This window comes from Girardinichthys multiradiatus, chromosome 10, assembly GCF_021462225.1.
Source record: "Girardinichthys multiradiatus isolate DD_20200921_A chromosome 10, DD_fGirMul_XY1, whole genome shotgun sequence".
In the NCBI taxonomy this organism is placed as follows: domain Eukaryota; kingdom Metazoa; phylum Chordata; class Actinopteri; order Cyprinodontiformes; family Goodeidae; genus Girardinichthys; species Girardinichthys multiradiatus.
Window position 1 is genome coordinate 8,313,793 of NC_061803.1, and position 237,923 is coordinate 8,551,715.

Below are 237,923 nucleotides of genomic sequence, written 5' to 3' on the forward strand. Positions count from 1 at the left end.
GAATCTCAGAAAATACTAAATATAAATATTTAAATGTTAAAAAGATTTTTGATCAATGCCACTTAAAACATTACAATAAAGTCTCATTGGAGCAAAGGAAAAATAAATTAGTGTTGGCTTAAAAGTTGTTGCTGCTTTGTTGAACAGAGGGTTGAAAAATCTAATGACGTTAACTGTTAACTGCTACTTAAATGTATTAGAGGTATTGGGTAACATTTTTTAAAAACCTAATATGTCTAAAGGCAGAACTAAAGTTCTGAATAGTGCTGCGATCACTTCTCCTCGCTGCTTTCCTGCATCTCCCTTTCCTTTCATCTGCCTCCAGTTTGCAAAAATGGACTCCTTGTAATTTCCCACACCTTCAAACTCAGCATCAGGAGACTCGGAGGACAAGAGTCCATTTTCTTCCGGTCCACAAAAATCCTTAGCAAGATAACACAAAGCCCATTTTTAATTGATGACTGAAGCATTCATTAACATTAAAGAGTTTTGGATACTTTTTTGTTCTAATAAACCAACATTTTTATAGGATTGTTATTTTTTTTTTTTGGTTTTTTTTGTCAATCTCACCTCATCATTCATCTCCAAGTACTTTCCTACAAGTGTCAACATCTGTTTTTGAGCGACGCTCTGGTCGTAGTACCTGAGGGCCTCCTGTAAAACGGAGATCACATTTACAAGAGAAGTGATGACAATAACAGAGGGGACAATATGCTTTATCGGCATTAATTTGAACTCATTGCTGTCACAATAGCTAGCTTTACAAAACATTTTCTGTAAGTGGTGTATTCCAGAGTAAATTTGTTAAGAATGGAGTCACAAGCATATTTTAATATATCTTCAGTATACAGTAATGCACAGGAGGAGAAGCTAGGACTGCTTCACTCTGAGCTGAATATCTTCTGTGTTTTGTTGTATTTTCTGATCAGTTCCTAAATCTCTTGTTGGGTCTCTTCAGATGGTTCCTCTTACTGTGTTAGGTGTTGGGACTGAAGACCCCACTGTGGACTGTAGGCCTTATAATACAGCAGGTTGTGCTTCATTACTGGGTCTTGTGGCTGGAACAGGAAGTAGCTGTACGCACAGGGCACGGCTCTGCGCCCGTCGTTCACTAGCCGGAGAATTACACAGAAAGGTCACAGCTACAGAACAAGAATTTAAGGTAACGGAAAGCTTGACTGGTGCTGAACTTACACTTGTAATAAGCATACTGGAGGTAGTGGTAAATAAGTGGGCACAAAATTCTCCACATTAGGTTTTCCTCACACTGTATCTTGCACTTCAACGTGTCGATGTAGACTTCTGTGGGGGAAAATACAGATAGAGCCGATGTTTTCCTCATATGAGCTTCAACTTATCGTTGGAAAGCCTAAACAAGACCTACTGTATGAACTGATCTTACATTTTAGATTCCACCTTGTAACAGTAAAATTACTGACTTTGCATCTGATAGCAACACAGATGGTTTTGGAGCAATTCAAAGACAAATGATTCTGAAAGCACTGAGTCTCTCACAATTTGCCTGTTTAACACCTCTGCAGTTTGCAGTTACATGTAGTACACTACACATTTGTCACGGTACACCTTTCTGGTATTTTATTCATAGTGTATTTTAGCAGATGGGCAGTGGTCCGAAAATGGAACCTTGTGGGGCACCTATTTTACAGTTTTGAATGGTTGATCTTTTACTGTCAATTTCAACAAATTGTTCTCAATTTTTTTAAATTATTTTTTAAATAAAACAAAATGCAGATGCAAAAACCCTTTGTTTTAAATAAAACAAATTTTTTATGAATAAAACAAATTGAGAATTTTGACTTTTATGGAGAAAAACCTCATGATTTACAGTTTCTAAAGCCTTTGTCTTGGCTTTATCCGTTGTGATATACTTAAATTCTACATACTTACCTGCTAATAGAGCGTAGAAGTCCCTGTCTGAGGAGAAATGACCGATCCCTTCACATTCTGCCTGACAAAGGTCGTACTCCTGCAGGTAGAGCCTCAAGGCTTCCTCCAGGTGTTCGATGCTGCTGTTGTAGTTGCCCGAGTTGAACAGTTTCACACCGCTAACAAACGAGGGCTGAAAAGGAACACACCAAGTCAGTGGTGTGTTGAAAGAATGTGGGTTACGTTGCAATAAGCCACAATATTGAGCAGATTACCCCAGCAAAGAGGGCATAAGGGTCACATGTGTTTTGGTACATATATGACAAGTTCTTACTCTAGACTAAGCAAAAAATTTATTATCTAGGTAAAAATGATCTGAAGTTTGTCTTGCACAGATGGCATGTTAATACATTTCTTGGTGTTGAGTTACATTTTTATTTTCTCCAAACATCACATTGCATAATTTCACCAAATATTTGCTGTTCTTTACATCGAAGAGAAGAAACTCAGTCGGACTGATCCCACCTCATAAAAATGTTCTTCGTGATCAACGAGGAAGCCGTTGAGGTCGTACTCGCTCTTGTACTCCTCCATCAGTCGGAGCATCTCCTGGTCCTCAGGGTTTCTCTGGAGGAAGGTGTGGGCACACGTGACAGCCCTCTGCAGGTCGTTCAGCTGGACACAGATATTAGCTCTGCTGATCAGATTAGTGACAGAGTCTTTGGTGTCTTCTGTTGGATCAGCTAAACTGAATGTTCAGTACAGGAGCAAAAGTGAATTGGACACTTAATTTGCTTCCCTGGCTGTCCAACAATCTAAAGCATTAACAGCAAAAAAAAAAAAAAAAGTAAAAAGGTGGGAAAAGAGAGAAAAACATTTTAAAAATAACAGCCAGCTGGACCTTGAAAGTAGATGTGACTGTCCTTTAGGACTTTAACAGGAGACATGAATGATCCAGAACAGCTAATAGACCTGACTGCTTCACTAGATTTTCCAACAGCATTTCTGAAGAAACCTCTTATACTCTGATGTACCCCAGGCATCCATTTAGGACTTTAACACTTCTTACTTGTTCATTTCTTACTTACATTTCAGTTTTATCTTTTTAAGTTCAACTGAAAGCCAGACTGCAAAATAGCTCAGAGGATAATCCTAGTGTGTAAAAAAGCAAATGCAATATTCAGTTACGCTTCCACTTGGTCATAATACTACAGCTGTTGATGGATTGTTTTATTCTTGGTAGTCATTCATAGGCTATATTACATAAAATGCATCAACCCCTTTTAGTTTTTAGCTGTAGCAGCCAGCTGTGCTGCAGTGCTCACACCAGTCTATACATAAGCAGGAACAAGTGAAGATTTAGTTTTTGTATGAAAGGTTCCCTCGGTCGCTCGCTCACTTTTTTTGCACTGCAGTCTGTTTTGTAATTTACAACACACTTTGCCTTGGGACATGTCTAGACAAATGTATAAAATCATTTTTCAGTACTCCTACGTTGTTCTGTCTCACCTTTGAGTGAGCAAAATGCAGATATCTGTATGGAAATCTTCTGCTGAACTCGTCCAGGGTCTCCCTGCTGGGGAGCGGCAGCTGCAGCACTGGGAAATGCGCTCTACATTTCTTCCGACAGGACGCCGTCCTCATGACCCGCCAGTAGTCTCTTAGATCTGAGGATGCTGCAGTGAAAAGCGGCTCCTCGTGACTGCTGCTGTTACAGTGGATTACACAGTACCTCACACTTTCCCTGAGAAGTCGGTGCAAACGCAAACTTTGCTCCAAGTACTGGATGGATTCAGTCCAGTTTCCTGTTGCATAGCTTTCCATCGCCAGTCCGTAGGCTGAGGTGAGGGGAAGGAGCTCTTCTTTGGGAAAACTCCTAAAACTGTAGCTTTCATATTGTACAGATGTCCTAACAGCGAAGTTCACACAGAAGAATATTAATAATAATAAATGCAAGCCTCCTTTTGCGCTCAGTCCAACCATGATAAGAAGACATTCCTTTGTATCCCTCATCTCTTCTTCTGCTTTTCCAGTATTTGTGTGGTGGTCTGCTGAAGTGCTTAGGGTTATGTGGGAATTTTGGGATTGGGTCTTTGAAGCTTTAGTCTCAGGTTTCTCAGCGCCGGCCAACAGCTGTCACTAAAACACAGAGAACTTACTCACTAGTCCACAGCCAGGTTTATTTTTGTTCTGATTTCCCTTTGATTGGAGCGCCTGGAAAAGAACAGCTTCTCTCTCCTTATTGTTGAGGATGATGATGAGCTTGATTGTTTGTGTCTCATCCATGCAAACTGGTTTTCTCTTCCTGAACCATAAAGTAAGTGGCTATTTTTGACATGGGAGATGTGGTTCTCTCCCCAGGGTGCCTACTTCTATGGGGTAGCAGAGGTGCTACCTCATTTGTTTGTTTGCACGTCTAGTAACTAGAAAATTGTCCCCATATGTTCTGCACAGTGTAAGCACTGTAAAAAAAAAAAAAATTGGCTGTTCACAGAATAGTTGGAGTTGAAAATGTAGTTTGGCTTTAAACTAATTTAACTTTTTCAAAGAATTTCAAGGAATTTTTATATTGTATTCAGTTCGAAATATAAAATATCTAGACTGGTCAAAGATGGACTATATAATTCTGTACTGAACAAATATTCCTTAAAACACAGATAAAAATGTTAGGAAACTTTTTATAAAATATTTGGGGAAATGACAAAAATATCTATTTTGTTGCTATTTTTGGGTTTTGGACAACCTCAGATCGAGGCAAGTGGCAACATTGCAACATAAAGACTGGTCAAATCATTGCCACAGAAATATTTTAAAGTGTCAGAATGTAATAAATAAACTTATATCAATAAAATGAAAATAGAATTTGAAATAGAATCATTTGTATCCATGACCGGTAGGTTGCTAAATGCATAATTAATTGTTAAATTCAATAATTAAACTGTTATTTTCAATGTCTTCTCCAGGTATTGGAGAGTTTTTTGAATTCCTATACTTATTGATGAATTATTTTAGTGTTCCTGTGATGAACTACTGCTGCACGGTGGTATAGACGTTAGCAAGGAGGTCCTGTGTTTGAATAATGACGAGGCCTTTCTGCATGGAGTATGCATGGGTATCTCCAGGTCCCTCCACCCACGCTGCCAAAACATGCATGTTGGGTTAACTGACTTCTCTAAATCACCCTTAGAGGTGAGTTTGTGTGTGAATGGTGGCCTGTGAACGCTGGAGGAGGGCATCAGACCACGCACTCTCTCTTCAGCGATGCTGACAAAGATTTAACAGGTATAGCCAATAGGATAAGGGATGGATGTGCTGAATAACATCTGACTGGTTAGGACACAGTATCCTGAGTATAGTAGAGTAAGCCCCACTGGATAGACTTGGATAGGCACAAGTTCCACACATGTGGCCATTAAATAACTAATTATTGAAATAAGTATATATGCCTTTTATAAATAATACATTTATTATCTCTTTATAAAATTATCAGTGTTTTCTTACAATTTAAAGTAATTACAAGCACACTTAATCATTTATCTAGTTAACTGTGGCCACGTTGAGCCTCTATACAACCAAGTCCTTCTAGTTTTCCTCAAAGCTAAAAAATTTGTTAAAAACTCCTCTTGTCACTTACATGAATCCAATAGTATGAATGGGAGGGGGGCTCACCCAAGGCCGCATTCATGCACGAACCGCCGCTGCACAGAGGCCATTCCTTTAAGAAACAACCAATACATGGACTCCATTAGGCCTAGTTAAAACCTTCCACACATTTGCAGCGTCAGTTAAAATCGTGACTGTTTTGTTGGTCAGAACCGGTTCCGAGAGGCGGATCTGTGTTGGTGTGCGGCTGTATGCAGCGGTGCTGCAGAGACAGCGGCTTTGATTTCAAAATAAAATCAATAAGCGTCTGCCTTTAGTAGCCATCAGATGAGCTTTAAGAGCTCTGACCGACTTTATTCTGAAAACATCCAAATTCATTAAACGTAGAAAAACCCGACAAGTTACAAGGAAAGAAGTTTAGAATCAATAGTTTTTTTTTTATATATAAAATTTGTTGTTTTTTTTAGCAACATAAAACGGGATATAACGGGTTTGGTTGGATTTATTGTGGCTGTGTGGGAAGCGCTATTTATTTCTTATTGTGGAAATTTGGACAGAAGTGCTTCCCACTCCGTCTAACATTCCTCCCACTCTGGTAAAAAAAGAAAAAGCCTTTGCGACCTGGAGATTGTCCACGTTTACAGCCCCGCTCCACATCCGCAGCCCTCTGTGTGGAAAAACGCGCTCCCCACCCGCAGGCCTCCAGATTACCGCTTAATCTCCGCTTTTCTGCTGCTTTTACACAACTTTTAAATTATTTGAACCTTTGCGTAAGAATGCTTTTCCTTTGCGTTGCCTTCTGTTTTCTCGCTGCGTGGTTTTCCGTGGACTGTAATCCCAGTCCTGTGCTGGGAGATGTAGTCGTGGACAGATATGACATTCCTAAAGACTGCGCAAGGGAGGCAAAAACTGGAGATTATGTTCGCTACCATTACAACGCCACATTTATCGACGGGAAGACGCTGGATTCGAGGTGAGTTTGTCGGATTTATCTGTAATGCTGAAATCATGAAGTTTGCTGCTTTCAAAGATGATCATAAAGTTGCAGAGGAAAACTGGCTGTGACTTCCAGAGGAGTGAAAATGCAGGTTCAAACAAGCCTGCAGTCTTCACTAACATGCATGTCCCACAGATACAAACATCCTCCTAAAGTTCACCCACTTCTGACATTTTCTTTTTCTCCTTCAACCTCTTGGTGGGTTTTTATTTCTCTCCCCTGCAGCTATGAGAAAGGAGCAGCCAAAGTCGGCCTGATCGGAGAGGGTCGGCTCATCGCTGGCGTTGATAAAGGCCTGCAGGGGATGTGTGTGAATGAGCGCAGGAAAATTACCATCCCACCACACCTGGCTTATGGGAGCAACGGGGCAGGTAGATGTTTTTGGAGTCGTCTTGATTGTTGTTGGAACATTAGCGCACAGTAGCGCATAACTGAAGTGGAAGGAAAATAAGACACGGTTTACAAAATCTTTTACAAACAGAAATCTGAAAAGTCCTTTGTAGAAACCCTCTTGCTGCAGTTGCAGCTTCCACCCCTTTGGGGGTGCTGTGGGTGGGGGCCTTGTCTTTACCAGCTTTCCCCATTCCTTGTAGAACAGCTCAAGCTCAATTAGATTGCACAGCAGGAGTCTGTGGACATATTTTAAATCTTGCCACAGATTCCCAGCTGGATTTAGGTCTGGACTTTGACTAGGCCATGGATATGTTTTGATCACAAACCATTCCATTGTAGGTCTGGCACTACATTTAGGGTCCTGCTGGAACTGGAACATGAACTTCCACCTCAGTCAAATCTTCTGCAGTCTCCAACAGGCTTTCTTCCTGGATTACCCCGTGTTTAGCTCCATCCATCAACTCTGACCAACTTTGCTTTGTAAAGTTGGTCTACAGCATGATGCTGCCACCTCCATATTTCACAGATAATTGGGGTGTGTTCAATGTCATGTGCAGTGCTAGTGCAAATGGGACTTCCTATGGCTTTTTTTTTTTTTTCAACAAAGCCTTTTTTCTGGCCACCCTTTCATAAAGTCCGGGGCCCGTATTCACAAAGTCCTGTCAGAGAGCTTCTAACTGAGCCTAACAATTTCTGGCAAAGAGTCCTAGCTTAAGAGTGATTCAGTTCGCTGCTGAGAGCTAGGAATGATAAATTCCTATCTTAATGAGGAGGTGTGGTTGACCCCATTGTTAGATGTGACGCTATCTTCTAAGAGCTGTGATTGGTTGTTAAGATAAAACAAAGTGCTTCTAGTAATCGGTGGAGAGAAATTAACCGATGCTAGAATTTAGGATTCTGAAATGTGTAAATCATGAAGATAAAACTTAGCAAAATTAGATTGTCACACAGCATCAAAATGTTTTAACGTAGCTTATTTACATGCTCATCATTGTTTTGATTTGTTTATTATTATTATTACATTTACTCGCCATGCTGGTCATTTTCATACTGCATCTATTGCATATTAATATTCACCATTTTACTGTGATCTCCGTCTTTGTATAATGAGGTTTAGTTTGGTAAAATGACCAAAACAAAATGGAGAAAAAAGGTGGAAAAAAACGAACTGAACAGAGGAGCAGAGCCTGCTGGTGGAGGAGAAGAGAGGTAGATCTGGTCCTGGGATCACGGTTTGAGCAGGTGTTCCCGAGCAGATCAATGTGTCATTATCTCTGCTTTCAGCAGCAGCCTGGAAAATGAGCAGCTCTGGTACCTGCTGCAATCAGAAGCTAGAGAGGAGATAGCAGCACACCAGAGAACTTCTCCAGACAGGGATCGTTGTCGAAGACCATTTAGGCTACTGACGTCATAATGTACAACACAGCAAATACTTATTCACCTCATTTACATCTTCCGTTTGTGTATATAGTGCTTAGATTTTTGTGCTGCATCTTGTCTAGAGGTTGTATTTATGGATAGATATATTTTTGAGCTTTTCCAATTTTTGCCAAATGTTTATTTTTGAAAGCATTTTACAGTCTTTAAATAAATTCTGTACTATACAGTTTGTAATTTTGTTCACTTTTTATTCCTGATTGTTTCTATTATTTATTTACCCTTCCTAATATTAACTTACTAGAGTTGCACCTTTAATCTGTCCTGCTGCTGAAACTATTTAATTTCACCTTTGGGGGATGATAAACTCATCTATATGTTAATTGTACGATTGTTATAGAAGTTTATGTGCTCATTTACTCCACTATTAAGGGGTTGTATCCCTGCGCGGTCGACCCTAAGAGGCCTAAGATGCCTCATGAATCACTTTTATCTTACCGAGAGAAAACTCTAAGAAAAATTGTAGAATTTGAGAAATTCTGATTTTTCTTACAATAACGTCACTAGGAGCTACTTTTAGTCTGAGGATTCTTTGTGAATACGGCCCCAGATTTGTTGAGTGAATGACTAATGGTTGTCCTGGTAACAGATTCTCACCTGAGCTGTGGATCTCTACAGCTCCTCCAGAGCTACCATGGGCCTTCTGGTGGCCTCTGATTAATGCTCTTTGCCTGGCTTGTGCCATAGTTCATTTGATGGATTGAACAGTGCTCTGTGTGGTATTTAAATGTTAAGGACACACGTTGGGCACTTTTTTTTACAACTGATTTTACTTAAGGGTATCAGAGTAAGCGTTTGCACCAGACATTTAAGATAATTACGGTAGTTCAAGTTTTTGTTCCATGACTGGGTGTCAATATGCAGATGCAAAAACCCTATTGTTAGTACTGATTATAGGTAACATTTTATTGTACAAAAAGGGTGAATCTAAAGTTGCTGCCTTAGTAAACTGTAATGATCATTAGTCAAACTGTTACTACTCTGTAATTTTAGAAAACCTAAAAGAACATTTAAGAGTTTTTTATTTAAAAACACTTTGCTCAGCGATCTGTTTAAACTTTTGTGTTTCCAGGGGATGTGGTTCCTCCAGATGCCGCGCTGGTGTTCAACATCCACCTCCTGGATCTGTGGAACAAGGCCGACCTGGTAGTCACCAAAACGATCAGTACTCCCAAAGACTGCAAACGCTCCGTGATGCGCACAGACTTCGTGCGTTACCACTTCAACGGCACCCTGCTTGATGGAACCTCCTTTGACTCCAGGTGAGTTCTGGATGTCTGTTGTTTAATGGAGATGTTTCCTGAGTACTCTGATAAACTAGTGGAAGTTAAACTGGAATTGGCATCCTCTTATACAGGTCCTTCTCAAAATATTAGCATATTGTGATAAAGTTCATTATTTTCCATAATGTAATGATGACAATTTAACATTCATATATTTTAGATTCATTGCACACTAACTGAAATATTTCAGGTCTTTTATTGTCTTAATACGGATGATTTTGGCATACAGCTCATGAAAACCCAAAATTCCTATCTCACAAAATTAGCATATCATTAAAAGGGTCTCTAAACGAGCTATGAACCTAATCATCTGAATCAATGAGTTAACTCTAAACACCTGCAAAAGATTCCTGAGGCCTTTAAAACTCCCAGCCTGGTTCATCACTCAAAACCCCAATCATGGGTAAGACTGCCGACCTGACTGCTGTCCAGAAGGCCACTATTGACACCCTCAAGCAAGAGGGTAAGACACAGAAAGACATTTCTGAACAAATAGGCTGTTCCCAGAGTGCTGTATCAAGGCACCTCAGTGGGAAGTCTGTGAGAAGGAAAAAGTGTGGCAGAAAACGCTGCACAACGAGAAGAGGTGACCGGACCCTGAGGAAGATTGTGGAGAAGGGCCGATTCCAGACCTTGGGGGACCTGCGGAAGCAGTGGACTGAGTCTGGAGTAGAAACATCCAGAGCCACCGTGCACAGGCGTGTGCAGGAAATGGGCTACAGGTGCTGCATTCCCCAGGTCAAGCTACAGAAGCGCCTGACCTGGGCTACAGAGAAGCAGCACTGGACTGTTGCTCAGTGGTCCAAAGTACTTTTGTCGGATGAAAGCAAATTCTGCAGGTCATTCGGAAATCAAGGTGCCAGAGTCTGGAGGAAGACTGGGGAGAAGGAAATGCCAAAATGCCAGAAGTCCAGTGTCAAGTACCCACAGTCAGTGATGGTCTGGGGTGCCGTGTCAGCTGCTGGTGTTGGTCCACTGTGTTTTATCAAGGGCAGGGTCAATGCAGCTAGCTATCAGGAGATTTTGGAGCACTCAATGCTTCCATCTGCTGAAAAGCTTTATGGAGATGAAGATTTAATTTTTCAGCACGACCTGGCACCAGCTCACAGTGCCAAAACCACTGGTAAATGGTTTACTGACCATGGTATCACTGTGCTCAATTGGCCTGCCAACTCTCCTGACCTGAACCCCATAGAGAATCTGTGGGATATTGTGAAGAGAACGTTGAGAGACTCAAGACCCAACACTCTGGATGAGCTAAAGGCCGCTATCGAAGCATCCTGGGCCTCCATAAGACCTCAGCAGTGCCACAGGCTGATTGCCTCCATGCCACGCCGCATTGAAGCAGTCATTTCTGCAAAAGGATTCCTGACCAAGTATTGAGTGCATAACTGTACATGATTATTTGAAGGTTGACGGTTTTTGTATTAAAAACACTTTTCTTTTATTGGTCGGATGAAATATGCTAATTTTGTGAGATAGGAATTTTGGGTTTTCATGAGCTGTATGCCAAAATCATCTGTATTAAGACAATAAAAGACCTGAAATATTTCAGTTAGTGTGCAATGAATCTAAAATATATGAATGTTAAATTTTCATCATGACATTATGAAAAATAATGAACTTTATCACAATATGCTAATATTTTGAGAAGGACCAGTAGACTAAGCCAAAATGACAACCTCTTTGTGTCTGTACTGTGTCAAGTTATGTGTCTGACTTTGCACTTGTGTGAGCCCTGCGCAGCTACAACAGGAAGCAGACGTACAACTCGTTGGTAGGCGAGGGCTGGTTGGTCAAGGGCATGGATGAAGGCCTGCTGGGCATGTGTGTGGGAGAGATCAGACACATTGTTATTCCACCATTCAAAGCTTACGGACCAAAGGGATCAGGTAAGACAGCACGACAGGCGAATAGAAACTATGGCCATAAATACCTGGAGGAAAAGCTTCTCAGCAGGAAAAATAAAGTCCATCTTTATACTGTCTACTGTCTTTAATCTTCTGTCATACATTTATGGTTTTACATTTGAGTATTTAATTTTTGGACAACTTGATTTTTACACATCTAAGTTAACTTTCGTTTTGGTTGACATTCATGCGTTTTGTCAATCTCTTAATGTGGGACGAGTGGTAAACTTGTAGGACTCTTATACAATGCGCTGCAAATGTATTCATATCGCCTAAAACCTTTCACATTTCTTTCACACTCTTTACAATAATAAACCTTAAGGGATTTCACTGGGATGTAATGTGATGGACCATCATAAAGTAGTGCACAAATCTGAAGTGGAAGGGAAAAGGTTGCATGGTTTCTAAGTTTGCTTTTGCACATATAAATCCTGAAAGGTGTGGCCTGCCTGTGTATTCAGCCTTCCCGAGTCAATACTTTATAGAACCAGCTCAGTCAGACTGGATGGAGAGCTTCTGTGAACATCTATCTGAAGTCTTCTGCAGGTTCCAACAGGTTTTCTCCAGAAGGAGATGAAATAAATCTTGATTCATCTGCACATCTCTAAAAAACTTAATACATTCAAGTTTTTCATTATTAAATATTTTACTGAAGTATTTTTAAGGCTTTCTCCAATGACCTAAAGGTCGTGTAGATTATCTGCATTTATGTTTCCATATCCCTTTTTTCCAAACTCATCCTAGTTTTAGGCTGAAAAACAAGGTGTGATTATACTGTATGATGAACTTTATCACTTCATTAAATATAAAACAGAAAAGACAACGGACCCTACTGCTGCTAAAATAATGTGAGGTTTTCAGGCCACAAACCAATACATTTTGTAGCAAAAGATTCTTACGCATTTATTTATAGAAATTACACACATTTCCAGGCCCAAATTCCTCGATTTCTTTCAGCTGCTTTTATAGAAGTCTTGACATTTTGGTAAAATCTCTTACCTTTGAAATTTCATGAATGGTGTTCGGGGCTTATTATCTGGAGTTTCCAGAAATATTAAAAAACACGATGTTTAAATTGGCTTCTGATTTTCAGCATGTGGTTCACTTCACTCTTCACTTCTGGACCAATTAAGATCTGCACAAATCTAAAATGTTGCTTTTTTTTTTTTACAAGCATGCGTTCAGCCGGTCAAAAATCAAAATACATATAGGGAAAATGTAAACGTTATGGTGTGCTGCGGCAATTTAAAGGAAATTATATAAATTAATGTGAAAACAATTGTATGTAACAGTAGATATGCCAGGTTTTTAAAAAAAGTGGAAGAATGAAAAAATTAAAAATTTCTCCATATATTTTTTTCCATTCTTAAAGTGTAAAATAATGTACATTAAACTGGATAAATGTGCTTGTTTCTTTACACAATAAAAAGGGACGACTAACTTTTTTCAGACGCCATGCATAATGTGCTGATGAAATAAAGGTTTTCCCACCAAAATCAGCTCTTTTTTTTTGTTGCATTTTTTAGTTCTTATGTCGTAGCACCAGTATAGGTCATGTCTTGTATTACACACTATCTGTGTGAACCAATTAAAATATGAAATCCTCCATGTTCTGTGTGACAGGCACAATGGTTCCCCCTCAGGCGACGCTTGTGTTTGACATCCTGTTGGAGGACATTCATAACCCAAAGGATAACATCACCGTCGAGTCCCAGGAGGTTCCCGAGCCCTGCGCTCGCAGGTCTGTGGCGGGGGACTACATTCGGTACCACTACAACGGAACCTTCCTGAATGGGGTGACCTTTGATACCAGGTGAGCCCGTATCTGAGTCTGGATTATGTTTTGCTGGAGTTGTGCGCTCTTAAATTGAAATTTGCGTACACACTTTCCTTTGTTTTACCACAGCTACCAGAGAAACAGCACGTACAACACCTACATTGGGATGGGCTATGTGATCCCAGGTATGGACCAGGCCTTGCTGGGAGTCTGCCAAGGGGAAAGGAGGAGGGTCATCATTCCTCCACACCTTGCCTATGGAGAACAAGGAGCTGGTGAGTTACTGCAGTGTTTCCCGCAGCATGAAGAAAGTCTCTTCGACGTAAATCCAACATGTATAAAAAAATCAAAATATGTCTGGAGAAAAATATCTGTCTTTTAGCTGTATTCTGGGCCAAAAAGACATTGTGATTAAACATAGCTGTTGTACTGATTTAAAAACTGATTTGAACTTGTACTCCATGAAGCCTTTCCATTGGGATGAAATCATTTCTTGGTGGTGTGTTCAGGTGACGTGATCCCCCCATCAGCTGTTCTGGTCTTTGACATCCATGTCATCGACTTCCACAACCCCAGTGACAAAGTGGAGATCGAGATAATCTACAAACCTGAGGTGTGCAACGACACCACGGCTATGAACGACCTCGTCCGCTACCATTACAACTGCACCCTGATGGATGGGACTCTGCTTTTTTCCTCGTGAGTTTCTGCCTGTTTTTCACCCTTCGTTTTTAACTGGTTAAGAGTCGTTTTAATTTTGACAACCACTCCTCCTTATAGACACGACTATGAGAACATGCAGGATGCAGTTCTGGGCCAGGACAAGGTGATCGATGGGCTGGATGAGGGCTTGAGGGGCATGTGTGTAGGAGAGAAGAGGAGGATTACAGTACCGCCTCACCTCGGACATGGAGAGAAAGGAGGTGAGATCTCTGCTGTAGAACAAGGAGAAGTCATCTTAGGTTAAACCCTGACAGGTAGACCTGGACAGGTGACAGGAATCTCTTGATTTTCACCTCAACAGTGACTGACCAACCAGGAGATAAAATACCATTATTGATGATTAACATTTGTTTGCCCTATTAATCTGTGGGACTTTAATGACCAAGCAGCACATAAGTATGAAGTGAGACTAAAATTCTGCATAGTTTTTCAAACTCCCTTTTGGGATATTGTTTTATGACCTTACCCTACTTTAATTTTCTGCCCAACCTGTTTGCTATGTCCCTTAGTTTCCATGAGGTATTTAAGGTGAGATTAATTTACACACACCTGGACTCTATTATTCAACATTTGGAGTAAACTGAGCAGTGCAACAGATTTTTCTTTGCGAAAAGGTTTTTTTTAGGGCTGAAACAATCAGATTAACTGTGATTAATCAATTATTGACATACACACCAACTAATTTAATTGAATAAGTGTTAACTGGAGTATAGACACTAAAAAATAGTCAAGAGATTAGCAAAATAAGTGTTAGTTGCAGCCCTAAAGTTTTAAAACACTGTAACCTTACACCTTACCATTATGTACTACTTTGTGCTGGTCTATTGCATACTATCCTGATAAAACACAGATGTTTGTGGTTGTAATGAGACAAAATGTGGAAAAAATTCAATGTATGTGAATAATTTTGCAATGCATTGTATTTCTCAGTCAATAAACCTCTTAGAGATCAGAATAGGCCAAAATTAAATCTGCAAGCCAGAATTACTGCATATATTTTATAGGCATCTTTAGGTTAGATTAAAGATGGAAAAAGACACATGGATCATCCTTTCCTAAAGGAAATGTCCCACATAGAAAACTACTGTATGTACAGTAGAGTACTTCACCCAACTCCTACAAGCTAAAGTTGGTCTTCTGTTGTCTGTCAGCTGCTGGTGTACCAAGCAGTGCTGTGCTGGTCTTCAACATCGAACTGGTGAGCTTTGAGAGGGGCGTCCCACCTGGTTACCTGTTTGTGTGGCTCGAGGACACTCCTGCAGATCTGTTTGAAGCCATGGATATGAACAAGAATGGAGAGGTGCCAATGGAAGAGGTATGTTTTCTACAAGTGCTCTCTGGGATAAAATTGCAACAGTGATGCAAGAAAATGTCATAATTCATTCACCTGGATGCATTTGTAGTTAACTTTAGGATATTTAGTTTTGCTCTGAGGGAACATTTTGCTATTTTTGGTGCACAAAATAACTAACTGTAGAACGGCCTGATGCAGTACAAGTTTCTTTGTCTCCACCTGGTGGTGATATTAGGAACAACACTGTTGGTACTGCACAACCTTTCTTCACTTGTGCAAAAAGGCTGAATGTACGGTAATGGAAATTTAGACATTCATGATTTAACCAATATGCCCTGTATATGTCTGCTAAGTGGTGCTTTTCCTGATAACCTTTTCATCATTTTGTTTCTTGGACCTTTTAGTTTGGGGAGTTTATCAAGCTGCAGGTTTCAGAAGGAAAAGGCCGGATAAAGCCTGGAATGACCATGGAGGAGATTGTCGCTGACATGTTCCAGAACCAGGACCGCAACAAAGATGGCGTGATCACACCCAATGAGCTCAAACTAAAGGTTGACGAGGACAAGGAACGGGAGCAGGCGAGGCATGAAGAGTTGTGAGGAAGGAAAAAAATGCTTTGGCTTCCTCTCAGGGATAAACCTACAAAACAAAAACAAGCCACAGCTCTTTCGCAGCGTCACAGTTTATTACTTACAGTATTTAAGAAGACAATAGTGCAGCACAATCTATTGTGGAGGATTTTTTTTTGTTAGGTTTCTAAAAACAGAGCAAGCACCTTTTTGTCCCTGAATGTTGTAATAAAATTTGGTAAAAAATGTCTTTTTAGAAGTTTGACAAACATTCTCTCAAACATCCACCAGAAATGCAACCGCACAGCATCATGCTGCCACCACTGTGTCTTATCAGAATCAGAAAAGCTTTATTGCCAAGTACGTTTTTGGACATACAAGGAATTTGTTTGTGCTGCTGGTAGCACCTGTTATCTTTTAGAGTCAAAGAAGCTTAAACTACTTCATAAAATCAATCTTAAAAAATGATGGCAATGCAAACCAAAATACTGCATTCTAGTTTTGTTGCAGCAACTGTGGAACAATGCTCAAGAATTATCCCTTGTGCTTAAAAGGAACCTGTCTTAAAATGCCATTTTACTGTGGCCGAGGTAATTGTTTACATTTAAGCTTGTCTCTGTAAGTACAGCTTCACAAAGAGCTTAACACTGATTGCAACATTGCTACATCCTTTGAATATAGCAAAAATATATACAGTCAGAATGTTAAGACCTGAACATCAAGTAATTGCAGTTACCAAGAACATGAAAATATGCTACTAGGTTCAAGGTTTGACACAGATTCACAACATAACATCCTGGCTCCAACTAAAGGATAAGACATTTTGATGTATGTGTGTGTATATATATATATATATATATATATATATATATATATATAAATAAATGGCTGGTAGTCTAGAAGAAGTATCTTTGTACCTTTTGAAACCCGAGTTTTGATTGAGGACAAGTGGAAGCCAAAATAAATAAAAATAGTGTGAGATTCGTGTGCTCACTCTTGAGGTGTGATTTGAGGTTAAAATGTGAGATCATTCTGCATGCAACAAGGTCAATGCATCATTTCTTCCTCTGCACCTTACTTGCCATCTCTGGCGAGACGATATGTCTCAGGATCGCATTTGGAATGTCCATCGTCTCGTCTTTTAAAAGCACGATGTCAAACGAGTTAATGTACGACTCTTTTCTTTCTTCCACCTGACAAGAAGCAAACACATGAGTAACACCCTACCTTCTAAACTGTAGCGACAGATGTAATAAAAACCAGTGTCTACAAATGTTACCTGGTCATTGAGGAAGCCGACAGTCAGGATGTTCTGAGCCTCGGATACGCCGTCAGCCATGTTCAGGTCTCCCAGAGAGTCTCCCAGCAGTAGCACGTTGGGTCGACCATGCAGCTCTCTGAGGGCAGTAGCGTGGGACAGAGCCCCGTCCCTTTTGTTGTACGAGTGGATCAGCTGGCCTTTGAAGGCTTGCAGGACCCCCTTTTTAATCAGAAAACTGAGTTAGTGTAAACTCTAGATTTAAATAAATATATGGCAAGAAATAAACTATTTCCTGGACATGGTGGACATTTAGAAAACTTTCACATGGGCCAACAAAATGGGAGAAAATATCCTAAACAGAAAAAAAGTGAATGGGCAAACAGGCTCAGAATAATCAAGTACTATGAGCAAAAAACAAGATTTAAAAAGAAAGCATCCCCTTAAATCACACGGTGTGGGTGTGGTTAAACTTACAGTGTGGTCAAAGTCCATGTAGTTGGAGATGATGTGGAGGTTTGGATGGAAGACATCGTTCTGTCGGATCACCTCCTCCAGGACATCGGCGACTCCGGCAGAGAAGATCAACAGAGGCACCCGGTGCTCAGCGAGGCAGTCGAAAAACACTCTGTAGCCTTCCCTGGAGACACGAACACCATTTGAAAGTTCCCATTTCTTTAATTCATGCATGAGAGGAGAGGTTCATCTGATAACCTTTTGTGAAGTTGTACAAAATGGTAAATAGCTATTTATAAAACTAAATCCCACTAATGCTGACCTACTGTTTATTTTACAAATATTTAAGCAGAAAATTTGATTTCACACCACGGTTTTTAACTATAGTGTTCGAGCATTATTATATTAACTAAAACCTATGACACTGATTAGGTGTGAGCCGGTTATTGGCAACTTATGCCAAGACTTTCAGACCTCCTACTTTCTGTCGTCCTGTTTCTACAGATTAAACTCTTTAGTAGATGCCAGAGAAACTTTCAGAGTGATACAAATTTACTCCAGCTGAATGGCGAACAGAGTAGCACAGCAATCCCCCTCTCCCACCTGTTGCTTCAGACTTCAACTGCCTGAAAAAAGTCTCCAACACTTTCCTTCCACTTACAAGAAAAACTATTTCAGCTGTCTCCAAATAAAACACGGAAAGTAATAATGTGGAAACTAAAAGAACGCCACCCATCCCTCCCACTAAGATCAACGCTGTTTTAATATAGTTGTCAATGCACTTTAAACTACTAAGTTTAGCACAAAACTCAACTAGCAATAAATAATGTAACAGTGCATTGTCAAATAAATGGTATACTAATTTAGCAGAATTAAGATTGTTGCTTTTCCTGTTTTAGACAAAGAAAATTAGATCCTGCTGTAGATGTAACTTGGTATTTGTACAATATTGATGCCAAAATATTAAACTTTAAGGCTGGATGTAGTTGAATCAAAAAGTGACACTATTACAACCTCATATATCAGCAATGTGAAAAGTGTTCTACTTGTTTGAGCAACTAATATTTGGAAAAATGTTCATCTGAAAAATAACAAAAAAAAGAATAACTCTGGATCAAAAATGATTTTCCATAGTCTGTTTTAATTTCACCACCTAAATACTGTTCAGAAAATTAGTTTTTCCCCTCCAATACATTTCAAAACGGCATAGAAACTATGGATTTATCTGGGATTACAACAGTTTTTTTTTTTCTTCTGAGGATGCAGAAGTGAGAAGTAACTCTGAGCTGAGTACCTGAGCATGGCACTGGATTCCCTGACAACTTGGGCCAGCATGTCTTTTCTAATCCTCTGCTGAATCAGCAGCTCATGGACTTCTGTCCACCTGAAGAACAGAAGGAAAAGTTTAAGCATCCTTATCTGGAGGTCCACTTTGTTTATCATAAAACATTTACCTTCAATGTGTCAGATACATGGACAAAAATATAATTTTAACTTTGTTTTTTTCTTTTTGAACATCTTTTAAACATATGAAAATAATGTTATTTTCTAATGTAGCTATTTAAATTAGCTTTCAGTATATTCAAGTACAGGTCCTTCTCAAAATATTAGCATATTGTGATAAAGTTCATTATTTTCCATAATGTCATGATGAAAATTTAACATTCATATATTTTAGATTCATTGCACACTAACTGAAATATTTCAGGTCTTTTATTGTCTTAATACGGATGATTTTGGCATACAGCTCATGAAAACCCAAAATTCCTATCTCACAAAATTAGCATATCATTAAAAGGGTCTCTAAATGAGCTATGAACCTAATCATCTGAATCAACGAGTTAACTCTAAACACCTGCAAAAGATTCCTGAGGCCTTTAAAACTCCCAGCCTGGTTTATCACTCAAAACCCCAATCATGGGTAAGACTGCCGACCTGACTGCTGTCCAGAAGGCCACTATTGACACCCTCAAGCAAGAGGGTAAGACACAGAAAGAAATTTCTGAACGAATAGGCTGTTCCCAGAGTGCTGTATCAAGGCACCTCAGTGGGAAGTCTGTGGGAAGGAAAAAGTGTGGCAGAAAACGCTGCACAACGAGAAGAGGTGACCGGACCCTGAGGAAGATTGTGGAGAAGGGCCGATTCCAGACCTTGGGGGACCTGCGGAAGCAGTGGACTGAGTCTGGAGTAGAAACATCCAGAGCCACCGTGCACAGGCGTGTGCAGGAAATGGGCTACAGGTGCCACATTCCCCAGGTCAAGCTACTTTTGAACCAGAAACAGCGGCAGAAGCGCCTGACCTGGGCTACAGAGAAGCAGCACTGGACTGTTGCTCAGTGGTCCAAAGTACTTTTTTCGGATGAAAGCAAATTCTGCATGTCATTCGGAAATCAAGGTGCCAGAGTCTGGAGGAAGACTGGGGAGAAGGAAATGCCAAAATGCCAGAAGTCCAGTGTCAAGTACCCACAGTCAGTGATGGTCTGGGATGCCGTGTCAGCTGCTGGTGTTGGTCCACTGTGTTTTATCAAGGGCAGGGTCAATGCAGCTAGCTATCAGGAGATTTTGGAGCACTTCATGCTTCCATCTGCTGAAAAGCATTTTTCAGCACGACCTGGCACCTGCTCACAGTGCCAAAACCACTGGTAAATGGTTTACTGACCATGGTATCACTGTGCTCAATTGGCCTGCCAACTCTCCTGACCTGAACCCCATAGAGAATCTGTGGGATATTGTGAAGAGAACGTTGAGAGACTCAAGACCCAACACTCTGGATGAGCTAAAGGCCGCTATCGAAGCATCCTGGGCCTCCATAAGACCTCAGCAGTGCCACAGGCTGATAGCCTCCATGCCACGCCGCATTGAAGCAGTCATTTCTGCCAAAGGATTCCCGACCAAGTATTGAGTGCATAACTGTACATGATTATTTGAAGGTTGACGTTTTTTGTATTAAAAACACTTTTCTTTTATTGGTCGGATGAAATATGCTAATTTTGTGAGATAGGAATTTTGGGTTTTCATGAGCTGTATGCCAAAATCATCCGTATTAAGACAATAAAAGACCTGAAATATTTCAATTAGTGTGCAATGAATCTAAAATATATGAATGTTAAATTTTCATCATGACATTATGAAAAATAATTAACTTTATCACAATATGCTAATATTTTGAGAAGGACCTGTATATCTCAATAAATCAGAATATCATTGAAAAGTTCATTTATTTCAGTAATCCACTACAAATCTTTAATCTCATATACATTCATTACACACAGAATGAAATATGGGCCTACTGAAAAGGTATAATCATGTACTGTACAGTATATGTGCTCTGTCCTTGGTATGAGCTGCATTTGCATGAAATACTACACCAATACACCATTGCATAGAGTTAATCAGCCATTGGCTCTGATGAGGTGTTCAGAAAGCCCAGGTTGCATTAAAAGCAGCTTTGAGTCTGTCTGCAGTGGTCTGGTCTTGAGTAAGATCTCTCATCTTCATTAAAGCAGGTATTGATACTTTTGGGAGTGTGGACTAGTGCCAAGTCCTACTGGAAAATAAAATCAGCATCTCCATAAAGCTCGTTGGCATATGGAAGCATGAAGAGCTCTAAAATGTCCTGGTAGAACGGCTGCGCTGACGCTTGATAAAACACAGCGGACCAACACCAGCAAATGACATTGCTTCTCTAATCATGACTGCTTGTGGAAAATTCACACTGGACCTGTCACACTCCCCCTCCCGACTCACAAAACTTGATTTCCAAATGAAATGTAGTTTCATCTGAAAAGAGGACTCTGTACCACTGAGCAGCAGTCTAGTCAATCATCTCCTTAGCCCAGGTAAGAGATACCTGATGTCATATTTCTGTGTGGGGTGGCTCTTGAACCTTTAACTCCAGCCACAGTCAAAAATAGGTAATTCTCCCACACACTTTTTCCTTCCACTCAACTTTCAATCGGTAAACGTAGTTACAGCACTCTTTATCAATGACCTTGTATGGCTTACCCTTCTTGTAGAGGGTGTCAATGACTGCCTGTTGGACAACCTTCCAAGCCAGCAGCCTTTCCACCGAGTAGACCATAACAAGGCCATAAAATAAGATTGTTGCATCAAAAATCCACTTTTCTCTAAGGTTGTATTCTAATTTTCTGAGACGCATAATTTTGGATTTTCATGAACTGTTAGCCATAATTATCAAAGTTAACAGAAATAAATACTAAAAATATATCACACTGTGCATAATAACACAATGCAAAATACACTTTTTACTTTCTGAATAGAGTTGCTGGTATAAAAATTTTTTTTTAATGATATTTTAATTTATTGAGATGTATCTGTATTCAGCATGTTCTGACTGGATACATAGAAAGCACCGTTCAGGCTAAAACATTTTAGTGGAACAGTCTTTCTTACCACGTCACCATATAAGGCAGCTTCTCCTCAGGGCTGAGGCTTGGATCAATTTCTATGGGATAATATGTGTTCAACAACTCCTTCATCTGCAACAATACAAAAAAACAAACATTACCTTTAATACTATTAACGTACCACCTGCTACATTGGCTTTTATTGTAAAATTTTAAATGATCAAAATCAGAATTAGCTTTTGTGCACAAAAACCTAGAATTGGACTTTGCCTCCACTTTGCTCTCAATGTACAGGCACTTAAATATAAATATCTAAAATTAGTAAGAAATAAGTATATATGCAGCACTGTTACAACCAATATTGATAATATTCATATTGTTTGGTCAATTATCATGAGAATGACATTTATGCATGTAAATATGTGAATTATGCATTGGAATCATCTTCGCATTTTGCAACTTTAGTAAAATTACCTTTTTTGTGGAGTCTTCATTTATCAGCAACCTGTTATTAAGGATATCTACAAAACAGCAAGGAAATGATTAGAATGTGGTGGCATGACTTATTGGTATTAAAAGAAAAATAAGCAAGACTTTAGCTTTAACACATCTTTACAAACTAACCAGACTTCAAGGTTTTGCCTTCTCTAACCTGTCATACTATGGCATTAAAAGGGAGATCATCCCTGTTCTTACTGTGGGTGGTGGGCAATCTCTTCCCTTTGTGAGAAAATCTGGTGAGTGTCATGTCAAAGTCTGAGATAACCTGTAAAAGCAAATATAATAGTAGCACACAGCAAACATCCAAATGTAAGATGCCTCAATTATAAAACCAAAACAAAGACCTTGTTGGACCACTTGTTTGCTGAATATTGGACCATTTGCACGTTGTTGGACGTGACTATGCCTTTCCAACGTCATCGGCCATTTTGTACCGCAGGATAGTCTGTCCTACAAAATCCAGCGGCCCCTGCGGCTGATAAGACAGCCCTGAGGCCACCGTAAACTATATAACAGAGGATGAGACGACCCACCATTTGCCTTCAGCTGGACACCGTGACACGGTTACCAACATCTGAAGCATCACCTGGAGAAGAGTCAAGAGTGGATTTCATTTATTCTCTCTCGTTGGCCAACGAAGAATTCAAAACTGAGGTTTCTGGAATAAGAAGGCCAGAAATTTCACTTTGCCGATCGAAGACGTGAGTTTAACACGCAACTAAAAAAACACGAAGTTTCAAGGAGACGAATCGCCACCTTGTTTTGTCCTAGTCGACTGTGATGGTCAGATCATATTTTCCCTTTCGCCAAGGAGGCCAGAGGACAAAGATTGACCGCTTTTCTTGAAGTTAACTGTGGACGCACATTAACTTCCAACTTCCACCCCATTCTCTCTCAACCCCGCTCAGAAGGAAGACAGCGACAAGTAAAACCCATCCTTTATTTTTGTTTCTTTCTTAGAAAGTCTGGGCAGGGTACAGGAGGTATTAGTGCGATGAGATTCGCTATTTAATCTAATGTGTTCTGAATTATATGTGCCTGTCTTGTTCCGGTACCAAAGAAAAATCACCCATTAGTCCTCAATGACTATAGACCTGTTGCCCTGACATCTCACATCATGAAGGTCCTAGAGAGACTCCTGTTGGCCCACCTGAGTAAGCAAACAGTAAACCATCAGGACCCCCTTCAGTTTGCTTATCGCTGTGGAGTTGGAGTTGAAGATGCCATCATACACCTGCTTCAACAAACCCACTGTCATCTGGACAAAGCCAGTAGCACTGTGAGGATCATGTTCTTTGATTTCTCCAGTGCATTTAATACAATCCAACCTGATTTGCTTTGTCAGAAACTCCAGAAGACTCAGGTGGAGGCCTCAACAATCTCCTGGATCAAAGACTACCTGACAAACAGACCACAGTTTGTGAGACTGAAGGGTTGTGAGTCTAACCAGGTAGTCAGCAGCACAGGAGCACCACAGGGGACGGTACTCTCACCATTCCTTTTCATTCTGTACACCTCAGACTTCCAGTACAAGACAGACTCCTGTCATCTGCAGAAATACTCGGATGATTCTGCAGTCGTGGGGTGGATCAGAGATGGACAAGAAGCTGAGTACAGGAAGGTGGTGGACCGCTTTGTGGCATGGTGTGGAAACAATCATCTCATTTTGAACATGACTAAAACAAAGGAGATGATTCTAGATTTTAAGAGAAACAGGAATAAGTCAAAAACTATTTCTATCATGGGAGAAGAAGTGGAGGTGGTGCAGGAGTATAAATACCTCGGTGTTCACCTGGACAACAGACTAGAGTGGAGATGCAACTGTGAAGCCATCTACAAGAAGGGACAGAGCAGACTGTACTTCTTGAGGAAGCTTAGGTCATTTGGTGTTTGCAGCAAGATGCTGCATATCTTCTATAAGTCTGTTGTGGAGAGTGTGATCTCTTCTACCATCATCTGCTGGGGAAGCAGCATCAGAGCCAGGGACTTAAAAAAGCTCAACAAGCTGATGAAGAAGGCTGGCTCTGTTCTGGGGACTCCTCTGGAACCTCTGGAGATCATTGTGGAAAGACAGATTCTTCATAAAATGAAGAACATTATGGAGAACCCTGAGCATCCTCTTCATGAGACTGTCCTACAACAACAGAGTGTCTTCAGTCAGAGGCTTCTTCAGATCTGCTGTAAGACGGAGCGCTACAGGAGATCCTTCCTGCCCACAGCCATCAGCATCTACAACGGCTCTTTGAGAAAACCTTCATAATATGAGCTATAACAACATTTAATTTCCCTTTGGGATTAATAAAGTATTTTTGAATTGAATGTACCCTTTTTATTGAAACTTTGATGTGCCGTGTTGGATGCCTGGAAGCCGCTGCGCTACCCAGCTTTGTGTGTGTTTTGCGGGGTTGTTGAACACCTGAGAGCAAGCGCAGGTGCGCTGTGAGACTGGACTGTTATAATAACCTCATGGTGAAATTCACCATTTTCTTTGTCTTCAACCTTACTGCTTACTAGCTTGCCGCCAAACGTTTTATGACTCTTTGTGTGCTCACATCGCCCAGCGTCGGGGGAGGTTTTATGACTGAGTATAACTGAGTTACAGTTTGAGCTGCGCCCCAACCTCCACTCACCACCACATCCCTTTGTCATATTATCATTTTTGCCATAACTGCTGTTTTGCTTTATTTTGTTTAGTTAGATATTTTACCCCTTTTGTGTAGAACTTTGCATGTTTGAGTAGGTGAAGATTATTAAATCGGAAGAACGGATTGTATCAGGGCTGTGATTTAATAAATGTTCACATAGATGAACCGAAGGCGTTTTTTGTGTTTATTTTGTGCAAGAGTGATTCGTCAGTCAAGATAAGGTTAAAAGTTCCACACGTTTCGGTAGAAACGGTCGATTAAACAGTGACATCTCTGGTAATAGTTATTAATTATTACTGAGTATTTAATGGTTGTAATTATCAAAGGCGTTGAGCCACAATTACAACACCAGAAGACACCTCTGGTCTCGATTCATAAATGAGCATTTTGGTTAAGAAATTAATTTTGTCAAATTATGATTTTTAATTATAATTATTGATAAAGATTAATTAATCAATAATCATAATTCCAACAACCTAAAGGTAGAATTTGCTATGTGCATTTCTGTGTTTTCCTGTAAAGGTTTGCAACTTTTCAAAGAGAAGTACCGGTATTTAAATAGAGATTGAGATTAGGTTCTCTGAGGATAAGTACTAAACGGAAACTATTAAATGTCCTTGCAGTTAGCGAGTGTCACCTGCAGGCTGTCTGGTCCTGCTTTCTGCATGGAGTAAATGGTGTCCTCCACTCTGCTGCGCTCTCTCATCATCACAGAGCCCTTGGTCAGCTCTGTGATCTGAAAAGAAAACAACTGTCTTACAATAAATGTTGGCACCTTTCTTTTTCAATGGAAATTCAGCTTGTTTCCAAGCACTCTTAACTGAATAAAATTCCTCACCTCGGTTTTAGTCAGCTGGTGCCAGATTGCCAAGACGGTCCGCACTGGTGTGTAGATCCAGGGAATATGATATATCTGCATGAAAATGAGAGGAAGTGGTTACGCACACACCAACAGATGAAGGTGCAGAGGATGAACATTGCCAATGTTTTGATGTAATTTGGATTTCTGTCAGGTCAAATATTTTCTGAATGTTCGTTCATTATTTCAGACTCGTAACCTATAATTTTCCTAAATCAAAAGAAGTAGTTGGGTGCTCTTTATTTGCTGTAACATTGTTGACAGTTGGTTAATTGCTAATATTTATAATAAGTATGTATGTGTAAATACAGATTAACTTGATACATAATAGGCTTATGCTTTGATTCCATTAATAACCCGTGGGGTATTTTCTCATGATCGTTAACTGACATGTTCATTATCTTTGATTTGGTAATAAACTGTAACTCAGGGTCTTTCTAAATGTATAACAAGAATCATTTAATAGGAAGGACAATAGTTCACTTCGGATTAATTGATGAAAACATGAGACTGATTGATTAATGATACAATGGTATAATTTAGCATAGCACCATAATTTATGTCACTACAGCTCTTCACTACAATTCCACCAGCACAATAAATGTGCCACCAGGGGAGCTAAGACCCTGGATAAAGCCTACTCTAACATCAAGCATGGATACAGGGCCACCCAGCTGCCCCACTTGGGCTCCTCTGATCACATGTCGCTGCTTCTTGATTCCAGCATACAAATCAGTGAAGAAGTGAGCACCCACTACAACACAGACAGCGAAAACCTGGCCTGACGGTGCCACTCAGCAGCTGCAGGACTGTTTTGCAAGCACAAAAGGGGACATTTTCTGACACCAGGACCTGTAGGCGTTCACCTCAGCAGTGCTCGGCTACATCCAGCACTGTGTTTACACCGTCACAGTGGACAGGCACATTCGGGTGTTTCCCAACCAGAAGCCCTGGATGAACAAGGAGGTCAAGGAAGTGCTGAGGGAGAGAAACGCATTCAGGTCCAGGGACAGGGACTTGTACAGCTGTACTCGAGCTGCTCTGAAGAGGGGAGTCAGAGAGGCTAAGGCAAACTACAAGCAGAGGATTGAGGAGGATTTCAACAGCAACAACAGTCAGCATGTGTGGCAAGGAGTCCAGCACATCACCAACAACTTCAGATCCAGCAACACCACTGCAGTCTCCAGGATGCCTCACTGGCAGACCACTTCTTTGCCCTTTTCGTGGCTGACGTCTGTCATCCCTCCTCAGCCAGACCTTCACTGTGCAGGCACAGGAAATGAGTGAGGGTGAGAGTAGGATCCCACCTGTCCTAAGGGCAGTGAACCCCCGGAAAGCTGCTGGACCTGATGGTGTGACAGGAAGGGTGCTTAGGGACTGCGGAGACCAGCTAGCTGGGGTTTTCACCAGCATCTTTAACCAGTCTCTCACCCAGTGCTCCATCCCACTCCGCCTAAAGTCCTCCATCATCCCTCTGCCAAAAAAATAACATTAGCAGTCTCAGGGACTACCGGCCAGTGGCCAAACCCCCATCATTATGAAGCGTTTCGAGAAACTGATTCGGAGTCACATCACTTCATGCCTGCCACCTACACTTGACCCCCACCAGTGTGACTAAAGAGCCAACCGGTCTACAGAGGATGCCATCGCCACGGCTCACCACACCATGCTGACAAACATGGAACAGCAAGAGAGCTATGCGAGGCTGCTCTTCTTGGACTTGGACAGCTCGGCTTTCAATACTATCATCCCGAGAAGATTGGTGAGCAAGCTGGGGGATCTGGGTCTTTCCCACATCATCTGCGGACAGACCGCTCCCAGAGGGTGAGGGTAGGATCCCACCTGTCCTCAGCACTGAGCACCAGCACCGGCTCTCCACAGGGCTGTGTGCAAACACCATCATAAAGTTCATGGAAGATACCACAGTGGTAGGAATCGTCACCAGAGATGATTACAGAATAGAAATGGAGTGACTGTATTGAACACCTCGAAGTCAAGGGAACTGATTGTTGACTTTAGGAGGTGTAAACCGGACATTCAGCCCATCACTTTAAACGGGGTGCAGATGGTGCCAGACTTCAGGTTCCTGGGGACTTACAGGTCCTTCTCAAAATATTAGCATATTGTGATGAAGTTAATTATTTTCCATAATGTCATGATGAAAATTTAACATTCATATATTTTAGATTCATTGCACACTAACTGAAATATTTCAGGTCTTTTATTGTCTTAATACGGATGATTTTGGCATACAGATCATGAAAACCCAAAATTCCTATCTCACAAAATTAGCATATCATTAAAAGGGTCTCTAAACGAGCTATGAACCTAATCATCTGAATCAACGAGTTAACTCTAAACACCTGCAAAAGATTCCTGAGGCCTTTAAAACTCCCAGCCTGGTTCATCACTCAAAACCCCAATCATGGGTAAGACTGCCGACCTGACTGCTGTCCAGAAGGCCACTATTGACACCCTCAAGCAAGAGGGTAAGACACAGAAAGACATTTCTGAACGAATAGGCTGTTCCCAGAGTGCTGTATCAAGGCACCTCAATGGGAAGTCTGTGGGAAGGAAAAAGTGTGGCAGAAAACGCTGCACAACGAGAAGAGGTGACCGGACCCTGAGAAAGATTGTGGAGAAGGGCTGATTCCAGACCTTGGGGGACCTGCGAAAGCAGTGGACTGAGTCTGGAGTAGAAACATCCAGAGCCACCGTGCACAGGCGTGTGCAGGAAATGGGCTACAGGTGCCGCATTCCCCAGGTCAAGCCACTTTTGAACCAGAAACAGCGGCAGAAGCGCCTGACCTGGGCTACAGAGAAACAGCACTGGACTGTTGCTCAGTGGTCCAAAGTACTTTTTTCGGATGAAAGCAAATTCTGCATGTCATTCGGAAATCAAGGTGCCAGAGTCTGGAGGAAGACTGGGGAGAAGGAAATGCCAGAAGTCCAGTGTCAAGTACCCACAGTCAGTGATGGTCTGGGGTGCCGTGTCAGCTGCTGGTGTTGGTCCACTGTGTTTTATCAAGGGCAGGGTCAATGCAGCTAGCTATCAGGAGATTTTGGAGCACTTCATGCTTCCATCTGCTGAAAAGCTTTATGGAGATGAAGATTTCATTTTTCAGCACGACCTGGCACCTGCTCACAGTGCCAAAACCACTGGTAAATGGTTTACTGACCATGGTATCACTGTGCTCAATTGGCCTGCCAACTCTCCTGACCTGAACCCCATAGAGAATCTGTGGGATATTGTGAAGAGAACGTTGAGAGACTCAAGACCCAACACTCTGGATGAACTAAAGGCCGCTATCGAAGCATCCTGGGCCTCCATAAGACCTCAGCAGTGCCACAGGCTGATTGCCTCCATGCCACGCTGCATTGAAGCAGTCATTTCTGCAAAAGGATTCCCGACCAAGTATTGAGTGCATAACTGTACATGATTATTTGAAGGTTGACGTTTTTTGTATTAAAAACACTTTTCTTTTATTGGTCGGATGAAATATGCTAATTTTGTGAGATAGGAATTTTGGGTTTTCATGAGCTGTATGCCAAAATCATCCGTATTAAGACAATAAAAGACCTGAAATATTTCAGTTAGTGTGCAATGAATCTAAAATATATGAATGTTAAATTTTCATCATTACATTATGGAAAATAATTAACTTTATCACAATATGCTAATATTTTGAGAAGGACCTGTACATCAGTGAAGACCTGACCTGGACTGGAACTCCACCTCAATCTTGAAGAAGGCTCAGCAGAAAGTCTTTCTTCCTGAGGATTCTCAGAAAAAAACAACCTGAGGACTGAGCTCTTGATGACCTGCTTGGTGAAGTCGATGTTGAGCTACGGCATTTCCCTGTGGTTCTCCAGCTGCACTGCGACACAGAGGAAGCAGCTCCAGAGGGTGATTGGGTGCCCTCTTCCATCTCTGGACGGGATCTACAATACCCGCTGCCTCCGGAGAGCCCACAGCATCATCAGGCACCTTTTTTTTCTCCTTACACTATCTTCAAGAGCTGCTATTTTTAAGTTTTGTTGTGCTTTTTTGTGGAATGACAAAGGGATTCTGATACAGACATGAAGCAATGTTTAGAGGCAGAGAGCACAAGAAATGATAGTATAGTACAACCCACCCATATTTTTAGCCTCAATTCTTAACCTAAGAGAGGCTTTAAATATTTTAACCAAACCTCACTAACGGTGAGGTTAATTCTATAATTACATTTTCTTTAGAAAGATTTTATTTTTGTCAGGATAAATGTTTTAAAATCCTTACTTTCTGGTATGCATATGCACATTAAGGTCTTCCATATTTTTTTATGTTATGACCCATCTCACGACATTTCAGTTATTTAAAGCTTTAAAGGAATCTGGTCTACATTTGATCAGCTCTATTTCTGAATCACAAATAATTATAGTGGTCAGATGTGGACTTCTTAAAGACTCTTTACCAACACAGGTTCTGATTTATGATCAACTAAGAAGAATAACCCTGTGCAATTGAGTCCAGACAACAACTTTAGTGCAACACATTTTTGTTGCAGTTTAGCTATTTAAGCTAGTGGTGTCCAATGTCAGTTCTCAAGATTGGCTCACCTACATGTTTCAGATGTTTCCCTGATTCAAAACACCTGAACACTTTGCCCATTTGAACCACCTGTGCTGTAGCAGAGATACACTGAAAACATGCAGGACGCCAGTCCTTGAGGACTGGAGTTCACCATCCCTGATTAAGAAGTAAAAACATAATTCAAATAGTGACAAACAGTAAAAAGGCATTGTATAATATTGTTAAAAATTCATAATATAAATTATAGCAACAAAAAAATCCAGAAAACATTCCTTGATATCAAAGTACATTCAACATAAACATCTCTTAACACATAAAGAAATTGTTATGTTTTTTTTCCTTTCTTGTGATTTTTCAATTTCATTTTCATAATGTTAGTAATTTATTGTATATATATATATATATATATATGTATATGTATATGTATATACATACAGGGGTTGGACAATGAAACTGAAACACCTGGTTTTAGACCACAATAATTTATTAGTATGGTGTAGGGCCTCCTTTTGCAGCCAATATAGCGTCAATTCGTCTTGAGAATGACATATACAAGTCCTGCACAGTGGTCAGAGGGATTTTAAGCCATTCTTCTTACAGGATAGTGGCCAGGTCACTACGTGATACTGGTGGAGGAAAACGTTTCCTGACTCGCTCCTCCAAAACAAGATCTGGTGACTGTGCAGGCCATGGGAGATGTTCAACTTCACTTTCATGTTCATCAAACCAATCTTTCACCAGTCCTTCCACTAGTCCTTGGCAGTGACGCGTCCATCTAGCACAAGTATTGGGCCAAGGGAATGCCATGATATGGCAGCCCAAACCATCACTGATCCACCCCCATGCTTCACTCTGGACATGCAACAGTCTGGGTGGTACGCTTCTTTGGGGCTTCTCCACACCGTAACTCTCCCGGATGTGGGGAAAACAGTAAAGGTGGACTCATCAGAGAACAATACATGTTTCACATTGTCCACAGCCCAAGATTTGCGCTCCTTGCCCCATTAAAACCGACGTTTGGCATTGGCATGAGTGACCAAAGGTTTGGCTATAGTAGCCCGGCCGTGTATATTGACCCTGTGGAGCTCCCGACGGACAGTTCTGGTGGAAACAGGAGAGTTGAGGTGCACATTTAATTCTGCCGTGATTTGGGCAGCCGTGGTTTTATGTTTTTTGGATACAATCCAGGTTAGCACCAGAACATCCCTTTCAGACAGCTTCCTCTTGCATCCACAGTTAATCCTGTTGGATGTGGTTCGTCCTTCTTGGTGGTATGCTGACATTACCCTGGATACCGTGGCTCTTGATACATCACAAAGACTTGCTGTCTTGGTCACAGATGCGCCAGCAAGACGTGCACCAACAATTTGTCCTCTTTTGAACTCTGGTATGTCAACAATAATGTTGTGTGCATTTCAATATTTTGAGCAAAACTGTGCTCTTACCCTGCTAATTGAACCTTCACACTCTGCTCTTACTGGTGCAATGTGCAATCAATGAAGACTGGCTACCAGGCTGGTCCAATTTAGCCATGAAACCTCCCACACTAAAATGACAGGTGTTTCAGTTTCATTGTCCAACCCCTGTTATATAGTTAGAATAAAATGAATACAATTGTGCCAATAGTTATAATCTTATATTTTATTTATATATTTGTGATGTTTCATATATTATTATTAGTATTACTATAAAATAGCATCATTCTTCACTTTTTTCCGTTTACATTACACTTAGTACAACAATCATTTAGTTTGCGAACTTTAAATCTCAAAACGTCAATGAAAAATTTCTATGACGAACATAAATCTAAAGTAGAAATCAGCACTTTATATGTTTTTGTAATCACCGTCGCAATTACAAACGACCTCCAAGTAAAAAAACAATAATAATAATGATCTAGTGCCCTAATGGTCAATTGTTTTTGATTAAGAGCTTATCTATTGTGTTACAGATTCCATAAAAAAGCGAAATGGCCCTTTACTCAATTTCCGTATCAGATGCTAATTTCGCCGTTGTGCTCTACTCGAAATTCAAAACAAAAAAATACAAATTGAAAAATATGAACGAGTTAAAATTTAGCCGCCCATTACTGTTATATTTTTTCCACCTTTGGTTAAAAATACACATCTTTACATGACCTATAACATTAGTTACTGATAAATTGCTAACGTCCCCAGCGGGGAAACTCGTATAGTCTTTGCTAATAGCAATAAATTAATTTATTTTATTTGTAGTAAAAGTAGACAGAACTACCAGTTCTGCCTGCCACTGCCACAAATTGAGCTCGGCCCTGCTGCAATTCAATCAATTTCTCGGCACTTTTGCAATGTAATGCAATGCAGACGTGCACAGCGCCCCCTACCGAACAAGATGGGTAGCTCGGTCAGCAAGGAGCTGAGGAAGAGCAGCTGCTGACGTCACTCTCCTGCGCCCGCAGCTCGGAATGCTTTTTCGTTTTCGAGTTCTGGGCAGTACTTTGCGGGCAGACCACGAAAACGAAAAAGCAATGTCTTCTTAGTTTTCTTTTTGATTATGGCATAAAATGTGCAGTCGTGAAGAAGAAAATGCAAATGCAAATAGGATGATTGATTACTAATTTTATGTATGGGTCAAATAATGCAGCCACATTCTTAAAATGAAAAAGCATTTCTGGAAATGCTTTTTCATTTTCAAATTTTACATTTCAAATTGAATTTTGGTATCTATTTGCTGGGGTACATTTTGAAAAATAAATCTCAAATGTCTTTTTCTTTTTCATTTTAATTAAGTGAAAGAATGAGCAGTCTTGAAGAAGAAAATTAAAATGCAAATAGGATTATTGATTACTAATTTAATTTATGAGTCAAACAATGCAGCCACATTCTTAAAATGAAAAAGCATTTCTGAAAATGCTTTTTCATTTGAAATATGGTAACGATTTGCTTCCATACTGTTTAGCTAATATATCTACTTCTTCATTTCCCTCTATTCCTACATGAGCAGGAATCCAGACCAAATGGAACAAAACATTTCTTATTATATAGCTGAACTAATAAATTATATATACCTAATAATAAATCTAATCTACAAGATTTGCCAGATTTTATACTTAATAATGCAGCTTGACTATCTGATGCAATTATATATTTACTTTCTTCCCTAATATTATCACGCAACCATTCTAAAGCTTACATAATGGCAGATAATTCAACTGTAAAAACTGCTAGATGATCTGTTGTTCTCCTTTTAATCATAACTTTATGCTGTGGGATATTTGGATCTTTAGATCCATCTGTATATATAATTATAGTATCTTTAAATCTTTCAAAATAATTATTCACTATAACCCATTCTGGAGTCTTTCCCTTTTTTAAGTAATTCCCCCAATTTCAGATCAACTTCTGGTGTGATAAATAACCATGGTGGAATTGGTGACTGTGGAACCGTAAAACTATACTGGAACTGAGTCAATCCAAAATGATGAGCTTTTATGTCCCCAATCCATCCAAAGCTTTTACAATCAGATTTATGATGTTCCCAACAGTCCTGCAGCACAGCCTTAGTTGGATGATGAGGCTGACCGTTACTTACCATCTTCGAAGGGAAAGGTGACGTGTCAGCCGCGTGCTAACTCCTCTTCCAAATAACCGTTAACCGTTTCAACATGGCGTTTAGTACAAACGTTGAACTTAAAATTAAAAACAAAGATTTGTTTAAGTCTTCTTTTGTTCTTCGATTACATCCCTGTGTGTTACATCAGCAAATGTCCCCTCTTCACCACAATGCATGGTTCCGATGGGACCGTTTCCTGTCAGTGGTAGATCATCTCTGAAGAAACAAAAATCAATTGATTTAAATCTGTCTACTTAGCTATCATGTTTTTGCAACCGTAGCAGCATTTCTGCAGGAAACATTGTTTGGACTAGAAAATCAGGCCATAAGATTTTAGAGTAACTTTGCACCAAAAATCACTGAAGGAAAATAATGAAATCTGGCCATTTCAGTTTTTCCTGGACCTCTTCTCAAACCGATGTAATGCGTTTTGCTAAAATCCATGCTGTGTTCTTTTTAACAGTTCTCAAGCTTTGCTGCAGGAGCACAAAATACAAGTAAACACATTTTAGGGAGCAATTTAAATAAAACATCCAAAAAAGGTGGAGAAACCTATATATAAAGTTTGGATTGCATTTCAGGTGCATCACAGTAAACTGGAACAACCATTCCAATAAAGATCATTTGTTAAATTAAATTGTGTTTAAAAAACAACAACCTCTAAGCAGGTATTAAACATATTTTCCTTAAGCCCATATTTAATTAGCTTTTCAACTATATTCAAATTTATGGTGATGCACCTGTATGAAAATAATTCCTAAAACCAAATGAAATAGCTTTTACTGTCAAAGGCTTTGTAAAACTCAAAACAGCATAAAAGTAGTAAATAGTTAAAATCTTTCATATCAGACTGTTCTTCATCTATTATTTGACTCAAGCCAGCCATGCTTAGGTCTTCTAGCAAAAGTGAGAGCAAATAACTTAGCATCATTGTTGAGTAAACTAATCGATCACCAATTTTAAAATCTGTAATTTATCCTTGTTAGGTTTGGGAATTAATGTGATCTACCTGTTTTAAGATGAGAGAAGGTAGTTCACCTTTTTCAATGGCAAGAAAGGAGACAGTTCCTGGGGGCTTTTTTCTCTTTACGATATTTTTCTGTTTGCAAATTTTGTTCTATCTCATAAAATTAGATTTAGTAATAATTGAATCAGTTTTTTAATATACAAAATAAACAAATTACAATGTTTGACTTATTTTTTAGTGTAGATATCCTTTGTGAAATTTTTGACAAATTTAAGAATATGACACAGAAAATAATTTCAACTTTTATTTAGTTTTTACTTCCTCCAAAGCACACTTATCACATAAAACAAAACAAAAAAAGCTAATACAGTGCTCAGAATTCATAAATTGACTCGATTCATCAGACAGCATCCTGACACAAAAACACCAGAAAGAACAGCTTCATCTTCCAAGAATATATATTTTTTGGTTTCATAGTAATATTTAATTTTCACACAACAGTTTTTGTTGCAGTGAAACTATTTAAAGACTTAAAAATAATTCATAAACAGGCACTGAAATAGCAAGGTGCATTTTATAATCTGTTAAAATAATTAAAGAGACATCCACTAAGTAATCCCTGGTTTCAAATCAGCAATGAGATATCTCAACCAAGTAAAAAAAAAAAGTATATAGAATAAAAACACTTAAATTGCAGTTAAAATGAATTTCATTACAGTAAAAAAAGTTGATGCCAAAATTTTTTTATTATACCTGTAATAAACTTGTTTGAACATATTTTTTATTTGATATATATTTTACTATATTTGTATGATCTAACATATTTTTAGTCATAGTAGTATTATAGGCATTACAATATGGCATCTTTAATTACTACCCTTTCCAAAAAAATAAAAGCAGCCTTCCTGCACGTTTCTGAACTTTAAATCTAAATGCTAGGCCTAAAAGAATAAAAGTGGGAATTTTCCCAAGTTTGTCCAAACTAAATGTTCCTAAAAGTTAATATTTAACAAGATTTTTAAACATCCCAGCACCAGCAGTTACATTAATAGGCAGTGTTACAGTAAGGAACAAAATAACAGAGTAAGCCATAGTTCATTGTTTGATCATTAAATCCAAATGGATATTTGTTTTGCTTTAAATCTTGAGTCTGTGACTTTCCTTAATTTCTAAGCTAGCTCGAGGTATACCTTTCACGTCTATTATTATAAAAAAGGAAGATATTATTAGGATAAGAAGACTTTATTTGCAGATAAAGTGCTAATCTTTAATCCTACTTTAGCATTCAATCTGAGAGTGCATCTGTCTCCGCATGGTGAGTGTGCGTCGGTGGAGCTGCTGTATCTGCTGCATGTGGTCTCGTTGGCGAGCCAAGTTTTGCGGCATGGGATAGCACTGGTTGCCATGAAGGTATCTGTATGGGATGCGTACGTGGCACGCTGCTGCTCTGCAGCGTGGCTGGGGTAGGGGCGGCAGCAGCGTCCAGCGCTTCTTCTTGGCGCAGTAGCGGTATGCCTCCTTGCGGTACTGCTTGTCCAAGTTGCTGCTGTTCCTCCACCCCCCAATAATGAAGACATCGCCGCCCAGGAAGCAGATGGCAGCTCCTTCCATGCCGAGAACCTCTGAGGGAAGGCTGTCGAGGATGTCCTCCGGGATGTTTCTGCTTACTGTCTGCTGAGCAGCCTCAAATGTAACCTTGTAGCTTTTAGGGCAGCAGGAAGCGGTGTGGTAGAAGGTTGTGGACGAGACGGCCATTTGAAAGATACAGTAGTTATCAATCAGAGGTAAAGAGTGCACTTCCCTCCACCTGTGACTCTCTGTATCATAACACATCGTCACGGTGCGCAGTCCATCATCATGGTCTATGTCTTCAGGGGTCCTGGCCATCACATACACATAGCGATCTTCTACGCTCACTGTTTTTACATCTCGCAGGATCTTTGGCGCTGGCTCAAGGCTGATCCACTCATCCTGCTCCGGTTTATAGATGGTGACATCCTTAAAACCCGGACTGAAGTTACCGTGACCCCCGATGCCGTACAGCACATCCCTGATGCATGTGAGACCGAAGGAGTGCTTTCGCGTCGTTAGGCTGCCAACATCCTCCCAACTGTTGAGGTTTGTGTTGTAGCGCTCCACCATCTTTGCAAAGCCAGGTTCCATGGAGCCCGCCACATAAACGTGATCCTCGGTAACTGAGATGGCATGGCCGTCGAGGTGGTTGTGTATGTGCGGCAGATTGACCCAACGATCCTCTGCGACAAAGTAGCCAACGCACTCGCTGAGATATTCTCCACTCTCTGATACACCACCTACCACCATGATCACATCCATGTTCTGACCAAGACGTGGATGGATGGCTGCCATGTAAGGGGTACACGGATCTACGTCAGCCAACTTAAGGCTCTCAGAGCAAACAGCGTGAAACTCCAGAGCATTCACCACCAGCTGCTGACACTCTGCGCTGTTCACCACTAAGGGCTCCTTTCTAACCACACGCGTCAAGTCGGTGGCAGCAATCTGCGGAAGCCTTACAAGCTTAAACAGCTCTTCAAAATATCTCCGCCGTTCCTCCAAGTTTTGGTGGACCCATTTCACGATCGCTTTAAACAACTCCTGCTCTGAGTCCACTGTGATTTCAGAGTCCAACAGCCAGTCTCGCACCAGATGAAACGGTAGTGTGTAGAACTCCTCGTTGTAAATAACTCTGTGGAAGTTTCTTCTGATCGTCTCGGCAGCATCCAGAGCAAGCTGGTTCAGACTGTACATGTGCGCCAGGCTGTGCACAGCTACGCAGTTGGAAAGATTTAACTTCTTCGCTAAGAACTCTGCACAGAAGCTTTTCAGCTGACACAACAAGAACCTGAGGGAAGGAGAAGTCAACATTTTAACTATTTCAGTGCATAACATTTTAGTACTGATTTCAATATAAAACTAATCAGTTAGTGGTAAAGGTCTTAACAAGGATGTTTTAACCTATGATTAAATGACTGTATTATTAATAAAATACTAAATGAGGTACTGACATATCTTCTGCCAATTATTAGAATAAATTCGGCCTAGACGTTATAGGGAAAATATCTCATTAAAATATCATTGTGATTAACTCACAAGTTCTTTACTCTGCACTATCTTGATCATCACCAGGTTGTCCTCATCACTCTTTGTGAACTTTAGCACTCTAGTCACTCAAATCTATATTAAGTGTGGGATCAAGGGTGGTGAAAGTCCATCCAACTGGCCAAATACACAAATATTTCACTTGAACTACACAGAGAAATCAGTGGGTTTAGTGGGTGAGTGAATATTTCTGGTATTATACAATGCATAGTGCTTAAACCATACAGCCTCAAAATAATGCAAGCCATTCTTTAAAATTGCAATATTGCAAACATTGATAAACCTTACGTAGGACTGAGAATGAAAGTTACCCCTTCAGCCAGGGACATAGCTTTTAATCAACACGGCCATTTGGTTACATTTCACTCAGTTTTTGTTCTTGAGTTTAAACAATGTATTAAAAATAAAATGTTTCTGATTGGCTGCATAACATGAGACCGCACCTTTCTAAAATTCCATTTCTGATTGACTGATAAGTCCTTGTGATGTCTCCTCTCCAGCAAGCAGCCAGTTCTGACAGAACTAACTCAGACCCGGATATGACAAGAATAACAACCACAAAAAGCTTGCTGTAACTGGTCAGAACCAAGACTGGTCACTCTGTGATAAATGTTTTTTGGTTGCATCTGCCTGGTGTGTTCCTTAATATTCATGATGCTATTTGTTCGCAAACCTATGAGATCATAACAGAATAGCTGTATTTAATCTAGGATTGAATAAAACACATCTAGAACCAGTATATTAGATAACTGGGGTTTAGGGGTATCAGAGTAAAGGGGCTTAACAGGTAAGCACACTGCACTTTACTGTTTTTTATTTTTAAACATTTTTTAAACCGTGAATGATTTCCTTCAGCTTCACAATCGTGTGCTGCTTTGTTTTGGTCTAAACACTTAAACAGTATATTATAATCAACAATTACCTGTCAGCGAGTTCCAGCACATCATGCACATTTGCACTGGTCACCCTGACCTCTGCTGTGTACATGAAGTGTATGACAGCCTCCACGGTCTCTGGGTCGGGCCCCGCCGCAGAACTCCACTCCCTCAGCTCGACTCTCCCGGTTTGAGACTCTGAAAACTGTCCGCCCAGCAGCAGCTCGAAGTACTGCGAGGCGGCGGACAGGACCGTGCGGTGTGCAGGTAAGGTTAGGAGCCTCTCCCCGCCGGACGCGTCCCTGGAGCTGAAGACCAGGGTCAGGTCGCAGAACATCCCCGCCTTCCTCTGCTCGTTCTGCCGCCGGGAGAGCTCCGAGCAGTAGGACGAGCAGGTGAACTCCTCGGCCTCCCCAGGTTCACCATCACCTGCTGTCAGAGGCGCTGCCTGCACGGAGCCGGGGCTGCTACCGCAGCTGCTTTCGGGGCTCTGGCGGCCACTCTCCTCTGCCGCTGCTGCCATCCCGACGCAAAACCTCAAAGAAAGATTAAAACTCTTCGCTATCTTCGGTAGGAAATCATAGGTGTGCATAAAACAGGTCAGCAAGCATCCAGTGACTGTCATACATGCGCGGGGTTAAATCAGAGGCTTGATTGGGAAAAACAACCCTCACTTCCGTCTTCAACACAATATTCCAAAAACAGGATTTAGTTGACCAGAAAGCCGGCGAAAGCCACGCGGATTCAAGCTGAAACCTTTGCACACAAAAGAGACCCACGTACCTTCCGTAAATACAATAAAATGCAATTCCCTGAAGTTATTAGACGTTTTAACACGCCCCAATTTCAGCGAAGTTTACCTTTCTGGATATACAGGTTTGGCGCATGCGTGTTGCTGCTGCGATCTAACAATAGAAGTGGACTTTTAGTATTTTTAAATGACATAGCGGGTGTTGTTCTTCAATTCAATTCAAAAATACATCAAGAATCCCAAAGGGAAATAAAATAATGATGTTCCTCATATTATGCAGGTTTATTCAAAAAGCCGTTGTAGATTCTGCACAGTAATTTGAAAATACACTGAAGTCGACATCACCTTTAGTGTATTTTTAAATGACAGAGTGCAGAGGAACAACACCAACTCTGTTTATCATGATCACGATTATAGTGGTGCTGTCAAAACGGAATGAAAATCTACACACATAGTAGTCATGGAAAGGCACAAACAATGGATCTGGTTGCATTTCGTACCAAATATTTAAAGGAGACCTTGTGTTAAGTAAAATAAAACATTTTATGTTGCAAAGTCAAAATGTATATCATTAGAAGTGTGTGTGATCGACCAATACAAAGTAGTAAATAATTGTGAATTGGAAGAAAAAATATACCATTATACACAACTTTTTAGAATTAAAATCTGAAAAGTGTGGCATGCATTTGCCTTTAGCCTACCTTTTCAATACTTTGTAGAATCATCTGTCGCTGCTATTACAGTCTTTTAAGGTATTTCTTAACCAGAGACTGTAACATTCACTCATTCTTTTTCGCAACATAGCTAGAGCTTATATCAGATGAAGAGCATCTGTGAAATTTTGTTTTCAAGCCACAAATTCTTAGACTTGGGACTGGGTCATTCTAACACCTGAGCAGGTTTGAGACATTATAGCTCTGGCTTTGTGTTTAGGGTTGTCCCACTGGATGGTGAACCTCCACCCCAGTCTCAATTCTTTTGCACCCTTTAACCCAACTCAGCTTTTAACTTCTTCATAACTTCATCCCTGACCTGGATGATGTGTTCCTCGGTCTTCAAGATGTTGTTGGTTCATTAAATGTTCTCTAAAAAAAAAAAAAAAACTCAGAGACCTCCACAAACTGCTGCATTTACACTGATTAAATTACACGCGGATGGACTCCACCTCCTAATCAGGTGACTACTGAAGCTGTAGGGGTATTAAAAGAAGCTGAATACAAATAAAAATCCTATAAAAATACATTGAGGTTTGTGGTTGTAATGTGACAAACTGTGGAAAATGTTTATGAACTGTAAATACTTTACAGTGTACATTTGAAGAAATTACAAATAACTATTTAACATAAATGCCAGATTGAAAAAGGAAACTATTCTCTCATTTAACAAAATATTATCCTATCCCAGTTGCATAGCTACTTTTAACATAATAAATGCAGGACAAACAAGATGCAGGGCAAAGAGGCTGGAATGAGTCTTCTATAAAGGGTGGCTGGGCTCAGGCCTTAGAAGAAAGTTGAGCGAGTATCTGGGAGGGTGGTCACCTGATCAGGAGGTTTTCCTGTCACATCCCACTGAGACAAGCATTTGGGTGCTGACCCAGAACAGTGTGGAGGGATAATATTTCACTTTTTGTCTGGGAATGCCTCAGGAAACCCCCAGAATGAGAAGGTTTTGGGATCCCAGAGGGGAAACTCTGACCCAATCTTGGGAGGAAATCAGAAGAAACAAAATTGATGGCAAAAAGCCATCTTTTGGAATCACTTGAGGAAAATGCATCTGTCCATCAGAAGTTTATTTTATTCATTAATGGTTCAAAACCAAAAGGAAAGGGATTGTTTTAAAAACCCATTTCTTTAATGTAGACCCTACACCTTCTTCTGAAGCGGTCAGCATAGAGAATCTATTCTGAATTAGCCTCAACTACAAACATAATTTTATTTGAAGCAAAAAACAAAACAGATTTACACATCAAATCACAGAGAAATCAAACAATTCATCAGATAAGAATTTAAAATAATTTATTATTGTACCACTAGGTGTCAGCATATTACAAAAACAAAGCACTTTTCACAGTTTAATATAATAAGCAAAATAAAGACCGAACACAGCGGGGGCCACAGGTAACCGTTACAGAACAGACTTCTATTATGTAGGATAACTTCCACAAGTAAGGCAAACTGCTGTCATAGTCCCTCGGCTAACTGGTTCCCCCAGGACTCAAGGGGCTCGATCATGAATAACTCTGTTACAAAACGGCAAGATGTAGAGTCATTCGGGAATTTAAGACAAAGTAATTCAGAACTGCAACAAGTAAAACCACCTAATTCACATTAACTGAGGACATTCAACCATTCATGGAGAAATCGGGCTGTAAACGTGGTTGTTCCAGGAATAGCAAAGCTGACACCAACTCCTTAGTTGTTTATTTTTCCCTTAATTTATAATCAAGTTAAACGTTTATGACAGATGGTACACCGTTTCAACAAAAACATTTAACCATAATTACCTTTGGTTTGGATACTGGTGACAAATCTGGAGAGGATAAACATTTTTATTTCTAACTAAGGTATGGTGCTCAATAAGGCCAAAAAGCTCAATTCAGCACAAAAAAAGACTGACGCAGACAAACTAATTACAGTGAAAGATGGTTAATGTCTAAATTTGTTAAATATCTCATCAAAAACTAAATCTAAAAATATCCTTCACCCTTTTCCTTTTCAAAACGTAAAATTAAAATGTCTACCCAGATCCCTCAATTGGTAGAAGATCCCCCAGCAGCAGCTGTCGTTACCGGACCCTACTGTCATGTTAACCGAGACGATGCTTCCGAACTGGCACCACCATAAGTGAGTGCCATGATGAGATGTTTACATAGACATGTGCTCAGGGAGCACGTAGGAGATGTCATCCCAAGGGTGGCGGTAGAGACCCTGCTTCAGCCTCTTCTGATCCAGGTAATGCCCTAATGAAGCAAAACATGGTTAAAAAGTCTTGTTTTTATACTTAAGATGGTTTAAATCTAGGCAGCATTTGAATGGGACTCACCAATAAAGCCCATACTACGGCCAAGAACAAAGATCCCATTGAGTGCGCCGATTTCCACAAACTCATCCGCTTCATCCCTGGAACCAGTTTAACATTCAGGTGAGAAACAACAGAGAACTACGAAAACATCTGAATTTTCCACAAAGCATGTGTGAATGCAAAAAAAAAGAAAAAACCGACAAACATCCGCACATTTGATCCATAAATGTGTGCGGATCATTTTAAACCTTTTGCTACATGTTCATGCAGAACTAAAAGGTAAATAAGTTACATAGTTGGTCGATACTTCAATTTACAATGAAAATGTGTGCCGTGTAAAAAGTAGCCAATACTTGGTGCTCCTTGTGTTTACTGGTTCAAGCACGATTGTCTGCTCTTACCGTGTGAAGCCTCCACACGTTCTAAGCAGGTCCACAAAGGAAACGCCAATAAAACCATCTACGTTGAGGATTAAGTTAGGTTTCTAAAAGACAAAAGACACACATAAAAATGTTGATTTTGTGAATGAGATTAAATTAATATTGTTATTTATTTATCAGACTTTTTAATGTTTTCAATAGAGTTAAAGCTATAAATGACCAAAAGTGTACTGGTTTGTACTATAAGATAAATTTAGTCTAATCATTTTAACAATGATAAATATTAATGATAAACTAACCTTTCTGATAATGGAAAAAGGTTTGTTTAGAGTGTCATATTTGTGTTTGTAAGGCGAAAAATGATATTTTTAGTTACCATTACCATCACAATAAACTCCAGAAAACATCCCGGTGAAATCAGTAAGTCTGCCAACTCATGTCTTTTTGAAGCCATTTGTGATTTTTAGACACGTTTGATAACTACTCAACTGTCCACTCGTTGCTCCTTTATGGGTTTTAGAAACGTGCATAGAACCCGATGCCATTATGGTGAACAAAATGTCATGTAAAAATAAGCCTTTCATCAACAATAAGCCACAAAAAGTATTTTATGTATCAAAAGTTGGATTGTACTATCGAATTTTAAGTTTAGTATAATGAATAAAAACAAGCAAAAAGCTTGTTGGATAGAATTTCTATAGATTTATTATGAGTCAAACTTATGAGTCTGTGCTGAATTGGGTATATTGTGTCTTTTAACGCCTTTTTTCCTTTTCTGTAGCAGGTTGGCAAATAAACAAATCCGAGCACAACAAACGTCTGTGAATCCTATTGAGGATAAACATTTATACATAGTTTGCTTCGGTCTTGCCGCGTTACCTTGGAAGTAGTGATCTTCTCCACTTCTAGTGCGTAGTCTAGCAGCTGGGTCGACGGAAAGTGTTCCTTAACAAAGTCCTTCAGTATCTGCACTCGCATATCTGGATTGTTGATCTAAAAACAAAACGAGCTGCATTCAATCTTGTGTCTTGTTTGAAACAGTCACCGAGAATGGTCTCTTTACTGTAAATAGTCATAATTATGAGTCCACAGAAACACAGCATTGTTAAAAAGAAAAACTGCTTACCGATTTGACCCTGTGCCCAATGCCCATGATCAGCTTGCCATCCTTCTTCATCTTGTTGACAAACTCCATGGGCAGCATGCCGCTGTCGAACGCCTTGCTGAACTGCTTTGCTGCAGCATCCAGAGCGCCTCCAAAGCGGTCCCCCTGGACCATAAAATAAATCTTGTTTTAGCAGAAAAATAGGCCAGTTTTCGTTTCAGAAATTATGCTCTTGCAAGCAAAAAACAGAAATAGACTGTGTAATTGATAAACAAAAGGTTTTTAGTAAAATACTGTATAAGCAATGTTTTTGACACACATTTTGAGTTACATTTCTTTCAGTCATCTTCATAGATGACAGTGTCAGTTTTAGACTGTTTGTGTGTGAGTAGTACTGACGATGGTGAGCAGGCCAGACGTGAGGCTCGAGATGAGGTCTTTGCCAGCACGAGCACAGACGATTGTGTTGTGAGCACCGGAAACAGCAGGTCCATGATCAGCAGTCACCATCAGGCACATCTCGATGAACTGACAGGCGTAGCGCGGCAGCCTGAACAGAAAAGCAGCAGAGCTGTTTCAACAAAAAAAAAGCTCCAATTCATTTTTAATGTTCAACTTTTTATACTTCTCAGAATCAAATTAGTTCTTAGTCTGTTTTTCACCCAGTTCTAGAGGTTTAAAGAAAAAAAAAAAACAACAACTAAAAACAGACTGGTAGGTGGGTGGGAAAACATGGTTAAAATCAAAGTGAGTAAGCAGGAGGGGCAAACTTGGCTATAATCCAAGTGAACGTGCAGGGCAAACATGGTCAAAGATGTATAGGCGGAGCAAATCATGTAACCCCGGGTAAATGGGCAAGGCACACCCTGCAAATTGCTGAGTGGGTGGGGCAAGAGCTGGGAAACACCCATGAGTGAGCGGTGCAAAACTGTAGAAAACTAAATGCGTAGGCAAGCCAAACTAGAAACACTACATAAACTGTTTATTTAAAATCAATATTCAGACAATCAGCAGAGGATAAAGTCTAGAACATTTTTCCATGTTAAAATATTCTTTTTCCATTGTTATACAGTCTAAAAGAGCACTTTTAGACTGTATAACAATGGAAACTAGGGATCAAAGGCCTATACTTTTCCAGACAGTAGGAACTGTAGCAAACTTCTTTCCTTTCCTTCACAAAAACGTTTACATCATACCAACCTGCGCTGGAACCAGAGCAAGCCCAGCACTCCTCCCAGGCCCATCTCCTCTTTAAAGACCTCAGTGATTGCCATGCCGGCGTAGATGAGCTCCTGGCCTCGCTCATCACAAATGCTCGTCATGAAGGATGCTGGTTTCCGGATCAGGCCTAACTCCTGGAAAAGGTTCAGAGAATGAAAGAAGCGCATTAGCCTAACCTAACATTTTGTATTGGTAAGCCACCATTAACAAATATTCTGTTACAACTGGGTCTTAGGGGTGTAATGATAAATCCAATATAAAAAATAATCAATATAAACTTTGTAATTTTGGAGGAGGTCATAAATCCAAAAATGCATTGAAAAATACTTCTTTTTTTGTTTTCACAAAGAGAATAAATGTTTCATGAAGCTCAGTCTGTGTTTCGGACAATTATCCAGGTCAAGTATTGTGTTTCTTACCCGAGCCCAGGAATAATCCATGGGTACAGTTGGAGGAGGAACTTCCTGCGCAGGAACGATTGTGCCATCGGCCACCAGTCTGTCATAAACAGTCCTGTTCCGTTGCATAAAGTTAGTTCAAGGTAAAAAAAAACCCCAAAACAATTCACTGTAAAAATGTGACCTTTGATTAGATTCCTACTTGATAACATCCCCCAGCTCATCAAAGCTCTTTGGTACATAAGCTCCAGCCTCCCTCAGAGCCTGGTTCTTGGCCACTGCTGTCTCTGAGGCCTGGTTGGCACAAGCTCCTGCATGGCCAAACTGAACCTGTAGGTGGCAGTATTACATGGTTACCTTAAGGAACCCAGCAGAGAACTCCAAAGCCTATTCCTTTTTTAATAAAGTTAAAACTAACCTCTGAAGCAAACATGGTGGCACATGTTCCAATACACCAGCACACAACGGGTTTAGTGATCCTGCCCTCTTTGATGCCCTGGCAGATTTTGTACTCATCTGTGCCTCCAATCTGTGTCAAAGAACAAATATGAAAATGATAGGCCGCCGCAAATAATCTAATAGGAGGCATTCCTAGAGTGACGCTCACCTCTCCCAGCACTACTATCATCTTAATCCCTGGAGTGTCCTCATAGCGTAGGACATGGTCCATGAAAGTAGTACCTGGATATCTAGCAAGAGGTGCACGCACACAATCAACTAAAAGTTTAGTTCTACATCAGGTTTCAACAGGATTGTTACTCTTAAACAAATATTTTATAAGAAGGTGCTTTTACCTGTCTCCTCCGATGGCTACACCTTCATAAACACCATCTGTGGTGCGCGAGATGATGTTGTTCAGTTCGTTGGACATGCCTCCAGAGCGTGACACATACGCCACGCTCCCAGGACGGTACAGTTTGGACGCCAGGATGTTGTCTAGCATGCCGCCAGTGTTGCCGATCTTAAAACAACCTGGCTTGATCCCACCAACCTGGGAGACAAGTTCAATGGAGATTTGCAATGTAACACAGCACCTCCATCAGGGTTTCTGCAGGTTTCAGTAGGTTAGATTTAGGGAGACCTTTTAAAGACAATTTTGATTTAAATTTGAGAATTAATTTAAAAAAAAACTCAATAACTTAATTTTTAAGTTAAATATAGCTGTTTTTACCCATATTGCTGTTTTGTTAGCTTTGGCAAGTGAGTCGATTAATTTGCACTTAACTCCTATACAATAAGTTTTAAAATGAGAAATGGCAAGAAACAGTTGTTACTGCACTATAAACCTTATCGTTTCCTAAGTTCTCATCCAGACCAGAAACACAGAGCAAATGATTGGTGGCAAAGCATTTCTAATAATAAAAAATATATATATCCAATTGAATGAAGCAAAAGAAGAGGAAAGGACAAACAAATTTAAGATCTGTGATGAAAAATCAGGTAATATTTAACGATATTTAAGGCCTAAAACTTTTTAGACAGTTTTAGACCCTGGAGAAACCGTGCTGTTTAGAGTTTGCTATCTAACAGGTTTGTTTGTTGTTTCGAAGCTCCATACCGTAGCAGGACCAATGATAGTGACGCCTTTCTCATCGGCAATCTTTATCAACTTTCTGGTCTGAGCCTCTGGGATGCCCTCAGCTATGATGGCGATGGTGTGAACCTGAAAACATCAGACAAACGTTAGATTGATGCAGATTAATCTGAATGTTAGGTTACTTGCAGCTCCTCACGGTACCTGTGGGTACTGCATGGCCTCCAGTGTGCTGTCGTAAGCTGAACGCAGCGAAGCGAAGCTGATCATGACGTCTACCTCGGGGTGCTTCTTCATGGCGTCAGCCATGTTCTTGTAGACAGGCAGTAGGATCTCTTTGTGGCCCCAATAGAACTTCTGCTTGTGATCTCCACTAAGAAATACAAAAACAGAAACAAGAAGGAAGTTTCTACTTCATGAAACTTGTGAAGGTAACTTAGTCAACTCAAAAAACGTGCTATGTTAGGGAGGTACAGCTTACAGATTTACTCTCAACTACTGAGGTGGAGTTTGTAGATCTATGATTTCTAATCATTTCTAAATGAAATCTAATGCAGAAAAAAATGCAATCATCCCAAAGTTTGAATATTTTTACTTATGTTTTGTAATGTAACTGCTGTGATTCAGTTTGAGCCAGCTTCCTTTTATTGTAGATTTTTTACAAAAACATTTGTATTTGTATTTTATGTATATTATTTGCAAAAAAGAGCTGGTTTCCTTTAAAATACTTGATTTTTAAAACACAGCTAGTTTTAATGTTATAATTACATAAAGGTACTTTCATTTATTTTATTTAGCATTTTATTTATTTAAAAACAGCTAGTTTCCTTTATTTTGCCCATTTAAATAAAAGGCTAGATTCCTTTTTGATTTGTTATATTGTTTTTTTTGTTCATTAACAGCCAGTTTTCCCTTGTTTTGCTTGATTTACGAGAATTGTTTTTATTTTGAATGTTATTTTGATAAAATAAAAAAATAAAAAACAGTCCAGTTACCTGGACTTTGTTAATTGTATAAAAAAAAAAAAAAAAAAAAAAGACATTCACCAGATCACCAGCCAACCTGACCAAGATATAATTCACTCAATTGAATTATAAATGTGAGTATGGTGGGAAACCTACGTGAAAGGGTACACAATGGCAGCCACGGATGGTTGGTCTCGGGAGCACACATAGTCAAAATCCAGCATGCCCTGCACAGCACGTGTCTGCATGCCCCAGACAATGGCCTTGGTGTGTTTACTGAACAGCGTGGTTGCTTTGGCTGGTAGTAAAAAAAAAAAAAAAAAAAAGATTAAATTCAAAACCGGTATTTTAAAGATTGAAAAGCAGGTATAAAAAGATGGGAGTCAAGGTAAGTTAGGAAAACTGTAGCAATGGGAATTTCAACAAGCAGAACACGAAGGGAACTCGGTCTGAGGACAAACATGGAGGAGGAAATCACAAACCACTGCAAACCATTTCAAAAAGCCTTTTAACACACAAAGCCTGCTTAAAGGGAGTCTGATGAGACATTTTATTTTCCTCGTTAGCCGATGAATCCTCAATCATTTAATATGAAACAAATAAACTAAGAGTCAAGTTCACATATATTCACACTCTTAAGGAGATTAATTTAATACCTCACAATCAGAAATAAGCAGGAAGGTTTACAAATTACATTTCAGTCACTGTTAGATTAAAAATAAGTTAAATCCACCCTCTTTGTAATTCTTTTCTGCAGGACATTAGTTAAGCTGCTTTACCTCCGTTTATTCACTCAGCAACTTACCGCCCTTGGAGGGCTGAAGCTGAGTTGGCATGGAAACCAGACGATTGTCAGAGCTTACATTTCATTTGTTCTGACACAATCCGTTTCAGCCCCTCTCAAACAGACATCATTACTGTCTTAGAGCAGCTTGAGCAAATTATAACATTTATGATGGCCGATTTTATATAACATGGTTATACAGAGGAGCATTATGATGAACATCTCAACTTGGTCGTTTTGTTGAGTGACTGCGATGAGGTTTTCCCTTTTAAAAAGTGCAAATACAACACCATTTAGTGCCAACTATTAAATTAGTGCATTCATTAAAAAGGTTTAAAAAGACTCAACCATACAGCCATGCTAAACACACAGCAGACAAAACCTTGGAAATGATCCATTACCTAAACTTTATGGAGGTGCAGCAGAAACATTTCTAAAACATATCTGAGATATTCCTTTTGAAAATCTTCAGGTCATTCTAGTCTATCATAACCTTGCTAATTAATACACACATGAAAAGAATGACTCTATACATATGGTTCCAGTCAGTTAAGTCATAAATGGTGAGCTTTTAATTATACATCTGAACAGTTCTTCAATTCTACAATTCTCATAAAAACAAACTTCACCTATTAAAAGAAAAACTAGAAACAGTTTGAATTTGGTGCTTTGTAGAAAATGTAGTCTAATTTAGTTCATTAAGTCTCTATAAGGTCGTTTTTTTGGCATCATTCTCCTGCTTTAACAAGCAATTTGTCCAAGTATCAACAGTCAAGTTATTTATTTGATGACATGTTTAAAAATTTGAGGGTAGTCCTCATTAATTATTCCATCCCAGCTGTGGAATTCACTGGTACCACAGCATGATGCTGCCACTGCCAGCATACTTGACCGCTGGTACAGCTTCACCTCGACTCTTCCTCCTTTGTGAACAAATATCTGAACCTTTGTCTCTTCAGGCCATAAAATCTTACCAGCTGCATATTTTGGTCAAGCCAGAATGGTAAACGGACTGAATTTAAGGAGTGCTTTTCCAGTTATATTGACTAGGAGCACGGGTTTTATTCTTGGTGGGCACCATGTTAATGTTAAAGCGGCCTCACAGTGACACGGATGTTACATCATCTTCCAGGTCATCGCAGACTTGGATCTTGGTGGTTCCCAAACATCCAAACCAGTTAGGTTTGTTCTGATGGGGATATTTGGGTCAGATGGCTCCAACTTGTATTGGGTTAGGGAAAACCCACAACCAATTCAAACTTAAACACCTAGTTCTTGTTTTGTTTTTCTAAATAGGTGGAGGCAGTTTCATATACATGTTAAAAGGTTTTAAATGAGTATAATAATGTTCATGATTAGTGCAAATAAACGCTAATCTATTTACTTTCTGTACATTACATCCTAAGGAGTTCGTATAAAGATAAGATTGCCGACAACTTTTTCATAAGGCCTGACTGACAGGGGATGAAGTTGGCCTTAAAGAAAGAACAAACCGCGTACTGTACTAGTTTAATTTTGCCAGCTATGGCGGCTTATGGTTTCTTTTACAGGTTCTAAAATGCTGCCTTAAAAAAGATTAAAAACTCACCAATTAAATGTTATTCTGTATTGAATTTAGCTCCAGAGTTTTACAAGGTCAGTTTAAGGATAAACAGAAAGAGAGGGGACAAATGAAGGTTAACAAAGGGGTGGAGGGGCTGGAGGACCCGTCTCTCACATCCATCCATACCTCCACTGCAGCCTGAAGAAGTTTGAGCTTCTGTGACACCACAGGAACAGAAATTATGACACAATGACAAGAAGGAAAGAAAAACAAAAGAATGAGTCTGACTTTACTGCATCCTCACTTCACTCATCAAAACTCCTAAAATGCAGTGGAAACTGTGTGTCATGTCTGCAAATACACCCTAAAAAGCACAGCAGAGGAAAGAGCGTGCAAAGCTCAGCTGCTACAGGCCATGCCTCATTGTGCTGCTGTAAAGAGCAACATCTAAAAGGTTCAGTTAAGTCACAATAAACAAACTAGATCTTTTAGCCAGCATCGAATCTTGGACTAAAACAGCTAAAGAAGAAACATTTTTCTATTTCATATTATAGCAAAAGTTTATTTTAAGAATAAAATTATGTTATTAGGATATGTAAATGTGAAGCCTAAAAAGGCAGCTGATCGCAGTGAGAGCATGGCACACCTCTCGCTTACCTTTCCAACTGCCTGTGACCATATTCCTCAGAGGCCACAGTAAAGAATGAAGAGACTCTTAGAAAAACAAGCATGAAAGAATGTAAATGAGGACAGTTTGAGCAACCAAAATCAAGAAGAAAGAAGGTGAAATAGAAAAAAAACCAAAAAGGTGTAAAGATGTAATTTGCAGGGATAAAGAAGCCATGGTAAAGGAAATGAAAAAAGCAAAAATGCAAGACAAATTATAGATAACCAACTAGAAGTGATTCATATGTGGGACTGTTTTGGCAATAATTACCTGGTGGAAGACCTGCTTTTGACTTTTTGGGTGGGGTGACGTCATTTGAAGTTTTGGGTTCCGAGAACGAAGCGGTTCTTGATGTAGCTGGAGTCTGGCAGACAACAGTGAGAAATTAAAAGCTTTTACTGTAACCAGAACCAACCAATAAAAGAAGCACTAGAGGAGATCCCGAAGAAAATTGGAGCAAAGCACACTCCATCATTTTAATCCCATATAAAAGATACAGGATAACTTAGCAACAAACTAAACTACAAAGCTTTGCACAATAAGCAAATAAAGATTTACTGTGCAAAGCTCTCATGAGTGGTGTAAAAGTATATTATAGAAAAGAAAGATCACGTAAGTCTCTTCTTGTTTGAACAAAGTAAAGCTGCACAAACTGGTTTCAAGGATAAAACTTGTCATAGATTAAACCTGCAGAACTGGATTGAGAAAATCCTGCATATACCTGAATTAAACACTATCAAATGCACTTTTGATGGCAGCCATTTTCTTCAACTCTTAAAAACAATTAACTGGTAAAGGACATTTCCAGGTAAAGGTATTTAAATATCACAAGGCAGGGCTTATAAACGATCATGCAGCTCCCAAGTACCAGACCGGGATCCAGGTCAAGCCATTTGACTCATGTCCTAAAAGTTATTGGACTACTTTAAAAAAATTAACTGCCATTTTTGTGTGAACTGGTAGCAGATCTCTAACACTTTACAGTGAAAGTGAGACTGTGTTGGCTGCTGCAGTTTTATGCTCAAACAGTTTCATGAAGTAGTGAATACAGACTGTCAACATCTGCTGATTCCTAATCTTAAATGACTTGGATCAGAATCAAGATTGGGAAGTCAATACTCCAACTTTAAAGACAATAACTGACCATCTTTAACCAATCTGCACGAGGAAGAAATGGAAATTAGGATGAATATACCATTGCACTGTTGCTGGCATTGAGGAGAAAGTTGGCAGTGTGGGCAGCAACTGGAGGTATATTGGGGATTGGCCGCTGGCCCAGAGCCATGCCGACAATGGCCGTCATGTGGGTCTCGGTTCCAAACACATAAATCGGAATACCTGTGGTCTTCCCTACAGAAAACAAACATTATGTTCGCAGATCATAGATTAGATAAAACTCACAAAATACAATCAATTAACAGATGAATGCTCAAAGCTAATTTTCACTAACAAAAAATGTGATATATTTATCCATAAAGAATTTCACTCACCTACTTCCCCCATCACTCTTAGCCCTTCCTGATAGTTGGGTCCGCCACGGCGCACAAATATGGAGACCTCATGCTCCTTTAGAGGACCTTGGTAATCTTTAATGGCCCTGACGATGCCCTGAGGGTAGAAACAGGCAGCTCAGTGTGGAAAGCACTAACTTGTAAGAGGCTCTGAAACGTTTATTTTATTTTTCCACACTACTCCCTCAAACTTCAACATATTTTATTAAGATTTTACGTGATGAACCAACAAAAAGTAACACATTAGTGTGAAGTGGAGACATTTCTTCAGTTCTTTTTAAAAAGACAAAGACTGCTTTGGATACCGGGATCCAAATGAACAACGTATTCCTTCTAAGTTTAACTGATACATCTCATACAGTTGGCTTGTTTCACCTTGAATGTGGCCGCTACGTTGGTGAAGTTTGCAATGCTTCCTCCAATTATCAGCACTTTTCCTGTAGGGAAAAGAAACAGGTTTCTTGGTGTAATCTGGCACCTCAAATACATTGTGTATGTTGGCCATATGACACATTTCAGGTAAACAGTCACACTGTTGGATTCCACTCTAAGGAATACCTAGTTTATCCTAAAAAGGGTGATTTCCCTACAGCTGTTTAACTCCAGCCCTCGTCTTTGACCTTCCTTGGAAGACGAGCTGGGAGAGTTTTTCTGTCCTTACCTTGAGGATGTTTCTCACGAGTCATTAGAGACAGGATGGTTTTTGCATAGTCGTAGGTCTGCTGTTCACTCGGTGCACCAGAGTACTCGCCATAGTTGGCCAGCTCATCCACACCACCCAAGTCACAGATTGTGTCACTGAAATACAGAAGAGTTTTTTTGTGTAACCGAGTCTTGATTAAAGTGGACCTTTTCAGTTACTGGTCAACAGGGAAAAAACTTGTCATACAAGCCTGGGGTGCTTTAAATTTTAAATATTTAGATGTGAAGTGCTTGTACCAAAGGATGGTTAAAGTATTTCTACCAGAAAAAGCTTACAAAGTATCTAAATTCACTGAGCTACCTGTAGACCACTGAGGCACCTCCTCCAGCCACCATGGTCCAAATCCTGCCTTGTGGGTTCAGCAGGGTCAGCTTCAGACTAGCACCACTCTTTGCATCCAGATCTGCGATGTAGGCTTCCTAAAATTACAAAGAAATCACATATCCAGAGGTAACGAAGCAGATATTTACTGATATCAATGCCATTTAAATCTTAAGTTAGTGTCTGTAAATTAAATCAACTTACTGCTCACTAAACCTGTGTCAAATAAATACTGGCACAAGTCAATAATGGTTAACGAACAATGAAAGTAAAGCAAAGACATGAACTTGAGGAGATAAAAAGATCTAAATAAAACAACAACAAAAAAACAGTATAGTTCCTCAGATCTCACCTCTGGGTATGCTTCTCTGCCAAATGGTGGAGGAAACTCCACATCACCCCACTTGGACTTGCAAATAAAATCTGCTGTAGCGTCAATCTTGGCTGCCATGTCGAGGACATACACTCCATTTTTTGTAAGGACTGGTAGGGAAGTGAAAGTACATTTGTTTTAGATTTATATGAGTTCTTCTAATTATGAATTGTCACTGATAAATTAGATGAACTTATTAGATAATAATCAGAGGGGTCCATGTTTTACCCAGGGGGTTGATCTCAAGGTAGGTGAAGTAGAGGTCCTCATACAAGTTGAAGAGCCCCACAATAAAATTTGCCAGGACTCTTTAAGAAAAAAACAAAAACCACAATCAGTTAAAAATCAAGAGAAATATATAAGAATGGAAGGTTTTGGTAGCAAGTTAAACCTTATGAGAACATATAATCCTTCCGTTAACCATACACTGCTTCCTTTGTTTTTAAAGAGATAAGGATGCTTTCAAGATGCTGGGTAGTTGAATTTGGGAACTTTGAAGGTGAAACCTTACAGGACAGAAGAGCTCCACTGAAGGCTTGGACTCTGTGTTTACAGGACATCAAGGTTATCTTGACATTTAGGGATACCTTTTTATCAATTTTCTTTCCCTCTGCAAGGATATTCACACAGCACCTCTTTTAAAGTGTTTCAAAAGCAAAAGATAACAAGGAAGGAAACAAGACAAAAAGGAAGGAAATGGGTAAAGTGTCAAATTTATGTTCAGCTGTGAACAGTAGCAAAATAGTAATCCAACTGTGTTCCCTATTGTAGATCATTCTGCACTGCTCCAAAAAACACAAACGTCTGCATTGCTGGCATTCCATATTAACTGCAAACAGACATTGATTCAGGGGCATGTAATACAAATCCATGTCCATACCCTTTCTTGTCATCAGGAACGTGTGTGAGGAGCTGCTTTTTGACTTGGGCATCACTCAGTTTGTCATCCACGGCTACGGTCAGCCTCTGGGCCTTGGTGTCCACGTCACCGACCTCCACTCCACCTTCGTGGTGAAAGAGTACTTGGTCGCCCTCACGTGTGGCGTAGATGCACACATAAAACTCTTCTTCCTGAACGAGTTAAACACGTGAACAAACAAACATGTCAGACTCTGTTTGGACAGGATGTGATAGGAGTACGTCAAGGTGAACATGGTCTGTAGCAGATTAAACTGTCAGTTTGTTCAGTTGAGAAAATCTGAAATGAAATAATTACCCTGATCTATAAACTAAGTTCATGCAACATTCATTGTACTGCTGAGTGCTTGTGTAGGTAAGTTAGTTTTTGGAGTGTGTCTTCTTAAATTAATACAACTCAGCATTTAGAGTAACCAGCATGTATTACCTGTGTGTGTGGAACAAATGGCTCAATGAGGAAGTTCCTCAACACGCCTTTTGCCCTTCCCACCTATTAAAAGACAAAAAATATTCAACTTAGTTCACCCTAGTTAAACAGAAAGCCAATTGAACATGAGGAAGTAGCCTACAATACTTGACAAGCTGCCAGGTATTTGTAGATGAAATGAGACTCTGACATTAACTCAGGGTTCAGTGACAGCCAGTTTAGCATGACTACATTTCCTGCGAACTAGAATAGAACACCTTCTGACCGAGCAGGTCTAAACATACGCCCACTGCCTCTGGGTACTAGTTTGGGTTGCAGGTCATCATATGTAACAAACTCAGGCGCTAATGGAGCTCTCTTCATACACTGCTATCAAAGACAGAGAGATAGAGATGGAGAGATAGAATCTTAAGCGTTAAGGGTCTACATTCTCTAGAGAATACCAACAGAGACTGTTGTTAACAGTTACTGATGGCACCATGTTTATCGCTAATACAACATACTAAAGACAGCCAAAATTTTGAACCCTGATCATTTTGTCCGTTTAAAAAAAAAAAAATTATAGTAAAACACAGTTTAAATTCTCACTCACACACATTGTGTGACATCACCTCTGTTCCCAATACGACTGCTCATTGAAGGAGGGTTAAAAAACTACTTTGAATGCTGTTAATTATGGTCCCTAAATATAAATAGAAATCAGCTAAAAATCAGTGTCGCCAATTTATTTATGTGTAGCTTATTCGATCCATTAATCCTCATGATACATTTCCTGCATCTGAAATTATTGCCATAACGAGATAAAAATTAAGTTAGTCAACATCTATAAAAAGCAGATAAGAGTACAGTTGACTCACTGTGGTTTCTTTCATAAGTTGACCTTTAAGCCATTCTTTGACTCCCTGGAGGTCCAGGTCGATGCCCACCAGCCCCAGCTTCCCACGCCGTTTAATCAGCTGATCCGGCTTCACCACCAGCCTCTGCAGGAGAAACAGAAAACATCAAAGAAGAGGTACAAAGTCCCTCGACTTGTATAAACACTTGTGGACCAACATAAAATGAAAGCAACTCAACTATCCACCTGTATTAGACAAACAGAATCAAAGGTGTTTATACAAGAACTGACTTAATGTCCTGCTAATTAGGGACACGAGATTCAGGGAGCCTTGCAACTTCACTACTGGCGTAGAAACAAAACTACAACATGACGAGTACAGGGCTGTTGGAATCGTGACAAGCAGACTTACTTCAGTCAACAGCCATGGGTGGTCCTGTGTGAGACGGTCCCAATCAGTCTCTGGGGTTATATTAGCATAGCGGAAACGGTTCTGCACAGCAGCTGAGGAGCAGATGTACTTGTACAAGAACTCCTTCCCGGTCTGCTCTGATATGGCTTTCGCAGACATTGTATCGCTGGATAGAACAGGTTCTGTGGAAGAAGGAAAGAGAAAAAGATTATTAGGTTAGGTCTCTGCAACATTAAGATATTTTTTTAATTGCAAAAAGCAGCAACAAGATTTATCTGCTTGATCCAATACTGATAAGCCAGTTTCAAAATGAAAACTTTATATAAATGAAAATAGGGGACATGCACTGGCATTAAAAGAGCTGTTGCCTAATGTGAACCATAACAATAAACATGCACAAAGAAGATACAGTTTCTTCTTAAAGCATTTCAAATTTCACCACCATCATTGCAACCCTGTAGTGCAGATGCTGATTTCTTTGCAAACAATATTGTGAAATGCAACAAAGTCGAAGAAAGCAAAGTGTTTTCAGATAATAGGGAATAAATTAAAAAAAAGGCCCTTCAAATGCACTGTTGAGCTAAATTGCTGCAGTTGCAAAAACATTAAGGAATCCAGTTACAAAACTAAACATGGATGAGTTATCTCACACTCGAAAGGAATGCTTCAATAACACTTCACGACCTTACATTTTCATTGGATTATTCTAATGCTTGTCTTGTGATAGAAGAAGAACAAAATGTTTTATTTTGTTGGATCGTTCGAATTGCTGACCTAAAAGTAACAAAACTAATCCTTTGCTAGAAACCCTACTGTTTTAAAAAGACACCTAAGGGTCAAGTTACACTCGTTTTGTTTTTGGTAACACATGTGAGGTGAATAATCCCACATGAAAGGTTGACTCTTTCCCTTTTTGCTTTATGGAAACTAATTAATGGCCTGTAAGAGATTCTACCTAGATGATAACCTTGAGTAAAAATGCCACAGTTTCATGATACACAAAAATAGATAACATTTTCAAGCTTATTTTATAATTAAAAACAGAAAACCCATTCTTATTCCCAATCTTCAAAATTACTGTAACAAATGGATTACAGTAATAATGTCATATGTACCTCAGATTTATTTAAGCTAAAATATATATTAAAGCACGTGCTGAATTTAATAGCAGTTTTAACAAGCTGATTTTAGCTTGTTAAGTGGTCTGGTTATGTGCTCTGAGTGACAACCTTCATTCATTTCATTTACAGACATGTCGCTTGTGGCTTTCCAGCTGTAATTTTAAAGTAACAGGACTGATATGTGGCACTTTTTTTTTTCACGCTTGGAAATACAACCAAACAGTTGAAGTTGTCTTTTTTTTTTTGTAAGCAAAGTGTAGTAGTTTTCATTGAGCTAGCTGACCAGCGATGCACAGCAACATGTGGGGAAGGGGCCATGCAGCATTACTAAGGCATATTCTCTGAAATCTAAATAAAAAGACTTTAAACTGCGTGACTGAGGCCAACATTATTTCAAAACCTATGTTTAGCTTGATAATAGTAACATACTCTAATGGAAACATATTTATTAAATATATTTGAATGACTATTAAGGCCATCATATATTTTAAAAGAAGTTATGTGGAGTAAATAAGAGTGAGCAAGCTGGAAGTATGTACACAATACTCATACAAGAGCTAAAATGATTGGCAGAACTGATTTCAAAAAACGCACGTTTTAAAAATAATCTTTTCTTGTAAAATTCAATCCACACATTTTTACCCAGTTTTGACAATCGGGCCAGTTCGAAGATACAGTCAGATTTTAACCAACCAAGTTTTATTCCCTGTAAAGATGGTGATAACGCTTAAAGTGGACCAGTTTGTCTCTCGAGTTTAGACCAATGAAAAGTGTCTCAAACACAAAAAGTTAAAAAAGGTCAACAGGCAATTAACAGCCTATGTACAACATACTTGTGATAATCTCCTCTTCTAACAGACCATTACATATTCTTGTTCAGATGTCTTACATCACTAGGGTGAAGGGTTGTAGCTTGTGCCCCTTGTTCTACTCCACTTTTTCCTTCCACTCAACTTTTTACAGAACTCTGAAAACTTCTTAAACAGTGACCACTTGTACTATAACCTCCATGTCCTTCCCTATGATTGTGTAGGCCATAACATACTATTTCTTTATTTACTGTAAAAGAAATGTGATTTCAGGACTCCAAAAACAGCCTACCAGCACAAGGTTGCTCAGTTATTTAGTTATTCTGTCCTTATTTGTGTTTAGGGGTGTGAAATTGAGGTAGATAGGAATGAAACAGTGACATGTGGGTATGAAATAGAAGTACAAATGATAAATTCTTGAAATATCTCACGCTTTGTGAAATTAATCGATATAAGGAGTTGAATTACTGAAATATTATCAACTATATTCTAAATCACTGAAATGCACCTGCAACCTTACACCAACAACCCAAAGGAGAAGATAAAACGAAAACATTTGGCTCTGATTTTCTTGCCATTCCAGTTTTAACAGTATCCAGACTTACCGGTTTGCTCAACTACACACAGACAGTGATACAAATTGTTCTTGACCCTGTTTTCAAGTTTATCACTCTAATTTAATGACAGAACATTATTTGGTGAATGGCAGGGCACAATTTAAAGTAGCTCAAATTAATCTAGCACACACCAGGGAGTTTTTATTACTTGAATATACTCAGCTTCTGTGTCACTGATAACATTTTATGGTGACTTTATTTCAGCTTCTTAGAATGGTTTTCTGCCCCTGTTGAATCACTTTAACGCCAATAAATGGTTTTGAAGTCTTTGATCATCACACTGTCAAACCTTCAGAGACAAATGAGGTTTTCAACGCTAACATAATCCTCATGTCCAATCTATTGTCTGAAGCTACTAAACTGTGAAATTTCAGCCACTGTACATCCTCACATGCAGGAAGGACCAGAAGAGAGGGGGACCCTGCCTTAAACATAGCTGTTGCTGGATGAACTCATGGATGCTTCAGTGCTTCTTCTCCAGCTGCGCGACGCATAGTGAAGGCTTATGAATGGAGCTCCTGTGTAGACCACCACACCCACTCCACTGACTCAATAAGCAGCCAGACAAGCTCAGCGATCACTTTAGCCGTTTTTTTTTTTTTTTACTTTGAGTACACAGTAAACCAAGATGGCAAACATTGTGTCAGCTAAAACAAAGCCAAGAAAGAGAACTGCTTGCTTTTGTTACAACTGTGAGCAAATTACTTTATACCTTTAAACCTCAACATGTTAACAAAACACTAAAGAATATGGCTACGAATTGTATCTGTGGTAATGTCAGTGAGTGCAATTCTGTCTTTCAAACTTCTCAGCATCCTGATTTATACAACCCCCAGTGCTGACAGGCTAGCTAGCATAAACTACTAAAATAAAATAAAAAGATGGCGTTCGCGAAGTAACTTGAGCAACAACAATTACCTTGTAAGTGAACGTTACACCTCCCTGAAGTGATGAATTCGAGTCGAACCCACGAATAACGCAGCTTTTCCTGTCAGTTCGCCTTTTACCTGAGCCAGTTTCTGCTAGCAGCCCCGACCACCTCACTTTCCTCTAGTCGCACCATAATCTGCCCACCGATTACACGTCCCTGCCCGCGTCTGATTGGCTCAAAGATGGTCACGTGGTGACGTGAGTTCCACCCACACCCTCATTAATTGCAAACATTAACTTCGAATTTTAAAATGAACATTGATGGGTCAAAAAATACAACATCCAAAAAAATGGGTGACCTACTTTTTATGGCACCTGTGTTTTATTTATAGTCACTTCGGTCAACATGCTGTGACCAAATCGATTCAAACCCCTTGTGTTTGGAAAAGGTTGTAATTCCACCGCTTCAATATAATTTGGTGATAAAACAAAACAAAAAAACAGAAAACCCCCCAGAAAGTTTCAGTTTTAAACAGCGGTTTTGTGAATAAAAAAAAAAAAAAAGATATTCAGTTTCCAAAGTAAAATTCTGAAAATCTAGATATACTGTATATATACAACATATTTGTATATATATTTTGTATAAATACAGTATGTGTATATTATATATACTATATGTATATATTCTGCATATATACAGTATGCATATATATATAGTTTGTCTAGGATTATTTTTTATTTTATTTACACTGGCATATCTTTTTCCATAGATAGTTTTATTTTCATATATCACATTTTGCCTCTCTCTCTGCAATGTTTTGTTTCTTAATAATAGTAACAATAATAATTTTACATTGAAGTTCTTCAAACCCCTCCTTGAACCACCACCTTAACGTGGTGGAGGGGTTTGAGTGCTCAAATGATCCTAGAGGCTATGTTGTCTGGGGCCTAAATGCCCCTGGTAGGGTCTCCCATGGCAAACAGGCTCTAGGTGATGGGTCAGACAAAGAGTGGTTCAAGAATCCCTCATGAAGAACAAAATATCGAGGCACATGACGTTGCCCGGTACGGCGGAGCCGGGGTCCCACCCTGGAGCCAGGCCTGGGGTCGGAACTCGTCGGAGAGCGCCTGGTGGCCGGGTTGCTCCTCGCGGGACCCGGTCGGGCCAAGCCTGAACGAGAGACGCGAGGCCATCCCCCAGTGGGCCCACCACCTGCAGGGGGAACCATGAGGGACCGGTGCAAAGAGGATTGGGTGGCGGACGAAGGTGGAGACCTCAGCGGCCCAATCCCCGGATGCTTAGGCTGGCTCTAGGGATGTGGAATGTCACCTCGCTGGGGGGGAAGGAGCCTGAGCTTGTGCGGGAGGTCGAGAGATATCGACTAGAAATAGTCGGGCTCGCCTCCACGCACAGCGTGGGCTCTGGAACCCATCTCCTTGAGAGGGGTTGGACTCTGTTCTACTCTGGAGTGGCCCACGGGGAGAGGCGGCGGGCTGGGGTGGGTTTGCTTGTTGCCCCCCAGCTCAGCCGTCTCGTGTTGGGGTTTACCCCAGTGGATGAGAGGGTCGTATCCCTGCGCCTTCGGGTTGGGGAGAGGTCTCTGACTATCATTTCAGCCTACGGGCCGAGTGGCAGTGCAGAGTACCCGGCCTTCTTGGCGTCCCTGTCGGGGGTGCTGGATAGTGCCCCTCCCGGTGACTCCATTATTCTGCTGGGGGACTTCAACGCCCACGTGGGGAACGACAGTGACACCTGGAGAGGCGTGATCAGGAGGAATGGCCTCCCCGATCTGAATCCGAGTGGTGTTTTGTTATTGGACTTCTGTGCTAGTCACGGATTGTCCATAACGAACACCATGTTCAAACATAAGGGTGTCCATCAGTGGACTTGGCACCAGGACACCCTAGGCAGGAGGTCGATGATCGACTTTGTTGTCGTATCCGCCCTGAGTACCTCAAGTCTCTGGATGTTGTAGGGCTGTCATGGTTGACACGTCTCTTCAACATTGCGTGGCGGTCGGGGACAGTGCCTCTGGACTGGCAGACTGGGGTGGTGGTCCCCCTTCATAAGAAGAGAGACCGGAGGGTGTGTTCCAACTACAGGGGGATCACACTCCTCAGCCTCCCTGGTAAGGCCTACACCAGGGTATTGGAGAGGAGAGTCCGACCGATAGTTGAACCTCGGCTTCAGGAGGAGCAGTGTGGTTTTCGTCCCGGCCGTGGAACACTGGACCAGCTCTATACCCTCTACAGGGTGCTCGAGGGTTCATGGGAGTTTGCCCAACCGGTTCACATGGGTTTTGTGGACCTGGAGAAGGCATTCGACTGTGTCCCTCGTGATGCCCTGTGGGGGGTGCTTCAGGAGTATGGAATCGGGGGCCCTTTACTAGGGGCCATCCGGTCCCTGTACGAGCGGAGCAGGAGTTTGGTCCGCATTGCCGGCACTAAGTCGGACCTGTTCCCGGTGCATGTTGGACTCCGGCAGGGCTGCCCTTTGTCACCGGTCCTGTTCATAACTTTTATGGACAGGATTTCTAGACGCAGCCAAGGGCCGGAGGGGGTCGGGTTTGGGGACCAGTGGATTTCGTCTCTTCTTTTTGCAGATGCCGTGGTCCTGCTGGCCCCCTCTAGCCAAGACCTACAGCATGCGCTGTGGCGGTTCGCAGCCAAGTGTGAAGCGGCTGGGATGAGGATCAGCTCCTCCAAGTCCGAGGCCATGGTACTCGACCGGAAAAGGGTGGCTTGTCCTCTTCAGGTTGGAGGGGAGTTCTTGCCTCAAGTGGAGGAGTTTAAGTATCTCGGGGTCTTGTTCACGAGTGAGGGAAGAATGGAGCGGGAGATCAACAGACGGATCGGTGCGGCTGCCACAGTAATGGGGGCGCTGTGCCGGTCCGTTGTGGTGAAGAGAGCTGAGCCGAAAAGTAAAGCTCTCAATTTACTGGTCGGTCTACGTTCCTACCCTCACCTATGGCCATGAACTTTGGGTCATGACCGAAAGAACGAGATCCCGGATACAAGCGGCTGAAATGAGCTTCCTCCGTAGGGTGGCCGGGCACTCCCTTAGAGATAGGGTGAGGAGCTCGGCCATCCGGGAGGAGCTCGGAGTAGAGCCGCTGCTCCTCCACATCGAGAGGAGCCAGTTGAAGTGGCTCGGGCATCTATATCGGATGCCTCCTGGACGCCTTCCTCGGGAGGTGTTCCAGGCACGTCCCACCGGGAGGAGGCCCAGGGGACGGCCCAGGACACGCTGGAGGGACTATGTCTCTCGGCTGGCCTGGGAACGCCTTGGGCTCCCCCTGGAGGAACTGGAGGAGGTGTCTGGAGAGAGGGACGTCTGGGCATCTCTGCTGAGTCTGCTGCCCCCGCGACCTGGTCCCGGATAAGCGGAAGACGGCGCTTTTTGCCTCTCTCTCTGCAATGTTTTGTTTCTTAATAATAGTAACAATAATAATTTTACATTGAAGTTCTTCAAATATGAATCCTCTGGTTAGGTTAGGAAAACAGACACTAAGGCATGCTTTTTTTTTTTTGAAACGTGAATGCCTTAATACTTAGTCCTATGACAAACTCATGTATTTTCAATGGTCAGTGAAATATTAGTTCAGTTTTTCCGGCTTATTTGTGGCAACAAAATTAAAAGCTATTATGGTATTTTGAACTTTACTATATTTTAAACGGAGATAGTATTTGAACACAAGTGTATATTCTTGTTTCTTAAATCTGCAAAAACACAACTGTTAAACCATCAATACCAGAGAAATTGAAGGAAAACGTCCAGTTACAGTAAAAGACAAGCCTTTATTTCAAAATTTAAAAGAAAACAAAAATTTTTACCAAATGAAACAGAGACTAATGGCAAATAGACTTAAACCTACCGTTAACACCTGTCCAAACAGGTGGAACAAGTTGGGGAACGGCTGCACTGAACAAACGTGCAAAAGACAAGTTCACAGCAAGGAAATTACATCACAGCTGAGCATTGTGACTGATGGCATGAAACCAAACTTTTAGTCTGTCATTTTTAACAGGATGAAGACATGAAAATTTTTTCTTTTTTTTTCCACAGACACTAAAACATGCTCTACTTGGGTGATTTCAAACAGTGTTTGTTTTGTTGTAGGTTTAGGTCTGTGACCTTTAACTAATCCTGATAAGGCACCACTTAAATTTAACTGGGACAGAAGGACTGATGGGTGGATGGTAAGGGTGGTTTGCTGAGAATGAAAAAGGAGGAACATTTATTTTGGCTTGCCTCAAAAAGAAAATAAATTGCAATGTCAGAGTGACAAAGACTGAAATCACTTAAAGGTTCGCTTCTTAAAAACAAAGAAAAAAGAAGGAAGACGAGGTCCTCAGGCCTTTTGCTGCATTCAGGTAAAGATATACAGTACAATAAATATAAACAGACTGAGGGAAGAATGGAGAAAAAGAAAACATGGGAACACATACCGAATTACATTCTCAGTCAAATATACGATGCAATATGAAAAAAAAAAAAAAAAATGAAAAGGAAAAAGGTTTTGGCAAAAAAGCCATTTAAAAACCCAGGAACAGTGTTGGCTTCCAGATGACTTCTCTAGGAGAGATGCTCCAACGACAGCATGTCCTTGGAAAAACTTAAACATGTACACTTGTAGTATTTTTTTAAAACTAATCCAACATCCCACACTCATCCCTGACCAGCTTTACAAAGCCTGAGTCAGTTTTAAAATCTCAATCACGTGTAATACAAGGAAACTGCGACATGCTAACATCAACTATTACAAAAGTGAAGTGCTTTTGTTGTTAATTCATAACCAAAACCTATGAATTATTCTTTCCAGCGTTTGTCAGCATCAGCGCAGGGAGTGATTTGAGAATTGGGTGCAATAATATTATTTTAAAAAAAACACTAATTATAAGATCAGTGGGCAGATACTTCAACACACTCAGGAGTATGAGTATCACAAGGTGACTGGGTCCACGTTTATCTACACTGCAGAGATGGATTTCTCTCCACTCGCACTTCTTCACATTAACCAAACTGGAAAAAGAAATTTCCTGGTCCTGAGTCTGTGAAAAAGAGGAAAGATTATTTGTAAAGAGGCAGTAAATATTCTTATCTGTTTTAAGTTTGTCCAAATCTGATAAAAAATAAAAACATACCGGGGCTGGAATCGAAATTGAATCCTCCACCGTGGCCACCAAAGAAAGCCCTGAAGATGTTGTTTGCATCAAAATCTAGAAGAAGGAACACAAATAACAGGATGAATTGGTGTTGATTCTCTAACTGAACAAGATGAGAAAGATACAACGTTGTCAAAACATATCTGACATATTTCGACAGTGGAACCTCAGTCTTTGTCAGACTCTGATGAAGACTGAGGTTCCGCCATTGAAACATGTCAGGTATGTTAGCCTCTATTTAATTTCCACTCCATCCCTCTCCACAGATCATCTTCAATTGGCATAACTCACACCCCCCTTGACTGGTTTCATTCTTACCTTTCTGGCTGCTCTCAACTCATTCAACTTAAGTTCTTTAGCTCCCATCCATCCCCTGTCACAACTGGTATGCCCCAGGGCTTTGTCCTGGGACCTCTACTTTTTATTATTTACCTTCTTCCTCTCTGCAATATCTTCCGAAGATTAAAAATTGAACACGTTTTCACTGTTATGGGGATGACACCCAGCTCTATCTTTCTTGTTAAGACAAATTCCACACTCCCACCCTCTTTCCTAAACCTCCTGCTTATCTAAAATAAAACATTGGTTCACCTCTAACTTCCTTAAACTGAACAGTCACAACTGAGATCCTGATTGTAGGAACCAAATCTCTATTATCCAAACAATACTTAGTCTTTCTTTGTTTTAACTCTAAACTAGAAAACCCATCTGTTCAGGGGTGCTTACTCTGACTGCCTTTTCTTTAAAACTTTTATTGTTGTCTTTATCCTGTTTTGGAGTAGTTTTGCTGCTTGATTTGTATAGTGTCCTTAACTTTTATTTAAAAGGAACTTTTAAATAAAATTTTATGTTATTTTCTCTCGTCAAGAATGTTATCACACACTTTTCACATGTATCAACAAAAAAGGCCCTTAACTGCCTTTAGCTTGTCCAAAGCTCTGCTGCAAGATGATTCACTGGAACAAACTTAGGAGCTCATGTTCCCCTTTTTTGAATGTCTTTGCACTGATTATCAGTTCATTTTAGAAATCCCGACTGTCAGGGCCCTATGTGGTCAAGCTCCCTATATTATTACTGAAATGGTAAAGCCACATAATCCAATTTGAGCCCTCAGGTCCCCTGTTGCACCTCGACCTCCTTTGTTTTCACCTTGTCTTCAGAGTGAAGACATGAATTGTTAAAACAGCAGCTGAAGACACTGTTCTTTAAACATGTCTTTCTTTATGAATTTTTTTAAATATTGTATTTGTTTTGAACTATTTGTGTCTTTTTATTTGCTCATTGTCTTTTATGTTTTATTTTAATCATGTTTATACTCTATTTGTGAATTTTATCTGTGAAAGGTGCTATATAAATAAACTTTACTTGCTCACTATTTATCCATACTTGATTTTCAGTTGTACTACTTATCCAGATTTGAAAAATGATGAAAGCAAACTCCATATGTTTCAAACAGCGTTGGATCTCTAAAATAGTGTTTGGCTTTTTGTGACAGCAAGCCGTTTTGAAATATCTGCCTCAAACCAAATGGTGCCATAATCTGATGGGCTTCTAGACTTCATATCAATCCTGACAACATTTAACAAAAATATAAAACCTTGTGTAAAAACCATTCACCTCCTCCATCAAAGCTGCCGTCATCCTCCAGGTCATGCCCATTATCATAGCGCATTTTCTTCTTCGGATCAGACAGGACGGTAAACGCCTCCCCTACTTCCTTGAACTTCTTCTCCTCCTCTTTCTGCACCTCTGGAGTTGCTGCGCTGTGGCGGTCTGCAAGATAATAAATATACACTGCTCAAAAAAATAAAGGGAACATTCAAATAACACATCCTAGATCTGAATGAATGAAATATTCTCATTGAATACTTTGTTCTGTACAAAGTTGAATGTGTTGACAATAAAATTACACAAAAATTAATGGAAATCAACTTTATTAACCAATGGAGTCCTGGATTTGGAGTCACACACAAAATTAAAGTGGAAAAACACACTACAGGCTGATCCAACTTTGATGTAATGTCCTTAAAACAAGTCAAAATGAGGCTCAGTATTGTGTGTGGCCTCCACCTGCCTGTATGACCTCCCTACAACGCCTGGGCATGCTCCTGATGAGATGGCGGATGGTCTCCTGAAGGATCTTCTCCCAGACCTGGACTAAAGCATCCACCAACTCCTGGACAGTCTGTAGTGCAACGTCACGTTGGTGGATGGAGCGAGACATGATGTCCCCGATGTGCTCAATCGGATTCAGGTCTGGGGAACGAGCGGGCCAGTCCATAGCTTCAATGTCTTCATCTTGTAGGACCTGCAGACACACTCCAGCCACATGAGGTCTAGCATTGTCCTGCATTAGGAGGAACCCAGGGCCAACCGCACCAGCATATGGTCTCACAAGGGGTCTGAGGATCTCATCTTGGTACCTAATGGCAGTCAGGCTACCTCTGGTGAGCACATGGAGGGCCATGCAGCCCTTCAAAGAAATGTCACCCCACACCATTACTGACCCACTGCCAAACCGGTCATGCTGAAGGATGTTGCAGGCAGCAGATCGCTCTCCACGGTGTCTCCAGACTCTGTCACGTCTGTCACATGTGCTCAGTGTGAACCTGCTTTCATCTGTGAAGAGCACAGGGCTCCAGTGGTGAATTTGCCATGGTGTTCTCTGGCAAATGTCAAGCATCCTGCACAGTGTTGGGCTGTGAGCACAACCCCCATTTGTGGACGTTGGGCCCTCATACCATCCTCATGGAGTCAGTTTCTAACCGTTTGTGCAGACACATGCACATTTGTGGCCTGCTGGAGGTCCTTTTGCAGGCAGTGCTCCTCCTGTTGATGTGCCATCCTGGATGAGCTGCACTACCTGAGCCACCTGTGTGGGTTGTAGAGTCCGTCTCATGCTACCACGAGTGTGAAAGCACCACCAACATTCAAAAGTGACCAAAACATCAGCCAGAAAGCATAGGTACTGAGAAGAGGTCTGTGGTCCCCACCTGCAGAACCACTCCTTTATTGAGTGTGTCTTGCTAATTGCCAAAGATTTCCCCCTGTTGTCTATTTCATTTGCACAACAGCAGTGAAATTAATTGTCAATCAGTGTTGCTTCCTAAGTGGACAGTTTGATTTCACAGAAGTTTGATTTACTTGGAGTTATATTGTGTTGTTTAAGTGTTCCCTTTATTTTTTGGAGCAGTGTATTTACCTAGAAATTAATCCATATCTGTAATAGTCTGTCTTCAAAGAGTATTCATTCCTAGGTGACTTTTTGATAGGCCAACGCAAATTAGTGCATGACTGATATGAAAGGAAAATTATGCATGGGTAAACGTTCTTTCCACTGTAACAATTTGAAAAAAGCAGCATGCATTTGCATTTAGCCAATTTTACCAGGATACTTTGAAATAAAAATCCAGTGACGCCAACTGCCTTCAGAAGTCATCTGATTGATAAACAGACTCCACCTATGTGTAATTTAATCTCTGGATAAATCCTGGGGTCTGTTAGATAACATTAGTGAACAAGCAGCATCATGAAGATCAAGGGAACAGGAAGACAGACAAGGCAGAAAATTATGGAGACTTTTAAAGCAGGGTTAAGTTATATAACAGCATCCCAAACTTTGAACATCTACCAAGTTATGGCCATCTACCTAAAGGCCAATACATACTCTGCAGGAACAGAGAAACTGGTTCTCTCTACCAGAGTTGCAAGAATGACATTACATCATTCTGTTCTAGTTTTTGATACAAATTCTGGGTGAACATTTTTTTTTGTGTGGTGTCGGAGAAATATTCCAGACTCTAGCATTGCTCTGCCAGGCTGTCTGACCATACGAGCAGACAGAGATTTAAAGAGGAGCAGCAAATGCAAACGAGGTGGATTAGCAGTGTGGCTAATGGCTTACGTTCCACTATACGCTGTTGCCGACAGTGCATGTGATGTCATCAACTTAGGTGTTGCTAAGCTACAGACACAACACACCAATGCATTTGTGGCGATAACCGAAGGATTTTACCCATGCTTCACACTCTGCCACACTTCGTTGAACTAAATGAACTTAACACATTCTTCAATAGGTTCAGTTCAGAAACAATCTCAGCATCCTTCTCTCCTGCTCACAGCCAATCAGACATCCCACGCTGCTTTGACCCACACCTTTCCTGTCACACCTCAAATGTTTTATACTACACAACATGGATCCTCCTGCTTCTACATGTTTTCCTTCAACCACATTAGAAGATGCTGATGCTCCATTTGCCTCCACCTTCCACCTATGTGTCTCAAGAAGTCAGGTGAAGAGGCAACTGGAACTGGAATGAGGCTGTAGGTCCAGATCGAGTCAGCCCTAGAATCCTGAAGGCCTTTGCAGAGCAGCTCTGTGGGATTTTGCAGCACCTCTTCAACCACAGCCTGGTCTAAAAGAAGGTTCCAGTGTTGTTGAAGACCTCCTGTCTTGTTCCGGTACCAAACAAAACTCACCCATCAGTCCTCAATGACTATAGACCTTTTGCCCTGACATCCCACATCACAAAGGCCCTAGAGACACTCCTGTTGGCCCATCTGAGTAAGCAAACTTTGTTTGCTTACTCAGATGGGCCAACAGGTCATACACCTGTTTCAACAAACCCACTGTCATCTGGACAAAGCCAGCAGCACTGTGAATTCAAACTGATTTGCTTTATCAGAAACTCCAGAAGATTCAGGTGGAGACCTCAACAATCTTCCGGATCAAAGATTACTTGACAAACAGACTACAGTTTGTGAGACTGAAGGGCTGTTTGTCAAATCAGATAGTCAGGAGCACCACAGGGGACTGTACTCTCACCATTCCTTTTCACTTTGTACACCTTAGACTTCCAGCACAAGACAGACTCCTGTCATGTGCAGAAATACTCGGATGATTCTGCAGTCGTGGGGTGGATCAGAGATGGACAAGAAGCTGAGTACAGGAAGGTGGTGGACCGCTTTGTGGCATGGTGTGGAAACAATCATCTCATTTTGAATGTTAATAAAACAAAGGAGATGATTGAAGAATTTAAGAGAAACAGGAATAAGTCAAAAACTATTCCCATTATGGAAGAAGAAGTGGAGGTGGTGGAGTATAAATACCACGTTGTTCACCCGGACAACAGACTGGAGTGGTGATGCAACTGTAAAACTGTCTACAAGAAGGGACAGAGCAGACTGTATTTTTTTAAGCTTAGGTCCTTCAGTGTTTGCATCAAGATGTTGCATATCTTCTCCAAGTCTGTTGTGGAGAGTGTGATCTCTTCCACAATGATCTGATAGGGTAGCAGCATCAGAGCTAGGGGCTAAAAAAAGCTCAACAAGCTGATCTAGAAGGCTGGCTCTGTTCTGGAGTCTCCTCTGGAGATCGTTGTGCAAAGAAGGACTCTTCATAAAATGAAGAACATAATGGAGAACCCGGAGCATCCTCTTCATCAGACTGTCGTACAATAACAGTCAGAGGCTTCTTCAGATCTGCTGCAAGACAGACTGCCACAGGAGATCCTTCCTGCCCACAGCCATCAGCATCTACAACAGATCTTTGAAGAAACCTGCATAATATCAGCTACAACATTTAATTTCCCTTTGGGATTAATAAAGTAGTTTTGAATTGAATGTAACTGAGAGAACTCCAAAGACTTCCTAGGAGGTCAGTCAGTCAGTCATTTTCTACCGCTTATTCCATAGTGGGTCGCAGGGGAGCTGGTGCCTATCTCCAGCAGTCTATGGGCGAGAGGCAGGGTACACCCTGGACAGGTCGCCAGTCCATCACAGGGCAACATACATACAACCATGCACACACTCATTCATACACCTAAGGGAAATTTAGAGTTACCAATTAACCTAACAGGCATGTCTTTGGACTGTGGGAGGAAGCCGGAGTACCCGGTGAGAACCCACGCATGCACGGGGAGAACATGCAAACTCCATGCAGAAAGACCCCAGGCCAGGAATCAAACCTAGGACCTTCTTGCTGCAAGGCAACAGTGCTACCAACTGCGCCACCGTGCAGCCCTTCCTAGGAGGTCTCCATTTGAACTCTTACAAAGTATGTTCTTGGCCTGTAAAGAAGGGATGCAAGATTGCTGAGTTGTTAAAAGAAAGCCAAAAAAGTCCTATTTAAATTTTGCAAACAATCAAGAGGACAGTAAACATGTGAAAGAAGATGCACTGGTGAGATCTGACCAAGATTGATTGTTTTGGCCTTCATGCAAAGCACTGTGTGAAGCAGAACACCAACACTGCATTTCATAGAGGTAAACATGATGTAGGGCAGCACCATGCTGTGGCGACAGTTTTGTTTCCCACCAGGGACAGGAAGGCTGGTCAGGTCTGTTAGAGGACGCACAAGTCTTGTGAGTGGGGCAGTGAATCCTCTTCCAGCAGGACACCCCCCTAATTACACCGGGTGAGCTACATGGTGTTGGCTTGGACCAAAGCATATTAATATGTTTGAACAGTCTTATAAAAAGTCCAGATCTAAACTAAACTAATAGAGGATCTGTAGCAAGACTTATAAAGTGGTGTTCAGAGACACTCTCCATTCAATCTGACTGAGCTTTAGCTACCTTTCAAAGAATGGGCAGATATTTCAGTCTATGGATGTGCGAAGCTGGTGGAGACAAACACCAAATGACTTGCAGCTGTAATTGTGGAGAAATGTGCCTCTACAATCTATTGAATCAGGTGGATTAATGTAATGCAAACTCCAGATTTTCTTGTAAAAAACTTAAAACCATGCAATATTTTTCTAGAGTTATGAGTACTTTGCCAAGCACTATAAACTGGTAATTGGTGTGCAACAGGAGCCAGAGAGATACCCGGGTGGTGCATGAGGGCCCGCTTGCGGTACGCCTTTTTTATCTCGTCCTCTGTGGCGTTCTTGCCGACTCCCAGCACCTTGTAGTAATCTTTCCTTTTGCTCTTCTTCAGCTCCATCTGTGCCGTCTTCAGCAGATGTTTGTGATCTGAAAGTGCAGCAGGAAAGTGTGTAAACCAGCAAGTCATTTATCGCAGCTACCTGGGAGACAACCAATGCAGCAGCATACCTGAGGTTTTTTCAGTCTGGTAAACTTTTTCATAGTCCCGTACAGCCTCTTCGTACTGCTCTGTGTCCATGTAGCTACAAGTGTCACAGAATGAGTGGAAAAACTGCACTATGCTAAACAACAGAACACAAAGTGGGACAAATCGACTTGAAAAGGCTGCATGACATACCACTGAGCTCTTCTTAAGTAGGCCTTGATGTACGTGTCATCTAGCTTGATTGCACTGGTACAGTCTTCAATGGCTTGGTTTAGTTTTTTCAGCTGTTGGTAGGTTAATCGGTTAGTGAGCTGACCAGAAGCATAAAGCTAATATTAATACTTCTAGATATTTCTTAACGCCTCCTGCACAGCCGTTCAGTTTTACAGCCAGTGGAATAATAAACTGTGTTTTGCTAAGCCAACTTGTTGCCATGTACCTTTGCTCCTGCAGTGGCTCTGTTGCAGTAGAGTTTAGCGTTGGTCTTGATGTTGTTGGGGTCTATCGCCAGCGCTTCGGTATACAGCAGGTAGGCAGCTTCGTAGTTGCAGTTCTTAAATGCCTGATTGCCCTCCTCTTTCTTGGCTTTTAGAGCTTTGGCATTCTGATAAAAAAAAACAAAAAAAAAACACTCATGTCTCTCTTTATGAAGATCAGAGTTCCCGCTCATTCTTCAGGACTCTTTCAGACTTATATCAGCAGAGTTCTCAGGACACTTGACCCATTTCTATAGTATAAACACAACAGTTCAGTATGAACACACTGTAGGTATTTCTAAATAGGTCAAACCTTAAATGCAAAGCTATATAAAACCATAAATTGGACAGATAAATGGCTAGATACCTGGAAGGACAAAGAAAGATGGATAGATGGACAGATAGATGGGTAAACAAATCAACAGACGGATGTTAGAGAAAAAGGTCTGAATGGACAAAGAAATTGACAGAAGTGTGGGTGGACAGGTTGATGGACGAAGAAATGGAGAGACCCACCGGTCAACAAACAAACAGATGGACTTTTAGACAAAAGGGTTTGGGGTAAACGGACAAGCAGATGGACTGATAGATGGTTAGACAAACAAATGAATGGATGACAGGCAGAGAGAGGGATAAATACAACATTTAGACAATGGAACAGAGAACAAAGTCTGGAAAAACGAATATTTTACCACAGAGAAAATACAATTTTCTTTCTTCAAGCTTATCCAGAGAAGCAAAACACTTTAACCAAATTAAAATACGTTTTCAGTGCGAGTAGGAACCATGAGAGTTAGATTGAAACCAGGTAAAAGTAAAAGATACACTAAATTTATTTTAATATGACAGGAGTCATACTTCAAGTGTATAAAGCTGCACTGTTGTGCGAAAACCAACATTTTATGAAATTGGTTTTAATTTTTGCTCCAATCCTAAATAACTACCTTTAACTCAAACATTTCAAATAGATCTTTAAACTCTTTTGGAAAGAAACCTGTATCTTAACCAGAAATCAACCCAATTCAAGTTTAAACTAAATGTTTACTAATCTACAGTATGCGAACTAAATCTGGAGCAGCCTTAGAGCTACAGCACAGGAAAATACAGCACAGTACAATAAAGTATCACATGAAAGTTATAAAAACAGACAAAGGGAATAGGTTACCCTGCAGGCTAGTCGGGCCTTTTCATGATCTGGTGCCATTCGCAGAGCCTGGACGAAGAACTGTACTGCTTTATCAATGCAGTCCTCATAATACAGGCACAAGCCCCGGACATACAACGCATCTGCATTGGTCGAGTCCATCCTCAGAATGTCACTAAAGAAGAAAGATATTTAAACATCCAGCTTAAAAGACACTGGAAATCAAGCTCCTTTCTTCTACAGAAAAAAAACATTGAATCTACTTTTAATCATTCATTAAACAACAGAAGAACTAAAAAAGGGCATGGCAGTGACCGAGTAATTACACAGTTTATGCCCCTTTTCCACTGGATCGATTTGGCCCTACTTGACTCTGCTCGGCTTGCTTTGCAAGCATTTCCATTAATGTTTTTTCCGTACCAGTACCTACTTTTTTGGTCCCTGCTCCTGAGCAGGTGCGACCAGGGCTGAGTAGGGACTACATGAGACGTGAACAGACTGCTGTTCACTGATTGGCTGTGGGAGGAGGAGAAGTGAGAAGGTTTTCGCTGAGGTAGTGCAGAGCATAGTTAATAAAACTCAAGAGTGATTTCAATAATTTTAAGGACCACAATGGCTGGAGCAGGTCATACTGAAATATACATTTACTATTTACAAATCATAAGCCATGCCTGAAGGCGGAAAGAAAAGAAAAAGGACACATCAGCTTTCTGAATCACATGCAGGTGGGGTGCTTTCTTTATTAACAATAAAATCAACTGTTCAGATGCACAAATATTTTCTCCAAAACACACAAAGCAATACCACTATGAAACAGCGTGTTTGGTTTGGAAATTTATTGAGGGTCCTTAAGAGAACCAGCGTCTGCAGGAGAAGGGAGCAGGCAGAAAGTAGCTGCCCATGATCGGTCTGCCTACATCGGATCAAACGGGAGGATGAGCCTGCAGAATCTGGAGTATGAAAACGCGATATCCAACCGAAAACTAACTTCACTGCGGTCAGGAGTCGGCGGTTTTGCACTTTAAAGTCCTTGTCCTTATTGACATGACTGAGACAAAAACCTCCTCATAAAGCCCAAAATTGTAAAGTCTTTAGCTACATTTTGAGGCTTCACCAGTCCAGACATTACTCCTCACCACTTCTCCTGACGCACCCTCTATCACATCAGAACCGCTGAGCCTGGCTGGGCTGTGGTCCAGATTACTATCCCAATGGATCATTTTATACATAAAAACATATATAAGACAACCTTGCATATACAATAATACAAAAGTTATTAGTATTTAGTTCATTCATTTTTTTATTTTCTATTTATTTTTGATCATTTCACCGAGATTACTTTAATAGCAGCACAGCACACTACACTGACGGCTGGAGGTGGGGCATTAGTGATTTTGTATAAAAAGGTAAGCAGATCTCACCTTGCCACAGACTGAGCCTCAGGATAGCGTCCGAGCAGAGCAAGGCACTCTGCCTTGTTGATTTTAAAGCGGTGGCAGACAGGGGCCAAAGCTAAGGCTCGATCCATGCAGTACACCACCTGGATCAGGAGAACATGGAAACATGAGCCTTACTGCACTAATCACACATGAGGAATAATTACAGCGGGGTGGCGTTCAGAAAAGTCAGTCACCTTTCTGAAATCCCGTTTTTCAAAGCTAAAATCAGCCATTTTCTCATATTCCAGCAGTAAAGCTGCATTCTTCTTCTAAAACAAAAGAGAATAATTACGTTCATTTTCAAAATAAAAGCAGAGGATTCTCTTAAACTAAACATAAAATCAATCTATTCAAGTCAAAAAAATACTTCACTTCAATTAAATAGTTGTAAATCTGTGTTCAACTCGCAGATCAATTTAATGCTTTTTTTAAAATGTAAGGTTTTAATAAAGCTTCCACCTCCTGTTTGGCCTCTCTGATGTTTGGATCCAACTCCAGAACCTTCTGAAAGCAGCGGCTGGCGGCCATGGCGTTTCCCAGAGACATGTGACACTTGCCCTCGCGCAGATGCCCCTGTGTTGAAAACGGAGCACAGCTTAGAATATAACCGTGTAGAACATTTCTGCTAATTACAAATATACACAGTAGACAACAACGGAGATATTCCGTCTCTGTTGCCAACTTTGTTAGCTAATAAAAACGAGACAGAAATGTGTGAGGAAGATAAAATCCAATCAGGTTTTTAAGCTGTGGAAAGGTGGAACAAGTTGGGAAATTAGCCAATGAGACTTAGTTCTCTTCAGGAGTAGGAAATAAATTACCTGAAATGTTCAGCTGTAACATGGTACTTGTGAGAGAAGTGTTAACATTTCCTAAATCCACTTAGTGTCAAAGGAGAACAGGACTCAAGGTAATGTTACATATACACGGATCTAAATCTGATTATTTTAATTTTTGAAATGATAAAAAGGCCAACTTGAAGTTTCAGTTTGTTCCTCTATAGGCACTGTTTTGACAAATAACAAAAAACAAGGGATTTCTAATAAACTCTCTTCAAATAACATCTAACCTGTGTCTGAGTGCAGGAAAAAACAACAACCTCCAATTCATTCTGAGTAAAAATTTAACTTGGGTCTAAAGAAATTATTTTCTTTAAAAGATACAGGTCCTTCTCAAAAAATTAGCATATTGTGATAAAGTTCATTATTTTCTATAATGTAATGATGAAAATTTAATATTCATATATTTTAGATTCATTGCACACTAACTGAAATATTTCAGGTCTTTTATTGTCTTAATACGGATGATTTTGGCATACAGCTCATGAAAACCCAAAATTCCTATCTCACAAAATTAGCATATTTCATCCGACCAATAAAAGAAAAGTGTTTTTAATACAAAAAACGTCAACCTTCAAATAATCATGTACAGTTATGCACTCAATACTTGGTCGGGAATCCTTTTGCAGAAATGACTGCTTCAATGCGGCGTGGCATGGAGGCAATCAGCCTGTGACACTGCTGAGGTCTTATGGAGGCCCAGGATGCTTCGATAGCGGCCTTTAGCTCATCCAGAGTGTTGGGTCTTGAGTCTCTCAACGTTCTCTTCACAATATCCCACAGATTCTCTATGGGGTTCAGGTCAGGAGAGTTGGCAGGCCAATTGAGCACAGTGATACCATGGTCAGTAAACCATTTACCAGTGGTTTTGGCACTGTGAGCAGGTGCCAGGTGGTGCCGAAAAATGAAATCTTCATCTCCATAAAGCTTTTCAGCAGATGGAAGCATGAAGTGCTCCAAAATCTCCTGATAGCTAGCTGCATTGACCGTGCCCTTGATAAAACACAGTGGACCAACACCAGCAGCTGACACGGCACCCCAGACCATCACTGACTGTGGGTACTTGACACTGGACTTCTGGCATTTTGGCATTTCCTTCTCCCCAGTCTTCCTCCAGACTCTGGCACATTGATTTCCGAATGACATGCAGAATTTGCTTTCATCCGAAAAAAGTACTTTGGACCACTGAGCAACAGTCCAGTGCTGCTTCTCTGTAGCCCAGGTCTGGGGAATGCGGCACCTATAGCCCATTTCCTGCACACGCCTGTGCACGGTGGCTCTGGATGTTTCTACTCCAGACTCAGTCCACTGCTTCTGCAGGTCCCCCAAGGTCTGGAATCGGCCCTTCTCCACAATCTTCCTCAGGGTCCGGTCACCTCTTCTCGTTGTGCAGCGTTTTCTGCCACACTTTTTCCTTCCCACAGACTTCCCACTGAGGTGCCTTGATACAGCACTCTGGGAACAGTCTATTCATTCAGAAATTTCTTTCTGTGTCTTACCCTCTTGCTTGAGGGTGTCAATAGTGGCCTTCTGGACAGCAGTCAGGTCGGTAGTCTTACCCATGATTGGGGTTTTGAGTGATGAACCAGGCTGGGAGTTTTAAAGGCCTCAGGAATCTTTTGCAGGTGTTTAGAGTTAACTCGTTGATTCAGATGATTAGGTTCATAGCTCGTTTAGAGACCCTTTTAATGATATGCTAATTTTGTGAGATAGGAATTTTGGGTTTTCATGAGCTGTATGCCAAAATCATCTGTATTAAGACAATAAAAGACCTGAAATATTTCAGTTAGTGTGCAATGAATCTAAAATATATGAATGTTAAATTTTCATCATGACATTATGGAAAATAATGAACTTTATCACAATATGCTAATTTTTTGAGAAGGACCTGTACAAGAACAACCAAAAAGGAATCCCTCTAGAAATTCATATTTCAGTGAACTATATTATAATAAAGTTAGCTGAATAAACGTAGAACAATTTAGTCAACTAAAATTAGACATGAATAAAAATTAATAAAGTTTAACTAAAACTAAACTTAGCAGTTAGAATTTTACAACAACTGACCTTCATGAAACCATCATCCAGACGCACGGCCTGCTGGGAGTCTTCGAGGGCTTCTCGAAAGCGACTGAGCATCATGAGGGTGGCCGCCCTGTTGCCATAGTAACTGGCATTTCTGGGACATGCATCTATGGGTTTTAAAGTAAAAGAAAAAGAGAAAAAATAAGATTAAAGCTACATTTACAAACAAAATCGGACCTGGTTTTTACTATCAAACTGAAAATTTGCAAAGAAAAGGTGTGACAAAAACAGATTAATTATTTCTCAGCAGAAGAGCATGAGGAGAGCATAGGGTTGCTTGAATAAAAATAATAGTGATTCCAGCAATTAGCTCCAATCTCACCGATGGCCTTGGTGTAATAGTTGAACGCTTCAGAGTAATCTTTCTTGCTGTAGTATGCATTCCCTTGCTCTTTGAAGCCTTCAGCCTCACTAGAGAGAAAACAAACATAATTCAAAGTCAAACAAGAAGGAATATGTAAAGTAGATACAAACAGATCAATCAAAACTACTCTGCAATAAAGCAGAATGAAAAGGGAGCAGGTAACCTTGGTACAAAAAAAAAAATGAGACTGTAGACCACAAACAGAGATTATTTTAAAACTAGTACAGGAGGATATTTGGATTTATCCTACAGATGTGGCAGAGTTTGAGTATTTTAAAATATTCTGCTTTGCTGCTTTATTCCTGAAACTGGGACATCGGGGGAGAGGAGAGTACACACAGTCCAGGACTAAACATAGCTATGAAACTCAACTAGTGCTGTCCTAGTAGCAAAACCAGAACCAGGTGTTGGAATGAAAATCAAACAGGAATCTGCAGCTGCCCTCTTGCATTAAGTGGCATAATTTGCCTCACTTTTAGTCACAATTTACCCCAGTAGCAATAAGTGAATGATAAGAGCTAAACCATTGAAGCAATATCCCCACCTGACTGTAATGTGGCATGGTCTGATCAGAATTAGGGTTGATAGTACCTGATAGCACATTTTAAGGACATGGGAGTGGCAACTATCTAAGTGAAAGGCAACAATCTGATTTTCATAAAAGCTGCTTATCTTTGTATTGTAAAAGCTTCTTGGAGAGCTTTACTATGAAATAGGTCGTCGTCCACCATTAAGCTCTAACAGCTTACATGCTCTCTGCCATGAGTGGGCAGTAAAACTGTTGCTGGAAAAGTAGCATAGATGCAGAAAAAGTTGTTAGGCTTACTCTAGAGATGCACCACTCTGATCCAGAATCTGAATAAAATTGCTTAATGTATCTTTAATATTTATTTATCCACAACCAGTCAAAGGTTTGGACACACCTTCTCATTCAATGGTTGTCCATAATTTTTATTACCAGCTCTGGGAATTCCTTCAAGACTTGTGGAAAACCATTTCAGGCGACTACCTCAGGAAGCTCTTCAAGAGAATGCCAAGTGCAAAGCAGTATTTAAAGCAAAAAGGGTGATATTTTGAAGAATCAAAAATATAAAAGATGTTCTGAATTATGTCACAATTTTTTGTTTGATACATAATTCTATATAGTTTTGATGGCTTCACTATGCAATAAAGATAAGGAAACATCACTAAATGACAAAGGTGTCATTAAACCTTTTTACTGACAAACAAATAGTCTCCTATAAATTATTGCTTTATTATTATTATTATGTTTTTATTATACATTATTTTGCCATACGACAACGATTTAGGGGCGTTCTTATTGTAGCAACTGTTCAGCAGTTTCGGTATTTGTGTTTCCGAATATGGCTTTATCATTAATGGTTGCCAGGCATGATGAGATAAAATTTGACACTGAAGCAGAAATTACTTTCTGCTAATCTATAGTTTATACAACGTAGGTGCTAAATTTGCCCACGTGTTGTTTTCCTATAAGCCATTCTAGAAAAATAACCGTGGATCATTTTGTATTGTCTTCAACATGCTTAACTACAGGGGTTGGACAATGAAACTGAAACACCTGGTTTTAGACCACAATAATTTATTAATATGGTGTAGGGCCTCCTTTTGCGGCCAATACAGCATCAATTCATCTTGAGAATGACATATACAAGTCCTGCGCAGTGGTCAGAGGGATTTTAAGCCATTCTTCTTGCAGGATAGTGGCCAGGTCACTACGTGATACTGGTGGAGGAAAACATTTCCTGACTCGCTCCTCCAAAACACCCCAAAGTGGCTCAATAATATTTAGATCTGGTGACTGTGCAGGCCATGGGAGATGTTCAACTTCACTTTCATGTTCATCAAACCAATCTTTCACCAGTCTTGCTGTGTGTATTGGTGCATTGTCATCCTGATACACGGCACCGCCTTCAGGATACAATGTTTGAACCATTGGATGCACATGGTCCTCAAGAATGGTTCGGTAGTCCTTGGCAGTGACGTGCCCATCTAGCACAAGTATTGGGCCAAGAGAATGCCATGATATGGCAGCCCAAACCATCACTGATCCACCCCCATGCTTCACTCTGGGCATGCAACAGTCTGGGTGGTACGCTTCTTTGGGGCTTCTCCACACCGTAACTCTCCTGGATGTGGGGAAAACAGTAAAGGTGGAGTCATCAGAGAACAATACATGTTTCACATTGTCCACAGCCCAAGATTTGCTCTCCTTGCACCATTGAAACCGACGTTTGGCATTGGCATGAGTGACCAAAGGTTTGGCTATAGCAGCCCGGCCGTGTATATTGACCCTGTGGAGCTCCCGACGGACAGTTCTGGTGGAAACAGGAGAGTTGAGGTGCACATTTAATTCTGCCGTGATTTGGGCAGCTGTGGTTTTATGTTTTTTTGGATACAATCCGAGTTAGCACCCGAACATCCCTTTCAGACAGCTTCCTCTTGTGTCCACAGTTAATCCTGTTGGATGTGGTTCGTCCTTCTTGGTGGTATGCTGACATTACCCTGGATACCGTGGCTCTTGATACATCACAAAGACTTGCTGTCTTGGTCACAGATGTGCCAGCAAGACGTGCACCAACAATTTGTCCTCTTTTGAACTCTGGTATGTCACCCATAATGTTGTGTGCATTTCAATATTCTGAGCAAAACTGTGCTCTTACCCTGCTAATTGAACCTTCACACTCTGCTCTTACTGGTGCAATGTGCAATCAATGAAGACTGGCTACCAGGCTGGTCCAATTTAGCCATGAAACCTCCCACACTAAAATGACAGGTGTTTCAGTTTCATTGTCCAACCCCTGTAGATCAGTTAGTTTAGTAGAATGACAGCTTCCATGGATATTAATTTTGCTCAAGTGATAAAATGTCATCACAGCTGATGCACCAGTTATGGTCTAGAACTACAAATGACAGCTGAACCCCAATGTCCACTTGTTTTTCCTGTTTACGTAGGAGCTAGTCCAAACACTAAGCCAAGGTTAGCAGCTACAGGAAGTAAAAAAAAAAGTAGCAGTGTAAAACTCCTATGAGTCAATGCTTTTAAAGCTGTCAGACTGTTTATGATTCATATAAAAATTCTGTCACGTGGCAGAAGAATATAACAGTTCCAATTGTTTTAGGGAATTTAACAAAATAAAGTCAGAAAAAAGCTAAAGCAGTACCTTACTAATGAGTGGGAAGTATTTCTGATCAAATTTAGTGTATGATATGTGGGTAGAAAATCTGCTTACAGATGTCTTTTAGATGCCGTTTCCCAGCATTTCAGTTTTAAATGGACCAAAAACCCTGATATTTTTTCCTCATAATGTTAAGTTAGTTTAGAACAAGATTTCTTATCAGTTAAATAGACATTTATTGTGTTCATGTGATAATGTCCGTCACAGCTGCCACATCAGTTATTGTCCAGAAACAGAAATGGTACAATGGAAAGTAAATGTCCATTTTTTTTCCGCTTGTTGTACAAACTGATGTTAGGACTGCAGCAAAACTAGCTGCTACAAGACGTTAGAAAATTAGTCGTTTAAATCTCCAATGGACATTGCTTCAAAGGTGGTGAGGATGTTTGATTCATCTTATTTTTAATACAAGCCATCACAGTTATCACGTCAGTTATTGTCTTTAAATGCAGTTAAAACTTAGTGTCCTAAACTGACAATGACGATAACAGCTTGTTTGTGTTTGTGTTTATGTTTTTAATTAGATCAGATCTGACTTTTTCTGAATAACTTCTTCTTGAAGTATTGCCTGCATAAATCAACGTTGTCAAATCAAACATCCAATCACTGTAGCAAAGAATATGGGGTCGTTTCCAAACAGTGAGTGAAACTGTAATGTTCTTATGAAGAAGCTTCATGTGAAGAAAATAGTCACAAGAAATAAGACAGGTAACAAAGACACAAGCAGTGTTATGTGATTTCTCAAAAGAACACTTCATTGTCGTTCGGAGTCCCCTATTAGGTAGGAATATACATAAATAAATAAGTCTTTAAGTCGTTTTCACAGATATTTGTTACAGCTCTGACTTCGATAAAACATGCTACATTTCCCAACAGTCGTTATCGAGACATTTTGGACAAAAACAAAACACTAAAGCCGTTTGTCCACCCAATAAGAATATCACAGTGTGGAATCTTACTGGGTGGACAAAGGGATTTAACAAGAAATGAAACATTTTCTAACATTTCTGTGGCTAACCATGTGCTAAACCGGGTCAGCACCGAGAAGTCTAAAGGACTAGCGGTCATGTCAACTAATTCCATCGCTTCAATTAAAATATGAAATTGGTCCTACAATGCTTTAAAGCAAAGCTATCAAACTGAAGCTTAAGCTTAATAATAATAATAAAAAAAAAGACCATTAGCCTGTTCGCTGTAAGCTAGCGCGGATAGCTCACGTCGACAGAGACCGCAATGATGTTATTGAGCTTTCTATCATTATCAGGACAGCTTACGCCAGTTATCCATCCTTTATACTCTAAACACGACGAAAGACGACTAAAAACACACATTTACCGTTCCAGATCATCCTGCGAGCGGATCATGGGCTCTGTTTCTACCGGCATATCGATATCAACAGCTGCCATCTTTTCTGGAACATGCGAAGCAAGAGCGCTGCACCGAGTTGACGTCACATCCGCTTTTGCTTTTCTTTATGGGTCATTGAAAGTAGGTCAGTGGTCCAGACTTATGTAAACTGGCCATTGTAGGTTGTATGGCCAGATGTTAATAAATGTAATTTAAACGCAAACCATTTTTCCTCTTTCGGTAAAGTAATAACTGCAAACAGCAATTATATAGGAGAATTTGGCCTCTGTTCCTTCTTTTGAAGCATCTATTACTGTTTTACTTTATTGTTTTAAATAAAATATATACTTACAATTTGAAATTGTAATATTAACAGACATTTTTAAATGACAGCTCCCACCATGATTATGGGTACCCCAGCTGGTGCTTATACTTTGTACAACTTCCATTTTGCAACAGCACAGCCCGTAGTTTTCTCCTACAGGTCCTTCTCAAAATATTAGCATATTGTGATAAAGTTAATTATTTTCCATAATTTCATGATGAAAATTTAACATTCATATATTTTAGATTCATTGCACACTAACTGAAATATTTCAGGTCTTTTATTGTCTTAATACGGATGATTTTGGCATACAGCTCATGAAAACCAAAAATTCCTATCTCACAAAATTAGCATATCATTAAAAGGGTCTTTAAACGAGCTATGAACCTAATCATCTGAATAAACGAGTTAACTCTAAACACCTGCAAAAGATTCCTGAGGCCTTTAAAACTCCCAGCCTGGTTCATCACTCAAAACCCCAATCATGGGGTAAGACTGCCGACCTGACTGCTGTCCAGAAGGCCACTATTGACACCCTCAAGCAAGAGGGTAAGACACAGAAAGACATTTCTGAATGAATAGGCTGTTCCCAGAGTGCTGTATCAAGGCACCTCAGTGGGAAGTCTGTGGGAAGGAAAAGGTGTGGCAGAAAACGCTGCACAACGAGAAGAGGTGACCGGACCCTGAGGAAGATTGTGGAGAAGGGCCGATTCCAGACCTTGGGGGACCTGCGGAAGCAGTGGACTGAGTCTGGAGTAGAAACATCCAGAGCCACCGTGCACAGGCGTGTGCAGGAAATGGGCTACAGGTGCCGCATTCCCCAGGTCAAGCCACTTTTGAACCAGAAACAGCGGCAGAAGCGCCTGACCTGGGCTACAGAGAAGCAGCACTGGACTGTTGATCAGTGGTCCAAAGTACTTTTTTCGGATGAAAGCAAATTCTGCATGTCATTCGGAAATCATGGTGCCAGAGTCTGGAGGAAGACTGGGGAGAAGGAAATGCCAAAATGCCAGAAGTCCAGTGTCAAGTACCCACAGTCAGTGATGGTCTGGTTGCCGTGTCAGCTGCTGGTGTTGGTCCACTGTGTTTTATCAAGGGCAGGGTCAATGCAGCTAGCTATCAGGAGATTTTGGAGCACTTCATGCTTCCATCTGCTGAAAAGCTTATGGAGATGAAGATTTCATTTTTCAGTACGACCTGGCACCTGCTCACAGTGCCAAAACCACTGGTAAATGGTTTACTGACCATGGTATCACTGTGCTCAATTGGCCTGCCAACTCTCCTGACCTGAACCCCATAGAGAATCTGTGGGATATTGTGAAGAGAACGTTGAGAGACTCAAGACCCAACACTCTGGATGAGCTAAAGGCCGCTATCGAAGCATCCTGGGCCTCCATAAGACCTCAGCAGTGTCACAGGCTGATTGCCTCCATGCCACGCCGCATTGAAGCAGTCATTTCTGCCAAAGGATTCCCGACCAAGTATTGAGTGCATAACTGTACATGATTATTTGAAGGTTGACGTTGTTTGTATTAAAAACACTTTTATTTTATTGGTCGGATGAAATATGCTAATTTTGTGAGATAGGAATTTTGAGTTTTCATGAGCTGTATGCCAAAATCATCCGTATTAAGACAATAAAATACCTGAAATATTTCAGTTAGTGTGCAATGAATCTAAAATATATGAATGTTAAATTTTCATCATGACATTATGGAAAATAATGAACTTTATCACAATATGCTAATATTTTGAGAAGGACCTGTATATCCTTTCAAATAGGAAGCCATGATCAGCATGGCTCCTCTTCACTTCTCACTAAGGACTTTAAGCAGGTCATTAGTGACCCTAAATAAAGCTGTTTCAGTACTGTGAGCAGTATGGAAACTGAATTTAATTTGATTGATATTATCTGGATCTAATATCTAAGATGAATGATGGTGGAAAAGAGTACTTTGGAGTTACCAGACTGAGATTATAGATGAGTAAAATAGAGAATCTTTGAGGGACCTTGCATACATTTTGTGGAGCTCCTGATAAGCTAGGATCCGTTATCATGCTACCCATGTGGTGGAAATATGAACTTGAGTTCTCATCTATTTTTGTTTGTCACAATGCTAATAATTTTAAACCATTAATTGTTTTGTCAATATAGGCCAGTTTAGCCGAGTAGTTCTCTGTGTTTTGTAAAAGTCACACCCCAGGGAATCAGGAAGTCAATGATTACTGACTAAAAGGTCATTGATACTCTGGTAAATCTAAAAAAAAGGCAAAGCAGAATTAATAAATGCTTAAGCTACATTCATTTTAATGGACTTGTTAGGGGTGCAAATACTTATAATTGAGACAAATGCCATTGAGACAAATTGATTTAGAAATTGAACACACACAGTTGTTAGTTCTGATAAGAAATAATTTTAGTTTTATAAGCATCAAGTCATCTTAAAGCATTGTGGTTAACATGGATACTTACATTTTAGTTTATTGCACCAGTTCAGATTAAGACAAGATTTTTTTTATTTTCTTTTACAGGTCTACTATTATGAAAACTATATTATTGCAATACAGTTCAATGAAGCATGAAAGAGAAAATAATGCAGGAAACGATGATTTTGACCCTGTTTGGTTGTCTTGTATCGCACCTTCAAATAAACACCACAAGATGGCAATGTTGAGACAATGTAAAGTGATTTTAAAGTGACCTTCCCATCAGTGCTGGTTATATAGTCTATTATCTGAGAACAGAACTGATATTGAGCATCACATAGGCTGGCTGCTTGATACTTTAATGGTGGTAATTAGTTATTTTAGTGTGTTTTTTGGCATGTATATAAGGGAAGCTCTGTATCCTGGATCATACAATTGTATTTCTTTAGCTCCACACTATAAAATTCATACAAAAAAGTTTTCTTAAAGAAATCTGTCATAATGATGAGATGTAAAATGATACTAATTATGTGCTGAGAATCTTTGTCCTTATAATAATACATGAACTCAGTAAAAAAATATAAAGAAACAGTTAATGAGATAAAATAAAACAGATGTGTCCATATGACGGAACAAGCACAACTGTGTTAAAAAACAAGACATATTTATAAGTTAATATGGAATACATTATTAAATTTTTTTTTAATCACATAAGGATTTACATTATTGCAATAAAGAAACAGTTACACTTCTTGTTAATCTCAGCAGGTGACATAAAAAGAATATTGCTTAGTGAGTCATGTGGTAGATTTATATCTACAATAAAAGAGGATTGTTTTTTTTTTCCCATTAAACACAACAGAAGTAACTCTTTTAGACAAGGACCATTTAGATGTCTCTGAACAGCACATACAGAATCTATTCATTCATATTGCACAAACAGCATCAAGCTGTTACAATATCCTATCTCACACTACATTTCACACTTTAAATCCACCTGTTTAACGTGTTATAAACAGCATTGAGATGTTTTTCTCAAAGGATACTGAATACTAAATGATGTGTTCTTGTTTTTCCCATTTGTAGGGCGGCAAAGTGAAATCGCCCTCTGTATGTTGCTCATGAATGTATGCAACATTTTTCCAAATGATTATAATTTGGCCCATAAAGACATATTATGGAGTATTCATTACACTCTTATACTTGTTCTGATTTTACATCTCTAAGTAAAATATCCTACTTCTTACTTATTGTGCTTTTAAAAAATGCTGTAAACAAGGTAACCTAAAGTGTAAACTTTAATGGTTATATAAACTATATATAACTATAACTTTATTTCAAACCATCTCACATTACACATTAGATGTTCTGTATTTCCATTCGGCAGATGCTCATTCATTCACGTAAGCATGGTGGTTGATTGTCGCTTTTTTCACACAAAGATCAACAGACATCGATACAAACAGGCTGAAAAAGACACTTTGAATCTAAAATAAATCACAAGAAAACTAATTTACAATAAATTATGGAGAAAAAAGATGCAATTTTGGGAAGATACAAAATTTATATCAGTGCAAAACTGCAGATTTCGGTTGACAATTTTATATGTTTAGGTTACTTATATTCTCAACATGTTTCATAGGATAATAATATAACATGGATATGATAAGTTTTCATTCCCTTATGAAAACTAAAGCTGACATTTTTTGTCCAGAGTACAATTAGAAAGCTTTTAAATGAAAGCATGTCTTCAAGCATTTAAATTCCTTAATGTCTTAGTTTATTGTTGTCAGTAATGAAACTCAATGATGTACATCATTATGGCTTGCAGACAGGTCCAGACCCAGGGGAACATGCACTCAACTGTTTGCTGGCAGGAAACAGCTGACAGCTGATCCTTCCTCTTTAAAGCTGACAAACTGCTCAGCCAGCTCTGAAACCGCCATCAATTGGGCATCACGCGGCTGCCTTTGTGACTGCAGTGTTTCTATGTTACTCAAACAGAACTGTGCTGTCCACAGCGGGCCAAGATAATCCTTTCCACAAGTCCAGTTTTGGCAAAGTTGTCAACGCCTCTCTAAGTCCCAACTGCTTGTGCTAATTTCTAATAAGGAGAGAAGATTATAGGAGCATGTGTGGCCCTTAGAGGTCCTGGAGCAGGCCTGAAGAGTGTGGGGTTTATGATGTGACCTGGGATAATGGCTGTAGGACCTGGAGACAGTCGTAGTGCCAGGGGCCCGGACGTCATGCTGCACAGTGCAGCTGGATTAAGAGGACCAGTCAGAAGCCCAGCTGGCAGGGCTTTGGACAGGTGTTTGTGCAGGGCCAGTTTAGTCTGAAAGTAAAAAGAAGGGAAATAATGACTCTAAGCTAGAATGAGTGCACAGCCAAGATAGAACCTAATATATGCTAGGATCTAATTAGATCAGGAACAGAAATTTTACACATGGAAGCAGCAGAGAACAGTATCAGTTTCCACAACTGGAGATGCTAAAAGAATTTATAGCTCAGCACCGTTGAACAAAAATTAAAAACAAACACCTTTAACTGAACCTTCACTTGCCCATGACTACCTACAAGGTAGCAGTGTTAGCACTGTAGCACAGCTTGCTACAACATGAAGTTCAAAAAGTATCGATTTAAATCTCCAATAGCCATGGTTTCAAAAGCTGTGGAATTATTTATATGAATATTTATTACATTTTGCCATGCAGCAGCAGTTTATAGTATCATTGTTGTTGAGGACGTTGCTGTGATTCATATGCTGCTAGTTTTCACAAGATGGCAAATGTTAAAGCCACATTAAGGTGAAATTGAAATACAGTTACAGAAACACATGTTCTGCTGGTATTTACACAAGTTGGCATAACATTATGACTGATACCACTTTTGTTGCTAAAACAGTCCTGAGCTATAGAAGCATGGACTCTGCTAGACAAAGTTTTTTATTAGTCTATTTATAATTAAATGTGACGATGCATCAAGTCAGTCGATCATGTAAATGTTCCAGGTTTAGCCATGGAGGCTAATTTTCATCTGGGGTCCCTGGCAGGTTGATGGTATACAAACCTTTGCTGCACATGCCCCTGTGGCCAGTTCACCAGTGTTCCTTGCTTAGACAACCTTTGACAGATAATTACCACTGCAGACTAGGAATGGGCAATTATCGTACTGTTTATGGTTATCGTTAAATTCTTATTATTGACATAGGAATTTTATTGTAACAATAAACACTACTTGGTGAAGTTTGCAAACTACAAAACTAACAGTATTGCTGGGACTGACACAAAAAATTCTATATTTTTAATAAATATGAATAAATACATATATTTTGTTTTATCTGGCACTTAATGTAACCAGAGCTCTGAAGTAGCCTACTCAATAAATGGTAAGTTGTAAGAGTATTTGTGTTTGTGGGGCTTTGATTGCAGTAAAGTCCAAGCCGAAAAGAATATTGCTAAAAAAGACCAATGGGTTTTAAGTACTTTAAGTACTATTGCATTTACCACAAAACGTTGTGCTACACTTTTAAGTCCATATCCCCCATCCGTACTGCAGACCGGGATGACTTGACAAGTGCTGCAGTTTTGGAAGTGCCAAGGTGTGTACGTGCGTGTGCTTGTGTGTGAGCAAGACTCTCACCGCTAAAACAGCATTGGGGTGGAGTTTATTATAGGGGGTGAACTTGGCCTTGACAGGCTTTCCAGCCAAACGCTCTTTGTGTCTCCTGCTATTTATGTGCTGAAAAAGAAAAGACAAGACACATAAAGCAACCAGTTATTTTGTACTTGGTAACAAATACCAAGTGCAAAATAAAAGTATGACACTCTATCCTTCTTTTAGGTTTTATATAGTTGTAAATTCTTCATGTACTTGTAACCTTTTCCAAATAAACTAAAAAATGAATCCATATACCTGCTTTAGCTGTGTCTCTGAGTTAACAGACAGTTGGCACAGTTCACAGTGAAATGCCTTATTGGTTACCCCAACAACCGTTCTGTTTTTGCTCCCCATCCGCCGTTTAATTCGACCTTTTGGTTTGGAAGTTGATGCCACCTTGACCCTGTGATGCGACTGGCTGTTGTTCTGACCATCAAGCATCTGTTTGTGCTTAGACCCTGATTCAACCAATCAAAGGAGAGGGTAAAATGTGAGTTTAGTAAAGCAATGCAGATTTAGATGGTTGAAGCAGTCAACATGCTACAAACTAAAGCAGTAAAAGTGAGAGTGAATACCACTACAGTGAGACTCTAGCTGAGAGCTGGAGTTGACCGTCACTTTGCACGTTGGACAGTGAAGATGCTTTTTGTTGTTTTTGGCCTCTTTAACCTCTTTAACCTTTGTGGCATCCTCCTCTTCTCCTGATGTGGAGCTTCCCTGAGGATCAGAGTCTGAGGCTGAACCAATGGCTGGGCTGCTCCTACCTGCATGCGGGCCGTCTGAAGGCAGATCAGAAAGCTGGGAGCCATCGGACACTTGAAGGGTCTGGTGAGCAGAGGGGGGTGAGGAGGAGTCTGTGCATGAGGGCATGGAGGATGGAGTGGTTGTTTGAAAGTTCCCCTGGCTGTTTTCAGGATGCTGCTGTTCAGGTTGGGATGAGGCGTTTGGGTCTGTGGACAGATGGGTGAATGAAAGCTTTTTACTTCCAGCCATTGGTTGTTTTATCCACACATCTACTACATGTCTGCAGAAGCTGAGAACGCCCATATGCGCAATTTTGCTAAAATCACTAGCTGACTTTTGTGTTAAGATAACGAGCAAGCTTTATTTCATTATCTTGATAAAGAAAGAATCTTTTTCAGATAAACATCATTGTTTTCTCAAGAGGACAAGTTGATTATGGTGTGAAAACATTCAAGGTACTGGTTTTCCATATGGTTTAATAAATTACTGTAACTCAAATTAGGTGCCACCTTAATAATCCACACTTCTGATAAAGAAATACCGCTTTTCATTTTAGTGGCACTTTCAAAAGAATTGTAGTCATCATGAAAAACATTTCTAGATTGAAATAACCCAAATACTGTTTACAAAATGCAACTGCTAAAATTAGACATTAACATAAATACTAAGGATGTCCAAATACGATTCCTAGTGATGATTTGAAGTTCTGTAAATGATGGTGGTGGAGTCCCTGTCTCAAATCCTGATACCTGTTTTTGGTCTAATGCGGTTATGTCAACCACACCCCCAGCCAACCATGTCACTGCAGTCTGTATGGCCAGTTCCTAAAGATAACTATTTTTGTGTGCATGGCTTTAAAAATTATGTAACAGGTCCTATTTTCTTCTAATGAAAATGCTTCTTCCCTCTTTACAATGAAACTGAAACTGAAAGAGTGATTGTATTGGCTGCTGCAGCTGTCTTTGTCAGGGGACCTGCTCTGCCCACGCTCAGATAGCCAGAGAGAGCTGGAAGAGCTGTGCGGAAAGCAGCCGAAAGATTAGCAATCAAACTTTATGGTGGTCAAAGCAAAGTGCAGGCAGTTAACTGGAATCAGAGTCATATGAAAAGAGAGAGCTTTCATGCTAGTGATAGCCTACCACTTTCACTAACTGCTCTGCATGAAAACATCATTATTAGGAGCAAGGGTTGAGTTTATTAAAGATAACAGCTGTATGTGTCAAATCAGTCATATCATAAATATTTAATTAAGCTATATGCGTTCTAGATTATGGTTTACCAGACTAATGTTAGCTTTCTAAATCAATTTACTTGTGTTGGAGCAGTGACAAAATATCTGTCACTGTCAGGAAAATACAGGCATACATGTTCACATAAACAGGGTTTTATAAAAGGAACCTGCAGTAAGTCCTGTGATGGCATTTTAGGTTTCTTGGGGACTTCTTTTAGCATCTTCTGGTTTGCTTTTAGGATGAACTTGGGAATTTCGGCTGTTTTTTCGAATGTCTTTCACTTGTAGACCACTTTCTGTACGTTGGAACTGATTTCAAATACTTTGATAACTCTTTGAATCCCTTAGCAGACTTAGGAGCTGCTGCAAACCTGTCTGTGAACAGCTCTGTCAATCTTACCATGGTGTTCACTCTCACCTCAACAGTCAGGAGCACCAAAATAAACATCTAACGTTTAAAATGAGCAAACCTCCTTCAAAATGCTGAATAACAATGTTCTCACTTGATGTATTAGGGCTGTGTGTGATTTTAATCTTTTTACATCAGAATCAATTTAGAGGTATCCTAATCTAATTTCCTCACCAGAAACTGCATTTTATTAAAAATACATAACTATTAAAGAAAACAATTAAAATGTTTTCTTTAGTTTGTGTTGTAGATAATATTACTTGAATTTCTCAGTACTGTTAAAACAGATATGAAGTACCCCTTTGTCCACATATGCAAGACTGTTGTAGGGTGTCCTAATGTCAAGACATTGAAGTAGCTTTTTTAACCTAGCTAACCCTGTGTTAGAGCAGCAAACTCTGGTTCGAGTCCATCTTGGGGTATCCCTAATAAGGATAGACACGGTTATCGCTACAAAACAAGCTTTTTTATATGATCTAATGAGATGAATTATTTTTTATCCTTAGAAAAGGTCTCAAATCAACTCAACTTTATTTCTATTATACTTTAAAATAAGACTTGTCTGTTTTGGTTACTTCTTTGTTTATGACATCGACTTGTTATTTAAACCCAAGATTTTAAGATGTTTGACGTTTGTACTTTGTGGTAAATATGCGTATTTGATTTTTACAAATGAATATGTTAAGTTGTTCATATATTCAGGTTCAGGCCTTTACAATGCTTAATATAAAACATAAAGAAATTCTGCAGAACCCAGGATAAACATAACATGATATCCTGGTGTTCTCCGCTAACTTTATTCTTTATTTCATTCTTTTCATAGAAATGTTTGATTGTGTCTTATTAGCTATCATCTCTTAAATTTTCCCATCTTGCCATCTTTTTCGTGCCATCTTAATCACTCTTCTTTTGTCACTGTGCCTCTGTGTCATTTGTTGGCTCTCTCCGCAGAGGCACCATCCGTCACCATCAATCAACAACCATGGCAACCACTGAGTGTAACAAGCTTATTATTATGTGCTTCGAGGGAAATTGATAGGTGCAGCAAAGAAAATGGGAGAGAGAGGATCAATAATGGAAAAGCAAAAGCAGACATAGGGAATAGAGAGAAAGATGGTGATATTTTGTTATCAGGTAGAATAAGAGGCTGAGTGACTGATGGCTGAAAGGAGCAAAATAGTAAATTGCAAAGTCATTACTGGAAAGGCAGCTCAGTGTAGCAATAAGAATATGATAAGGATCCAGGAAACAGATCAGAAAACAGAAATTCATGTGAATTTTGTATTTTATATTTCAATGAAAACAATACAATTACCAGGATAAAGATAAGTTAACACATTTTTTAAATAATCTGTTTAAAACCATATTTTTAAAGTAGACATTCAACGTATTTCACAACGTTAAACCTCATTTCCTCCTCATAACATTGATTAAAATACATAAATTATTATTATTTTTTATTTATTTCAACTTTAGTTATTGGGAAAGCCCCTTTTAAATGTAAAATCTCACTTATAAGTATGTTCTTGACAAGACAGCAGCAGCTCACTGAAATGCTACCCATTATTAAACATCAGAGGTCACTACACTATAAACAAAACTAAAACAAGTCCAGTGACATGTTCCTCATAATCAGATAATTCACCATTCAAAACAGCTGCATTCAGATGTTTGACTATTTATCATTTGTTTAAACTCACTCAATGAAACGATTTCCTTGATAGGAAGAGATTTTGTCAGCAAATATGGTAAGCTCCTGTTTTTTTTAAAATAATGTTGGATGTTTGATATGAAGAAAGAGAGACACGAATAGAAACCAGTCACATTTAACATCAAATAACATCATCTACATGTTTTTTATTTCATGTATTATCATCTACACTGATAATACATTTCTGCAATAAAAATGTTCTTCATATTGTTGATACTGGCTGCTGGTTACTAACAAACCTTACTCATTATTACCATTTTACCTAAAAATGTAAAATGCCTTTAAAAATTCCTCCATTCTTCCATTTATATTGTCTCACACTGAAAGGTTTTAGGAAAAGCACAACCCTAAATTTGAGTACATTTATTCACCAGAGAAAACAATATACAGGTCCTTCTCAAAATATTAGCATATTGTGATAAAGTTCATTATTTTCCATAATGTCATGATGAAAATTTAACATTCATATATTTTAGATTCATTGCACACTAACTGAAATATTTCAGGTCTTTTATTGTCTTAATACGGATGATTTTGGCATACAGCTCATGAAAACCCAAAATTCCTATCTCACAAAATTAGCATATCATTAAAAGGGTCTCTAAACGAGCTATGAACCTAATCATCTGAATCAACGAGTTAACTCTAAACACCTGCAAAAGATTCCTGAGGTCTTTAAAACTCCCATCCTGGTTCATCACTCAAAACCCCAATCATGGGTAAGACTGCCGACCTGACTGCTGTCCAGAAGGCCACTATTGACACCCTCAAGCAAGAGGGTAAGACACAGAAAGAAATTTCTGAACGAATAGGCTGTTCCCAGAGTGCTGTATCAAGGCACCTCAGTGGGAAGTCTGTGGGAAGGAAAAAGTGTGGCAGAAAACGCTGCACAACGAGAAGAGGTGACCGGACCCTGAGGAAGATTGTGGAGAAGGGCCGATTCCAGACCTTGGGGGACCTGCGGAAGCAGTGGACTGAGTCTGGAGTAGAAACATCCAGAGCCACCGTGCACAGGCGTGTGCAGGAAATGGGCTACAGGTGCCGCATTCCCCAGGTCAAGCCACTTTTGAACCAGAAACAGCGGCAGAAGCGCCTGACCTGGGCTACAGAGAAGCAGCACTGGACTGTTGCTCAGTGGTCCAAAGTACTTTTTTCGGATGAAAGCAAATTCTGCATGTCATTCAGAAATCAAGGTGCCAGAGTCTGGAGGAAGACTGGGGAGAAGGAAATGCCAAAATGCCAGAAGTCCAGTGTCAAGTACCCACAGTCAGTGATGGTCTGGTTGCCGTGTCAGCTGCTGGTGTTGGTCCACTGTGTTTTATCAAGGGCAGGGTCAATGCAGCTAGCTATCAGGAGATTTTGGAGCACTTCATGCTTCCATCTGCTGAAAAGCTTTATGGAGATGAAGATTTCATTTTTCAGCACGACCTGGCACCTGCTCACAGTGCCAAAACCACTGGTAAATGGTTTACTGACCATGGTATCACTGTGCTCAATTGGCCTGCCAACTCTCCTGACCTGAACCCCATAGAGAATCTGTGGGATATTGTGAAGAGAACGTTGAGAGACTCAAGACCCAACACTCTGGATGAGCTAAAGGCCGCTATCGAAGCATCCTGGGCCTCCATAAGACCTCAGCAGTGCCACAGGCTGATTGCCTCCATGCCACGCCGCATTGAAGCAGTCATTTCTGCCAAAGGATTCCCGACCAAGTATTGAGTGCATAACTGTACATGATTATTTGAAGGTTGACGTTTTTTGTATTAAAAACACTTTTCTTTTATTGGTCGGATGAAATATGCTAATTTTGTGAGATAGGAATTTTGGGTTTTCATGAGCTGTATGCCAAAATCATCCGTATTAAGACAATAAAAGACCTGAAATATTTCAGTTAGTGTTCAATGAATCTAAAATATATGAATGTTAAATTTTCATCATGACATTATGAAAAATAATGAACTTTATCACAATATGCTAATATTTTGAGAAGGACCTGTATTAAGAAAAAAGAGTTTTATATTAACTGGAGTTATGTCCAATTATGCCCGCATACACACATTTGCACACTCATTACCTAAACTTAACAACGCTCTAAAGACAGTAGAGATGGTTGTGGACTTCAGGCAGAACCCAGTCCCACCTGCCCCCATCACCCTCTGTGACTCCACAATTGACACTGTGGAATCTTTCCGCTTCCTGGGAACCATCATCTCCCAGGATCTCAAGTGGGAGCCAAACATCAGCTCCTTCATCAAGAAAGCCCAGCAGAGGATGTTCTTCCTGCGACAGCTGAAGAAATTCAACCTGCCAAAGACTATGATGGTGCACTTCTACACAGCCATCATTGAGTCCATCCTCACCTCCTCCATCACCATCTGGTACGCCGCTGCTACAGCCAAGGATAAGGGCAGGCTGCAGCGTGTCATTCGGTCTGCTGAGAAGGTGATTGGCTGCAGTCTACTGTCGCTCCAGGAACTGTACACCTCCAGGACCCTGAAGCGGGCAGGGAAGATTCTGGCTGATCCCTCCCACCCTGGTCACAGACTCTTTGAAACTCTCCCCTCTGGCAGGAGGCTGCAGTCCATCCGGACCAAAACCTCACGCCACAAGAACAGTTTTTTCCCATCTGCCACCAGCCTGGTTAACAAAGCCCGGAAACCACCCTGACACTCTCCCATTACCCCCCCCCCCCCCCCCCCCCCCCCCTTTTTTTTTGCTGACAGGACACCTGTAACCTGTAACTCTATGCGTTACATTAACGCTCAGCTTGGACTCCTGCTTTACTTGCACTGCCATACTTGCACAATGATCATCTGCACTGTTGTATTGCTCTTGCATCTTATACTGCTCTATATTTACTCTCACTCACTCAAAACTGTGCACATATATTTATATTATATTGTAGATATGTTTATACTGTTTAAGTTGAGTACTGTATTGCACCGACTACGCCAAAACAAATTCCTTGTATGTCCAAAAACGTACTTGGCAATAAAGCTTTTCTGATTCTGATTCTGATTATGTTTTATGTGTGCTTTATTCAAATGAATAATCTCTCAACCTAATTTAGAATCTTTGTGACAGCAAAAACACATTTTGTATTGTTGTAAATAAATTCAGGCAGTAATGGGTTACAGGATGCATTTTTATAGATTTTCTATGTGAAATTTCACTAAAGCAACAAACGGTGAATTTAATTTGAGGCTTTTCACACATCTTTGCCAGGGGCGCTGATAAATATGCCTCACACTGAATGTCAGCATTTTATGATGGTAACAGTGACCTAAAGTTTGTGATTTCTGCTGAGGAAGTGATGGTTTACAACCACAGTCACAATCAAAGAGTGCAACACATCATCCCTCCTAAGATTGCATCTCTTCTTAACACCTCTTGTTCTGCAGAATGTCTTCGCTTGATGGCTGTAATTATCGATCTGACAGAACCAGAGATAGCTGGACAGGTAATGGCTTGTAATTAAGTAGTTGAGTGGCAGCTTCCAAAGCCTTAGTGCTCATTCTCTTCAATTACAACTAATTACCCAGAGGGTGGTGAAGTGGGATGCTTTTTAAAATAAATATATTAAACCTGTACCTGTTTTGTCTTTCAGCTGAGCATCGACTGGCACCGTTTCCCCCTCCATCATCCCGGTCTCTGGGTCTTTGTCTTTTCCTGCAGAGGTCTGACCGTGTCTGTTCTTCTGCCGATTCTTCTGGGTCTCGATGGCTTTTAGCTTGCGAGCATGCTTGTGACCTTTGTAGTGGGCCTCTGCCTGGGTCTAGCCATCACACAAACACCCCCGCCCCCACACAGACAACCGTGAACAATGCAGAACAAGCAAAGAGGGCTTAGTCATTGCACAATATATTCACAGGGAAGTATAGTAGAGAAAATACGTAAGTTTGCCTATTACCTTATTTTAGTTGTGGAGCAATTATGCATTTGAAATCAAACCACCCGTTTGAAAATAATCAGTCATGTTGCACAGATGAACATCAACAACTCGTGATGCCCCCTAAGCATATCTGCTCATCTTTCCTCAGATTTGTACTGACAGAAAGTGGCCTTTCTGTTTTGCTGTGACATAACATGACCTTAAAGTTCAGCAGAATTGTTTTGGCAGATTTTGGATCCTAAAAATGGCTATAGGTTTGGTTGTTTTTAGGTGCTTTTCCTTTGCAGGAACCTTTTTCGGCCTGGTAGGGAGCCAGATCTTTTTAGATTGACTATGAATTATCTTATGTTATTAAGGTTTTGCAGTAGGACTGTGCTAATATTTCCAAGTTGGTGAATACTCCCAGTAAGTTGTTTGAATACTCCCAGTATTACCTTAGTCATCTCACAGTATAAACGCCTCTAAAATGTATATTTTATATTAAAATTAAAAATACCCGGTATTTCTGTTTGCAAACATTTCAAACCCCGCCACACATCACAGTATTTTACAGTACACCAGTAAAATTAGCTAACCTGATAAATAAATAAAGTACTGACTACAGCTTCCAACACTTGTGGAGACTCAGAGAGTAATCCACTCGGCTAAGTTATGTTTTTAGGGATTTAAACAGGTAATGCTACAAGATTTTATAGCATTTAAGTTCCAACATGCAAATCAAAACATTCACTACTCTTGTAAAATTAATCAAATTTATGTTTGAACAGGCTGCAGCCAACTGGAGCTCTCCTCTACTTTCTGCTTGTTGGTAAAATTAACTTAATCTCTTACAGCTGCCGTTTCCCAAAAGATTTGGATTGACTCTATATAAGTGGTAAAGTTAATCGCTGGGACAAAATAATACGTTTTCTTGCTGAAAAGTAGAGCTTTTATTTTTGCCACTGGAAATCCTTTCCTCTCCCCTGCACGAACGCACGAACGCAACATTGTTTATATTTATCCTGTGTTCTTGGTATACTTTTCCACAAAGTTAGGAGGAACAGTACTTATCTTTAAAACATAACCAATATGAAACAATCTGAGATTTATGCAGCATTGGTCTAATTTCCCTGTTTTTTAGTGCATTATGGACTCGGCCGCTGTTGTATGGAAAGATCTGTATCCCCAGATAGCAGTATGACACCTGCTCGTGTGATTATTACAAGGTGTAGTATTTGCATTATCTAATCTGTGTAATGTTTGCCTATTTTAGCAGTGCAATGTTGGTTTAGAGATTTATTAAACTCTTGTTAAACTTTTAATATATTTAATGTAGTTATTTTTACTTTACTGAATAATTAAGACTACAGCTACAGCTCAATTACCCTTGATGATATTGGCCTTTCCAATGAATTCATGAGTATAACAATCATTATTCTTTAGGAACAAACTGTCTTGAAACACTGTTGCCTTTCTTAAGATGAAAGACCCAACCGCAAGCCCTCTATATACAAAAAGTCAGAGTGAGCAAACATTAAGTATCTGCTTTCATGCAGTGCTTTAACATAATTTGGCTGAGCTCAAATGATCCAAAAAGGTTTCCAGGTACACCGTGCAGCCTCCTAGTGTACATTTAAAATTCAGAGTGTGCAGAGGTGATTCAATCATGACCGTGTGCATGGAGCGGATGAACAGCTGTCTTCCCATTATCACTTTTCATGAAACTTGGATGGCTGCACAAGCGTAAAGGGTACCATCGAGGGTCAAAGTGTGATGTCGGGGATTCGGGGCAGAGCAAAGGGTATGTGAGCCCTTTGGCAATGATGAATGTCAGTGCACTCTAAACATTCAGTGGGATTTTTGTTGTGAATCAGAAAGATGGCATTCCATGTTCCCATCTGCATACTACCATGTTATCTGGCATGCCAGTGTAATAGGAACACACGGAAAGTGTATCGCCAAACTAGAAAACAAGGATGCTTTGTTAGAGACATCTTAAGGAAACTGGGCTTAAGTTCATTTGAATTCAGAGCTTTATTGTATAACAGATACTGAAACGTGTCAAAAAATAACAAACAACTTCCAGTGTGTATCCTTTGGATCTTTTAAGGTTTTTGATTCTGAACAGTAGCATCAAAAAGCCTTTTAAGAAGACAGTTCTGCGACATGGCTGGGTTAAGCTGCCCGGAGTTAACCACCACAGCCGGTCACATCCTGCAACCATTTGTCCCAGCATAAAATAAGTCTACACACCGAAGCAGTGAGTGACTGCATAAGCATTGCTTGCTCTGACCTCACAGTTCTGTGACTGCCTCCCTTGGTGGCTCAGAGCTATAACACCAGGTCCTCGCATAGGCCACACCTATGAAAAGACGGCATCTCAGGTCCAGCTCGAAAGTGTCTTGTGAAAAGAGCTGAAGGAACCTTCTTTGCATCTGTTCCATTTTTTAAAAACAATGGAGCGGCAGGGTGTGGTGAGATTTTTACAGACATCATTGTTTGAGTAGAACACATGTTAATGCCAGGAGTGTCAACAATTACAAAAGAGACCAACAATTTAAAACATAATTTTTGGAAAAAAAATATTATGTGATGTATAATGTAAAACTACGTAATGATGGTCATTTTTGCCAATTCTAGTTTCATCAAACCACAGGCCATGTATCCAGAATTTAAGGCTTTTGTCCCTAAACACATTTGAAAACGACAATCTGACTTTTTTATGTTTCAATGGAGGAATGGCTTCTTCCTCTCTGAGTGACCTTTTATGCCATGTCAGTACATATCTGGGACACACAATTGGCTGCTTCCTCAACAGCATTCCCATGGTGTTTATACTTTTGTATAATACTTTGAACAGATGGTACATGGCACCTTCAGACATGTGGAAATGATACCCAGGAATGAACCAGACTTGTGGAGGTTCACAATTCTCTTCCTTCCTAGTTGTTGTTGCCTAACAGTCAACAGTGCTTCACAAACTCATCTCGCATTTATTTACTGAAGTTATGCCTCAGATCAGCAAAAAAGTAAAAATGAAACCTAACTACCAAATATGACATTTTTGATACACATATTTCTGAGACCCTTGCCTATTTGACAAAGTTTGTATGTTCTTTAAAACCCTGCTGTATTGAATCCTGAACATGTCATGTCACCTGAAGGATGATTTATGTACTACAAGTGTTAAATGACAAGATTTCATGGAGCACAGAGTATTTTTTAAATGATTACAGCAAGTAAAACGTGAAAAAGACTTATTGATAGGCTGATAGTACCTATAAAAGACGGATTATTTTGAAAAGTCTGCAATAAGAGCAAAGGAGAAGGCTCTGAGAAAATAAATAAAGATCTTTTAGCCACTAATTTTAACAAATTTACAGCACTGTGACTAAGGAATTCAACTTTGTTGAAAAACAAAATGTCTCCAGGTTCCTTTTGAAAAGCGAAGATATATTTTGTTCCATCTTGAAGCTTTTAACTCACAGTTGAGTTGAAGCGCAGGTGACAGATGTTACATGAAATGATGGGCTTCTTCTTAGGCTGAGACATGCCGAAGGTGTGGTTGATCACAGCTTTCTGCACTGGGTCCATCTACAAGAAGAGATACACAAATAAAACCTGCCAGTGCTGCTTTACATGGACATAATAACACAATTAGATGAAAACAGTAATATGTTTGACTTAAAAAAAACATGGCTTTCTATTACTAAAAAAGGCTGACTACATGTTTCAAAGAGTTGATAATGCCATGAGTCCTAACAAGGATAACAGGACCTTTTCAAAAAAATACAATCCCACAGCATCACAGACCTCCGCCACACTTAGTAGCTACATGTTATTGTCAATGGCCCTATTTTGGACTCCACAGTTTACATGAGGAGTCCCCAATCACCAGGCCTTTGACTGGTGCCAGGCTTTGAAATAATCATTAAATATGTACAGTAATTTCAGTGGTATTGCTGACTGTATCAGTGGTTTTATGGTAAACTGTTTCATTAGTGTTTGTATGGTTAATACCCCCTCTCCCACTCCTATAATACATTCTGCCTGCCAACCCCCAAACTTTCACCTCCCTTACCGGCCTGGTCTATCTGTTAGGTGGCGAGATAATCTTGGGTCCTTCTCCAGCCTTGTTTGTGCCAGTTCCAGGTGTGTTAAACCATCAATTGAATTATTGCTAATTTAAGCAATAAGCTAGGGTATACAAAGTTATTTTCTGTCACATTTATCTTAGTTGAATGGCTTTTTCTCTAGTCTTTCCCTTTTTGAACACCGGAGAGAGAAATTGGCCTCTGTGTTACGCAATATTGACATCTTTCTTTCTTTCTTTCTTTCGTTGCGTCTTTGCGGGCCAATTTGGGGATTTTGCCATGCACCACAACGCGTAAGATTTTACCCAAAATTGTCCGCCGCGTGAAATTCTTGTTCCTTAATGTCGTCGTCAGTTGGCGTTGCCAAACCTCTTGGCCACGCCCCCAAACGTGAGAGAGGCCGAACCGTAAGTCGTAGAGATCTGAAATTTGGCACACTGCTAGAGCTCCTCAAATCAAGAAAAAAAGTCTTTAGGGGGTATGTCCTAAAACGCACAGGAAGTCGGCCATTTTGGGTCAAAGGCCAATTTTTGCCCGTTTTTCACTTTACTCACCTCGAACTTTAACGAACTCCTCCTAGGGATTTTGAGCTATCGGCTTCATATTTGGTCAATATGCAGTTAAGGCACGAGGGATTAAAAGTTATCAAAATCTTGAGTTTTCGGCCATGTTTAGGGGGCGTGGCTGGGAAACGAAAATGACGTTCGCACCCAAAGTGAAAAAAATACAATAACTTTCCCAAAAAAATGTCAAATCACACCAACGTTTGCATGAAGGAGGACCTTCTGGTTCCCGACAATCCAATGGGGTCATATGCTGACATCATCAAAGCCACGGCCCGTGAGAACAGGAGGTCACTTTTTTTACTGGGAAAGATCGCTATCTGGCTGTCTACACTAAATCAACTTGAAACTGTGTCAGGTGACTGATAACTAGTGGGTCTAACTTCGTTTGAAGCACAGTGACTTTTCATAAAAGGGCGTGGCCGTGGTGGCGCGGCGAAGTTGGACGTCACGCCATGGCCATACGTTTGGCTCTAATTTCCACATAGATCATCTGATCTGCACCAAATTCAATGTGATTGATCCTAGTCCAGTCCCCAACAGAAGTCTGATGACATATTTGGTGGGCGTGGCCTAATTTGTCCACAGCCTCCCCTAGAAAAGTTTAAAAAATCAGCCCCAAGCCATGCTTTGACCGAGGAATCTGAAATATGGTACACATATGTAACTTGTCAGGACCTACAAAAAAGTCTCTTGGAGCATTGGTCCAAACCCGACAGGAAGTCGGCTATCTTGGATTGAAGTTGCCATTTTGACCCCAAATTTGCCCTTTCTAGCCCGCATATCTGAGCAAACTCCTCCTACAGCATTTGACTTAGAGACTTAAAAATCACTCAGTATACTCTTAAGTTAATGGGGATCAAAAGTTATCAAAAGCTTTTTGATACATGAAACCGTGTGGGCGTCGCCACGCCTCAAAATATGACTTCTCGCCAGACCAGAACTCTGCATGACTGAAGATCATTTGACATGTTGCTCACAGTCCCCCTTAGTGGCGACATTTGGAATTGAACAGCGGCCAAATTGGTGGCGCGCAGGCGGTGAAGCCAGGCTCCCGCGGTTGCTGCACAGGCCGAGTTGCGCTGATGTGCGAGGGCCTTCAATGCTGCTTGCAGCTTTAATTTACATTTTTCTCTGTCAGATTATGTTTCTGCAAAAAGCGATTACTTTATTTTAAAACTTTTTACATATCTATCAGGGGTGCCAGCAACTGTGGAGGTGGCCTAACAAAGCTAATGCAAATATTACTTAGAAACACAAAACAAGCAACCAACTATGAAGCTTTCATCTAAAGTATAATATAATTTTGTTCTTTCTGACATGTTGTCCTTTTCTTCAATAAGTCAAGTGGTACAATGAAGCTCCCTTTCCCTTTGTTCCTCATCTAGTCAAGTCAAGTCAAGTTTATTTATATAGTGCTTTTCAGCAACAAGGCACTTAAAGCGCTGTACATGAGGAAAAACATTACAATGATACAGAAAATCAAACAGAAAAACAAATCAAATGACACTTATAATCCTTGGGAGTTTACTGGTAAGAGCTGGTTCTAATCCAATCTTTCTAACAGAGGTAATTAGCTCATTAAGTCGTCTGTGGTAAGGAATTCATCCGGTGCTAAAAGAAAAATGATAATATTAACCCTTGAGGTCGCTGGTATGAGGCAGTTGTGGTTCCATCATTCAAATAAGCTGGGTCACTGGTATAAAAAAGTTTTAGTCCAAAGCTTTTAAATACTAATAATATTTGGCTTTTGCTGGTAATCCTTCTGAGAAATCTGAAAATCTATGAAAAGTAATGAAATCACACATTTAGGTAGATGAGAAAAGAGACCACTTTAGGTAAGAAGAGGGAAAAAAATCTCTGTCAAATAAAGGGGAAAAATAGAAATTTCACTTACGGATTTTTTGACATCTTCAGCAAGCCACGGTTTAAAATTGTTTTTGCAAAACAAAGAAAAAATGCTGTCAAGATAGATGAGAAATGTGCATTCAGCAATCCTGTTCATATTTTTGTAAGACTAATTTCCAGAATTTTTCTTCTTTAATCCTTGAATCAGTATTGAAATTATGTTGCACTGTTTGTGACTTATTCAAAGGCATCTCCAGAAACGATGACACATTTGGTTTTAACATTTTTCGGTACTAATCTGACCTTTATGTAAAGAATACATTCAACCTAAGCATGCATGTCCTGTTTTAAAACCACAATCCTGAGTTTGCCCTTTTTAAATTCACTGTTGGGATCAAATCTTTCTTCATTTTTTAAATCCGTCCAGTGTAGCTGTGCCATTCAAACCATATTTTTAGCTTTAGCTGTCACACAGCAGTATTTTCTCATCCTCCCACATGCTTGATACTTTTAACAAGACATCCTCAGCTTTTTAAGTGAATCTGAATGCAGACTCAGACTGAAATTCTACAAATTATTTTTTTAACATAACAAACATGGTTCAGGGGATGTTAAGAGACTTTTTACATTATGTAAACATATTATTTAAAAACTGGTATATAGTCATCTAAAATTACACAAAAATACATTTTAACAGCTAAGTAAACAGTACATTAAACTCTTGCTAAGGCTACTCTGCTATGGAATGGTGGGAAATATTTTCATATACAGTAGCTAGGGCTACACAATATATTGCTTTTATATTGTCAACCCAGTATGAGTGTGTGGATTAAGAATATTAAGACAGATAGACTTGACTGTTGGGATGCAATTAATTTTTAGATATCTTTTCATAAGTGTTATTGGGTTTCAGTTTGTTATTATTCTGCAGGACATGCCTAGAGCTGACATACAGTAGACATAATGAAGCTAATATAATTATATTTACTACTAATAATGCAACAGTGTGACATTCTAATGGTGTTTAGCCCAAACAGTAATGGCTGTTTTTATCAACCTGTCACTAAATTACTCTAAATCCCCTTCAACAAATCACTTTTTCTGTGAACACATAAAGAACCAAAAAAAAAGATGCACTCCTTTATGAAAATAAAACTTGTTTCGCAATATAGTTTTGCCCAGTCTAAATCTATGATTTTATATATGCTTCAACATAAGATTTATTCACTGACTGGCGGTGGAAATCAAATAGACAAAATGTTCACCTCAAACACGAGATGAACATTTTGTGTCTGCGAGGTGCAGTTTGCTCCCTGAAATATTTTATTTATTCCCTTTAAAGCACAATTAGCAACAACTTTCTCTTGCCCAGTTCCATAATAGATTGTCCAGGAAAACAACACAAAAATATGGGTCAACATTTTTATACCAGTAATTGGAAAAATGCCAAAATTAAGATTTATGTGTTCAGAAAGCAAAATGCTTTACAGTGCCTTGCAAAAGTATTCACACCTTTTTTTTTTTTTTTTCAAATTTTGTCACATGACAACCACAATTTCATTGTGCGTAATTCAGATTTTATGTGATACAACACAAAGTAGAGCCTAATTGTGGTCATTTATTGACAAATTATTCAGCCCCATTTACTCCACTACTCTTTATATGAAATCCAGCGCAACCAACTGCCTCCAGAAGTCCATCCATCCATTTATTTTCTATAGCCGCTTCTTCCATATTGGGTCGCAGGGGAGCTGGTGCCTATCTCCAGCGGTTTATGGGCACCCTGGACACGGCGTAGTCCATCACAGGGCAACACAGAGACACACAGGACATACAACCATTCACACCTAAGGGCAATTTAGAGAGACCAATTAACCTAAAAGTCATGATTTTTTGGACTGTGGGAGGAAGCCGGAGGACCTGGAGAGAGCCCATGCATGCACAGGGAGAACATGCCAACATCATGCAGAAAGACCCTGGGCCAGGAGTTGAACCCATGACCTTCTTGCTGCAAGGCAACAGTACTACCAACCGTGCCACCGTGCATTCCACCTCCAGAACTCTTAATAAAAATAGTGCACTTGTCTGTCACTAAATCTCTGTATATATTCCGATGTGTTGTGAAGACCTCTGAAGTTTGTTAGAGAACAATAAACCAAGGAATACAGCAGACAGGTCAGGGGAAAAGTTTTGGAGATGTTTAAAGCAGGGTTAGGTTTTAAATCAATATCCCAAGCTTTGAACATCTCGCAGAGCTCTAGTCAATCCATTATCTGAAAATGAAAGCAGTATAGCACAATTCCAAAGCTACCTAGAAATAACCACCTAAAATGACCGGCCAGGCAAGGAGAACGCTAATCAGAAAAGCAGCTGAGAGGCTCATGTTAACTCTGAAGGATCCATAGATCAGGTTGGAGCATCTGTTAGGACAACAATAGGACAACAATTACTCATGCACTCCATAAATGTGTCCTTTATGGAAAAGTGGCCATAAGAAGCCCATTGTTGAAAGCAAGCCATAAGAAGGTCAATTAAAGGTTTGCCACAAGGCATGTAAGGGACACTGCAAATCTGCCACTAGACCAATTAGATCAAACGTTTTGGTCTACATAAAATGTTTTAGATGTGGAAGAAATCGAATGTGATGGCGGCATGATTTTAAAATTCAAGAATCCCAGTTGCAAAAGCTTTAACATTGCCTAAATGCTGGATTATATTTCCCCATAGATTATTAACCTCCATCACACTGTTACTTTCTATAAACTATGTAAGTACTAGTTTACAAAACAGGAACATTTTCAAAATAGATCAGTCTTTTTACTTTCTTACGACTCCACATTTCAGGACTCAATATGAAGCATCATTTATAAATACTCAACTGTATTAGTATTTAACCAATGATTTGAACATTGTGTATTGTGTGCAAGTTTGGGACATGGTATCTTACACTGTTGAAGTTGGGGAAGAGGCTGAGGGGAGAGGAGCCGTTGACCCTGAGTGGCAGGAAGTGTTCCAGATGGGCATGGGTCTGTGGCTGAAGGGGTCGACCCCGGAGGGGCAGGGAACCGAGAAGTGGGTGGACCTGGTTCTGGGACAGCGTACCTTAAAGCAGAGAGACACATTGTGGACTTTCATATTTTGGTCCACCACAAAAGCTCTACATGTACATTCAATGGAACACGCTGTGATAAATCCCCTTTTTAGCAGTCATATGAGAACAAGACACCAGGAGTGGATGATTCACTCAGTAAAGCCTTAACGACTTCAGTAATAGCAGGGATAAATTAGAGGCTTTGTGTGGCCTTTCCCTGCTTCACAAGTCCATTGTTTATCTTGAGAAATGTCTCTGGCCTTTAAGCTGCAACCCCAGTGTCTGTAATTGTGTGTTTCAGTCCCTGATTCTGGAACAGGATGAGAAAAGAGTCCAGAGATTTTAAAATTTTCGGTTATTTTCAACCATCCTTAATTTCTTAATCCTTAATTTCTTAATATTTTGCTGCCACAGAGTCAGGCGAATAAATATTTAGAACTGGCCATTTTGAACTGGTCTTGATATGTACACCAACACTGAAGAAACATTATCTAAGTGTGAGTCATAAACCACAAACATGTAGATAAATATTTTAACAATTTTAACAATACTGAAAGATTCAAGAATACAAACAATGAAAACTGAAAAGAAACCTTTTACAGTTTTCTGTAAAATGTAATAAAATGCAGTTTCTAATGAGGAACAAATTAGAAGACATCTACATTCAACCAGATGCACATATTTACAAGACAGATACTCAGCATTTTGAAGGACTGCCCTCTTTAAACCTCAGACATTTAGGTTGGTGAGCTCCTGACAGTTGAAGGGAGAGCGAACACCATGATGATAGAAAAGTACACCTTTTACCCATAAATCAACCATATCTGACAGGGAAGGCAGATATTTACAATTAGTTGGAGAATTCGACTCTGTTCCTATAACTCTGGTTAATATATATGGCCCCAACATAGACTCTCCACTATTTTACAAACATGTTTGAGCCCAAATACCTGACATTTCGCAGACTAATCTAATCATTGGAGGGGACCTGAATCTTGTTTTAGATCCATACTTAGACCGCTCGTCAACACGTAGAGCACCGGCCTCTAATGCTAGTATTTTCCTAAAGGAATACCTAAATAATTCGAATTTGTTCGATAGCTGGAGGATTTTTAATCCACAGGGGTGAGCCTATTCATTTCACTCAAATGTTCATAATGTATACACATGAATTATTTAATGATGGATGCAAAGTTAGTACCCTATACTAGTGAAGTAAAATATCACAATATAGCAATTTCAGACCATGCCCCCCTTTCTCTAGATTTACATTTAGATAATTTGAACCAAACTGAAAGAACTGGACCCACAACTGTTGAAGACATCAGAATTCTGTAAGTTTATTAGAGAGCAGATTACTTTTTTCTTTGAAATGAATGACCTTCCCGGAACGTCTCCTTCAATACTGTGGGAAACTATGAAAGCCTATTTAAGGGGAGGCATTATATATTTTTGAGCAACAAGGATGAAAAGGAATCGTACAGAGTTGATGGATTTAGAGCAACACAATAGACGTCTGGACAGGGGTAACGCTACACACCCCTCTACAGAAACTCAAAAAGAAATCTCTCACTGAGGTACAAATATAATCAATTATTGTCAGATCACATCACTAGAGCTTTTATTTTTACTCGACAGAAATATTTTGAGTTTGGGGAAAAACCTAATAAATTATTGGCTAGACAATTAAGGAAAATGGAAAGTGACCATACAATTAACAAAATTAAATCAGAAAATGGGGAAATTTTAACCTCACACAATGACATTAATCATAGATTTAAACAGTTTTATGAATCATTGTACTCCTCCAAGGCGGTAAAAGATGATTTAATCATAGAGAAGTTCTTAGATAGTTGTAATCTCCAAACTTTAACTCAGGAAGACAGGAGCTCTCTTAATGCAAATCTCTCATGCTTAGATATTCAGGTTGCCATTAAATCACTAAAAAGTGGGAAAACGGCTGGTCCTGATGGATATCCTGGGGAATTTTATAAAGAATTTAGTGACCTTTTATTGTTAATAGATAAATTAATTCATCCTAATCAGACCGGTTTTATGCCAAACAGACACTCTTTCTTTAATTTGCAACGTCTTTATAATGTGATCTACTCTCAGAGGGGGGAAACTTCTGATTTGGCTGTCCTTTCCCTCGTGGCGGGAAAGGCCTTTGACCAAATAGAATGGCCCTACCTTTTTGGAACCCTGAGAAGATATGATCTTGGTGAACACTTTGAAAAATGGTTAAAAATCCTTTATCATAAACCTTGTGCTAGAATTGTCACTAATAAGATACTATCTCCTCCATTTATTACATAGGGGCACCAGACATTGTTGCTTGCTGTCACCCTTACTTTTTGCCTTAGCTCTAGAACCCCTTGCACAATCAATTCGTGCCAACCCCCTTATACAGGGATACATTATAAAGGGACTGTAAATAAAATGTCCTTATATGCAGATGATATTCTATTGTTTATAACCAACCTTCAGTGTACCATACCAACGCTCATAGATACAATCTCTCAGTTTGGTAGGTTTTCGGGTTATAGGATCAACTGGTTTAAAAGTGTACTGATGCCTATTAAGCTCAAGGACTCTTCGATCTTGGAAAGTATGCCATTTAAAATTGCTAATAATAAGTTCACCTACCTTGGAATAGAGATTACTAAGAATTTTAATTCACTTTATGAAGCTAATTCCAACCCCCTTGTGGTGAAGCTGCAAAATAACATTCAGTTTTGGAGATCTCTCCCCATTTCCCTGGTGGGAAGAATCAATGCAATAAAAATGTCTTTCCTCCCTCAGATCCTTTATCTGTTTCAAAATATTCCGATCTTTTTAACCAAGAAATGTTTTAAGAAACTTGATTCTATAATCGTTCCATTTCTATGGGACTATATAACGCACCGAATTAGCAAAGCTCACCTTGGCAAGGCAAAATTGGAGGGCGGATTGGCCCTCCCAAATTTTTCATTTTACTATTATTCTTGTGTGCTTCGCATTATTACAATTTGGCTAAATCGTAATTTTACACAATCCGAGTGGATCACAATGGAAAAGAAGACTGCAGCCCTCATGAAATTGGTGCTTTTATTTTGTCACCAACAAGTATAGATACCTTGGCATACAACAATAACCGCAACATCCACAGTACTCTACGTATTTGGAATTTGGTATTGAATCTATATCTACCTTGTTACCAATAGCAAAGAATCCCTCATTTATCCCTTCCACTTTAGATTCAGGTTATATACAATGGAAAGATTTAGGCATCAGGACTATTGGCGACCTGTTGGTGGGTGGTAATTTTGCCTCTTTCTCTCAACTTCAAGCCAGATTTGGTCTCCATAAACACAATAATTTTAGATACCTACAGGTCAGGGCATATGTCAAAAAATACATGCGCACTTTAGAGAATATAATACCTAATGAATTTGACGAACTCTTTAAGCTGGGTGGCGGGGCAGGACATCTAATCTCCCAGATTTATAATGTGTTATTATCCAGATCCTTGCCGTCCATGCAGGGCCTTAGAACAGGCTGGGAGCAGGATTTGGGAACGGAGATAAGTGACGAACTCTGGAAGGCTGCGCTAGAGAATATTCACAAGTGTGTCTCCCTATCTGAATTCAGAGAGGGAGACACACACTTACACTGGTACCTGGAAACGTCTGTGTGTTGTCTCACTGGGGGTGCGCCACATTACATTTTATACCCCACGCTGCTATGCAGTACACATACACAATCATTCTGTCTGTGGATGTCTCCCCAGCAACAGTATCAAAGAAACAGAGATACATTTCATCATTTAATTAAAGAATTGTTTCCCACATGTCTTCAGGAATCTTCAGGGAGAGGAGTACCATGCCTCCCTAATACACTGCCAGCTTCTCACGATACAGACAGAAAACACCTGCAAGCTTTAACCTTGAATAATAAACACTCATTGTGTGACCACATTAGAAGCTACTGTTTAAGGATTTTTCTAACTCTCAAAAGCATAACTAAAAACTCCTAATAATAATCAATCCATAAGCAACAAATCCCAAATATATCTTAGCTTTAGCTACTAATGATAAGGCATTTATATTTCCACACAACCCCTTTGGCAATATATTGATAAAGCTATTTTAAGAGAATTTGATTTGATTCTCGATGTGATAAGATGTAAGTCCTAAGAAAGGGGAGGTGGGTGGGTTTTGAGAATGTTCCTGTTTGTTTTGTTTTTGTATTGTCTTTATGTTTTATGTCCACATCAAAAAGAGGACAAATTTGTAGTGAGGATGTCTCAATTTACATGTCTGATTCCTCAATAAAATTGTTGACAACAGAACACCATGATAATATAGAAAGAGCTGTCTGAGGCCTTCAGAGAGAAGATTATTGCAGCTTATGCATCTGGAAAAGGATTTAAAGAGGTCTCATCAATTAGAATTTGAAATGAGCTATTCCACTGTCCATAAAAAAGTCTACAAGTGTGGGACATTAAAAAAAACAAAAACAAAAAAAACTGCTAGCATGCTCAGGTCTGGCGGTTGAATTAAGATCACCTGGAGAGCAGACCTAAAACCTAAAATGTCATCACAGGACCTATAGCAGGTTTCTGTGATTGTTGAAGATGTCTTTGTCATTGGGTGCCTTTGCAACCAGAAGGAAGCTGCAGAAGTTCAAATTTCATGTGACTTTTCAAGAAGAAAACCATTGCTCTCTAAGAAAAACATGAAAGCCAGACTGACATTTGCCAGTGAGGACATAGACAAAGTCCAGCACTTTTCTTAAGACATATGACTGTAAAATATAATTATTTTTGGCATAGATCAATAAAGAATTCCAGTAAGTGTACCTCATACTAACTCTCACATCAAGATTTGGGGATCCCTTGCTGCAGCAGGACCAGGCAAGCTCACCGTCATAGGATCCACCACGTGTATAAGAGGGTGTTTAAGAGAAATGTGAGATCATCTGTGACAAAATAATTAAAGCTGAAGCAGAACTGGACCCTGCAACATGACAGTGGCTCGAAACATACCAGCACATCCACCAAGGTCTAGTTAAGAACTAAGAAAAGAAAAGTGATGGGCTGGGTCAAAGTTCAGATCTTGATTTAATTGAGATGCTGTGATGTGACTTGAAACAGGCTGTTCATGCAATAAATGCCTCAAAAATGCCTCTTAAAGCTGAAAGTGAGGAGTGGGACAAACTTTTCTCAGACCGATGTCTGATGCTGGTAGATGGCTAGAAGAAGGTCTCACTGGCTATTTCAGCCAAAAGGGGGGTTAGGGTGTCCTAAGTTTTTCCTCCTGAGCTGTCAAACCAGGCTTCAAGTAAAGCAAGCTTAACTTATGTTATAGGTGTTTAAGTAACTTTCTTTTCCAGACACAAAAGATTAGACATCAATATGTGAACATTTGTTGGTAAAAAACCTAAAAATTTTTAATGGGGTGTCCTAATTTTTTACATGCATTGGTAATAATATTTTATTCTAAGAAAGTAACAAGGAGATCTCGTGATAATTAAACCCCACAATATTTTACATCAATGTGATGTCATCATGAAGCTGTCTCCGTGTAATTTGTCTGGTTAAGCAAGTTATTCTGATTCACACCCTGGGCAGGCCGTATCACGAAGGACTGTCTGGACGGCAATAATTGTTGGCCAATGCTGTATATTCCAAGTATTATTAACTTGCATTTTCCATGCTAATGTAATATTTAGCCAATGGGACACTGTCTCACAGCAGCAGGTACTCACACTGAACAGAAATGACATTCTCCTATGACACATGACACTATGACTGATTGCTGGTCTTCATAAGCCCACCTCCATCTCCTGGTGAAAGAGGTTCTTTCTTCTGGCCTGGCTCAGAGTTGGTGTAGTGATAACACAATGTACTGGTGCTAAGCAAGCAGTAGCATCAGTTTAGAACTGGAACTGATTTTGTGTAAAAAAAAACCTGAGACACAAACTGTTAGAGGTTCCAAAGCATTTTCATGTTGCCCAGACTTAAATCTAATTGAGATATTACTTGGATGTTCATGGATGCTCTCCATCTAGTCTGACTGAGCTTGAGCTAATTTGCAAGGAACATTACACAAGAATGTTGCTTTGTTGATGTGCAAAACGAGTGGAGACATATAGTACAGACCAAAACTTTGGAAACACCTTCTCATTCAAAGAGTTGTCTTTATTTTCATGACTATGGATATTGTAGCTTCACACTGAATGCATCAAAACTATGAGTTAACACATGTGGAATTATATACTGAACAAAAAAGTGTGAAACAACTGAAAATATGTCTTATATTCTAGGTTCTTCAAAGTAGCCACCTTTTGCTTTGATTACTGCTCCACACACTCTTGGCATTCTGTTAATGAGCTTCAAGAGGTAGTCATCTGAAATGGTTTTCACTTCACAGGTGTGCCCTGTCAGGTTTAATAAGTGGGATTTCAAGCCTTATAAATGGGGTTGGGACCATCAGTTGTGTTGTGCAGGAGGTGGATACAGTACACAGCTGATAGTCCTACTGAATAGACTGTTAGAATTTGTATTATGGCAAGAAAAAAGCAGCTAAGTAAAGAAAAACGAGTGGCCATCATTACTTTAAGAAATAAAGGTCAGTCAATCCGAACAATTGGGAAAACTTTGAAAGTGTCCCCAAGTGCAGTTGCATAAACCATCAAGCGCTACAAAGAAACTGGCTCACATGAGGACCGCCCCAGGAAAGGAAGACCAAGAGTCACCTCTGCTGCGGACGATAAGTTCATCTGAGTCACCAGCCTCAGAAATCGCAGGTTAACAGCAGCTCAGATTAGAGAACAGGTCAATGCCACACAGAGTTCTAGCAGCAGACACATCTCTAGAACAACTGTTAAGAGGAGACTGTGTGAATCAGGCCTTCATGGTAAAATAGCTGCTATGCTAGGAAACCACTGCTGAGGACAGGCAACAAGCAGAAGAGACTTGTTTGGGCTAAAGAACACAAGGAATGGACATTAGACCAGTGGAAATCTGTGCTTTGGTCTGATGAGTCCAAGTTTGAGATCTTTGGTTCCAACCACCGTGTCTTTGTGCGGCGCAGAAGAGGTGAACGGATGGACTCGACATGCCTGGTTCCCACCGTGAAGCATGGAGGAGGAGGTGTGATGGTGTGGGGGTGCTTTGCTGGTGACACTGTTGGGGATTTATTCAAAATTGAAGGCATACTGAACCAGCATGGCTACCACAGCATCTTGCAGCGGCATGCTATTCCATCCGGTTTGCGTTTAGTTAGACCATCATTTATTTTTCAACAGGACAATGACCCCAAACACACCTCCAGGCTGTGTAAGGGCTATTTGACCAAGAAGGAGAGTGATGGGGTGCTGCGCCAGATGACCTGGCCTCCACAGTCACCGGACCTGAACCCAATCGAGATGGTTTGGGTTGAGCTGGACCCGCACAGTGAAGGCAAAAGGGCCAACAAATGCTAAACATCTCTGGGAACTCATCCAAGACTGTTGGAAAACCATTTCAGGTGACTACCTCTTGAAGCTCATCTACAGAATGCCAAGAGTGTGCGGAGCAGTAATCAAAGCAAGAGGTGGCTACTTTGAAGAACCTAGAATATAAGACGTATTTTCAGTTGTTTCACACTTTTTTGTTCAGTATATAATTCCACATGTGTTAATTCATAGTTTTGATGCCTTCAGTGTGAAGCTACAATATTCATAGTCATGAAAATAAAGAAAACTCTTTGAATGAGAAGGTGTGTCCAAACTTTTGGTCTGTACTGTATCTAAAAGACTTGCAGCTGTAATTGCACTGAAATGTTGTTCTATAAAGAATTAATTCAGGGGGCTGAATATAAATGCAAGCCACATGTTTCAGGCTTTTAGTTGTCAAAAAAATAAAAAAATTCCTTTCAGTTAAAAATTAAGCACTACTTTGTGTTGGTCTTTCCTATAATATCTTAATAAAATAAAAAAATGCCTAATGTAAAAAAGTTAAAAGGATATAAACATTTTTGCACTTTTGTTCTCTACTTGATTCTGGAAACCTCAAGACATTTTGCTTTACATTTTATCTATTTAGACAAATCTTGCAGTAAGTTCATCTGTGCATTATGCCTCAAAATGTCTTTCCACGTGACCTCTCATCTCATCAAACTTAACTCTTGTTGACCTGCACGCTTTCAGACTGCTCATGCTTTAAAAGAGCACTGTGGCTCCGACCTTTGCTTAGACCCAAAGGAACAAGACCCAAAGGAACAATAGCGTACTCACATCAAAATGCACAGTATCATACATAAGTATATTTCCAGATTTTTACACAGCCTGCCTGTTGGATTTCTGGAAGCAGTTATGTTAAAAGTCATGTCCAAATAAAAAAGGAGAGATAAAAGTGGGTTGAAAACCTGACTGAATCAATTTCATGCTAAATAAAGAAAGAAAAATCACTGTGGAGATGAGAGTGATGTAATTTATCAACCAGAAAAGTAAGTAAAAACAAATGAATATTATTTTTGCTATCTGTTTGAAAGAGACCTAATGTTTGCGGTTAGGCAGGATAGTTGAGAAGTTTGGCTTTAGCAGGATGGAAAATGTCAGGATGTGGGTTGATGAGACAGATGAAAGGATATCTGAATGGTAGCAGGTGAATCGTGCCAAGGAAAATGAAAAAGAAACTGACTGATGAAGCTGGATAGCATACCAGACAACAATCAGAGGATAAGGAGAGAATTATGTATGTAAGAATAACAAAATCAATCTCATTTTTGTGTGACATCTAGGGTTTATTTCAAGAATTATGACTGAAATCAAATGTTGCTCGTAATATAAATAATAAACTAAAAGAAAACTGTGAAATTACTTGAACTTCACAAAACCAGAGTCAATTTTGGTTCAAATAGCTCAAAAGTTAAGAAACAGAAGGGCATTTTTTTCCACTTCTCTGATTTTTTTCTGTGCTTCATTTCAGAGTTTATAATTTGTGTGAGACAGGTTGCAAGGTCAGTCACTATCAGCATGTCTTTACTATTTGGACTAAAATATCCAAAAAGCAGAAAGACAGAGGAGATGAAAAGAAAACAAAGAAATCTATCTTCTTAGTGTCAAAGATGATAAAACAAATAATCAGTATGACTGAGGCAATATGTATTTCAGCAGTAAGAAAAGAAAGGGTTAGAGAAGGTTCAGGGATGTTGAGCTGTTCCTGCAGATGCTCTGCTGTTTGATGAAGGTAATAGCTACAGCAAAATGCCCCAGTGAGAGGAGCCCCTAGGGCAGACCCAAACTCGTTAGAGAAACTATATATTCCTTCAAACCTGGGGATGCCTTAGGGTCTCCAAGAATGAGCTTGAGACTGTCACTGAGACGAGTAGCTAGCTGGAAATATATTATGTGTTTGCACAGATGCCAATATATGTTTGATCTATAGAACATCATCACACAAAATGTGCTATGTTACTTTAAAGGAGTGAAAATAGAAATGTCTTTTTTATGTTTCTCTGCTGCAAAACATCGCAAAATAGGAAAGCTACTTTGCTGTTAGATGTTTGAGAAAATTATTTCCAGCTTGATACAAATATTCAAAAGGTTCAAGAATTTTTGCAAACAATTTGCAAACTCAGAAGGATACCTCATATGATCAAAATCTGATGCAAGTAAAATACTTTATTAAGTTGCAAGTGACAGGCAAAAGCCAATGAGTTACCCTGGATGGACCAAATTCTTGGTCTGATACAGTCTTTTGTCATCTGCAAAATATCTCCATCCAGCAGTTTGTTTAACACTTTTTCTATCATAATTCAAAGATGTATAATTTCTAGTCTGGCAAACCAAAGCACTCCCCATTACTTGCATCTCAAATGTGACAAGTCTGTACTTTCAAGCACAATAGGCTCCTCTACAGCAGTTCACAGAAAGTCAAACTCAGTTAATTTTACTTAGCTTATTTTTATTATTGTGGCACTGTTGCCTTGCAGCAAGAAGGTCCTGGGTTCGACTCCCGGCCAGGGGTCTTTTTGCATGGAGTTTGCATGTTCTACCCGTGCATCCGTGGGTTCTCACCGGGCACTCCGGCTTCCTCCCACAGTCCAAAAACATGACTGTTAGGTTCATTGATCTCTCTAAATTGCCCTTAGGTGTGAATGAGTGTGTGCATGGTTGTTTGTCCTGTATGTCTCTGTGTTGCCCTGCGATGGATTGGCGACCTGTCCAGGGCGTACCCTGACTCTCGCCCATAGACTGCTGGAGATAGGCACCAGCTCCCCTGTGACCCACTATGGAATAAGTGGCATAGAAGATGAATGAATGAATAAATAAATGTTTCTGAGGCACACATTTCTAATACAGTGTTGTTATTTAGTGCTTCAACTATTCATTTGTGAAATTATTGGGAACTTCTATTAATAAACGCTTCATTAATCACTGTGTAAGTCTTGATATTTGCCACTGTATATTGTTTCAACTAACTGATCGAAGTTAATAAGCTTCTAAGACTGTGATTTTTGTGATTCAGTAAATTTAGGGATTTACTGATTCAGTAAATCCCTAAATAAAAGGTTTACCATTCAGTTTTTTATGGATAATGCTCCCATCATTTTTCCATGATTTACAGATTTGTGTTGAAATATTCCAAATATTTAGAGGATAAAGTGCTTTATCTAAATGCAGTAAATTTATCTCGAGATCTAAATTATGTCTTAAACTAGATTTACAAGTCTGTAACTTGACTGAGAAATTTGACTGTTTTCTTCTCTCTTGCTGTTATAAATCTAAAGTCCACATTTGTAAATGAGCCTTTTTCTGCTTGGTAATCTTTACTTACATTTTTTCTCTTAGCAGGAAAGCTGAGAGTGTAGGTCACAGCAGCCAGTCTCCCAGAACTGAGAAAAAATAAAGGATTGTGAGCAGCAGATATTACAGAATTTTGAGGGGGGAAAAAAATAAATTTTTAATTTCTATTATTTCCAAGGTTAGAGTCTGTGTGACTCAACAGCTCAATATTCATAAATAGGGGGAAAACGGCAAATTTTAATGGTTTGTAGAAGAAAATCTTAGATAAGAGGCTTTCACTGCAGAGGAATCATCAGAGGAAAGGCTCCTTTCATGCTTTTTATGGTACACGCATATCCTGGGATTATTTGTGTGCCAGGCTCTGCTTTCACTCTAAACCAACATGGCGGCATGGGACAAGTTCTTATTTCTGACAACGAACATCTCCTGATGAGCCTCAGCTGTGTGCTTTCAGTGCTCAGTGACATTGACAGCTTCATAAGTGGTTACGTTTGCAAAATGCAACACGTTTACAGTCTCAACATTTCTAGAGTTTTAAGTATTAACTCTGAACTTGTTTGACCAATAGGCAAGTCTTTCTATCCACAAATAGTTAAAACAAGACAAAGCTAAAACTGGCTGCTGATTTTTGGACTGTGGAATATTAGGGCCACTGCTTTTGTGGCACCTGGACTAACTTAGACCAGCTCTCTTTCTTGAATGTGCCAAATCAGGAATGTAGCATCCTAGACTTTGGCACCTCCATTTTGTCTGTAAAAATTCCAAATACCTAACAGTTTTAGTTCTTTGTTTGGCATTTTAGACCCTGTTTAACGGTTTACCATTCCAGGTAAAATATAATTTAAATTTGTGTAGAGACCCGAGCCAAAGTGCTAATGGGTAAAATGTTAAAATCAACATGCGCCGAAGCAGATCAAACATAAAGCATGTCAGTTTAATACACATCAATGCAAAGCCACTGCATTTATAAGCATTAGTTGACATTTAATCCTTTAGAAAATAGAAAGTTTCAAGTGATTTCAAGTGAACTTTTCGGTTTATGAACTCTGTACAAACTGGGATGAAAGTTTAAAAATTACACTTTATGCTTAATGATTGCCCAGCAATCTTGGGCTGAAAGTTTGATGCTCTATTTATAGTTTACAGTGCAGACAAGTGACCAAATGTTATTTGCTGAATAACTTAGAAGAAAGGGCTAACGCTGCTGCTACGTCAGCTACTTCAAGCATTCTGCATGCTGAGCTGATTGAATCTTGATCAATGCCGACAGTGCCTGGATTTTGTATGAGTATTAGTTGTACCAGACATTTGTAGCAGTATATATAGATATAGGTATATAAGCCTTTAGCTTTGAATACGGCACACATTCACTGTGGCATTGTTTCGATAAGCTTCTGCAATGTCACAAGATTCATTTCCACCCAGTGTTGCATTAATTTTTCACCAAGATCTTGCATTGATGATGGTAGAGTCTGACCGCTGCGCAAAGCCTTCTCCACCACATCCCAAAGATTCTCATGGGATTAAGGTCTGGACTCTGTGGTGGCCAATCCATGTGTGAGAATGATGTCTCATGCTCTATGAACCACTCTTTCACAATTCGAGCCCAATGAATCCTGGCATTGTCATCTTGGAATATGCCCGTGCCATCAGGGAAGAAAAAACCCATCGATGGAATAACCTGGTCATTCAGTATATCCAGGTAGTCAGCTGACCTCATTCTTTGAAGACATACTGTTGCTGAACCCAGACCTGACCACCTGCAGCAACCCCAGATCATAGCACTGCCCCCACAGGCTGGTACAGTAGGCACTAGACATGATGGGGGCATCACTTCACTCGCCTCTCTTCTTACCCTGATGCACCCATCACTCTGGAACAGGGTAAATCTGGACTCATCAGACCATATGACCTTCTTCTATTGCTCCAGAGTCCAATCTTTATGCTCCCTAGCAAATTGAAGCCCTTTTTTCCAGTTAGCCTCACTGATTAGTGGTTTTTTAAGGCTACACAGCTGTTCAGCCTGATTCCTTGAGTTGCCTTCGCATTGTGCGTGTGGAAATACTCTTACTTTCACTATTAAACATAGCGCGGAGTTCTACTATTCTACTGTTTTTTTTCGATTTGATTTCACCAAATGTTTAAGTGATTACCGTTCACGATCATTCAGGTTTTATTTTCCAGCCACATTTCTTCCTCGAAGACGATGGGTCCCCACTATCTTTCCAGTTTTTAATAATGCGTTGGACAGTTCTTAACCCAATTTTTGTAGTTTCTTCAATCTCCTTAGATGTTTTCTCTGCTTGATGCCTGCCAATGATTTGACCCTTCTGAAACAGACGGGCATCTTTTCCACGACCACGGGATGTGTCTTTTTATATGGTAGTTTGAGAAATGAGAAGCAACTCATTGCACCAGTTGGGGTTAAATAACTTGTTGCCAGCTGAAACATAATCACCCAGGCAGTCATTATCCAATGGGAGGCTCCTAACTATTTGCTTAGTTAAATCCAGGTAAATATCTATCCATATATACATACATACATGACTTTTTTTTTGATGAACTACTGGAAGGGCATTTGTTATTTTCCTACATTCCCCTCACCATGACACATTTCAGTTTTAAGCGCATAATCAGGGTCAGAGTTTGAATGTTAAATAAAATACACGCTTAGAGATGCAAAAATGCCATACTTCATGTTCAAAAACTTTAAAAACAAAAACTTTGAATCATGTGAGACGTATGCACATGTGCAACACGTTGCTATGTCATAATCTCTAACTATGGGTTGTTATTACAAAGACTGTTGGACATGTGGATACTCAAAAAAGTCACCCACATCCCCTTTTCCTTGTTATTTTTAAATCCAGCTTCTTCATTGATGTTCATTGTTTTATTGGGAAGAATGGAGCGGGAGATCGACAGACGGATCGGTGCGGCTGCTGCAGTAATGGGGGCGCTGTGCCGGTCCGTTGTGGTGCAGAGAGAGCTGAGCCGAAAAGCGAAGCTCTCGATTTACCGGTCGGTCTACGTTCCTACCCTCAACTATGGCCATGAACTTTGGGTCATGACCGAAAGAACAAGATCCCGGATACAAGCGGCTGAAATGAGCTTCCTCCGTAGGGTGCCCGGGCACTCCCTTAGAGATAGGGCGAGGAGCTCGGCCATCCGGGAGGGGCTCGGAGTAGAGCCGCTGCTCCTCCACATCGAGAGGAGCCAGTTGAGGTGGCTCGGGCATCTATATCGGATGCCTCCTGGACGCCGTCCTCGGGAGGTGTTCCAGGCACGTTCCACTGGAAGGAGGCCCAGGGGACGACCCAGGACACGCTGGAGGGACTATGTCTCTTGGCTGGCCTGGGAACGCCTTGGGTTCCACCCGGAGGAGCTTGAGGAGGTGTCTGGGGAGAGGTACATCTGGGCGTCTCTGCTGCCCGCGACCCGGTCCCGGATAAGTGGAAGACAATGAGTATGAGTACTTTATAAGTAGAAGATTTTGGCAACAAAAAATCAAATCCCCCATTTAGTCATGTTTACAACATAACATAGTGAAGTTATTATTCACCGCAACACAAAAACAGTGATACCTCGACTCAATACATTTCTAACTAACTATAATCTTTATTTCTGCAGAACAGAATAAAATTCTGATCCAAAGGGAGGATTAAACTCTAAGGATTGAGGGGCTTAAAAGCAAAAAGGTGTCTCCTCTCTTAACAGCGGTTTGCTGTTAAGCCTGCAAAACACATTGTCAAATCATAAAAACTGAATGGCACGTTTTCCACTCTATAATAGCACAGCTTTTCTGAGCCATAAAACACAAGTGCTTGGTGCACTGCGCTTTTGCAGTAATGATGATGCCATTCATTGCTTACACAACAGGCATAGCGCTAGGCATTTATGATGAGCTCTGGTGGATGAATTAGCATCCATTAAAGCTGCTATTGACAGCTCTGCTCCACTGGAAAAAAGATGAGGAGTGAAGGTCTAATTTCCATCATGGCTTGAAATGCTGCCCCCGCCGTGCTCTGTGTGGTCTTTAAATAAATCATCTTTATTGTGACAAAGTACATTTAGGCCTCAACTGGCAGCCAACAGGCAAAATCTCTTGCTGGCTGTCAGTGTCTATTTAAACGCATACAGCTGCAGCTGGCAGAACTGGCAGCTTTGGGAGAGTTTCTACCTGCAGGGCAGCAACCGGCCCTGATCATGGCTCCCTGTCGTAATCTGTCCTATTTTCATCTGAAACACTGTGGGCCTATTTTCACCACAGTGTCTAAAAACCTTTAATACATTTGTTCAAGGTGAAATCCAGGACTTGTGTTTGCTGGTCAAAGACAAGTCACAGGACACTGCGGACGATATAAGCTCTAACTGTGTATGTCTATGCAGAAGATTTGGCAGAAAGAATGTAGAGGAAAATCACAATTTGTAACAGCATTTTAAAAGCCCTGTTAGGAAATCTGCATGCATTAATGATAAACATCTCTGTACAAAATGTATTCTGGGGCACTGCTAGGTGCATCAAAATTGTTGGTTTTAGTGTGATCTAAAGAAACACCTCACTATTTTTTTATAAGAGGAGTTTATGAAAAAACAAAGTAAAGAAAAAAACTTTGAAGTAAAGAGTTTGCAGATTCATCCAAAACCAATATGTGGTTGGTAAAAATATAGTTAAATGTGCACTTTATTACAGACTACCAAAGGCACGTTGTATGCAGTATTTTCAAGTAAATTAAAACAAAAAGCCCTTCCAATATGGAAAAGTGGAGATAATGATCTGTTCTTGAATTATAGAAAAATCTCCAAGATTGAAAAAAGTTCATTTTAGCAATGGCTCCATAATTTTATAGAAAACTGCCGTTTATTGACTGACTGTCCAAATGGGTTTATAACAAACCACCTTAATAGGAGTAATGCAATTAATTTACTTTGAAAAGCTTTTGATGTCACCATTGATTGCTGTTGAAAAAGCTCATGTTATATGCTATCATGTGGATAATGCATTATTGGACATAAAGTTACCTCAATAATAGATATTTTTTGTACAGATAAAAAAAGTTTAATCTTATTCACTAAAGGTGTACAACAAGGTTCTGTGCTGGGTCCTAATTTCTTCATATCATACATAAATGACATGTAACTTAGCAAAGACTTTCAAACTTTACTCTGTTTGCTGATGACAATGTTATATTCCTGTATCCCTAAAAATCTGGAATAGGTTCTGAGAACATTGAAAGTGGAACTTATGGCATGAAATAAATCTATAGTAAAAAATATTTCATAATAAGCAAGTAAAACAAAGGTTTACCTAATGATAAATCACAATGCAAGGTCAAATGAAACAACAGTTTTAGAAATGAAAACAGACTCCAACAGTCTAAGGAGAGACACCCAATCTTCCCTCTCCCCAGACACCTCCTCCAGCTCCTCTAGGGGAAGCCTGAGGCATTCCCAGGCCAGCTGAGAGACACAGACAATCCAGCGTGTCCTGGCCTGTCCCGTGGGTCTCCTCCAGGTCAGACGTAACTGGAGCGAGGTGCTCCAGGTACGTCTGACCTGGAGGCGAGGGAGGCGTCCAAGGGGAAACCGAAACTGATGCCTGAGCCCCCTCATCTGACTCCTCTTGATGTGGAGGAGCAGCGGCTCTACTCCGAGCACCTCTAGGATGGCTATAGAAAAAAGCTATCCAAACCAACCTGGCCCTATGTGACAAAAATATTTCCCATTAAACCTAATATGCTGTGCCACCATTGGTGCCATTAAGTTTTCAGTCATTTACATCACTGTGGAGGAACTTTGGCCTAATCCTCTTTGCAGAATAGTTTTACTGCAGTCACATTACAGGGTTTTCAATTTGATTTGATGCCGCATCATCTCAATTGGATTTAAGTCCAAACTTTGACTACGCCACTCCTGACTGTCAATACAATGTATGGTTCTGTAGCTGTTAGTTACAAAAAAATGTAATGAGTCCTTTCAAAAGGTTTCAACTTTGTCCCGTCATTCCACGTAATGTTTCCCAAATGTCTTGGAGATCACTAAGATGATTTTTGGAAAATGTGAGACAACATTTGAGTTCTTTTTAGTCAGCAGTTGTTTTTGCCTTGTAACTCTCCCATGGATGCCATTACTGATTTTTCATTAAATGCTGTTTGGGGTTCTGTTGTGACCCCTTGGATGAGCTCTTTTTTTTATTTTACTAGTCCAGACTGTTTTCTGCATTTTCTGATAACAGCTATCAGTGCTGGAGTCCCAAAGCCCTTAGAAATGGCAACCGTTTCCAGATTGATAGATGTCAAGGACTTTTGTTTATCATCTGTTCATGAGATAATAAAACTTACTTCACGTTGGTAGGCAGTGCCATCTTTATTCTACAGGACTGGTGGTGATCTGATCTGGATGTGGCATTGAAACACCTAAGAAAATGTGGTTCATTACAGTTAATTTTATGATTTAAAAAGGAGGGGCAATACTTTTTTCACATAGGGCCAAGTTGGTTTGCATAGATTTTTTTCCCTGTAATAAATTAAATCAATATTCAAAAACAGATTTTTGTATCTTTGTCTGATAGTTTCAGAAACATAAGTATGACAACTGCAGCAACTCATTCCCTGTATATTTACATTCTGTATTTGACACATGATTCATGTGTGCCACATACTTGCCCGGTCTTGTATCTTTGCTTAGTTTCTGTTTTCTCTAGGTCATGTTGAAGCATTCTACGCCAAATTAATGTCTGTTAAATCCTGCATTTGCATCCAGTGCTGACTGCTCAAACAGATATAGCCATTTTTGCTGTGCCTCCATTAGCGACCCTCTGCACTTTACATATTAAACGTGCTGTATCAAACACACTGAAAATACGCTGCCACCATCTGTTCAAACTCTGATAAGAGTCCAATCAGAACCACTGAATGGCAGTAGGCAAATGTGTAGCAGATACTTATTGGTATTTAAAGTCTGTGCTGAGTGTTATCCGCCTCATGAACTTAGTAATTAGCAGCTTTTCTGACCCGATGCTCCTCTCAGAACTGCAGTAAATATGGCTGTCAGACTGATGGAGCCTGAAAGACTGTGGCAGCTTCACATATGAGGTGAGCACGCTTTATCTTTAAAGATTTGTTGAGGCTGTGGTAAACAGATTATGCAAATTTGTCAATATGTGTAATTTTTACATCCTTAAACAATTTAACAAACCAGCAGAAGTTTGTGTAATTTGGATTTTATCAAAAATTATCTAATTCATTCATTATTAATCACAGTAAATGTCTTAAGGTGATGGAGTCTTCCAAATGTTAGATAAGGATAAAAGTACATAAACTAATCACGTCTAGCAAAAAAACCAAAAACAAAACTAATCATACATGCCCACTATTAAAGTCAATTAATAAGTAGCCAAGCTAATATTAGAAATAATTTTAAATGCTGCAAGGAGAGTTACATTTAAACAAATATGTGTGTTCACTCTGCTATTTGGTAATAGTAAGGATGCAGATATATTTTTTGATTTTAAGGGGCTTGTAGTTTCAGTATCTTTGTTCAGTTCACATTGTTCAATTCATCTTAAAAAGATGTTAACCATTTGTAATAATCTGTATTATTTGGCGTATTCATCATGCATACAGATGTGTGACAGGGTCTTTCTCACAGTTACAATGTAACTTTTAAGAAAACAAAAATGTAAAAAGATACTCGCACGTATTATTTTTCAATGCAGCACTGATTGAACAACACTTTTGGAATATATTGGAAGACTCCATAGTATCATGGGTGCAGCAGCATCATATAGCCTCTTTTTCTCCATATCTGTTAGGTCTGTCCATTAAAACTCACCTTATGGGTGCATTCAGTGGTGATTTTTGAAATGGACCATATGAGCAGCTGCCCAGAGCAGCATTGGCAAGGTAAGTGCACCAGCATCAGACAAAATACATAACTTATCTGACAGTTGTACCTTGAACAAGTTTTGTATTGGTTTTATGCAGAGAATAGGGTGTGCCCGCTGTTTGGATGCAAGACCACTGTTGAATGCACTACCAACATTTTAATAAAGAGCACTTGGACTTGTTCAAATCTTACATGTTAAATTTCTGGAAAATGTCGTTGCCTCTGGTAGAAGCTTGTTTTAGAGGTTTATTTTATTATTTGTACTGATGAAATGTTCCTCCATGCGATAACTAGTGTTTTCTTTGTGGCAAAAGGCAGACATGCTGCATACAAGTTAGATGTTTCTAATGTAGTGGTAGATCAAGAGAATGTGTCTTAATCTGTAGGGTAGTGAAAGCTACCTATACTATGCTTTCTCCACCTTGTATTAAAAAACAGCCAACATTGTGTTTTCACATATATATACAGGGGTTGGACAATGAAACTGAAATACCTGGTTTTAGACCACAATAATTTATTAGTATGATGTAGGGCCTCCTTTTGTGGCCAATACAGCATCAATTCGTCTTGGGAATGGCATATACAAGTCCTGCACAGTGGTCAGAGGGATTTTAAGCCATTCTTCTTGCAGGATAGTGGCCAGGTCACTACGTGAAACTGGTGGAGGAAAACGTTTCCTGACTCGCTCTTCCAAAACACCCCAAAGTGGCTCAATAATATTTAGATCTGGTGACTGTGCAGGCCATGGGAGATGTTCAACTTCACTTTCATGTTCATCAAACCAATCTTTCACCAGTCTTGCTGTGTGTATTGGTGCATTGTCATCCTGATACACGGCACCGCCTTCAGGATACAATGTTTGAACCATTGGATGCACATGGTCCTCAAGAATGGTTCGGTAGTCTTCGGCAGTGACGCGCCCATCTAGTACAAGTATTGGGCCAAGGGAATGTCATGATATGGCAGCCCAAACCATCACTGATCCAACCCCATGCTTCACTCTGGGCATGCAACAGTCTGGGTGGTACGCTTCTTTGGGTCTTCTCCACACCGTAACTCTCCCGGATGTGGGGAAAACGGTAAAGGTGGACTCATCAGAGAACAATACATGTTTCACATTGTCCACAGCCCAAGATTTGCGCTCCTTGCACCATTGAAACCGACGTTTGACATTGGCATGAGTGACCAAAGGTTTGGCTATAGCAGCCCGGCCGTGTATATTGACCCTGTGGAGCTCCCGACGAACAGTTCTGGTGGAAACAGGAGAGTTGAGGTGCACATTTAATTCTGCCGTGATTTGGGCAGCCGTGGTTTTATGTTTTTTGAATACAATCCGGGATAGCACCCGAACATCCCTTTCAGACAGCTTCCTCTTGCATCCACAGTTAATCCTGTTGGATGTGGTTCGTCCTTCTTGGTGGTATGCTGACATTACCCTGGATACCGTGATTCTTGATACATCACAAAGACTTGCTGTCTTGGTCACAGATGCGCCAGCAATACGTGCACCAACAATTTGTCCTCTTTTGAACTCTGGTATGTCACCCATAATGTTGTGTGCATTTCAATATTTTGAGCAAAACTCTGCTCTTACTGGTGCAATGTGCAATCAATGAAGACTGGCTACCAGGCTGGTCCAATTTAACCATGAAACCTCCCACATTCCACTGCAACAGACCTGGAGGCAAAGTGACAAAACTGGAAACCTTAAAATACTTGGACCTCACTCAAAGAAGCTCAGGCCAGAAATTGTTCAAATACATTTAAATGTAAATACAGTATGGAAACAACTGTTGTTCTTGTCATAACAGATTATATTGCAGATCACAGTATTTATGGGGAGTTTAATTATTGAATGCTACAGAGGTGAGTAAATGAACAGATGAGGAACAGATGTGGGAGAGTAGGAAACTAAGGCACTGAGAGAAAGTGCTGAGTAAACAGGGTACAGAAAATAAACAGAAACCACAAAAATAACCAGTAATGCAAACATAGAAAAATCTGCAAAAAAAACAAACAAAATATCTAAGCCAGGTCCGACAGGTCATGAGAAGAGATCCTGTTAGTTTAACGTCTGCCCCAGTGTCAGGTATCCTGCCAGCATTGCCCTTTAATTAGCTTCATCCATCTTCCCATCAACTTTCACAAGCTCCCCTACTCAATGTCTTGGTGGGTTTGTGTCATCCTCTTTATATTTCTGGATTATAGATTTGGATATTATTTGACAATCCAACCCTGCTGTAAAGCTGTCTGCCAACTTCCTTGACCTTCATTGTAATGTTTGGTAACTAATATTTCCTAACTAAAGTCTGAAGCCTTCCCAGAGCAACTGGATTTATAGTGAGATTAACTTAGACATTTAATAAATAGAATCCAAATGTTTGTAAGAGTAGTTGGTTGTACTCAATTTTGAAGTTAACATTAGATTTTTTCAGATGTATTTGTAAAACATTTTGAAAACTGTCTATTCTTCAACTTTACAACTATGCACTGCTAAGTGTTGTATAAAATCTTTAAAAAAATACATTTAATTTTGTGGTTGAAACCTGATGAGCATAAGTTGAAGGGGCATGAATGCAAGCAACTTTATACCGTGCTATATGTACGCAATAGGAATTTTCTATTGTAATAATGTTTTTAAAACACGTTAAACTAGAATTTCACTTGGATTAAAGCTTGTGACATAAATTGTTGTAAAAACATCCACTTACTAAAATGCTCTCAGTGAGTCAGCATACTGCTGTGGCACAAATAATAATAATAAAATGGTCTCACTGATGTGAATTAACAAGTCAGTACAGTAGACTAATCAGACCACTGAAACAATCCTCACCAGCAGTACAGCTATTAAAACTATACTGTTGAGCTCACATCACCCTTCGATCAGAATAATGGGTCATTAACGCTGCTGGATAATGAAGCAGTGAGATTAATCATGATGCCAACCTCCTGCTCAAACGTAGAGACGATTCCATCAAATCACACTGACATATGGTCTCACGGTGTCCTTAAATGTTTTCACACAAACACAACTAATGTATGAAAAATAATTGATTGATTGGGCTTCATTTGGACCTCATTATTGATTCAGGGAAATCATCAAACTGTGCAAAGGTTAGTTACCTTCACAGAAAACAGACAGCCTTCTGTTTTCTATTTTTATAACAAGTTTTAGAAATAGTTCTACAGGTCTTTTATATTTTATTTTTCTTTAGACTTGTGCTACTTTTTGTCCTGTGTGTTGCCCTGCGATGGACTGGCGATAGGCACCAGCTCCCCTGCGACCCTGCACGGAAGAAGCAGGTATATAAGATGAATTGATGGAGAATTAGCTTTTCTCACCAAGTTTTGGCATACAAATAATGAATTGGACCTTGGTTCCACCCTTGTCTCTCAAAGAAGACATTTTAAATGTGTTGCAAGAAGGGATTTAAAGACATTTCTTTTTTTAAATATGTATATATACAGTGCTTTTACAAAAGAAAAAGACATGGTTGAATTGGGGCAAATGCAATTTGAGAGACAACCTAGGAAAAAAAAACATAACAAAACCTGATCTGTCACAAGACTAAAGAGAAAGTAATCAGTCTTTGGTGGATTCATACATCTTACAAACTAATTTATCTGCCAATTAGAATCTCTGTTAAATAATTGCCTGGAAATATTGATAAAACCTTGCTGACTTTTGATAAAAAAAGCCCTCCAACCCATTAGATGTCATTTGTTCAATAATTTCCTTTTCATTATTCTTTTAAATTTATTTTCAGGTTCAGAATCAAAATCAGCTTTATCGACCAAGTTTGTGCAATTAAACAAGGCATTTGACTTCAGGTCCACTTTGCCCTCAATGTAGAGACATTTTAAACATAATATTTGGTGGAAATAAAGTTTGTGTTTGGGTCTGTAGAGATGTTAGCTGCCCTTTTCTTCACCCTAGACCTGTACAAGTCCTGGATGGAGAGAAGGTCAGCTATGACGACTCTCACTGCAAACCTTGCAGTTTGGACCTATCTTGTTTTGTGGATGAGCCAAACCACACAGTGATGGATGACCACTGGCCAGACTAAGGAATGGCATTGCAGAAGATGACCAGCAGCTCCTGTGGCAGGTTGTACTTCTTTGAGTTGTCGCAGGAAGTACAGTCTCTGCTGGGTCGTCTTCCGGACATTATCTATGTGTGGGGACCATCTCAGGTCCAGAAAGAGGACAGTGATCCACAGTAGACACAGTGCTGTTGAGGATGGTGAGGGGAGGGTGTGGGTGTTGTTCTCCAGAAGTCCACCATCATCTCCACATTTTGAGAGGATTAAGCTCCAGGTGGTTCTGACCAAACCAGTGGACCAGTCTGTACAGAGACGAGTCATTATCCTGGATTTTATTACAGTATATTATATGTAAAAACCTTGTTTGCTCTTGGTTCACTTTCTGTTTTTAAATATGGTAAATAATTGTTTTGACATTGACAAGGACATTCATACTCCTGAATAAGACCCATAACCGATCTAAATGACAGCTGGGAGTATTGCACATTTCAGACCTGAACAGCCATCAGATGTGACTTACATGACTTGTTACACATCACTATTGCCAATAGTTTTAAATGGTCATAAAGTAAAAGCAACAAAGATAAGTAGCCTTATCATGCAATATGCACTGACTCTAAAAACTATATTAACCGAAAAATCTGAATTTACAAAATGAGGAAAAGATTATTTAGCATGTTTGGATATTCAAACCTTCCCTCTCATTCCAAACAGAATACAGATGAGATTTAATCCACACAGAGTCAGCGCGATATCAAAACTGAGCTCTTGGTGATGGTGCAAACAGGTGCAGCATGGCCACCGGGCAAAACGCTGCAGTCATCTTCTCTCTGGTTCTCTTTGATCCTCTTAATCTGCCATTTGAAGAAGAAAAGACCCAGGACTGGCACACAGACGTGACTCAGTATTTCCATCCACAGCGTTATGCATTTCTCAGAAGCTTATATAGAGGTAAAATTCAAAATACATGTTTGTATACACAGACAGTTTTAATCTTTTTCTACAGGGCGAGCCCGTTAGATCGGAAATTACATAATTATATGAAGCAATGCAGGTAACTTTTCTACGTTAAATATATGAACATGTATGTATTTAGCAGACTTTTACATCAGCAGTATCCACACAAAAAAGAAAAATCCAAGATTTTAATCAGTTTAATTGTCCATTTTGGCATATTCTCATTCAACCGCACAAGCTTATGCAGTACTGCCATTTTTTCTTAGCTCCGCTACAAACCCCAGGTTTCTTATAGAAATAGTCCCCCTTAAATGTGGCAGGAGTTATAGAAATCAGATCTATTTTCCTTTTTCTTCAACATGTCCTCTTATGGAAGGAGGAGGCAGTCACAGCAGAGCTTTCATTTATAATGCCAGTCAAAGACCAAATAACAACAATTGTTGTTCTGTTGCAGGTTTGAGTTAAAAGCAATAAAACACTAGTCTTGGGTCCCTTCACATTGGAACAAAACAGAACACCTAAAAACATGATTGTGTGTGTTGTAAGAAAAACATGATGTGGATTACTAAACAAGTATTACAAATAACTAATAATATGATCTATGTATTATAAACAATGGCATCAACTAATCCCGTCTCCTCAGTATAATATGTAAGAGGCAGATTACACACACTACCAGTGTATCTGAGAATTAATAACCATACACACCTAAGCGACCATTTAACCTGACATGCATGTTTGTGGACTGTGGGAGCAAGCAGGAGTACCCAGAGAAAAGGACTGGCATGGATTTGACCCCAAAACATTATTGTAAGTTAGATTGTAGATGGTAAATTAGAACAACCCACTGACATTAGACATTCTGCACATTATTTATTATTTCATGTTTGGTAGAGGTTCAGTGAAGTCTGAGGCTGCTTTCAATCTTCTCCCTAATGCAGTGTTTGATTAGAACTACCCAATCTCTGTCCCAGCCGCCGGCCCTCAGCTTAGCACCCTTTCCTGTCTGACAGAGTGTTACTCTGTCAGACAGGACACAGTAAAAATTAAAATACTTGTAATAATCCTAATTAAAAATGAACTATCAGATTAGATCAGAGCTAAACTGTATAACAAATTGCAGTCAAATGACTATTTGATGGGGTTTTATATTTTAAATGTAATGCATGCTAATTGTGCATGATTATATAACAACTTATTTTTCATGTTGGACAAACGCTCACTTTTCACTCACACTTGATGCCCACATTTGTTAAAATCTTGGCCAAGATGTAGAGGTCACAAAGTGATGAGGGCATGTTGATCAAGTAAAAGAAACATAAGAGTCAGGAAACTGTGGGTTAACTCATATTCAATGACTCATAATGCAATAGGATCCTAATCACATGCTTTGCTAATATTGTGCAGCACCAGACTAATTAAATAAATATTAACTAAATAACTATTTTATTAGTATTAGTAATATAAATTAGCTGGAAAAGGTTACACAAAGATCAAAATAAATATCCAAATATGTACATCCTTCACAGTGAACAATCACCAGTTTTAAGAGATACCATTTTAATTACTGTACATGCAGTTGCTCTTATGACCACTAGAGGCAATTTCTTTTTCAAATGTATAAACAAAAATATCCATAGCATAATGACAAGCCAATATTGCCATGGTAAAGGCATTATTGGCTTTAATACATCAAAGTATTATGTTATGATGTATGATATTTTCAGCCATTATTACAGTGCTGTTCAGAACAAGGTCAGAAATGACACCAGTGCATTCACAACAAACTTGCAATAAAATGTAGGGCTGCTTGATTTTAGAAAATCCCACAGTAGTAGTATATTTAGAAAATATTATGGTGAGATAAAGACACTCCTGTCCTCATTGCGTACTTCTATTTCTGTCTGTGAGTTTTGGCTTCATATAGACACTTTAATCTGTGTCAGGTGAGTATCTACTGCAATGAGAATCCATCCAACAGACTGCATACCTTATTGGCATGCACGATGTCCATTAATGAGACTCTTTAAAAATATTAGTTAACACCATTGCATTCCAAATAGCTCTTGCGATATTATTTTTCACACTGATATTGCGATGTTGAGAAATTTGCGATATATTGTGCAGCCCCAATAAAATTTAAATAATTAATGCTCTGAACAATTACAGACGTTTCTGCTTTTCATTATTTGATTAATGTATTCATAAAACCAAAAAAGAAAAGGTTTATCTAAAATGACATCTTCTTTGTTCTTAAAAACATTTCCCCTCATCAAGACTACTTTCCAGGAAAATCAGAAATATATAAATTTATAAAAATCTAGATCTTTTGGTACAATTAAAGCTTTTATCTTGGCATAACTAAACCAAGACACCCTAAAGTACAATCAACATTTTGCCCTTTTAATTACAAAAACAAACGAAACTGACTAGATGTCCCCACACCTCTTTTATCTTTAACAGCCACCAATTATGCGAGCTAATCTGGGCATATTTCCCCAGGGAGGCAGAGAAATAATTGGTAGCAATGTGCGCAGTGATATCAGCGCTGTTCTTGCGTGGCTCTAAAATGACTTGACAGATCTGGGAACAATAGTTCTGCAAATGGTCTGAACTCCACACTTGGCTTCATCAAAAGGGGTCAATTAGAAAAACAAACAGGCCTGGGACTCATTGAGCATGCAGGAGGAACTGAATTAGGGCAGATGGTAGTCAGGAGACCAAACCTCCCCTTGGGCAATGATGTGAAGTCTGTGTTGTAAAACATACATGGACAGGAGAGCGCTCACATGCACTTAGACAGATTAAAGCTGCAATTGAAAACCTTAAGTGTTAAATCTGCTTTTAAATATTCAGCAAAGAAGTAGTCCTGACAAATTCTTACCTAGCAGCATCTCCACGTGTTTAATGAATCCTCAGCTGATCTCAAATCAGAGAAGTTCAAGAAAACAAAAAGTGTCTCCCAAAAAAGGTCTTTCAGTTTTTTTTTTTTCCTGTGTCTTCCTTTTTGTCCTCTGAAATTCTCTTTTCTCAGATCAGTGACACATCTTAGCCACGATCCAAAGAGCTGTTGCAAGAGAACGACTCACATGGGCTTTAATTAAAAGTGTCATGCTCTGCTGGTCAGCTTGTCCTTTTTAGCATAGGAAACAGAAAGACCAAGACAGGCTGGAAATGTGCGGAGGACGAAATAGAAGCTGAGAGCGCCTGAAGAGCAAGTGTGTATGAGTATGTAAGGCAGAGTGAAGGAGGAGGAAACTGAGCGAGGAAGAAGGGGAGAGAAAGTACTCCAAAATCTCTCTCCCTCCTCTGTCTTCTAGTTCCTATTCAAGGTCCACACCTGCATGTTCCCTAAAGGACGCACATTGCTATTTACTTTCTGGCATACTTGCCAAACAAAAGCCCTCAATCTGTTTCCATTCTTCTGAAAATGTTGCCGTTGTTTGCACATTGCTATTAAAAATTTTAAAGTTTAAAGCACACAGACTGCATCCTACCAGAATACAATCGATTAATCAGAAAAGCTTTTTTTAGAGCTTAAAAGATCTTTTGCAATTAAAATGAAAACTGTGCAATTAAGTAATTGGTTTAAATATCTAGTAATGAAAAAAAAAAACTTAAAAAAACTTAAAAAAATACAAAAACTGAAGAAAGTCCAAAGTATTATTACTATTTCTGAGGTTCCTTATGCATTACAAATTAATTGTAACCTCATCATTCAGATTTGACAAATGTAATTGTCACAGTCTGGGTTTGGATTGGATCAAAGTGCAGATAAGAGCAGCGTGTTTGTAAGAGACTTCAAGTTTTATTCCAAAAAGGTTTTCAAAGCAAAACAAAGCACTGCAGGTATGAGATAATAGGTCGAGGTTCAAAATTTATACATACTGAACACTGCAGGAACATGGCATGACGAGGGTAACGAGTGTGAGCGAGTTGTGAGACGAGGAACCAGCAAAGGACAATGAAACAAACCAACTAATAAACAGAGTGAGAACAAAGGCAGGTAATCAAGGAACTAAGAACAGGTGTGACAAGCAGGCAGAGAGGCAGAGGGAGAAGGTGAACCTAATAAAGCTAAAGCATGAGGAAATAAACAGACTGCAAAAACCCAAACTAAACACAAGACCACTACAAAGTCAAAGATGTCATATCATGACAATAATAATCTGCATTATTATACAACAGAGCTCAGTCAAATAAAACTTTAGTTTTACATGCCAGGCAGACAGATTTTTGCAATTTTTTGCAAAATCACAAGACAACTGACCTTATGTGATTGTGGAATGTTTTATCTGTGAACAAATGTACATTACCTAGAATAAGTATTCCTGCCCTTGAACTTTCTCACATTTTGTCACATTACCAGAACCAAGAACCTCAGTTTATTTTATTGGAATTTACCAACACAAAGTAGTGCATAATTGTGAAGTCTCCCACCTTTGCTCCGAGATCCTAAAATAAAATCCTGAGTTTTCAGAAGTTACCTTTAAGTTCGAGTGAAAGCTGTGCGTTGCAGAAGAACAACTAAGCATATTTTCTGAGGTGACCCATGAGTTTTTTTTTTGACAGTACAAAAAAACAAAAACGATGGACCATAGTCAACGTTGCTTTTCAGTCTCATCTCGGAGCTTAATAATAATATTCATTAAAAAATACTCCATAGTAAGTATTTTATAGAAATTATTGAGGTATTTTTGTGTTCTACTAGAAAGTCCCCAAAATATTATTGGTTTCTTAATGAATATTTTAGGCTAAAGTAGTTATAAAAGATTGACTTGTTTAGAGTTGCAAAAAATATATAACATTTATACTGCAGTTTTTAGAAAACTCATAAGCTTTTGCCCAAAACACCTTGAGTCTAAACTCTGATGCAGTAGAAAAAACAATGATGCAAAAAGCCAATCATTTGTCAGTCACTGACCCATCTCAGGGCCTAATACTACTACCACTAAGACTACTACTGCTAACAGTAATATTAATAAAAAGCAGGAAATATTTTAGTTTTGATTAGAAAACAGAGTGAAGTAAGCATACTGCCTTTTAAAGGATTAAAAATATAAAATATTTTAGGCTGAAATAGTTTGTAAAGTGTTTAACATTGAAAAAATATCAATTTGTAATATTTTTAGCCGTTTTTGGAAAGTGGACAATTTTAGTCTTTCCAAACAAATGGATTTCTCAAAAAGAGTATATTTTAGGGTTAACTCTATTTTTTATCATTCCTGTAACAAAAATGCTCTTTCTTTGCCTCTAAAAGGAAGAATAGATTTAAATTCTCACAATAACAGCAATGCACAGTCACATAGAGCTTGTGATTTCGCTTTGCTCCTCTCTGGCTTCTTGTCCACTTGAATAAATGTGGTGTGAAAGCACAACACAGACAAACCCTGACAGTTTTACACTTGATTTCAGGCTGTTGCATTCAAATGAGAAGTGCAGAGAAAGCGCCGCTGGCAAAACGATCACATGTTGGCAACACACATCAGGCTTTCATCTTGTCATGAATCTAGAAAACACTCACTGCAGACACTGTTTGACTCTGCATGTGTCTGATAAGCTATGTTACTTATGGAAATTACTGATTTGTTAAAGGTTGTGGGGGGATAAGGGTTGCGGGGGAAGAATGAGGTTGCATAAACAAAAGCTTCAATATGGCGACAGCATCTGACAGATTGAAATAAGAAATACCTTAAAGCTTGGCTATTTATAACACCAAAATAATCAGCTTATCTGTTTGACATAAATACAGCCCCTTTGGTCATTGTTGAGACCTAAAACAGGTCTGTCCCATAAGTAAAGTAATGTGATCGATGTTTTTCTTAATCCATGTAACTGACTGAAGCACTGAGAAAGACTATAATACAGGGATCCAACATATTTTTCATATAAAATGTCCTTCCTATTCTAGACCAAACTTTCCAGAATTGCCAATCCTCAATGTTCATTTTCAAATATAAAATCCTAAAGTTCACAATGAATTATTGCAGATAATAATCCAGTGGTCAGGCTTTAACTGTGGAATCTGGAAAACAAAGAAACTGGAAGAAAGAAAGGGAGGAAGGGAATAAGGGAGGAAAGAAAGCAATGGCAATGAAGGAAGGTACATGCAAGGAAGAAATGAAGGAAAGAAATGCATGAAAAAAGGAGGGAAGAACAAAGAATAAAGTAAAGACATCAGTGAGGATACAAGGAAGAAAGGAAAGAAGGACAATAGGAAAACGTTTTTTCCATACTTATCCAGATATGGAAAATAATTAACTGAAATGACATTCTTTTCTAGAATTTTCCAGACTGTGTAGGAACACTGGTAATGGACTAATCAAAACCCGTGTTATACAAGAGGACAGAAATAAACAGTCACAACTGAATCTCCACTTTTTCCTGTTTTTGTACAAGTTACCGTTATTACTTCACCACAGCTAGCTGCTGCAGGAAGTAAGAAAAACAGGCATTAAGAACTTCAATGGGCCATTGCTTCAAAGGTCATGCCATTTTTTGATTTTTTTGGATACTTTTATCAGAATCACTGAATGGACCTCACTAAATCATCAGTCTGTGGTGTCGACAGGCTACGACGGAGTAATGGGGTCACTTGGAGAAAACAAATGAGTAGGAGGTTTGTTTTTTTATTACCGCAAAATGTGTACTGATGAAATATGGACTGAATTATTCCTTAGAGACAGATTATTTAATACCCAGATTGGAATTTGTGGGAACCTCATTATACTTATTAAACCTTATAAATATTTATCTTGTATAACTATATAAAACAAATCTGAATTCTTGCATTTCTTAGTTTTCCAAAGAATACTGCCAAAATCTCGCCTGATCTTGTGAAACAATTATTGTTTATCATCTCCTCTTTTGAGCTGGATGTATTGTTACACCTACAGTTATTAGACAACTAAGCTAAACGGTGCACATTTACTGGCATTTCTCACACTGTCTAAAACAATGGCAGTACATTTATCCACAGTTCACCCTATAACACTTCCCCTCTTACATGGCTGCTCTGCTTAATGGAAGATATGACGACAAAAGAAACAATGCTGCACATGATGGATCTCTTAAAAAATGTTTGTGGAGACATTGCCTCTAACGGCTGCTTCTTTGCTACAGCTAACCTCTGATAATGTCCCTATTAATGTATGTTACTTTGCAGGACCTAGTCAACCTTGAGAAAAACACTTAAGTCAATCTGCCGCTGCACTTCATTCGAGAAACTCAGAGATTTTCCATTGGTGATATTTTACTTAAGGAAGAGAAAAAGCTTTTATAAAATTATTGTACAATTGTAAAATTATCATAAATTATGTAAGGAATGTTCAAGGTCATGAGTCAAAAAGACAATATTTTGAGGTTGGATTTAGACAGTTTGTGGAATATCTGAAAATCCGCATCAGCTTTTCTCAGACACTTCGTGTTTTAAATGTGGAGTAATTTTAGGTGCTCCAAGGAGCTGTGCCTTAAACCACAACAAGATGCAACATATGTTTGCATAACATTTTAAATGTAGGAGTGATGCTTGATTTGATACAAATCCTGGTTTTCATTCATCGTCCATAACGGCTTGTCCTTGATAGGTCGTGAGAAGCTGGTGAGTATCTCCAGCAATCATTGGGCGAGCGGCGAAGTACAGCCTGGACAGCTCACCAGTCCATCACAAGGCAACACAGAGACACACAGGACAAACAACATTGCATGCACACATTCACACATATGGACAATTTAGACTAATCAGTGACCTAACAGTCTTGTTTTTGGATGGTGGGAGGAAGCCAGAGTACCTGGAGATAGCCCACACATGCATGGGGGGAACATGCAAACAGGACCATCTTGCTGCAAGGTAACAGTGCTACCATGTACGACTCTGTGCAGGTTTTCCTGTTTTCATGACCCAATAATATAAATGACAGTGAAGATGATAAAAATGAGGTCACAGACAGAGATTTACAATGAAAGCCAAATCAGAAACCATGTAGCTCAGACGTTTTGGGTTCAGAGAGATTAGGTAGATTGGAAATGTCTAACAAACAGTGGGGTTATTCGGATATGAAGCCCACATGATATGCTGTTATCAGATTAACAGAAATGGAGCACATCTGAGAGATTATGTTTGAATATTTCTTTATTTTCACGCAGTTTTAAATCCACCAGTCCAGACACACAACCTAAAAACCCCCCGTAAACCTAATTTAAAAGGACTCCTCTATGCTGTTCTGTACTTCAGCAGAACAGTGATAAGTGATTTGCTCTGTTCCCTTTTCAAAAGGCCCCCAGTGAGAACAGTCTATTAAAATCCCTTTTCATTTGTGCAATCACTTGAAGAAGCTGAAAAAAAAAAACAGCAAAGCTGGTTCAGCTGTGAGAAGAGAATGGAGGGAACAAGTATTATTAGATGGTTTCATTGCTGCACAGTCTGAATTATACTAACAGTCACCTTAATTGACTTAGCTTGTCCTCTTTTTATCTTCTCAGCCATGAAATAAGCAGCATAAACAGTGGCTTCCCAAGAAAAGCAGTGCAAAAAAATGCAAAATCTGCTTTATTTGTGTTTTTTTTATGTAGCAATAGTTTTGTCCACACATACATGAAAAGAATCAACACAAGAAGTTTCTGTTGGTTTGATATAAAACAAAGATACAGAAATATGTAAATTCTCTTGAAATACTAATAAATGTGTTTTCTCGCATGGGAATTCAACAATTTAGGCATCAAATCTGCAGAAATATTATGATTTATCATTTATCTGTTGATGATAATACATGTAGTTTTATGCTTTAGGAACATCATGTAGGTAAAAATAGGATTAATGTATTTCAGGTAGTTACTGATGCTTAAAGTGACTGAGTTTCACAATCTGCTTTGCAGTATGTTGTTCGAAAGCAACCCTCATCAGCATCTACATTTTAAAATGTGGATTTCTGTATTTTTGCCCAATCTTATTTGCAAAATAGCTGAAGCTCAATCAGATGGAATGGAGAGCATCTCAGAATGTGGATTTAGGTCAAGACTGGGGAATTCTTAAACTCCTAAATGTAATCCAAACAATTCCATTGTATGCATGCTGGGAAAAAGGTATTTTCTGTCCTACCTTCACAAACATAAACTGGTGGAGGTTGCCAAACTTTACTAGGACTTAGGCTGGAACCGAGTCTTTTTTGCCAAATCCAACTAAGATTGAGTTTTTTAGTAATATATACAGCAGGTTAATCTAGTACGAAACAAAGAATAAATATGTGAAAAGGTACCATATGCCACCTGTTAAGTATGGTAGAAAATCTGTGATCCTGTGGGATTGATTGTTTTCCAAAGGCCCTGACCTTGTTAGACCTCATATAAACTGAGACACAATGTTCAATGCTTTACAGTCAATAAACCTTAATATATCCCATTACATTTCCCTAACATTTCAACTCCAAAGGTCATTTTATGTGCCAGATATTTGAAAAACATGATTAATGAAGTGCTTTCATAGGCAAGATAAGTAAATAAGGGCCAAAATCTACCAAATAAATGTTTTAGTTTATTGTTTTACTGTGAAAAGCTATAAAAATTCAATTTAAGCATGTGAAATGGTAAGTTGCAAAAACAAAGTTATATATTAAAATTGTGAGAGACAATTTATGTGGCCTAACACCATTATTTAAGCATTTTAACAAGATGGATAAGGGATTGCAAACAGTGGTGTGGACTTAATTTTGTATTATTTTCTGGCTATACTAAAAAAACTTTTGCACTTTTAAACAACACTGAAAGTAGTTTTGTACCTCAATATATTGCTAGTTGAGAACATGTCATCATTAATCCACAAAAACCTGCAATTAAAAGAATTCAGTTTAGGTTTATGACCGTTTTTTAAATAAATCTTAGTTATCATTAATGTTTTATTTCTTATTTTAATCTGTTCTTTCAGTTTGTTTTAAAACAGACACTAACTAACCATGTCATGGTGAATAATTAATTGAATACAAGAAACAATGTGATCATTTTTATATCTATATCGGCGTATTTAAGACTCTTAGTAATGACTTCATCCAACAGAGTGAAAATTAGCTTGTATACAAACAAATAAATAAAAATTTGTTTATAATGAAAATCCAAGGTGTTTACATAAAAAGCTCAGAAGTAAATACTGTTTGCTCAAACAAACACAGAAATACCTATGTATTGAGAAGCACACTCAATATTTTGCCACTGGAAAAGAATCAGTCAAGCAGGCCTGAGCATGAATGATGACCTGCAAAGGCTATTATCTGACATAGAAAAAGTCAATAATATGCTCATGATGACAAAATAAGGTTCAAATGAGGGAGAATTAGCCAGTAGATTTAAAAATTATTTAATCTTTTGAGCCATATGAGACTGGAACTGCTAAACATGTGCAGCAAGCCAACAGCAAAAGACAGCATCATAAATCAGCATTAGAAAAGCGTCATTTTATCGGCCAGTTGTTCATTAGACCTCTTTTCTTTCCCCAATGCAGATTGATCAAGCTGGTTGGAGACGCAGAGTGACACAGGTGTTATAGACTGAAGGTGATTTATGACCCTTCAACAGAACAGGTGCTCAGAAAATACACAGAAAAAGCTTGTTTGGAGCAGCAACTACATTCTTTGGTTGGCAAATGTTGATATAAACAAAATATATAAATCAGATGTTTTTTTTCTTTGCTTTTTAAAAATAAGTCCCACATTTCATCAAATTTGTGGCTTAAGTTGCACATTTTTACAATATATGAAGGTTTGCGCAAATAAACCCTTGAAAAGAACAAGTTCTAAGCTTAGATTGAAACTGAAGTAATTAATTTTAACTAAATTCAGTCCAGCATAAATAATCTCATGATCATTAATCAATTTTCAAGAAAATAAAGCCATGTAAAATAAAATTGGTAAATTACAATCACATATCAGTTAGAATATTAATTGTATCAACCTCTTTGAGGTTAGTCACATCTTGTTTCCTGTTCCCATTCAACATATTGTTTAGTAATATGGTTATATTAATTTAGGCAATTTTTGTAAAGATGTATTTTTAACATATTTGTTAAAATTGTCACTATGTCCTGATAGTAGAATATGAGACAGATGATCTGTGAAAAAATCAAGCTCCTCTGGCTCCTCCCAGTGGTCCAGCTGCCATTTGCAGATACACCGCACCCAGTCAGAAACAACCAATCAGAGCCAGGAGGAATGTCTCAGCAGTGTCAATCATGCTTATGTTTGCACTGCTCACACCCCTTCCCCACACAGAAAGTACCAGTCGCTCAAGCTCAAGATTGCTGGTGTGATGCAGCTGTGCTAATGGCGGAGAAACAACTTAATGTTACAGGAAGACAGCCAATTTCTCAAGTGGCACCTGCTCAGAAAATAAAAAAAAGGAAAACAGAAGGAGACCGATGACGAAAAACAAGAAGAACCACAAGCTACTTTAATAAAAGTTGATTTTACTTCCAGATGTCAGCTGACAAAACATAATGTGAAGAACACAGCTGCACCGCAGCTTCAGCTGTACGTAAGTCCATGATCGTCAAAAAGAAACGTTAGAAGTGGCTGCATTTTTTCCTAAAATTGCGGCTACATTTCTTTTGCTCTTTTTCAAGAGGTGTAACAGGGAGGGTACAGAAAGTGCCATGCACTTCTACAAAACTCTCTAAGACCATCCAGATTTTGGTGGATTTTTGTTGTTTTATAGTGGTCTTAATTCACTGTGAACGTGACCTTTTACCTCAACTGCGTGGTAAAAACACCAGACCATTAGTTATTTTGCAACTTTTCTTTTTAAGATGTGCCAAATGTTTGTCTTATAAGTTCATACTGATGATGCATGTATCTGTAAATTATCATGTGTAGCAGTAGGAAAGCTGTAAAACACACCAGCTTTTTGCACAATTACATGCATCTGTAGTAATAACTTTACAAAAACTGATAAAACTGATTTGATGTCACACTGACAGAAGAAGATTACAAGTTAGAGACAAAAACGCTCATTTTTCTGTGAACAAACCCTCTATGTGCATTCAATTGAATACAATAAATCGGATCCCAATAGAAGAGCTACTGATGATAGAAGAGCCTTGCAGTAAATAGCATTTTATCAAAGTTCATATTGTTTTTGTTCAGAATGGAGCAGTTGATAATTAAACTGTGCTCATTTTGAGGCAATGCGACTGCTGTCGAACAAATACAAAAATATGAGATTTTCAGTCCAAGTTGACAAATGCCAACATGTTGCTCATCTCTATTAATAATTTTGGGGGCTTTATTAGAAAAGGTTTCAACTTTTGAGGAGCTGTTTCGCTGCAGAAAGTTTTACCCGAGTATCCCGTAATGATCACTGTGTTTTGTATAGGTCCTTCAATGTCTCTCACTATACTTTTAAGAGATCTACGATTAATTTATCAGTCACACCTTTATGTTTTCTAAAGTAACAGAAAAATTATTTAATAGTGAAAGGTCCATCAGTGCTTTTCTCAAAGCTTACTTTAATGGCTTTAGATGCCAGTTTAAAAAAGTAATTGCTTCATTAAAAATTAGCAACTTAGTTAATTACAACTCCTTTTTTAGTAAAGAAATTATGAATCTTAAAAAACAGTGTAACCTTGAAGCTTAATTTGCACAGTTCATGAATGTGTGAATATGTACATGAGTGCCAAAGGGTGTTTGCCCCCTAATACAGTTTTTGCTTTTTTTGTCACACTTAAATGTTTCAAATCATCAAACTGATTTTATTTTAGATAAAAATAACCTAAAAAAAAAGTAATTGAAATTGCCCAAGACAACCCAGAACAACATCCAATGTTCTACAGGCATCACTTGCCTCAGTTAAGGTCAGTGTTCAAGATTTAACAATAAAAAACAGAGACTGGACAAAATGGCCTCCATGGGAGAGTCCCAAGGAGAAAACCACCGTTGACCAATAAGAACATAAAGGCCCGTCTCACATTTGCCAAAAAACATCTTATAGATACCCAAGTATTTAGGAAAAATATTCTGTGGACTGAGGATATAAAAGTGGACCTTCTTGCAAGGTGTGTATCATGTTACGCCTAACCTAAAACTAACACAGCATTTCAGAAAAAGACCATCATCCTGACAGTCAAACATGGTGGTGGTAGTGTAAGGGGTTTGCGCTGCTTTGTGTCCTCAAGACTGGGACCAGTTCTCATAATTGACAAAAAAGACAAAAAAACAAAAAACAAAATGAAGAATTGAAGTGGCCTAGTCAAAGTCTGGGTTTAAATTTAATGCTAATACTGTATTATGATGTTAAACGCGAAGTTCATAGTTAGTTGTTGTTAAGGGTGGCAAAACTAGTTATCAGGTTTAAGTGGCTACTACTTTTTCACATTGGGCCTGATGGGTTTTAATAGCTTTACTCTGATAAATGAAATCATCATTTGAAAAGTGTTTTTTGTATTTACTGTTATCATTATCCAATATTTAACTTTGTTTAGTGATCTGAAACATTTAAATTTCACAAAAAAGTAAAAACTGAAGAAATCAAGGGGGTTAACACTTTTTCACAGCTCTGTATGTGTGTAATTAATGCATAGGGAGATTGGGAAAGAATCATAAGTTTGTACTTCTTACTATTCTATATACAAAAAAGAGATGGGGTGTATGGAGATGAATCTCTGTATATATATTGCATGTTCTCCCTGTGCATGCGTGGGTTCTCACCGGGTACTCCGGCTTCCTCCCACAGCCCAAAAAAGACAATGTTTGCAAAACATTGGAACATTGCAAAGACAATGTTTTGATTCAAAAGAATAATAATAATGATGCTACATTTCTTTTTACAACTTGTCTGTACTTGTTCTATTAGATCTCAGTGCTGCATTTGATACAGTCGACCATAATATTCTCTTAAAAAGGCTGGAATATGCTGTAGGAATCAGGGGAACAGCACTAGGCTGGTTTAAATCTTATCTGTCTGACAGATTCCAGTTTGTTCATGTAAATGATAAATCATTTTTAAACTCCAGGGTTAATTGTGGAGTACCACAGGGTTCAGTACTTGGGCCAATTCTCTTTACTATATATATGCTTCCAATAGGTCAAATTATCAGGCAGCATAGGATACATTTTCACTGTTACGCTGATGATACATAGCTTTACTTATCCATAAATCCTGATGAACCCAACCAGTTAAACTACAAGCATGTCTTGAAGATATAAAAACTTGGATGACTTTAAATTTTTTGCTTCTAACTTCAGACAAGACAGAAGTTGTCGTCTTTGGACTGGAGTCTTTAAAAAAGAAACTGCTTAGTCAATCATTTAACTTGGATGGCATTAAATTGACCTCTGGTAATAAAGTAAAAAACCTTGGTGTTATTTTTGACCAGGATATGTCATTTAAATCCCATATTAAACAGGTTTCTAGGATTTCCTTCTTTCACCTCCGGAACATTGCCAAAATTAAAAATATCCTATCCAGGAGTGATGCTGAAAACTAGTCCATGCATTTGTTACTTCAAGGCTGGACTATTGTAATTCGTTACCATCAGGATGTCCACAAAATGCAGCCTTCAGCTGATTCAAAATGCTGCAGCAAGAGTTCTGATGAAAATTAAAAAGAGAGATCATATTTTTCCTATTTTAGCTTCCCTTCATTGGCTCCCTGTTAAATCCAGAATAGAATTTAAAATTCTCCTCCTCACATATAAAGCCCTTAATGATTTAGCTCCATCATACATCAGAGATCTGATTGTTCCATATGTTCCTAACAGAGCACTTCATTCTCAGACTGCAGGTTTACTGGTGGTTCCTAGAGTCTCTAGAAGTAGAATGGGAGGCAGATCCTTTAGTTATCAGGCTCCTCTCCTGTGGAACCAACTCCTAGTTTTAGTCCGTGAGGCTGACACCCTGTCTACTTTTATGGCTAGGCTTAAAACTTTCCTTTTTGATAAAGCTTATAGTTAGAGTGGCTTAGGTTATCAGGCAGGGAGCCTTCCTCCCTCCCTGTTGGTTGGAGTAAGGGGGAGTCAGGTTTAGCCTAAACCGGCTCAGTTGTGGTTGAGGTGCAAACACACCCTCCATTTCTGCTACCTGTATGATCCCTTCTCTTTTCCAATGGTTATAATCAGTCTGACAGAGGGAGGTATCCCAATCCTTGTGGTTTTTAGTATAACAATGACCACCAGTGGGACCCTTTGTGAGGTTCCTTGAGACGACATTGTTGTAAATAAGCGCCGTTTAACTAAATAATCTGAACTGAAATTATCTCTGTAGTTATGTTGCTATAGGCTTAGGCTGCTGGAGGACATAATGACCACTTTCACTCTCTTCACTACATTCTCACACTACTCTCCAATTTTGCATTATTTGCTGTTATTTCAGCTTTTAACTTTGTTCTCTCTTTTTTCTTCCTAGAAGCTACACCTGGCCTGGCTCTGTGTCTACCTGTGACACCTTTCTGGAGAGGGGAATCGTCCGAGCTTCTGCTGGCAACAACTTAATGCTCACCCTCTACCGATGATCCACATAGCCCTGTCTTTCAGTGCTTAACCCTTTCTCTCTCCTAGACATGGCAATTGACTGAGCTTTTACTGTAACTAACTCTATGTGCTCTCTTTCAGACTCTAACCTTGAAAACTGGCTCAGAGTTTATCTGTTCTTTCTTTCTAGGTGAAACGACTAAAGGAGCTACATCCATTAACATTTACTTTTCCTTCCCATAGAAAGTACTCCTGGATCAGCGCTTCTTTGTTCTCTTTGTGTCTCTGCTCTGTTCTCTCAAACCCCCAGTCGGTCGGGGCAAATGGCCGCTCACACTGAGCCTGGTTCTGGTTCTGCTGGAGGTTTCTTCCTGTTAAAAGGGAGTTTTTCCTCTCCACTGTTGCTACATGCATGCTCAGTATGAGAAATTGCTGTAAAGTCAACGCCAGTGACTGTCCACTGTCTCTACATGTTCATCCAGGAGGAGTGAATGCTGCAAGTCACTGACTGGATGCAATCTGCTGGGTTTCCTTAGACAGAAAAACTTGTTATCCAATTTGAATAAAAAGCTAACTCCAACTGCACTGTTCAATGATTAGGATTAATTGGAATGTATGTACCTGACTGTTGTGAAGTGCCTTGAGACGACATGTGTTGTGAATTGGCACTATATAAATAAAACTGAATTGAATTAAATTGAATTGAACTTACAAATCTGTCCTTCTTCCTCTTGCCATTGATAAAAAACTGTTCTAGGTACTGAAACCCTACAAAGTTTTAGCACAATAAATGAGACATGATTTTGAAATTCTAAGCATCTGCACTGTGGCTGCTGGGTGGATCCCCTGGGGGTCCCCTTTACACCTGTTTCTCCAGGTGTAGAAGCAGTCTTCTAGGGTGTTATCTTGTATTCTCTCATCCTTCATTCTCTCCCCAATTCTTTTCTCCTCTCCCTTTTTCCTTTTTGCCCGACCTCTCTCTCATTCTTGCTTGTTATTTTTCCTTTTCATTTCCGTCTCTGTGTCCAATTGAAATAATCCCAAAGCAGTTTCTTTTATATATATAAAGTGGAGCATTATAGCGTTACCTGTAATGCTTCACTTGTGAAAATAAAGCTTCTTTTTGGCATGCAGACATCAATTCTGAGTGATAGTCTGCCAGACAGGACACAGTTAAAAAACAATACAAACAAAAAAAGAAATTCTAAGCTTCATACAGCTTCAACTCTCTAAAAAATGAGGGATCTTGGTCCATTTTATACCCATGTATTTAAACCATTGTATCATGTTAAGTTTAATATACTATATTATTTTATAAAAGACTTCGTATTATACCCTACACCAATCAGCATAACATGATGACCACTAAGCAAATAGTTTGTAGGTGGCCACACACAATGAGCAACCCTTCTGTGGACAAAAACACCCCTGACCCATTAAGGCATGGACTCCAATACACCCCTGAGATACACAGTCAGATAAGCAAAGCACACGCACCAATGTGAAACTGAAATATGACAGATTATGACTGTCAATCAAACCAAAGTAACACGTGATCTCCTCCTGGCAGATTACTTTCTACAGTCACATAAACACATGGAATGGAAAATTACTTGAAATCATTGATTGCAAAAGCAGGTATAAAATGACCTGAAAGTAAGTGTGCATTGAGATAAAGTTGGCAAAAAATGACCAGCAGCCCCCACATACACTAACAAACAAACATTTAAAAGAAAGAGCCAAATTTATGTTTCCCTCATTAAAGATTTGATGACTTTGCTTCACTTAAATTGTCCAAATTTCAAATTTTACACAATTGTACACATTGTAACTCGGATTTGTTACACAGTTTTAATTTTTAAAACAAATAAGCTAATGTAAATGTATGTAATGTAAATAAGCATGGAAGTGCATCTTTGAATGTCTAGATAAACAAATAAAAAAACAGGGAAGAAAAAACAGTGTATTCCTACCTGCACTGACAGCTTTCGCCAGTCGGCGAAGCCTCCTCTGATGCGTCTTGCCTCTATAATGGATCTGTGCCTGGGCGCTTGAGTTTAGCCTTATGGTGCACACCTGGCACATCGTAGCACTGCTGCTGCTCTGCTGACGCTCCCGCTTGGCCCTAAATCCAACCCTGACCCTCCTCACTCCGTCATGCTCCTCCTCTTCTTCTTCCTCTTGTCCTTCCTTACTTTTGGTGGGAAGGTTGCTGTCCATCCACTTGTTTTTCTTTGGATGTTTCATTATATCTAGAGAGAGAGGGGGAAAAAAAGGTTGAAAATGAAGAAAAAAGCCTTGCAAAAGTATGAACTTGTGAACTTTTTCACAAACATATTATTGGGCATCTTATGTCATAGATCACCCAGTACCAAGCTGTGAAGTGGAATAAAATGGTTGATGGTATATTTTTCTTAATTATTTTACAAATAAAAATCTGAAAAGTGTGGTTTGTATTTTTTATTCAGCCCACTTAAGTCAACACTGAATCAACTTTTGCTGCAACTACAGCTGCAAGTCTTTTGCAGTATATCTCAACCAGCTTTGCACATCTGGAGACTGAAATATTTGCCCACTCTTCTTGGGAGAATAACTCAACCTCAGTCAGATTGCATGGAAAGCATCAGTGGATGTCAAATTTGAAGTCACAGATTGTCAATTAGATAAACACTGGACTTTGACTGGGCCATTGTAAAACATATGCTTCAACCTGAACCATTCCATCATAGTTCTGGCTGTACTATAGCAGTACTCCTGTAGGAAGGTGAACTTCCACCCAACTCTTAAGTCTTTTTCCGCCTGTAACATTAACTCTGACTAGCTTTCCTGTCCATGCTGAATACAAGCATCCCCGCAGCATGATGCTGTTGCCACCATGTTTCACTGTGGGGATGGTGTGTTCAGAGTTAGGTAGCAATAGTGCTCCACCACACATAGTCTTTTGCTTGCAAGGCGGAATGTTTAATTTTGACCTCATTGGACCCGAGCACCTTCTTCCATGTGCTTGCAAACTTTAACTGGACTTCCTATGGCCTTCTTTCAACAAAGGCTTACTTCTGTCCACTCTACCACAAAGGCCAGATTTGTGGAATGTGGACAGATTCTCCCACCTGAGCTGTAGCTCCTCTAGAGTCACTGCTTCTCTGATTAATGTTCTCTGTGCTTGACCTGCTAGTTTGAATGGAGAGCCATGTGTTGATAGATTTACAGTTGTCTCATACTGTTTCCTTTTCATCAGATGTTGGATTGAACAGAGCTCTGTGAGATGTTTAAAGCTTGGAATGTTGTTTTAAAACCAAACCCTGCTTTTAACCTCTCCACATTATCCATGACCTGTCTACTGTGTTCCTTGATCTTCAAAAATACTAACAAATCTCCAAGATCTTCACAAACAGCTGTATTTAGACACAGGTGAATTTGTGAAGACATTTTATTCAGGGACATCATGTTCAGGGGGCTAAATTAAAATGCAATACACATTTGTTTACTTTTTACTTGTAAAAATATTGAAAAATAAAAATGTGACAAAGTTCAAGAAGAATGAATAGGCACTGTATGTAGGTTGTTGAAGCGTCCACAGGGAGGCAACAGAGGTACATCGCTCCCTTTTTCAGATGTTTGATGGCAATTTTTGCAATTTTTATAGTTTACAAAGGCCACTTTGTTTATTTATCTTGAATATTTAAGCGGTGTGTCAGCTTACACAAATGTGTCAAGGTCCAGATGCTTGTGTCAAACATCTTTGAGAGTTAGACACATTGTTCCTACCTGTCTGTATATAACAGATAATGAAAGCTGATTCGAAGGGGTTACATAGAGGGACATGTTTCTTTGTGAAAGCATGTAGCCTCAATACCTGTAATGGCTAAGCAATTATGGCACACTGACAGCATAAATCAAGCTGCAGCTAAACACCCGCTGTGCTCTAAATGTAGAAATGTCACCCAAAGTCTGATTGAATTCTTTGTTTTGCTTCTGTTCATATGATAATGGAATCAATTAAGTACTCATGTTGCACATTTTATCCTCTGGCTTCTCTCTCCTCCCCCAATACCTCCCTGCGTCCAGCCAGAAGCCACCAATGGTAAAATACTAGCTACTCAGGAAATTCAGCTTCGTTTCGAGATGAAAGCTGAATGTAAATGTGTTTGTTGGAATTCATCAGCCTCCGACCAGCCACGCAGACTTCAAAGCTGCAGCACATCATCATAATTATTTGAATCAAAACCTTGCAGTCTGATAGATGGGAACATGCGCGACTGCTGCTGGAGATGATAACCGTGTTTTTGCACGGGACGAAGACACACAAAGGTTTAATTATCACAACAATGCCTATCAAAGTGAGACAGCCCTGGTATAGATGTGCAAAATGCCTCAAAATAATCTATTTCTTAAGCAATGTATTCTCACTCAGAATATATATATATATAACTGACATTTTTTTTTATTTCTACTTTGCTTGTTTAAGTTGAGCAGGGTCTAGGAACATTTGATTATTAATGCACGACTTCCTGTTTCCCTGAAATGTTAATACGACATGACACAAAGTTCTGTTACTCCTACCCATTCCTCAAAATGGGTGAGACAATTAAACATACTATTCCATCAAGTCAGATGTGTCATTATCTTCATAAATCAGGAAATAGCAACAGCAAGAATTGTGATTTATTATGATAACAATAAACTAATGACATTTTGATACCCCAAAAACTAACATTATTAGAGGATCAGTAAATACTGTAAAAAGTTAACTGTGACTGCTAAGTGTTCATCAAAGACACAGCCTCTGTCTGTAAAATTAAAGAGAATTATACTGCCATGATTCATAAAAACAGGTTTATAACAAATGTTTTAGATTGACTTTTAAAGTAAGTATTTACAGGTAAATTATTTACCAGCAAACTTGCATATGATAGGAATTATGGATCCCATATTAAATGAATACATTTGTAAAATAAAAATCTAATGGTATTTTATTCTAACATGCCTATCCAGAACAACACCATGCATACTTGGACTGATCCCATGTCATATTCTCTTGTAAAGTCACTTGTGTATATGTACATTTAAAAAGATAATTTTTATTTCCATTATATAAAAAAAAATATCTTCAATGAGGGCAAAGTGTACTGGAGTCAAATTCCTTGTTTGTGTGCACAAACCTAATAAATAAAGCAATAAAGCTAATTCTGATTCTGCTGATTTTTAATGTCTCACATTTCACCTGCTATACAAACAGGCTGTAGATAATCTGGACAGTTATATATCAGAAAGACTACTGATTTGTTTTAAATCAAGCAGTATTCAGATGCTTGTGTTTGCTGATATTTAACAACGTGCTCTAACACCGACAGCAAGTGTGTTAACCCTGCAGCACATAAATAACTGGAGTTGCTCCATTCATTCTTCTTCATACAGTCAGCTGGGGCTGGCACTGGCGGCACTAATAAAAAGCAACTTTTAACAGGTTGCCTGCAGGCCAGCAGCTGCTGGTAGCTGTTGGTGCTAAAGTCTGCCTGCTTGGCAACAGACCAGTCCTCTGGTGTGGGCAGAATGAAGCAACGGGTGACGTCCAGCAGAACAAGGCACCTGCAGCTGACACTGCACAGTGAAAACGTCCATTTTAACTTAGCGCTGCATGTAAGTTTCAGCAGATAAAGCTGTGCCATTGGGAAATTTCTGTGAAATTATACATCTGAATATACATTTTGAATAGTAAAAGTGGAGGTTTAAAACAGATTCTTCACAAATACAAATAAAAAAGAAAATTATACTTTTTCTCTAAATGCTACACTAAATCATCACTGTAACAGAGAAAGAGGAGTACATTTATACCAGCTTTATCCAGTTTAAAGCAGGAAAACGTCAATGTCTTCTGGAGAAAAGTTTTACGTTCAGATGAGCCAAAAATTAAACCATTTGGCCCCAGTCACCAAAAGTAAGAAGGTGGGAGTTAAGGTGTGGCTTTTAAACCTAAGAACACTGTGCCAAATGTCCAGCATGTCAGTGGTAGCATCATGTTGTGGGACTATTTTGCTGCCAGTGATACATTAGTAATGTCGGGGTTTTGGGTTCTGTGTGTATGTGTTTGTGTTTTGTCTGCACTTTTGTTTTCAGTTTCCGGATGGTGCTGGAGTTTCTCAGGTGTGCTGGGTGACAGGTGCAACTGATTTGCTGATTGCATTGGAGGAGTATTTTAGCAGGAGGCTGCCAGCACTTCAATGCCAGAGTGTTTGCCTTACGTGGTAACAAACTCAGCCACCTCTAAGCTATGCTTCGTTCTTTGCCTCTAAGCTGATATCGTTTATGTTCCTTCCAGGCAGAAACCAGAACCTACTGATCATTCTTCGTTGAACTTTGGCTTCGGTTCCAGGCGTTTCTGGACGATCAGGATTACCTATGTTTGGTGGATCTTGTTTGGATTTGGTTTCCAAGTACTAAGGTGGCAGCTTCCTGTTATCCTCCGTCTCCTGAACCAAGGCAGAAGCGTACCCTGTCCACCCTCTAACGCAAGTACCTGAACATTGAATTAACTCCTGAACTCACTCTACAGCTCAAGTAGAACCGTCTGTATTTCTCCGCCTCGCACACCTGGGTCCCGACTCCCTCTACCCCTGGCGACCTGACTACACTCTCTTAGTTAGCCGTTCAACTGTTTATCATAGTTACTTTTCATTAATTCCGCAACATTATAGTTCTTGTTTTCACCAGTTCTCCTTCCCCTCTTTCCATGCAGTTGGCAATTCTACCGTTTATGTTCCAGTATCACCTTTCACTAATTCAGTTGTGCTTCTGAGTGTTCTTCTGTATGTGGGTCAGATCTATCTCGAACAAAATGACAAGTAAGAAGGTAGAATAATAAAAAAAAGGCAGACCACCTTGAAATTTTTTAAGCAGAAAACATTGTATTTTCCCCTCCTTGAACTTCCACCTTATCGTGGTGGAGGGGTTTGAGTGCTCAAATGATCCTAGAGGCTCTGTTGTCTGGGGCATAAATGCCCCTGGTAGGATCTCCCATGGCAAACAGGCTCTAGGTGATGGGTCAGACAAAGAGTGGTTCAAGAACCCCTCATGAAGAACAAAATATTGAGGCACGTGACGTCGCCCGGTACGGCGGAGCCGGGGTCCCACCCTGGAGCCAGGCCTGGGGTCGGGACTCGTCGGAGAGCGCCTGGTGGCCGGGTTGCTCCTCGCGGGACCTGGCCGGGCCAAGCCCGAACGAGAGACGCGAGGCCATCCCCCAGTGGGCCCACCACCTGCAGGGGGAACCGTGAGGGACCGGTGCAAAGAGGATTGGGTGGCGGATGAAGGTGGAGACCTCAGCGGCCCGATCCCCGGATGCTTAGGCTGGCTCTAGGGACGTGGAATGTCACCTTGCTGGGGGGGAAGGAGCCTGAGCTTGTGCGGGAGGTCAAGAGATATCGACTAGAAATAGTCGGACTCGCCTCCACGCACAGCGTGGGCTCTGGAACCCATCTCCTTGAGAGGGGTTGGACTCTCTTCTACTCTGGAGTGGCCCACGGGGAGAGGCGGCGGGCTGGTGTGGGTTTGCTTGTTGACCCCCAGCTCAGCCGTATCGTGTTGGGGTTTACCCCAGTGGATGAGAGGGCCGTATCCCTGTGCCTTCGGGTTGGGGAGAGGTCTCTGACTATCATTTCAGCCTACGGGCCGAGTGGTAGTGCAGAGTACCCGGCCTTCTTGGCGTCCCTGTCGGGGGTGCTGGATAGTGCCCCTCCCGGGAACTCCATTATTCTGCTGGGGGACTTCAACGCCCACGTGGGGAACAACAGTGACACCTGGAGAGGCATGAATCCCATTCGGGAGGAATGGCCTGCTCGATCTGAATCCGAGTGGTGTTTTGTTATTGGACTTCTGTGCTAGTCACGGATTGTCCATAACGAACACCATGTTCAAACATAAGGGTGTCCATCAGTGCACTTGGCACCAGGACGCCCTAGGCAGGAGATCGATGATCGACTTTGTTGTCATATCATCAGACCTTCGGCCGCATGTTTTGGACACTCGGGTGAAGAGAGGGGCTGAGCTGTCCACTGATCACCACCTGGTGGTGAGTTGGATCCGCTGGAGGAGGAGAAAGCTGGACAGACTTGGCAGGCCCAAGCGCCTAGTGAGGGTCTGCTGGGAACGCCTGGCGGAACCCTCGGCCAGGGATGCATTCAACTCCCACCTCCGGGAGAGCTTCGACCAGATCCCGGGGAATGTTGGAGACATAGAGTCCGAGTGGACCATGTTCTCTGCATCTATTGTCGATGCTGCTGCCCGTAGCTGCGGCTGTAAGGTCTGCGGTGCCTGTCGCGGCGGCAATCCCAGAACCCGGTGGTGGACACCGGCAGTAAGGGATGCTGTCAAGCTGAAGAAGGAGTCCTATCGGCTGTGGTTGGCTTGTGGGACTCCTGAGGCGGCTGACGGGTACCGTGAGGCCAAGCGTGCTGCAGCCCGGGCTGTGGCAGAGGCAAAAACTCGGGCCTGGGAGGAGTTTGGTGAGGCCATGGAGAAGGACTACCGGTTGGCCTCGAAGTGATTCTGGCAAACCGTCCGGCGCCTCAGGAGGGGGAAGCAGTGTTTCGCCAACACTGTTTATAGTGGGGGTGGGAGACTGCTGACCTCGACTGAGGACATTATTGGGCGGTGGAAGGAGTACTTCAAGGATCTCCTCAATCCTGCCATCACGCATTCCGTGGTGGAAACAGAGGCTGGGGACTCGGGGTTGGACTCTTTCATCACCCAGGCTGAAGTCACCGAGGTGGTTAAAAAGCTCCGCGGTGGCAAGGCTTCGGGGGTGGATGAGAGTACCTCAAGTCTCTGGATGTTGTAGGGCTGTCATGGATGACACGCCTCTTCAACATTGCGTGGCGGTCGGGGACAGTGCCTCTGGACTGGCAGACTGGGGTGGTGGTTCCCCTTCATAAGAAGGGGGACCGGAGGGTGTGTTCCAACTACAGGGGGATCACACTCCTCAGCCTCCCTGGTAAGGCCTGCGTCAGGGTATTGGAGAGGAGAGTCCGACCGATAGTCGAACCTCGGCTTCAGGAGGAGCAGTGTGGTTTTCGTCCCGTCCCGACCGGTTCACATGTGTTTTGTGGACCTGGAGAAGGCATTCGACTGTGTCCCTCGTGATGCCCTGTGGGGGGTGCTCCAGGAGTATGGAATCGGGGGCCCTTTATTAGGGGCCATCCGGTCCCTGTACGAGCGGAGCAGGAGTTTGGTCCGCATTGCCGGCACTAAGTCGGACCTGTTCCCGGTGCATGTTGGAGTCCGGCAGGACTGCCCTTTGTCACCGGTCCGGTTCATAACCTTTATGGACAGGATTTCTAGACGCAGCCATGGGCCGCAGGGGGTCTGGTTTGGGGACCATTGGATTTCGTCTCTTCTTTTTGCGGAAGACGTGGTCCTGCTGGCCCCTTCTAGCCAAGACCTACAGCATGCGCTGTGGCGGTTCGCAGCCAAGTGTGAAGCGGCCGGGATGAGGATCAGCTCCTCCAAGTCCGAGGCCATGGTACTCGACCGGAAAAGGGTGGCTTGTCCTCTTCAGGTTGGAGGGGAGTTCCTGCCTCAAGTGGAGGAGTTTAAGTATCTCGGGGTCTTGTTCACGAGTGAGGGAAGAATGGAGCGGGAGATCGACAGACGGATCGGTGCGGCTGCCACAGTAATGGGGGCGCTGTGCCGGTCCGTTGTGGTGAAGAGAGCTGAGCCGAAAAGTAAAGCTCTCAATTTACTGGTTGGTCTACGTTCCTACCCTCACCTATGGCCATGAACTTTGGGTCATGACCGAAAGAACGAGATCACGGATACAAGCGGCTGAAATGAGCTACCTCCATAGGGTGGCCGGGCACTCCCTTAGAGATAGGGTGAGGAGCTCGGCCATCCGGGAGGGGCTCGGAGTAGAGCCGCTGCTCCTCCACATCGAGAGGAGCCAGTTGAGGTGGCTTGGGCATCTATACCGGATGCCTCCTGGACGCCTTCCTCGGGAGGTGTTCCAGGCACGTCCCACCGGGAGGAGGCCCAGGGGACGGCCCAGGACACGCTGGAGGGACTATGTCTCTCGGTTGGCCTGGGAACGCCTTGGGCTCCCCCTGGAGGAACTGGAGGAGGTTTCTGGAGAGAGGGACTTCTGTGCGTCTCTACTGAGTCTGCTGCCCCCGTGACCCGGTCCCGGATAAGCGGAAGACGACGAGTATGAGTACGAGTACATTGTATTTTGTATCATCATTCCCTGACAAAAACTTATTCGTATATATTTAAAAGTAACCATGCATAAGATATCAGCTCTTTTGGAGTCTTTATGAGAGGTGAAGGGAGCTGAGTTTGAGGAGGTTTATCTATGAACACAGTATCTGTTTGTTCTTTTAACGGTCAAGTTATCTGGACCCTGCAGCTCTTTAAATACCATCACTCATCAGCACAGGGTGAGACAAGACAACATCCCACAGAGCTGATCACTCTGTCCCTTATGGTGCAGAAAACACACACAAATGCGTGTTGGTGCGCATTGTTTTGTTTTGTTTTTTGCTTTATAAGCCCGGAAACCACCCTGACACTGTCCCTTTCCCCCACACCCCCCCTTTTTTTGCTGACAGGACACTTGTAACTTGTAACTCTATGCGTTACATTAACGCTCAGCTTGGACTCCTGCTTTACTTGCACTGCTTTACTTGCACAATGATCACCTGCACTGTTGTATTGCTCTTGCATCTTATAGTGCTCTATATTTACTCTCACTCACTTAAAACTGTGCACATATATTTATATTATATTGTAGATATGTTTATACTGTTTAATTTGTACTGTATTGCACCGACTACGCCAAAACAAATTCCTTGTATGTCCAAAAACGTACTTGGCAATAAAGCTTTTCTGATTCTGATTCTGATTCTGATTCTGAAATAAGTAAGCAACAACGGACTTTATGGAGGAAGTGTGAGTCTGACACTGCTGTTTTCTTTTTTTTTTTTTTTTTTTTTTTTAAAGTAATGAGGGAAATGTGACTGTTTTTAGACCTTAAACTGGCCCAAGAGAAGGTACATTTAAAATAAATGTATGGTTATTTTGCCTTTTTTTTTTCAGTTCATAAAATTAAAATCATTTGATGTTAAGGGCATTGTGGTATGGGGTTACTATCGTTGATTTCTGGCTTCCATGAGTAGCAATGCCAATACTTTAAACAACTTCAGGGTCTATAACGCAACTAGTCTCATAACTTATAAATACCACAGATTTCAATTGCAGCATGAGTTACAATTTCTCATTAAGCTAACAGCTGCGCTTAAGAAGATATTTCCTAAATTTAAGGATGAATATTTCTAAAACAAACCTGGAAGACTTACAATTTTATGAAGATTGAGGCTAGAAAAATATCTACTTGTAAACAGTGTCTAGTCACTCTTATAGACTAAAACTAAAGAAATAAATTAATCTACAAGACAACCAATTCTCAGCTACAAGCTATATACTGAGAAAGATCTAATCAAAAGACAAACTTTCTGAGTATATGACATAACGATTAAAACATATAACTAAAAGTTATCAAGACTCTGTATAACTCCAAATTCTCAAGATAAGGGTTATTGATGATTTTCTAATAAATTCAGATAGGAGTTAGGAGTTTCTAAGATTGAAAAATTAGAGAGAAAAATTAACTTTCTTTATTTTGACCCTTTCGGGTCTGGCTTCTTTGGTGGACAAAAGCTTCAAAACCAGTCTACCGCTGGATTTGACCTGGTTGTCCCAGACTGGGTCAGCCAGGGCTGTTCAGCTGACTTTTAGGCAACTTGGGAGCTGCTTCATGAAACTGAATAAGAAAATGTTTCAACTGACCAGTTTCCATCTTGTTTTATTATTAATAAAAAACATCTAGTTTTTGTAAGATAACTGTTGTTCTATTTTTGGCCAGTTGTTTTCAATTTTACTGTGACATGATAGATGACATTAGGATCATTTTTTTTTTTCATCCTTGGTATTCGTTCTGCAAATTATCGGCAGATAACAGGACTCTTAACTCCTGACTGACTGTGGAGACTTCAAACTGGGCTCAAGCAACTTGAAGTCTGGGTCTCTCCATTCTTCCTCCAAACCTTTCATCATTTTCAACCTCTGGAATGAAATGAAAAATTTAATTTGAACTAAAAAGAGGACTTTGGATCTCTTTAGCAACAACCTTTTGTGGCTCACGCTCCCTGTGGAGGGTAACAAAGACTGTCATTTGGACAACTGTCAAGTCAGTCTGACTGACACAGACTGTGTAGGCCATTTCTGTACTAAAATCATTTAATATTCTATGTTTTTGAGAAACAGAATTTTGGGGTTATATTAGCTTTAAGCCAGAATCATGTAGATCACAGATATAAAACTCCAGTTTTTGGGGCCAGTGTCCTGCAACTTTTAGATGTCCCTCTGCTTCATCACATCTGAATCAAATAACTAGTTCATTAGCAGGCCTCTGACTAACGTGACTACATGCTCAGGAGGTAACTTAGCCATTTGATTCAAGTGTGTAGAACCAGGAATAAATCTAAAAGTTGCAGGACACTGGCATTTCAGGACTGGAGTTTGACATAAATGTAATAATACCTAAAAAATATTGCAGTTTATCACAAATCGATATACAGTCTAAGTTCCTGCACAGATTTACTGAAGCAAATTAACCTCTCCATGATGTTCAAATGCATTTAAATGCATCTGTTTGAGCAGTTAAATACCTCTACTGCCTGGGAGCTGGCTAAGGATGTTCCTGCCATTACTTTTGCATTATAGAAATTATTTTTAACTGAGTTAAATCATCTCAAATCACTCTAAGGTGTTGCCCTGAACTAGTTGAAATTAAAGCTGTTTACTTTTGCCATACTCTTGATTATTTATCGATTTCTCCTGAAGGTTTGTCAGAGACTGGCAGCAGCAGCACAGAGTTAAGCCAGGTGGATAGTGAGTTGACAGGTTGCTATAAAACTGCCAACTTATTCAGCTTGTTTCCCTCAAGCTGCTCGCTCCATCTGTACGATGAGCGCCCTGCCTCGAGGTGCTGCTCTTTCAGGGGTGAACTCGTTTATCACTGGGATTTGACAAATGAGGTCTTCAAAACAACAAGACCTTCAAGAAAAGGATTAAAAGATTTGATTTCAACTAAATTTCAACTAAATTCTATGAGAGAATAAAATTCAGCATGTTGATTACTGTCCTGGACTTTTCTCGGTGGATCACAGTTTAACATGACAACTCTCTATTTATAGCTGCTGTAACTGTATGCTCAGTATATCTAAAATGAGTTTTTGTTGCTTAGCCCCACACTCTGCCCTTCTGTTGTCGAATTCGTAACTGTCACATATAACTGCAAGGTGGCCTATGAATATCCTTCGGAGAACCAAGTCCTTGTTATAGACTGGCCTTTGAGAATTAAGACTAAACAAATCCAACACCCCTACAGGCTTTTAATCCTCACGGACCCTCTGAACCCTACTGCGATCAAGGAAACTTCCCAGAATATATGCCCATACGCAGAGCTGCTGCAAACAGGATATTTTGGCACAGACATATGCTCTCTTAGAAATGGCATTAACCCCCGACACCAAGGACAGGAAGAGTTCCTACTCCACAACACCTGTCTGCACTGTTCCATTACATCAATGAGAGATAACACCAGATGAAGCGCTCAGTGTGCAGTGGAGAAACAGGACCATGAAGGAAATATCAGTTATAATTTGTGATTTTCAAAATCACAACCGGTGGGTTAATTACAAAACAAGGAGATAGCAGATTTTAGAGACTTACAAACCTCCAACCAATAGTGTTTTCTTCCTGGCAGTCAATCCTCAAAATAAACACTGAGCAAGCAAATTACAGTTTGACTACAGTTCCAGCTGCGTTGCTAGGCAACCCTGACATCCTCTGTGAAAATCACAAAGTGCAGGTCAATTACACTGCAATTTGTGCAGATGAAGAAGAAACCAAATGGCCAAGAGAGCCACATGTCTTTGCACAGCAGACCGAAAAGCATGGATCAGTCTATACACACTAGAAGAATTAGGTTGTATGCGGAATTATTTATTTTACAACATGCTGCAAACATGGTATTGCTTCTGCATCCTATATTATCACTCTGCCAACTCTTTTCAGGGAGCTTGTGCTAAATATGACAAATAAATAACAGCAGATTATAGATTATATACAACAAAAGCAATTGAGAGTGAGCTGTTCATACACTCCATAAGACACTAAAGCACCCAATCAGAAAGAAATACATTTATTTAGTAATGCTTTAAAAACACAAGAACAAACGTTTTACATCACGAGTGTTTTCTTGTGTACTCTACGCAGAGAAGCTCCTGGCGAACCCACATGTGACTATTTTAGGTATATAAACATGAACCTATCAGGCCTTTCCAGGGCAATACTGATTTCTAGGTTACTTCAAAGTCTGACTCCCTGGTTCCTATTTGGACAAAGGTTCCTTTTCCCCCCTCAGGACTATAACATAAAAAAGAAAAATGTATGTCTTTAAAAATGCAGTTTTTAAATGACTATTTTATTTATTAAAAGGGACAAAGTTATCTAAACCAACCTGACCTATACAAAAAAGTAACTAAAACCAAATAAGTGGTTGTTCCAGCCTTGGCTGAATAACTGCTGATCAGTATTGACAGCGCTGTGGATAAATCTTGACCCACTCCTGTGCAGAATTGTTTTTAACTCAACTATATTGAATCATTTAGAATCAGCTTTTTTGGCAAAGACTGTGTGCACAAAGAAGGAATTTCACTTTGGTTTCACGTGATCACTGGGTACAGACATTAAGTATAAATATATAAACTTTAGAGGAATATAAATAAAAGATAAAAAGAGCAATATGTGCATATAGAGGTTAGAATACTGTGAATATACTAGAAAAAGACATAAACTATGAGTGAGCGTAGAACCAGGGCGGCCATCTGCGGCAACACAACATAGATCTCATTCAGATTCAAGTCCAGACTTGGACTAGGCCAGTCCAATACATTTGTTTAGTTTTTTTCTGTCATTCAAAGGTGGATTTATTGCTGTGCCTTGGATCATTGCCCTACTGCATAACCCAAGTTTGTATGAGTTTAAGATAAAAAGCAAGCCATCCTGGTCCTGAAGAAGCAAGGCAGCCCTAGATAATAGTCATTTTACAGGATATATTTCCAAACGTTTTGGGAATCATTAAGATGTTTTTCAAATGTGAAACGAGCCCTTTAGTTCTTGTGGTCAGCAGTGCTTTTGGCCTTCAAAAATCCCCCAAATCTCTTTCCGTTTTAACCAAGAACACTGAGACAAAGGTGACTTAAATACCTTTGGTTGTTGTTCATGGTTGTTTATCCTCCTCCTGGATCATTCATCGATTCACTCTTGGAGTAATTTTCTAGGCTGGTCAATCTTGAGAAGGTTCACCACTGTTCCATGTTTCTTTATTTGTGGATACTTAATTTTACTGTGGTTCACTGGAGTCCCAATGCCTCAGAAATGCATTTGCAACATCTTTCCAGAAAGATAAATGTCAGTGACGTTGTTGGTCTGTTGTTCCTTAAATGTCTTTAGATCCAGTCGTGTTCTGTTGATTTCTGAGATCTGTCAGCCTTCTTCGTGTTGTCAGACGGATTCTATTAAGGGATTTCTGTTGTCATCAGGTCTGGCAGTAATCAGGGCTAAGTGTGGCTTAATGAATTTAAACTCAGTTTTCCAAAAAAGTGGTTTTTCGGATAATTTGTGAGCTCGTCTATCCTTTAGGTCCCACAGTAGGAATGAATCATTAGTGAATACAAACGGTTAATGTTACCTATATTGAAATGAAAGCAATTTTAGCTTGAACTAATACTCTTTAAATGCGACTGACATGTTGGATTTGCACAGAAAATCCCTAAAACTACATTTCCAGAATGTTGCATCACTGGTTGACAGTTTTCCAATCTGAGCTTCCATGTCCTGGTGCATATGATTAGAATGAGATTTCTTTATGTATACCTAACAAAACAGTTTAACATGTTTATTTTACAAAGATAATATTCCTGAAGACTTGATAATGTTTGCAGATTGCATGTAGAAACTAGGACTACGCAGGACTGATGAATACATGTAGCCTCTTTGCTCCCATCAACATTATCATTAAATTTAGTTAATTTGAGTCAACATTTTAGGCAATGTTGACTACCATCCTTTATGTTAGAGCAACCAATCATGGTTTTAATTGAGTTTGATAGCTGATTCTAAACTGTGCAATTAAGACCAACACTTTAACCATTGCCAGTCAACTTTGGTTCATTTATTGTATTGATTTTTGTTTATGCTAAGCTGGCCCTACATTTGTACATTCTTCCTAGGGCAGCACATTTTAAGAAAGTCATGCTGTTGTGACCTTACTGCTCAATCTTGAGAGGAGAGCATCAGTTGCAATATATCTGCATTTACTCATCTCTCATCAAGTTGCCTCCAACTTTGTGACCTTTAGCATCTTGGTCATTATCTTGTGTGTCTGATGTGGGCATGTACTCAATCCAACAGGCTCAATATGTTATTGGTAGGTGAAGCCTTAATTCATGCTACTTGGAACAAATTCTCCAATCTTAATTTTGAGTTTTACATTTCTTGAACAGCAAACCTCAGAGTGGATCCATATTTTTTCCTGTCAATCAGCTTGTCCACAGCTCCTAAACGCAATGGCTGCTAAGCTCCAATAAAAACTATGCAGTCCTAAATGTGCAAAATAATTTAACTTGGAGAAATAAAAACATACTTTCTCAGTTTTTGGGACTTCAACAGAAATCATGCAAGCATTCTTATAAGATATATATTTTTAATTTCAATACAAAAAACTTAGTTGTGTGAAAAACTTACTTACTAAGGTGCATGTTATTTATATATGACGGGAAGCTCTTCTACTAAGAAAGGATCTCTGTGAGATGCATGACTCACCTGGACGGCTCAGTGGAATATAAATGTGCTTGACTGAGAGACACACAAAAACACAATGACTGTGTTCAAACACCCTGACCCTCACAAAACCACACTTTAAAATGAACAAAACAGAGCACTGTGTTGCTACGCAGAAGCCCACAGTATGAGTGGTCGTTCGTGTCACTAGACAAGGTCATGAGCAAAAGTTGTACTAATATAATTCAGTGATTCACAGTGTTAGGTAAGTGAGTGGGAGCTGTTTAGACTGTGATTATTTTTAGACCCTGCTTCCCTTGAAGTGGTACCGGCAGTATGGAGCAGTGACACTCCACATGTACTTGAACGAAACATTAAGCGAGCATGTAAACGGAGAGAGGAAACCATCGAAAGGATACCTTGGACAGGCACTATAGTGGTTGTGATGCTACTTTTGAATTCAGGTTTGATTATTGATTGAAAGTAATAGGACAAAAAAAACATTGATAAAGCTGAGACAAACTCTGAGCAGGTATTAAACATACTTTTCATTAAGCCCAGATTTCTGTATTAAAATGTTTTTTTATTTGCCTGATGTAATATTGTAATATTAAATGTTGTGTTTTTATTAGCTGTAAGCAGAAAATCTTCACAATTAACAGAAATAAAGGCTTGAAAGAATCAGTCAGTCAGTCATTTTCTACCGCTTATTCCATAGTGGGTCGCGGGGGAGCTGGTGCCTATCTCCAGCAGTCTATGGGCGAGAGGCGGGCTACACCCTGGACACGTCGCCAGTCCATCGCAGGGCAAAGAAAGAATCAGTCTGTGTGTAATTTATCTCTTAGTGATTTGAGTTACTGAAATGAATGAACTTTTCAATAATTTCAATAATATTCTAATTAATTGAACATGACACTATACAGCTGAGGCCTCGCAAGCATCTTCAAGTTTCTGTGCACTTGCCTTCTGCAGAGGATTAGTTATTGCAAAGGAAAAAACTGGAATGATTTGTAGTTTGGATAGTACTCCAGTTCACTGTTATTTACATAAAACCTGAAAATGATGTTACTAAATTCTTTGCCAATATTTTCCAAACGCTGCTAATTTAAATTTTTACATGCAGGACACTTTCTGGTTAGTTATTTGATTATACAGTTGATGTTGGTCATAGAGCTGCCTTTTGGTTCAGAGAATATACTACAGCATTAAGTTTGAAATCCTAGATTGTGCAAAGCAGGGGTGTCCAAAGTGTGGCCCAGGGGCCATTTGTAGCCCTCTGAATGGTAGGAATGGTATAAATCCAATTAGACACACCAGCACAGGCAGATGGACACTTTTTTTTATGTTTTAGTGAAATATATTTATTGACAAAATATGAAACATGTTAGGTACAACACAAAGTATATATTTTTATTAACCATTTTTCAATTTCATAGTAAACAGGACCACAAACTTAATTAAACTTGGCCAAATATAGCAAGCGCTTTAGAAGAAAGAGTAACTGACGATGAGCACAGTCTAAAACATTTTCCAGACCAAAATAGAAACCAGCCAAACCAAAAAAAATTTAAAACATTGCCTTTCTTTCAATAATGCAGAATTGCAGGATCCTTTTTATGTCTTAGATCTACACTGATTTATGACAGTGTCATAACAATAATGTATGTTTAGTTTATTGTTGAACAGGCGAAGCTATAAAATTAGTTTTGCATTTGTAATAAAAACAAGCTCAAACAGAATCTTTCTGGCCCTCAAGTACAATTTTGGCCCTGAAAGCAAAATATTTGCACACCACTGTGTTTATAAAACAGTGGCAAAAAAATGAATATTTTGGACTCAGCTGTGACTTGGAAATAATCCTCCAAAAACGTTATTTCAGCCAAAGAGTAAAATAAATGTTTCTGATTCAGTCTACTGCTCCCTGTCTGCATGAACTGCATAAATTAAATGAAATCTTAGGAGTGTGCTGCATGCTGTAATGGGAGATGGAAATAAAATTAAGTCGCTGAAGAAATTTAGTTGGCATCAGAATAATAATCTGTAGCATTCTTTTAAAATATTTTTCACCTTTTTACATGGTCTTTAAAATCTTTTAAAAAGCAGATGAAAACCACCTTCTTCAATTGTGCTTTTCCTTAAGATCTTTTTAAATATGTATTTTTTATGTTTTAAATGATTTTATTTTATTTGCTTTTAGTCATTTTAATCATATTTTTATTTTTATGCTACATCTTTGTGAAGCACTTTGCAATTTTTACGTGTGAAAAGAGCCATAAAAATAAAATTAACTTACAAATAAATTGTACTTATAGGGTTTAATGACAACATTTTTCATTATTATATAAAGACTATTTAGTAACACATTTTTTAGAGCACTGCACATGTAGAGGACTACAAAACACATAGAGATCAATGAAAACATTAGCAACACAATGTGTTAAACAGCTCTAAGTGAAGTCAAAGACAAGACACAAGGTTTTCTGAGGTGGTTTGGCAGGATTCCCACATACACTGACACAAAAACACAGACACACATCAACACAGACCAGCCCCCACACCTCATTGTAGCAAGAGATTAGCTCCAATGTTAAACAAAGAGGCAGAGCAGGTTTCTGACGTGCCAGCTCTGTAATTAGATTGGCTGGTACATATCTGAGGAGACATACAGAGATCCATACACACCCCTCTGATGACACTGCACTGACTTACATACATTTCCCGATAAATTAACAAGAACAGTAAACTGTAACCCTCTTTCTACACCAACAACAAACCTGGCTCTAAAGCACTATTTGAACAATGTCAAACAATTAAACAATGGACACACACAAGCACACACAACACACATGCACACACACACACACACACACACACACACACACACACACACACACACACACACACACAGACACACACACAAGAGTCTTCCTGAGAGTTGTGCGTCTGTCTGTTGTTGCTCACAGGGAACCAGTGCTACAGACAGATAGGAGGAGTTGCAGCCAATCAACTGTCACCATCACTGATGTGTTTGGGGGCTGCTGTAGACAAGACAGCTCTGCATGCCAAGTGCTGAATACACACATTCAGAATTGAATTGAAAAGCCTTGCATCCTTTTCCTTGAATATTACCCACAACTTTGTATTGGTCTATAACAAAAATCTCCAATAAAATGCAGTGAAGATTGATTTGTAACATGGCACAATGAGGTGTCATACTTTTGCAAGGATCTGTGTGCTGTGTTGAAAGTTATCTTCTTTATTCACCATTAGAGGTAAACCTGATCCTCTGTTCCAATCTCAAGTCTTTGACAGCTTTTAACAGATTTTCTCCCAGCATTGTCCTGCATTTAGCTCCTTCCATCTTTCTATCTACTCTGGTATGTCCCTACTGAAGAAAAACATTCCCTCAGCATGATGCTGCAACCACCATGTTTCACCAGGAGAATGTTGTTTGCAGAGACATGTTGTTTGCAGGGTGTTGTTCTTCTGCCTTATATACTGTTTTGTATGTAGGGCAAATAATTTACTATTTGTGTCATCTGACCAGAGCACTTTCTTTAGCATGTTAAACTGCAGTGAGGGACTCTTCTAAATTCTTGTGCATTCAGTAATGTGTACAGTCATGCGAACAGATTCTTACACCTGGGTTGTTGATCTCTGTGGCTTCTCCAAAGCTACCTCTTCAGGTCTTCTCTAAAAGCACTCCTTGCCTACCCTGTTATTTAAGGTGGACGGCCGTGTCTTGGTAGGTCTGATTTGTCCAGTGTTCCTTGGTCTTCATAATGTTTATTCATTACTGTTCTCTAACAAACCTCTAAGGATTTTACTAGACATCTGGATTTATACTGAGATTAAATTACACACAAGTCAACTCTATTTACTAATTAGGTGACTTCTGAAGGCAATTGCTTATAAAGTTGATACATTTTAGATTTTTATTCTTTAAAGAATTGAAAGCCTTGCATCCCTTTCCTTGAAAATTACCCACAACTTTGTATTGGTCTATAACAAAAATCTCCAATAAAATGCAGTGAAGATTGATTTGTAACATGGCACAATGAGGTGTCATACTTTTGCAAGGATCTGTGTGCTGTGTTGAAAGTTATCTTCTTTATTCACCATTAGAGGTAAACCTGATCCTCTGTTCCAATCTCAAGTCTTTGACAGCTTTTAACAGATTTTCTCCCAGCATTGTCCTGCATTTAGCTCCTTCCATCTTTCTATCTACTCTGGTATGTCCCTACTGAAGAAAAACATTCCCTCAGCATGATGCTGCAACCACCATGTTTCACCAGGAGAATGTTGTTTGCAGAGACATGTTGTTTGCAGGGTGTTGTTCTTCTGCCTTATATACTGTTTTGTATGTAGGGCAAATAATTTACTATTTGTGTCATCTGACCAGAGCACTTTCTTTAGCATGTTAAACTGCAGTGAGGGACTCTTCTAAATTCTTGTGCATTCAGTAATGTGTACAGTCATGCGAACAGATTCTTACACCTGGGTTGTTGATCTCTGTGGCTTCTCCAAAGCTACCTCTTCAGGTCTTCTCTAAAAGCACTCCTTGCCTACCCTGTTATTTAAGGTGGACGGCCGTGTCTTGGTAGGTCTGATTTGTCCAGTGTTCCTTGGTCTTCATAATGTTTATTCATTACTGTTCTCTAACAAACCTCTGAGGATTTTACTAGACATCTGGATTTATACTGAGATTAAATTACACACAAGTCAACTCTATTTACTAATTAGGTGACTTCTGAAGGCAATTGCTTATAAAGTTGATACATTTTAGATTTTTATTCTTTAAAGAATTGAAAGCCTTGCATCCCTTTCCTTGAAAATTACCCACAACTTTGTATTGGTCTATAACAAAAATCTCCAATAAAATGCACTGAAGATTGATTTGTAACATGGCACAATGAGGTGTCATACTTTTGCAAGGATCTGTGTGCTGTGTTGAAAGTTATCTTCTTTATTAATAAGGCTGTTCAGGCCAGATTGTTTTAAAATAGTAGATACAATTAGAGTAATTCAGACAGGATTAAAAGAATGTAAACCAATGTAAGGGCCCAAAATATGAGTTAGAAACAAATTTCCTTATCACAACATTTGTTAGACTGTAGCATATCAATAAGCATTAATCAAGCCTTCACTGTCTTATCAATGCAAACACTCAAGATTTGCAACACAGCCAACAGAATGAGTGAAAAATAGGTGGTGTTTAAACAAAGTATGTCACTGGGGTTGATGCAGGTAAAGATCAGATAAAGGAAATCTGTACAAATAATTTTATTCTAAGTTTATTGTCTCTTTCTGCTGAAATTTGAAAAAACAATGTATGAAGTATTAAACATTAAGAGCTTCAGAAATTAATAGGGTTAATGCCAGTTTACAACACATCCCTGTCCTTGCACTTAATCTTCAGTCAACCTAGACACATTCCCAGAAACATAATTTTTCTTCCACATAAACACTGCTGATGCAGGCAGCAGTCAGAGGTGACAAAATGTAATCTCTTTCACTCAGATGGACTCTGTCAAACTGGCAGCGCGTTTCAGGTCATAGGGAGAAAAAAGGAAAACTCACAGAAAGCAGATTTTGCTCTTAGTGTTCATATTGTTTTTACCAGGCTTAATGGAAAATATATCTCATTGTGTGTCAAAAAACACACATCCTGTATTTCACTGCTAAGTTCAAAGGTTTTTTTTTTATTTAAGGATGCAAAAATTTGTATGAAAATTTTGTTGCATATACTGTTTTTACGATTTTATCAAACATCAATGCAAGGTAACGCCCTCTACACAATAGATTTAGCCCATACATTCAGTGAGAACATGGAAATCATGTTCAGGGTCTTGGGAGGACAATCTGGGGGACAACATGAGCACAGTAGACTCCAGATGATGTGTGATGGAGAGTGAGAGCTCCCTGACTATTTTAGGCATGCACAAAACCTTTGTAGCAAAGTTGTGGAGGTAGTGGTGGCAGTGTATGGGGGTGTTGGGTGGAGCATGGGGGAGCTGTAATACATTGGCTGCAGATTCCTCATTTACTCATATGCACTGGTGTTGTTTAGCAGTCAGAGTATTTGAAGCGGGACTACCAAGCCGGCCTCATGCCAAGCCTTACACCTCATTGCACCGGGATGGCACTGCTCCAAGGAAGCTATTATAAGGCTCTTGGCACCACAGCTGCTATATTTATTATGTCCAGCGGCTGCTCGGTCTTCAACTAAAAGATTCTCCACAGGCAGTTGCAACAAAACAATCCCAATATATACAGTTCCCCTGACCAAATGTGTTTCAACTAGAACCTGTGTGCTCTACATGTGTGGAAAAGGGCTCTAAGCTGGGTGTGCACAAACCTCCAAATTGTACATACGTTTGGCTTTGCTGGTTGGTGAAAGACTGATAGAAGCTCTTAGTTTTTTAGTTTAAATGCCACATTTAGCACCAAAAATAAGCTCCAGCATTGAAATTAGCAACAAGGAAGGAGGTGAAGGCAGGGAAAAGCATTAGTGGCTCACGGAGTTTGTAGTATAATCTAGCAATTGTCGCAACACATAAAAAACCACTTCAGGCTTTAGGGTCTCTGTGTAGTTTGCTGGATCAATGAAAAAACTGATTTTGTGCAAGACTAAAACTAATGGACTATTTCACTATTTGTTAAGGTATCTAGATTGCATCATCCGATCATCTGTGGCTCAACATCTAAATTCTAAACAATTTGAGTCAGCTGTTTCAGAGCAGGGACACAGCTAAAACATGCAGGACACTGGTTCTTGAGAACTGGAATTGGACAGCACATATTCAGACCCGAACATGATGATTCTAGACAGAACAGAGATTGTTTAATACAATTTCTGATCTGTGACACCTTTATTCTTCAGGAAAGAAACCAAAAAGGTGATTTCACTGTTGTTGGCATTTAGACCACCTTGGATGGGGTCCTACTTGAAGACTGCAGTACTTAGGGAAGTCAAATTTAGACTGAATAGTTCTGAATTGATGACCCATTCATTAAAATACTATTTCTGATCTGTTAAACCTTTATTCTACTTGCAAAAAGCAAAAACACCAAAAAAGCTATATCCCTGCTACTTTTGGCATTAGGACATTGATTTTTGCAGTTACAATCAGCTGTTTGTTTTATAAGTTATTAAACTTTTGTTATTTAATACCAATTTTTTTAAAGTTAAACATTTTCAACAAAGGTAATCTCCCTGACTGACAAGGTCTTATTTTACAGATAGACCTCTATTAATCCTTTAAAGGAGGGCTCGGCATCCAAAGTTTGATTAGAACCACCTTAGATTGGGCCCTGCTTGAATGCTGCACTAGTTTATGAAGTCAGATTTTGACACCACAGTGTAATTATTCTAAATTCCTGATAAATTACCTAAAGAGTTTCAGTTAAAGTTTAATTTTTCTGAAAACAAGAAAATGGGGATTCACATAAAAAAATATATATATATATTTTTTCGACACTAGTGGTCTTTATTTTTGACAGTAGGTAGACAGGAAAGAGGGGTAGAGAGACGGGGAGACATTCGGCAAATGTCGCCGGGTCCGGGACTCGAACCCGCCTTGAGGACCGTAGCCTCTGCATATGGTCGCTCGCTCAACCCCCACACCACCAGCGCTGCGCCCCCAAAAAAAATTATTTAAGGTCTTGTCTTATTCTCATTAACACAATATTGTTTATATTTTTGCTTTATGAGCTGTATTGTTACATTTTTACTTTACAATCAAATTAAGTTTTCCAGATTTGCTGCAATGCAGCCACATTTTAACGGGTGTGATTGTTTTGCAGACCATAGGGTGGTCTTAAAAAGGTACAAAGGGAGCCCAATGTAACTGTAGGTTCAGGTGGAGCACAGCAACACAACTCTGACAAATAAAAAAGCAGGCATGAATTTCTATGACGCATGCCGACAGGTTTTATGTGGGCAAAACCCAACTCTACCATCTTTTTGTTTTCTGTTTATGACTTAGCCGTTAGTGGACAGAGAGAAAATAAGATGGAACACCTCATTTAATGCATGGTAACGATCCAGCTCCATTACAGAACAGAAAAGAATGTTTCAGTGAAAAGAAGGGGACAGGACATTATGAAAATCTTAATGCAACAGAGAAGCTTAAACTGAAATATTGTAATGCATAAGAAAAGTACATGTTTCCTTAGAGACAAAAGGTTATATATAGAGAATTGAACTAAAATATAGCCAAGGACAAATGGAAGAAATGGGACCTTGAGGGAACTCAAATATAACTTTTTTATTTATTATTTATTTATTTTTAATCTAGTGGGAGAGACCGCCTGCAACAAGGGCAAGAGCAACTGTGGGCATCTGTCACCGGCCATCTGGGAGACCTGTAAGGCTCCTGTGGGCAACTAAGCAAATGTGACCTTAGTGTGACAGCAGAGAACATGGAACTACAATGCGAACACTAAATAATAGCAGAAAAGTGCATTTCAGCTAGATTTAACCTCACTGATTATATACTGTTACAATTTACAGTTGATTTCATAGGTGTTTACAAAACATCCAATACCCTGATATTCTGAAAGCATGACAACAAGTAAAACCAAACTTTCAGGCTGATCAACATTTACTGAATATTATACAAGTATACAGTCCAGGCATGGGCCTGTATGAAAATTCCCATGATATGTTAACCTTCAGTAAAAATACCACAGCTTCACGGTATCTACAGAAAATTAAAAGTTGTGTGTTTGATCAGCTGGTCAGCAGCAGAGGAGCACCACAGGGAACTGTACTCTCACCATCACTTTTCACTCTGTCCACCTTAGCCTTCAAGTACAAGTCAGATTCCTGTCATCTGCAGAAATACTAAAATGACTCTGCAATTGTTGGGTGTATCAGAGATGGACAAAATGTTGGGTACAGAGAGCTAGTGGGCATGACATGATGTGGACCAATCATTTTATATTTAATGTGAACAAAACAGAGGAGATGATTTAAGATTTCAGGAGAAACAGAAATATGAACACCTTTACCTGGACAACAGACTGGACTGGGGACGCAATAGTGAAGCTCTACACAAGAAGGGAGTGAGCCAACTGTGTTTCTTCAGGAAGCTTATAGGTCCTTCAGTGTTTGCGGCAAGATGTAGCATAAAAAGGTCTGTTTTGGAGTGTGCAATCTGGCAATTTCCTTGGCATCTCATTAAAATAACTTTAAACCATAGGAATTGTATGACAGAATTTTTGCAGGCCTGACTAATACGCTGTATTTAATGTTTTTTTATTACTAAAAAGTATAAGTTTGACTTCAAGACGGACAAACTGCTATTTAAAGTGAAGTTATTAGTTTTGTTTTTTTTCACCCCCAACATGATGCTATATTTTTGCAGAAGAGGCGGCACAGGAGAGCATCTTTGGAATGTGAGTCTCATCCCTTAGTAAATGAACATTGTTGCTTTTTTACTTTAACTGCAGTTAGGTTTTATAATGTGCTCTGATACATTTCCTTTTGGCACCGGAAAATATTAAGTCATGATCTACATTAAGACAAGTAATTACCTCTGTAATAAACCAGAACATACTTTCTATAACTCAGGGTGGAGTTAGTTTCTGCCAAAGCTTCAAAATACTTCAAAGTAATATTTACATTGTCAAAGCAGAAGCCAAGTGAAGATACTGTTTCTGTTCAAGTGGCTCGCATGAGTTTTTAGTTGCAATGGTACTGTACAGTACAATGCATTTGTATCAGATGTATCACTCTGACAGCATTGACAAAAAATTATATGTATAATATTAATCTGCAGAAGAACTTGTGCAATCAAGTGTAAAGATATGTTCATGCTCAGCTTCTGAGGACTAGACAAGCATCTGCCAGTATCACTCTGCAGTAGGACAAATATATTTCTGCTGCTGCTGAAATGTTTTTAGCAGCAGGTTAATGTACCCCTTGAGGTTAATGTAGCAGGTTAATGTAGCCCTGGAGGCCCTGGTGCACACCTGCTGAGTCGGCCCAATGTTAGCAACTCTGTGCAATACAGGACTACATTAAAACCACCTTACTGAGTCAAACTTTATGAATACTGTGTGGTGGCTGTAGACATCCAAGAAAATGAAATCTAAGATAGTGAATATATTTCTTCTTTTTTATCCAATCTTGGTCCCCTGGTGCAACATTGAGAGCAAGCACAGCTTAACTCTGGGGGGAATTCATGAAGCAATAAACTCTCCTCTGCTTTTTGAAACAGTTTTTCTCTTGGGGTGCTGGGTGGTTCAGTTGGAAGAGCAGGCGCCCCATATACAGAGGCTATAGTTCTCTACACGGTTGTCTTGGGTTTGATTCCTGGTCTCGGGCCATTTGCTGCATGTCTTCTCCTTCTCTCTACACCCTCTTTCCTGTCAAATGACAATTCAATGAACACCACTAGTACCAACTATTTATGTCCTTTAGATCTGCACCGAATTTACTAAGCTGATTGCACTAAATACATGTAGGAGCAAACACACCCTTCAACAGTGCTGCGCCAGTTTATCTTTAACAAGTAATTCTAAATTCTGTTCAGACAAGCTAAACTGAATTAATTCATGTTCATAGTTTATCACCAAAACATTTTGAACTGAGTTCACAGCTCCAACTTGAATTAGTTCTCTTTCCTCAGATTTGATCATTCTCTAGTCAAACAATCAGGATTCTGTTTAAGCACATAATTTTATGATTACCTGCAGCATGGTGTGAAAGAAGCGTTCGAAGCTGCCTCAGTTCTTTGCTTTATCTCCTGCCCATATACAAACAACTGCAAAAAATAGGTAACAGAAAATCTCTGTTTTTCTGTTAAGTGTTAAGTCAGTTAATATCCTTAGGTATAAAGCAAAGCCACAGGCAGCAAAGTCAAGTTTAAAGCCAAGGAATGGATTGGCCTAAGCTACAAATATGTGAGGAAAATGTTGCGGCTTTTGCTGCATGAAATATCCAAAGTTTGCCACAAAAGAATTATATGTAAATCTTTTATCCACCTCCGAATAGAGTGCCATTTAATGAAGTCAGAATGAGCTGCATTCACTTCAAGTTCGTCACGTAAAAAACGCCATCGCTCAGTTCACAGTTTTCTAAAGAAAATGCTCCATTCATGCACAAAGGTGGTGCAGTTGACTGTAGAAAACACTGGAATGATGCATCATTTTAACTATTTTATTCAGAGTTCCAGGTTAATTTAGTAAAGTTTTGTTTAATAACCTCTGCATGTTAACCATCATCCACATTTAGACAAATTGTTTCATAACAAAACTTATTTGCAAAGCTTTCAGGTAGAACTTACTAAAAGAGAAGTTGAATTTTATCTTTTGTGATATCCAAAACCTGTTTTTTGTAAAGCCAGCACCACGTGCGGTTTCCTTTTTCTCTTTACTTCTTCTGTGCAGAAATAACCGCCAGCTTTCAGAAGACATTATTTTTTCCATGCAATCTATAAAACGCAAACAGCTCTGGTCTTCAAAAATGATTGCTGTGATTCGCATAAATATACCCACATATGAACTTGCTTTCCCTTATATGCATGCATAATGCCACTATAAGTGCAGATAGTTGCTAATTTCTTGTTGAAGGTATTTTAGGAGCACATCTGCCTTTTTGTCTAGTTTGAGAATTAGAAACACAAATTACTTAGGTTTGTCAACAAACCTAAAAAACTTTATGAATTTGCCCCACTACTTTCTCCAACTAAATAAGTATCATGTCCTATGTGATGGTGCTAAATAGGAAACAGATTTGTGCAAGGATTCATGAACATGCCAAAACGGAGCCATATTTCATACATTGTTTAAGACATCTTTGAAAATACATCCAAATAATAGAAAAAGTAAAACACGTTGCATTGTAATAAAGTGCTTTCAACTGACTTGTTTTCAGTTATTGATTAAAATGTATATTTTATTTTATTACTGCTGAAACAACTGAAGTAATTCTTGATCAGTTTCCATGAAGGTTAAATAAGTCGCGCAATGAAAAAAATACCCATTGAGCTGGATGTAGGGCAACTAGACACTGTTTGATCTCCACTTAACAAACTCCAACATTTTAAATATAAATGTCCCCTGCCTTTATTTCAAACTGCAGCTGACATAAAAATGTTTATTATTGAGAACAATTTCAGGGAGAGGAGAACGGAAAATAATACACGATAAATGACCACTGGAGATAGGCACCAGCCCCCTAAACATCAGCCGGTGTAGAAAATGGATGGATGGATGGATATAATTGTTAATTCCCGTCCAAGAAGACTTCCCACATGCATTTACATACACCAGATAACGCATAAAATCAAGAAGAAAAAGCACATTTTAAGAGGTGCTGCAGGATATTATTTTTCATCCCTTAGTAAATGAACATTGTTGCTTTTTTACTTTAACTGCAGTTAGGTTTTAAGTTCATTGTATAAAATATCTTCTTTCTTCATTAAAACAGATAAATGCTATTTTATCCTGGGATTGTTGGCATAACAAAATCTATATAAATGTATTTGTGATATTTACAGAGACAATATTGCAGTCCAGTTGTTAGGAGGGCATTTTACTTTGGGCTTTCTTAAAAAAAAAGTAGACAACATTGTTCAGTTTTGGTTAAATTGTGCAGCTGTAGCTTCTTATGCAGAACTTAAGGCTTTACTCCAGTTTATAGCTAGGTGTTTTGGACACAAACTTACACAGAAGTTTGACAGTCTCTGTTTTTAATGTTAAAAGAATTTGAGATTTTGTATTTTCTTTAAAACATAATTTTACCCAGTTTTACATCAGATTGCTACAATTAAGTGTGGAAAATACATTGGTTGACATTGAAAAGCTGCTGTTTGTTTATGGTCCTCATGGCTAGTTGACACAAAGCTTTCTGCACTTTTCTTTTTACATTCACAGGTGGCAACCTTACTCATCCAAAAGCCAGCCCTAATTGCCAATAAAACCTAATACTCAGCATACCTTACAATACTAAATTTGCACATGTTTAAGAAATTCTTACAATAAATAAAGCCAAGCATTTTCGACAACAAATTTCCAGGAATATGGGATAAAACTGATCCTGAACTTAGTTTTGATATCCTGACAGCTTTCATAACTCAGCATATTAACAATGAAACAGAATGTAAGAAGATGTTTTAACTAGACTAAACCTGCTGAGATTTAAAGGCACTCTGGGCATACTGAGAGCCATAGAGTAACTCTGCTGAGGGATTATAATGAAACTGCCTTGTTGGCAACAGTGTGATGCGTAGGCTGCGGAGGGGATTGGGTCGACGTCATCTGTAATCCTCCTCTGCCTTCTCCTCATACTCAAAAATAGACTTGACCTTAATTTCCTTAAATAGTTTCAGATATATTAAACAAAAGGGTTGACTGGAAGGTGTTAAGGACGTGTGAATTTATCCTGTGTTTGTGTTTGCGCTTGTGAAATTAATTTTTTCACACGCTCTCAGTTATGATAACAGGTTTTTGCATTGTTCACAGCAAGGCGACTGGGACTTTTTTTCAATGTAAAAAACATGCAGGTTTTTACAGTATTATTATGGCACAAGTAGGTTGACAATGGCATTTAAAATTTGTGATAGACATATGTGGACTGGCAACCAATTCTTAAAAGCAATATTTGGTTTACTTACTCTAAAGAGCATACAAGATAAGTGTTTCTCTTTTACTATCTCATTTTTATCATTAATTTACTCAGGTTGTCGAAATATAACCAAATCAGAAGATGACACAGATTCGATGCACAGAATTAGATTGAAATGAGGTTTTATTGTTCCAACTTAGGTAGACCTTGATTAGAGTTGTTAGAAGCCAGAGGATGAGGAAGCCCCAAGGATCCGAGCAGAGAGAGAGTGTTCTGGCGGTGGAAATATTTACAGTGCAGATTTCCTGAAGAAGGGTTCCATATGGCGACAGGCAGGCAGACAGATGGGCAGATCGACAGGAAGGCAGGACAACAAGCGATCAGGCAGGCTGACAGAAGTCCACATAACAGAGACTATGTTCCAGCAACAGACTGTGTCAGCAGCTGTCCTAAAAAGCCATGAGCTCATTAGCTGGATGAGTTGCAGCTGAGAACAATGAAGTGCCAGAACCAGCCAGCAGAGATCTCACAGTACCCTCCCCTCAACGATTGCCTCCAGGCAATCCCGAACGTTTCTCCGGATGACGTCTGTAAAAAGATGTAATGAGAGCAGGGTCCAGGATAAGAGAACGAGGTACCCAGGTTCTTTCTTCAGGTCCATATCCAGCCCAATCCACAAGGTACTGAAAACCACGCCCCCTACGTTGAACATCCAGGATACGATTGACCGTGTAAGCTGGATGGTCATCAATGAGACGAACAGGGGGAGGGAGCTTGGTGGGTGGATTCAGGGGACTTTCCGAGACTGGCTTGATCTGTGAAACATGAAAGGTAGGATGAATGTGCATAGAAGCTGGCAACTTGAGTCTCACCGCAGAAGGGTTGATGATCCTTTCTATGACAAAAGGACCGATGAAACGGGGGGCCAACTTTCGAGTAGTATCCTTTAATTTAATATTCTTGGTGGAGAGCCAGACCTTCTGATCAATGCAGTAGACCGGTGCAGTGGAACGGTGACGGTCAGCAAACCTTTTATTCTGTTCCAAAGTGCGTAGAAGTGTCCTCCTGGTCTGACGCCAGATCTTACGACACCTGGAGATATAATGCTGAACAGAGGGGACAACAGTGTCAGGTTCAATACTGGGGAATAATGGAGGTAGATAGCCCAGAGAAATCTCAAAGGGAGATAAACCAGTAGCAGAGGAAGTATGAATATTATGGGCATATTCTATCCAAGTGAGATGTCTACACCAGGAAGAAGGGTTGTCATTAATCACACATCTCAATGCTACTTCCAGTTCCTGATTGCATCTCTCAGTCTGCCCATTAGACTGAGGGTGGTAACCAGATGAAAGGCTTACGGTAGCACCAATAGCCCTACAGAACTCCTTCCAGACTTGTGAAATGAACTGCGGGCCTCGGTCAAAGACAATATCCAAGGGCATGCCATGAATACGGAAGACATGAAGAACCAGAAGTTGAGCAGTCTCCAATGCAGACGGATGCTTAGTTAAGGGAATAAAATGAACAGTCTTAGAGAATCTATCAACAACGGTAAAGATGACTGTGTTTCCGTCAGATGGTGGGAGACCAGTGACAAAGTCAATAGAGATGTGGGACCATGGGCGACTGGGGGTAGACAGAGGTTGAAGAAGACCGGCAGGAGGTTGATTTGAGTTCTTGTTACGGGCACATGTGGGACAAGCTGCGACAAACTCTCTAATGTCGGGATTCATAGTGGGCCACCAGAAATACCTCTTGGTAAAAGTGATCATACGATTAATCCCCGGATGACAGGTAAGTTTATTATTATGAACCCAATCCAGAACTTTATTGATGACGGAGTTCGGAACGAACAGTTTGCCTACAGGACCAGTACCTGGGTCTGGTTCAGATTGTTGTGCCTCCCTGATGTCCTTTTCAATGGCCCAGGTGAGGGCGCCCACAATGCAGGATTCCGGTAAGATGGAAGCTTCAGTCTTGGATTGCTCAGAATGAGAAAATTGGCGAGAGAGAGCGTCGGGCTTGATGTTCTTGGAGCCGGGTCAGTAAGAGATAGAAAAATTAAAACGAGCAAAAAACAGGGACCAACGGGCTTGTCTGGAGTTAAGTCTCTTGGCATTTTGGATGTAAGAGAGGTTTTTATGGTCAGTCCAAATGAGAAAAGGGACTTCCGCCCCCTCTAACCAATGCCGCCACTCCTCAAGCGCCAACTTGATAGCCAGAAGCTCTCGATTTCCCACATCGTAATTTTGCTCTGCTGACGACAAACGACGAGAAAAATAAGCACAAGGATGCACCTTGTTGTCTATAGGAGACAGTTGAGACAAGATGGCCCCTACTCCAATGTCAGAAGCATCAACCTCCACAACGAATTGCGCACTAGGATCAGGATGAGTCAGAATGGGTGCAGAAGAAAATAAAGTTTTCAATTTGCAAAAAGCTTTCTCTGCCTCAGGGGACCAATGGAATGTCTTCAGAGAGGAGGTAAGTTGAGTGAGAGGCACAGTGACCTGACTGTAGTTCTTTATGAACCTTCTATAAAAATTTGCAAAACCTAAGAACCTTTGGAGTTGCCTGCGATCCGTTGGAGTAGGCCACTCTGCCACTGCCTTGGTCTTCTCAGGATCCGTTCTGTACCTGCCTGCTTCAAAAATAAAACCCAAGAAGGTCACAGAAGAAACGCCGAATTCACATCTTTCGGCTTTTACAAAGAGTTGGTTTTCATAAAGCCTCTGGAGTATGGTCCTGACTTGCTGGTGATGCTGATCAATGTTCTGAGAGAAAATCAAAATATCATCCAGATAAACAAACACAAAGAGGTTGAGGAAATCACGGAGAACATCATTTATAAGAGCCTGAAAAACAGCGGGTGCGTTAGTCAATCCAAAAGGCATCACCAAATGTTCAAACTGTCCCAGGGGAGTCTTGAAAGCTCTCTTCCACTCGTCACCCTCTCGGATCCGAACCAGATGATACGCATTGCGCAGGTCGAGCTTGGTAAAAATCTTGGCAGAGTGTAATTGGTCATGTATAGAATCAATGAGTGGTAAGGGGTACTTATTTTTGATTGTGATTTGATTCAACCTCCTATAATCAATGCAGGGTCTTAATGTGCCGTCTTTCTTCCCCACAAAGAAGAAGCCGGCGCCAACGGGGGAGGTAGATGGCCGAATGATCCCGGATGCTAAGGAATCCTCAATGTACTCCTTCATGACTCTTCTCTCCGGTCCAGAGAGATTGTATAGTCTGCTGGATGGTAACGGAGCACCTGGGAGGAGATCAATAGCACAGTCATAGGGGCGATGCATGGGTAAAGAAAGAGCCCCCTGTTTACTAAAAACAGATGCAAGATTGTGGTATTCAGGAGGAATCTTAGACAGATCAACAGGCTCAGGTGGTTCAATTTGTTTGCTAGAGTGAGAGACAGCAGTCTTTAGACAATTCTGGAGACAGTAATCACTCCACTTCTCTACTCTGCCCTCCACCCAATTAATCGCGGGATTATGTCTCTGCAACCACGGAAATCCTAGAACCAATTGTGGGGAGATAGAGGAGACAACAAAGAACTCACCCCATTCATGGTGGTTACCTGAGGTAATGATGTGAAGGTGGGGCACTTTAAACTTCACCTGAGATATGGTTTGACCAGTGATGCCCGAAACAGAAAGGGGGTGGTTGAGAGACTGAGAAGGTATCTTAAGTTTGTCAACTAGATCCAAGGAAATAAGATTCTGTTCTGCACCAGAATCAATAAAAGCATCCACTGGACACTTTTCTTGGCCAATAATAATAGTGACTGGAAAACACAGACGAAATATAGGGGAAAAATGGGACATGCTCATCAAAGTCCCCTGACCTATTGACGAGCCCCCTCTTTTCCCTTCTTAGGGCATCTTGCAACATAATGTCCACCTTGTCCACAATACAAACAAAGACCAGCCCCAAAACGACGTTGTCGCTCTTCAGGAGAGAGACGAGTATGACCAACCTGCATAGGCTCAGGTTCCACAGATCCCTCCGAAGAGGAAGTGGGTGTATCAAGGTAAGCGGTCCGAGGTGCCATAAAGTGCTGCCACTCTGACTTATGATTCCTCTCTGCTTGTCTCTCTCTTAGGCGGTTGTCAATACGGATTGACAGTTTGATTAAATCATCCAGTCTCACGGGTTGATCTCTTAAAACCAACTGGTCCTTTATTTGATCTGTAAGGGAATTCACAAAAATACCCTTGAGTGCCGCTTCATCCCAACCCACCTCCTGTGCTGCCACCCGGAGGTCGATGGCGAACTCCGCCAATGCCCTCTTTCCCTGTTTGAGGGTAAGTAACTTCTTAGCAGCTGTCTCCTGTTGGAGTGGTTGATCAAAGACTTCCTTGAAGGGACTGAAAAAAACAGCGTAACTCAGAGACTCAATAGGGTTAGTTGTGAGAAAAGCGTGCGCCCAGCATAAAGCAGATCCTTTTAGGGAGGTAACAATAAAAGTGATCTTGGAAGCAGCAGTCAGAAACAGAGAGGGGGAACGACTAAAAGCCAACTCACATTGGAGAGAAAACCCACCAAAATTATTAGGGTTGCCATCAAAAAGTTCAGATGGACGGAAATCAGGTTCTCGGATTCCGGACGAGTGGGTTGTGGGTGGCTGAGGATTCTCAGAACGAGCTGGAGGATTGGAAGGAGCGGGTGAGAGTTTGGTTGATATTTCACTTAAGGCATGTACCATACCACCAAGTTCCGTGAGATGGGCATCTGTCGTCCTTTGTTGTTGTAGCAACTGTTGAAGCATGGTCTCAGTGGATTGGAGGCGTTCCCTCCAGGAGGTCTGTTCATCTTCATCTGATTTGTTTTTCGACATGTCTGCTGGCTGGAACATACTATCATTAATTTACTCAGGTTGTCGAAATATAACCAAATCAGAAGATGACACAGATTCAATGCACAGAATTAGATTGAAATGAGGTTTTATTGTTCCAACTTAGGTAGACCTTGATTAGAGTTGTTAGAAGCCAGAGGATGAGGAAGCCCCAAGGATCCGAGCAGAGAGAGAGTGTTCTGGCGGTGGAAATATTTACAGTGCAGATTTCCTGAAGAAGAGTTCCATATGGCGACAGGCAGGCAGACAGATGGGCAGATCGACAGGAAGGCAGGACAACAAGCGATCAGGCAGGCTGACAGAAGTCCACATAACAGAGACTATGTTCCAGCAACAGACTGTGTCAGCAGCTGTCTTAAAAAGCCATGAGCTCATTAGCTGGATGAGTTGCAGCTGAGAACAATGAAGTGCCAGAACCAGCCAGCAGAGATCTCACAATTTTGATGTTTATCAAATATCCCATAAAGGTCCAAACACAAAAGAGATCTTTCAGAAAGTGAATCTAAATCTCTATGTGATCCTTAATGTGCAAAGCAGGTTAGAACATTATCAAACCGTGATTTTCTGTTACTGTTTAGGGAATTTAAATCTTTTTTCAGACTGGCTTGGTGGCTGATTCTGTCACATGTGGACAGCTCAACATAGAAGTATTCATGCCTGACATTAAAATATGTACTGAACTCAGATCAGATCTCAGCCACCCCATAAACATGCCAACCAGCACATACCAACATCACACAGTGGGCTATCATGTCAAATTTCTTTAAATTTACAAATACAATGACCTGAACATTGTTTTACCATGACTCAAACTCACATGAGCCAGGTAGTTGTGAAGTAAAAAACTGAACCTCTGACACGTTACTTAACACCCACTTTTCTCTTACTCTACTTTTTTCCATTTATGAATTGTTTGCAGTTACTGTTTGCATTAAGTTTGTGTTCTCTTTCTGTTTTTTCAAAGAACTTATGACTCAGTGCTTCTGTTCAGTTGGTGTCTCTTCCCTGAGCAGAATAATTAATGGATCTATTGTTGCTAATAACTCTGTCTCTGTTTTTCTATCCCATAGAAAGTACCCCTGACTCAGTGATTGTGTGTTTTTTATGACTCCTTCTTGTCTTTAAACTTCCAGCTACTGTAGATGCAGCAGATGGATGCTCCAGCAGAGCCTGGTTCTGTTGGAGGTTTCTTCATGTTAAAAGAGAGTTGTTGCTTTCCACTGTCACCACATACTCACTCTGGAGGAGAGATTGCTGCAAAGTCAACAATGTGCAATCAATGTGCAATTGACAGACTTCCTTAGACAAATACCTTGTGACTAAATGGCTTTGCAAGGTCAACAAAATTTGACTGTACTGTATTAAAATTTGGACTGATATGGGCATCATTATGGCATTAAAATATATTGCAGTATTTTTGCATGCAACATAAATAATGTAAATCTTAACTAATTATATAGGTACCATGTTTTGGTTAAGGAGACAAAATGTCTTATTAGCATTATTATTATAATGCCATAAAAATTTATAGGCTAAACACCAGAACAACAGGTGCAGCCACATGCAAGGTATAAAAAAATCATTGTTGGGATGAAAATAAGATTTTTATGTTTTCAGCTTCTGAAAAAACTATTTACTATGTGGGGTTTATGTCTGCAATAAAGTCGAAGCAGAGGGACATTATCACATCCGCAGATTTTCTAACATAATTGCATATTGCATGTTTTCCTGGTATCATGCATCTCGTGACATGGGGTTGATTAATTCATTAATCTGATTAATTTGAACTGAATTTGGACAGACTTGGTCATGAATATGATTTCTTGGTCTCTTGAGATGACATTTGTTATTAACTGGCACTGTATAAATAAACAGAGCTGAACTGCTTTAGACAAGCTTAACCTAAAAGACAAAAGGTAAGAGAGGTAAAGGAGAATGAACTCGTTTACCTTTGAATGGTCAAAGGTCTTTCCCTCTGTTTGCTCTAACCTTGTAAGACTTTGTAGGCAAAAACTGTGCTTTCCTATTGGTTAGTGGGGTTTTACAAAGTATTAGGGTTAGATGATTGAATAATTGTGTCTCAAGTGGTTTAAAAAAACAATTATTTCTAAACATGTCATTTTGTTTCCCACTGAATAAATGTACTCAAGTTGATGTTTCTAAAATATTCAGTGAGATTATGCTATTGCAGAGAAATATTTTATTTCAAATTATTTAAAATTGTTTTACACATCTTTACCAAAAGGTGTCAATAAATGTGGCCAGCAGCCAAAATATAGTATGTGGTGAATAAATTATTCCAAAAGCTTGCTTTAGTAATTAAGTTGAATATAAGGCAAAAATCTCTTGAAATCACTCAAAATGATGCACAATTAATGCTTTGTGCAGAATTTTGATTACATTTAATTTCTTGAGCACAAGCCAGGTTTGATGGGCGTTTAAAGATAAGATCAGTGCTCTGCCTTGCTTCCATTACTCTAATCTTGCATGCTCCATGCTCTTATCTGTTTCGACTCATATTGGAAAGCTGACAGGTATAAATTGGATTGACTTTTAATGAGGAGTATTACCATGGTAAAATGGGTTGTAACTGTCTGAATTTCCTTGCAGGCCCCTTTAGATAGCTGGCCAGTATATTCTAGATTTTGTCATCCTCTAATAAGACTTAGACAGATGGATTTTTAAAGGATGATAAACTTGAGTATCTTTGCAGAGAAAAATGGGTAAAAGACATACCTAAAAAAACTTGCAGCTGTAATTGCAGCAAACTGAGGGGCTTTATTGCAATGATTCAGGGGTGCTAAATACAAATACACACCACACTTTGCAGATTTATATGGGGTAAGAACGCTGTCAAAAAATGTGTATGTAAATACGGAAATATGTGCATATTGGTCAATAGTTTTGCATAAGTAAAATCCAAAAGAGGTATTGTATATTTTCTCTATAAGAATACAAAATAAAATGTTACAGCATCAAGAAATTACAAACACAAAGTTTAACACTGCTTGTTGTTTGAAACTGCGCTTTTCAAAACAGCATTAATGAATAAAGCTAATGATATTAGGACATCTGTTTGCAGAGATACTGAGATGAATAATATTATTTGTTATCAAATGTCTTCCTGCAATGTGATCCTTGGAAAAAACAATTGTAAGAATCCACCATCATAAGCATAAACTGCAGTTGTAATTTGCTAATATCTACAATGGGTATCAGGTATTAAATGGGAATTCTACAGTTTTATTTATATTTGATGCATTAAGCCAACACAAAAAGATGCATGATTGTGAATTAGAAGGAAAAAAAACATTAAATTTAATTTATCTATTTGTTTAGGAAGTAATCTATGGGGTAAAAACACTGTCAAGAACAATGTGTATGTAAAGATGGAAATATGTGCATATTAGTCAATAGTTGTGCATAAGTAAAATCAAAAAGAGGTATTGTATATTTTCTCTATAAGAATACAAAATAAAATGTTACAGCTTCAAGAAATTACAAACACAAAGTTCAAGTTTACAGTTGTGGTTTATTCTTTATGAATACAATATGCTATAACAGTTTGTGAATACGATTTATTTTCTATGAGAATACGAGCAGCGGAAGAAGAAGCAGCACTAGCCCCAAGATGACGGACCAAGAGCATATATTAACGACATTAAGACATATATAAACTTTTTAACATTACTTGTGTCAGGGTGTGACATTTTTGGACTTTGTTTGTAGCTTTGTGTTTGTTTATCTTTTGCTTAGATGTTTCTATTTTGGTTTTTGTATCATGTTTATTAGTTTCTTTTCTATGAGAATACGAATTTACATCAGCGACTTAGCGTCACGTGATCTCAGGCTGGTTTGTGGAGCACAGCGTTAGTCGATTTGCGTTGCGCATGCGCTGTCACACTCCTCACCGCCAGTAAACATAGTGCTGGGATTGAATGACGGAAAAATGTAATGGGAGATAATTCAGCCTAAAAGGAATATTAGGAACAGAGGGGAGATAGGGGGAGAAATCAAGAGTATTATAAATAAAGCACTGTTCTTATTTTTTATGAAATACAAAACTAAAACATAGAATACAGTGGGTAGAGTTATACAATGATGTACAGTAGGTGGCGGTATGCACCTCTGAATTTGTTGCGTACCGCCAGAAGAAGAGGAAGCAGCAGCAGCAGCAGCAGCATTAGCGCCAAGATGACGGACCAAGAAACTACGGTACAAAGCCAGGTTGTCATGTTGGAGGTTTGGGGTGGACCAAAGTGCAGATAAGAGCTTGGCAGCAGCTTCTTAGTAATTCTTTAGTTTATTTTCAAAAAGTCAAAAACGTAACAAAAACACTGCAGGAACGAACCAGACACAAGATCAAAAACTTACTTAAGCACTGCAGGTTCTCATGGCAAAAACATAGCATGGTTTTCCAAAACGAAGCATAGACAAAGCATAGTCATGGTAGGGAACGGGGTTGTGACAAACAGGAACCAGTAACAAACAATGACACAAAACCAACTAATATACTGAGGGATAACAAAGGGCAGGTAATCAAAGAAACAGAGAACAGGTGTGACAAGGAGGCAGAAGGAACAGGTGAAACAAATACAAAGACTGAGCATGGGCAAAGTAATTAATAAATAAACAGACCAAGCAAAAACCTATAGACAAAGATAAATAATCAAATGGGGAATAAGAAAACTATAATAATCATGAACTAAAGTAAACAGAGAAACTAGAGGGAACAACAATAACAACCTAAGAACAAACAAAGAACCCATAAAGAAAACCTGTATACAAAAGTAAACAAACCTAACCACACTGACTGAATTAACTGGAAAGGAAACAGAAAATAAACTAGTAAACAAGAAGAGTGCAAAAGAACAAATACTAAAACATAAATAAATACAAAGATACTAAAAGAGAAATTAAACTAGAGAATCCAAGGAAGACAAATAACTATAATAATTACAATAATATTAATAATGATGATGATAATAATAACAATAAACCATACAAAGTAAGAAAACAACCATAAAGGAACTTAAGAAGGAAAACACTAGGAGGCGGTAGAGGGAGAAAAAGAACTAATAAACATGATACAAAAACCAAAATAGAAACATCTACGCAAAAGATAAACAAACACAAAGCTACAAACAAAGTCCAAAAATGTCACACCCTGACACAGGTAATGTTAAAAAGTTTATATATGTCTTAATGTCGTTAATATATGCTCTTGGTCCGTCATCTTGGGGCTAGTGCTGCTTCTTCTTCTTCTGCTGCTCGTATTCTCATAGAAAATAAATCGTATTCACAAACTGTTATAGCATATTGTATTCATAAAGAATAAACCACAACTGTAAACTTGAACTTTGTCTTTGTAATTTCTTGAAGCTGTAACATTTTATTTTGTATTCTTATAGAGAAAATATACAATACCTCTTTTTGATTTTACTTATGCACAACTATTGACTAATATGCACATATTTCCATCTTTACATACACATTGTTCTTGACAGCGTTTTTACCCCATAGATTACTTCCTAAACAAATAGATAAATTAAATTTAATGTTTTTTTTCCTTCTAATTCACAATCATGCATCTTTTTGTGTTGGCTTAATGCATCAAATATAAATAAAACTGTAGAATTCCCATTTAATACCTGATACCCATTGTAAATATTAGCAAATTACAACTGCAGTTTATGCTTATGATGGTGGATTCTTACAATTGTTTTTTCCAAGGATCACATTGCAGGAAGACATTTGATAACAAATAATATTATTCATCTCAGTATCTCTGCAAACAGATGTCCTAATATCATTAGCTTTATTCATTAATGCTGTTTTGAAAAGCGCAGTTTCAAACAACAAGCAGTGTTTATGAACCCTGCACAATCCCGACCAGATTGCAGTACATAACCAGGAGCGCTGGAAACGGGAGTTACACAGCGTTTACAAACAGTCCTTTGCAATATGAATATTTCACACTCTAATACTGCGATGATGATACATTTGCAACATGTGAATTATAAATTAACTGAATTTAATTGAAATGAACATATTGTGCAGCTTTAAAATCAAAATACAACGGGGAAACTAACTGAACAGAACGCAAGAGTTTCTACAAAATGTAAAAGTTAAAGAAAAAAAACTAAACACCAAACACAGGAGAAACACCAGGAGAACAATACCTGAACAGAACATCCAAAGACATTAAAACCTAAAAATGAATTGTACCGCAAAATAACATCTAACATGAAACAGGCCCCACAGATTATGACACTATTAATAAACAAAATACTCCTGATACAAGGCATGCAAAATACATACAAAGCTTTCCTCCAAACATACAATGGCCAAACCGGATTGGATTGGACAATAAAAACCATAATAGTAACAATGAGTCTACTGTACACTAGTCCTTGTTATCCAATAAACTCTGTGCAGGTGACAGTAATTGAAAATCTAGCCCAATGATGATTGTGATCATAACTTGGAGGATATCTAAGCCCAGCTGCATCTCCATCATCTCCCTCTGGCACAGTCATGATAGAAACAGAGCACAAGCTGCATAGCTATACTATAATGGCGCCTTCAATTAAAAAACATTTCATTTGGCCCGCTTGAGTGTCCTTTTGTGCTCTGTGGTAATAGCCATCATTGAGAAAATTGGGCGCAAAGAGCTAATTTATGAAGCAACAAGAAGCAGAACTATTTTAGAGTAACAGGCTGTGTGAGAACTCAGGTGTGAAGCTATGCTGTTCGAGCTCAAGAAAAAACAACAAAAACAAATGGCCACAGATGGATGAGGTGGGTACAGTGAGCAAAAATCAGAATGTTGGATTAGAATATGACTAAAATTATACTAACAATAAATATATCACAGATTTTTACTATGTCAATTCTATCCAAAGGTAGTAATTCATTGGGTTAGAGAGCCAGTGTTTCTGTTTCTGCTTTACAAGATACAGGATCAAGTTTTGGGAAAAGAGAGGGATGAAGAGACTTTCTTTTTACCCACTCAAAACATACAGGTCAAGTAACGGATATCCAGCAAATCACCTAAAGGTAGTGATTTTCAAACATTTCAATGTCTAGGCATACAACATTTATTGTGTCATCAAGTTTAGTCCCAAATCATTGAAAAGATTATCTTTGTTGAAACATACCAGGATGTTGTAGTAATTGGCACTGTAAGAGTAGTAACCAACTATAACACAAAGTAGGAAAGTACCACTTACTACAGGCACCTGGTCAATAGAACAAGTGGACCAACTCTACCACAGTTTTTAAAAGTAGTGGGTCTAAATTATATTTTTGCTCCCCCATGTTTTGACTCAAAAAGTCTGATTATTCCCACCAATCAGACAATAACAAACTAAAAATAAAATCTAAGAATTAATGGCTATATTTCAGTCCCACCCTCTTTTGCTTTTCAGTAGGTTTAGAGCACTGCTGGTCATGCTGTCCTGCACTTCTTGCCTCGGTAAAAACCCTTTCAACCTTCAGCACAGCAATTCCACAGACAGAAGCTGTATTGTGACTGAAGACAGAATACCCTTTCTGCTTCCTTTTCTCTTCCAGCAAACAGCACAGCAGAGACTGGGTGCGATTTCGAGGTGCGTGTCCATCTTCTTCGCTCAGAGTTTTACGCCAATACTCAGCAGATCCAGCCTAGAGCAACCCACATGCCTGCCCAAATCATCAGGCAATCAACCCGTTTGGCTTGCGACCTCCACCACTGCCTCAATCACCACCCCACCCAGAGCAAGCCCCCGCAGACACAATACCTCACATAACTTTCCATGCCATGAAGCAAGGCCACAACACAACACCCATGTAACTGCAATCCCCCCACGGGTTGGGGTGCCTTGGGTGTTGAGCACAAATGGGACATGTCATCAATCTCAATGCACAGCCCCCAGCAACCCACAGACCGTAACCACACAGGATCCTCCCACACACATATCCCAGAGCAAGATGTGGAGCCTGGCCACTCAAGCCACGTAGCAGGCCCACCTCAGGACAACCTTCCTGAACATAGAGAGGGTCAAAGCCCCCCAATAAAATAAAGATGCTGCTAGACAAGCCACCACAATCCCTGACACTAAACCCCAGACACAATCCCTGCATTGGGTGGAACCGCATCAGTGGCCACCTCCATACCATACACATAACTCCCCTAAGCATGGGGAACCCTGACTATTGTTGAGCTTAAACGTATATCGTTATACTTCAAATAGTGTGAAGAAGAGATTAGCATAAAAAAAGAACAGGGATCATATTGCAAGTCTCTTCCTTTAGAAGCATGTGTTAAATTCTGTGGAGCTGAACCTTAGTCACAAAATATATCTGAAGTTAACGCTGTGATTGTTCTTTAGATGTAATATTAGATCTGTTGTTATACGAGATCCAATTATCTTCATTACTAATGTGAAGCAGAATCAACTTAAAATAGTGAAAAGGTGAATTCTCTTCTGTGTACACATCTGCACATGCAACACATAAACACACACAAAGAGCAAAACATTCACAAAGCTTTTACCTGCTGTGTCGCATCTGCACCACCAATCCATCCCCAGGGGAAATGGAAAGGTAATGGGACATAAAAAATCAACAACCCACACAAGGTGTGTGTGCATCCCTGCATCCATATGATGGGAAAACAGAGTGCAACTATTCATCTGTAACATCATTTGGATATGTTTTCAGACATCAAAAAGCATCTGCCTGTGCATTTACAAATGGAGGTAAAACGTGATGGAAAATGGTTAATGAATATGCAAGATTCACCAGACAGCATCATTTTGGTGGTAGCATGTAAGAAGCATGTTTACTTAAAAAATCAAGCAGGGAAGACTGGTGAATCAACAGATTTTCTGCTATGGGAATACTTTTGCACACTGCGTGTTGATATTGGCAACAAGAAGAAAAAAGTCATTTTTTCACAGTACTTTTTAGGTTAGATGTCTGTATGTGCCAACTTCACACCTTGTTTTTCACAAAATCTTTCCTGCTAGAATCTATGTTGTTTTACCTCAAGAGAGATTCAAATTCCCTTAAAGAAGTCCAGCAGCATATAAAATGGCTTTTTATGATCAGGAAATATCAATACGTTTTTAATTATTGACTATTCTCAGCTATAGTAGGACTATTTGTGGATGTTTTGACACTCCTGGAGAACCTCTGGGAACAGTTTCATTAGATGTCTTTTTGTAGATAGACATGGAGGTGGCTCTGCTCAGTTGTCATCTTTGGACAAACAAATAAGGATCCTGGTTATTGGTGGAGAGGCGGGTTTACTGCATGAAGGAGATGCTCATTTGACTTGTAATGACAGAACCTGGGAGCTATTATGTTTGCAAAGGGACACTTAATCATAAATCCATTTCAGATCTGTGTTTGAGCTGAACTCAGTGGGGGAACTCAGTGGGGGAAGGCTGGGGACAGCAATCTGCACTGAATCAATTGTTTCTACTGATAGTGGCCACCTGCAATTTGCTTCTGATGATGACTGTGGTTTGGACTTTAACTGATGGTGTATTTCAAATTACTATTGATAATATAACATGCTTATTTTCCTTTGAGAGCAACAGAACATAAACACAGGAGTGTCTCACCTAAAAAAGGTAAAAAGCTTTTAAGCATCTATTGGCTATCTCTGTCTATATATAATTAAAAGATAAGCTAAAATAGTAAAACCCAATGTGGGTGGCTGTGACACCACTACCTTTTTAGTCAATACTGTTTCCTAGCACACGTTTTAGCATAGATTTGGTGAAACAACACTGCCCAATGAAGGTGCCAAAACTATTGTTTCAAACTGATTATCAATTGAGGTAAAATGAATCAGCACCTGTTTTAGTATTTTAATATTAAACAGACTTAAAAAAAAGAAAAACAGTTTTGTTTTTACCAAAATGCAGCCTTCTGATCTTGTAAAATTACAGATTTTACTTATAAATATAAAAAGGATTAGTCATATTGGTTGTGACGGCAGCAAAATGCTGAAATTGAATAAATGAATAGATTCTAACCCCCACACTAAATTGAATTATCTTTCATTACTATGTCCTATACTACATGAATGACCTCAGTAGTAAATAATAATCTTTTCTCACATACTGTTGTTGGGTCTAGTAATTTTGTTCTTCAGTTCTTATCTATTTAATGTTTCGAAGCTTCAGCTATATTATATATATTTTTATATATGAATTATATTTGTAAAAACAAATAAAAACTGGAAAAAATACTTTTGAAATATATTGTTCTTATTACTATTATTATTATATTGTGAATTAATTAGATTCAAAAACTCACCTATTAATACTTTGTCCTATATCATTACATGATCACCATTTGTTTTTCAAACTGTTCTATTCTTTGATAGAGAGTAAAATAATTACATCAATGCTAAAATATAAGTAACATTTTTGTGTAACTGTAACTGTCTTAAAGTCTAACAGACTTTAAGACAGTTCATACACCATTGTGTTTATGAGAATTAAGCTTTGTCCAGAGAATTTAAACTTTATTACCGCCATAGATATTGGAAGCTGTTTGTATTTTTGCTTTATGTGAACATGATCTAATACAGCAATGTGGGGACTCTTTAATTTTTCTAGCTGTGGATCATCCTGGTTTATTTGCATTTAACTTTGCCAATTGTCCAGAGGGTCTTCAAATAAAGACGGTTGTGTGAGTTGTGTGCCAGCTGGCTGTCAGGGCCATTAGTCATAAAACACATTAGGAATGCCACGCACATGGCAGCTGTAGCATTCAGTGTAGAGAACCAATGGAACATGTCATCAATCTCTGTTATAAACACAGTAAAACACAGTTTTGTGATTTATATTCAATTGTTATTTTTACCACCTGGACACTAAAACCATAAGGGTTTGGCAGGAAAAAGCTGATTAGCAAAAGATAAACAACAAAATGAACAGTATGCTTTGTGGATGATTGTTCAGTCTTTGATAGACTTTATCAGCAGAAGCCATGATTCCATTGACAGGAGAGGGTTGGAGCTCAAGCTGCTCCTCGCTCAATCTCGTTCCACATGATTATTCTCAATTTCACAGCTGATGGTTTTTACTGAGGCACACGGCGGCAGCCAAATGCTAAAGTACAAAAGAAAAAGCTGTGAGATAGGAGAGAGAGTATGAAGGAGGGGGAGGGGATAGGGGGTCAAAAAGATAAGCGGGTCACTCAGCTTCATCGGCACTGTTTGGGATAGAAGTAAGACTGCAAGACACATCACATGTGTCTTGCATGTTAGCTCTGCACAATTCAGGAGGGGTTCTTTTATGAACCTAAAGACATCATAGAAAATAAACATTGAAATTGATGTTACTCAAATATCACAGTCCTGAGATGTTCAGAAGATGTTGCAGTAATGGATTTTCTGAACAAAGATGTCTGCAGCATTTGCTTGATGACATTTTCTTTTCCAACCATCCACTAAAATACCCAGAGATGTTTTACTGCAGGGTTCTGTATTGCCATGTTTATCTGCATGCTAGTAGGAGTTGCCCCTTTATTTTCTTTACTATTGATATCTTGTATCACACTCACTCCTTATAATGATCAAAAGCATATGTTCCATTATATCAGCAGAACAAGGAACCATATGATCTTCTGTCAGTGTGATTATTTGAAGTAAATGCAGGTAAATCCACATATTTTCTGAATTCTGTCCTGCCTTTTGTGTGCTGTAGACACAGTCTCACTCGCCCATCTCTTCCTAACATACCCAGCTGTGAAAGCCCTTCTCCAGCAGAAAATTGTCCTGCTGTGATATACAGGGTTTGGACAATGAAACTGAAACACCTGGTTTTGAACCACAATAATTTATTAGTATGGTGTAGGGCCTCCTTTTGCGGCCAATACAGCGTCAATTCGTCTTGGGAATGACATATACAAGTCCTGCACAGTGGTCAGAGGGATTTTAAGCCATTCTTCTTGCAGGATAGTGGCCAGGTCACTACGTGATACTGGTGGAGGAAAACGTTTCCTGACTCGCTCCTCCAAAACACCTCAAAGTGGCTCAATAATATTTAGATCTGGTGACTGTGCAGGTCACTTTTATGTTCATCAAACCAATCTTTCACCAGTCTTGTCATCCTGATACACGGCACCGCCTTCAGGATACAATGTTTGAACCATTGGATGCACATGGTCCTCAAGAATTAAATTAAATCATCTGTATTGGTCATTGCACATGTACATTACAACAAAATTTGTCCCCTGCATTTAACCCATCCCTTATAGGGAGCAGTGGGCTGCCATTATGTGGCACCTGGGGAGCATTCCAGGGCTAAGGGTCTTGCTCAGGGACCCAGAGTGGTAATCTGTGGGATATGAACCTGGCCCTTTGTGTCTCCTCCAGAACACAAACCTCCTGTTCTAACCACTAGGCCACCACACTCTGCTCTTACTGGTGCAATGTGCAATCAATGAAGACTGGCTACCAGGCTGGTCCAATTTAGCCATGAAACCTCCCACACTTAAATGACAGGTGTTTCAGTTTCATTGTCCAACCCCTGTACATATGTAAACTGTGACTGCAGAAGAACTCCAGAGCAGATTTTTCTGAAATTCTATGGTCTAAGCATGAAACAAGATTAAGTCACAGTTGAAAAGGGTTAGCAAGTAGGTATAATAATTATAAGGAAGCCACATATCCATATTTATGATACACCATTTAACTGTGAGTTAAAGCCTTTTAAAAACACTGACCTTCATGACTAGGCTATAAAAATAAACTTGACTTGACTTGACTAGTCTGGGTGACGTGTTGATGACTTTTACAATGAACTTATGTTTCTACCATTCCTATTTGATTTAAAGGAATTGCTTCAATGCTTTTCAGTCAGATTTTGCACCTTATTGTAAGAGTGAGAATTTATCAGTAACCATTTAAAATGGTATTTTAAAGTCCTAGCATATTATGTGTTGAATTCATTTGGTGGTATTACAGGCTCTCAGTGCTGCTTTTGAAACAACTGACCCTAATGTATTGATAGACTGAGAAAGTGGGTGAGATTGCTGTGCTAGATTGGTTCACATGTTATATGACAGACCGAGACTAATTTGTGTCATCTGGCAAATATAAATCTAAATAAATAAAAATCATATGTGGGGTTCCTCACTTCTCCATTCTCGGGCCTATTCTATTCCTATCCCCCTTGCTTAAATCATGGAGCACTACAATCTCTTCTACTATTTGTATGCTGTTTACATACAACTTTATATTTTTTTTTCATCAGATGACTGCACACATTTACAGTCACTGAGACAGTGAATAATATCAATAAGAGGATGGGTCAAAACTTCCTACATCTTAATGCTAAACAGACAGATGCCATTTCTTTTGGTTCCTTAAATGCAAGGTTACAAATCAGCGCTAAGCTAAACTCAGTCATGCTAAAACTACATAACCTTGGGTGCCAGTTTTGATTCAGGCCTAAATTTCAACATCTGCAGAAAATCTATTACTAAATCAACCATTTTAAAAAACAGAATAAAGGGTTTCCTTTAAAAATGTGTGGTGTAGAGGTAGAACGCACGTTCTATACACAGAGGTGTCCGGAATTCGATCCCAACCTTGGGACCTTGCAGCATGTCTTCCCTCTTCTCTCTCTGCCCATTTCCTGTCTGAATAACACAAATAAAGGGCAGTAGTGCCACAAATGCCTTAAAGAAATTGGCCTGCTTTTATTTTCAGTGGGTTACACTATTACTGTTTTGAAAAACAGAGAACTACAGCTCAACCAGGATGCTGCTTTCGGAGTCCTGACGAACACTAGGAAAATTGATCATATTGGATCATATTAAAGCAGTTCTTAGATCATGCCAATGGTTCTAAAACCTTTTTATTGATCTATAAGTCCCTGAATGGTTTTAGGCAGAAATACATCTCAACGTTTCTACCCAGGAACGAATGATCTAGACCTCTCACGTCATCAGGGGCCTGTTCACACCTAAACAAGGAGAGACAGCATTTAGTTACTATGCTCCACATCTCCAAGAGCAACTTCCTGATAACCTCAGATGTGTAGAAAGTGCTGACTCCTTTAAATCAGGACTGAAAACATTACTGTGCACAGTAGCTTTTCCATATAGGTAAAAAGGTTACTTCATCAGTTTTTTTTTCAATCATGTATCAGCTGTTATTTGCTTAAAAATGTCTTATAATGTTTCTTTATATGTGATGCTTAAATTTAACTTCAATTCTTTTAACTTATTTCTTAACCTTAGAGTAATTTTCTTTACCTCCATTCCCTCATTTTCCTGGGAGGCTCTATGAATTACCTTGTGTATGAATTAGGCCTGCAGGATATTAATTATGGTGATATTTCTGAGTATTAAGATGATGAGGTCAACTCTTTTTCATTTTCACAAATCCTCCCCCTAACATTTTCTGTGGGCTTTTGCATTTTGACAACTGTAAATAAGTATATGGTGTGAATCAGAAGCAGTTTGAGACCGTCCAACTGCCCAAATATATTATAAACATACAGCAAGCGAATGCATGGTGGTTGAAAAATTATTTCCAACTAAGACTGTTCAATTATGGAAAAAAATACAATGTGCTTCAGATAGAAGACATTATAAAATAAGAGCATATTTGTAAAGCGGAATAGGCCAAACAAATTCTACTTGAAAAATAATTGGTCTATATCACCTACAGTACTATTACAACTATTAATATTGCTTCTTAGCAGTCCTTTCTGATCTTAATATTTCAAACATTGATATTGCAATGATGATTGTGATTTACAAGGATTAAAGGATTAAACATTTCAGTGCAAAAACTAAATTCTATTTTTAAACAGGCATAGCCAGGAAATCCCTTGCATCTTGTAGGCCTACAGGGAGTGGAAGCAGAGCACATACACTAACAGTATTGGTGCTAATACAACTTTTAAAACCAAGTACCATAATATCATTATAGTATTGGTATAGAGGCTGAGCTAGCCTTAAAAATCACTGAGGTGTTGGACAGGACAATGCTAATGAGCATGCTACTTTAGCTATGACTGTGTTTTTATAGTGTTTTAAAATAATAAAGTAGAGCTGCGCGTAATAAAAAATATAAGCAGTTGCTATTAATGATGAATATTCCAATCACAATACTCGTTGCAATAAACTGTACATGAAATTTTTTTTTGCAGGTTTTCCTCATCAATATGCACCCATCACATCCCATGAGTTTCAGCATGTTCAACATTATCATATATATCAGCTGCGGTCCATGCAACTAGCCCAATCTAATATTTTTTACCAAAATTTGAATGTATTGCACTTATAACACCCATCCAACCAGTCCTTTGCGATACTAATATTACACACTCTGGTTTTGTGATGATAAATGTAATTCCCTATATTGTGCTGTGCAGTAACAAAGTCCAATAAGTCCAAATGTGTTCATACAGCAACTTTATTGTTTCTAAAATATCTCCTTCAGTTTATAGGCTATAAAATAAACTGTCCAATAACAAGAAGTAAGGCAGGGTAGCACAAGCAGTCAAAATCACCAACACCAAAGAAGCCATACATACTTTCCAAGTTTAAAAACAGAAAGATGCCCCCTATAATTGATATAGACTGCTCAAACATAACATTATGACCAGCATGGGCATCCTGACTGCTCTGCGGCTTTGCATCCCAGTACTGCACTGTGCTTTCTGACAGCAATCATTCAGTCACTTCAAAACCAGCAAACACGCCTCTTCAGGAATTTGTACTTTAGCTCATCTTTCAGATTGGACCCCATGGTCATAATGCTATGCCTAATCTGTACAATTTGTTTAATGCATAACAATTGAACACATACATTTCTACAGAAGGAAAAACAGAGGCAGACACTGTTTCTCATTCTGTAACCTCACTTGTAAGTATAAAATTAAAAATAAAATACACCAACAGCCTTTTAATTTCAAGTGCTGCCAAACTCTGAAAAAACTCATAAAAGATATCTTTCAAAAGAATTGATCCCAATAGTGTTCACAAATTTCTTCTCATTAAACTGGTTTCAGAAATGAAAAGGAAAACAGTGAAACTACATTGCACGGTGGCGCAGCTGGTAGCACGGTTGCCTTGCAGCAAGAAGGTCCTGGGTTTGACTGCTGGCCGGGGGTCTTTCTGCATGGAGAATGCATGTTCTCCCTGTGCATGTGTGGGTTCTCACCGGGTACTCCGACTTCCTCCCACATTCCAAAAACATGACTGTTAGGTAAATTGGTCTCTCTACATTGCCCTTAGGTGTGAATGAGTGTGTGCATAATTTTTTGTCCTGTATGTCTCTGTGTTGCCCTGCAATGGACTGGCGACCTATCCAGGGTGTAACCTGCGTCTCACCAGGAGACTGCTGGAGATAGGCACCAGCTCCCCCGTGACCCACTATGGAATAAGTGGTATAGAAGATGAAAGAATGAATAAACGTTGAAACTATAACACAGAGTTTGGGGCTGTTGTATAAAACAACTTAACACAACATTACACTGAAAACAATTAAACAGTAGCAAACAACGTCTATTTTTGATTAGCAGAGATGCTAACAAAAATGTTAGGTGTAGCCCAGTTACTGAGGTAGCCAAAACAATAAATTATACAGTCGACACATACAAGCTAGCAGTAGCACTGCAGCCCAGCTAGCTGCTGCAGGAAGTTAGAAAAGCAGTAGTTAAAAACTAAACCAAGTCCCTGCTGCAAAGTACTATCTGGTTTGATAGATTTTGCATATGACAAACATTAGGCAGATAATAATTAAAAGGGATTTTTTCATGTTGCTGAGGAGCTTGTGTTAATATTGGTTTTTTAGAGCCACCACAGTAAATGGTCTATTGTTAATAAACTGTGCTACTTCTACCAGATAAGGTGATCAAGCAGATCATGAAACATATTTCCTTTCAGAGAGATCAAGGTCCTCAAAAGATCTAAGCCCTCCTCAAAACTTTAAGAAAATCTGATAAAATTAGGGAGAAATCACACTGTATATGATGGTTCTAGGTCTATGAGGGATGTGGATGTTTTTAATGCGCAGCTTCAGATTGTAAAAGATGACTGAATTCTTCATCCTTTCAACTTATTCACTTCAAGATAAACAGCACTGACTGGATTAAATAATGCATCAGATTGTAAAAACTAATTTAAATCCATACACATATGTTCTGTCCTACCTTGTGAAAAATTGTCAGAAATTAAAAAGGAACATGGGTGTTTTGTTGATTATAAACTGTGATTTTGCCCTAGTAAATGAAAAGTGGTATTTGGATTTTTTTTGCTAAGGTTCTGACTCTGTATATTTGCTACCTATGCGCCAACATAAATATACATAATATGGCCAGATTTGAATGTGGGTGCACTGCATCAGTGGTAGCTGCTTGGTAGCACTATTTTTGAAGACGGCCTTCTTTCCGTTTTGCACACATTTAGTACGCCAAAAACAGCTTTGAGAATTTTTTCCTCAGTCATCAATCAATTAAGTCAATTAAAATCAGCAAATACTTTCGACTCATAAGCTGGAGCAGCAGGGATTGTTGCGTATTGCTGCAAAAACGTTGCAAAAATGTTTAGTCTATTATTAAATGAGTCACATTTTCTTCTAAAGGTACTAAATACCTTATTTATCATCAGTCCATTTTAGCTCCACATATGCTTATCTTGAGCCTGCGTATGCAGTGATCTAAGATTTTGTGCAATAATTTCCAACAGTGAATGTTTTTTGAGTCAGCTCTTGCTCACCGGGTTAGCAGATTTTCCTTCACCTTGAGTGTTTCCCACAAACTACTGGATGATCTGTCTTTCTTTGCTGTACTTTCCGAAATGCTATGAGACAACCAGGTCTCCTTAACATCATTAATAGATGCTCAGACTGATCACCTTTTTGTAACAGTCACAAACCTTTATTTTTTTAACCTTTAAGTACTTGTTAGGCAGCATGAAGACCTAAATCCCGCTTTTATGTAGGTGCCATGAATTTGTCTCTGCGTGAAATATACTTTACCAGCAGTCTCTGTTGTGTGAGTCGGGTCCAGAAGTATATGCAACTAAGAGCCCGACAGAATTAAACAGGCTACTAAAAAAAAAGAAGCGCAAACTCCCAGCTGCACAGATGAGGAGTGCTAGTGAAAATGACTGCATCCCTCTGGGGAGTGGGCAGTGGGAGATGCGAGACTTGATGAATCAAGGACTTTTTGTTTGCAGCGAAATGATTGCTTCAGTGCAGTTAGAAAAGAACATTGCGTTGGCAGCGCTTGGCAGGCAGGAGACCGTCATTTGTGGGCATTTAGGTTTGAAGCTGCGGCAAAGAGGGACTGAGGAGACAAGGTCATTTAAAGAGGATGCAGAATGCAATGATGTGGCCAATGCAGAGTGTTTAAATATGTCTACTCTACTTAAATTGAGCTGCAGCTCAGTACGTCACGGTAATACTTGCCGTAATAAAAGAGACCCACATGGATCTTTTTGAATACCTATAATACTCAAAACAAACCCCAGAAGCAAATATGACAGAAATATTTCAGATTTTGAAAAATTTTGATATTCTCTCTTTTCTTACTTTCATTCATTAAGCAAATGTAAAGATTCTTGTTAAAAAACAGACATACTGTAAGTGATTCAGATACATCTCTACCCTTAGTAGAGAAGAAATTAAAATATATACATGCACAAAGCTAAGAAACATTTTGGTTTTATTACATTTAGCATGAAACTTATAGATCTACACACCATGCAAGACAGACCATCATTTTGCAATTTTACCTGACGATAAAAATCAAAACTGAAAAAAACACGAATGAGCAGGCCTGCTTTGCTTTATATGAAACACATAAAAGGGAATAATGAGGCAAGCAGGTATTCAATTGGTTGCAATCTGCCAAACATCATTTTTAAAATCATGTCATCTTTTTGTCCATGATTTACAGAAGTATGGATGAGAGTTTTGGTCTTTTAAGTATGTTTTGAAGGTGATTATTATTGTTATATACTTATTTGGAATTAAATGACATAATACAATGTATAACAGTGATAAATCTTTACAAATAACACATTAACACAGTATTAAGTTAAGATTATGCAATTTAAATGTCATATCAAAAAAGCGTCAGTTTAGAACAAAGCAAAAATATTTTTATGTAAATTCTTAAATGTTCTATTTAGTGAGAAAATGGTTACCAGTGAATGAATATATTTTATCCTCTTGGGAAAAAAAACACTTTACTCTTTAATTTGGCACATCCTTTAGAAAACCTTCAAGAATATTTTTCACTCTACTCATATTTAATATTAATATTGAGAAATAAGGAATTCAATTTAGCTTAAAGAGAACTAATATATTGAGTTAAATCATTTGAGCTATGGCTACTCTACATCTTTTCTAAGCATATTTAACTGCTCTTCAAACATGGAAATGTGATCTTCTGTAGGAGATATACAACCTATGAACATATTTCAATATCACACTCACTAATATACTGTAGGAATTCCTGTTTACCATGCACCATATAATAATCCAGGTGGATAGGACACAATAGACTATCTACATAGGAACATACTAGAAGCAGCCAAAGAACAACCATTGAATTAATAAGGATTGAATAATTTGGTTTCTTTATATAACAGCCAGGTATGCCAACACACACGCGTCAAGACTTTCCTTCTTATTAAATATCATTTCAACACCCAATAAAGCTACCAAGAATGACACTGATCAGTACTAACAGTATAACAGTATTCAACGTCTTATGCTAAATCAGCAAAGACTAAGAAAACCTGATTCACCAACAGCCTTTCAGAAATTATACGTAGTAAAGCGCATGAAAAACAAACTATTCCCATTCACATTCAATCAAAATTCAACATTTAGAGCCAGGCGACAAGGCTTACATCACTTTTTACCCTTTTGCTTTTCGGATGTTTACTTTAAATGTCACCATCAGAGGTTACTGCAAAAATTCACAACTTTTATGTGTATTTTCCATATGAACAATATACATATGTTTAGAATGATATGTGGAGATTAAATGACGGTGTACGTAACTAGTTGATATTAGAAAATTAGTTCTCAATTAGGTCTCAAAAGCAAGTCTGAAAGCAGTTTAGAGATGACCAGGCTCGACATGTAAAAACAAATCAGTGTTTTCCTACCTGTGTGAGACGGCTGCAGGGCTACTCCGCTGTCGCTGTCCATTTCCAGCTGCCACAGATTACAGCGCGAGCTCAGCTCCGCGTGAGAGCGCGTTCGTTCCCGCGAGCCAGTCAAGAAAAAGATAAACTGCGCGGGTAATGAGCGCGCGCTGCGCCACGGCCGCCGCCGCCGCCGCCGCCCGCGCGACAGAGATACCGAATCACAGAGCGAGGGGATGAGAGAGGAAAACAGAGAAGGACCGAATGAAAACAGAGCCGAGGCATAAAAAAAGCAGCGACTCACACCAGAGCGTTTGAAAGGTGAAAGGTGTAAAAGGAGAAAAACTTATGAAAACATGTTTTTCTGGACGTTTTCACAGTGGAACTGACTGTTTTATCCCTTAAATTCAGAAGCAAGAAAGAAGGACGACTACAGCTTTTAAATGTACGATTTTTGGCACAAAATTTAGATAAAAAGAACTAAAGAAATACATTTACATTCCAATTTTAAGATTTGAATCAAATTATTGCTCGGTTTTACATTCACACCAGCTAAACATCCATTCATCCATCAATTATACCCGCGCCTCCATGCAGGGTCTGGGGTAGCTGGCACGCATCTCCACAGGTCATTGGGCATATGCGCGGGACACACCCTGTACAGATTGCCAGTCTATTAGGGCAACACAGAGAGACGGGACAAATAATCATCCACACATACACACCCTCACTCACTCACTCACACCTAAGGGCAATTTAGGTGTAGCTCAGTGGGAAGTGTTGCAACCCAAAATTTGTGGGTTTAATTCCAGCTTTCTCCTGCCACATGTCGCAGCAAGACACCCAATCTGCGTATCAGTGTATGAATGTGTGCATGTTACTGAGTTCGATTGGGTAAATGTGGCTCTAGTGTAAAGCGCTTTAAGTGGCCGGTATAACTGAAAATATAAATTTAATGGAAATATAAACATTTGGTTAACTTACCATAACTGTGAACATAGCAAGCTATTGCAGTCTACCTAACCTGAGCCCAGGCAAGGGGAGCATTAATTGGGGAAGCAGCCAAGAGGCCCCTGGTTCTCTGGATGAGCTGCAGAGATCCACAGCTCAGGTGGGAGAATCTGTTCATTTGGCCACTATTATTTCATGAATTCTACAAATTTTGCCTTTCAGAAAAATGGCAATAAAAGCTCTGTTTGTTATTTGTCACAAAACAATGTACTCTGGTCAGATGAGACGTTACATCCATCATCCACCATTGCCATGATGAAACATAGTGGCAGTAGCTTCATGCTGTAGGGGGACTTTTCTTCAGCAGCGAAAGGAAAGCTTCTCAGAGTTGATAGGAAGATTTGTAGAGATGGAATCATAAAAGAGTGGCGAGACGGAAGGTATAGAAAGCAATAGGATGTCCTCTTTGCAGTCCACAAGCCAAGTAGGGGCACATCAAATATGTTTAGTTGAACTCTGGTGTACAGGTAAGAAGCTAAGGCTGCACATTACATCATCCCCTGATCATGGAAGAAAATCTGTAAGAAGCTGCAAAAGACCGGAGACTGTGTTAAAATGGTCCAGTCAAATCCAATTTAGAATCTTGTGGTAAGACTATAAAATTGCATAGTTTGAACTACTTTGGAAAGAAGAATGTGTAAAAATGCCAGTCTCGATGTAAAAGCTAGCAGAGACATACTGCAAAAGACTTGCTGCTGTAATTGCAGTGAGAGGTGGTTTTATAAAGTATTGACTCAGGGGTGTTAAATACTTTTCATATACTTTTCAGATTTTTATTTGGAAACAATTTTGAAAACCATATCACATGTTTGCCCACTTCACAGTTATGTACACTTTTTATTGATCTATCACATTAAATCTCAGGATAATCCTTAGTTATGTTTGCAGCGTAGGTCTTCTGTTTTAAATTGACAATAACAAAACACAGCAGTATAAAGTACAACACCTCCACTCCTTTTTAACAGCAAAGTCATTCAGAAAGTTAAACATCCCCATTGTTGTGTCATTACATACAGTATTTATTTGCATTGATTGGTCATTCAAACAAGCCTAAATAAAATGCATCACAGAAGACTTTATGAAAGAGCAAGTGGATTTTTAAAGCCTAAAAACTATGTTAATGTTTGCCTATAAACAGTTCTACTAAAAACCTGCTCCAGCTTAATGGCCTTTCAGGCCACAATAAACAGCTCGAGGAGTGAGAGGACAATGCTGTCTCACTGTGACATGTCAAATCCCTTCAACCTCTAGGTTGTATTTGTGTCACGTAAGGTCCAATCACCAGGCATCATTGCCAAACCCAGCCCTGTCATAGCCTCTCATTAACATTGTTGGGCTGCGTTCAAAAGCAGATGCTTGCAGATGACTCGGGGAGTACAGTGACACCGGGACATGCCTGCGTGCATTGCGGACAGCTTGCTTGTGTGTGAGTGTGTCTGCGTGTGTGTACGTGTGTTTAATTCAGCTGTCAGCCAGATACTGATGCATGAATGGTGGAAACATACTTGGAGTGTAAGCTATGTCCTTCACATTGAAGTCCTTTCATGCCTTGCTTGCATCAGGCATCTGCCCTAAAAATAAAGGAGCTCATGTGTTTGTGTTTGTCGTTGTGTCTTCACTAATACGTGCAGAGACAGGGGAAAGCCTAAACAGATGCATGCACGTAAATGCAGACGGGGCACCCCCAGTGAAGAAGAATCAGCCTCCTGCTGTTAAGGTTAGAATAAAATATGTGTAGGCGACATTCAGATCAGTCATCATGGTCCCTCCATCAGACTTAATAACAGCCCCCGGCTCCATCATCATCTTGAGTGCTTTCATTAAAGAACATTTTTATTCTACTGCGCTGAGAATCATCAAGAAATTGGCCATGATGCAGAGCAGCGTGTTTTGGCTCAACCCGGTCACCATGGCAATGTCGGTGTGTTTTTTCTTTTTTTAACAATTTTTTTTTTGCCTTTAAACTTTAACGTTTGATTGAGATAACACTTTTAGAATGCCAGCGGTTCATTTTAAAAAGATGGAGTGGGAATGTAAAAGAGAAGAATGGCACCACTGTGGAAGCTGGAGCCACATAATGGCTGCACTTCACAGCCTGGAACAGAGCAACCCTCAACGTCGAAGAGTATTTGAGCTTGACTACAATATCCGCCATTTGACTCAGTTATTTGTTGTCGGTTCTTTCATAAAATGTATGTCATTTATTCTCCGTATGTCATTTATTCTTTGTATGTGACTGATTGAATTAGACTTATTGTCTGAAGGCCATCTCAAAATTTAGGCCCAGTTAAAAATATTAATCCTTTCTTCTCAATGTGACAAATGTCAGGAAATGAAAGGACATCTCATCTGAACTGATGAGGTTCCCTTCTGACAATATTTTACCACAAAATGAAATCATCAATCAAGCTTTCAAGCAGACAAATGGTGATTTTTTTTATTTGATGGCCTTAGTTTCGTGAAGGGAATAAAAGCATGAAAGACTCACATTAGTAAGATGTGTGGGTTCACTTTGAGCTGCAGGTATTTTTTAGTTCAACATGTTCATTATTTAAAGTTAAATTATAACACCAATAAGGTGTTAACGTAGTTTGCATTGTCATTTTTCAGCAAGATGATCTCCAGTTCAAATATCAGCTCTGCTGTAAAAAGTATTTGTCCCTTTACAGATTTCTTCTGCTTTTACTTATTGTGTCTCACTTCTTTGTTCCAGATCATCAAATTCATTTTAATATCAAACAAAAATTATCTCAGCAAATACATAAAAGGAGTTTTGTTATGATCCGTAGTATATGACAATGTAGAGATCCTGTTTCTCCACTGCCGTTGGAAGAGATGGAGTGTACCTCTCGGGGACTCAAGCTGATGTTGGCGCCGCCAGGTTTTGGTCCTCTGCGCTTTCAAGAGACATGTCACCCTATAGCCTGTTCTCAGAATAAGCCTTAAGTCCAGCACTGAGAACACCTGCAATGCCACTCCACTTTTCAGCCAGAACCCTTACCTGATGTCTTGCACTTCCTCTCCCAGGGTCAAAATGGTTCCACGCCATCTATCACAGCTACAACCTTCTCCGCCCAGTGTCCATGCTGACCTCCTGACAAGGGTTTCCATGGGTTCTCCCAGACTCTTGGACGGCCTCCAGACCTTATTTACCACCGCTAGCCTCCTGACCTCCTTTGTTGTGTTCTTCACTCCCTACACAACCTACACACCATGCCAGTTTTCAAATGATGATTTATTTTTTGGAGTTACATTATCCAAACCAGCCTGGGGCTGTCTAAAACAGAAACCCCTCTCCACGCCACACTTGTACATTTTGAATAAACTGTGATTCATTAAATTTCACAAGCAACACATTATTTCAAGATCTGAAGAATCAAGAGTTCACTTAAAGAGAACAAGTCTGACAACATGTAGACTGAATGATCTCAAAAAGCAGCCTTTAAAATTAGATTCAGTTACAGATCAGCTATCAGTTCTGGTGAAATGGGCCAAATTCAAGCTAATTATACAAATTCTACTAAATACTAAGCAAATGTAGATGAACTTCTGAATTTGAAGAAAGTAGAAGAAAATTCTCCAAAAAATGTCCGTCATTCCAGCTAATAGAAATGATTTTTGTAATCCTAACCAACTTAAAACAGGGCTAGCCTGTTTGATTTCTGATAATTAGGAAATAATAGGTTATATGTCTTGTAATATGGTGTATGTAAATATCTGTTTTTTTCCAAAACCTTGGAATAAACAATTAGACACATCTTATTTGTAAGTTAGTCACTATTTAGAAAATACAAAACCTTTTTTTCCTTTTAAAACATGATTACCATTTTGAACTGAGTGGAACATTAACTCCTAAAGATTACCATTTGCCAGATAAATGTCTATTATTCATGTGAAGAAATGTATTCAATCAACACTTAAAAGGTATGTATACAATAGAAAAGCTGTATTGGATTGTAAAACACAGAAAGCCATTAACATGTATATGTAGTGTGACCAAGAGCTCATCTAAGGTCACTTCAGTCTGCTCATTTTTCATAAGCATTTTCAGACCTAGGAGAGATCATTCCTAAAAATCCCTCTTGGTCAGGCTCAGGGTAAGAAGCTGACAATGAAAGAGGATGATTGGCTCTCAGAAAGGCAAGTGATGAAAATAAGATCATGATGTGTCCTGGGTAAAATTGTACATCATTGTACATGCTGTCCTTCGGGGGTCAATATCACTGAAGTTCACTTGAGTCTTTTTCAGGAATGGAATGGCACTCAACATGATGGCAGAGATTCACTGAGGATGAAGTGCTGTGGTGTGACTTAACCAATCAGTCACTCAGTCCATCAAAAATCAGACTCCATAAATCCATAAAAATATCTCTGAAAGATTAATTCTTGATATTTGCACTGAATGATTTTTATCACACATATAAATATCAATGTATACATTGTACACTTACCGGCCACTTTATAAGGTACACCTGTCCACCTGCTCGTTAACGCAAATTTCTAATCAGCCAATCACATGGCAGAAACTCAATGCATTTAGGCATGTAGACATGGTCAAGATGATCTACTGCAGTTCAAACCAAGCATCAGAATGGGGAAGAAAGGTGATTTAAGTGACTTTGAACTTGGCATGGTTGTTGGTGCCAGACAGGCTGGTCTGAGTATTTCAGAAACTGCTGATCTACTGGGATTTTAACACACTACCATCTCTAGGGTTTACAGAGAATGGTCCGAAAAAGAGAAAATATCCAGTGAGCAGCAGTTCTGTGGGCACAAATGCCTTGTTGATGCCAGAGGTCAGAGGAGAATGGCCAGACTGGTTCCAGCTGATAGAAAGGCAACAGTAACTCAAATAACCACTCGTTACAACCAAGGCATGCAGAAGAGCATTTCTGAACACAGAACACTTTGAACCTTGAGGCGATGGGCTACAGCAGCAGAAGACCACACCGGGTGCCACTCCTGTCAGCTAAGAACAGGAAACTGAGGCTACAATTCATACAGGCTCACCAAAATTGGACAATACAAAATTGGAAAAACGTTGCCTGGTCTGATGAGTCTCGATTTCTGCTGCGACATTCGGATGGTAGGGTCAGAATTCGGCGTCAACAACATGAAAGCATGGATCCATCCTGCCTTGTATCAACGGTTCAGGCTGGTGGTGGTGCTGTAATGGTGTGGGGGATATTTTCTTGGCACACTTTGGGCCCCTTAGTACCAATTGAGCATCGTGTCAACGCCACAGCCTACCTGAGTATTGTTGCTGACCATGTCCATCCCTTTATGACCACAATGTACCCATCTTCTGATGGTTACTTCCAGCAGGATATCGCACCATTTCATAAAGCATGAATAATCTCAGACAGGTTTCTTGAACATGACAATGAGTTCACTGTACTCAAATGGCCTCCACAGTCACCAGATCTCAATCCAATAGAGCACCTTTGGGATGTGGTGGAACAGGAGATTCGCATCATGGATGAGCAGCTGACAAATCTGCAGCATCTGTGTGATGCTATCATGTCAATATGGACCAAACTCTCTGAGGAATGTTTCCAGTACCTTGTTGAATCTATGTCACGAAGGATTAAGGCAGTTCTATAGGCAAAAGTGGGTCCAACCCAGTACTAACAAGGTGTACCTAATAAAGTGGCCGGTGAGTGTATAATGTATATTAATATTAATATGAGGAGATGGAAAATTTACTTAGGATCAATTAAGGATAATTACTTTTCTAAGGATTATAAGAAAAATTAATGGGAGCTAGTAATTAAAATTCTATTTATTTTTAGCCACATTAAAATCTTCTCTTTTATATCTACTGAGAAAACAAACACAAAGGAACTGCACTAATACTACTCTTCGATGTCAGATTAGAATGAAGTATTCTGCCACTAGATGAACAACCTTTTGATTTGTCAACTTTTGACACCAGAACCACCATGACTGAACAAGAGAAAAGTACCTTATCTGGTCTAACACTGGGCTGTTGTCTCACTCGTGGAACTGACTGGACTAATGCTGCTCCCATAATCTGATCTCTCAGCTCGGCTGACGGGAAGATCACAGACCAAAGAGCTGATGTTTGGCAGGAAGGTCACTCCTAGACTTGTAACTGTCGGTTCTGGCCCAGGTCATTGGGTATCTTGGTGTTTCTTCATCTTGGACCTGGAACCAGACTGGTTATGGAGAGATACATGCTTAAAGAAAGTTAAGAAGTTAAGCTAAACACACACATTTGAAATCTTGCATAGCTTTACACAAAAACAGAGAAACGCAAAGCAGGATTATTTCAGTTGAATCCGCCAGGGTTATCAGTCCTCTTTTGAATCACTTGGAAAAGGCCTTCTTGGTGAGTGCTCTGCTTCTCTCTTACCCAGCTTGTCCAGGGAAGGAGCCGTCGCAAAGGATTGCTTGACCAATCAGTGGCAGACCTGGAGTAACATGATGGATATATCTCTTTTGAGTGCCAATGAAAAATTGCACTCTTTTATATTCTACAAAATTGTGACTTTAAACTAGAGAGAGAAGTCAATAATCTTTTATTGTAGCCAAATCTATTGTAGTTACATCTATTGTAGACAAACTCTCATGACTGGAGCTGTTTTTCAAACATTGAATCATTCTATTAAAAAAGACAGGTTCACATTTATTGATTAACATTGTCAGTATTTAAAGCTATGAATAATCATGAATTATTTTAAAGCTTTTTTATGTATTTGGAGAATAATAACACTTGAATTTGTCATTAAAAGATACATATTTTGGACACCTACTTATCCTTTCATGGTCGTAGCTACTGCCAATCTGCAGAAGAGGCAGGGTGCACCTGGACAGGTCATAATATACATGTAAATGTAATAGATACATTTTAAAAATCATTTGTTGAGTTAATTTCTTTAATTTTCACATACAAATCTGTAAGTGTTGAATTATTAGTGAATTCAATTTATGGCCATTAAATAAAATAGCTACAATGAGAACAAAGAAATTGCTTCACTTTCAACAACTACTCCTTTTGTTGCACTCGGTTTCCATCTTCTCTAACCCCCCAGCTGGAGGCAGATGTTTCATTTTAGATAAGAGACAATTATTGTACCACATCTCACAAACGATTGCTACCAGTAGAAATCTCAGACTGCTCTGCAAAACACAATCCAGATAAGGTGTCCTTGGTATTTAATGACATTTCTTTCTGTTGGGGAAGATACATTTGATTCTATGCTTTCTATAAACATTTAATTTTCGATTTAAACAAATGTTGATGTTTATTAGCATATACTTAAGAGTCCCAAAAGCTAATCAGATGATTCTTGTTACCATGAATGTCTGACCTCATTTCCTGTTTCACTGGAACATTGGAGAAACACCCAGAAACAAACCCAGAAATGACGGAGAAACACGTTTATTTTACATGCCACATTTTTATTATTCTGCTAAGCTGCTCCCCCAAACACAGTCAATTTCAGTTGGGCTCTTAGCCCATTATAATTCACAGAGGCCAAGCATGAAATGAGTTTCTTTTTTGACAGAACACATCTTGACTGACAGCCCAACAAATGAGAAATCATTTACTGTGAGCAGAGCAGTCGGTTTTCTTTGGGCAGAAACACTGCCATATCTCAGAGGCAGTGTGTGTATGTGTGTGTATGTAAAGAGTGAAAATTATTATTTAGTTATGTTAAAGATTGCGTTGATGGTTAGGCTTTAATGAACCTGCTTAAATTAATGTTCTCTATTTTTCACATTTTCAGTTTAAGTGTACTTTTACAACATCAATTAAAACCAATCAAAATCTTTGCTAATCAGTCCAGGTCATTCCAGTATAATCTCATCATTTACACTGTAGCGAAAGTCTTTCCTTTCCTTGCAGATTTCTTCTGTTTTTGACCTTTTTCCCCTAAACAATTAAATGTTTCAGGTTATGAAACAAATTTAAATATCAGACAAACATAACCAGATTAAACACAATATACAGTTTTGTATGATTATTCCATCTGTTATGGAAAAACATGGTATTCAACTGCCATCATATGACAATCAGTCTTTAACATCACTGTGGAGGAATTGTTGCCTACTCTTCTTTGCAGAATTGTTTTAATTCGGCCACATTGGAGGGTTTTCAACCAGTTTACGGATCCGTCACAGGATCTCAATTGGGTTGGTTAAACCTCTCCAAAAATGTAGTTTTATTGGTTGTTTTGTGTGTGTGGTTGCTGGTGTGCTTTGAACTATTGTCCGGCTGCCACAGACTTTTCCCGTGCTTGGGGTTACGATGATGGCTGGAGATTCTCCTCCAGGAATGTTTGGTAGAGGCCAAAATTTAGATGACAAATGTCAGCGATTTTATTTCTCATGTTTTTAAATGTCTTTAGGCTTCTTGCTTAAATTTCATAGCTGGATGCCTTTTGTGAAATGATGTAACAAATATTTATTTAATAATAAAATGTTTTAACAGCTATATTTATTCATTTATGTTATTTATGTTTGTAAACAGGGTCTGCAAATTTGTTTTGAGGTATATTGTTGAATCAAACTTGCCAACCTAGAAACTACAATTAATTAGGTAAGATGTGGTTAAAAAACCTTTTTAAATTTTTTTCTACATTTTACATTTTAATGCTTTTTTTGTTAGATGTTGGTAGGACAGTTAGTTAGGGGGGGCAGATGGGGTCACAAGTAAACTATTAGGCGGCACACCAAAACCAAAAGGCAAATAAAATTTCAGATTTTGTTTTGTTTAGTTCAGCAAGTTTATGTTGTATGCAGAATATCTGTTGATTTACTATGTTAGAAAATACCTTTTTAGGCCTTGCAAAATCTGGAGTCCATGATTTTAAAGCTCTCCTAATTTTTGACCAAAATAACTTCAAATTCCAGCTCTATTACCCACTGAACTTAGTTTTAAAATAATGTATATTTCTGCAAAATAATCTGCTTCTCCAAAAGACATAAATCACCAAAGTCAACTGCTCTGAATGCAACACTATTCTGTCCAGAATGGCCGATTAGCATATGACTGCATCACTAATAATAAGGCTGCGTAACAAGCAAAATGTTACTAAAATTAAATGTGTTCTCATTGTGGTTGTTATTTTATATAACAAATGTTTCATCCGCTTTGTTTATATAAACCAACAATCTAGCACACGTTCAAGAATCCTCTTCTCTTTTTTGCCTTCATTGTTTTCAGATTTAAGTGTCATGCTACCATCTAGTGTTGGGAAATAGTTACTAATTCAGTTTTTTCATATAATCTCCAGACACACAGAGAGATATAATTCCAGCAGTAATTTCTGTTAATTATAATCATTATGATTATAATCAGGGGCTGTACGGTGGAACAGTTTTTAGCACAGTCGCCTCGCCGCAAGGTTCTGGCTTCAAAATCCGATCTGGGGTCTTTCTGCATGGAATTTGCACGTTCTCCACATACTATCTGGTTACTCCAATTTTTACACTCCAAAAACATGTTAATCAGTCTCTCTAAAATTGCCCTTAGGTAAAAGTATGCGTGTGTGCATGGTTGTTTGTCTGTGTTACCCTATAGTGGACTGGCGACATGTCCAGGGTGCACCCAGACTCTCACCCAGTGCCCGGCGTAGATAGGCAAGGCCCTCCAGGACCCTGCAAGGACAAGCGGGTTTAGAAAATAGATGGCTGATTATGACCTGTTTTAAGGTCAACAGAGTCATAGGGTAGAATGTCAACTTGATAATTATCCAGCAGACAGTCCTAGAGCCACAAAAGGCCATTGCTAAAGAATCTGGCTGTTTGGTGCTGGAACCAAGCATAGTAATGGAAAACCGAGTGGATGGAAAAACATGGGAGTAACATGCAACACAGATAGCTGTAGCTTTGAGCCAGATGTGACGCAAAGCTTTATTCAAGAGACTCACAAGGTGTAGATTGCGACTTGAGTCAGTGCTTCAACAGCCACCATACACAGATATACCCAGGACATGTGCTACAACTGTTGCATTATTTGTGTTAAGCTAAACCTACAGAATACCTGAGCAAAGAGGAAAAAGGACTGGACTATTGCTTGGTCTAAAGTCTTCCTTTCAGATGTGATTATCACATTTCATTTGGAAATCAATGTCCCAGAGTTGCTTTTGCATTTCTCTCTGCTCAAGCTTTATAGAGATGCTGAACATTTTCCAGCAGGATTTGGTACCTTCCCACATTGCAATTGACCTCCATGGTGTTCTGCACTGATGCGGTAATTCATTTAAAGGAAGCACAGATATTTTCTGTAATCATAAAAAAATCAACAGAAATGCTTGATATTTGCATCCCTGTGTGTGTAATGAGTCAGAGTTTCATTTCTTGAATTTTATCATATGAAATAAGTCCTTTTTTCAATTGTATCCTGTTTTAGAGCTGCATCTGCACTTTAAAATAAAGGTTTTATTTTCATCCAAAGTTCAAAACACCAGACTATAGGTGCACAAAAAAAATTAAAGGCACTTAAATCCCAAAATACAGAAATAAACCAAAACAAGTCTTGCATGTTATTTATTTTTTGATTTACAAGTTATTTCATAGTTCTTTTTAAAAAATGACTAACAACTTTTTGGTGTTAGTTATCAGGACACAACAAATGAAAGCAACTATAGATTTATTTTCACACCTTTCAGAAGCTTTTCTTTAGAGGAGTTAAATCATCACACGCTTCAAAAATGAATTTTTAGCATTTTTATAACAGTCTGAGCCCTTCTCAGAATTAACTAATACCTTTCCAACTGGGCATGAAAATCCAATCAGTTGCTGTGATCTTCAGGGAGATATATAGGTATAGAAAATGCATGCATTTGCATCAGTATGCTTGTCAAATTATCTAGATTGAAACCGGTGGTCAGACCTTCAGTGTAGGTGGACCTCAGTGTCTTTCAGCAATATTTGTGCAAAAGTCAGTGAGTTCCACTCACAAAAACTGATTCATTTGTGACATTTTCCCTTCAAGACATTCAAGGCAACAATGTTCTTTACATGTTAAAATGTAGTCTTTGTAGTATGGGTAGATGCACACAAAGACCTTACTATACACATTAGTAACTACTGAGTTAATCCCAGGTTCAAACAGGTATATGATAATGTGAATTTTATTGTAATAATACAAAAAGCGTCATCGCTCTGCTGCTTGCAATGTTAGCATTGATAATATTGCGTACTTGTTGACTAATTAAAGATCAGCAGTTAAGAAAATGACAGTGTAGACCACACACACACACACTGACACACATTCAGAAAATGCACGCATGCTCAAACAGAACGGCAACAATCTCAGGATCACGCTTTGAAAAAAAGTAAAGTCAAACAGAGCTGAATCAACAGAGACAGAAGATGAACAGGGTTTTAGACAAACAGAGGAAAGACAGGAAAGAAGTACTGGAGAATGCTGGGAGTTCCCTCTAGCTTATGATTCTTGTTAAAGTTCTTTTAATCAAAGAGGATCCAGATAATCACATCTGTAATATCAGATTAAATACAGGAGAAGTGAGAGGCTCGGCCATCTGCTACCTGCCTGTGTTTTAGCTACATGTTGTCCTTAAAACAATGTTCACGGCTCGTTCTCTAAGTTCGTTGTTTCGCACTTGCTAATGACCACCGCAGCAGCCAGTGCTGCGGCCTGCTGGGCTCGTTTCTTGTAGATCCACTCCGGTCCTTGTCCGCCCCCCTTGTCCTGCTCCGCCCTGAGGCTCGTTCTTTGGAAGCTTCTTTGCTACAGAAAAACAGAAATGTAAAGAAAGCTAATTTTCAGCAACAAACAAAGTTAAAGAGCGGTATATGCTTCGAGATTGCACAGAAATATTGGTTTTGTTTTTGGCATTTTGTTACATAAAGACGGTAAATGCTGTACCTCCTTTTCTCTGATACCAGACGACCACCCATTACATTGTAGAAAACAGTGTCTAGTAAAAAGTACTTACACCCCTCAAGCTTTTCTCTTACATTTTGGTTTGATAGACCAACACAGTGTAATTTTGAAATGGGAAAAAGGGTAGCTGCTGGTGTAACATAACTTAAACCTGCTTTAAACTTCAATATTCACTTTAAACTTTCATTTTAATCCTTTTTCAGATTAAATGGCACACAGGTGGAGTTCATTTAATAGCAAGTTGAAAGACAATAGGTTGGGCTGAGTTTTGACTAGGAGCATCAGAGTGAGGAGGGTCGAATGCATTGCAGGACACCCTTTTCTGTTGTTTTAATAATAGCATTTGAAAAACAAGTAGCCGGGTATTTGCTTTCATTTCAATTATGCAGTCTTGCCATTTGATCAATTCTATGAAATTCTAATAAAACATCTCTAACCTTGTGGTTGTACAGTGGCAAAATGTGGAAAGGCTCAAAAGGTGGGAATACTTTTGTAAGGAACTGTGGTCAACTTTCCAGTAACAGAAAGTAAGATCTGAGTATTGATATGAAATGTGACAACATGCTGCAGTATCACTGTCTTTCAGAATCAGAATCAGAATCAGAATCAGAAAAGCTTTATTGCCAAGTACGTTTTTGGACATACAAGGAATTTGTTTTGGCGTAGTCGGTGCAATACAGTACAAATTAAACAGTATAAACATATCTACAATATAATATAAATATATGTGCACAGTTTTAAGTGAGTGAGAGTAAATATAGAGCAGTATAAGATGCAAGAGCAATACAACAGTGCAGGTGATCATTGTGCAAGTAAAGCAGTGCAAGTAAAGCAGGAGTCCAAGCTGAGCGTTAATGTAACTCATAGAGTTACAAGTTACGGGTGTCCTGTCAGCAAAAAAAGGGGGGGTGTGGGGGAAAGGGACAGTGTCAGGGTGGTTTCCGGGCTTTGTTAACAAGGCTGGTGGCAGATGGGAAAAAACTGTTCTTGTGGCGTGAGGTTTTGGTCCGGATGGACCGCAGCCTCCTGCCAGAGGGGAGAGTCTCAAAGAGTCTGTGACCGGGGTGGGAGGGATCAGCCAGAATCTTCCCTGCCCGCTTCAGGGTCCTGGAGGTGTACAGTTCCTGGAGCGACAGTAGACTGCAGCCAATCACCTTCTCAGCAGACCGAATGACACGCTGCGGCCTGCCCTTATCCTTGGCTGTAGCAGCGGCGTACCAGATGGTGATGGAGGAGGTGAGGATGGACTCAATGATGGCTGTGTAGAAGTGCACCATCATAGTCTTTGGCAGGTTGAATTTCTTCAGCTGCCGCAGGAAGAACATCCTCTGCTGGGCTTTCTTGATGAGGGAGCTGATGTTTGGCTCCCACTTGAGATCCTGGGAGATGATGGTTCCCAGGAAGCGGAAAGATTCCACAGTGTCAATTGTGGAGTCACAGAGGGTGATGGGGGCAGGTGGGGCTGGGTTCTGCCTGAAGTTCACAACCATCTCCACTGTCTTTAGAGCGTTGAGCTCAAGGTTGTTCTGGCTGCACCAGTCCAACAGATGGTCCACCTCCCATCTGTACGCAGACTCGTCACCATCAGAGATGAGTCCGATCAGGGTGGTGTCGTCCGCAAACTTCAGAAGCTTGACAGACTGGTGACTGGAGGTGCAGCTGTTGGTGTACAGGGAGAAGAGCAGAGGAGAGAGAACACAACCTTGGGGGGAACCGGTGCTGATGGTCAGGGAGTCAGAGACGTGCTTCCCCAGCCTCACGCGCTGCTTCCTGTCAGACAGGAAGTCAGTGATCCACCTGCAGGTGGAGTCGGGCACACTCAGCTGGGAGAGCTTCTCCTGTAGCAGAACTGGGACGATGGTGTTGAAGGCAGAGCTGAAATCCACAAACAGGATCCTGGCGTAGGTTCCTGTGGAGTCCAGGTGCCGGAGGATGAAGTGAAGGGCTAGGTTGACTGCATCATCTACAGACCTGTTGGCTCTGTAGGCAAACTGCAGGGGGTCCAGGAGGGGGTCGGTGATGTCTTTTAGGTGTGAGAGCACAAGGCGCTCAAAGGACTTCATCACCACAGAGGTCAGGGCGACGGGTCTGAAGTCATTAAGCCCTGTGGTCCTTGGCTTCTTGGGAACAGGGACGATGGTGGAGGACTTGAAGCAGGCTGGCACATGACATGTCTCCAGTGAGGTGTTAAAAATTTCTGTGAAGACTGGAGACAGCTGATCAGCGCAGTGCTTCAGGCTGGCTGGTGAGACAGAATCCGGACCAGCAGCTTTCCAGGGGTTCTGTCTCCTGAAGAGTTTGTTTACGTCCCTCTCCTGGATGGAAAGAGCCGTCCTCGGCGTGGGTAGGGGGCTGGTGGGGGGGAACTTCAGGGTGGGGGTTGGAGGTGCCAAGACCCCTCTTGAGGTTGGAGAGATGGGGGTGGTGGATTGTGGCTGCAGCTGTTGGGGGGCGTCGTGGGGGATGGTTGCAGGACTGTCCCTTTGTCTTTCAAAGCGGCAGTAGAACTCGTTCAGGTCGTTGGCGAGGCGTCGGTCGTTGATGGAGTGGGGGGCTTTCGGCTTGTAGTTGGTGATTTGCTTGAGCCCTTTCCAGACAGACGCAGAGTCGTTGGCTGAGAACTGGTTTTGGAGCTTCTCAGAATACAGTCGTTTGGCCTCTTTCACTGCCTTGCCAAACTTGTACTTTGCCTCTCTGTATATGTCTTTGTCCCCACTCTTGAAGGCCTTTTCCTTATCCAGTCTTAACCTTCTGAGTTTAGCTGTGAACCAGGGTTTGTCGTTGTTGTAACTCACCCTGGTGCATGATGGTACACAGCTGTCCTCACAGAAGCTGATGTAGGAAGTCACAGCCTCTGTGTACTCGTCCAGACTGTTGGTAGTAGTCCTGAACACATCCCAGTCTGTACAGCCTAAACACGCCTGGAGATTCTCCACAGCCTCACTGCTCCACTTCCTTGTCGTCCTCACAACAGGTTTGCAGAGCTTTAGTTTCTGCCTGTATGCAGGAATCAGGTGGACCATGATGTGGTCGGATTGGCCCAGTGCAGCACGTGGGACGGCGTGATAAGCGTCTCTGATGGTGGTGTAACAGTGATCCAGAATGTTGTCCTCTCTGGTCGGACATTTTATAAACTGTCTGTATTTGGGGAGTTCGTGGGTGAGATTACCTTTGTTAAAGTCGCCAACGACGATAACTAAGGAGTCCGGGTTGGTCCGCTCCACACTCAGTATCTGGTCGGCGAGCATGCGCTGTGCGACCTGCACGTTAGCTTGCGGTGGGATGTAAACACCGACCAGGATGAACGAAGCGAACTCACGGGGGGAATAGAAAGGCTTACAGTTTATGATGAAGGATTCCAGGTCTGGAGAACAGTGCTGCTGAATCACTGTCACGTCGTTGCACCAACCACTGTTGAGGTAAAAACAGATTCCTCCACCTTTCGCTTTGCCGGAGAGTTCCGTGTCTCTGTCCGCTCTGTAGAGCTGGAATCCTGCCAGCTGCAGCGCAGAGTCCGGTATTAATCCACACAGCCACGTCTCCGTGAAGCACAAAACTGCCGATGAATAAAAGTCCCTGTTTTTCCCCAACAACAGTTGTAGTTCCTCCATTTTGTTGGGAAGTGAGCGCACGTTAGAGAGAAATATTCCAGGTAACGGTGTTCGTAGTCCACGCTGGCGAAGACGTACCAGCAACCCAGCCCGTTTCACCGCGTGAACAAAGGTGAGCGCACCTTTGACCAGAATGTCCAAAAATTCCAGAGCAGTAGGCAGAAAAGTGGGAAATAACTCCTCTGGTGTAGTAGCCCTGATGTTCATGAGTTCTTCTCTGGTGAGAGAGCTCCGGGTACCATCACAGAAGACCGTTTTAAAGCAAAAAACAAAACAAAACAATGCGCACCAACACGCCGAGGCGACCATCTGCGGCGCCATCCTCAGATAGATGGATCCATTTAAACCAGTTTTCACTGAGTGGCAATTGCTTTACAAACACAAAGAAACGTGTTCCTATTTCTCAAGCATTTTGATTAGAAAAAAGGGAAAAACATGTTATTTATTGGGGGCTGTATTTTGACTGCTGATGTACTGGGATTTTAACACACTACCATCTCTAGGGTTTACAGAGAATGGTCCGAAAAAGAGAAAATATCCAGTGAGCAGCAGTTCTGTGGCCGCAAATGCCTTGTTGATGCCAGAGGTCAGAGGAGAATGGCCAGACTGGCTCGTTACAACCAAGGCATGCAAAGAGCATCTCTGAACACACAACACGTTGAACCTTGAAGCGGATGGACTACAGCAGCAGAAGACCACACCGGGTGCCACTCCTGTCATCTAAGAACAGGAAACTGAGGCTACAATTCGCACAGGCTCACCAAAATTGGACAATACAAAATTGGAAAAACGTTGCCTGGTCTGATGAGTCTCGACTTCTGCTGCGACATTCGGATGGTAGGGTCAGAAATTGGGGTCAACAACATGAAAGCATGGATCCATCCTGCCTTGTATCAACGGTTCAGGCTGGTGGTGGTGCTGTAATGGTGTGGGGGATATTTTCTTGGCACACTGTGGGCCCCTTAGTACCAATTGAGCATCGTGTCAACGCCACAGCCTACCTGAGTATTGTTGCTGACCATGTCCATCCCTTTATGATCACAGTGTACCATCTTCTGATGGTCACTTCCAGCAGGATAACGCACCATGTCATAAAGCACGAATCATCTCAGACCTATTTCTTGAACACGACAATGAGTTCACTGGACTCAAATGGCCTCCACAGTCACCAGATCTCAATCCAATAGAGCACCTTTGGGATGTGGTGGAATGGGAGATTCGCATCATGGATGTGCAGCCGACAAATCTGCAGCATCTGTGTGATGCTATCATGTCAATATGGACCAAACTCTTTGAGAAATGTTTCCAGTACCTTGTTGAATCTATGCCACGAAGGATTAAGGCAGTTCTATAGGCAAAAGTGGGTCCAACCCAGTACTAACAAGGTGTACCTAATAAAGCTGGTCGCTGGTGAGTGTATATTTTGTTTTATTTTCCATTTTGTACACCAGTGTTCCTCTTAGCCGGGTCTCCCTCAAAAAAGGAGATTTTTTCTCAAGAGATTCTCTAGTAAAATGAAGGCAAAATACAGCTGTAGTAATTTATGCGTACTGTGTGTGCAGCATGCAACAGCGTGGATTTGTAACCAGAGAATCTGAAGCACGACTGATCAGGCTGGCCTCATATCCCAAGACTACAACCTCATCACACCTGCAGCAGGCTGACAGGCCTGTCAAGGTATTTACTACAAGGCTCTTCCCAGCTGGGGAGAAGTATACACAGTTTCAAATTGTGCCTACTCTTGGAGAAGAAGCAGCTGCACATAGGGTTTATAATGTCATTTTATAATAGTTGCAGCACAGCGGAAAATCAAACAACTTTAGATCATGGACCGCTAATGCTGTTGATATGTTTGAAGTTAACTGATAAAAAATATCCATTTTGAACACCTATTTTTGCTCGTGCTTTAAATTTCTGGTTTATGTCCTGAAAAATTGCTTTAATATTTCCACATGATGCTCTTTCCATGTCATCCCGGGAATTCTGCTAAGAGCACCAGTCCCTCCTGCAGCAAAAGCTCTACATAACAGGAAGCTTCCATCCCCGTACTTCACAGTAGGCATGGTGTTCTCAGACTTGCAAGCTTCCCCTTTTTTCCTCCAAATGTAACAATAGTCATCATGACCAAACAATATAAATGTTTGTGTTATTAGAGAACGTGAACATGTCTCCAGAAATAAAGGTCTTTGTCCCCGAGTGAATTTGCATACAATAAAGTGGCATTTTATGTTGATTTAGTAGTAATGACCTTTTTCTTTGCAGAGTGGCCTTTAAACTCATGTACCGTTCCATGGTGCCAATACCTGTACGTAATTCTTTTAACTAGTGAACATGGCACCTTCAGGCATCTGGATATTTGGAAACCGAGCCATGGAGAAGGCTTGATTTTTCCATGATGTCATGTAAGGAGGCGGAGCTTTTTGAGATGTGCCTTAAAATACATCCACAGCCGTACCTCCAATTATCTCAAATGTTGTAAATTAACCTATTAGATGCTTATAAACCCACAACATAATAATGTGGGCTTTCTCAAATTGTTTAATAACATAGTAATCCCAGTGTACATTTATTTCTGAATCTGAAGATAACAGTTCTTTAATTAGTCTGACATTTAGCAATAGTTTTTGTTATCCAAGCGGACATAAAACCAGAGAAGTTTAGTCCGATTTCATGTCAGATAGTGATAAAAAGTGCATTTTATACAGTTTATTAATATTTCTGGTTTAAACTGTTCAATATATGATTTCAAATGTCAGTCCCTCTTCAAGACTAGACTTCATGGTTGCCATCCCACCATTTCCTTTTCAAGCTGTTTCCTTGAACCTACACTCAGTCAATCTAACCAGTTTGTGTTGTGTTATTGAGCTGCTACTAAAAATATCTGGTGGTGTGAGGTAAAACTCATTACTTACCAATGGCCATAAAAATTTCATTGACATTCATCGCAGTCTTGGCTGATGTTTCCATGAAGAGCAGACTATTCTCATCAGCATAAGTTTGCGCCTCCTGGGAACATTATCAAAAGTTAGGTTGACCTGAATTGGAAGCAACATTAAGATAAATGTAACACAATGAATCTTAAACATTTTATTGAATTTCTAATTGAAATTATTTATATTTTCTGGAATTATATTAAATCTTCATACCTGAAAATCCACTGCTCTCTTGTCAGCGATGTCTGCCTTGTTGCCTGCCAGAGCAATCACAATGTTGGGACTGGCCTGCCGTTGAAGCTCCTTCACCCAGTTTTTGGCACGTGCAAATGTGTCCTAGTAAACCAACTGACTGGATTAGTACCATTCTTAACTGTGATATTTAAGTTTAGAGACATTTTTAAGAATAGTGGAACATTTTCATCACACAGCAAGAGCCCATGAAGCCAGAACACACATCCTACATGGATTCATATTTAGATAACAGGAACTCTGTAATCCTGCAGCTGATACCTACTATGTTAGTGATGTCATATACCACGATGGCTGCTTGAGCGCCTCTATAGTACATCGGGGCGAGGCTGTGGTATCGCTCCTGACCTGCTGTGTCCCAGATCTCAAACTTCACAGTGGTGTCGTCCAGACAGACCGTCTGCGTGAGGAATGCAGCTGAAGAGCAAAGAGCATCACTAAATTCTGATGAATAAATCTCTATTTTATTGTTCATGCTTGAGATATAGAAGGAAGATCAGACTGGCTTGATAATCTATGGTGCTAACAATAACTTAAGAGAACCTGATCAGATAGCATCATTTATACAAAACACTGTTTTAGTTGTCAAAATAGAATTGTATTTTAGGAAGAACGGGTTTATTTAACAGGTCTTAATTTCAAATAAAGCATAAACACCTGAACTGTTATTTTGTAATTGACCATCACAATATAGTCATGGCCAAAAGTTTTGAGAGTGAGCTTGGTCAGAAATGGCAGAAACCAGGTGTGAACGTTTTTGCACACAGAGAGGCCAAAAGGTTGGGATGCCGGCCCGGTGTCAAGTAAGACAGCAAAGATGTTTTCTTCATGAAAAACATCAAGAACAGACTGATATTCTGCAGGAAGTACTGAGGATTGGTCTGAAGGCTTATTTGGCCATGGCCTCTGCTGAGTCCCCCTTTCAAACTGTTTGGGAAATTTGGAAAAAGGACTGTCCAGGGAATACAAAAGCTGGACGCTTTCATCAGACCCATGTCATGCTGAGATTGAAGCATCTTAGACCATTCATGTGCAGGGTGTTCTCTCATTTTAGGGAGTGACTTCACAAACAATTTTACCAAAAACACGACCATAAACAAAAAAATTAGAGAAGAAATTGCTCTGAGAACTATTTTGTGCAACAATCCAGCAGCAACTTGGTTAAGAACAATGCTTTTTACAGCATGATGGAGCACCGTGCCACTAGGCCAATAAAATAACTTTGTGGTTCAGGGACTAAAATGTAAAATGTTTTGCGGCAAATACAATGAAGCTCCTTTAGATTGAATCCTATTCAGAACCTTGTCATGTTTCAATGCATTTCACAATCAAATACTTTTATAATTGTTACTATTGAACCTCAGAATATTACAGAAACAATTGACAGAAAGATTAAACAACAATAAAACAGTAACATTAGTGACAAACATTTCTGACATTCTCAAAAGTTTTGGCCACGACTGTACATATAATCCCTTGGTTTATTTAGCTAAAAATTAATAACTGATAGGTTCATATTCCCCAAAGTAAAGTTTATCTGTTTTCATATCTTATAAGCAGTATAGTAATAAATTAAAATTACAACTGTAATCCATTACTGACTTCTAGGTACACAAAATCAAACCAAAGCTTTGTTTCTCTCCTTTAAATATCCTCATATTGTGTCCATCTTTCTCATTTACCTCCAATTGTGCTCTCCTGGAATTCATGGAACTGGCCTTTAACGAAGCGCAGCACTAAGCTGGACTTGCCCACAGCCGACTCCCCCAGCAGCACCAGCTTGAACTGGCAGATTTTGTTTGCCGCCGTGGCACCATTAGGCCTATTTGCTCCACCACCACGCCCAGCCATTGGTAGTCAGAAAGCACAGGTCAGCTATGTGTGAAGACTGGTGCCAATTCTGAAGATCAGCAATGGCAGTGATTGCACTACTGGAGGTGACACCAGATGGATCTACCACAGCAGAGTGTTCAGGTTCTTTATAAGAAAAGCAAAAGAACAAAGTTTAGTGGAGTAAACTGGTAAATTGTAGATTTGTGGTCACATATTTAAGGCTTTAAAACCTAAAAGAACCACGTCTCTGGCTAATAACTATACAAAACAAGTAAACCTTTCAAATAAAATACACTATATAAAGAAAACTCTACTTAACCATTGCAACTAAAAAAACAACTAAAAAACAAAGCTATTCAGGTATTTTAAGTAAATAATAAAATTTAGTTCTATCAAAAATTGACTGGACTAATTTTGAGGTTTTAAAACGTTACCATTAACCTGCTTCAAATTTCCACCATCTGCTACGGTAGAACCTCAATTAATGAGACGCCACAGGACGTGACGGCCAGAATACCTGGATATGTCTCTGCCTGTATGGAGCATAGAGTAGCACTATGCTACCCAACTTGTTGTTGCCCATTGCAGATCAGCTGGCTGAAAGAAGGCTGCTACATTTTGCCCTTGCTTACAAAAAAGACCAATTAGGCAGTTTGAAAATATATCCATTAAACTCTGGTAAAATGTTATTATATTCTGTATATTATAGCATTTGAAAACTACTAGTAAATTTAGTGAGTGATTTTTGGATATTTTTCCTTTAACTCAAGTAACAAAATCAAAATACCAACAAATTAATGTAATAGCATTATTGTATCTGTAAATTTAATATGTTCTACTATTTTAACTGCAACAGGAATAATTCTTGTTTTTCTGATTAAAGCAAAAAGTAGATACATTTTTCGTTTCAAGCTTCTGTTTAATGCTACGGTAAGAATATCATACTATCAAAATTCCAGATTGGACAGCTGTAATAAATCGCAACACCCTAAAAAAAGTATTTTCACTTTGTGATGTTTTTATCCCCTTGTAATGTATTCATGACGTCAAACAAGGAAGTTATGAGGCTGGCTTGCTGTGTTTATTTGTTTGGAAGTAAGATTAAAATATAAACTACATGTATTTTCCGTCGTTTTCTTTTCGTTTAGACTTGTAGGTATGCAGGACTGAACAATATTTTAATTAGACTCTCATATATAATTTTATATTACATTGGCCAATGTTATTCCAAAAATCGTCTCTCACAGAATTCATGATTTCCACTTAATGTGTTAAAAATGTAATACGAAAAAAACATTGAGGTAATGCAGAAAAGGCCTTCATTAAACGCTAGCAAAGGTCGACCAACCAGCCGGTTCTATTGTACTTTGATCACACTGTTTTCGTTATTATGCAAAATTAGAATTAAAAGACTAAATGCTAACGAACATCACACATGACCTTTGTCACTATCACAGCTTCAGCTGTCTACTTATATCGTCATGGGCCAAAAAACATCGCCCTGGATATCCGCTAAACTGATAAAGTATCACAGATAGAGTATATAGAATAGAGGAAACTGACCAAACACAGCTAGTTGTCGTCTCAAAGGTGATCTTTACACCGTTAAACAAAACACTCTAATTAACAGAATCTTCTATTTTACGCAAAATTCATCAACAAACTTCAAACAAATCGACTGCGAAACACCCCCCGCGTATTTTTTTGCAAACTTTAACCGTGTGAGCGAACTAAAACAACAGCAGAAAATTAGCTCTCAGGCTAAAGCTCGATAAGGTGAGTTAGCAAAGCTAAACTAAAATACCTTCAGTCACAAACAAAAAAAAACCCAAAAACGAGCAGACAACTCTTACCAAGAAAGACAACATCCACTCCACACACCCGATATATAATTTTGCGTGTCTTTATTCCTCGTAAACAATTTCCCCCTAAAACAGTTTCAGGTCCACCAAATAATTCGCTTCCGCTTTGAGGGAGCAAAACACTTCCTGGATTCGTCAGTCATGTGACACATGGTCAGAGCCAATCAAATAGCACGTGGTACAGACAGCGATTGTGGAAGAGCAAGTTAATAGCAGTAATTTAATATGAACGTTTTTCATATGTATTGAAGAGGTAGAGTTGGAGCCAGTTGTACATAAAAATGCACTTAACACTACATGTTGTATGTTATCTATGATTGAAACTAATCACAAAATAGAAAGAAAAATAATGTATAATGGAACAAAGAGTGAGGAATGCTGTATATTAATTCCCACATGATGCCGCCATTACATTACAAAATGGATAAGATACAACTCCAAAAGTTTGAATATCGTGAAAAAGTTCAATATTTTTGTCACTTATTTCAGAAAGTGAAACTCCTATATTATATTATATAGATTCATTACAGAAAGAGTGAAACATTTCAGGCCTATACTTTTTGTAAATAGGCTAAGGACTCTTACAATTCTTGTAGTTTTAATGATTATAGATAATGAAAATCCCAAAATAAATTTTACATAAGATCAATATAAAAATGATATTTTTAATAGAAATTACAGGCTTCTGAAAAGTTTGTTCCTTTCTTTTCCCATGTCTTGGATACATCTATGCGTACTGGCTTTTGATGCACGGACTCCTCCGTCCACTCCTTGTGAAGCTCCACCAAAATTTATAAATGGATTTTGCTTGAAAATCCTTTCAAAGCTGCAATTATCCTTGTTGCACCTTTTCCTACCATACTTTTTTCTTCCACTCAACTCTCCGTTAATATGCTTGGAAACAGCACTCTGAACAACCAGCTTCTTTAGCAATTACGTTTTGTGGCTTACCCTCCTTGCGGAGGGTGTCAATGACTGTCTTCTGGACATCTGTCCAGTCAGCAGCCTTCCCCATGATTGTGTAGCCTTTGACCCAGACTGAGACAATTTACATGTGTTTTAGGTTAAGTGGCTGATTAGGGTGTTAAACCATGAGTTTCCAATATTTCACTTTCGCTTAATATTACATTTTGCTGAAACATTGAATTTGAGATTTTCATTATCATCATTATCAAGGATTAATGATCAAAAGTACCAAAAATAAAGCTTTGAAATATTTCTCTATATGTAATGACACTTTCTAAAAGAAGTGACAAAAAATATTCAAATTTTTCAAAATATTCAAATTTTCTTAGATATACAGTATCTATAAAGTGGAAATTTCTTTCTAAAAATAAAAGACTGTGAATTTCAGTTTTAATATGCTTAATATTTGTCCGTTGAAGGATAATGTAGAAACCTTATGATTTCTTACATAACAGGTGACACGTTCCCAGCATCGTTGTTATTTTAAGTCATCACAAAAACCAAACAGGAAAACAGGTAAAAATAAAATACAGTGACATCACAAAAAATATAATCAGAATTTTTTTGTTTATTTTTTCTTTGCTCATTAAATTTTTTTACTTGTGACAAGAACATAATTACACAACTTAAGATAACTTATATTGTAAAAAAAAAAAATAGAGAGCAATTTGTCCAATTTGTTGTTTATATTTGTCTTCAATTAGCTGTTCTTTTGTGTCACTTGTTTTATCCAAATTTAGTTTTCTGCTCTTGTTTTCCTTATCCAGGAGAAAAGTAACTCAAATTAAACCAACTGTAAATACAGGGCTGAGAAGAGTGCTGTGGCACTGTAATTCTGTTACCTTTTGTTTAATACATATTTAATGAATATCACAAAAACATTTTAGCCTTTGAAAGAGCGAGTAAGAAAACTAGGTACATTTTATTTTGTCAACACCTTCAAAGATAAAAATTACCCAGTACTTCATGACTAAACAAAAATTCAAAAAAGCAAAAAAAAAAAACTGTAAAATATTAAGATTTAGTGTACAACAATTGGTTTTAGCTTAAATTTTTTTTAAAGAGATAAATTCACATATGTCTGGTTAAGAGGGAGGGAGTTCTAGAGTATGAAGATTACTGTTTCAAAAGTGCATTTTCCTTTAGCTTTCAGCTTTGCATGATGCACAGGTAGCAGGCTCTGATCACATGACCTCAGGTATCTGCTGGGGTAGTATTAATGTAAAGGTGCTTTGATGTACCATGGTGTTTTTCCATGAAAAGCTCTTGCAAAACAGTTAAGACCTGAAAATCTGTAGTCAATACAATATCTAAATTTTAAGCACAATTCATAACTTTTCAAAATGTAGCAACTTGGTAATACAGCAATACTCCAAGAATTACAAATTTCGTGTTTTGTATATGATCTCTCTATATCAGTATCTATAAGGAAAAAGCAACTGGATTGCACTGTGCATAATTTTGACAAGATTATGGCAAAATTCAAATCTTGAATACATGAATGCCTTACCCTGCAAATATTCCCATCTGAAGTTTAAAATACTAAATGTGTGCTGTATACACCGACACCTTATTTTAGTGCCGTTGTGCAAGTAGATATGAGTTAATCACCAACTTTAATCTTGAACCATCTTCAATAAATAAATTATTTTCATTTGCTGGATGACTTAGAATCTACACCAGTGTTTTATTTCGTATTTTAAGATTTATTGTTAAATGTATTTAATTAATTATTTATTGATTAAATTGATTAACATCATTGACATCACTTACAACAAGTCACCACCAAGTGATAATAGAAATGAATTTTATTATGATGTTGAACAAACACAAATTAAATTGTAAGGATTTTTTAGTTTTAATGAAATGATTTGCATGGTCTTAGTTGCAGAGGTTGGTGGTGCAGCAGCGGGCAGATGAAATACCCGGCATGTTCACCTTTCTGCAGTCACTTTCTCTGTAGCAACCCCTGAAGTAGAAAGGCTCTGTGGAAAACAATGCAAATCATTAAGAGTTATAGTCAGAAGCTCTCTTTTCCTGACGATTATGGACAGTCTCATACAGAACTTACGTGGTACGCCGAAAAAGCTGGCACTGATGCAAACGCTGTCAGAGCTGGTGCAGGTCTCTATAGAACCTGGACATCGTCTTTTACCTCCACAGTGACACCTCAAGGCGTCATCTTGAAGAAAAATAAATTTACTGCTTAACCTTCTTAAAAACTAACAAATCGACAGACAAACACATACAAAAATGTTTTGTTGAAGATATACATGCATCTAATAAAACAGTTACTCATACAACAGAATCACAGATTACTCACTTTGGCTGATAAGCAGCAACACAAAAACACCAAAAATAGCAGCCTTCATGTTTTCACAATTTGCCTCTTGTTTATGCAAGTTTCTGTAAAAAACAAAGAATGCAAGAAGATTAAGATCTCAGCTACTGCTTCAATTATTAACTATAGAACATAACCCAGATAGATGGAAAAAGCATAGCTAATCTGGTAAAAATACCTGCTGAAATGTGAAGTGTTAACTGTAAGCCAGTCTGATCAGAGGAGTCCTTTTATTGTGGCTTTGTTGCACAAACAACGAAATCTTGGCATTTCTAGAGTTTTGCAAGACTGGGCTGTTTTGCAAGACTGGGCACATTCACACAGCTGTTTCACAAACAGAGTGTACAATTAGTGTTTATTTTGCCAGCATAAACACATCTGTGTTATTGTGTGAGCAGAGGTTTTCGTTTTTCTGCATGAAAACAATCTGTTACGCTGAAATTCATTGGACTCAGAGACCTTCACAGTTATACATTTACATGGATCACCTATGGCCCACATGTTTTTCAGCAGATGTTTAAGTCTTCTCTGTACCTATTTCTTCCTGTCATTACATGATCTTAATTTATATATTCTGCTTTTAAAATTCTGACATGACAGAGGTTTAACTCAATCTAGAATTAATTTGGCCTCCAATGCTTAAGTAAAGAACCCCCAAAATTCTGTAAAAAGTCCTCAAAATGTCCAAAATGCTGCAGAATGAAAAATAAGAGATATTGTTTCTCTAATCTTCGCTTTCCTTCATTGCTGCTTTGTTGAATCCAGAATGGAATTTAAAATGCTAATGTTTACATATAAAGCCATGAATATTTAAACTCCGCCTTATATTATAGATCTGATTGCTCCATATGTTCCTAACAGATGAAGAAGAGATTGCAAACAGTGGAAATTGCTTTGTATCATTTTCTGGTTATAGTCAAACATATCACTTTTAACAGAACTTCAAATGGGTAATGCATCAACATATTGCTAGTTTAGAAAGTGTCATTATTAATCCACAAAGTCCTCCAATTCAAAAAAGTAATTCATTGTTTAGTTTATGAACATGTTTGAAATTAAATTATTATTAATGTTTTACTACTTATTTTAATTTGTTATTTTTGTTCAGCATGTCAGTTTGTTTAGTTTGAATTGAAGCAGATAACATGATAGAAACTAGCCTTTATAAGAAACTGTATTGTGATCAAAACTGTTCAATACAGAAAAAATATTGTGATATTTTGTTTTGGCCATTTCAGCCAGCTCTAGTCATCAGAGTCTTCTGTGCGACCAGCTCCCAGTTTTGTCCGTAAGGCAGAACCGCAGTCTACTTTAAAGGCTCGGCTAAAACGCTCCTTTATATATATCTTAGTTATACCGGCTTAAGTTACCAAGAGCCAACTCTATAGTTTTGCTGCTATAGGCTTAGGCTAATGAAAGACTTTTCTTAATTCTCCAACTACTCTCCATTTGCATTTTTTTACAACTGGTGCTCTGCTTAACTTTGAGTTTTTTCTGCTTTTTTTCCTACATAGAAGTTACACCTGACCCACTTATTTTGTGTTGAACCATGTCTACCTGTACAAAATCATTGATGGAGATATTGCTACAGGGCCTTTCAAAAGTATTCAACCCCCATGCACCATTTCACATTTTGTCACCTTACACCCACAAACTTCAAAGTAGAGGGAAGGAAAATGCAAAGTGTTTTGCAAATGTTCTTACGAATAAAATCAGAGTATGATTTACATTTCTAATCAGCCACTTTTACTCTGATACCATTAAAAAAATGTATCTATTTTGTGAGGGCCTCAGAGGTGTCTTACACAACATTAATGAAGTAATGGCATCATTATGACCAAGAAACACAGCAAAAAGATCAGGGATATAGCTGTGCAGAAGTTTTAAGCAGGGTTGCTGTCATAACTGTTGTTTTGGCTGGACCAAAAGGCAGATAAGCACAGAGAAAAGCAGAGTGGGATCAAAACTCCAACTTTAATTTAAGAGAGTCCAGTTACATGCAGGCGAGGTACTGGATGACAGGATAATCCTGATTACAAGGCATCTTCAAACTAGAAACTAAACAGGATGCGGAGCAAGAACAAAATCCAAAGAGACATAACGACACCGCATGGAACAAAGGACGAAGGCAAACTTAAATACAGACAAAGGTGGACAAGAAACAATAGGGCAGGTAATCAGAGGAACAGGGAACAGGTGACACAAGGAGGCTGAGAGGCAGAGGGAGCAGGTGAAACAGATTAACCAATAAGGAGAAACACAGACCCAAGCAGAACAGGAGAATAAAGATAAACAGAAGAAACAGAGCTAAGAGGGACCATGAATGTAAAGGAAACAGAAACTGAGTAATTAACAACTAAAAGAGGAAAACTAATGATGAGAGGAGAACAGACAGGGAGGCAAAAAGAAACCTGAATTGTCAGAACACAAAGTGATGAACAAGAATACAAAACTTCAAACAAGAGCATCTAGTAAAACAAAACACCAAACCACAAACAAAGTCCAAAATCTCACATCCTGACAGTTGCATTATAAAACAATAACCCGAGAGTTGAACATCTCATAGAGCACTGTTCAGGCCATCATCAGAAAATGGAAGGACTGTGTTACAACTGCAATTGAAATAAGACATAGAAGACTAAAAGGCCAGGAAAGAAGAGTGTCAATCATAGAAGACGACAAGTGGGTAACTCCATAGTTACTGTGGAGGAACTGTGGAGATCAATAGCTCAGGTTGGAGAATCTGCTGAGAGGACAATTAGTTGTGCACTCCACAAATTCAATTATTACAGAAGAATGGCAAGAAGAAAGCCACTTCTGAAAGAAAGACATGAGGAATTCAGTTTGCTAAAATCCATATATATGTTGAGAAAGATGGCATTGACCGATAAGATAAAAACTGAACTATTTTGCCTACATGCAAACATTTTTTATGGAGGAAAATTAACACTTCTAATTAACACAGTATTATCTCCAACACACCTTTCCCACTGGGAACATGTTAGTGGAAGCTTTAAAGGTTTAAAAGAGAGTCATTCTTTCCCACTGTCGTAACATACTTCCTCAGGATGAAAGATTGCTGCAAAGTCAACGTTTCAACACAACTGGCTAAGCTTCATTTGATAGGAAATTTACCAATCTGTGTTAAATGATCAACTGACTATAATTGTTCCATACTGTAATTAGGAATTATATTAGACTGTATTGGATCTGAATATGCTTATATAATTTGAATGTATTAGAATAAATTCAATAGATTTGAATTGAATCTGGACCAGACATTTTTTTATAACAAGATATGAATGGACACAATTTGTCTTGTAAAGAGCCTTGAGAAGACACTTGTTGTAATGTGATTTTATATAAATAAAGACAATTAAAGTGAATTTTCCTCTTTTTTTGACCGAATATCCTGTTTGATTCCCTTACTTGGAAGCACATAAATATTTTAACACTGCTAGATCATTAATAAACCCCAAGACAAGCACATCTAGAAGCCACAGGAAACATCCTTTTGACACAGATATTTGTAATATCTCGAATCATTATCCGTTTTAAGCTTTTTCATGTTTTTCGCTTTCTGAAGCACTGATAGACAACATGAAAAATTGATGAGGACCATGAGAGGAGAACGAGACAGGTACAGAACAGGAGAATCAGCAAAGAACTGACTGAACAACAGAGGTTTTAAACGCTAGGAAGCCGATTACTGAGACCAAGACCAGGTGAGTCCAATACACTGAATGTACTGCAAGTTTGTTCATGGGGATATGAACTGAAGAGCTGAAAGGCAATGGAAGGAGACTAAGGGAACAGAACAGCACATCCAAAACTACAAAACATCCATAACACAGAACCAAGAGTCCAGGGATCATGACATAATGAACAATAATACGACAAACAAATGTTTCTTGAACATGAAAACACAATCACACTAAAGCACATCTTACCAAGGTTCTCAGTGTATGAGTGAGTGTGTATCTCAAGTCCGACCATTTTTGATTTTACTTTTCTTGTGTAACTGTGAAAATTTTGAGCCATTTTATAGTTTAAAGTGATAATCTGGGTGTCACATGCATGTAGACTCAGTAAAGACATACACAGTCAGGATATCTTTTATATACTGAAAAACATGTAAGTATACTACTACTACTAATAATAATAATGATAAATAATGATAAAGTGTGCAGAACCCTTTTAAAAAATTGAAATTAATTGTATTTTTTAACGTGTGCATTTCAACACACAGTGGTGCAATTGCACAAGAAAAAAGAAACTATGTTTTTTCATATTATGATACCATAATAATGATTTTATTTAGAGATGTTCTTTTTTCATCTATTACAGCAGTTTATCAATCCACATGAACATTATTTGTTTAACATCAAACCAGTCAGTTGCAAAGGTCACTTGCAGCAAGTGGCTGATGAAATACCAGGCTATTTCAGCAACATGCAGTCAGTTGGTCCGAAGCAACCCCTGAAGTAACCATATTCCGTTGACACAAAAATAATTCGGGTCCTGAGGCCATTTTTTTAGATTCTAGTGTAGTATTTTGAAGAGTATAAACAACACAAAATAGGATGAAGCTACTCACCAGGAGAATGGAAAGTGAAACCAATGCAGACAGAAACACTTCAAGGTTCATCTTGAAAACATGCAAAAATGACTTTTTTGCATGTTTTATATGCAATATAAAATTTCATTTGTGTTGCATACATATATAAAAACTTGAGTTACAATAAAAAAACGTATTTGCAGAAATACTGTAGCTGATAAGCAATTACCCCAGAGCAGCAAGAATCACAGCCTTCATGTTTCAAAGCAAGAAAATTAAGCTCTATATTACAACAACAAATATACTTTGTTTGTATATCATTATTCATCTCATCTCACCGGTTAAGTTGGATCATAGTCTACCTTTCTTTTGGTCGTTTTAGTCACCATAAAACCCTCCTAATTTTATAAACTTTGAAAAAGTCACCTAAGAGAAATCGGAAGACATTTCCCTTGCTTGTGCCAAAGAATGGCAACAAGGTTATAGATTTTGTTGGAAATCCAGATCCTGCTGAGGAAAATATACTAAATAAAACAAAGCTCTTAAAAACTTGGGTCTATCCCTAGATTGTGCTTTTGCATTCAGTGCTGTCAACACAAATGCCAATTATGGCATCCACAACTTGGGTTTTCTCAAACTTGAGAGAGGCCAACAACAAGATCCTTCATGGCAACTACCATACACATATCGTCGACAACACAGTGAAAAAAAGCTCTAGGCAAACTCTCAGTGGAAGTGGAAAATATTGTCCTCAGTACAGTCTATACAGTTTCTGTTCCTTCTTTGCCAACAGGAGAGAGAACCTAAAACAGTTCTCTGAATTCTGTGACGTTGAATTCAATGAAATCCTGCACCACCTGGTGACGAAATCTCACTCAACCCTGCTATCACCCGCCTGCTGCAGAAGTGGATCCCACTTAATTCTTATCTAATCAGCATTGGTGAGGAATGGCTGGAGTTTACAGCCTTCTTAAACACTGTCATTCATTATGTCCAGAAGTGGTTTGACTCCTCAGAAGAAAACTGGCTCTTTCACCTGCAGCCCCTCTCTCTAGCATCTGGAAACATCTTTGATCATCTGTAGAAGATCACTGAAAGGCTTAACCTGGTTGGCAGGTGAAAATGAAACAATTGCCAATGTAGTGAAGAAACATGTTTTAATATTATTGATGGTTATAAATAAATGGATCTATCTATCCATCCATCCATTTTCTATACCTGATTCTTCCATATAGGGTCGCTGGGGAGCTGGTCCATCTATCCAGCGGTCTACATGTGAGAGGTGGGGTACACCCTGGACAGGTTGCCAGTCCATTGCAGGCCAACCAAATAGATACAATTGATAGATAATATATACAAATAAATACATAATCATACATTTACTTTAGAGTATACACATATACACAATCTTTTACACATCTTACAAATTCAAACTTTTTATACATGAATATTTAAATAAATAACAATAAAGTAATTCCAACAGGTGGTTAAAATACTATACAAATTTCTATATACAATAAGTACATGACTTACTGTATGTACCACATATGTCTCAGGTCATACAGCTTTTTACCTCTTTGGGCAGGAAAAATAACATGTCAATGGATGAGCTTTATGAGGAATGTGTGACTATGTGACTTCAAACAGCCTATTCAGCCACCTCACTACAGTACCTCAGGAGAAGGAAATGTGGCAGTCCAAGGGAACAGCAGAGAGGTGGATGCAAGTTCCTCAGTCAGCTGACGTCCCCGACATTCAGGCTGTTGTTTCCTTTGCTCCTCAGCATCCCATCTTCCTCTGGGTTTGTGGAAAGGGTTTTCTTTGTCTTTAAAAATAAGTGGAAAGGTTTGCAGAACAAATTCACTGCTAAATTAATTAGAAGTGAGCTCATTGTCAGTCTAAAGTATGAGTTGTCTTGCTCAGAGTTTTACTCTGTAGCACTAAAAGACAAACAACTACTTATGGCAGAAAGAGCTCGAAAGAAAGACAAATGGAAGAAACCGGTTGTCACATGGTGGAGGAAGTTTTTTTAAAGTTTTTTTTTAATACTACAACTGTACAGTCATGGCCTTTGAGGCACATGTTTATGTTTACAACTTTTCTATAGACTTTCTGTTCGCACTTTGCACTAAATGCACTAAATTCACTAAATTCACTATTACAGAAATGTTCTGCATTATATTGTTTTCTGTAATTTTATACTGTTTTAAGTTGATCAGGATAGAGGTCTGCTCAAAATGTATTTTTTTAAAAGATATTTATTTTATACTTGTAATTTCAGTTTGCACTTATCGAATAAATTGTTGAATAATTTATTTTCCATGTATATTCGTATCACTCAAAAACATGCAGCTAAATAAATTCAGGTTTGAGTTAAATGTTTACAAGTTTACACACAGAAAAAAAAGACAAAGGAAATTCACCATGCCTTTAGAGGTGAAGACAGTAGGTCCCCACCTCTAAAGACATGCAGAACCCTGACTGGGAGTTGAACCCAGAACCTTCTTGCTGTAACAGTGCTGCCAACTGTGCCACTGTTCTGCCCACTGTTTATGGCAATTACGTTGTGTTTTAAACAGGTATAACTATGAAGGTGTTTTTCTTGTGCTTTTAAAATTACTTATCTGCTTTAATCAACAATAAAAAACTGCTAATAAGGTTTATTCATGTTTAATATGTTCAATATTTGTAGGTTTCATGACTCTGCAATATGATGTTGGCCAATTAAAGAATGTTTAAAGACAGGAGGCATCTAACCAGTGAACAAAACAAACATGCATCACGTTAGTCTGGATATTTATGGAAATGCCAATAAAAAAACTGTTCAAATCTAAACTATACACATTAGGATGTAAAAATTTAATTCCACCCAAGCTTATAAAAGATGAAAGAATCATGGTGCAGCTATCACACAAAGTCATGTGTGCAAAAAAAACCAAAAAAAAAAAACTAATCAAATTCAAGGCCAGTAATGAGAGATAAAGAAAAGCTGCAAATCCTCTTTTGGATAGGGACTTGAATGATTTTCACTATTGTTTCTAACTGGAATCCAAAACATTATTCATGATGGAAAAACGAATGTATATTCTTGTAAAAAATGTATGTATTTGCCAAAATGTTTTGGCTTGAGGAATCAATTTGTTTTAATATTCTTCACAAGCTTGGGGTAAGGTGGCTGTTGTCACATGGGTGAATTAAGGATTTAATCTCCCCAAAAACAAGTTAAACCGCTCCTTTAATCACTTTCTGTGTCCCTCTGTAGGCTTTGCTGCTGCATTAGTTTGACTCTCCCTCAGCTCTTGTGTTCTGCCTAATTTCTGGTTCTGAGGTCCCGTTCTGTTCTGTTTTCTAGTTCTCTGTCGCCTGTAATAATCCCTTGTTGTCCTCTGTTCAGTCCTTTCTCAGACTCTCACTGTTCTCTCAGTGATTGTTCGGCCTTGGTTTCATTTTTTCCATCTTTGTGTGACTTCAGAAAAAGATAACACCATGTCACGATTCAAGTGGCTCAAAAATAATAATATTCCCATCATACTACTGTTATACTATATCTGCCTTGTGTTTTTGCTCTATTACTATAAACCATAATATAACAACATCACCTCTTAATTTATCTGATACTCTAGTATGCTAGTCTTATATCTGTTTCAATTTAATGAGTTTGTCTATCCTCATAATTTGCCTGTACAGTAACTGTAAGGTCAACTCCTCTGTTCTTCCTCCTGAATCTTCTTACAGAGTCATTTCAAGCACAAGTTTTGCAGAATTTCATATTTGCTATTCTTGGTTATGTCGAAAAGATTATTGCACAAATGGCTCAGTTGGTGAATACTTTTTTATTAATAAGTTGTAATCTCTGAAAAACTATTTTGTTTTAAGAACAGGATGTTCATTTTTCTCACCACAGTAAGTCCTGTTTGAGTCTCTGGTTGCTGGAGATCTTTTATTTTTTATTTTTGTGGCACTAGTGGCCATTATTTTGTAAGTTGACCAACTGGAAATGGGTCGGAGAGAGAGGGGTAGACAGGAAGCAAAGGTCACCAGGCCTGGACTCAAACCTGTGATGGCTGCATTGAGGACTGTAGCATCAGTACGTAGGTCACACACCTTTACCCCTGCAACACAGCCGCAGATCTCATTTATCTCATTTATTACAAGCAAATAATGATTACTACCAACTGTGATCTGCCTCTCACTCACTAGTTGGTTGATCCAGATGCCTGCTCTTCCTGGTTCTGTTAGAGGGTTTTTCTTTTGAAAGTTTGTCTTTCTGTGTGGACTGAAATTAAATCGTACTTTGCTTGAATTGATCCTGGGTGTTGCTGCTTTCCACTGTCGCCTCATGCTTGCTCAAGATGAGTAGATGCTCCCAAATCAGTGAATAACCTTTGGTACTGACAGTATATGATAAACGGAATCTTAATGCAATGTCTAATAAATTAAGATTGAACTGGACTGCATGTAATTGAATCTGAATCTGACCGTATGTTTGGATTAGACTAATTTAAAATAAATTTGGACCAATTGGATTCCTATATAGAGTGACATGAGATGACATTTATTGTAAATTGGTGCTATTTATAATAACTGAAGGGAAATAAATTACAAATAAAGCTGAACTGTACTGCTGGTCAATTCAGATAAAGGTTCCTCAATCCTTAAAAGAGATA

The 237,923-nt window shown here is 39.3% G+C and overlaps 8 protein-coding genes and 1 long non-coding RNA gene across 20 annotated transcripts; 1 reads left to right on the forward strand and 8 right to left on the reverse strand.

Annotated features, from left to right (window-relative positions):
- Positions 1 to 281: 281 nt before the first annotated feature.
- On the reverse strand, positions 282 to 5,969 carry LOC124874597 (cartilage-associated protein-like). 2 transcript variants are annotated; one of them, XM_047376002.1, is made up of 7 exons: positions 5,522 to 5,969; positions 2,413 to 2,562; positions 1,909 to 2,080; positions 1,195 to 1,302; positions 973 to 1,111; positions 571 to 654; positions 282 to 423 (listed from the first exon to the last, which is right to left on the reverse strand). In XM_047376002.1, exons 1-6 carry the CDS (start codon positions 5,570 to 5,572, stop codon positions 606 to 608), a joined length of 669 nt encoding a protein of 222 aa, XP_047231958.1. In that variant the 5' UTR covers positions 5,573 to 5,969; the 3' UTR covers positions 282 to 423; positions 571 to 605. The 2 variants fall into 2 exon arrangements, with proteins under 2 accessions (XP_047231958.1, XP_047231957.1); XM_047376001.1 differs by having other exon boundaries at positions 3,397 to 5,969.
- Positions 5,970 to 6,129: 160 nt separating this feature from the next.
- Positions 6,130 to 16,854, forward strand: fkbp10b (FKBP prolyl isomerase 10b). The gene is made up of 10 exons (XM_047376000.1): positions 6,130 to 6,463; positions 6,713 to 6,858; positions 9,390 to 9,579; positions 11,347 to 11,492; positions 13,134 to 13,323; positions 13,417 to 13,562; positions 13,797 to 13,986; positions 14,068 to 14,210; positions 15,162 to 15,325; positions 15,709 to 16,854. Exons 1-10 carry the CDS (start codon positions 6,267 to 6,269, stop codon positions 15,901 to 15,903), a joined length of 1,707 nt encoding a protein of 568 aa, XP_047231956.1. The 5' UTR covers positions 6,130 to 6,266; the 3' UTR covers positions 15,904 to 16,854.
- Positions 15,971 to 34,292, reverse strand: LOC124874598 (7-methylguanosine phosphate-specific 5'-nucleotidase-like). 2 transcript variants are annotated; one of them, XM_047376004.1, is made up of 10 exons: positions 34,103 to 34,292; positions 25,939 to 26,013; positions 25,738 to 25,836; positions 22,651 to 22,720; positions 22,429 to 22,475; positions 22,001 to 22,086; positions 18,882 to 18,971; positions 17,609 to 17,771; positions 17,153 to 17,353; positions 15,971 to 17,066 (listed from the first exon to the last, which is right to left on the reverse strand). In XM_047376004.1, the coding sequence occupies exons 1-10, from the start codon at positions 34,103 to 34,105 to the stop codon at positions 16,929 to 16,931; spliced, it is 972 nt and encodes a 323-aa protein (XP_047231960.1). In that variant the 5' UTR covers positions 34,106 to 34,292; the 3' UTR covers positions 15,971 to 16,928. The 2 variants fall into 2 exon arrangements, with proteins under 2 accessions (XP_047231960.1, XP_047231959.1); XM_047376003.1 differs by lacking the exon at positions 34,103 to 34,292 and having other exon boundaries at positions 25,939 to 26,019.
- Positions 34,293 to 35,380: 1,088 nt separating this feature from the next.
- klhl11 (kelch-like family member 11) lies at positions 35,381 to 40,097 on the reverse strand. 3 transcript variants are annotated; one of them, XM_047376085.1, is made up of 3 exons: positions 39,946 to 40,097; positions 39,133 to 39,841; positions 35,381 to 37,953 (listed from the first exon to the last, which is right to left on the reverse strand). In XM_047376085.1, the coding sequence occupies exons 2-3, from the start codon at positions 39,708 to 39,710 to the stop codon at positions 36,369 to 36,371; spliced, it is 2,163 nt and encodes a 720-aa protein (XP_047232041.1). In that variant the 5' UTR covers positions 39,711 to 39,841; positions 39,946 to 40,097; the 3' UTR covers positions 35,381 to 36,368. The 3 variants fall into 3 exon arrangements, with proteins under 3 accessions (XP_047232041.1, XP_047232042.1, XP_047232040.1); XM_047376086.1 differs by having other exon boundaries at positions 39,133 to 39,621; positions 39,946 to 40,079; XM_047376084.1 differs by having other exon boundaries at positions 39,133 to 40,090.
- A 1,740-nt stretch (positions 40,098 to 41,837) lies between these two features.
- On the reverse strand, positions 41,838 to 60,583 carry aclyb (ATP citrate lyase b). Of its 3 annotated transcripts, XM_047377638.1 has the most exons (30): positions 60,423 to 60,583; positions 56,958 to 57,139; positions 56,568 to 56,690; positions 55,711 to 55,773; positions 55,246 to 55,436; positions 54,594 to 54,673; positions 54,345 to 54,475; positions 53,972 to 54,090; positions 53,630 to 53,766; positions 53,344 to 53,405; positions 52,948 to 53,065; positions 52,653 to 52,807; positions 51,728 to 51,821; positions 51,448 to 51,504; positions 50,977 to 51,006; positions 48,620 to 48,761; positions 47,703 to 47,871; positions 47,523 to 47,627; positions 46,759 to 46,955; positions 46,572 to 46,653; positions 46,383 to 46,493; positions 46,167 to 46,294; positions 45,986 to 46,079; positions 45,546 to 45,700; positions 44,745 to 44,895; positions 44,367 to 44,510; positions 44,120 to 44,233; positions 43,262 to 43,344; positions 42,882 to 42,958; positions 41,838 to 42,798 (listed from the first exon to the last, which is right to left on the reverse strand). In XM_047377638.1, exons 2-30 carry the CDS (start codon positions 57,114 to 57,116, stop codon positions 42,704 to 42,706), a joined length of 3,366 nt encoding a protein of 1,121 aa, XP_047233594.1. In that variant the 5' UTR covers positions 57,117 to 57,139; positions 60,423 to 60,583; the 3' UTR covers positions 41,838 to 42,703. The 3 variants fall into 3 exon arrangements, with proteins under 3 accessions (XP_047233594.1, XP_047233595.1, XP_047233596.1); XM_047377639.1 differs by lacking the exon at positions 51,448 to 51,504 and having other exon boundaries at positions 60,423 to 60,582; XM_047377640.1 differs by lacking the exons at positions 50,977 to 51,006; positions 51,448 to 51,504 and having other exon boundaries at positions 60,423 to 60,581.
- A 4,528-nt stretch (positions 60,584 to 65,111) lies between these two features.
- LOC124875784 (dnaJ homolog subfamily C member 7-like) lies at positions 65,112 to 83,581 on the reverse strand. 3 transcript variants are annotated; one of them, XM_047378193.1, is made up of 14 exons: positions 83,452 to 83,581; positions 78,878 to 78,966; positions 78,538 to 78,662; positions 76,091 to 76,204; positions 75,826 to 75,897; positions 75,614 to 75,732; positions 74,214 to 74,367; positions 73,012 to 73,176; positions 72,765 to 72,856; positions 72,596 to 72,669; positions 72,368 to 72,514; positions 67,158 to 67,313; positions 65,520 to 65,594; positions 65,112 to 65,426 (listed from the first exon to the last, which is right to left on the reverse strand). In XM_047378193.1, the coding sequence occupies exons 1-14, from the start codon at positions 83,520 to 83,522 to the stop codon at positions 65,389 to 65,391; spliced, it is 1,491 nt and encodes a 496-aa protein (XP_047234149.1). In that variant the 5' UTR covers positions 83,523 to 83,581; the 3' UTR covers positions 65,112 to 65,388. The 3 variants fall into 3 exon arrangements, with proteins under 3 accessions (XP_047234149.1, XP_047234148.1, XP_047234150.1); XM_047378192.1 differs by having other exon boundaries at positions 75,826 to 75,900; XM_047378194.1 differs by having other exon boundaries at positions 75,826 to 75,900; positions 83,446 to 83,493.
- Positions 83,582 to 86,891: 3,310 nt separating this feature from the next.
- LOC124875609 (zinc finger protein 385C-like) lies at positions 86,892 to 202,346 on the reverse strand. 4 transcript variants are annotated; one of them, XM_047377872.1, is made up of 9 exons: positions 202,030 to 202,346; positions 148,516 to 148,794; positions 107,294 to 107,448; positions 101,328 to 101,435; positions 97,562 to 97,745; positions 90,451 to 90,825; positions 90,131 to 90,333; positions 89,858 to 89,956; positions 86,892 to 88,550 (listed from the first exon to the last, which is right to left on the reverse strand). In XM_047377872.1, the coding sequence occupies exons 1-9, from the start codon at positions 202,070 to 202,072 to the stop codon at positions 88,320 to 88,322; spliced, it is 1,677 nt and encodes a 558-aa protein (XP_047233828.1). In that variant the 5' UTR covers positions 202,073 to 202,346; the 3' UTR covers positions 86,892 to 88,319. The 4 variants fall into 4 exon arrangements, with proteins under 4 accessions (XP_047233828.1, XP_047233826.1, XP_047233824.1 ...); XM_047377870.1 differs by having other exon boundaries at positions 90,640 to 90,825; positions 202,030 to 202,212; XM_047377868.1 differs by lacking the exon at positions 202,030 to 202,346 and adding an exon at positions 160,329 to 160,421.
- A 6,274-nt stretch (positions 202,347 to 208,620) lies between these two features.
- Positions 208,621 to 212,649, reverse strand: LOC124875732. Its single transcript, XR_007040109.1, has 4 exons — positions 212,563 to 212,649; positions 209,796 to 209,848; positions 209,280 to 209,453; positions 208,621 to 209,198 (listed from the first exon to the last, which is right to left on the reverse strand). It is a non-coding gene; the product is annotated as an uncharacterized LOC124875732 (long non-coding RNA).
- An 872-nt stretch (positions 212,650 to 213,521) lies between these two features.
- Positions 213,522 to 225,522, reverse strand: LOC124875730 (ras-related protein Rab-5C-like). The gene is made up of 6 exons (XM_047378083.1): positions 225,383 to 225,522; positions 223,379 to 223,673; positions 221,962 to 222,113; positions 221,658 to 221,780; positions 221,424 to 221,517; positions 213,522 to 214,744 (listed from the first exon to the last, which is right to left on the reverse strand). Exons 2-6 carry the CDS (start codon positions 223,545 to 223,547, stop codon positions 214,620 to 214,622), a joined length of 663 nt encoding a protein of 220 aa, XP_047234039.1. The 5' UTR covers positions 223,548 to 223,673; positions 225,383 to 225,522; the 3' UTR covers positions 213,522 to 214,619.
- Between the last annotated feature and the right edge of the window lie 12,401 nt (positions 225,523 to 237,923).

Excerpts from the sequence above, each read along its gene's own strand:
- LOC124874597 (XM_047376001.1), bottom strand. The coding sequence starts at position 3,900 with ATGAGGGATACAAAGGAATGTCTTCTTATCATGGTTGGACTGAGCGCA. Across the intron at positions 2,081-2,412 it reads ACGAAGAACATTTTTATGAG|CCCTCGTTTGTTAGCGGTGT; the intron begins GTGGGATCAGTC and ends GTTCCTTTTCAG. Across the intron at positions 1,303-1,908 it reads CTTCTACGCTCTATTAGCAG|AAGTCTACATCGACACGTTG; the intron begins GTAAGTATGTAG and ends TTTCCCCCACAG.
- fkbp10b (XM_047376000.1), top strand. The coding sequence starts at position 6,267 with ATGCTTTTCCTTTGCGTTGCCTTCTGTTTTCTCGCTGCGTGGTTTTCC. Across the intron at positions 13,324-13,416 it reads GGGGTGACCTTTGATACCAG|CTACCAGAGAAACAGCACGT; the intron begins GTGAGCCCGTAT and ends GTTTTACCACAG. Across the intron at positions 15,326-15,708 it reads GAGAGGTGCCAATGGAAGAG|TTTGGGGAGTTTATCAAGCT; the intron begins GTATGTTTTCTA and ends TGGACCTTTTAG.
- LOC124874598 (XM_047376003.1), bottom strand. The coding sequence starts at position 26,019 with ATGCAGATATATCATATTCCCTGGATCTACACACCAGTGCGGACCGTC. Across the intron at positions 25,837-25,938 it reads ACCAGCTGACTAAAACCGAG|ATCACAGAGCTGACCAAGGG; the intron begins GTGAGGAATTTT and ends TTTTCTTTTCAG. Across the intron at positions 22,476-22,650 it reads GAGATTGCCCACCACCCACA|ATATCCTTAATAACAGGTTG; the intron begins GTAAGAACAGGG and ends GCTGTTTTGTAG.
- klhl11 (XM_047376085.1), bottom strand. The coding sequence starts at position 39,710 with ATGACAGTCACTGGATGCTTGCTGACCTGTTTTATGCACACCTATGAT. Across the intron at positions 37,954-39,132 it reads GTGCTGGAACTCGCTGACAG|GTTCTTGTTGTGTCAGCTGA; the intron begins GTAATTGTTGAT and ends TCCTTCCCTCAG.
- aclyb (XM_047377638.1), bottom strand. The coding sequence starts at position 57,116 with ATGTCTGCGAAAGCCATATCAGAGCAGACCGGGAAGGAGTTCTTGTAC. Across the intron at positions 54,476-54,593 it reads CCTTGAGATCAACCCCCTGG|TCCTTACAAAAAATGGAGTG; the intron begins GTAAAACATGGA and ends CTTCCCTACCAG. Across the intron at positions 46,295-46,382 it reads CCACCATGTTTGCTTCAGAG|GTTCAGTTTGGCCATGCAGG; the intron begins GTTAGTTTTAAC and ends TGCCACCTACAG.
- LOC124875784 (XM_047378192.1), bottom strand. The coding sequence starts at position 83,522 with ATGGCAGCTGTTGATATCGATATGCCGGTAGAAACAGAGCCCATGATC. Across the intron at positions 75,733-75,825 it reads AAAAACGGGATTTCAGAAAG|GTGGTGTACTGCATGGATCG; the intron begins GTGACTGACTTT and ends CTCCTGATCCAG. Across the intron at positions 72,857-73,011 it reads GAGCCACTGCAGGAGCAAAG|CTGAAAAAACTAAACCAAGC; the intron begins GTACATGGCAAC and ends ACCTACCAACAG.
- LOC124875609 (XM_047377872.1), bottom strand. The coding sequence starts at position 202,072 with ATGGACAGCGACAGCGGAGTAGCCCTGCAGCCGTCTCACACAG. Across the intron at positions 148,795-202,029 it reads CCTGCAGCCGTCTCACACAG|ATATAATGAAACATCCAAAG; the intron begins GTAGGAAAACAC and ends CTCTCTCTCTAG. Across the intron at positions 97,746-101,327 it reads ACCTGCGCTTCAACTCAACT|ACCCAGGCAGAGGCCCACTA; the intron begins GTGAGTTAAAAG and ends TGTGATGGCTAG.
- LOC124875730 (XM_047378083.1), bottom strand. The coding sequence starts at position 223,547 with ATGGCTGGGCGTGGTGGTGGAGCAAATAGGCCTAATGGTGCCACGGCG. Across the intron at positions 222,114-223,378 it reads CCAGGAGAGCACAATTGGAG|CTGCATTCCTCACGCAGACG; the intron begins GTAAATGAGAAA and ends TTTGCTCTTCAG. Across the intron at positions 221,518-221,657 it reads AGAGAGCAGTGGATTTTCAG|GAGGCGCAAACTTATGCTGA; the intron begins GTATGAAGATTT and ends TAATGTTCCCAG.